This window comes from Strix uralensis, chromosome 6 (genome assembly GCF_047716275.1).
Source record: "Strix uralensis isolate ZFMK-TIS-50842 chromosome 6, bStrUra1, whole genome shotgun sequence".
Taxonomy (NCBI): Eukaryota; Metazoa; Chordata; class Aves; order Strigiformes; family Strigidae; genus Strix; species Strix uralensis.
The window spans coordinates 9,257,116-9,545,473 of NC_133977.1; the positions used below are offsets into that span (position 1 = coordinate 9,257,116).

Below are 288,358 nucleotides of genomic sequence, written 5' to 3' on the forward strand. Positions count from 1 at the left end.
AATCAAAAAAATAAAGTGTATCCACAACCCAGGGGTTGGAAATTATTCATTAAAATAAGAAGTCCTCAGCCCTTGATACTGCTTTGGCTTTCTTCCCTTTTGATCTTAATGTGAAACAATTTATAACATCAAAATGGTGTTATATTTCAGAACTTTTTTTTAATCGTAATGCCAGAATTCATAATAATTATAATTTGCTTTTCAAACAATCTTTGAGAAGAAAAGCATATTAAAATTATCATAATAAATCCACTGGAGGATTATTGTTGCACTGGAATATCAAAGAATTTAGGATGCATTGAGGATTTATTGTCATATGAAACATTGAAGTGTTAATGATATTAATCTGAAACTGGGTGTTCTTCCTTTGATTAGATGCTATACATCAGTCTGACAGTCTTAATACTTTCTGGTTAGACTGATAAATGGAATCAATTTTAACTTACATTACTCAGTATGCCTACTAGTTAATTTAGAAATAAAATTATTTCCTTATAAATTTTAAATTACATACTATAGACGTGTAAGCGCAGTACAACTGTTTATTTTGCAGTATGCATTGTATTATGAAATGGATTAAGAAATGTGTGCAACTTCCCCCCCCAACATAAGAAAATTATGGGAGTTATTCTCAGTTAATGTTCCTCTTTCTAAGAAATATTTCAGTTCAAAGTGATCAAGTCATCTGATATTTGAATGAGCTTACTGATTTAAGAGTAGTATTCATATGCTTACAACTAATTAAGCATGCAGACTTGCCAAGTGTACGATAATTCTGAAAAATCTTTAACACACATACCTAAGTGTGTTTTTCAGCATAGATGTAAAAAGGTATCTACATTGTTTCTCCATGTTGTCTCTATTACCATATGATGGAATACAAAACAATAGAAGAAAACTCAAATCTTTCGCTCACGTCTAACTTAAGACAGCAGCACTCCGTGTCATTTAGACCTCGATGACCCCCAAAACTGAATTGTTTACCAGCAGCTTTATCTCGTGCTTTCTAGCACTCAAGGCTCAAACACAGCAAGAACAATCACATGTTTTCAAAGATGAGGAGTCCTTGCTCATTCTTCATCTACCCTTACTAAAAAACCTAACAAACTAAGCTTTATATTGTAAATGGTTAAGCAAAAGGAGAGCATAAATTTTCCTAAGAGCTATATGCAAGTAAAACCACTTAATCCATTGCAAATTACTTCATGCATACCAAACCTTGCAAAGGAGGCATGAAAACATTCACGCCTAGGCACAGAGTATTTGTACTGAGAAATGCAATCTTTCACTTGCACATCAGTACAAGTTGATAAAAATCTTTCAACAGCTTCCTCAGTATTTTTCAGTTTTCAAATATATATTTAAATAACTATCCATCAAGAATCCACATATACCTAGATCAGACACAGCAATAATAGATGAAAACTGACTCTCTGAAGGAGACAATTTAATACATAGTATGCAAGATTATGCAAACATAACTAAAAGCAATAACTAAAAATAAGCATTATTTTCTCTTTTCCTCAAAAGCTGATTACAATCCCTCTGGGAAACCAGCATGATCTACACAGGTTCCATAGTCTTATGTAAGATATAGCAGAATTCATGACTTGGATTCATATAGTGGGTCCATGACCTGGTTGGACATGGTATGGGGAGCAGAACTGAGCAAGCATGGGATGTATCTGTAGCATCTGTTAAGTCATACATAGAACATGTGCTCAAAGTGTAAGTGTTTGAAGGCATAAACACATTGTCACTGCAAGACCACACACGTTATTGATGTGTCCAATGCATGTTTCTACACATGATGTCATGCCATGCAATTTGTAACACAACAAAGAAAAGCTAGAATCAGGTGACTTCAGAGAATACTTGCTGATTTACAAGGTTAATTAATTTACCATATCAGCATCTACGCAGGTTAGTGAACTCCGATGCATTTTCCTTTCACAAATGCAATAGAATAACATGCTGACAGAACTGATTGAGAATACTTATTTTTTCCCCTCTTTCATAAGGCTATTTAATGTGACTTGACATGACCCAACTGAGAAACACAGTATGAAGTGAGGCATTCTTTCTGTAAATGAACTATGTATGATAGGGAGAAGAAAAAAATTATTGTTTAGAAAGCAACACTCCCATAAACTACTAGCTTTTTCCCAATACCCTTTGAAATTCCTATTCAACAGAGGACTAGTATCATGGAAGGAAAGAAGGCAGGTAATTGCATATTCAAAATTAAATCTGTAAGCAAACAAAGAAGGATCCAAAATTTCAGATTCATAAATTTTATGAAGTTTAATTCTCAAACTCAAAAAGAGACAAATTTAAGTCACCATGACTGTGGTCAAGAAACTCATGTTCTAGCAGTTTTCCACTGCAAATACAAAATTGCAGTCCTGCCACATGCACTACTGCAGATCCTGCCTGCTACAAAGACCATGCTGCAGTGCTATGAGAACATGACAACAGCTACCGTTCACATGCATCCAAGAGTCCACACGAGATGTCTTTGACTTCTACTGAGATTATGAACAATACACATTTCTTTGAACAGAATGACCAGCACAGTACTCTTAACTGTACAAGCAGGTAACAGCATCAGCAAGAAAACCAGGAGTAAGAGAAAATTCAAAACATGTCCTCACAGAGAAACTACCTGCCAGCTCTGTATTACTTTCATTAAGAGATGTCATAGGCCAAGGCATTTTTTGTGAGATGTCATTCACAAAAGTACTTCATATGTAAAATTCCATCAAAATGATTGCATGAACAATTTGAATGTACTGTAATTACAGTAAAAAATTCCAATTACAGTCAGAATTAAACATATGACAGTACTGAAGAAATAAAAAAAGAGTTTAAATTTTCTTATATATAATTCTTAAAAGTATTTTTGTAATAGATCAGTATGACTCTGCCCTGCTTCATAGGGCAAAAACCACTTTGGTATAGCAATGCCTCATAGTATGCCTGCTCAACTCTGCAGCATAATACTAACTACAAAATTTTCTTTTAAAGTTCATTCAATTTTTATTATTATCAGTCATTAACTACAACTCACAGAAATCAAAACAAGCTGCTCAAATTAACATTAATATTGGTTTAAAGAAAACTACTCTGAAGAATTTCACATACTCTAAATTCATGTTTAAGTGGTATCAGCAGATCCTTTTTGCCAGTATACAGATATAAAACTTGCCTGGATCTAGTTTAGCAGGAATACACTTCTGTAAATGACATACCTCTGGTATAGATAGGAACTTTTTTATCTAACTGTACTGCCAAGATCTTGTGGGAACAGCAGTGGCTGAAGACCACCTGCAGCTGGACAAAGTCTGACAGTTCGCGTCTACCGAAAAGCCAGAGACACAGAGCTGGACTCAACCTAACATATCTGGCTTTCACAGGCTTAGCAACTCAAAGCCGTACTGCACCAACAACAGCTTCTCAGCTTCTGGTTCAGACCTGACCTCAGGCCAGCCACCTGGAAGGACCGTGGGCAGGAGGAGGTTGCACACAGGAAACAACTTCAGTATCTACCAACATTTCCTCAATTGCTATAAGAAGGTCCAAATACCAAAACTAATACACATTTTTGGGCCTCTGCACAGTTTGGATGCCATCTGCAGCTTTATGCTTCAAGGCAAGCGCATCAGGAACAGACTTCATCTGAAAATAATTTTTGGTTTATGTTTTCTAGAAACCACAATTTTCCATCGCGTTCCTCAGAAGTTCTTCCATAGTCCCTAAATGCCACCAAAAGTGAGACATCTGATCTACAGTTTGCATATCCAGGAAGGCATGATAGATTTTCCAGATAACACACTAAAATAGTCTTCGCTGACTACAGACGGATTTATGACTGCAATTACTCTTTGCTCAAATGAAAAGAGATAAAATATTGCTGATTTAGATATTATTGCAAATTCTGTCTTTTTGGAATTATTAGGATCAGATTTCTCAAGAATGCCCAGTCATTCTCCTGCAGCAACAGTCTCTTGAACTCCCTCTCACAGCCAGTTTGCACTGGCTATGATTCATCTTGGAACTAAACAAAACCCCTGGTAGCAAAAAATAAAGACTAAACCAAACCCACGCTTTTCTCTTTCTGCTACCACCTTCCTCTGAATCTCTTCGTTATTCATTGGACACTTCTCTACCAATTTCATTTTCTATTTCTGTATTAAGGGAAAAAGCGATGGATTGTCATTCATTTGGAGCATCTTCAGAGCTAACTTCAGTAGAACAACTCATGCTTTATTGTTACCTGTTTTATTTAATTCCATGTAAACCCAGTAAAAAGGGAAATATGGATATACTCTCAATCTCATTTTATATAACACTACGTAAAATAGCCTCTCTATTGAAATAAATTTACTGTCAGCCACTGATCTGCTCATTGCACTTTACAACTATCTGAACAGGACCAATTTTAGATTTATTTATTTTATTGTTCTAATATTGAGATGAAAGAAGAGTCAGTTAAAAAGCTTACTGCTTGAAAATTAATGTGATGCTAAGTGAATGTAAGAGACAGAATGCAACTCGCTTCAGAAGGTGGTTACTGGGTAACAGGTTATTCCAAATCACTCTCTCAAATAAGCTGGTTCTTGCAAATGCTTCAAAATAAAACACTTTTTAAATGAGAACCTAGTGGTTTATCCCAGTGTATAAATGCATGTATGCATGTGAAAAAGAAAAAGAAGTATAAATACATTAGGAGAGAATGTGTATATTTCCCTTTATTTTCCAATATGCAGATATATGCACACAGCATGTACATATATCTATCAAGTTATAACACACAAAATGTTGTTGACTGGATGAACCTGTAGAAAGTGTACAGAAAGCAGAATGACTAATGCTTTGATCTTAGATCTCTTGAGTCTTATTCTTAAAACACCCAGTCAACAATAGTATTTGATAACATGCTTCAAAAGTATATCAAAGTATAATATATTATTTTATTTCCTTTTTAAATCAGCTACAAAAACTTCTAGATTCATTTCAGCTAGATATAATGCTAAAGAGACTGCAGAGTACTCAATATGAAGGTACGTCTCTATTGCGTTACTGGAGACGCTGATCATTTTCTTAAATAAGACTGCAGCATTATTGGAATATTTCTAGCGTCAGGCAAACAATTCCCTTATCTTTCTCTGTATAAAAATTCAGGCTAATCTTGGGCTTCGTTCATGGATACACTTCAGTTTAATTATATTTTTCTTCATTTAAAGTTAAAAGAATCATTTTCATGTCTGTGAAGATCAGATCTACTTCACATGGCATTTATGACACCGAAATTGTCATGACTGTCATTCCTGAGTTATAGCAGTGTTTCTTCAGCAAATAAGGAGCTCTTCCTTTTATAAAAGATACCCAAGAGGACCTGATAAAGCTGTAATTTGGTTCTTTTAATCTTTAAGTTTTAGGATGGCATAGTCAATACTACATCAGATTATGAGACAAAACATCTTCCATTAGTGGTGTGTGTGTTTGGGTTTTTGTGTCATATATGTCACTATATACAGAGAGAGAGAGACAGAGAAAGATTCTACAGAACATTTCAAGATAAATATTTAAAGTGTGGCCATGTGTATCTGCAAATTTAGTTTTCATTCTTCTATTACTGGAATACTTATACTGTCAGAATAAAGTAGGCCGTAACTGCAGTACCACCTTGCACTAGCTCTGAACTTTTCTTCCACTTACAGAAAAGGTGCTTACTGCCATCTTCAGGGGTGCTTGTTCGTCTTAATCTACAGTACACTGTTCTTTACAGTATGGATAGAGTCATTACTGAAGATGGAGGGAATCAAATCAAGTGTCCTCCACCAAAGGTACAACAAAACCAAAACTAACTATGCCTTTTTTCTTTTTGATACCTAGGTCTGGGTGAAGCATTTCTGATATAAAAACAAGCTCAAACTTCATGGAATTACGTCAAAGATTTGAAGAACTCAATACATTTGTTTCATTTTTCAGTTTAAAGTCAATTATATGGACACCATTATTTCTAATACAGTCAAAATACAGGAATGTCAGAAAGCTCGTAAGAAAGATCATGGACTCGAGTACAGTACTTACGACATTTCTTAAGCCAGTCTGATCTCTAACACAGTTGAGATTCACTTTTTTTTAAGACAATAAAACTTTGAACTTATACACACAATAGCATCCTGCTCTGCAGAATTTTCTGACAGAAATTTAGTCCACAAACTTGCCAAAAAAGAAATTTTGAATACTTTCATTTTACATATGCAGTATGAAATATTTCTGCTGCACTAAAAAGAAAGAAATTATTAAAGAGCCACTTATGCCATACAAGTTAGAAGTAAAATATTATACAAGATTGCACCACATTTTTTCCCAGTTAGCATTTATACCATACAAGGGTTATGAAGTGCAGAAGGTGCAGAAGAGTGGAGAATGAAGAACCCTTAGTTAATTGCAAGCAGTGTATCTTGCAAGAAAAATCAACAAAATGTTTTAGTATTTGTTTTGTCATATCCTTTTAAAGAAGAAATGAAGAAAGAGCTGCAAGTGACTAAGAAAATAAATCAAAGTAGAGGAAGGATGTGCTATTATATTTTTAATAACTGCTAATAAGCTCAAACACAGGAGCTCCCCCAGGTCTCAATGTGAGAACAGCAGAATTCTAATTGCTATGGGCAATTATTAATTTATACTGGCAGCTAAGTGTGTATACACTAATTATACATGTAATTATACATTATGTTTTATGCATTCAAATTAACAAATTAGTCTCCAGAATTTTGAAACATATTTATGATTTCTTACTACTTTTTCTGAATGTTTTTAGAAGTTTGATGTCTAATACAGATGTCACCAATATAGGCATCAATAGCACAAGAGTGGGCTAATGAGGCATAAAAAAATTCAAGTAAACTTAGTCAAACAATGGTAACTAAAGACAATTGCCTGGGCAATTCCATATTGATGTACTCCAGATTTGTGACAGCTCACTTCGGCAGAGTTAGAAGAGGCACAACTCTTGACTAATTTCTTGCTATGGCAAGAACTATTGCAAAAAGAGGGCCAGGAACACAGGTTCTTGTAATAAAGAAACCAAGTAACTATACTGATTATGGATCAGAGTTATTGGTGCAGTTCTTGTATTGGAGCTCATTTCAGGAGCCTGACAATCTGTAGGACAGACAGTCTGGGCCCCAGGCTTGCAAGAGGTTCTCTGAGCTTTTGGCTAGAAAAAAAATCAAGTAGCATGACCTTCTTTACATCACAGGCTATTATAGTGTATTCCTATCTTGAATCCAAAGAACACATATGTAACTAACTTATAGTTTCCCAAATGATATCCGGATTTAACTGGAAAACAAGTTACTGCATCTCTACTACAAATATGACCTTTTTTTTCCCAGCTGCAAATTAGTTACAAATACAGACTCTAATTTAGCTCCAGTTTCCAGCCTTTCCAAAGTAGAGTTCCATTTGTACTCAGGATTGCCATGTTATGTTTATACATAGGATGCAAAAACAAGCATATAATGCACTCAGTTCCCTTTATTTTTATACCCTAAGACAAAAAAATAGACTCCAACTTTGTCACTGTTGAAGATGTGCTCTTCAGAGGGGCACAGTTCCTCCATTTCTTGACTGTTTGCTCTCTCCCCTTGATACTCTTCCCATTTTTTTCTAAATCCTTTTACAGAGATTTGACTATTTAATGGTATGTCACCAATACTGATGTCAAGTGTCCTCCCTGCTACAACTAAGTTCTCCCTTGCTTATCCATTTAGCATTACTTGGGTCTTCTTTGCCAAAGTGCCACACCAAATATTCATGTTGAATTTTAAAGTATTGTTCAGAAAGTAGCTTGTAACCAAAGAAAGCCCCTTTTCATAAGCAGTTTTCTAGTTTCCAGAAAAAAAAAAATTACACTGGGCAGTAAGAAAACATTTTGTATTAGCACAGCTCACTAAATGGTCCAATTATTCTGCATAACTGCTTCATCTTTCTCATTTACCAAGTCATTTATTTTTGTCATCCATAATATTTATCATAAAAACGTTGTAATTACTTCCAGTTCAACAATGAAAATATTCAGAGAGGTCCTCTGCTGGTCTTGGCAGATGATCATGTTTCCCCACTGACAGCTACTTCTGTGATCTCTTCATAGTCAGTTCTTAACACATTTAATATTGGATAAAGTACCAGAGTAGTTTCAGCTTTGTAAATTAGGAAATCATGTGTTATTTAGACTTTATGAAAATTTATGAAACAGTTTTTTAACCTTTAAATATCAGAATTTTTTTCCCCCTAAGCCCATGGCGTTCATTAAAATGTCTTCTTTGCAACATCAAATGCTGTTACTAAGTCTAAAATTCATTAGCTTATAAAGGGTAGTCCTACAAATAGCTTATAAACCCAATACCACTGACACTGGGTCACCATAATTTTGAACGCATTTGATTTTGCTGTCTCAAATGACACTTAAACCAGATGTCTCAAAATAGTTGTGCTATCAGGAGCCGACAAACATAGTCTGTAATACATGAACCTTAGACAAAAGCATCCTTTTAATTCTTAAAATTGATCCATATTTTAAACTCCTATTAAAAATACCTCCTTAATTATTTATTCTTTCATGTTCAGGGAATGCTATCCTCTAATAGAATTTTGAATTTATAATATACAATTCTATAGAGAGATCATAATTTTCTAGGATTCTTCTACAGGGACAGTGCAAGCTCTGAGAATCCTAACCCAAATTAATATACATAGAGAACACTTAGCACCACAGGCTTGGTTAGGAAGATATACAAAATTGGGACATAAAGGTTACAGCATACTTCCCAGAGCACAAACCTCAGAAAGGCAACACCATCCAGTATACAATTTCTGTGATATGATCCAGGCTACAACAGGGTTATTACAGGCATGGAGTTGATGCTACCCTAGTGCAAATCCAGAGAAAACAGTGCTGCTGCCTCTGGAGACACCTCTCCTCTCCTTTACATCCCTGTATTGGCATTGACAACATATGCGGTTCCAAGAGTATGGCACATGAGAAAAAACAGGGAATAATGTGCAGGTTTACATCCCTCTGGATCTTCCACAGTAAACCTGTCTCTGAATCTTGCTGTCTTTGGAATTACTGTGTTAAATTCTCACTTCTTGTTACACAACAAGAATCTACCCATTTTAATTGATTTTCTGTCCCTCATTCCTGGTGTGAAAAGACCTTTTTTAAACCTAAAATTTGCTTAAAAGTATTCACACATATGTATACAGCAATCATATGACTTTTCAGGAACTTGACTTACAACTTGTGAACCCTTATAAGTGACAGCCGAATATGACTGTGAACCCTTATAAGTGACAGCCGAATATGACTGTACAAGCTACACAGGTTTCTGGGCAATTTACTTTGAACATGGGGGAACTCTGACACCTTATGGCTGTTCCTGTATATGACCTATGATAAATCCTCAATGAGCATGGCCCCAGCGTTAGCAGAAGCAAAGTGACCAGCTTAAGTGCTATTTGGCTTCCTGTAACTTAACTCACACACTGTGCACAGAGTCCCCTGATGCTCAAACACTATTATCTCAGCATTCTTCTGCTGAAGATGGAAATTTTATGACCCTTTTTGTCCCCATTCTTGAGTCACCTATAACTGTCTTCATTCACTATTTCTAACACACTAGATTCGCTGGCAGCAATGGTGAACATTGTCTTGTGTTAATTAGCATTTGTCTCATCACAGCCAATGAAACCAAGTCAGCAGGTATGGCAGTACATGAGAACTAACCACATCTCTATGCAAGGCATAAGAAGAATGTCTCATTAAATCTCTCACTTTAAATAATCATTGAGCATATTTTGCTTATTCTAAAGTCAATTGGTAGACATGATCAATGGATATAGGATAGCTAAGACTTCCCATTTTTTCACCACAGAATTAAAACAGTGCTTCAGACTGTACTCACAATTCCAGCATCCTTTTGCATATCAACTTTTGTCTGATCTCACAGTGCTCACTGTGCAGGACTCTGGTCTTGAGCAGAACTTCCAAAACTGCTCTGAAAACTTCTGAGACTTCCCCCCACCGCCCACAATTAGTTGGACAGTTACCTGGGAAAACAGAAAGTAATGAACAAAGGGCTAGTTGTGACACATGCTCCATTGTCAAAACAGAGTCACATAGGTGCACAGCTCCTCCCAGGAAAGCTGGCTTTCAAAAAGGTTTAATTATAAATAAATGCAGAAGAATGAATTTCACCTAACAGTATGTGAATAAAATCTTTTTCACCATAAAGGCCAATATATTAACCTCACAGCTTTTCAGAATGCCACATGGTCCTCATTCCTCCCATTTCACGGGGACAAAGGACTTAAAGCAGATGGTTTGTAAAGGCAACTACCTATGTCTCGGTGGATCAGAAAAAAGCAAGCACTAAGAAAGTAAAAGATTCTACAGAAAAGCTAAATAGGGAAAGAATACTTTTTTAATGCCACAAGGCATAGTTAATATAAGCAGATGTTTTGGGTTCTAAGACTTAGCTAAAAGGCACAAGTTGATGGGACAAGTAAGGGGGCATCCCGACAGACAGAAGTTAGGAATCAAAAATATCGCTACCCAGATTTAAAGGCAGGGGGAATACTGTGACAATATTTAACTGGAAGGCCTCATGGATTTACAAGAGCCCATACTGAGAAAGTAAACTCCAGGAGATGCAAATCTCCATTTACAAAGCCCTGCAAATGAAGTAGATAACTCTATGTGCTAAGGAAGAAACTTATCTGTGAGTTTATAATCAGCATGAATTAGCCCAACCATAGGTTAGTAACAGGGGAGTTATTTCTCCCACACGCCTTCCCTTGAATTAGCTTCAGCAATTGTGTGGTTGAAAAATGGCTGTTTGTAGACATAATAATCCCATTACTTGTATAACAAGACATGTTCTTTCCAACAGCATTTTGCTTAATAACACAATTAGTATTGATACCATGAGATTAGCCCTTCCTAAAATGAATCCTGATTAACTAGGGAATAACATCTTCCTGTAGTGATCTAGGTTCAGACTTCACTCATGTCATGAGTCATCACAAAACTTTCCAACAGGGAAATTGAGTGAAGAACACCAGAGTTCATTTGATGTAAAGAAGGTATATCAAACATAATATTTTGGGGGAAAAAACCCAAAGCAAGTTATTTAAGCATACTTAAAGCCAGTGCATATATAGACTTCTCATTTCTAGTGTGGGTTAACGAACAGAACCAGATGATTGCAAACAATGGCATATATAATACTAAATATCTATATTTATACAAATGCTATGTCTTAACTATTTGTTGTTTGAGAATCTTTAAATGAGCATGCTTCAGAAATGAAGTAAAAATAACAAATGCTATTAATTATAGTGCATCCTAAGCCTGGAATGTGCTTTTGACCAAAGTCAAGTTTGTCTATACCAAGTACCAAATTTTTACAGGATTTCATTTCAGCTGAAAGAATACTCCTACTTTATTTCCACCTACAAGAAAGCTAAAAAAAAATCATTTGAGAAAAAAAATGTCATTGAAGTACTTGAAATGTCATTTATAAAGTGCAATATACCATGAAAGCAATTTATTTCTATAACACTATTTTTGATAGATACACTCTTTGGTTATCTGCTATTGCAGTAAAAATAACATTGGTCTAACAATGAAGAAGGAAGGGTATTCTAACATGTATGGATCATTGTAATGGTCCAACACTTTGGTATAATGTAGAGAGAAGCAAGATGTTCTTTTAAGTCCTGACTCCAATTTCTAAGAATTCTACCGCAGGGAAAACGGAAAAGGGCATGTTCTTGTCAAGTAATAGGATTTCAGAACAGGCCTGCAATAAGAGACACACCTGTTGATCTCAACTACCTCTCAGACCTCTCGTTCTGCCTTTCCCCTCACCCTCTTGTGTAAATGAATGTCTCTAATCAGCTGTATAATTCTACACAAGAGGTCTTAGTTACAAATGTAAGCACAGATTGAAATTGTCTTGAAAAATCAGATTGGTATCTTAGTCTTGGATTATTTGTTTTTAACTACCTGTGTGATAAAGTAACTGTAAGGCAGTTCCCCTGAATCAGCAGAGGGGCCTTCTCTGAGAGGAGCTGTTCACACACTGCCCTCACAGCATTTCTCATCAGGCTCTGCAATGTCTCCCCCTCACCAGGATTTCCAACTCGATATTCAGTAATCCTGTGGCAACAGCCCAGCCCCAGAGAAAACAAAACTTCCCTCTTCCAGGCCCTGTAGGAAATCAAATGCAAGTGAAGGAGGACAAAGGTGCAGCAAAAGAGGGCACAAACTTACGGATTTGTAGCCATGCTGCCTCCTCAGACTCTGCACTCCCTCACGGACAGGGCTGACGGCAGCTCCTGCTGAGCATAGGTCTTTCTCTACGCTACATCTTGTTTTAATCAGCCAAGTCCAACAGCCCCAGAGGTGCAGCAGGATGGGGTTTTGCTATGTCTATTCCACTAACCTTAGTAGTGTGTGGCTTGCCCATTTGTCATATCACTCTCTCACTTAGAAATACTAAGAAAGTATTCGAAGCTGTTTGCTCTCTCCCTTTTCGAGAAAGGTAGAAAACAGTACGTAAGATACAGGAACTCATTTCAAGAAAAATTTCTGACCTCGCAGGAAGAAGCAATCAGCATTTTAAGAGTAAAAAGGTAGAAAGCAAAGTCAGGAGTGTCAAATTCTTGTTTGTAGTATCTCACCCACCATCAAATCCTTGTTTGTACAAGGGGTTTCTTGAGGACTGGTGCTCCCGCCAAAATGTCTTTGTGTCTGAAGGGCCTCCTCAAGCCAGTCTTTCCAGCATGGGAGCTGCACTTAGCCACAAGGCTGTACTGCCTAACCCTAGCATAAATAAATAGTAACAGGCTGCCACCCCCAATTATTTCCAGAAGAGCTGTCTTGTGATCAGAAGAAAGATCACAGGAAAATGTCTCAGTTGATCCCTTGTTACCACACTAACACAGATAATCACTCCCATTTGCCTAGCACCTCTATATGTCACTCACTCTGGGCTCATGTGAGACTATCCCCTGCTTTCCACAGACATAAACCAAAAAGGACAGTACATAAACCAGTTTGTAGAGAATCACAGCATTTTTTACAAAACTTCTAGCAGGAATTGCAGACCATTTACCACCATCTCAAGAGCACTATATATACCCTGCCTTTCCCTCAGGATGTGAGCTGATAGATAATGCTATCCAGGTGGCTCTCATCATTAGCCAGGACATCTCCATTTGACTTTAACCAATTAAGTTTGGTTTTATCTTATAAAACTCTCCACTAGAGGCTAGTGTGGCTTGAGGAAATAGGTGGTTTAGGCAGGTTGTTGTTCCTGTTTAGGCTGTGTTAGAGGGCCTCTTGAAAGGAGAGAAAAAATGTTTGTGTTATCTTTGTTAGTTTTTTTCTGCCAGCTTTAAATCTATTGCTCAGTTTCAAGAAAGTCTGTTAGAGAGATAAAGGATTAAAACGCTGTGTTAGCACAAATGTTGTGAAAACAGCTGGGGAGGTGAAGGGGACTAAATGAGTGTTCCTGTTTGAGGAGGGGTGGGGGGGATTATTCAAATGCAAAAGAAATACTTAGGTGAGTAGGAGTTAGAACTCTACAGCTGGTTTCTGACAGAGAAGGAAAGATCTGAAATCTGCTCCTTGTCCTGATTTGGATGCAAACTACACTTCTCTAGCTGTGCTTTTATAAGTTCATACTTACTTAACTTTCTCACTTAGCAGAAATACATGGCTAGATTTTTATTTCTGTAGAAAGAACAGTACAATGTATTAAACTTGCCTTATTTTTTTAATTGTGGAAGATGCATGCATAATGTTGTGAAACAGAATAGTTAGTAAAGTACAATGGGCTCTTCGAGTACCCATAAACACCTTAAAGTTAATTATTCACCTGTCACTCAATTATTTGTGAAGTGATTAATCAGAACTACACTAATGATCTTAGTTTTTAAGGCACAGAAAAGAAAGTGGTGGGGAAAAAAAGCTCAAGTGATGTTAAGCCTGATCTTTCTATGATTATTTAGGATTTTTTAAATGAAATATTTTAGATAGTATTGATTTGTATTTGCTCATAATTATAGTGTTAGCTCATTCTAAATCTAATGCTGGATGTAAACTAGAACAAAGTTGCATAAATTTCTAGAAACTAGAAATAAAATACTGTTCTTCAGGCTTAGAGAGATAAATCTTTTAACTGTGTATTTTATAAAGAAGTACAATTTCAACAAAGATTGATTAGCCTGCTCAACATTAGAAGTTGTGGATGTGATTGGTTCCTACAATATATTTTAGATCAACTCATACATTTTCTTTCTTCCCAAGATTTAGTACATGGCAATTAATTTTTTTAATAGCATTTTCCAGACATTCAGGTCTCAATCTAGCAGGTAACGCTGGTGAGAATTCTTTCTGCTCTGCATATTTATCTGAAGAACCAGTTGGGCACATACGGGTCTGCAGCCTCTGGCTAAAAAGGAACTCACACCAAAATTTCTGGCAGTTCTGTATATGTTAGTACAGAATTGGGCCTTAGTGAGTGTTAAGTTTTGGGGCTTTTTCTTTGATTCTAAGTCTCAGAACTGACAATTATTTCTTAGCTGAACAAGTGATCAAAACACAAAATTCGTCATGTAAACTTGCAGCACTGAAGGACATGAACTAAAATCAATGGCTGAATGTCCTTGGACCACAAAACAGGCTTTTATAATCTGTATCAAATAAAACGTGACATTCTTCATTTCCACTAATTCTTTAAGATCACAAGAAGAGGAGGCAACAAAATGGGAATAATTTTGCCTTTAAGTTGGAAGAGATGATGAATTTTGCTGCAAATGCAATATATTTCATAGGAAAGGAAACCATCATGGCCTGGCTCCTCATACAGTGGAATCACAGTGACATTAGAGGGAGCGTGACTGAGGTAAGGCAGCAAGTTGTCCCAACAGCTCAAACAAAATACGCTCATTTCTAGACTGAATTCCTGTGTTGGTTCCAGTGTTGTGTACTGCTATATATTTTTTGATGGATCAAGAGATCATTAGTTATTACAAATCTTACCCAATGTAATAAAGTATGCATGTTAATCAATTAACCTCTTAGACCTTACATTTCCTCATGCTTGTGATTCTGATCTTAAAAACAAAATCTGAAATTGTTCTCCAGTATTATGCAGACTATGTAGAATCAAAACTGTAGAACCAAAATATTCCATCCTTTTCAAGCATACAAGTAGGGACATGTGTAACAAATGGCTGGTACAGTTATTTATTGAAAATTAAGACATTTTATGAAAAGTTAAGGCATTTTATTGAACTATTTGGATCTTTTGTGTTGCAGATCTGTGAGTGCTTAGTGTCTTGTAAGAACAGCTTGCTGTTTGCTTAAAACAGCCGTTTTTCTTTGTACCAGAAACCTCAACCTGGTGAGGAACAGAAGAGTCTTTACTTACTGTACAAAGTATGAAACTACATCATAGCAAGACTTACTCAAAATGAGAAATTTGTGCTATAATGGCTGAAACACAGACCTTAAAAATCTGTTACCAGCAATGAATATTTTGATATTGGAACATTTTTCAGAAATCAAAAGTTGGCAAATCTGCGTAATGTATGTCCCCCTATACATTCTACTTTTTTCCCAAGCATTTTTTCTAGTCACTCTAGATGAAACAGGTACCACTCACAAACAGTGAACATAGTACTGAAGTTTTGCATTTTCTCCTATTGCAGAAACTCCTCTGTATGTTTGGAGAGCTGTGAAAGCCCATCTCATGGAAATGAAGTAAAAATGGCATTTGTGGCATAAGAAAGCAGCAGTGCATGTCAAGGCTAAGAAATTTCATGGGATTTATGTACCAGACCATGATCCTGCTTAGGCATTTGGAGACAATTTGGGATTGTTTCACTGTTTTTACAGAAAGATTTGTCGGAGTCACCATTAGCCGGGGTCCTTATTTCTCCGTGCGGGAACAGAAACGACGCAACACCAATGTGATGATCAGGTCGTCCATCTTTTATTATAGTTATTGTTCTAGTTTTTTGTGGTTTTTTTCTATTCCTTTTCTGGTTACATTTATACTCTACTAAGTTCCATACACGCACTCATCTATCTTCTAATAGGCTACAGGTCATCTACACGCGCTGTTCACGCGCCTCTACAAGCATTTGCATTGGTTAATTGCAATTAGCACGTAAAGCCCAAAACTTGCCAAAACTCCCTTATCTCATACCCTGTTTTGCTCAGACTTGTGTGCTTTTGCTGACCACAGGTGTTTCTCACTTATCTGCTATCTTGTGTGTTTTTGCCAGCCTTATTTTGCTGGCCTTGTCTTCGTCCTTGCATTCTTCTGTCTGCACTAACTTTCTCCCAGCGCGGCCCAGACTCCTACATCTCCCCCTTTTTTTTTTTAGTTTTTATTTGCTCAACCAAACTTTGCAGCATCCTCTGCAAACATTGGAACAAGCAAGGAAGAATCAACATCAAAAGTAGCAATACCATCAGTACCATCAATGCTCCTTTGACCAATGTTTGTAACCAACCTCTCAGTCTGAGATCAAGGAGCCAATCTGAAAAGGAGCCATGTCCCTCTGTAATATGTTTCCTGTTATGCTGCATTTTCGCTAATCGTTGGTGTACGCTCTGTGAATGGTCAGACAAATTAAAGCAACACATTCCTTCAAAATCTTCACATCTATGCCCATGTGCCAATAATAAAAATCTACAGCAGCGTGATTTTGCAAAGCAGCATGCCTAACACTATCAACATCAGTAAGCAGCGCACTCAGCATTTGCGAAGTTAGATTAAATTGCTTTTCACTCCAACATGCTAATCTACATATATATTTTTGCATTTATGGCAGCCATTCCTTGCGGAAAGAAGAAAGTAGCTATAACAGTGGCTAATGAAGGTAGCCGCAGCTTGTCGTTGCAGGTGTCGTCAAAGGTTCGAACAGGTCCGCGTGATCTTATCCTTGTGCACCTGCCAACTTCGAGGAACGTTTATTCCAACACCACAGCTTCTATCCACTACCTTATTATTTTGCCTAATACATTGCAAAGCTAAGCGTTTACAAAACTCAAAACTAATTTCTGCTAAAACTCTTTGCCCAAGATCTTCAATTAGGCTTAAAGCTCTAGAAAACTGCTGTTGTTCTCTAAAACTCTAATCTGTCCTTCTGTACTAACAGCTAATCGCTGATATACTGACCTACCTATAAAATCAGACAACCAATCTGCTTTGGTAAAAGATAATCCGGTCAGCACACAAGTGACATTTATACGCACTTTCCCGATCATGCGCACGTGTGACTCTCCAAGTTCCCCTGTCACACCATGCACAATGTATAAAAACCCAAGGTCGACAGTTTAGACCATGTTCCGTACTACCTGTGTCATGTTCTTCAAGCTGTTTTATGGTGAGCGGCTGTGTTCGAATATCCGCATAAAATGACTACAGATTCGGTAAAAGACACAGAACTTCACTGTTCGCTGGATGTAGTGCCGTTAACAACGGCGTCAGGACCAAGTTCAATCGATGTTGGTGTCTCTGGAGTGCCTCGGGATGCAGGGTTGGTGTCGTCATTCTTTGCGATCCATGGTTTCACCCACTTTGCGGGGACACATTTGGGTGGATCACTACCTGTGGAAACACAAGCATAACCTCTTCCCCAAGTTAGCAACTGCATAGGTCCCTCCCATTGCCCAGATTGAGGGGAATACAATTGCACTAGAACCTTTTGAAAAGAATAATCATGCTTGTTTGTTTGCATATGTATTCGCGCAGGCGGTTCATCTTGCCCTCCGCGTATATTAAGCCAATTTAAAACAAATAATGTTTTTGCCAATATCTCATGAGGGGAACCCCCCGTCTCCCCCTGTTTTTTCAAAATAACAAGGTGATGTTTCAATATACGATGGGCGCGCTCAACGATTGCTTGCCCAGTAGAGTTGTGTGGTACTCCATGGAGAAGCTGAATTCCCCAATGTTGTAAAAAGGCAGTGGTGGAGGCTGCCCGATATGCGGGACCATTATCAGTTTTAATTTTCTTTGGACACCCCATAACCGCAATTGCTTGCGTCCAATGTTGACGAGCTGCTGCTGCCGAGGCAGAAGCATGAGCAGAGGCCCATATAAATGAGGAACAGGTATCCACTGACACATGTAAGTAGCGAAGACGCCCAAAAGGCGGAAATACAGTGATATCAGTTTGCCAAACTTCCCGTGGCTGTAAGCCACGAGGATTCGCACCACTGTCCTGTAGCGGTGTGAGAGTGGCACAGTCTGGACAAGCAGCCACTATCGCCCGTGCTTGGGTCTTAGGGATGTTAAATTGCTTACGTAATGCAGTTGCAGACTGGTGAAAAAAGGCATGAGATTTATAGGCTTCTTGAACAATGTTATGCTTGTCTGCTAAAGCGGCAACCAACTGATCAGCTCGAGCGTTGCCTTCTACAAGACCTCCAGGGAGCCTAGTATGGCTCTTTATATGCATGATAAAAACCCGATGCGTGCGATGATTAACAGTATTTCGTAAGTCGACAAAAGCCTGAAAAAGGGTGGGATTGTTTACATGTCCTAACAAGGCCCTTTCGATTCGTTGTACTACACCTGCCACATATAAAGAATCAGTCACAATGTTTAAATCTTGAATGTTCCAGCGGTTAAGCACAGCAATCACCGCTTTAAGCTCCAAAATCTGTACAGATGTATCGCAAACAAAACGTTCTGATTGCCATATTCCATTCTCCTTCCAAACAAATCCTGCCATTTTGGTCTTGCTGCTGGCATCTGTAAATACTGTTAAAGCCTGTAAAGGTTGTCGACTAATGACAGGAACAGCAGTCATTGTTAAAGCAGTTTTAAATAGTGGATGCTTTGGATAATGGTTGTCAATTTGATAGGATTTGTTCATCACAGCCAGTGAGAAGGACATAGATGATTCATACATAGCCTGAATTAGGTCTAGTGCATACGGCACAACTACTCGATCCGGTTCCTTTCCAGCAATAGATACTGCTCTCTGAACACCTTTTCGGATAATACTTGCTATCGCATCCACACGTGATGTTATTGTTCTATGTCCTCTGGCTGATAAAAATAACCATTCAATAATTCTGAGGGGATTAGACTGTTGTTCACACCACTGTCCTAAAAAAGCTGATACTTCTGACTCTGTATTATATACAAACAATTGTAATGCTTGAACAGGGTCAATACGAGCTGCAGAATTAACACTCAATTTCAGGGAAATATTATCCAGGGCGTGTTTAGCTGATGCTGTTAGAGACCTAGGTTCTTGAGGATTACAATTTCCTTGCAACAACTTAAATAAAGGCTGTAAATCTGTGTTAGTAATGCCACAAATACTGCGGATCCACTGAATATCTCCCACCAATTTCTGTAGATCATTTAATGTTTCCACTTTCTGTGTTATTGATAGCTTCTGTGGCCTAACAGTAGATTCAGTTAAAGTCATCCCTAGGTATTTCCATGGCTCAGTCCGTTGTACCTTTTCAGGGGCCACAACAAGTCCCATTATATTTAGAGCTTCTATCAGTTCCTGAATCAGTTCTTCAGAAATGGGTGTTTTTTGGCAAAGCAACAAATCATCCATATAGTGATACAAAATACAGTTGATATGATGTTCTCGAAAGGGTTGTAGAGCTAAATCCACATACCATTGACATATTGTGGGAGAATTTTTCATGCCCTGTGGTAACACTACCCAATGATATCTCTCAGAAGGTTTTGCTCTATTTGTAGAAGGGACAGAGAAGGCAAATTTTTCATAATCCTCTGGATGCAAAGGTATTGTAAAAAAACAATCTTTCAAATCAATAACTACAATGTCCCAGCCCTGAGGGAGCATGGATGGATTGGGTAATCCTGGCTGAAGTGCTCCCATGTCCTGCAGAACTGCATTAACTGCTCGCAGATCTTGTAACAGTCTCCATTTTCCAGACTTCTTTTTGATGGTAAACACAGGTGTATTCCACGGACTGGTAGAAGGGACAAGGTGTCCAGCATTCAATTGTTCTTGCACGAGATCCCTTAAATGAGCGAGCTTCTCAGTTGGTAGCGGCCATTGCTCCACCCATACAGGAGTATTAGTTAACCAGTTCAGTTTTAAAACAGGACGGGGGTCGCTCGCTACAATGGCCGCCTCTAAAAAGGTGTTTGTAACACACATCCCCACTGAGACAAGACATCTCGCCCTAATAACCAGAGTGTCGTATGTAGTACATATGGTTTCACTTGTGCTCTGAGACCTTCTTTGTCATCTATAATGGTAACAAAATGTGCACTTTGCTGTGTAGGGGATGCTCCTCCAATTCCTACAACCATGTTGGATGCCATAATCAAAGGCCAAGAAGGTGGCCATGCAGCATATGGTATAATGGTGACATCAGCTCCAGTGTCAAGCATGACCTGTTCAGAGCGGATCTTAACTCCATCATTCCCAAGTATTGTGACTGTTCTCATAGGCTTATTGTTGGTGATCAATTGTGAAAAGGCAACAGTCACTGGTCCAGTAGACCCAAATCCTTGATCGCCTCTTTCGCGATCTTGACTCTTAATAACATGTGCTTGAAACGGAATTAATTGAGCAATACGATCACCTTTATGCAATGTGGCTGGAGGGTTTAGAATTCTCACCATTATCCCAATTTGTCCAGTATAATCAGAATCAATTAATCCAGGAATAATCATAATTCCTTGCTTCGATGCTGAGGATCGTCCTATCAATAATGCACTAAGTCCATGTCCTAACGGTCCTGTAACTGCGGAAGGAACTACATGCACTGAATCATCTACTATTGTGATGTCGACTCCCACGGCCAGATCGAGGCCTGCACTTCCTCGGGTGGCTGCTGAAAGCTCGTCAAGGCAGCCGCCACTTGGGGGAATTTGAGTGTCTTGGCGCCCCCCGGAAAGGCGCTCTGCGAGGAGTTTCCCGGCAAGGGGCTCCCGTCTTTCTTGAATTTTGATCGACACTCGCTGGCCTTATGCCCAAATTTATCACATCGGTTACAGGTACCGGCAAATGGCTCTGTTATGGTAGCTTTCTTTGCCTGAGGACATTGTCACTTAAAATGATCAGGTTTACCACACAAAAAACATCCTTCCTTTTTCCTAGCATTTTTAAGTCTAGGATCTCCTTTTCCTTGACTTGTAACAGGTCTTAAAGCTGCAGCAAGGGCTCTTGCGTGGATAGTAGCCTTTTCTTGCTCTTCCAATAATGATGGCAATCGTGAACATGCCTCAACCATCTGTGTCAGGGTAGCACCTCGTGGGAGACTGGCAATCACTTGTTGGCATCTTTGATTTGCATTTTGATATGCCAAATCTTTCCCCACTGCTGTTTTAGCATCAGGTGTAAGATTAGGTGCAGTATCCAGTGCCTCTTTCAATCGATCAATAAATTGCATATATGGCTCATCTGGCTTTTGCTTCACTTGATGATAAGGCAGTCTCGGTTTTCCAATTTGAGGCAGCTCTTGAAGTGCCTCTAAGGCCAGTGCCTGAGAGTGTTGTGTTATACGAGGGTGCAAGGCTGCCTGTGCTGCTCCATTACAATACTGTCCTGTCCCCATAAGTTGATCAAGTGTAACAAATCTTAAAGGATCATGTCCATCCAACTGATGGAGGTTGTTTACCATTGAAATCTCACATTTTTCATGCCATCTTTCTTTAAACAGCATAAAAGCAGTAGGGGGAAGAATAATCTCCAAAAGTGCTCTGATATCAGTTGGCACTAAATCTTGGTTGCGAAAGAAGGATTGTATCACGGTCATAACTTGTTTGTTATCATACCCAAAGTCCATGACTGTTCTTTGTAACTGAGTCACAGTCTTCCAGTCAAATGGATGCCACACCCGCTGGTTCCCTTGCACGACAACTGGCATTGCCATGACACTAGGTGGCAGCATCTGCCCTTCTATAACTGCATGTTCAATCACCCCCCTCCATCTCTGCCCGACAGTATAATTAGGGTCCTGTGGGGGGGGCGGATCAGGCGCAGAAGGACCGGATGCCGAAGAAGCGGCATTGTTTTCAGGTCCTTTTCTTTCGTCTTTGCCCTGCAGCCATCCAGCAACCTGTTTTAATGGAGTCGTTGAACTAACTTCCCCTTCTCCGTTCTCTACCTGTTTATATTTTGCGTATGCTTGCCGTTCCTTTGATGTAAGCCCATTTCCAAATTTACCTCTCAGATAACTATCCGCCTCTTCTGGAGTCATCTCTCCGTCCTCTAACAGCTGCATTACCCAAGCTCTGGCTCTTTTTTCCTTCTCTCTCAATTCCTCCTCAGTAATCTGAGTCTCTTGTGGGGGTCTCTCAGAATTATTTTGCCCACCGGGCACACCCCTAGCTTCTGGCGCACAGACGCTCTCTTCGACTGCTTTCAAACCATCCCTTATGGCTTGATGAGCCTTTCTATACGCCTCACGAATAGCCTGTTTGGCTGACCCACGATCTAGCCGTTGCATTTCATCCAAAAGGTCAGACATTGCTTTCTCTTGTTGTTTTAACAGACTAGCAAGGTGTTCAGAATGAGGTTTAGGATAGACTGCCCGAGACGACTCATCATCCACCTCCATAGGGAGCGGCACTTTAACTGGGTCTATGGAATTTGACAAAGTACCAGGAGGAGGTGAACCAGGCAAAGGTGGGGCAGAGGGCATTGTTGGCGGCACCCAGGGTTCGATCTCAATCCTAGGACCTGCCCAAAATTCCCTTTCTGACACGGGACACACAACTTTAGAGGACGCAGGCACACCATCAAATAACAAGTTCTTTTCCTCCTTCTCTTTCTCCTCCTTGTCACTCTCTTTCCACTCAGCGGCAGCAATCGCGCGAGCAGCGGCAGCAGCAACACAAGCCCGACCTTTCATTGCTTCCAATATCACTCGCACCTTTCGATAAGTAGGTGCTAATTTTCTCGCTTCCTTTTTCCCCGCTTGAATCGATTCCCACAAATCAGTCCCAATAGATTTCCAAACTTCTTCATCATACAACTGATCAGTATTAGTGATTAATGTCCTACGTCTACACCAGAGAAGCAGCGTGGCTAAATCCCCTTCCTTGAGATCCACCTCTGTCTCCTCTGCGAGCTGCATCAAAGTTCGAACTGCAGCCTTTTCTGTCGCTGATGCAGCGAGCCCCATGCTGTCGGTATCTAAGCCCCTACTTTCCCGGCTTAGCGCGGATCCGCTCCTGCCTCTCTCGGGCAGCCCGGCTTACCTCCGATAACGCCGGCCAACAGCCCCCGCCTTCCTCCGGCTTCTGTTCAGGCGATTCTATCAGAATCAGCGACGATTCTATCACGTTGTAAATCACGTCGATAGTAAATCACTCACATTGATAGCAGGTCACATCGGCATGCCGGCACGTCAGCACTTTGGCACGTTGGCACGTCGGGGTCACCATTTGTCGGAGTCACCATTAGCCGGGGTCCTTATTTCTCCGTGTGGGAACAGAAACGACGCAACACCAATGTGATGATCAGGTCGTCCATCTTTTATTATAGTTATTGTTCTAGTTTTTTGTGTTTTTTTCTATTCCTTTTCTGGTTACATTTATACTCTACTAAGTTCCATACACGCACTCATCTATCTTCTAATAGGCTACAGGTCATCTACACGCGCTGTTCACGCGCCTCTACAAGCATTTGCATTGGTTAATTGCAATTAGCACGTAAAGCCCAAAACTTGCCAAAACTCCCTTATCTCATACCCTGTTTTGCTCAGACTTGTGTGCTTTTGCTGACCACAGGTGTTTCTCACTTATCTGCTATCTTGTGTGTTTTTGCCAGCCTTATTTTGCTGGCCTTGTCTTCGTCCTTGCATTCTTCTGTCTGCACTAACTTTCTCCCAGCGCGGCCCAGACTCCTACAAAGATTTGTGCCATTCTTGGTGGAACTCAAACTCAACCTTGGCTTTATGAAAGAAAATGAAGAGGATAAATGGAAAGCTTATCTTCCCTCTGGCAGACTAACATCGTTTCACACATTGAAACCTGATCCACTTCTCATAAAGTACAGCATACCTTCTGCACAGAGAAAGACTGCTTATGTGCAAGGGATGGTTTATTAGCAGAGTTGCCCTGGGCAGTAGGTACCTAATGTTCAAACATTTGAGCTCGCTGCAGTACCAGAGTCTCTCCTGTTAATCCTTAGCGAGCGTGTGTCCATGCACCCAACACAAAGTTCAGCACTGGGGTTGTTTTTTGGAGGCAGTCTTTAAAAAAAAAACATATCCTGTGTGGGCCAACAGTGATTCAGCACTGGGGTGCTCCCTGAAGACAAGGTGGGTGCTGGTTGTTGCCCTACATCTAGTTGCTCTGAAATCCACTGGCAGGCTGCTCCCCTCAGGCCTTCTGAGCGCTGTGCCGTGGCACTGATGAGGGGGCCTGACTCCCTAAGGCTGACCCTTGTCCTGAGCCTTTCCTTGCACCTCTGCAGGTAACACAAATATGTACCCAACCACATTCTGCATCCATTTAGGCAGTCATTATGCTTCTTGCTGCTTTCCAGATTGCTGCCAGTCAGAGAGGGACCTGGGGGTGTTGATTGACAGCCGGCTGAACATGAGCCAGCAGTGTGCCCAGGTGGCCAAGAAGGCCAATGGCATCCTGGCTTGTATCAGCAATAGCGTGGCCAGCAGGGACAGGGAAGGGATCTTACCCCTGTACTCGGCACTGGTGAGGCCGCCCCTCGATGACTGGGTTCAGTTTTGGGCCCCTCACTACAAAAAGGACATTGAATTACTGGAGCATATCCAGAGAAGGGCAACAAAGCTGGTGAAGGGCCTGGAACACATGTCGTATGAGGAACAGCTGAGGGAACTGGGGGTGTTTAGTCTGGAAAAGAGGAGGCTGAGGGGAGACCTCATCGCCCTCTACAACTACCTGAAAGAAGGTTGCAGAGAGCTGGGGATGAGTCTCTTTAACCAAGTAATAAGCGATAGGACAAGAGGGAATGGCCTCAAGTTGCGCCAGGGAAGGTTTAGACTAGATATTGGGAAGTATTTATTTACAGAACGGGTTGTTAGACGTTGGAATGGGCTGCCCAGGGAGGTGGTGGAGTCCCCATCCCTGGAGGTGTTTAAGAGTCAGGCTGACATAGCGCTGAGGGATATGGTGTAGTTGGAAACTGTCAGTGTTAGGTTAATGGTCGGACTAGATGATCTTCAAGGTCTTTTCCAACCTAGACGATTCTGTGATTCCTTGAGGCCTTGGCGCTGGCAGAGGCAAGAGCTGGCTGCCTACAGGGCCTGCCGGTGTTTAGCCGGGTCCAGGCTCTTCACGGCAGCAAGTTCAAGAGGCTGCTCTCTGACAGGTCGCTGTCTCTGAAGGCGGTGGAAGGAAGCGCGTCTCCATCCAGCCACTGCTCATGACGGGAACAGGGTACCGTTCCCACTGGGGAACCGCTCCCTGACCCCCAGAAGGCGGCGTTCCTCGTGCTGGGCAGGGATTCGGTCGGGGGGCTGCCATCGCCCCGGCCGATCAGGCGTGACCAAGCAGACGGCTCTGGGAGTCCACGCCCGTTACTGCCAACGGCCCCTTCCCCAGGCTCAGAGTAGGCGGCGGCGGGAAGGCGCCTCGGGGACACACGCGGCGACCGACGCCACAGACCGTGGCCCGGCCTCCCGCCGCGGGGCGGGGCGGGACAGCGCGGGCGGCGGGGGGCCCGCCCCGCCGTGACGTCAGGCGGAGCGCCCGGCCGTCGCCCCGCTGCGCGCTGCCTGCCGGGAGGTGACCGGGCCCTCGCGCGCTGCCCAGCTTTCAGCGCGCGGCGCGCCCCGCGCTGCCTTCCCAGTGTGCTCCGCGGCCGCCGGTGTTGCGAGCGGCCTCGGTTGCGCCTCCCCGGCGGCGGCGCCGTCCTGTCCTGTCCCGTCCCACTCCGCCCCGCTCCGCTCCGCCCTCCCCGCGGCCCTGAGAGCCCCCGAGCGAGAGCCGCGGCCGCTCCGCCCTCCCCGCCATGCCCCCCAAGAAGCAGCAGCAGCCGGCGGGGGGCAGCAAGAAGGCGGACCAGAAGAAGAAGGAGAAGATCATCGAGGTGAGGCGAGCAGGGCCGCGCCGGGCCCGGGGGGCCGCGGCCGGCACCGGGCGGGCCGCTCCCGCGCCGCGGCCCTCTCCCTGCCTTGCTGGGGCCTCCCCCTTCCTGCCGCTGCCCCTGCGACGCGGACAGCTCTCTGCCGGCCGCCTGGCTGCGGGAGCAGGGACGTGGCTGCCGGCGGCAGCCGCCCTCCGCGAGAGCCCGCCGTCGGGGCCCGCGGGCAGCCGGGCCCGCAGGCCGGCTCTGAGCTGAAGCGGTCAAGGAGATGGCTGTAAAGCCAACAACTTGGCCCGCAGAGTCGATGGGTGTCGTAGCCCAGCCCAGCAGCACCGCGCCGGGGGATGCTGGTTCCCTTCGCGGCCCCGGCGCTGCCCACATCTGTCAAGTCACTGACTGTCGTCGCCCTTTAAGTTGTGCTGGTGGCTGCTGCGCTTCTGGGCCTGGGGTTTGGGTTCGCAGCCTGGACGTTTTCAGGCCAGAGCTGTCTGGACTGAAGGTGATCTGACAAGAGTGCTCTTCGTTTTTTTCTTTCTTGCCCTTTCACTTCTCTTATCTCTATATGTGTGTCTGCATCAGAGTCCAGCTCTCTGAAGCGTAGGTTTGCATTTCTCACTCAGTTTAAAACACGTGTGGTTTGTTTTGGGTTTTCTTGATACAGTTTGACCTGTGTGGCTAAGGAGGCATTTCCTGGAATAACAGTTTAGTAAGTCTTGCGTAGAAGTTGAATGCAAACCGATTTGAAGATTAATCAGTAATATCTTATACTCTAATCAAACTTCTGATGCTCAATTCCATGGTAAAACCAGATTTTTAAAAAGCTGCTAGAGGTGTGTGTTAGTTATTAGGATAGTTAGGCAAATCTTATGCTACCCAAAAAAAAAGTTGAGAGTACAAGAAGAAAGCAGTAATAGAAAATTAAATGTTTGCGTGCATCTGTTGGTATGAAAGTTAGTAGTTGCTCAGCTGTTTAGGCAGAACATCCGTGTAATGCCAGTGTTCTTTTAAATCTAGCACTGCAGATTATTATTTCCATGTTCTCTGGAAATGTTAGGTTAGAGTGGTTGTTCTTGCTCTCTGTTGGCTACATAGGAACATTCTGCTTTTTTTTACCAAAAAATGCAGTTGAAAGGGGAAAAAGTTGCATTGATTATTAAAAATAATTTATTACATAATTCAAATACACAAGGATTACATACCCCATGTGGCATTTGCCACAGAAATCAAGTGTGTGAATGATCTATTCTTTCTCAACTAGTTATTTTGATAAATTACAGACTTTTTAAGTTAGCATAATGTAACAGAGGACTAGCTGCTGTTGATAGAGGATACATTGTAAATGAAAACAAGGTGATTCTGGAGATTTGGAACTGTTTGTTCTATAATCCTTTTATAATATATTTTTGGATTGTTAGGGTTTCCAAAAGCATGTTTGAACAGAGGTATTGCCACTGGATGAACATGCTGCTTGTTTCTGGAAGGAAAAAAAATGTTGGTATCAAGTGAAAGGCATGGATAGGTTTTTAGTGTAGGTATCTCAGTTATAAAAAATAACTTCTGCTTCAGATACTTGTGTGAGAGTGAGCTGTCTTTTTTTTTTTTTCTGAAATTTTTAAGAGGTTTGGTATAGAAACCTGTCTCTTAAAATAAAACTGGAGATGCAGAGGAAGATTTGGTTCAGGCAGTAAACAGAAACTTCTTGCAGTGGAGTTTAGGAAGTACAAGCACCTGTGTTGACTTGACATAGGGGAAGGGCTTATCTTCAGATTAGTACAGTTAGAAAATGAAAAGCTTAAAATACTTGAAAATAGAAAGTAATATGTTACATATGGCAATATTAATCTGCATAACAAATATATAACATTTATGTATGAATACTTGAAGATAAAAGTGATAAGGTGATTTTTAGGTAGATAGGTGGAAAAAAGCAGTATTTATGGTTATACAGTCTTCATATTGTCCTCAGATGTCACTAGGGTAGTCACCAAACACTGTGTATATATTCACCCTAATGCTTGGACTCAAGTAGGTCTGGTGATGAAAGCAGTAACTCTCAGAAAAGTAGCATATAGTTGGTTCTTTTGAAAAGCAAATTTTAAAGTTGATGTGAGGGCTCTAAATATTGTCTGTACTGTTTCTTGGATTGCTTGTGTTGCTAGAGGAAATAGTCTGTTAAACTGAAAACCTGAGAGGAGTGGCAAGTCTCTTTTTTTTTTTGTAACAACTTCAACTTGTTTCAATTAATGTGGCTGTATTTATCTCTTGATTTAGGACAAAACATTTGGTCTAAAGAATAAAAAAGGTGCAAAACAACAGAAATTTATTAAGGCTGTGACTCACCAGGTTAAATTTGGTCAGCAAAATCCACGTCAGGTAAGCATTTATTCTGCAATGTTTTCCCACTGTGTAGGCAAATCATCTTTCAATATAAAGTAGATCATCATATAATGCTGAAGTAGTGAAAATTTGAGATGTTACTTGCCTAATGTATTGTGACTAGCACAGTTTTAACTAATAGTATTCTTGCAAAACTTGTCTAGCTGAGAATTATGTACCTATGTAAAGGTAGTACAGAGTGTGGGGTTTTGCAGGTTTAAAAAATACAAAATTAAAACACAACCCCCACAAACTCAACTAACAAGGGGTTTTTTTTGTTTACATAGTATTCTAATAGTGACATAATGAAGTTTAAGGTATACCTGAAATCAAATTGTAGAAACTGGCCATCAGCAAAATACAGTTGCACATTCTTTCATTTTTTTCTGTTTAATTCCCACCTAATCTAAGAAACAGTGAACACTTACAAATAACAATAGTTATTACTAATACTAAAACTGTAATTGGGGGAAGATTAAAAAAAAGTATAAGCCCATATGTGCTTGTGTTCTACTTCTGGAAGTATTTATTATAACTTCAAGTGGAAGCAAATATGACAAGTCTGCATCTATTGGTGAACTGATCAAACAAACTGAAATTTTGAACCAGTGTCTACTACTATGCTGCTCTTTTGTATGATGAAGTAAAACGTGATGTCACTGAGATACAATGTTTAGATTATACTGAATCAGAAAGCACGGATTTCGTGAAAATATTATTATCCTGAAAGTGAGCCAGGTTTCTTATTTGTGTAGTGCTAGGGAAGCTAGTTGTTAAGTATTTACACAGCTTCCTGTTCTATGAATAAGCATGTAAATAATTGCATTTGTGTCAGCTAAATTCATGATGGCATAATTTATGTTAAATTCCTTACATAACATAAAGATTAACTAACAAATGTCAAGTACAACTTTAAAAGTAAAGTTGATATTTGGGTCACCAGATCTAATAATTTCTTGTAGTGGAAAGGACTACTTGATGTCACATCAAAAATATTGGCGTTACGCAGACTGTTCTGAAATTTCTATATGAAATCCCTGAATCTGTAGCATGTGTAGGATTACCAATATGTAAATTAGCCAACCTAAAATAATTTGTTTCTCAAATGCTTGTAGCTATTGACTGATGGATGTCAGAGCCACTGTCTACCACTCTGCTCTTCTTTTGTATGATGAAGTAAATCATAGAAAAGTAAATATAATACCTTGTAAAATAGTTTTCACTTAGGGCTGTCCCTGAGAAAGACAGAATGCTTTAAAGCTTTAAAGCTTTAAAGCAATTTTTCTTGTGTCCTGAGATACAAATGTAAATGCTGTCAAGGTTTTGTTGTGTGTTTTGGGTTTTTTTGCTGTGTGTTTTTTTTTTTTTTTATTTAAAAAGCAAGCTTTATCTTCATGCTTTTAGAACACTAGGGTAAAACAAAAGCATTCGTAAAGTACTGCTTTTTGTAGTTGGCATATGGGGGTCTGCATGTTATAAAATAGGATTCGTGAACTTACAGTACGAAAACTGACCAAACTAATTCCCTTTTAAAACAATTTGGTGTGTTTTTTGTCAAAATCACCAGAACAAAGCTCCTTTTTTAATATTACACTGTATTTTACCGATGAAGTACCCCACATATTTATATAGTGGCCTTAGTCTCACTTCGCTTCCCTTAAGGATAAGAGTCAAGTAATCTAATGTTTTTGCTATGTGCTCTTTCATCTGTCTTCATCCCTCTCTACCACTCTGGTATTGATATGGGTCTTTTCTGCCTTATCCAAAAAGAGTAAGGCAGAGTCAGGTTTTTTTTTCTTATACACAAACTTTGCGTTTCCTAGGTGAGCTTGTTTTTCAGTACTTGGCCTCTAGTGCCTATGAAATAAATGTTCTTGTCTTAAAAGCCACTGGTTATCCATGAAACATTCATATGCTGAATTGATATAAATTCAGACAAATGGTGTTCTAAAAGCAGTTCCCAACTTCTACAGACAGATTTCCTGGAATTGCCACTGGTATACGTGAAGAGAAAGAGCAAAGCAGCTCGTAGGGGACTAAAGATGGGCTTTTTGCACAGATCCTGAAGCAGCTGCATTGAACAGTTGCAATGCTAAAGTGTCGCAAAGGAGCACCTAACTTTTCCTCTCCTGGTCTCAGTATCTTTCACTTGACTTCCTAGCCTATAAAGGTGGAATAGAGGTAACTGTGTCCTCTAATGGTACCAACCAGCATCTCACATCTCTGACAAAATGCATTTGAAATCTCTTCTGTTGGAAAGGTCAGTACCACTAGATGGCACTGGCCATGCATGCAAGGGCAGGAATTCTGAGAAATTCAGCAATCACAGGTTCTTGCCCTTCTTCCCTTGTAAACTAACTTAGAATGATTTGCTATTTTAATGTACAGTTCATGTGATGTGAGTAATGTCATTCTAATTTTATATTAATAACTTCAAATTTGGGGTCATTATAGGCTGCTCAAACAGAAAGCGAGAAGAAATTAAAGAAAGAAGATAAGAAAAAAGAATTACAAGAATTAAATGAACTCTTCAAGCCTGTGGTTGCTGCGCAGAAAATTAGCAAAGGTATGAGTAATTAAATTCTCTCCATTTATGTTCTCTTATTCATATATCTACTTCAGGTAAAACAACCCTTTAAAAATGCCAGTTTGTTTTTTTATAAAGTAGGTATGTTTGTTTCCTTTTCTATCTAGTGTACCAAGTAGTTTGTCAGTAATGATTTGACTTTTTTTTTTTTTAGGAAGTCATCTGGGGTTACTAGATCATTAGAATATCAAAAGCTACTTTGATATCAGCAGAGCGGCTGTAGATAATTTGCTGTATTCAGGTTCATTAATTAGATGTCTCTGAGTGGCATGATTTTTTTGTGTGTGTGATGGTATTTAAGGCAGCCTATCTCCGCAGGGAAATGTGAATATCCAGGTATTACAAGGAATATGATAACTATTGTCTTCACAGAAAACTTGGATTCAATTAGGACAGTAAAATTTTTCCAATTACTTCTGTCCCACTTCACACGCAACAGTGGGACTTGATTTTGGAAGTGTGGTCTTACTTGAGCTCAGTTATGGAACAAACTCGTTTTGTGATGAAATGTAAGTTCAGGAGTGTTTGATGCTTTTAGGAAACTCTACAGTTGGCTGCCATGTGGGAGAAAAAAAAAATAAAGCATACTTTTCGGAATAAACCAAATGTTATCAGCTCTCTGCTTTATTTATCTTCTGGAACTAAGGAAATTATGCGCAATAATTTTTGATTAAAGAAGTGTGATTTCCATATATGTTTTTAAAGCAAACCTGATATTTGCGCGTTGTGGCACTTAGTACCAACAAAGGCCAATTTTCTGTTTATGATGTGCAGTGTTCAGCTTTCTCCAAATAAAGGAGCACTTAGACTTCAGAAGACTAACACTGTCCTAATTAAAGCTTTGGCTTTCTATTGAGATAGTTCTCCTTGTTGGTAATATTACCTGAAGTTCTTTTATGGATCTGCTCAGTGTTTAAAACTAGATTTTTAGATAAGATTTTAACAGGTGTTGCTGTACATACTTAAGTCACTGGTGACTTGCACCAAATGTAAAATCAGCAAGTGAAAAACTTGAGCTTAAAATCTTACATGAGCACTTAAAGAATATTACAAGTAAAGCATTTCTGATTTAGTCATGTTCAATAAATACATTTCTACTTGCTTGCTTTCTTTTTCTCACCTCTTAGTCAAATTATTCGTTTAGTGGGACAATATTCACTTAAACTGTAGTTAGGTTGATTGAATAGTTCATATTATAACAACAGTTGCTTATTTTGGGGGCTGTGAGCAGCTGTCTTATTTCTATTATGAGAGCAAGTAAGTGGTCTGAATGAGTGCAGGGTAGATTATTATAATTTATTCTAGTATGTTGTTGATCTGCTAAGGAAAGGCCGACAGCCAGAAGATACTTTATTGTGTATTAGAGGCAAAAATAGCTTATTGTATAGCAAAGAAGTTGCACAGAGTGATATTTCATATGTATTTTATTATATGAATGAATAATTCACTCAGGCACTACTATCCATATTTCTTCGAGTCAAGTGCCAGCTTTGATACTCAATGTAAATATCCTGCTATACAAAGTAAATATGATGTGTTCAGGACATGGAGTATTTACTTGTGGTGAACTTCACATTAAATAACTTTCATTTTTAAAAACATGTTTCTCTACAGACCCTAAAGATTGTATGATCCTAGACCTTGTTCTCAGAACTTGTAATATACAGCTTTTGCCTAAAAATAGTATTAAAATATAAAAACTTTGTCTACTCAGGTGCTGACCCCAAATCTGTAGTTTGTGCTTTCTTCAAGCAAGGACAATGCACTAAAGGGGACAAGTGCAAGTTTTCTCATGATTTGTCTTTGGAAAGGAAGTGTGAAAAACGAAGTGTCTACATTGATGCAAGAGATGAAGACCTGGAAAAAGGTATAATACTTCTAGGAAATGGTTACTAAACTATTCTGAATCCATAAAAAATGGGTTTTTAAGGTCAAGAGTCATGTGTTGTGATTATGATCCTGAAGAGCCTGGTCAATGACAAAGGCAACCCATACCACTATGTTCAGAATTATGAACAACAGTGAAACTTGCTTTAAACAGCGTGCTCACAAGTATTCTTTAGACTTTGTTTAGAAAAAGAAGTATGACCTAGTGATACTGGATGGTAGTTTTTTTAATTCTGCTGTGTAACATATTGTACATACAACTAACAAGTTGTACAGTATTTGGTCTGTCTTATAGTTGCTAGTTTCCAGGTTCTATAAAACAGAAGTGCAAAAGGAGGAAGGGTGATAAGCAACTATAGCTGACTTCCAGAGTATTATTAGTGTTTGCCCAAATGTGCACACTTCTGGAATTCAGGATACTTCGGAATTTTTTCTGTGACTATCTCCTTTCCCCAGACCTTAGCCAACAAACTTAGCCAGTTTGTTGGCTAAGTACTCTGGATTTTACTTTTACTTAGCAGGGGCTAGAGGTTTTATAGTCAAAATAATTTTTTTTTTGTTTTTCCACAATTCATCATGTCCCAGTCTTTATTTAAATTTTAGCCTCTGTCATCCTAAATGAATATGATAGGATCCCAGAGTTTCACTACTACTGTTACCACAGAAAACTTGATACTGTCTCTTTTGATCCTTAAGCTATGTTACCTGCATTTCTGGACATTAGCCTCTAAATTCAGCCTCTCTTATTCAGTCATCTTCCTTTTCTTTTCCCTTGTCCGCACTCAGTAGTGTACAGATAGAAGGACACATTTTTTAGTCTTTAACTGAAACACACTTTATGCACATCAAAATCTAATTTTCTAAGGCTTTTGAGGAAGTTGTCTTGTGAGCAGCATAGGAGAGTTTGAAAACTATTATAGAAGCCTGAATTTATTTTCCATTCTATAAGCTAAAATATAAGAATTGCATATTAAAACTGTTATTAGGGAGAAAAGCAGCTTGACAGCATTGTTCAGTATTTGCAATTTTTGTGAAACCATCTGTTATCTTTTTATAGATACAATGGATAACTGGGATGAGAAGAAGCTGGAAGAAGTGGTGAACAAGAAGCATGGTGAGGCGGAAAAGAAAAAACCCAAAACTCAAATAGTATGTCTTTTCTTTTTATTGAGCTGTAGTAGAGAAAATTAACTGCAGACTGGTATCAGATATGTTTATTGAAAGATTTTGAATAGACTATTATAACCATATTCTGAGTATACAGTTGGGCTGATAGTATTTCTAGTAACGTATTTTAAAAAGACAAACCCACCCCAAAGCTCTCGGAGTCATAAGGTCTTTTCTCATGTAAAATATAAGATGAAGTGCTTTCAAAATAGAAATGCCAAAGGAATCAGTAATGTATCTAATGCGTCCTATCTGCTTAGAAGATTCAAGTATTGTGGTTAGTTAGGTCTGTCATCTCATTCCAGCAACTGCCATATATATTGGCTTATTTATGTACTGGGTGATGCATAAGCGTGTAAGTTTAGATACTCTCCTGTAGGCTGAAATTTACTGATTGAGTCATTTTTTAGTTCCTGACCTCTAACTTCAAAAATATTCTTTAGTTTGTGCACTAAATGGTATAATATCTTAATCTCTTTTTCATTCTTCAGAACTATTTCTCCTTGTTTTCAGTACCAAATAATTAAATGTTCTATTGATACTGCCTAAACTTGAAAAGGCTAAACTTTTTTATGGCTAAGTGTGAACTATGATTTGCTTGTTAAAAGTTCCAGAATGGTATCTTTACCTCAGGATCATGAGCTGGAAGGCTTAACATCTGAGGCAGAGTCATTTTATTTTGATTAAAATAACACTGATGTTGGTGAGCAGGAAGAGACAGACTGTCAACGTGCTTTTGCATGTGCTGCTGGGTTCACAGCAGTACACAGCTGCCAGTCTCCTGAGTCATTCTGTCTTTTTAAATTGGCAGTATATTAAGGGGAAAAAGCTGCTGACTACATGTGTTTTAGATAATTAGTTGTACTTCTTTTGTCTACTTGATTAGTAGCGATGCATTTCACATGTTTCTTCAGTTTTGAGCACAACCAGCTTTGAATTACTGTACTTCTGACATGTAGTAGCTATACATGTAGTGTAAATTGCTGGGGATGAAATGAGAACACAGTGCTAACAACCATTGTTTTATACAGGTCTGCAAATACTTCCTTGATGCTATTGAAAACAACAAATATGGATGGTTTTGGGTCTGTCCAGGCGGAGGAGACAACTGCATGTATCGCCATGCTCTCCCTCCAGGTTTTGTATTAAAAAAAGACAAAAAGAAGGAGGAGAAGCAAGATGAAATTTCTTTAGAAGATCTAATAGAAAAAGAGGTAAAGTTGTCAGACAGGTACCTTTTGGTGGTATTTGTTTTTGTTACTCTGCAGAGACAGTTGTAAATAACTTCCTAAATAATAATTAACAAGTATAAAATGTTTTTATAGCTGTATGAGCTAGGATGAAGGATATGGAGTATTTTATTCATGTTTTTGTTCAGAAACTATTACCTAGTGAAGAGACTAAACTATAGCTGCATACTTAATGCAGGTGTTGCTAATCCATTTTTAGGAGGCTTCTATTTCTTACTGCTATGTTTCCTTTATTACAACTGTTTCTATGGGCCCTTCTCATCCCCAGCTCACTGCCTCCTTGGTTCTCGCATAACTCTGTAGTGAGGAAGCAACACCAAGAGAGCGGGGCCTTCTGAAGGCGTTACCTTGCTGCTCTGCTTATTTCTGTCACTATTGCCTGACAGTGTCAAATTGAGGAGAACCTGAGATGCTATTGTTGGTTTCTTTCCTCTTCCACTTACATGTTAACTTTCATGTCGACTCATCTCACTAACTGGAAAATTGTGTGTTGAGTCAAATTTTAAGTTGGTGGTGCATGTTAAACAGTGGTGAGAGTGAAGAAGGAATTAGAAAGAAATGTTTTCAATTAGTTTCTGGAGAAGACTAATTAAATCTCTGATTTGTTATACCCTTTGGAAACAATTCCTAGTATTAATCAATCTCTTTACTTGACAGCGTGCTGCCTTAGGACCAAATGTTACCAAAATTACTCTAGAGTGTTTTATTGCATGGAAGAGAAGAAAAAGACAAGAAAAAATTGATAAGGCTGAGCAAGACATGGAGAGGAGGAAAGCAGATTTTAAAGCTGGCAAAGCATTGGTGGTATGTTCTACAGTCCAATTCTTAATGTAAGAAGAAAGAGTAAATAAGTTTCTGTAATAAGGTAGCTGGCCTGGAATTGCTTTGCTTTTTCTTTTCTTTCTTCTTTTTTTACAGCAGTCTAAATTTTATGAAGTGATAAATTAAGATTCTTTTTCTGTGACTAGATTAGTGGACGTGAAGTATTTGAGTTCCGACCAGAGTTGGTTGATGCAGATGATGAAGAAGCAGATGATACCCATTATATTCAAGGAACAGGAGAAGATGATGAGGTAAAGAACAGTATTAACTCAAATAATAGTTCAAGTTACATTTAAGTTTGAAAACTTTTAATTTGATAGCTCTTACAGTGCAATTAATAAGCTTGGTTCTTAATTAAACACTACTACAGAGTATATTTTATCAAAATCTTGGTGTCAAAAGGAAGATGAAAAAAATCTGTAGAAATCCTGCAGAAATTCATGCAGAGCATCTTGTTTTATTTTTCAGATGGAAGACCCTGTGTGCATAAATGATGTGGATTTGAACCTGTATGTCCCAAAGGCTGTAGATGAGATTGGTATTACTGTGGCTAGTCCTGAGCGATTCAGCACATACACAGTAGAAAAAGATGGTAAGTTCATTATTTAGGCATCACTAATATGGGATTGAATTGTTAGGAGCTTCCCAAAAGGTAGATAGAAATGAATTATTGATCTGCTGAGAAGAAGTATTTGTTTAAAAAGGGCAGGGGAGTGAAATTACTATCAATGATACGTGTAGTTACTCAAGAAAAAGCTTGTAGGAAATGCTATGCATGTCGGTTCTTAAATTCAAGTTTAAATAAAAGGTGTTTATGGCCATCTCAAGTAAATCCTTAAGATGCTTGTCTTAGCAGTTTCCCTTTTTTTTTTTTTCAGATTTAGCAAATGATTGAATAAATTGTATAAACAAAAATCCAAGCTTTTCTTCGTATTTTCTAGCTAGCTTAAGTTAACTTGGAATTTCTTAGAGGAAAGTCCTGATCTTGGTGTGCTTGTGGAATGCATACGATGAGTCTTGTAAGTGGAGACATTGAGTAGGAGCAGCTCATTAAGTTTGACCCAGTTATGAAAATAGAAGTTTGAGGAGTTAGGAGTTTGAGGTTTGTTTCTTTTTTTTTAACCTGTTTTAATAATCGATGATTCCAACCTGCATATTGATCAGGTACATGCAATTTAACCAGTGTATGTCTACATAAATTTAAAATAAAGTAACTTCTTTATAGTTTCAAAACTTTAAAGCCTGTTTAGTAGGTTTGTGAATTAGTGATTAAGAAACTTGTGACAGTGAAATGTGTAAGAATTATTTTTATTTTCAGATAATAAATTAAGTGAAGCTTCTGGTGGTGATATAAACAGCAGTGAGCAAAATGATTTAGAGGAAGATAATGATGGAGATGGGGAGTTGGAAAATGGAGTAATTGATGCAGTTCCAGTTGATGAAAATCTTTTTACTGGAGAGGACTTGGATGAACTAGAAGAAGAACTAAACACTCTTGATTTAGAAGAATGAATTAAAAACCTCAAGTGAGGAGTTAAATCTGTGACAAAGTGAAAACTGACTACGTTTTTTTTCTCCTTTTTGAATAGATTTCTTAAACAGAATGTTTATGGTTACCCAGCTGATTCTGATGGGCACATCATATACCAGGAATGTTTTCCTTCAATCTGGTTTACTTCAGTCTTGACTATGCTCACAGTAAAATGTTCAGAGTAGTTCAGAATTACCTGACAACTGAATTTGCAGAAAATGAGATTATGACTTTCAACTAAAAGTAGGAAGTGTAACTGCTTTGCCATTATGCAAGTATAAGTGGGCAATTCGATACCAGGTACAGTATAAAAATCAAAGTATACATTCTTCACCAGAACGGCATTTTTATTAGTGATTGTGTTGATTTAGAAACTGCCTGAAGTGGCTTTAGGCGGTATACTCTAATGGAGCTGATGCAGATTATGCTTCCTTAAGTGGTGATTAGCTTTATTTGATCAGCTGGATACTGAAGATTGTGAACTGGTACATCATACAATACAATATAGTGCCCTCTGTTTAAAATGTTTTAAAGTTTCCCACTGCCTTTTGCCAACAAAACTGTAAATAAAAACTATCAACTTTAAAATACCTGTGTTGATTTTTCTCTGTTAAGTGAGGATATCATACCAAACTGTTGGTAACTTCATTTTCTAATACAGTGATAAATATTTTTCTCTACAGCCCTGATACAGAAGTGATGATGTTGGCTTCAGTTAAATTAGGGCTAACTGCAGTTACAATTTTTTTTTTTCTACACATCATCATGCAGTGTAAAATTCAGCAGCTGACTTTTTTTCCCTTACTGTTTGTGGCTCCAACCCATCCATTAACTGATTTAATATATACTATAGATCACTCATTGCTATTTGAGTCTCATTCTTTCCCCACTGTGTTTTGTATGTTAGCAAAGACTTCCAGCTCAGCAGAGCAGGGATGTTATGGTCTAAAAAATGCCTGTCATATCTTTGGTGTTCTATAAATAACACAAAGTTACGCAGTAGTAAGTTGCCTCAGAGCGAAGCAGTGTTGTACCCTGCAGGGGGCACTTACTGTCAGGCTGAAATGAAGTCAACTTGTCCTTTGAAAATTCACTGAATCCCTGCCATAAAGACTTCTCAGTAGTGGTGCTTTTTCAAGGGGGCTGTAGGTTATGCCCCCTTGCCATACTACTAATAGTATCCGCAACAGTATTGCTGTACTAATGATACCATTTGTATCGATTTTTTTCTAAAGCTTTTAGATTACTACTTAAAGACCATTAAGATTTGTGGCATTGTTAGTGAGCGTTCTCAAACTGCTTTTGGGTGGTAATATTGCTTTAATGGTTATTTCTGACACTGCTAAATTGACTCTTGTATCTTGAATGCTATTTCTAAAATAGCTGACTTAGACATTTTTTGCCCTTTTTGGGATCTTTGTGGAATTTGTTTTCTCCTATAGGAACAAGAAGCAGTGTTTGGGAGAAAGAGGCCTACTGAAATTGACTTCTAAATGTAAGTGTTTAAGGAAAAACTGCAGTATCAGATATAAATATTTATTTATGGAGTTTTTTCTCCCCTGGCCATAAACAGTGTTGACAGATTATTGTATTATACTGGCTAGCAATAGGATACCTGGATATCAGGACACTTAAGAATGCAATTCATATTTGAATGTATGATGCATAATTTTTCAAAGTTGTATATTTTAAATGGGAATAAAAGTAATATAATCATTATCAAGGATGAAAATGGTTTTCTATATTTTGTGTGTTAGAGGCTGGTACATTGTATATAATACGCATCTGTTTCACTGATCTAAATAGGTTAAATCTTTGCCATGGTTGATTATTTGCATTTCACAGTGGAGGAGTGACAGGGTAACTCATACTGATTTCAACTAATAAAACACCGAGATGAGCAGAGAGGGAGTGCGTGTGCACTCTTTTGGGTTTAAAGGGCTTAGTTGTGGTGCATAACTCGTTTGTGCATGTGTCATTTAAACATTAGGACAGTCGTGTTGCATACTATTTACATATGTTGACTATCTCTAAGTTAGTTGAAGAAAAACTTATTTTCATAGGCAGTAGTTATCGACAGATTACTTCACGTGGCCAGGAAACAATAGTTTGCTATCCCTTTTTGGTTTTCACCCTTTCCTCTCAACTTATTCTAGCAGTTCTCCTGACTGGACTTGTTCTGGCCTCTTGGCTTGGTCTGTCTACATTTCTAACCATGAAAGCAGGGTGACTGGTTTTAAAGAAGACTTTGTTAATGCAGCATTCAGGCATACTTTGAAGGATTAGTAGCAATATGCTGCTACTTGTTCCTTCTGCTTGAAGATAGGCTTGAATATCACCTAGTAAAAGTTCTTAATCTTGTGAGTTACAGAAGCCTAAATTTACAGCCGATGGGGAGTTTCAGTCAATATGTGCTCAATTAAAAATGAATGCAAAGGCCTTACAGTAGATGAATTATGTTTTGGAAATGAGCGCTGTGATAGGATGGAGTCCACCTGAATGTGATTTACCAGTGAGTTGTTCCTATTGATGCAAGTTTCCTGAAATGAATCTGATGTGAAGTGGATGAGTCACTTGTGGAAAAGTGCCAGCAGTATCTTCACTTCAGTGACCATCCATCCAGTTTGTATGGGTCAAAAATACAAGTATTTCCCTCTTACAGAGCAGGAAGGCTCGGTCCAAGGCACTTACTAGATTAAGGTCAGGCTGTAAAGGGTCATAAGCCAGGGAAGAAACGCCTCTGCAAGAAACTTCATCCCTAAACCTTGCAGCCTGCACCACCGATTGCATCATCTTGTTTTTCTCGTAAATGAGTAATATGTGAGAAGTGTAATGTAGCCATGACTTTTAATATTTTCAGGAAATATGCTAGTGTACCACTCTGTCTTCACAGCACCTTTGTTACTGGACACCTGTTTAGACAAAACCAATTTAAAAAAATGCTGCAGGAAACCCATGCCTTTCCTTCCTGGTGTTTGCTATTGTGGGAGTAGAGCATTGGTTGGCTTTAAATATTGATGTTTGTTAAAATCCCATTTCCATCGCATGCAAAAACTGCCTGAACTGCTTAAACTGGCTAGCTTTAAATTCTCATAGGATTTTTTTTGAGACCTGTGCAATTTGAATTTTATGCTTGCCACTGCTTTGTTACTCAGAGCTCCCTACTTGTTTTATTATAAATGCTGTCGATGAAGGCCTGGAAAAAAATTGGAGAAAAATTAAATGTGAAGACTGACCTTAACTATTACACTATCTACTTATTTGTAACAGAAAGGTTGCCATTTCTTAATGGTCAGCACTCACCAACTGCTTTTTATCCAGGGGAGGCTTTACTATTGATAAACTTTGGGCAAAGCTCTGGTACTTTTCTTGGCAATTCAGTATTGTCATAATAGATTGTGTTTGTTTAGCAAATAGATTGTACAGGAAGAACTTACACATACAAATTAGTATGTTTTTATGAATATTTTCTTTCACAGTTCTTTAGTCAGATATATGGAATAACAAGTGCCAAAAAAGTAGTCTTGGACATTCTGAATGCTGATTTCTAGTTATCTTGCAACGTTTATGCCCCTTCTTAAAAATTACATGAATGTGATAAGCAACACAGACTTAAATACTTTGTAAGCTTATATATCTTTAAAATACCATCCTTGGAAGTTTCATAAACGGTGTTTGTTATTCTTGCTCCATATGCTGCTTTTTCATAACTTACTGAAACTGTGGAGTGATTATAAATGACTAAACTAAAAATCTTACAAGGTTAGATCTTTTTCCCTCATAGTGAAATTGTTACAGTCCAGATTTGAGGGAATGAGATTGCTCTCATATGCAAATATTTTTCATGTATATTCACCTGAAGTATCTCAGGAGAAATAACCCCCGAATAACATCAATAAAAATAGGAAGAGAATTGGAAAAATGAGATCTGGGAAGGCCAGAGGAACCACAGAAAAAGCTAACAGCAGTTGCTAACATCAGACCAAGAGAAAATTTATCACACTCTAAAAACCAGACACATGGGGAAGAAATAGGTAAGAAAAGGACAAGGTCCTGTACTTCTCAGGAGCGCTTGTCAGATGTAACGTCCAACAATTTTTAATCTACAAGATTTCCTCTACTAGATGTAGCCGGTGATGGCTTTCTCTTCCAAGTACGTTCCCTGTTTCTCCCTTGAATCCCTATACATTTTTAGCATCTTTTGGAAACCAAACAGTTCCACAGCTCTGTCTTGTTTTGAACATGACTCCTAGCTTGTAATATTAGATCTCTAAGGAAAAGTACTTAGAGGAAGTGATACCCTATGTCTTCCTTTGCTTTGACTTGATGCCAAGTAGAGAAAGTGGATATAAAAAAAGGAGTTGATGTATTCCAGTTCTGAAGAACACAATCTCTTGATATATTTCAGTGCTAGAAACATTATTTTGCACCATTAGAAGCTTTCTCAAGGTGTTTGATTCTTTGCTATGAATGGGCCTTAATCAGCAAAATCCTTAATGAAGCAAATAGTCTTTGTTCCCAGTTATGTATTGGGTGTATTTTATGTAGCTGTGATCACCTTAAGTGCTTTTACAGTGATATCTGCAAATGACCCTTATCTTTTTCCCTCATGCTAGTATTAGAGGTTTAGACGTGACCTTGGCTTTGTCTGTCGCTTTTAGTTCTTTCCTTTCAATAGATGCTCTGTCTTTTTACAGAGAGTGGCTGTTGCTGGTATTAGGAATAAGGCTGAGATGTTTTATTCATTTATGATGTTACAGCCCTAATATGTGGCCACAATAGGCTCCTTCATAGCACAGTATTGAAATGAATGGCAAAAATAATCAGTTCTTTCGATCATAAAATAGCAGCATTTCATTTGTGTTTAGTGAAAGAGACCTCAGACTAATCTCTTTATTTTACATTTGTGATTGAAAGTGGTTGCAGAGGTGTTGTAATACATTTGGACACAAATTTGAGCAAGTCTGGCTTAAAACTGAAGCGATGTTCCCAAAGTACACCCAATCGGACTTCAAAAATGAGATGGGCTCCTAAACTGAAGCAAGATACAATGGAAAAGAAAGCATCACAGCTTTCCTTGAAAAAAAAATGCATGGACAGAAGTAGAAGCATTCCTGAGGGGAAGCAAGGTGCAAATTATTATAGAAGGTTCCCAAGGCAAAACAATATTCTTTGTGCAGTCAGCCATTAAGGAAACATGTTCTGTGGATGCTGCATCCTTGGACCTGTGTTGGAATGAAACTGTCTTGTCAGCATGTGATATGGGCGTAGCGCATCTTTTGTAGTTGTAGGAAGTCAGCTAAAACCTTACCTTTCTCAGGCCTCTCATAAATTTTAACAGGCTTGCTATTCTAGGAGACCTTTTGTCCTGTTAATGTTTCATCTTCATTCCTGTTTTATTCCTTGGTTTACCTTCTGACACTGAGGCTGTCAGTCTTGTGCTCTGAACACTGCATGTAAAGATGGAAGACATCATGGTAGTTCAGTCTCTGCGATAATACGAATCCGTTGCAAGCTCTCAATCAGTGTTTTCTACCAATCTTCATAATGTCTGACACATCAAGTGATTTAGTTGTCATGGTTTGGGAACAGTAGACTACTTAAGAAAAAGATGAATTGACCTCCGCTTTCAAAACTCTATAGCTGCACCTTAATGCCTCCTTAAAATCAGGTAACAGCAAAGTTTCTAGTCAAGAAACCTTTAATCTTCACTCTTCATCACTTTCTTCTGTTGTCTTTTCTCTCTTCCAAGTATAAACACTATGTAAGGGAGGCTCCTCTGATCTCTCTAATCCGTATCGTAAGTAATTGTCGTGGAAGCAGCTGGCTGCCTTCCCCCTTTGGGCTCCCTCCCAGGCACAGGGTGAAGCACCGTATTGCCTGCAGTGTGCTCTCCTAATGTGGCTCTAAACGCTCTACGGGTTTGTTTATAAAATGGAGAGAAGCATTAGGAAAGTTGGTCAAAAAGGCCATAGCAAAGATGTTATTTCTTCAAATGGCTGTCAGACTAGAGTCAAAATAAGAGAGGATAAACTATAAGGCATCAAGAGGAGTTTAACTTCTGTTGTCTCACCTTTGTGAACTTTTTCCTTGAATAAGAACCTAGTAGGTGTCAGAACTATACTTTGTCAGTAGTATCAGCCTTACACCACAAGCTCTTTGGTCTTTTTCTTGTCAATACAAAAAGTCTGTGTTCTATAAATAGTGATTCTAGATTTTGTGTCCCACACAGTATCTTCCACACAGAAATAGGAAGTTACAGTTCTTCAGAATAATTGCTATACATAAATAATTGCCCATTCTTTGTATGTATGGGGAGGCAGGGATAAGTGGAATGAGGAATCTTCTAGCAAAAAGGAAAAGGCTTTTAAATGTGCTCTTTATTCAAAATGCAGAAGTGTCTGCAATTTCTCTCACTGATAACTATTGTCAGCATTAACTGGCAGACTTCTTTTTGATAGATGCAAAAAAAAGTTCCTTCCCCAGCAGCACCCAAGTGGGAGTCTATCGGAACAGAACCTCCTTAGCAGTTGCGGGCTAATGTCTTAGAAGCAAACAATAAAAATTTTTGAAACAAAACAAACTCACACCAAACAGCACCCCCTTGGCCAAAGCCTCTGTTAGAATGGTTAAAGACCTGATCCTGTATTGATCCATTTTCTTTAGCTTTATTCCTTGACATAAACGTTTATTCTTTAACCCAGCAAAGACATAGTCACCAGTATAATGGTTTGTAGATAACGATGTGCTTTGATTTAATATTAATGCCAGACAGGACAGTATTCCTTGGATACAGAGGATCACAATATAATGGCTGTCAAAGTGAGGGTGAGTTGAGGTTTGTTTTGGTAGAAAGGGGATTTTTGCATGGGGAAGAGGGAGGACGTTTGGGGCGTTCTGTAAGATGGTAACGTGTCTTCTCAAGTCAAGAGGTTAGAGCTGATGACTGAGCTGGTTTCAAGGCCCAGGATGCCTGGGCTCAAACACTTGAAACCCTTTTTGAGAGAGAGGGGGAGGGAAATATCTTTTTCCATGTCAGCTTCTTTTATTGCAATCTTACAGTGCTTTCGTATTTGAGTGTAAAAGAACATTCAGAGCATCGGGTAGAAAAGGAGCTTGACTCTATTGCCTTTCAATCCTACTTGCTCTGCATCCTATTATTATTTTGCAGTGTAATTCTTCAACGTGTTTAAAGTCTGAACTCATTACTAAGCATAGAGCAGTCTGAAGAATTTTTTTTTTCCTATTGCTAACCAGTGAATTCTTGGTAAGTTTTAAACTTGGTTTTGTTCCAAATCCTTTAGCAGGAACATAGAAGTGTGACTGTAGTACGGGAGCACTAGAGGACAGATGCTTCAAGGCAAGATATGGCGTGATGTTTCTGGAATAGTAAATTGAAAAGCAAAGATGGCTGTTCTTTGAGCTTTATTAGATTACTCTGAAAATGCACGATGAAAAAAATCGTCGAAAAAGATCAGTGAAAAATTCTCAAAAACTAGGGAGTAGAAAGTAAGTTGTACATAACAAACTGTCACACTCTTAGTAAGTAGAAGATTATTTCCACTAAAGACAGGAATGGCAATATCACTGTAACAGGAAGCAGTGATCGCCGGTATTTCTGTGTAACCAGAGCAGGCAAGAATGTAAGAAAACTAGAAAATGCCTCTTGTCTTCTGGAAATTCTCCATAAATGGAAGTCTACTAGAAAATGAGCCCTGTCTTCTAGGCTTGTAGGTCCTGGCTGCAGGGAAGTGTTCTGTGTCGCTCCTCCTGGCATAATACTGTTTCACAAGTATTTCTGCCAGACATAGTCACTTCCACTTTCTAAATAAAAACTTTGTTTTCCAGTAATGTGTTCTGTGTGCACTTGCTCTGGCCGATGGTCTTGTCGGAAAGGACGGTACTTAAAACTGTATGAAAACAGTGACAGGCAAGAGAAGGGAAAGGTTCTTAGGAGAGAAATTTAGATGCAACTAAGAAGATGATGACAAGGAATAATGATTTCTTCCTCACCTTTGGGGAACTGCATAAAAGCAGTGGGTTCTCAAGGATCTTTTGTGAACGGAAAAAGAGTTAAATTCATGGCATACAGCATGCAATTTACCTTTTCTGGAAAGGAAATAAAAGGAGGAGTGAGTGGTGAAGAGATACTAGGGCTGACTCCTTAATCAAGTGTAATATTAGCACTCTTGTATTAATTGTGCCTGCTGTGTATTTACTAGCCCTGCAGGATAAAACCAGAAGGGCAGCTTAAGAAGCGTGGGTCTAAGCGCAGATGGAACCAGCCTATGAAGGAGCTGCCACTGTAGTAGTAACTCACGTAGGGAGCTGGAGCTTTTTCATCAGGTGGGCTACACAGATGCTATGCAGTGTCGGCTGGTTCAGTAGGATAGGAGAAGCATAAATACAGAAACACCTTCTGTGCCCAATAGGCATATTCCATGCGAGATGAAAGAACAAAGAAAGCCTGTGATTTCCCTGTTTCCTCACCTGTTTTGTTCTCCTACTCTAGAAACAGAAAGCCAACTCCATTACGCTCTCTAGATTAGCAAATTCTCCCCATCCCTTTCTAGAAAGCTCTGCTGAGACCTTTCCCACCAGAAGACATGAGATCCCTGTCTCTCTCTGCCTGTCTCCTGAAGGCTCCTTCGCCACGGTGAGCTGAGGGCGCCGCGCAGATCTGGAGGTAGGTGTGTGACTTCCCAGGCTCTCCCCTCTGGCTGATGTGCTCCCACACCCCAGCCCTTAACGGAGTAGGGTGCTATTTAACTTCTTGTCTCTCTATTACATCTTGTATATGCATGAATATTATGAAAACTCTTCTACTGAGATTGTGTGGAGAATATTACAGAGGTGGTTGCTGGTTTTTTTTTCTGATCCGTTTCTCCTTATTACATTATTTCCTGTCAATCCTTTTCTCTAGAGCAAAAATACTGTTTAAAAATATCTTTTAAAAATATTGAAGACTTTGGGGGTGTTACTGTGCAACATGAGTATATGTTTGTTAGATCTGCAGAAGTGCTCTGTAAAGCAAAAACTGAGACAAACACGTGATTTATAATGAATAATTTTATTAGACTGAAGAAATATGAATCCTTTTGTAAATCAAGCAAAGCTGTCTCTGAATTTAATGGTATGAAATCCTAATATAAAGCAAGGCCTGGTGAGTAAAAAGCATTCTGTAAAACACAAAAAGGGGTTTGTGGAGAGACATTGACTAATGTTGAAGCAATATAGCTATCGGTACTGAACATATCAGGGTGGGGAGGGAACCCCTGGTACAACTCAGTTCCTTTTGAAATGGAAGATTTCAAACTCTACACTGAGAATTGTCCACCAGCTAGAAGCGGATTTTTAAAAACATAGTCATACCTTCATTGTTCTAAAGAAAGCATTGCCCTGTAGCCTTCGGCTAAGAACAGTTTTTGCGCAACAACTGAATGAGATTTTGCTGATGTGGTGAATTGCTCGTAGGAGCAATAAGGCAAATTAAGCTTACAACATCGCTGTAGTGGTTTCCTTGTGCTTCTTGCCCAATAATGCTTCCATAATTTTCAGATTTAATGTTTTTTTTTCAAGAAAATGAACATTAAACCAAGAAACAAAAAGCATCAACTGACCAAAACAAAATAAGTCGAAAACAAAAGTCTATCTTTTTGGTTAAGTTAGACTTGCTTTCTACTGCCTTGTTAGAAACTGACTTATTTCTTAAAAGATCTGTCCCAGGCAGCTAAGCTGCTTTATGGGTCCAAGTGTCTGGATGGCACAAGAGCAAAATATATAGTAAAGCTCTCAAGTCAATAAAGGCTTTTTTGGGAGACTAATAGTAATATCGATAAACAAATTAGTGGTAATCCTTTCTTTGCTCCAGATATTAATACTACTGATTCTGCGAAGCGCTAGATCTGGTGAGAGACTGAAACTTATCACTTACGTACGGGACATCTTGCTGAGCCTTTTCAGTAGGACTATGGTGGCTGGCACATTTGCAGTTTCTACCAAATAGTAGTGCTCTGTCCATTTCTTGCTGATGTCATGTCATGAGGAGAAGACATACTTGAAAAGGAAAAATAGCTTAAAATACTCTGTCAGTGTTACAGGCTGGAGATTCAGGAGTAGCAAAAAAAAAAAAGAGCGTACCTGTCTGCCAAAACTGCTTTGCATCTTGCAAAATTTTATTCAGCTGTGTTAATAACTAGTTGTAGAAGTAAAAACTAATAAGACTAACAACTTCTAACAGGAAGTTAGTTTTATCTATCGAATAATAGAAAGCAGTTATTAAGACTACAAAGAAATCAAAAATTATTTTATTCCATTATAAATACAGATAAAAATTTCAGTGTCTTGTTAAATGGAATTCCAGTTCTTCTGCCCACTTCTTAGTGGTTAATTTTCACCACTGAATAGCTTAGTAGCCTGTAAATGGTAATCTAGAGATAACAGGAGAGTAAATATAGAAACATATAATTCATTTGTTTACATTTTGTAATATGATCTCAGTAGCTATTGTTTATCTCTGTTAGTCATGCTGAGAACAAAACAGGCTAGTAAAGAGAAATCGCGTCTTCACTGGAAGGGTGTTTCCTGCTTTACATGAACAGCAAAGTCTGTTTCAGGCTTTCATTCCTCTGACTGTGATTCTGTCAGACCTAGTAGCTCAATGCAAGCAATGGAATCAATCACTTGGTCTCTTCTGCAACAGAAAATACTTTCCTTCATTTACAGTAAGCTTGGCTTTGATTGCAAGTATAATGCCAAGCCTGTACACTTAATTTTCTTTTTTTTTTTTTTTCCCATGTTGAGGCTGGAGGGGTATAATGCCGTATAGGGAGATGTGGCTAAGCTCTCGGGCTGTCTAGACTGATTGACTCTGATTGTATTCTGAATTAAGGCCAGACAGCAGCGACGCCACCGCTTCCGCTTGCAGCTGGTGACTACATGTGGTGGGAGTGGAGCAGGGCGCTCAGCGCTGAGTCAGGAAAAGGCGGCTTCACCTTTCTTGGCCCAAATGATGGGAGAAAGCAGATATGCACGCGACAGCTGTTGAAAAAGCAATTAGCTTCTTGAAGAAAGGAAACAGTTTGAAAAAAGACTTCCCTAGGGATGAGTAACCTCTGACACTCAAGTCTGAGTTACTCCTCTGACCTGTCTTTCAGCGATCCACTAACAAGCAGTAGTGCTGCGCAGCCAATCCTTAGGAAGCCAAAATTTATCATTTGATAAAACAATTCTAATATCTTAATAACTTATTCTTCACTGTTTGTGTAATGGGAAGTTATACAAACAAGTAGAGAAAATAAATCCTCCTTTTCCCTAAGCTACTGATTTACTGATCAAAGTACACATAAGCCAATCTCTTATTTTAGTTTTTTGCCCTATTTGCTAAATTTTGGGAACTTACTAACTCATCTGCAGTTTTGTTTTGATCAGGTCTGTAGTACAACAGCTGTGAGAGGTTTGTAAATAACAATAAAAGTTAATGGTTTTACCTATTAAGAGGCAGCAAAGTTAGGAAAACTAGCAACAAGGATCAAGTCTAGATATAGGAACTCTCCTCCTTTTCTTGATAGAATAAGAATTTTTGAGTTGCATTCCTTAAGGAATTATTATTATCACTTGGCAGCAGAAACAAGTGACTGGCACACAGGATTACCTGGTGGCTCTTTCTGGCTCTGTCATGGATTTACTTGAACAAGCCACTTATCTTCCGTGTGCTGCTGTTTGTCAAGCTGCGATACACTTTACTGCAGACAGGGCAGTTGTGAGAATGACTAAATGGAAATGTTTGGAGGGGTCTTCCTTTGTAGACCACGGGACTGGTGAAAAACCTACATTTAAAATATACTTTTTTGAAGTATCAATATGAAAAATATGTATAATTTGCTACTTACAGTGGAGCAACAGTGCCACAGGGTTGCACAAGTGTCAAGGCACTGGAATATATTTCTAGATGGCAGGAAACAGTTCAGACGTAAAGCATTTATAAAATAGAAAACTCTTAACTCGCAACCCCTTTTCAATGAAAACAATTTATTGTGAAATCCTCTCTCGCTTTCTGTTCTTGTTTTCTTTTTCCCCTTGTATTGGTAATTTTTCCAAATGAACTTGCAAAAAAATGTTAACAGTAGCTAAGTAGCAGTAGGCTTGTCAAGAATCCATGATGTGCAACACAGCTCACTTATTTTACAGCCAGCTTTTAAAGGGTTGCCATTACTCTGCCTCTTTCTCTTAGTCTGTTGTATTTTCTGTTGGCTTCAAGACAATTTAGTTTGCATGTTAACATAAAATCTGACTGTATTAAGATACAACAATATCAAAGTTTTTAATTTAAAGCAACTATATTCATTTAGTCAGAAATTGAAACGATCACCCAATATCAATGTTCAGTTCTTCTCCTTGGAATCCTTTACATATTATGGCTTTTCTTGTAAGCCTAAATACCATGGTATGGGTGAATGAATGTAGGCTGATTGGGCATTACTGAAAAAAAACAAACCAAACCAGTGACTGTAAATTTGCACTCCAAGGGAAAACAGGAAACTGATACTGAGATGATTCATTAATTGGTGATGAAGAAAGCACTTTTTTTTTTTTTGAAAGGTCCTTGGGTTCTTCAAAGGAATAATTCATTAAAAGGAAAATACATTAAATGGACCTTTTATATACTACTTTTGTACACTGAATTAAGTCAATTGCATCAAAACTTCGGGAATGCTTAATGATTATTAAATGATGTCTCTGGACAGTAGGTTAACTAGCAGTTCTGTTACTCAATACAGTCAGAAGCATAATGTTTGGAAGCTGCCTACCGGTATTTCTGATGATTTTAATTATTTTAATCCATGATGATTTTTCTCCATTGAAAACATTCTCAGTAATCAGCTTCTCATTTTGCTCACTCAGAATCTTGTTAGCTCTACCTGATGCACCTGACTTTTTAGAATTGAGCCTTCAAAGGTCTACTTTGAGTCAATTGAAGATTTCAAAGTAAAATGATCTCTTGTAGAATCTAAGTCAAAAGTTTCACCAGTGGTTCCCATATCCAGCTCAAAAGTTTGAGGGGAATTAGACCAGTATTTTAGAAAGACGAACTGATGTCATTTCCATTCTTTAAATTAAACAAGCTCTTTAAGGTAGGATTTTCAACTTCTCGTTGCAGCTATTGTTGTACTAGAATTCATCACTTCTGTTAGGCCTCAGCATAATCCCTCCACGCGTTTTGTGAGGTTTTTTCCTGTATAGCTTTGTGTTTTCATATTCTTATTTTGTACTTTTATTTTACTTCAGGATGCCCTTAACTCTGGCTCTGTCCCTTGGTAAATATGTATCGGATATTTTTAACTTGTACTTAGATCTTGAAACATCATTATTGAAACATCCTATTACTTTATCATGCTCACATACGAAAAGCAAATCTGAAAGTTTAGACTTCAGGTGGCAAGAGTGTGAAACTGATTACATGGTAATAATATTGGGGTTTATGTATTAATGTTCTGAATTAATATGATTAATTCCACTTTATAGGTGTTCCAGCATGTTTTCTTTTTCCTGAAACACTGCTATGGTGAGCAGATGTGGAACTCTGCTGCAGGCTGATGCAGACAAGGCTATGAGGGGTTCGACAGCAGCCTACGAGCACCTGAGCTCCCATGGTGATGGGGCTAAGGTGACAAATGATACAAGGGCCACAAACGGCGACTGAAGAGGTTCAGTCCGGATGCCGGGCAGTGGTGGGTCGGGCAGTGCTAGAACAGGCGCGGAGATGTCCCTCGGGGAGGCTTTACAGACCCAGCTCTTCACAGCCCTGCACCTGCTGCTCGGCCTGCCCACCGCTGGTGGAGGTGCTGCAGGGCGCTGCTGTGACCCCGGCATTTTAAATTACTTCATTTAATATTCTATCGTTGGCTTTTTTCCCCTCCAGGGATGGGTCCACACTGGTACTTGCTTCACTCTTTGCTTGTGTTAACAAGCTCTCCTGAAACAGGCTCTCTCTGAGACTTGGTAAGGAAGGATTTTCTGAGAAAGTCTTACCAAGAAAGATTTTCTAAGGCAAAGTGTGGATGTGTCCCCATCTTTTTATTGCCAGCGCTTCTCAGTAGCACTTGCCCTCTGGAAGCCTTCGGCTCCAGCAGTAACAGTTGTGAGACCGGTCAGAGGGCACGTACCCCCCTGCCTCACGCCGCCGCTGCCGTGGAACCTCCGCGGAGCTCCCGCCCCGGCCGCAGGGGGGGCCGCGCTCCCCACCGGGGCCCGCCCGCTGCCGGCGGAAGGTCGAGGCGGGCGGGGGGCGGCCCCGCGGCCGGGCGCGGAGCGGCGCGGAGCGGCGCGGGGCAGGGCCCGCCTCCGGCGACACCACATGATGCCGCATCTCCTTCCTGCCGGCCCCGTCCCGCGGAGAGAGGGGAGCTGGGCGCAGGGCGGGAGGAAGTGACTCCGCTCCCCGCCCCGCCGCCGCCCGCGGGAAACGCGCGGCCCCTCCGCCCCGTTCCCCCCCGGCCGAGCTGCGCGGCTGTGCGCCCCCCGCGGAGGCGGCGCGGGGCCGGGCCATGGCGCGGCTGTGGCGGTGGCTGCTGGCGCTGGTGCTGGGCGGCGCAGCGCTGGCCCCGGGCAGCGCCTTCAACCTGGACGCGGAGCGCCCGGCCGTCTACTCGGGCCCCGAGGGCAGCTACTTCGGCTTCGCCGTGGACTTCTTCGCTCCCGACCCGTCCTCGTAAGTGCCCCGGGGAGGAGGAGGAGGAGGGGGGCGGCGGCCGCCCGGGCAGAGCCGCGGTCAGGGCAGCGTTCGCTTGCCGGGAGCCCGTTGCCCAGGCCCGGGCGGGACGGGCCGAGGCGGACCCGCGGCGCCAGGCCCACACGGAGGGCGGGTCTCCGCAGCGGGACCCCGCGCAGGCGGCGGCGGGCCGGGCTGCGCCCCCTCCCCGGCCCGGGCGTTCCCGGCTGCCCGGAGCCGGCCGGCGGGAGGCCCAGCGGGGCTGCGTGCGGCAGCGGCCGGGCGGGCACCGGCGGGTGCTCCGGGCAGCCTCGGCAGCGCAGGTAGCGGCGGTACCGGGGACGGGTGAAGGGGCGGTGTTCGCTTCCCGGCGCCTCGCACCTGAGGCTTCGCCCCGTGAAATTTCCGAAGTTCTGCTGCTCTTTTTTGCCTGCTCTTGGCAGAAGGGCCGCGTTTGAGTTGTGCTGCATCTGCACGGGTCACAGAGCTGCTGAGGGGTCTGGAGCAGACATCTGCTTCCCGAACGGCTCTCCTTTCGTGTCAGACGAAAATCAGGCGATGGGCAGTAGCTGGTGTGTTTCAGAGTTCCGAACAGTCGTGTCACCAACTTCAAACTTGTGGTATTGCTGTAATGAATTAGTCTCTATTTCTCAAGCACGGGCTACATTAAGATCTTAAAGCTTTTGCCGGTTTTTTCCCCTCCTTTCCCATCTTAAGGAAGGGTTGTCAAGCTGGAAAAGCTGCTGTATTCCATCATGCTGAGGGGATTTTTTTCTCTCTCTCTCTTGATCCTTAGCTCATAAAACTTCATAAACAAATTCTATAGCTATTGAGCAAGTCTTTTTGCAGTACATCAACTAGCCTTGTTTGCATTTCTTTATTGCCTACAAATATTAAAAGTCATCCTGTCTTGACTCGCATGTGTTGCAACATCTTTCTGTGCTATCTTAATCCTGTAAATCTTAATACTAAAAGAAAAAAAGGTTCTATTTGTGTTCCTCCCTTTATTTTTAAGTCAGCATGTGTGGCTGCAAAGTTACCAGGAGACTTGTAAATGCATGTAGTAAACTTTCTTCCTTGCTTTCCAGTAAGGAATTATGTGACCCAGCTCTCACTGAAATCACTATTTGGAACCTTTCCATTATTTTTATAATAATTGTTGACCTCAAAGTGCATGGCTGTAAAAGAAAACAATGTTGGCTTTTGGAGTTTTTTTAAAAAAAACTTTGAACACTAGTGATTTTCAGACAGCATGGAAGACTCCATATTTTTACGGGAATTTTCTGGATTTTTTTGGTGTGACTAGAAGTTAGTCTGTATCTGCAAAGCTAAATCCTGGTACTGGCCTAAATTTAAGCTCATAATTGAAACAAAGTAGCTGTGTAACTTTTACAGGAACAGGTCCTAATGGTGTTAAATTTTGAGTTTGTGCCTATGGAGACTGATATTTTACCTCTTGAAATAGCCAGAAATACTTGTATCCAGCATCCTCCAGACATAGGCCTGTGTCGTCCCACTCGTTCAAGGAGGATCAACACACATCAGGCAGACAGGAATGCCTGCAGATTCCCTCAAGCTGTTGGAGGGGAAAGAAGTGTAGTGATGAACAGCGAGCTCAGAGATATCTGCAGTTAAATGTGAGGTAGAAAACTGAGTAAAGTGTTTCCACATGATTAGCAAAAGGTGTTTAGTAAAATGAGCCTTGTTATATGGTTTCTATTGAGTGTCATGTGTGTCATGTGTTTCCTACACCTTTGCTGTTGCTTAGAATTTTGATTTCTCACCTGTTCTTTACATGACTACTAGAGATTAAGTAAATTTAGTTGAGCTAAAACTATTTGGATTGACTAGCCTCACACAAAGGAGCGTTATTAGTTCTTGAATGCTCAAGCTGCTGTTTCATAGTCTATTTTGACCTGCTGGATACCAAAATAAAGTATATTTAGAAGTCCAGTATGAAAGACCTATTCTCAGAATCAAAGCAGTAGTCTTGTATCAGGGTGCTGTGTGGTGCCTGACAGAGGGCATAACTATAATACCAAGCAACTGAACATAACTTTATAAAAACTGAAAAAGGTTTCTCGTACATGCTGTGTTTTAGAAGAATTGCATTTGATAGTCTTCCAGCATACAAGTGTGTGGAAATACCGGTTGCTCTTTATTGGCCCCTGGAAAAGCACCGGTGAGGGATCATTCCTGGAAGTACACCTAGCAAAGCTGAGCTGTGGAGGATGTCCGTATGCTCCCAGCCTTGTCCACAGCATTATGTTGGGGCAGATGGTTGTATCATGTAGGAGACAGGCATATCAAAGCATAGCTGGCGTATTCCCGTGGGAATAACGGTTTTCCCTCTATTCCCCCTTTCCCAAAGTATATGGACTAGAGACTTCTTTGTATTTAGGTAATTTGTATGTTGTTAGAAGACCTGTGACAAAATCTGCTCGTTTGGTCTATAATGACAAAAATGCCTTTTTTTTTTTTCTTTTGCTTTAGGAAAAGAGGTGACTAAACCTTTGTGGAGTCCCCTAATGATTCCTTTATTGGTAATCTTGTTAATAAACTTAATCACAAAGATTATTTTAAAGATTTAAAATACATGATTAGAACGGGAATGATTTATTTTCTAAACAAGTATTTAATTTGTGGGGCATCTCAAAAGCTAGTGATACAAGAGTAAAGTGGGAGGCAAGCTACCACTTGTTTAATAGATTGTAATTATAGTAATTAATGTGATTCTTGGCATTATGATGTTTATTTTTAAGCATTTCTGTTATGCCCAGAGAGAACTTAAGTCGATTAAAGCATTTCAAATTCTTGTTCTTGGAATCTAGAGGGTCTATGAATGGCAACTAAGGAAAACAAATGGATTGCCAACTAGTCTGAATTTTCTATCAGGGTCCGCACCAGGAAACTTTTAAGGTTCTGAAAATTCACCCAGGTTGAAAACTAGTAGCTTGTGTTGGTCTTCATATGAATTGAGCTTTGATGAGGTGCTACATGTTTATACCTGGTATTTACATGTTAAAAAATATAAACTTAGCTCTATTCTAAAGTGAAGTCTGGAAGATGACTCTGAAAACCAGAGCAAGTTTGATAAGTCTGGATCTGCCTATCTGTAGGCATTCTCTTCAACCAGTCTTGCAGCTTGTTCAGCTAACCCAATTTCAAAACTAAACCATAATGCCTGATACAGGATGATAAGACTTGCTCTTGCAAGCTATATTCTTTCTTGAACAGTCTAAACAAATACAACAGAGCAGATTCTGATGAAAGGAAACATTTATTTTATGTCTTGTATACGTCTTGCCTATATTTCAAATTGACTTCATTGGAAAAGTGCTGATGAGTCAAGTGTGCCTCAGAGGTGTTGGAGTTCCTGGAAGATGTTAATAACCTTGTTGGAAGATGCTAAGCACCTTACTTGGTCTGCCTTTTTATTCAGTCTGTTTCTTACTCAGCGACTTCTGAATTTTATCACCTGCACAGGCATAATCTTGTAGCAGTTCCTGCTCAGAGTGTGTTTAACATGTTCATATAAGCAGAGATTTGTAAAAGCACAACAGATCTTAATAAGAAAATGATTACTGTGTAATGAATTTCAGTAAAGAATCATTAATGTACAAACCTGTGGTTGAGTCGCTGGGGTACTTGGAGATTCTTTTTAAAAAAGCATTTGCTAATACTAGGCCGACTCACCACTTAGTACCTTCTGAGCTCAGAGGCACTACTGCTTTGTTTATATATTGTTTCCATTTTTGACTGACTTCCTTGAATTACTCTTATGTACAAAATTAACCAGAAATGATGCCAGCTGATGACTTTCTTAAATTACAGAAGTACATTTCCTGTTCTGCTGCATACATACATATTTTTGAAAGGAAGAGTATATAAGGTGTTTATCTCAAATATAATTTTAAGTAGGACAGAATAGTTTAATTTTCTCTTACCATCTTTTGTGTCTTCTTTTTGGTAAATGTGTTTTTTTGCCTGCTTTTGCTTGCAGAAAATAGGGACCCGGGACCTAAAACCTAATATGAATTTCTCTGAAACGCAAAGTAGTGCAGATTTAGATTTGAATGGGCAAGGCTTTTGCTTTATTTACTCTTCAGATGTCATAAAGTAACAATGTCTGTGCCTTAGGTGTTGAAACTTTTGTTTTATTTCTTTTTATTGCAGGATATTTCTTCTGGTGGGAGCTCCAAAAGCAAACACTACCCAGCACAACATTGTGGAAGGAGGCCAGGTGCTCAAATGTAACTGGAATTCAAACAGAAACTGCCAGCCAATTATATTTGACTCCACAGGTAACATGTAGTTCCCTGTGAGGGGAGATGGGGGAGGTCTCTGCTCTAATCCTCATGTGAGAAAGCAGAAGGGATTCAGGTTCACATGGGGTTTCTTGATGGTCGATGTGAATGCAGCCAGTTTTGGACTAGCAACTAGTCAAGGCTTGGTTTTTCTCTTTTTTTTTTTTTTTTTCCCCCTCTCCTCTTCTAGGTTTCCCTTGTCCTTGGTATTTGCTGAAAGCCTGAGTGACCATACATTATTCTTCTTTTGTTTTAACCTATTTACATTTCTCCTCTGTAATTTCCAGCAATCCTAAAGCATTTGGCAACCTAATTCCTAATAAACCCCAAGGGTTTTATTCCTAATAATCCCCAAGGGGTTTATTAAGGACCCCAAGATCCTATTAAGAACATGGCATCCGAGGAAAGATACTTTTTAATATCAGCAATATACTCAGAAGTTTAATCTGAAACTGGAAGTATAAACATCAAACTGTGGAAAAAAATTCTTTTTTTTTTTTTAATTTTTCCTCTTGGAGGTAGCTTCATAGTATTTGTGACATGATAGCAGCACTCAGAGTGCCTCAGGTCAGAGGCATTACTTACCCATTTCTGATATATACTAAAGCTGAGCAGCAACAATGCTGACATTGAACACTTTGCTTGGTCTTCATGCTCTGGTACTCATAGTGATTTCCACAAGCTATGGCAGGTCATATGAGAACACACTGCATGTGCTTTTCTGTTTGAGCCAGTCAGTGTTGAATCCTGTTTTCCACAGCATGTTTCAGGCCAGTGGAAAAACCTTTTCATGTCATAGGAGTAGATTAGCAAGACCCATGTGGTAGGGCAGAGGAAACACCTGTGCTTTTAAGGTCTACTTGGTTATAATTCATTCTTGCCTCTGCTGGTATTTTGACTTGGCAGTCTAAAGGCTATTAGATTTATACAGCCTTTGTAAATCATGTATGATACAGTGGAGAAGCTCCTCTTCCAATTCCATTGTCAAGGTATACCACAAAATATTGGTGTCCTACATGTATTTTTCTCAAAACTATTACGTTACGAGTTCTCTTGCAAAAAATCCAAAACGTAGTACATAATGGTGCACAAAAACCCCAAGTCATTATCAGTCTCTTTACTTCACTCTACCCAAATGTTTCTGCCAGGTTACTTAAGATCTCTAATAAGCTACAAAGTGTGACATTTTATCTGCACCAGTGTAAGACAGCAAAAATTGTGTGTAAATTTTTTTTTTATTTTGGACTTATTGTTTACTAGAATACAAATGTGTGTTTTGTTTTTTTTTAAAAAAAGAATCTGGATGTCTTTAATGAATAATCACCATTAATACAACAGCCAAAAAACTTACGGTAGGGAGAGAAGAGCCACCGGGGTGGTTTTAGATGCATCTTTCAATGGGAATTGCAGTGCATTTATCTCTTTATACTGTGAACATTTGCAATAGGCTTTTCTGTATGCCACACAGAGTAAATAGATATAGAGGCTACACTCCTTTGTTGTGTGTCTGTGCTCAAGGTATATCCTACTGGGCAAACAAGTAATGGGCATGTTAATCGCTTGAAATTTAACAGTAAAAATAGCAGGTCGTAATGGTTTAAGAGGACTTGTTTCAGGCACATTTTAACTCATTCCAGCTTTGTGGCAATGAGTTGGGAAATAACGCATTTGTCAATTATTCTCTGGGTGAAAAGGGGCATTGTATTTCAGCATAATAAAATAATAAATTGGCAGAGACAAAATAAAATGTCTTTTTCTTTGTGCATAATACAATGGTTGATTCCCTGCGTTACGATGACAGTGTCTTACTGCCAACACAGTGTAAGCCCCCATTCTGGCCAGCCCCTACCTCATAAGGTAACAGGGGTTAGGGATGACTTCGCAGGATTCACTTCGCAGGAAATAGGAAACAGATGACTTGACCACTGACTTGTGGTGCTAATGCGAAGGTGTTTTTTGTAGATGACAACGCAACCTCTGCAAGAATTCAGGTTCATCCATCACTGTTTCAACAATTGTGTAATATGATTTGCTGAGCACTGCAATACAAGGCAAATTTTTATCTCTCCCCCCCATTATTGAGCTGTTTTGTTAATGGAAAAGGCAGCAGAGGTTCTGCATAATTCATTAGATGGGTTTCTTCAGAGTTCTTTTCTAATTCTTTACAGCTAGTGAGAAATCTGATCTGTGAAAATAGCGAGAACATTAGTACTTGTGGCTTCTTTCTCTTTACCTGTCATTGCCAAACTCCATATGTGGAGTTGCAGAATTATAATGACTAGACAGCATGCCCCTATTCATCCTCCTGCTTCCTTGTGCCAGATAGCATAGCTGGCACATCCCAGAGCAGGCCAAGCCACCGCATCTTGCACGCAGCATCTGAGAGCAAGGGCAAGGTCATGTCTCTGCACTGTGAAGGGAGCAAGGGATTGGAGGTAAGAGTGAGTCTTGTTCTGACTGTGTGCGGTTGTGTTTGTCTGTTTGTCTTGTGTTTGTGTCACAAATAAACATGAGTAGTTTTTTTCTCTATTATTATTATTTTTTCCCAAACATTCTGTGATTTTTTTCTAATAAAGTTTTCCTCCATCTTTATGGGTCTTTTGCTTTTCCCCATCCATATAGAGGCCATACTGAGCTCAGCTGCACGGCGGTGGCTGCACAGAATTGAGTTTTATTTTCTACACTTGCTTTTGGCTTTAATATCGTATTAGCACAGAAGCATGGTCATTAACATGAGACAAATGCAACAGCTATTACGTAGCCCAAGAGAGAAGGTACTACTACCTGCTTTATGTTAATCGTTGGAGGAGTTGTTCAAGCCCTTACCTTAAAGCAGTGTTGCTTGTTACTTGCATTTACCCTTATCCCAGCTCCTCTGGAGGAAAGCGATAAGTCATTCAGCTGGTAGTTCCTGGTAGCACCAGATTTACTATTTGTTTGTTCCTTCCCGTGTGTGACAGCTCGGCTCTTTCAGGACAGGAGCCGAGCAGTAGGAGTCCATTCGTGGAACTCGCATAGCTCTCATGCTGAAAATATATGTATTTCCCTCTCTTTCATGGTATTCCCACTAGCCTGTGACATAGAAAGCCCCTCATTAAAGTGTGTATTACTATTTTTAAACTGCTGGCCAAAAAAGGTGTTCTTTCACTGTTCCTACACAGTGTATTTCTCATCTGAAACAGCAGTATATTTGTAGAGGGGAAGGGGGATCTCCCCTTGTCATAAGTCTCCTAGCACAATGGCTACATTTATGTAAAAATACACTAGAGAGTGTTCTGTATATATGTCTGTGTGCGTGTGTTTCTGTGCATATTATACTAATTGCCTTTGACATTCTGGTATACATGGTGGCTTTGGAAGGCAAAATGTTTATATCACACATTAACACTTCCCAAATGTAAAGATGCTTCGCTGTGGGGCTTCTGAGCATTTTAGCATTGACATCAGTTGGCTTTGATTTAACATAGTTATGACTATGTGAAAATTGCATAACAAACATGTGTGGTAGAAAATGCCCTCAAATTCAGGGGTGCATATAGCTGTGCTACATGTGCTTGTCTGTACATGGCCAAAAAGTTAATTTTTTTTTTTTTTAAAGGCTTTTAAGTATTATTAGGCATACATTCCAGGCTGGCTTTTGCTTTTAGAAGCACATAAAGGTTAAAGTGATAAAGGAACCATCCACCAGAGCAAGCTTCCTCACATGCACCCTTTCATTGATACTATTGCAGAAGTGAAATATGAAGCAGTGCTTTTATCTGTTACTTTAACAGGTTACCTTGCAAATCCAGATAGAAATGGATCTGATGAAAAAGTGCTATGTAAGCGCTGAACTTTTGCCTTGTTCCTGTTTACTTCATTAATTCAGTAGCTAAATATGCCACTGTCACAAAACTGAAGTTTCTGGTATTTGTACTCTTGTGTATTTTGACTTCTTACTACAATTGCCACAGCATTACCACAATTTCAATTGAATTGTTATGTAAAATACTTGGGATTTTCCCCTCTGTCTCAGGTAACTTTCAGAGTTTCAGAATGTGTAGGAGGCTGGTTTTTTTTTTCAGGACAAGCACCATGGGGAAATTTACGTTCTCAAGATGATATATTCTTCAAAGCTCTTATAAGCATAAAAAATATTGCTAAATCCTTTCCTTTGCAAGATGCTTTACATTTCACATTCAAATTACCAAAATTCACAGATTATAGGTCAGGGTGGGTTAATATTTGTCTTCATTCTTATCTGTTCTCCACACCAGATAATTTTGTGACTGAAAACTTAGTTTCTTTTTTGTTTTAATGCATAGGGGAATGTTCTGAATCTTATAAAGAAGAAAGAATCTGGGAAGGAAAATGGTGGAGAACCTGCCCTTACAGCTTGCTGAGCCCTAGTACTACTCTTTCTACAAGACTGACTGGAGAGGTGATTCCTCTCTTAGAAAGCTTAACGGCTTCATCTGCCAGCTGCTTAGCAGCTTTTTCCAGGAAAAACATATTTCTTGTGGGTAAATTGTAAAAGGAATGCTTTTAATATAGCAGTCCATTTTCTGTTCCTGATCAGTTTTGAGACAAAGGTCCAAACCCAGTTGTTTTAAAGACACATCTGTTCTCCTTCCCTTTTTCTCCTTCCTCAGCCTTCATGGACTAGCACAGCACAGGTTGCATAGATAGTACCAAATATTAATGAAGGTATGTCCATAATCTTGCTCAGAGAAAAGATTCTTGAAAAATTAAAGGTGTTTCTGTGAGTTAAACTTATTTTATATAGTTGTCCATTTTTTGTGTATAAAACTAAATGTGTTTTTTCTGTGCAAGAGGACGATCAAAAGCTCACTGAACCGGACAACAAAACCAGTGAGCAGAGCGGTGGTCAAATGTGCTTTTTAGGAAAATCAGCAAGTCATCTTTATGTTTTTATTTATGCATTTTACAGTTTGGCATACATGGAATATCAGGGTGGATACACTTAGCTAATTGTCTGGCCTCTAGATAAATACCGCCATTATTTGGCCATGGAGTTTTAGAGAGCAGGATCACTCTGAATTTTCCTTCTGACAAACAAACAAAAAATTCTTCAGAGACCCATGTAACCAGTTGGATTTAATCAGACTATACACATGTGAGCAATATGTGGCAAATTAATGTAAACCAAATGAGTTTCCTATGTGCTTGTTTTCGAAAAGGAAACAATCTTTGTAATTATTGATTATATTTTACTTTTTGTCTTTGGGGTCCTAGCTCTTCATCAGACAAGAATAGTGGGAAGTGGGTTGGTAGAAATAGCATTTCTTCATGCTCCCATAACTTTTCATAAAAATAAAACCAAATGGTTTTGTGATGATAAAGTTCCTCTTGCAAAAACCTGCCAGTTTTTTAAAGAAAACTTTTGAGAAATGTACCTGCTCCAGTACAGGATGCTTGAAAGCGCAGCTCTGTCAGCATTAAAAAGTGCAGTACTGGGGCTGTTTCAAGAGCTTCTGCATTTAGAATAATCTGATGAAATGCAGACAGCTCTACGAACTGCTACAAAGGAAAATATGCTCATAAAACAACTTTGAACTTCTATGCTAATGAATTCCAGATTTCTTGAGCAGATTTCGTTTTTAGCACAGAAAGATCAGCTTGCTCAGACAATGTATTGTTTTGCTCTTCTGAAACACATAGTATAACAGATCAATGCACTGCTAAACTGTCATTCCTTCTTTTGGTAAAAGCTTTTCCTACTGCTTTAGTTCTCTATATCAGATCTCAGTATTCAGGATTGTGGAAATTTACAGAAGCTGTTGAATACTAAAAACTAAGAGCATCTCAAATATTTTCAGCTATGTGTGGTGTGCTTTTAATGCTTTGGGAAAAGAATTCAGTGTGGCCTCTGGCTGCATAAAATTTTATCACTTTGACAGTTGTACTGTCCCCCCCCCCCCCCCCCCCCCAATGTGTTTTGACACACCAGAGTAATTTTAGAGAAATGGTTTATTCTTAAATATTTTTTGGATTAAGTTCTTTTAAGACTGGTTATTTTGATCTGTGCTAAAAGAAGAGAAAGAAGCTTTTGAAAAGGGAAATGCTTATAAAAACTCTCCTGATTCCTCCTTATGTTTCCACATTTGCTTTTTGGTTGTTGTTTTTTTTTTTTTCCTATTCCCAAGTGGGTGATTCTAGACAATAGGAGCCTTTGTTTGGAAGTCTAAACCACCAGTTTGGCATGGCTGTATCTATCTGTGACCTATTTAGTTTGAAGTGGGTATTTTAACTGCCTTGCACAGCTTTGTGCTGTAGCATTGCACAGCATAAGCTCTGATGTTGAGAAGTTATGAGCTTATATTTGCCTGCTGGAGATATTGATCATTTTTGCAAATGAGTCAGTTGTTCATAACTCCATCCTTTCCACTTACGAAATAAGGAGATGGATAAGGAAGCGTGGGATGGGTCGGTATTCTGTGAAAATAGTATGCTTTAACAAAGTACTGTTTTATTTTTAGCTGATTGTTTTATTCATATTAGGGTACAATCTCTACGGGGATTTCAATCTCAAAGGCTGTTGATTTAGTCAACAATAAAGCAATAAATCTTGTGAAGACCATTCATCTGTAGTAAAATGGATTGATTTTTATCTCGCTACATCTATCTTTACCTCAGTCCTATTAAAGTTTGGTTGTTATCCTTATCATGTGTGCTGGCATAACTGAAGTCTGTGTTGGGCTCTGGGTTCTTACTGCTCTGAATACAAAAGAGGGCGGCAGAATGTGTAAAACCTCCTCCACATGTTGTTATAGCTGACAGTGGGGAAAATGCTCATGCTTCTCTGATTAGGTAAACTCCTGTGTATGAATACTGCTGGCTCTCTGCATGTGTAGTTGGATCTCAACTATATGACTGGTCTGGAAAAAAAAAAAAGTGTCTCATATTAGGCAAAGGGAAAAGATGCTTTTGTTCCAGCACTGCCTGAGGAAAGAAGCAGGATTCATACCTCAGAAGAGGGAAGGGGAGTAGTGGGAAGCTCTCTATTCCCGTCTCCCTGAGTCATTAAGAAAACACTGTGGCTAAACCAAGGTTGCTTAAACCATCAGCTGCCTCACAGCATGGGGAGTTTCAAGTAAAGATAAGCTTGTACTCACTCGCTCTTGCCTCATTAACTAAGGTTGAAATCGCTGAGGTTTTGGGTGGAAGATAACTAGCTTCATACCATGTAAAGTTCTTGTACTGTGAAAATAGTGCTCTTGTATATTTTGTAAGTTTCTCTTTCTTTTGGCTATTTGCAGAAAGTTTCCTTTTATGTAGAAGGGGCAACATCATCTACTCTGAATTGGCATAGTTACAAAGAGGTTTATTTTAATGGAAATTCCATGAATTGGGTGACTACTTAAATTTTACAATTTCTTAAGTATCCATAGTATAATGACACTGAACCAGGCTTCCTCAGTTCATTGCCTCTTGACTCATGATTATCTTGGTTAAGTCTGGCACTCAAGATCAGGGGCAAATGTTTTAGTTCAGTTTTCTCATTGCCATGCAAACAGGCGGGCTGCAAGTTACAACTCATCCACTCACTCAACTGCAGTCATTTTGTAGTAATACCATTGTTTCTGTAACTGATAACATTTACATTGGAAAAAGAAGGCGTCAACTATCCAAAGCTGATAGCCAAAAGAAATCCAGCACTGAAAGAACTTTTGATCTTTTTATTATACTTGGAAGATGGCTTAGACTATTTTTTTTTTCCTTTTTCTGCAATTTCTACTTGGCATCTCTCCACATTAGTTTCCATTTATAAATTTAAATCCTATGTAATGCAATAAAGTGACAATGTTCCATTGGTCCTGCAGCAACAATGCACCCATGTAATGGATTTTTAAAGCAGTTCTGTTCCTGCCTTGACAACCCCATCACCCACCTGGAAAGTACTTTGTGAGACAAAGCACTGTTGACTTGGCATGTCAGCCCTTTTTCCCTAATGAAAGAGTTATGTAAAATCATCATGTGACGTCTATTACAGTGAGAAGGAGCAAAGGAAAAACCAGGGCATAAGCTGCCTTTACAGATACCAAGTAATACCCTATGGTCAGATGACATAATCCTGGAATTAATGACCCATCAAGTAGAAGTCGCTGTAATGGCTCCATTTTAGTCTGACAAATACCAAAACTCCAAATGTTTTCTTGAATAAATCTAGTCAGAACATAGTTTGTATTGCCTGGATATATTTGTTTGAATGCCTGTTTAAAGATATTTATTCTTGGGAGACTCTAGAAGAATTTAAAAATACAAGAAAACCAGCAGTGGCTGTAAGAACTGGTATAGTAGTAAGAATGACTGTAATATATAAAAACAATGGTATGGATTTATAAATCCCTGTATGTAAATCCTAGCTGTATTACAGGTTTTTTTCATGTAATGTAGCTACTGTTTTTAAAGGGTGTGGGGGAAAGCGATTTTTTTTTGTTATAACTACCACTGAAAAGTTATACCATGATAATAGTGAAGTCAGGCTCTTTGTTTATACTTAAACATAGAAATGCTGAAGTCAGTACTGTATCTTCCCATGACAAATCTACTTTACAGTATAGCTAAAACACCTTGTTTAACTCTGATTGCTTCAGTGAGGCCTCTACCTTTAAGTGTTCTTTATGTTTGTTTTTCCCAGTCAAGAAGAGAAACCCAAATGGTCTCATTTAAAGCAAGGGGGTTTCTGATGACAGGGTGTTTTCCAGATTTCCTCTTAAAATTAGTTTCTCTTCTGGACGTGAAGGAAGGGCTCATATTCTATTTGCACAGGGTTTTCCTGGGGAGAATTTTGAATGAGTGGGCAAATAAAGGTTACTTTTCTTCTTTAATGAGAGTTAACATCAGATTTGGTCTGTATTTAATGTTTGCAATTTTTTTATCTGAAAAGTTCATGTTTCCAATGTATGTACTTTCTACTTGGAGCTAGTTTTTGTGTCTTAACGCACTTTCCTGTGTTACATCCAGTCTCAAGCTGAACAGCAACCCACTCTCCTCAAGACTCCCCACTTAGTTTTAGAGAACCTGAAGAAGCTTTGATTATGGGATAAACTCAATGTAAGGCATCTTAACTTTGTAGCAGATGTTGTGTTATCTGTATCTGCACTGACATAACACAATTTGAGTAAGATGTTTGCAAAATATTTTTACAATAGTAGCATACTTTAAATAAACAAATTTATTTAGCCAAATTGCCCAGTGGAGCACATTTTACTATGTGATGGGGGTTTCTTTAAGCATAAGAATTCCTAATTTGTTATTTAGGCCTTCAGAAATTATGATGCTGGCTTCTGAAGTCATGACATTTGGAACATAATAAACTTGGGGTTGTGTTTATTTGCAGATTCTAGTTTTTTATATGCCAGTTGACTCAAAGATCTCAAAGCCTAGATGTTTATCTATTAAAATAAAATTGGAGAGAGGGTTCTAGTATTATCCTCAATTTAGAGCTGAATCAGGGCTTTTTCAGTACTGTAGAAAAAATCATTTTGTCCCCTAAAGACTGAGGGCGAGAAGTTTTTGTAGCTGCTGTCCTAGATATTGATTCTTCCTTGGTGGGTGGGCAGCATCTGTGGCTCAAGAACGCACAGAGGGGCTGTTTTGGCAGCATGTGCATGTTAAACTACTGGTTCCCCTCTTCTCCAGTGCAGTCAACATAGGCTATGGTTAGATGGCACTAGTAACCAGTACTCTGTCTTCTTTTAAATTTTTTTATTTTTATTGCTTTATGCTGTCTCAGCTGATGCATTCAGCTGAAACTTGAAGGAACTAATTTCCTTAACACTGTGATAAAATCAGATTGCTGATAATGCCGAATGGCTGCTTATCTGCTGTTGCAACAAGACCATTCCTTCTACTTGCTGCCTATTGTTTTAAACTTAAATGGGAAGTTGGCATCCTAGACACTTTTATAGTACCTAGCACAATAGGATTCTGCTTTACATTATAAAATCGCTATACTATCTTTCATTTTAGTCATAGGTAAATAGCGTTGTATAAGTATCCAACAGGAGAGAAAGGTGTAAAATGCCATGCCATAACTATTCTCAGGTTTTATATTGTTTAAAGCTTTGTTTGGCAAGTAAAGCAGAGAGATTCCTTTGCATTCAAGAGTAGCTGGACAAATAGAGGGGAAGCCAAATCTGTCTTTCAAGGCTGTGTAACCTTGGGTGTGGTTACAAGCAGAATAAACCAATTTTAAGTCCCTGATGCTGCCAAAAAGGATATAGTTCCCAGCCATATGTTTCTGTCTCTACCCAGCAGGCTAGCACTGCTTCACTCCCCGTGTAGTCAGCTGGGTTGGTCCCTGATCCAGTTGAGTATTTTTTTAGTAGCATTCATTCTTAGGTGGTTCATGCTGTGACTGTGAGACCGGAAGGTAGTAGTGCCAAGATGGAGTCAGGCAGTAGGAACATATGGACAGGAGGATATGGGAACTGCAGCCCCTTTTGGTGGCAGTTTCATCTGAAAAAAGGATGCAATTGCATCATTTGAGCAAAATTGTCCTTGGGTGGATTTTCATGAATCAAGGCCTTCCATGTTTTTAGCACCTGTTCAAGAAGAGAGTGGAGGAGAGGGTGACAGAAGGGTTTTTTAAACTACTTTTGATGAAATTAGAAAAAAACACAATAGTTCCTTGTGAAGCTATGTGCTTGGCATTGATTTCTATGTAGTTCTAATCTTAAGAGCAAAAGTAGTCCAGATACTTGCTGGTTTTGGCTGACTGCAGATTAGAATCACTTTTGTCATCCTTTTCATGGGATTTTCCTAATGAAGTAACACAGTCTCAGGAGACAAAGCATTCTATATAAGGTGTAAAACAAGCAAGGAAGTTTTGATTCAAGTGGTCACAGGTCTCTGATTCATAGCGGGTTGGGCTTGGGGATTCCCCCCAGCAGTCTGTAGAAGTGATTTATGTATGGCTGTTGACCTCATTGACTCCTTCAGCTTTAGGCACTGTAAACGAGCTATTTAGGTGACCTTTTTAAAAGATATGTTTTCCAGAGTGCTACATCCATTTTCTTATAAAGCTGGCAAAGTTTCCATTGTTGTTCCAATGAAAGTACATAAGAAACATTAAATGATTTAAAGACTTCTAATATTCACACTGCAGAAATACCACTCATTAAGTTGCTTCAACCAACTTTCATCACCAAGCAGTTAGGATACAGACACCAGTACAAATTGCCCCTTATTTAACTTGTTCTTCTGTATGGAAAACTCTAACGTTTTTGTTACTGAATACCCTTTCCTTCACTTTACTCATAGCTTGTAAGCACGCTGGTTGCTGTGCTTTGTACACTGCAGTGACATTCAGAATAGAGATGTACTGGTAGCATAGTAGAAGAATTTCTGTCCCGATTCTAGCCAAAGGCAAATCTCATCTAATTTAATCAGGGCAATATTTATTCTAGAGGTATTAGTCCTAATTTAGCTTTGGCACTGATTCTTGAGCAGTGCTGTAATCTGACTTGTAAGTCAAATATCTCAAGTATGAGGTATTTACTGTGTTGCTGTTCAAAGATACTATAAACTTGGTGCTTGAACAAAAAATTAGTGTTTGTATATAAAATAGCTGTATTTGGCCCTAGATGTAAAAATTAATAATAAATCTTCCTTAAAGCATATTGCCATGAAAGGGTGATATCTTCCAATGTTAATGGTTTTTGCTTTTCTCTGTATGCATCAAAACCAAGACTTAGCTTTTTTTTTTTTATTCTTACTGTACAGTTTCCTGTAAAATTTTGCTTCTTTTTCATTTTCTTTGTAGGCAACAGAGATTTTGCACCTGATGATCCACTGGAATTTAAATCTCATCAGTGGTTTGGAGCCTCTGTGAGATCCAAAAATGATAAAATTCTGGTAGGTTTTTGATGCCTCCATATGGCTTGGTACTGCAATATTGTAGTGAAAAAAATGTGAAAAGATCTGGATAACTGAGAATTTAAACAAAATCGCACTAATCAGTATGGCTTGTCTTTTTCAGAATTTACTGGGTAGCCTTTTTTTAACTCTTTATAAATAAAGGTTTAGAATTTTTTTCTGGTACGGAGGAAAGTAGTAGAATTAGTTTTCCTGAAGTTAAAACGTGTTATAAATTCTTGATGAACTCTTTACCACTGTTGCTTTAAGAAATTATTATTTCTAAAATTCTTGTGATAAATCAGCTATTTCTAAAAAATACAAACTGATGATACTTCTGCCCCAGCACTGATAATATAAATCTTCTCTCATAACACATGGTACATACGCCAAAATTTTTTTTGTACTGTTTTGTAGAAAATTAGAATTCCATTGTATTATTCTATACCCCCCAGCATTTTGAAGAGTTTGTTTCCTCACTGTCGTATTTTCTTCCTTAGGCTTGTGCCCCATTGTACCACTGGAGGACTGAAACAAAACAAGAGAGAGAGCCTGTAGGAACTTGTTACCTGCTTGCTGGATCTAAATCTGTAGAATATGCACCCTGCAGGTCAAGTAAGTGTAGAACACTTTGTTGCTTTTCTGTTTGGAATTTCTCTTGTGTTATATTTTGTGCACATTAGAAGCAGGATGTTTTACAGGTATTTCCTCCTTCCATGTATAGCCTCATAGCAGTCAGGGAAAAAAACTAAGCTAGATCCAGACATCCTCCAGTTGATGTTCAGGATGCAGACCTCACTTTCTCTACTGTAGGCCAGAGGAAAATCTTAGATCCAAGTATCGTTGGACTTGAGGACTTCAGTTCTTGAAAGGACCACTTCTGTAGTAATCACTCGAGCAAAATTAGGTAGCAAGTGCTTTTTCAAGGACCAACTCTAGAATTTTCTGAAGCTTAACAATTATTCAAGTAATTTAAAGAGAAGGCTCATTTTAGAAGACAAGGTTTTGTACAAGTAGGTTCTGATTTCTGTGTATGCATGCATATGTAGCAATGCACTGTTTTAATTACATTCATTGTTGAACATTTTGAGTCTTATTTTCCAAACGCTTTGCATCCATATCATGTAGTTGAGTTGGTAGATTATTCAGATGCTTATAACGTTTTTTAAAATATAGAAGTCCAAAAGTTGAATCTTAAGCTACAATTTCTTTTTTTAATTTGCTGAAAATCATTGGTGAGCAGCAAGGAATGAAATCCAGTGTGGTCCAACATAAAAAGAAGTTAAGCATATATTAAACTAAATCATGCTAGTTAAGTAGTCACGCTTCCAGATAAGGGAGTCTCAGCATTTCTGCTCTGGAGCTGTATAATTGTAAAATTATCTCAGCCATAACAATTCTTACTGGGATGAGTCTCAGATTGTAGAGATTTTTTCAGCCAGGTGTGCTTTTTGTTTGTTTGTTTTAAGCCATTACTTTAAACAACTTATAGTTATGTATCTTTCACTATGGTATGGATTTTTATTCCATACAAAAAACCCCAACTTACTCCCTATTTTGCAAATACCTTATTTCCTGAATAAAAATATTTTTTCCCAAAACTTTTGAAGACTAAATGCAAAGAAATATGGAGTTGCTGTTTACTTTGACTGTATTAGGCTAGAACGTATGTTAAAGTTATATGTATGTTAGGCCAGCCCTGAAGTTGTTACAGCATTTGGTTGTGAGTTGTTGATAAAGGGAAAATACTGATTTAGGAGAAAAAAAAATTCCAATGTTCAAGTTCAGAAGTGCAAGGTTACTTATGAAGAGGCGTCGGAAAGTATCGACAGAATCATATGATCTAGTACTGATAATATTTATTTTATTTATTTTTCTCTTTTTTCTATCCATTCTTTTTTTATAGCTACTATTGATGCAGATGGACAGGGATTTTGTCAAGGTGGATTTAGTATTGACTTTACAAAGGTATGTGATTCTTTCTCAATTCCTACCAGTCAGCAGACAGTTGCAAGTTAACAATATCCCTGATACAGAACACATACAAGCACAGCTATTATGAAACTAAATGTAAACTACTGTTCCAGGGGGGAAAAACCACAACCAAACACATCCTTGTAAATAAACAAAAATAGTTTCAAACCACTCTGGTATTACAAACATGTTTCTCCCTACATCTTCACAGCAGCACGCTTTCACCTCCTGTAGGAATCATGTACATTCCTGAACAGATAATCCAGTTTTCCAGCCTTACGCCATAAAACTCTGCTGCAGCTAGTCCTCACATGAAATAAACTGTAGTAGTCGGGTTTTTTGAGACACTTATTTTGAAGGGACCAGTGCATAGCTAGTGTTACTTCTTGAAGGAAGAATAACTTACTGCTAAAAGGAACTGATAAACAATGTTCTTCTGAATTATGTTTTGTTTTTCTCATCAGCTAGCAGAAGTGGACTTTTTCTTTTTTTGCCATCTGCCTTGTGTTTCTTCTACTTTTATGTTCTCCCTGCCTTTTATAGTTCATTTTTGGTTTTGTTTTTTTTTTTAAATCCAAGCACAATAAAGCTGTGCACAAATCTGAGAACTAACTATAGTTTTTTATATTGTACAGTTAAATTGTTTAGCATAGTCTGGACATGTTGAGACCACACAAGTCCTATTTGTGATGTGGCAATTTTTTGTGGTCTTTACATCTTATGATTGGGTCATATCCCTTCACTCTTTGCCCGAGGACACTCTTGTTTTTCCTCCAGAGGAAACTGCAAAGTGCAGTATAGGACTGTGTTTGAGTTATTTTGCATGCACCCCGCAGGTTTATTGTACAGACTCTAGCCCCAGTTAAAACCAACCTTGGGCTCTAATCCAAAACCCTAGATGAGTGAGCAAGCCTGAGTATAAGGTATCTCCAGATCTCTGACCTAGATTTTTCAAAGTGGTGAATATGGGAGTTTTTAAGATTAAAACCTGAGTAAGTGGCTTAATTATGCAGCAAAGCCTATGGCCCAATTCAGTACTTATGGAGGAAATTCCCAGCACTGGGATAGCTAATGTCGTTAAAGTTCCATAAAATAGTTTGTGGATTGCATTTGTACCAAGGATACGGAGTGGGAGAATGACATCACAGCTTTTCTGAATTAAACTTTTCTAAAGATAAGTTACAGAAAGTGGCAGGGGCAGAAGGTGAAAGAAGTTTTGTGTGCTGACGTAAAAACGTGTTATGATTGCCTTGTAGCAGTCTTAAAGTTTTCTTCTAATTGTGTTTCTGTTGTCTTAGATTTATGTGGGTAGAGGGGTCTATTACAATGAAAGCAGAATTCTGCCCACAGTTGTAAATGGGTAAAATAGAGAAGCAAGTCACTGAAGGCATATTGTTTGTTGTCTTAGGATTTTACAAGATGAATTTTTAATTAATCATTCCTTCAAAAAATAAAATGTATTGGGGTCAGTGAAGCTACAGTGATAGACATGCATGGGATTACTTCCCATAAACACAGGACATGTTCTCTTGTCTTTAGATGTGCTGAATGTGTTTTTTCTTTTTATCTTTTTCTTTCTTTCTTTTTTTTTTTCCCCCTCCAAGGGAGACAGAGTGCTACTTGGAGGACCTGGAAGCTTTTACTGGCAAGGTGAGATATATCATTTAAGTCACAGAGAAGTTAACCTCTTTGATTTTTCTCTTTATCCTCTTAGTCATTTGTATCCACACTCCTCCAACCGCTGTCAAAGTCTCCATCAGTAAGAAAACTAACAGAAATAATTTTTCTTCATCCTTCAAAATATTTCCTGAATAATCAAGGCAACCACAGATTAAAGCTGAAGTAATAATTGTATAGATATGTCTTTTGTCTTTTAAATAACTCTGTGATTGTTTTAAAGGCATTGTCCCAGGGATGTGGAATTTGTTTCCACCAGCAGGATGAGTTTCCTTTAGGATATTTTGCTTGCTGTTTCAAAATCTACATGTTTTGTAATTTCTGACACACATATGAAGCATGTATTTTCGATGAGAAATATAGAGACCTATTGTTATTTTTCCTTCGATGGAAAAGATGTACTGCATTTGTTTATATTGATCTGTTTGTGCCATGGTGCACGTTACCTCTAACTGTGCTGCTTACACAGAACGTTACCTATATATTTTGCTAATGTGGGCTTCAGTCAGTATTTGTTTGCAGGATCATTCAGCGTTTAACTATAACTCTCTGTTCAAAAGATGATGCTGCTACAATCAGGACATAGCTGCCAAACTCTTGTGTAAATATGAAAGTTTATGAAAGATTTTCTGTATCATGCCAGCCTACATGTAGATGCTGCAGCATAGGAGGCTTGTTTCCAGCCCTATGTTTTAAATTCTGAACAAAATGGAATAATTGAAACTAAACTGCAGATACAGTATGATATAGATCATGTTTGTGTATTCATTTTATTGCTTTTTGGAAAAAGTGACATCTCATCTGCCAAAACCACCTGATTATCTTCTACTAAAAAAGAAAAAAAATCTCAGCTCTGAATAGAAGACAATAGTATACTTCTAAAACGTAGATTTTTCACCCCAAATTTTGATTCCACATTCTGAGATGCTGGAGGAGTAGTTTTCCCTTTACTTCATACATGTATGAATACATATGTGAAGTAAGTGCTCTTCTGAAAAAAAATTTTTGTGATTCCAGATGTAAACTCGAAGAAAAGAATGTAATGAAGTCACCACCTAGTGGCTGGTGAAGTGTCAGGAGGCGGCGGCCATACGCTGTGCTCATCCTGTCAGCTTCTTGTCTGCCATGTTAAGCTCGCGTATGATGGTACTTAGACAAGGGGCAATGACTCAGTTCTGCAATACCGTAAGCATATGCTTACTGTTACCTAACTGAGCAGTCCCATTTAAGTCCTGGCTTACATGTAGGAGCGGCTTCTATTTTCAGTGAGCTCTCTGTGTGCTTTTGATTAAAGATGTGCATAAATCTTTGCTGAAGTAAGATCCAAATTTTCACTTACATCCTTTCTAGTGCTGCTGCTATTGGCTGTTTTCTGGTTGGTATTTCATAAGAGTTGTTGCTTTAGAAGCAAGCATTCTGTAAATGAGTCCTGTTGTTTAATGAATGAGTGCACACATATTTTATTTGTGGTTTCAAACTGTTTTCTTTCTCTTTAGGCCAACTTATTTCTGATCGAGTGACGGAGATTGTGGCTAAATATGACTCCAAAGTCTACAGTACAAAGTATGATGACCAGTTAGCAACCAGACCTGCCAGTGCTGCTTTTGATGACAGCTATTTGGGTGCGTAGTTTGGAAAGAAAACCTAGCTTGCCTTGAAAAACTCCCTTGCGCTGTTCATATTTTAGTCTAAATCACGCTACTATTAATCCAATATTTGACAGAAAACTAAAGGGCTACATACCTGAAAATGCAGTAGTTTATGTATGACAGAAGCTTAGTTATCTTGCCATAGGCTTGATTCAAAAAGCACCTGATGACAAAATAAATGGAAATATTTCCATGAATTTTTGTGCTCTGTGATTCAGTCTGAATTTGGGAATGGCTGAGGCATGATTTTTATGTGAGGAGTTCGTCACATACCTATTTTTTTAGAAGAGCAACTGTTTCTAAATAATCTACCAAAACTAAATAAAAATGTGGAAGAATCATGTTTGGGAAGAAAAATAATGAAGAGAGTTCTTTAGAGGAGTAGGAAGTCATCATTTAGATTCATATATGTCTAACTGAGTTCAGGAAGAGGCAAAGATAGACCAAGACAGTTCCCAGGATGATAAATTCAAAATTTTTATCTTCTGATCTCAAATTCATGGATGCTGATGAATTCGAGTCTACTCATGTAGCTGTTCATAGTCTAAGCTACTTAGAGGCAATAGTTATTCCACTGCATTTTAAGATGAATCGAGAGAACTGTGCATAGAGACCTACGAAGAGTGTAAAGAGAGATGAAAGGTTTTAAAGTAATTTACTAATTTTGTCTGTTGAACAGGTTATTCTGTGGCTGTTGGAGACTTCAGTGGTGATGGCATAGAAGGTAAGACCCTTGCTTCAGTAAAAAAATCGTGTTAATAGGCTGGGCAAGTCTTTCACATAAATGGTGTAGAACAAACAATACAGTGCACAGGAAAATGCATAAGGCACTAGGAATGAGCTACTCAGATCAAGCAAATTCATTGTGCTTTGGGACCTGAATGTTATCTAGGTGTCTTGCTTTGTATTTCAGACTTTGTATCAGGAGTCCCAAGAGCAGCAAGAACTCTGGGCATGGTAGGAAATTTGAAACATTAAACTTTACAATAAATAGAAAAGCTGAATATTGTTGATACGCTGTAATGTGCATTTCTTCATGTGCAGGTGTCTATTTACAATGGGAAGAACATGTCTTCCATGTACAACTTCACTGGAGAGCAGGTATGTAGCTTTATTCAGTGTGGTGGGTGGCCGGGAGGCTATTCCTGTAGAAAGATGACATGTTGAGACGACATTTAGGGTACCTATAACATTCCATATGTTATTAGCTTATGTGCCAAAGAAGAATTTTATAAAATCTGTAGGAATTGTAAAAATATATATTCTGTGAGTTCCTGTTTTGCAGTACTACTTAGAAGAACAATCTTATTTGAATGAAGGAAATGCTGACTGTTTTGAGAATTGGGAAAGAGGACTAGATCAGGAAAGGGGAAGGTAACTGAAAGTTTACTTTCTGCAGAGAAAGAAAAGGAGAATATAAGGAGAAGGGAGACAAAAATGTTGTGATATATATTATCATCTCCTTAATATCTCTTTGTACATCTTTGTATAAACTTGTTTGTGTGTTTATATCACTATAACTCACAAGTTCAGTTTGAATTTTGTTTTCCAGATGGCTGCCTATTTTGGGTATTCCGTGGCTGCCACGGATATCAATGGGGACAAGTAAGTGCCCTCTTCTCTCCACTGTTACCCAACTTGCTTCTGGAAAGAAAAAAAGAAGCTTTTAATAAAAAGTCTTTCCTACAACATAGATTTCTGTCTTCATTACTGGATTAATGTGTATCTACGCAACGCAGTTTCTTGCTAGCACTCAACACTTGTTTTAACAGTTGTAGATTTGTTTTTGTATTTATCTGCATAAATACATATGTGTACATTCACATGCTTTAAATGCATTAAATTCTGCTTTATTTGTGCTTATTTTGTCAATAAATATTTGCCTTTGGTTGCAATTCAAAGATAGGTAACTTTCATCTTAATATTGACTTCAGTGCTGAGTTAGTGCTACTAACAGATGCTTAAGAGAATGAAACTGAATTTTGATGCTGTTACTGAAGAACCTTGTCTTCCTTTGGTCCAGTTATACAGATCTGTTTATTGGAGCCCCTCTTTTTATGGATCGAGGTTCTGATGGGAAACTTCAAGAGGTCGGCCAAGTTTCCATTTGCCTTCAACGAGCTTCTGGAGGGTTTCAGATCACAAAGCTGAATGGTTTTGAAATATTTGCAAGATTCAGCAGTTCTATTGCACCTCTGGGGGATCTAGATCAGGATGGCTTCAATGGTAGGACATCACTTATTGATCAGTATTTTTTGTTCGTAGATGAAATCTAGACATCACACTGAATGTGGATTCTGCGCACAAACGTTAGGCAGTCTAACCATGACTGAATGTTGGACACTAAGGTCTAGACTCCTTTCGATGCTTGTATGCTACTCCCAAGAATGCTAACAGGAGTTACATGTATGCATCGAGCAGAGACTATACCATTTAAACTACAGCATGGATTATTTTAGCTTTTACACTGATCAGTTGATTACTTTCTAAGTGATAAGTGCAGTAGAAACTTTGATGAAATATCTGACTCCACTATGACTTGTAGGACATCTTCGATACCATTTTCCTGTTTCCACTGCTTAAAGCCAATTTTCCTCTCCAGAAACACAATGATGACTGAAAAGAAGGTTTGTTTCAGAGAGCTGGTTAAAAATGTTGTGACAGAAGAGATTTTCCTGATAAAGGTCTAGATTTTTATTTCAAAATGGAAGAGCCTGGTGAAAATATCCCATAACAACTACAGTCAACTGTACCAAGAGCTGAGTGTCTTGAGCAAGTATCTGGATGAGAAGTCTGAATCCGATACAACTGAGGCCGTGGACTCTGAAATCTGTTGCCAGTGCTTCTTGTTACTTTCACGTAGGAATGGAGAGCAATGAAGCAGACAAGATTCTCATAGTTTTGGGATGGAGACTTCCCGGAATCCTAGGGAGAACACTTTGTTTTGCAAGTCATACTCCAGTGTTTCCTCAAGAGTTGTAGGAACCTATATATAAGAAGGGTCGGAAGGGTGATCCAGGAAATTACAGGCCTGTCAGCTTGACTTCAGTGCCTGGGAAGCTGATGGAGCAGCTCATCCTGAGTACCATCACACAACACATGCGGGACAACCAGATGATCAGGCCCAGTCAGCATGGGTTTATGAAAGGCAGGTCCTGACAAACCTTATCTCCTTCTACGACAGGGTGACCTGCTTATTGGATGAGGGAAAGGCTGTGATGTTGTCTACCTTGACTTTAGGAAGGCCTTTGACACCATTTCCCACAGCATTCTCCTGGCGAAACTGGCTGCTCGCGGCTTGGATGGGCACACGCTTCGCTGGGTAAAAAACTGGCTGGATGGCCGGGCCCAGAGAGTTGTGGTGAACGGAGTTAAATCCAGTTGGCGGCCGGTCACGAGTGGTGTCCCCCAGGGCTCGGTTTTGGGGCCACTCCTGTTTAACATCTTTATTGATGATCTAGACGAGGGGATCGAGTGCACCCTCAGTAAGTTTGCAGATGACACCAAGTTGGGTGGGAGTGTTGATCGGCTCGAGGGTAGGGAGGCTCTGCAGAGAGATCCGGACAGGCTGGAGCGATGGGCTAAGGCCAACTGTAGGAGTTTCAATAAGGCCAAATGCTGGGTGCTGCACTTGGGTCACAACAACCCCCAGCAGCGCTACAGGCTTGGGGAGGAGTGGCTGGAGAGCTGCCAGTCAGTGAGGGACCTGGGGGTGTTGATTGACAGCTGGCTGAACATGAGCCAGCAGTGTGCCCAGGTGGCCAAGAAGGCCAGTGGCGTCCTGGCTTCTATCAGCAATAGCGTGGCCAGCAGGGACAGGGAAGGGATCTTACCCCTGTACTCGGCACTGGTGAGGCTGCACCTCGATGACTGTGTTCAGTTTTGGGCCCCTCACTACAAAAAGGACATTGAATGACTCGAGCGTGTCCAGAGAAGGGCAACGAAGCTGGTGAAGGGTCTGGAGCACATGTCGTACGAGAAGCGGCTGAGGGAACTGGGGGGGGTTTAGTCTGGAGAAGAGGAGGCTGAGGGGAGACCTCATCGCCCTCTACAACTACCTGAAAGGAGGTTGCAGAGAGCTGGGGATGAGTCTCTTTAAACAAGTAATAAGCAATAGGACAAGAGGGAATGGCCTCAAGTTGCGCCAGGGAAGGTTTAGACTAGATATTGGGAAGCATTTCTTTACAGAATGGATTGTTAGGCGTTGGAATGGGCTGCCCAGGGAGGTGGTGGAGTCCCCATCCCTGGAGGTGTTTAAGAGTAGGGTTGACTTAGCGCTGAGGGATATGGTGTAGTTGGGAACTGTTAATGGTGGGTTAATGGTTGGACTGGATGATCTTCAAAGTCTTTTCCAACCTAGACAATTCTGTGAATTTGACTTTGCAAAAAATGCTCATTTTTGGTTTTTCCATTCTGCTTGCAAGCTAAGGATTTTCTGAAAGATCTGAAATTATAATTGTCTAATATTTCAATTCCCAGGTAGCTCTAATATATTTTTGTAATGAAATCATAGAATAGTTTGGGTTGGAAGGGACGTTTTTAGTTGCTAATAGTATACAGAACTAGTGAGAAGATGGAATATCGCTGCAACTATTTGTAGAAGACATTGGAAAGGTTACAGCTGATAGCCAAAAATCTGGTCACTTCGTGACATTATCCAAAAAATATTTTGTTTCTATGATATTTCAATCTGAAATACACTGTAGGTGAGAAAATCATAGCAGCAGCTGCCTCTTTTTAATTACCTTGCCATTATTTAGTCTGTTTTTTTGTCTTTTCCTGCTCTGTTTCATTTTAGGAGTGTTAATTAAAATGTTTTCCATCACAGTATGGTGCAAGATTGGAATTTGTACTGTTTTCATAAAGTTTGTAAAAACGAGTCAAAAATACAAAATGGTAAACCTTTGAGTCCTTGATCTTGTCATGAAACTTTCTCAAATTTAAGGAAAGAGGAGGGAATAATGTAATTGCTCTGTATAGTGTTTCATGTTTGGTCTTTGAACTGACTGTGGAAATGTTGAAATTAGCTCATGTGTCTGAAGCTGTCCTAACAGATAGCCCAATTAGCATTTTGTTTATTACTGTTTATGAGCCATTGATAATGAGTACTCTCAAATAAGTTAAGCCTTAATAGATAGCATAATTGCACTAACTGAAAGTTCTCCATAAAACATTTTGCCAAGCTATGATCAGGATAGACTGTAATTTGATATTTACCGTTGTTTTAGGCTGATTTAAATTTTTGAGAATTATTAAAATGCCACACCCTTTGGAGGAACATGAGCGTGTTAATGAAATGAGCAGATAGCCTCACTTAGTTTTGTCATTTGGTGCCAACAGTGACTAACTCTGGGTGTTTAATACTCTCAAAAGCATCTCAAATCCATATGATTTGGCTGTAAGTCAGTTACTGAAGTGCAGACGTGTTTGCAGAACTATTCCTTTCTCTTCTCCCCCCCATACAAGTCTATGATGTATGCTCTTGTTAAATATTTATACTTTCCAGAAAAAACAGCATCCAATGAAAAGAAAAAAATGTAGTTGATGAGCATTTTAAAGGCCAGTTGCATTTTCTCCCTACTGACACACATTGAAACTGTAATATCAGAAACTGTTGATCGATGCAAGCGCAAATGTGTTCTCCTAGTCTGTGCCTGGAGATGTTGACGACGGTTCGTTTGGTTTACAGATATTGCAGTTGCTGCACCATATGGTGGAGAGGACAAGAGAGGACTTGTCTATATCTACAATGGAAGAGCAAATGGTTTGAATGCAGTCCCGTCTCAAATTCTGGAAGGGCAGTGGGCCGCTCGCACCATGCCACCCAGTTTTGGGTACTCACTGAAAGGAGCCACAGATGTGGACAGAAATGGATATCCAGGTCCTTTGCTCTAAGTGTCACTTTAGAATAACTTAATAGTAGCCCCACCTCTGACTAACAGCATATTTTAAAAAAATAAATTGTAATGTGTAATATTTCTTCTTTCTTCCTAGACTTGATTGTTGGAGCCTTTGGTGTTGACACAGCTGTTCTGTATAGGTAAGTATCCCTCTGTGCTTTTACACAAGTGCCAGCAGAATGAAAGCTCAGCAGCATTCTTGAGATACAATAGAAAGCAGGATCAGCGAAGTCTGAAATTCTGCCACTCCACCTTCCAAACTGCTGGAGTTAAAAAAAGTTATACTGCTGTTTTCACTGAGTAAATCTACAGTCTGCTATCTATTATTTATCTTTCTCAAAAATCTATAGTTAAGAGAAAATATAAATAAGTTGTCTTAAATGCTGAGTGACAGTTTTCTAGATTCTGACATACACAGGGTGCTGCTCGCTATTACACTGCAATCCTGATATTCTCATCCAAACTTGCTCATTTTGGGGAAAATACCTTATTTATCTGTGCTAGAAATAGATGAGACTCCCTCTTAACACAACTGTCCATGTCCTCTGACTGATGGTAATGAAAGGGCACAGAGAACCTTCCTGCTTTTCCTTAATCTACTCAGTGATTGTTTGTTATTCTTGCAGTTTCACTAAATATTGTGTAAGTGTCTATGTGTATATTGCACAATTTGATGGGGAGGGTATTGTCTAACATGCTGTTGAATGCTGTTCAAGAGGATGTTTTCTTTGCAGAGCTAGACCAGTTATTAGAGTAAATGCTGCCCTGGAAGTTAATCCAACCATTCTAAATCCAGAAAACAAAGCCTGTTCGCTGTCAGATGTAAAAGTTTCTTGGTAAGCAGAGTATCTTTGTTTTCCTTTGAGGGGAAGGCCTTTTTTTGGTTTTTATTTTCATAAGGATTCAGGAAGTCTAGTCAGCGAATTAAAAAGACAGTCAAACACAGATTTTTCTGAAAGAACAGACAATATAAAATAAGAACTCTTGAACAGCAGTGGAAGGACTAGCATTATCTTCAACAGATGCTAGACTGACTCCTAAATTACATCCTACCTGCGGAGATTGACAGTTGCCTACTGAGCAGAGTAAGATCTTCCCAAGATCACAAATTTTCCAGTGGTTTTAGCCATTAACTTACTTTTTAGGTGGGCTTTTGGAAAACACTTGGGAAATTATCTGCTCTGTAAACTGGTTTTGGTTCTTGTTCCTGGACTGTTATCCAAACCCACTGTTCCTTTCTAGTGCTAACTTCCTTTTCAGCTCAGTATGCCAGTTCCTTCTAGCTTTAAAAATAAATAAGCCATATTTGATTTCAGGAAACAACACTCTGGCTTGCAGGTGACTGTTCCTACATGAATCAAGGTTCCAAAGCCTTGCATTGCTGTCTACTTATTAATAGGTTATAGTTTCTCTTCCACCAATAGAAAATAGCTGTTGGGAGTGAGCTAGAGTCTCAAAAGAGAATACCTTTGAACTGAGAAAAACAGTAAAGAATTTTAGAAGAAAATGAGAGTGATAGTGTGTGAAATTAATATTTTCTTTTCCTCCAAAACAGCTTCAAAGTAAAGTTCTGCTTAAAAGCGGATGGCAAAGGAAAGCTCCCTAATTCACTCAGTAAGTTCTGCTAGTTTAAAAACTTTAGTCTTATGTGGTTTGCAGACATGAGCACTGGTCATTGTCCTTCTTCATTACTGAAACAGCTGGTTACCCTTCACAACACAATCCTACCAGTTCAGTAACCATATACATCTATATGACTGTCTTGTGCAGTTTTTTTGCTGAAGTTGTGTTGAAGTCAATGGGATTGAGCATACTTGGGACGTTAAGCAAATGTTTAACCACTTGGTGGAACTAGTCTTGGAAAGTCCTTTGTATTTTACAGAATTGAGATCAGCTCTTGTTGAGGGGAATTTTAGACAAGAATGTTCAAGTATGTGCATTGTTAAGCCTGAAAAATACAGTCAAGCCACAAGGGACTTCTCACCTTTCTGTTGAAATCATAATTGATATCACTGATTTTTTTTCATCAGATTCTCTGGATCAGAATCAGGAAAAGATTGTTTCAAACATGTTTCTAAGTTGTCTCTAAGACATTTTGTAGTGTGGCAGACAACCTGCTACAATCAGGTTTTGTCTACTGATTATAAAAGCTTTTCCTTATTTTCTGTATGGCACGTATAGAGGTGGTATGATCTGGGAAGATTCATATCAATAGCTGTTATATCAAATATTTGAAGTAATTAGATTAGCAATACAGTTAAATAATATATGCAAGATTGCTTTAACATTTTTGGGGAGAAAAATTTTAACTTTTGTTCTTGCAGTTCTATAGAAATTATTACAAATGTATCAGTGCTCTTATATATTTCCAATTTTTAAGGAAAAAAGCAGAGTCCAATTTAGGACAACAGCAGTGCTTGTTAGTTACTATTTTGAGAACTAATGTAGAAACAGTTTTTATATTGAAAGAACTAGAAATTTTAAAAGTTCCAAGTACTAGGTTTTCATTGTAGCTGAAATCAGTGTTCAGCTCCATTTCTGATGGGAATCTGCACTGTGTTTAATTGAATAAAATATCCCTAACCTAAATGCTTTGGATTGGACAGATTTCCAGGTGGAGCTGCTGTTGGATAAACTTAAGCAGAAAGGAGCTATAAGGAGAGCTCTCTTCCTCCACAGCAAACAGCCTAGCCACTCTAAGAACATGACTATTACAAAGGGGGGCAAAATGAATTGTGAAGAACTTGATGCCTTTTTGAGGGTAAGTAGCCATTTACGTTTTAGGCAAGTAGTTTTTGGTGTGTTGTCTATTACAAGTTCCGTGTGTTAGGTAATGTGTGAGCCAACACAAGCAGGATGCAGGAACAACCACAAAATCACAGATGAAATGCAAAGAGTAAATTTATTCTTGTTACCTCGTGACCTGGGGGATCTCTGCAGCAGCACCCAGGCAGAGGCATGCAAGCGGGGATGCCGACACCACACAGCTTGGTCCTTGCTAGCCAGAAAGAGGAGAAGAAAGAAAAGATCTCAACCCTGCTGCTTTTGCCTGTTTATATCGGGGATTTTTGCAGGCATAGTTTTCCACAGTGCTTTGCTCTTTCCCACAGCAGGGCAAGAATCTCAAGGATGTTCCATAAGGTGCCTCTGAGTCTCTCACAGGCCTGTGTTACCTAAACACAGACGTTCTACCCATCAAGCCCCCAAACCTAAACAAAAATCAGTATGATATGTGTGTTTTTCAACACCCCAGCTGCAAGTCACTTGAGCATGTTTACAATCCTTGTCAATTTTCTGTTGTATTCCTGCAGATGTTTTAAAAAAAAAAAAAAAAAGAAAAAAGAAATGCTAGAGAAACTTCATGCCCAATGGATAGACCTCAAATTGCTAAAACCATATGTGTCTCCTGGTGTATCACTACTGCCAGAGGATGAATGGTGGATATTATTGTGACTACGGTCCTGGTCACTAAATGGACTGGAAATTCAATTCTGAACTTTGTTATGGACTTCTTAGACAAGTCATCTAGGGACAAAATTAGTTACAATTTCCAAGGCACATGAAAGTCAATAAGCGGAGGTTGCGCTTCTCCTTTGGAGGCAAAAGAATAAAGAAAAATATGAATGTGCAACTAAAAAGCAGAGAACAGCAAATAACAGAGGAGACAGAAGGTTGAAATATTAAGTTTGCTTTTTCTCAGTCTTTTTGTTTTAGTCCCCACAAGTGTGGACAGGTGCTAACAATTAAAAAGTGTAATCCAGTAGAAGAAACACTGGCTGAAATAAGGAAAGACACCTGAAAGTGTAGCTATGTAAGTTAGATGCAGCTCAGATTTATCTCTGAGTACTTATAAATCAAACATAAACAATACTTACCTCTCAAAAAAACCCCACAATAAAAATACTAGTAATCATTAAGGATTCATGGGGGATAGGTAGTATGTTTCTTTGACTGGCCTTTTGAGTGGGATATATATATGGAAATAGACATCCCAGATCTCAGTGTTAGTAAAGCTTTAACACTTCCACCTCATGTTCTGATAAAGAATTGACACATGAGCTAGATGAAATTACCTTAAATGGCATGCAAACCCAGTTGAAAACTGTAAGTTTCTGCCCATAGAAGAGAGCTTCTGAAATAAGGTCTTGCAATGAGCTGTTCTAGATTCAGTAATTTTCATTCTCAGGAATGAGAACAATGAAGCAGAGTTTACACTAATAAAATCTGTGGCTAACGTAAAGCTAAGACATGGTTTGTAAGTTCTCTGAAAGGCAGGATCAGCGTTTGATAAACAGAATGATTTGGAATGAACAGGATGAAAGTCAGCAACTCTAAGTGCTAAGTATTAATTTTAGGAAGGAGAAATCACAAGTCCAAAGATTGATATGTTTGAGGGGACTTCGAAGCATACTGAATTTTATCTGACAGGAAAGAGTGGCATTGTATAGCCCTTTAGGCTCCTTGCTGTTATAGTTCTATGACTTAATACTTCTGTATGCTCCAGTTTTCCATTTGTTAAACAGGCATTTTACTACTAAAATCGACCATCTTCAAAGCTTACACAGCAGGTTTTCTGACAAGAGACTTTCTAGTTTGGAAAGAGCTCTAAAGTTTTAATGTTGTTTTGGCTTCCTCATTCCTACTACAACATGAACAATAAATAAAAATACTGCTCAGTATTGCTCTTGGGATGGCTGCTTGTTGCCTATAGAGACTTTTAAAGGGTATTTTTGTGGTTGTTTAGTTCACATGTTTTAATTGTAATTCAAATGTTTGGTTTCCTCAGGATGAATCAGAATTTAGAGACAAACTAACTCCCATTACAATTTTTATGGAATATCGTCTGGATTACAGAACAGCTGCAGATGCAACAGGATTGCACCCTATCCTCAACCAGTTCACTCCTGCTAATATGAGCAGACAGGTATACTTACACAATCTGTGATGAGAGAACCCAGCACATATTTTCAGCTTTCAGTACTTAATACTTAGGTTCATCTTAGGACTTCTGAAAAATTAAGATACCAAAATACGCGTGTAGGATTTAGCCTTTGAATTACGGAAATATTCATGGGTTTTGTATGTATGTTTGTCTTTTTTTTCCTTCTCTCTGTGTCAAATTTCTTTTTTGACATGTTATTCCTTAGTGCTGGACTTCCTTTTTATGCATACTAATTAATAGTTTTCTGGAAAAAAGCAGTTAGGGTAGTATTGAAGGTGTTAATCTTGAAGGTTTGTAATGTTTCATCCATTGCTCATACTATGCTGCTCTGTATATTCTTTTTATCCCTGTAGTTCTCTTAAGGTAATAAACATAGTTCTTCTATTTCTGCCCTTTATACAAATATTTACACTTGTTTGTAAAGAGGGTAGTGGAAATGCAAGTCAAAATGAACAGATAATTCAAAGTCTGGAAAGACAGGGAAGGTGTGTAGACATCAGTCCTAGAATTACAGTGTGTCGGATGAGGCACAGTGCCCCCTATACCTAAAACCTCATTTGATCTCTTCTGAGAGTAATGAGATGAAAATATCTCATAACCAGCTATTTAGAATTTTTTTTAATTTGGTGGTGAAACAGTATTATTGGAAATGTATGTTAGAACAGATACAGGAATTATTACAACGCTATCCATTTGATTTTTGTGCAGGCACATATTCTGCTGGATTGTGGTGATGATAATATCTGCAAACCAAAGCTGGAGGTTTCTGTAGAAAGGTAAATACATTGGGAAAATAATACAGGGAAAACTAGCTTCCCTACTTGAATTCTAAACTTCAAGAGCTTGTAATACATTTCTTAAAAGGATGTGTGGAAATAAGTGGGACTCCTCAGTGTATACAATCTAAACTGCTACTTATTTGTTTTAAGGAAAATCCATTATCTGCTTTGTAACCTAATGTCTTTAGCATGTAATATAGGGAGAGCACACATTCCCACCCCGGCCCCCACTGTAAGTACACAGTATTTATTTGTATATTTGCTAAGATGGACATGCATAGCAAGCATAAACCAGTGTTAGCTGCAATTGTACCACTGTTCTGTTATTTAATGCTAGACAGACACATGAAGACGTGAACAGGCATGATTTTATCCAGGTGGAGTAGGGCTGTGTTGTCACACATATGAAAAAAAAATGTTGATATTGGTAATACCTTTTATTAAACCTGGGAAAAAGAAACAAGTTTTAACTCAGTTTCATGAGTCTGGGCTTTTTGTGCTTTGTATGCCTGAAAGCCATTCTTAGTGTATTATCTCTACTCATAAATGTCAGCTGGTTTTTTGTTGGTTTTTTTTTTAATACCCTTAGTGCAGAGCTATAGCATATGCCCATGGATGTAGGTAGTACAGTTCACAAGCATACCAATTTGTGCAAATGCTTTAGAAACATTTTACATCAGTGCAGGTACAGTTAGGTTTCCTTGTAGTTGGTGAAATGAAAATACATTGTTTGGAAAGATATTCTTTTTGTATCTGAAACAAACGTATTACGGAGGTCTTAGCTGTATTCTGTAGCTTAGCCTTTCATCAAGTTTTTTTATAAATGTGTGCTTGTGCCTCTGCTAAGTAGGCATGTAATTCAAAATGTACACAGTGATTTAGCTGCTCATAATTGTTTGTCCTTTGTTAAAAAAAGTGTTGGTGGTTTTGCAGTTTATTTTAAATTTTATAAAATGATTCTTACAAAACAGCATGTAATATTTGCTCCATTTTTGTAATTATAGACACGTTTTTATTTTAAACGTAGTGTAGAGTTCTCCTGATACTCCTGAAGTATGGCTACTGCCTCCAGATTTCTCTAATGTCTGTGCGATTTCAGAACGTCTTTAGTTTCTATAAGTTCGACCAGTTCAATACACTTTGAAACCTGAATGCGGAGCTCATTTTTACACTTGTTTTTTGTAGTGATCAGAAGCAGATCTATATTGGTGATGACAATCCCTTGACACTAATTGTCAGTGCGCAGAATCAAGGGGAAGGAGCCTATGAAGCAGAACTCTTTGTCATCGTTCCGCCTGAAGCAGATTTCATTGGTGTTGTTCGTAACAATGAGGTAAAATTCCAACTATTTTTCTTCTTTGACTAGTCATATTTCCGGTGCTGCTGTGGAAGTCTGTGGGAGAGGGTCTGTCAGTGGTGGGTTTTATGCTTCAATCTGAAAGTAAAGCACCAAAAAAATAAGGTTCTTCCAAGCCCCAAGGCTACAGAACAGCTGGCTGGATGGGTCCAATTCAAGAGCCTACTGCTAGCAACGAAGGAGAATCATGTATGTGATGGAGCTTGACACAGATGATTTATCTGCTACAAGTCTTTATTTGAACAGTGCCCTTGTTAATTTATTTAAATTTTGATTTAGCATGTCATGTGCTAGGTAAAGAGCTGGGCACCTGTGAGGCAGAAAGGGATGTTGGGTATTGCTATTCTCCTCCACCGAAGTATGTAGAAAGTATTGGGTGTCAGTTATCCTGACTTCACAGAATATTAAAACTTATTCCCGGACTTTCCTTTTATAGCCCATTATACCTATATATAAGTAATATACTTTCTGATTTTCTTCATCCTTGTTTTTATTCACTGTAAGCTATGATCAGTCAATGTGTCTGTAAAGTTGCAGAATGTTAAGGGGAAAACTATTTTCCCTCTATATCAAAGGATTCCAACTTTGATACCACATCCTTGCTATATGTGGCATATGCCTTGGTTTGGTTCTCCAGTTTGCCTCTGCTACTCTAGAGCTTTGTGATCTGGCTTTATCCAAAATCTGGTATCTCCTCTAAAACCTCTTTTTGAGTAAGTTAGTAAGTATTCATGTTATTTTGCCTTCCAATCTTTATTTTTCTATGGAGAATTTGCCTGATTGTCAAAGTTTATGTAGGTTTTAACGAATCACGTGAAGAAATGCTTTAGGTCACAAAAATCATCAGTGCTACCCAATATAAGAGTGTTGAATTTATCTTTTTATAACCTTGGAAAGAGCATCTATGTCATATCAAAAATATATGTCTCCATGGAGACTTTCATAATCAAGGTTTTATTTAATTTTAGTGCTTGACTGTGTTAGGACTGAGCAATTATATTAAAATTAACGCAGCGTATCTAGAACTTTTCTCCAGGCTTTCACACAGGTGTCCGGATGTAAGGAATGACGTTCCTTAATAGTTCTTTCTCATTTAATGCAGGCTTTAGCAAGACTGTCATGTGCATTTAAAACAGAGAATCAAACTCGCATGGTAGTTTGTGACCTAGGAAATCCCATGAAAGCAGGAACTAAGGTAAGGTTTGGTCAAACAGGTGTCCAGTAGCTCAAACTGGAGTGCATTTTTCTTACTTGGGCAGGACGCTTACACATAGGATTAAATTTAGCTGACATTTAGATGCCTACATGTTTAATTAGTTCAGTGGTAATTGGTTTCAACTTTTCAGCTAAATTAAAGGCTGAAAGAAGTGTTCATGAGTTTTATGATGCAACTCAAAAGGAGTAGTTCATTAAACAGTGGAATTGAAGTACTCTGGTCCCTCGTGAGTTTGTTTTTAGATTTATCCGATACATATTTTTTAGCATATAATAAAGAGCTAGTTTGTAACATGCCTTTCTCTTAGTGGAAACCTAATAGTGCTTCTCTCTTCTGCCTAGTTTTGTGAAGTTTGAGACAGAGTTTGGTTTAGTTGAGACCTCTGCCCTTTCACCAAATGTAGCTGAAATAGGAGGAATTAAAAAACTATCAGTAGGACCTGGCAGATATTAAGATGATATGAGATAATGTCTTATTTTCTGAGGAAATAAAGTTAAATCAGTCACAATTGTGAACTTTGGTGCTTTTCTTCCAAGAGACATTTTGTATAGATGAATAAATGCTATTTCCCAAGCCTTTCAAAGTATATCAAGCTGAACTGTACAGATGTTGCAGCAACTATCATGCACTGACTTAGAACAAACCTTGGGAACTGAATTTAGAATCATTAAAGTGTGCAATGTTCTTTAGACTACAGTACTCTTTGCAACATGTAGGGAGGCTCAGTTACGTGTAAAAATGGCTGAAGCAAGGGAGGTGGGCATGATGTAAACCTTACATTTCCATTTTGTGGCAGTGATGCATTGGCTGAAATCTACAGAAAGCATGGTACATTTGTAGTCTTGATGAACTGGACAAGTTTTATTTGCCAGTTTTCTGTGTGTGTTCTCTTATGACCGCAAGCCTCAAGCAATTTCGTTGTAGTATAATAGTCTTAAGAAGCTTTTATTGTATATTTTATTGTGCTTCCACTGAACCACAGTGATTTTTTTTTTTTTTTTGTGAAGCTATTGGCTGGCCTGCGTTTCAGCGTGCACCAGCAGTCTGAAATGGATACCTCTGTGAAGTTTGACTTGCAAATCCGAAGGTATGGAAATCTAAGAGTGTGTACCTCACCTGGTAGAGAACATGCTAAATAAACAGACTGTGAACTACTCAGTTTCAGTCTGGACTAATTTTCTGGTCTTTGCCTTGTAACTATTTAAAAAATAAACATCTTTGTAATGAATTACATTTTCTAAAATAGAGGAAAAAACATAAGAAAACACAGCTTTCTGTTGGAATACAGTTTTTTTTGCTTACAGCTTTCAGATAGGCCATGCCACAAGTGAAATACTAATAATGAGGAACAAAACTATTTAAAGTGTTTCAAGAAACACCTGCGTACTGTTGTGATCTCCTGATACTTGCATAGTGCCACAGAATGACTTGTGTCTTTGGGTTTCTAGCCCTGTTTTAAAACTGATGTTTGAACTTTGAATTCCTTGTGATGTAAAGCCAGAATTTCAAATTTTATGTATTTTGAGGATGAGAGATAGAAGTCTTTCAGAAAAGTCAATGCATGTGATGGTCTGAACAGAAGCAGCATGCAGTGTTCCATTTTAAGTGTTTTACAGTAGCCAGCATAAGAGTCTAAAAATTAAATGGAATGAAACAGTAGTGTTCCTGTTAATTATAAGATGAGCATGGCACTTTCATATAAATATGATATATAAATTTGAATTTATACCTACTGGAGATAATATTTAAGATTTGAGATGTGATCAATAGGAATCTCTCTACCCAATACACTTTTATGTTGCTTAATGGACAGTGCAAATAAAGCTGCTTTTTCTTCCCCATGGTGGACCAAAAGATTTTTTTTCCATTTAAGGACTTCATTTTTCTTTAATATACTGAATAAATTATTCTCATCCACAAATGCTTATTTCATCTACAAGAGTTAAATAAGTTTAAACCTGCCATTCTATTTTAATGTTATAGCAGTTTGCCATAGTGATCAAAGGCCTTGGCAGCATTAAATATGTCTTTGATCTCACAATGCTGTCTGTTCAATTTGTTTCTCTCCTCTCTATCAGCTAGTAAACTGTGCCAGTGGCATGTGACTCCAGTTCTTTGCAAAGAAAGCGCAGGATCTTCTCTGGGGTGTCTGTCATCTTCCTTGGGCTGACAGCGGTCGGTCACTAACTAGCTTTCACTGGGAGAAAAAGCAGTCAGTGATGTTTGTTAAGTCATGCTCTTCTGATGGAAGAGAAAGGACATTCCTGTAACATTTTACAGCTTTTATGGAAGGACTTCTGAATGCAAGAACAGTGATGCAATCGAACATGGTACTCACAGTTCATAGTGGTAGGCATTATCAAGGTATTATCTTGAAGGAGTTTTAAAGATCACATTAGTTGTCTTAAACTCACAAAGCTAGATTTCCGAAGCTGACACGATTCCTAGCAGAACGACTTCAGTCTCTGGAAGAATAAGGTATTTACAGGTCGGGAAGAAAACACTGTTGAATGTCTTCTTTGATTACAGCAGCAGTGAGGAATTGTTAGAGGATTTAAGAAGAACTTCCTAAAAGAAATTGTTTGGTTACATAGACAGAATAATCACATGTGTCTAAGGAGACCAGGATTCTGTTCCTGGCTCTACTCTGAGGGGAATAGGAGTGTTCTCTATTTCTTTTTCTCTGTTTACAAAGGAAGTCCAAAGAAATTTTATCTATGAAAGACTCTACATGCCTTAATATCTATCATCTCTTGGTCTATCTGAAGTATAGAAATCAGATACTAACTGTATTCACTTACTGGTTTAAACACTGTGAAGAGGGGTAGGCAGAAGTAGTCCTAGCATACTTTTCTGCCCTGGGACTAGTTTGAGGCCAATAAGTCCCTGAGCAAAACAGATGCCCTAAAGTGGAACTTACGGTCCTGCTAGCTATATATATATAGTTGATGTTACCCCACAGCACTGGCATTTGAATTTTCTTATGTGTGGCAGCTCAGGAACAGAGGCAGCATTAGCTTTGTGTCCTTTATCGACTTCTCCCTGCTGAGGGACCTCCAAACTGCACTGGGGGTGGGACTGTCATGCATTTAAGTGAGAACTCGCTGGAATCTGCTCCTTGGTTTTTAGTAAATGTGCTTTCCTACAGTGGCTCGAGAATCATGTTATGATGTTACATACAATTATGTTAAAGTTGGGTTTTTTTTAATACTTAGCTTATTTCATTTAAGAAACTAACTTTGATTTTCTCTGCAGTTCCAACCTGTATGACAATCTAAGTCCAGTAGCATTCTATCAGGCTGACCTTGCTATTTTAGCAGCTGTTGAAATTAGAGGGTAAGCATTGATACTATTTTGATAAACTTCTTTCTTAAATTAGCTTTGTATGTTTGCTTCTTCATATTCAATGAACTTTCAGGTCTGCATAAGCTTTCAGGAAGCCTTGGGGAATTTTTAATCATAAAGGAAATATGGTTCTCTCTAGCCACCCTTTGGACTTTCGGATTTTAAATAATTCCAAGTAGTTACAAAATTAATTCCAAAAAGCAATGTTGTGCCTCTGTTACTAGAGGTTTTTTTAGAAGAAGAAAAAAAAAAAAGCCCCCTCATTTTTGCAGTTGCACACATTTCTCCAGGTCACTTTCCTCCTCCACAAACTGACTGTGTTTTTACCCAAAAACCCCTGATGCATTTTCTAAAAGACAAGTTGAAAATCCTATTGAAGATAAATTTGCAGTGCCTTCACCTTCTTCAGTCTTAAGCATAATATTAATATTGTAGTGACTCCATTACCTCCATTACTTCTGCTTATCAGAAATCTATACTTCACACGTAAAAGTTATACAGTCCTCTTGCTTAGCCAGTTAACTCAGATTCCCGACTCAAAATTTTTTAAAATTTCCGCTACATTGATTATTGTGATCTAACTTTGTTAACATCTGAGACGTGCAGGGATGACACAGCTGAAAAGCATTATTGCTAGCTTCGATGTTTTCAGTGCATGCTGAATTATTCTTATGACTGTGCTGATAAGTCTCTACATCATCAATATTTCTCATTATCGAAGTATTTCACACTCTGTATTTTTTGGATGACATGTACATATCTTGATTCTATTAATAGTTTACTGGATGTTGTAGGATGAATCCAAAGTTTAGGACAGGAAAAAAATGTTTCTAAATACAAAGTTCATCTTTTCATATAGAGAAGAAAACTGAACATTTAATATACAAGCCACTCAACCTCTGTTCTTTCTGGTTTTATATACAGAGGATGAAAAACTGGAGAATGTATTTTAAGCGTGTTGATTTTTTTTAAACGTTCTAGAGAATTACATTTATCATTTCGTACTTTAAAATAACGACTTGTTTGCTCTGCCGTTTAGTGTGTCATCTCCTGATCACATATTCCTTCCTATTGCAAACTGGCAGCCAAAGGAGAATCCTGAAACAGAAGATGATATTGGGCCTCTAGTTCAGCATATCTATGAGGTATGCAATTACTGCTAATTTCAATTACACAGTTCTGTGATAAATGAAATATTTTGGTGTAGCTTTCTCTGGAGTAAATTATAATTTTTTTCTTCATTTTGTTCTTTCATGGGAATAAAGTTTTGTTTTGTTTTTTTTTTTTAAATGCTGGGTCAATAATTGTTATCTGCAAGAAGGGATGGAATGCCTGCAATTAGTGTAGCAGGAGTGGCCACATAAAGAGGATGATTTTTTCCATCATTACATGTATTTTATTTTCTAGCCCTTTGAAATCTAGATAAAACATTTGAAGTAACTTGAACTCAGAAAATTACTTACAGCTGTAAATTATTCAGTATCCTCATCTGTATTCCAACTGTTCTGAATCATTATTGTAAAATTTTTTGCCTTGAAACTTTTTAACTATTTAAAATGTCCTTAAAAGAATGATCACAGCTTTAATCTAGATTGTTTAATTAAACAAAATTTACTGAGAGCGCTGTGTGAATAATAGTTAAAAGTTGTTCTGGAACTTAAGGGACCATTTATCTAACGAAACTTATGGGTGTATGTATCTGTGCTCAGAGTATCTTGACTGAGACGTGTACAGTGGCTGTGATTCATCCAATAGGCTAGAAAAAGAATACATCTTTTCACGGAAAAAAATTGCATTTCTTCAAGGCAAAAAACTTAATGCCATATAGTTTTCCTTTGAAGTAATTTTTATCAAATTACAGAAGTAATTTTAAGTTTTGTCTGTTGGGGGACTGAAGTTTAGGTACCACTTTTAGGTAAAGTTGTCGATGCTATTGTCGTAAGTGGTTGGGGGTAGCAGCAGTATCATTTATGGCTCAAATATAAAATAACTATATTCACATTAACAAAGAAGGTGGCATTGTTTTTTTCACATCTATTAACTTTATTTTTGTAATCAGCTGAGAAACAACGGTCCAAGTGCATTCAGCAAGGTGATGATGACTGTGCAGTGGCCTTACAAATATAAAAACTACACCCTGTTGTATATTGTTCAGTATGAAATTGATGGTCCCATGAACTGCACTTCTGATATGGAAATTAATCCATTGAAAATTAAGGTAAGCAGGACTTTCCTTATGTTTGCATGGAATGAAGTATGTTTGTTTGTTTTGGAAACACACTCAGAATACCCAAATCCCTGGGAATATCTAACACTGTCTGAGTTAAGTTTTCATCTGTTTCTGAGGAACAAGACTGCATTGTTTATAGCACTTCTCAATGTATATAGTAGGTGAAAGAAAAAAAAAAGGTAGATTGTCAACTCAAAGATAAATTTGTCTTGTTTTAGTTGTGGTGGTTTTGTTTTTTTCTTTTTCTTGAAGACTGTACTGTATGAGTTCTAAGTCCAAAGCAATGGAATTATATTGACTGTGAACAAAAACATTCCAGATGCTTCTGGGCTGTTTATGTAAATTTTCTGGGGTTTATTTCTTGGAAAAAAATGGCATTATTTTTTCTATTACTAGTTTATTTATCTAGGTCCTCATCCAAATGCCTTAGAGGTCAACAAGGGTGTTTCAGTAGGGCTTAAAAGTATGCTATCACTGCCAGCAAAACATGCAGTTTGCAGAGCACAGAGCAGAAGAAACTTCTTCTTTCTAGGTTGGACTAGACAAAGAAACACAGACAAAAACCAGCAAGTTTGAGAGTAGAAAGCTGAATTCTAAGACAATTTAGAACAAGTAGTAAAAATCAATATATTAGTTCTAGAAGAATTGAAGCAAACATATGTATAAAAAGACTAAGGGAGGATATTCAATGTATAGAACAACAAAGAACACTTGTGTATGTTTGATAATCAGAAAGCAACTTTAGTGAATATATAAATACAAATTTCCTCTAGAAAAGGCAGGAATAACATTTTAATTACAGCTGTAGGTAAAGCCAGGTTCTGAAGAAAAGCTGGGACAGAAGGAGAGAAACCTGATCAGTTATATCTTTTCTTGACCTTGACTTTCAAGTCTACAAATATCTAAATGTAAGAATTACTTATTGTTTGGGCTTTCTCGGTGTATCCTAGATTTCTGCTTCTAAAGATGATGATAAGAATGAAACACTTAGCAGGGAAGATAATCGTGATCATCGTATCAGTCAAAGGGATGTAACTGCCGTCGAAGGAGATGTGCATACTTTGGTAAGCTCTCAGCATTAATGTGTTGATCATATTTTCATTTTTTTAAAAATGAAGATGGAGATGAAAGCTTCATGAGATGAAGAATCATTTCAGAAAATCCATGTTCTGTATTTAAATGATTAACAGACAAAAAAGTCTTATGCTCTGGAGCTGTTTTGTTGGGGTTTTTTTTTCCAATGTGCATCACTTTTCCTCGGGATAGTCAGCCAGTGAGCCATAAGCCTACAGTTTTGTGCTGTTGGAAGTCCTTAAAAACACAGGTCAAGTTGGGCACTTCATGCAGTGTCAGTCTTCTATATTGTGTTATTCTCTGAAATGGAAAATCAGTACTTCATAGGAAGAAGGCTGGTAAAATAGGGTAACTGAAAGGAAGCAGGTGAGTGCTGCAGTCATCATCTTTGCTACAAATTACAGTTGATTTCAAAACATGTGTTTCCTAGCTGATCAGTGGATATTCTGCAGTCAGACACATGGAGGACCATCAACAAGATGAGCAATAATCTGTAATACAAAGTAAATATATTTCCGTATCAGTGTTTTTGTTAACTGCGCTTGCGGACGTGAACCTATCGCTGCTTTGGGCAAGGCAGGACACGCGGGCAGCTGAAAGAAATGCTTGGGAGTTTAGGGGGGACCAGCAGGGCTACGGCAGTACAACCCTGATTCCAGAAACATTTAGGCTTTGGGAGAGGATAAAAAAAGGGTTGAGCAAAGAAAGTGAAAATAGGAATTAATTTCTTATTTCATGGTGAGAAAAGTTATTTTTTTGAGATATAAATTGCAGATGCTCTTCAATATATATAAATGCAGTTCTAAAGTTTTGTTGTTTGGGTTTTTTTTTAAGGGCTTGGTTTTTGCCAGACCTTCCCAATGACTTAGCAGGATTTCATCCCAGAGACTAATACCCAGTATTCATAATAATTTAACTGAGTTGTACTTACACAGGCAGATGTTCCTACACTTTACAGTGCTTTTATCTGTAGTATAGCTAAAATCACAATTATAAAATGAAGCCTTGTTTTGCTCTGCTTTCTTCTTGAAATACTGATCATTTAGCATCAACATTATCTGATGGATTTTAATGGAAATGTGGTTGAGGAAGGCCAGTTGAACTGCTGTAGTCCTAAGTATGGCTTATAGATAAAGTCAGTTGAATTTAAAGACTTCCATTGAATGCAACAAAGCATGTTTTGTTGGCACCAAGTGCAGTTAATTGCTGTGCGTTTTCCTATCAAAAAACATGTGGAGGATGGTAATGTGAATTGACCAGAAACCGCCCCCTACCCTCCAACATTTTTTCCTACTTACGTAGATAAAGTACATACCTTAAAGCTACTGTCAGCTGTTTCACCTTTGGGATCCAAGTGGCTTACATAATATTTTTCTGAATGCAAGCTTATGGGACACCATAAGTAATTATTCAATATTGTGGGTTATTTAATATATTTGAGTAGTTTATGGTGCTTTGCCAGGAAGAGAGGACAATAAAGTAAGTATACGAGTAAAGTAATGCCATTAATGACTTCTCAAATATTTTTGTATTTGTAATATCATTCCTGTTTTTATATGCAGGGCTGCGGAACTGCTGATTGTTTAAAGATAGTCTGTCAAGTTGGCCACCTGGAAAGGGGAAAGAGTGCAATATTGTATTTAAAATCACGCCTTTGGACCCAAACTTTCATGAATGTGAGTGACTGAATATTCTGTCCCTGCTTCTGAAACATAAAAAGTGATTTTTGTATCCATATGCAATACTAATTCTGGTTTTTCTTACACAGAAAGAAAATCAGAATCACTCCTATTCTCTCAAATCATCTGCTTCTTTCAATGTTATAGAGTTCCCCTATAAGAACCTTTCCTTTGAAGATATCCACAATTCTACAGTAGTAAGTCATTTACATACATCTTGAGTTACCATACATTGAAATTAATACAAAAATATTTTGAAATTAATACAAAAACAATGATTGTTGAGTAGCTTTTTTTGTGGCTTGGTATAATTGTAATTTTATCAAATAATTGATCCATATATTAATTTCAGTTAGACACATACAGTTGAGGGTAAAACAAAAATTTTTGTCCTAAAACTAGAGTTAACAATATTTGTACCTTTAAAGACTTAACTGAAAATGAAAAGAATTATGAATAATCCTAATGTTCTTGTTAATGCCATTGTTGAGAAATATATTACTTGAAAATTCTCTCCTACTGTAGTAGCACTTAGAGCTTGAATAATGGAGCTTTATTATATTATATGAAGTACTATGTGAATGTGGAACAGTAAGACCATTTGTGCCCTAGAGGGTTTCAAAGAGAAAGGAGACAGGGTGCAAACAGAAAGGAAGATACAGGCCATTTATTTGGGCTGCCAAATTAAAAGTTTTTGGTAGGCGCTATAGCATAAAAGATCTTAAAGTGGTTGAAAAGGATTGTGATTGATTTCTTTTTGAATATGGTCTCTAATGACTGTTATTAACTGTTTTGTCTCTCCTAAGCCTTGTAGAGTTGATTTTTGTTTCAAGGAATACTGCCCTTTTAGAAAAAAAGGAAAAGCCCTGAATTATTTTTCTCTTAATTCCCAAATATTTCCAGATTCGTACAGTTTTAATGAAAATCATCAAGCATTACAGAATACATGTAGCCATGATATCACTGATTGAAAAAACAAACAAACAAACAAACAAACCAAAACCCCCAAACCCCTGTTTTTATTTAATTTTACCATTCTATTAAATTTGGGTCAGTGAAGCTTTTATGTCACTATTAATCTATAGCTGTTTACTCACATTGGAGAGAACAGGTAATTTATGATGGATTATTTTAAACACTATAGAATAAAGATATACAAGACTTAAACTGCATGAATGAACTCAGCATGTCACTCCTGTGCAAAGTGTGATTTATTTTTTTTTCTATTAGGTTACTACAAATATTACATGGGGCATTCAACCACAGCCTATGCCTGTGCCAGTGTGGGTTATAATTTTGGCTGTCCTAGCAGGATTATTGCTCTTGGCTGTTCTAGTGTTTGTTATGTACAGGGTAAGTCCTGTATTTGGGTTTTCTGTATTGTTTTCTTTTCCCTACTGGTGATGTATTACTTCAAATAGTACCAGCAGCTTCCAGAAATACCTTTGTCCTCTAATCATCTGAATCAGTTAAGTTTTTGGATAACTGTAAAAATTTTTCACTTTGTCCAGAAGAAGTTAAATAAAAGAGGATGTCTGTGATTGTGCCAAATTAGTTTAATTTTTCAGATGGTATTTATTGGCTTTGGAGGTCCAAAATAAGAAAAAAAGAGTAGGAGGGAAAAAAATCAATTAATTAATCAGTTAAGATCTGATCAAGAAGGAAAGAGAAAGTATGCGTGTACGTTTTGAAAATCACACTGCAATTTCTTTATTCTTCTCTGAATCACAGATGGGCTTTTTCAAACGTGTAAGACCACCTCAGGAAGAACAAGAAAGAGAACAGCTGCAACCGCATGAGAATGGGGAAGGCACATCAGAAGCTTAAGCAGAGTTTTATCTGTGAGACGTTCTGAAATCTTAAAATGCCGACATCTTGGTTACAAATATTGCTTTCCTCCTTAAGGAGAGAAACAGTCATGACTGCAAAGCTGCTGGTCTCAGAAGGGATCAGCACATAAAAAATAAATTCCCCTTTTTGTATTAATTATGTTCATACATGTGACTAACGCATCTGCACTGATCTGTGTGTGAAAAAATCAAGTAATATGTAGTGCTTTGATTTTGCTTATTGGGATGTAGGAGACTCATCTTCTTTGCTTCACGGACCAACTTTACATGAATTGCTACGCAGATTCTGCATTTGCTCTTGAAGCCAACAGCTTCCATAGATACTTGCTGGATTACACGTTTAGTTTTGATTAATTTTTGTTGGAGTACGCTACATTTCATTTCCTAGCTCTTGAAAGCTAGTTGCACAAAAAAAATGAACATAGCTTGTTTGAAACTGAAGAATATTCTTTGACTCATTAACTCTGCTGATGATTTTCCTCCTGCTCAAAAAATACGAAAGAGATTTTTCAGTGGAATCATTCACAGCTGATACTTACTCTACATGCCTGTTCCTCTTCCTGTTGAGTCATCTGTCTTGTGGTTTCCCTCTAGACTTTATAAATATTGTTCTCCAGGTCCTGGGTCTCTTACTGTAGGGATTGAGCCTACAGAAACAGAAGTGAGCGGTAGAAAGCTGGGGATGATGTACTTTCTATGGGACCTAGTAAAAAGATTCAGGGTGAGATTCAAAGACTGCTGTGTATTTCCATGGAGCAGGGTCCAGGTGTTCCACAGAAGTCTTGGCAGCATGGATCCATTCAGGTACTGCCAGGGACAAGATGTTGGACTGTCGCTGCCAAAAGACGTGTCTGATGAGAAAACCCATAGCCTATGTGTTCCCAGGTCAAACCTCCACAGGGTTTGAGCCTAAGTCTGTATATTATGTGGGCTGAATTTCAGTTTCTGATAAAACAATGGAGGGAATACTTTGTGACAAGTTACCTGATGCACTGCAAGGAAGCTGTTGTTAATTCTCACATTCTGTGGTTGACCGTGTCCAAGTGCAGGATGCAGTAATATAGAGACTGTTTATACTAGACTATCTGCCAGCCAAATGTATCTAGATTACATCAGTACTTTAAGCCACACCCATGCCTGCCTTGCCACCGGCCCCAAGAGAACAGCGAGCTTGCCGAATGAAGCAGAGTATAGGTGGCAATGCAAAAGGGTTTGAAAAGAGAAGGTTGGTTTGGCTTGTTCCATTTCAGTCGGTCATTGTTTCATTCATTGTACATTTCATTGCACAAAAGACATTTCATTGCACAAGACATTTCATTATGTTCAATACATTTCATTACCGGAAAAGACACTAAATTTTTTTGTTTCATTGTTGTTTTTTAAACATACCAAAAGTTCAGTACATTGTCTATATGCATTTCAGTAGACATGTAATTGCAAATTAGGAGGTTGGTTGGCTTGCAACCACGTGTAGCTGTGTTGCACAAATCTTAAAGAGTGGACATACTTAAACTATTACAAAGGTGCCTTATGAGATTTGTTTATTCCCTATTCCAAAAAGGGAATAAATTACATTATAAACTCCCTGTATGCAGCCACATACAGAAAGGACAACTCCTACTGTAATTATACCAGTGACATTTCTATGTAGACAAGCTCTTAAAAGGACAGAAACTCTGGTTTGGTTTGGTTTTGTACCTTGGGGGTCCTGTTCAAAGCTGCATCTCCCCCGTAAATACTGCAATGCCCAGTAAACCCAGAATTACCTGAAATGAACGGTTTGATTCAACTCTCATTTCTGCATCCTTTCTGAGATTTAAAATCTCAGATTTTAAAAAATTTTAAAATTTAAGAAGTTTTAAAATTTAAAATGGCTTTCGTTAAGTCCATTCTTACTCATAGAACTATGATGGCATTTGAGTCATTAAGAGAGACAGCACAAAGTCTGCGGGGGCCAGTACGTGTATCATACACAGGTTTGCATATTTATCCATTTACATGTTCTTGTTTTAGACAATTTGTTTACATGTAATTAGTTTATATGAGAGGGTATAGGGCATAATTCCGCTTTCACTGGACTTTCAAGGTCTTCAGTGTGGCCAATGTTTTTTGTCTTTACTTCTAGTATTGTTACTAGTAATATAGTAAAGAATCAGGAGTCAGGCTTTGATCCTGGCCTCAAACTGTGACTTTTATAAAACGCAATTTCAGTTACTTACATGGGCTTCTAGTTCACACATTTTGTCAGCTGATTATTGATATGCACGCAGATTGTTTTTACCCAGTCTTAATCTTAGTAGGTTAAGAGGTTTAAGAGTCCATCAGACAGATTCTAGCTCTGATTCTTAACACGTGTGCTTTCATTACATGTGCACACCATGTTGACTTGAAATTTATTAGGCTACTTGCATGTCTAGACGTTATAAGGAGATGAAAATTTAAAAAAAAAAAAAAGCACGATCAAGATCTCTTCAGCTCACATGGAAGGGGTACCGTAGCATTGTTAGTGTCAGTACTAACTGCATCTTAAATTTACTGTGGCAACTGGAAACTCTAATTTTGCTGATCTGCAGGATAGAAAGGTACATTTTTTTGGTACAACTACTGTAGCTATGGAAAGTTTCTTCCATTTATTGAAGTTACGTAAAGCCAAGATTATTTAAGTGATTTCTGTTTTCTTGCATGCTACTGGAGAATAAAAGCAAACAGTTGTTTCTCCCATGTCCATTAATTTCCAGTTTGGTTATAAAAAACCCCCAGTAGCATATGTAAATGGAGTATACAGCTGACTTAGCATAGATATACCACCCCAAATTCAGTTTAAAGTAACATTTGTGTTTCAGGAAGATTCTGAGCAGGATGTTTTCCTGAATGGGGGTGTAGGAAACATTTGATATCACATTCTAGATGCAGCAGTAAGATTACAGACTATCTATGTACTTGCATCAGAATAAATTTCCTACTGACTTACAGGCATTGATGTATTATTGTAGAATGATGTTAAAAGCTTTAAAGAAACTTTAAAAATGTATTTTTGAATGAAATTAATGCCCTTGAGTCAAAGTTGATGTGCATAAGTTGCATGCTGCAAGCATTAAAAAAATACAAGTACAGTAACAGAGAATTAGTACTCTTTTGAGAGTTATGTTTCAGAAATATAATTTTTATGAATATAAAATGAACAGCTATGTAAATATTTAGACAAATTATTTTAAGAGCTACATCTTTTATAATGAAATAAGAAATTCTGTATGTACTCCAGTTTGCAGTTATTGCAGCATCTCATCATCAATATTAAAAAGTGATTTATATTACAAAATACATACTATCTATTGAGAATATTCAGAAAACGTGAAGCCAGGAACCTAATTTTTTATAGGCTTACATTTCTTTCAAGAAACTACCAAATTGCGGAGATAGCTTTTGTTTGACTGCAAAGTCAAATATGGGCTACATTTATCAATGTACGTTGGAATCTTAGAGGAAATGTTCACAGACATCAGTATCAAGTTTATAATTTTATTTGTCCCATTTTTCTGTTTTAAATTTTGATTTACACATTGATCTTTGATTCGTATAACGCATGTGGAAACTTTCTTAAAGTTTATTATATATACTCTTCCTTTATAACACATTTATTCGAAGCGAAGATTTTTAATATTTAGTTGTTTCTAAACTTGTGTCCATGCTTAAATAGTCTTTAAGGTAAACTCGCACGGGTATTTTGAAAATACTTCATCTATAATCAGCATGTTCTTGTGATTTGAAGAATTCACGTTGCACCTGGATTTTTACAACATTTGTGTTTGCCCTGGCATAGGCCCTGCAGTATTTTTTCCCACACCCTGACAAATAGTCCCAAGGCAGCAATTACCTTGGTGAAAATCTAGTCAGTTTTTGTCTTCGGTCCAGACTAAGACCTGTTCCACAGTCTCATGAAGTCACAGAAAACCTTACATTCATTACAGCTGGCTTTGAATGTGACCCTTTGTGTTCAATGCTGTTGGCTGTTAATGAGGGGGGAAGAAAAAAAGCATTTTATGAAAGGAAAATGGAAATCCAAAAAGTAAAAACGTGGTGGCAGACCACAGATGAGGCTTGCAGCAAAGAGATGATTTTGTTTGTTTGTCTCTTTCTGAGATGGGAAGAACCCATTAGTTGTCTGTTGGCAGTGGTCTCCTATCACAAACAAATCCCACAGTTTGGATCATGTTTATATGCTGAGCTCTAATCACTCTCATTGACTTTAGTGGGATCTGAACTCCTTGGTACTGAATCTTGAGCTTTTAATTCCCAAGTGCAATATAACATGATCTGATCTAGTTCACTGCCAAGTCATCTGTTCACCTAAGAAGTGATGTAGCATTTGTTGACTTGCAGTGGTCAATATTTTTAAGGATATTAACAACACCAGTGTGTTAAATTGAGGTCATAAATGAATGGTATTGAAGGTTTTTTGATCACCCACATTGGGTGAAACATGATGTATATTCTAAAGTGTATCCATTACTAACTCTTGAGTTACAGAGAATTGGTACAATATTCTTTAAGTCCAGTGTGGAAAATTTGACTAGAGACTATACAATAATGGGTTTGAGTCTGTAGTGCTACTACTGTTTCATGTGATTATGGTATTTAGTATTTCGGTCTATTTTTTTCCAGTGTGTAGAATTTTTATATTAACACAGGAAATCTAACCTTTTACGTAATGACCTTCTCCAAATATGCTGCATTAAGGTTGAAAAACTTGACCCTTGGCTTTTGCAAAGTAACTGAAGATTTAATGTAGCGTCTGAATCTTCAAAAAACTTTTACAGGTTTAGGTGGCCCTTTCTAGTCCATGAAGGAAACCTGTATTTGCTATGATACAAATATGTTGAAAATGTAACATTTTATTTCTTCGTCATAGAACTTTTTTCACCTTTTTTTGGTTTTGCTCGTGCATTAAATCAGCAGAGCATTGTTTGCACAAGCAGAAAATTAACATACTAATGAGTGCGCTGCATTTTGAGTTTCTTAGTCATGTAATAAATACTTGTAATATAAATGGGAATAGTTTCAGTAGCTACGAACTTGTTTCAAAGGTCCTCGGTACATTTAAGGAGAGCAATACACATTTGAAGTCACCTTATTTTTATTAAATTATAAAACTTGCAAAAAAAGTGCATATTGTGGCACAGTAATTTTGTACTGGTATCAAATAGCTATTAAGCTATGGTTTTCTTTCAACTCGTTCTTTTCAACCTAATTCAAATTTGATTGATTTTGTTAGGTTGTATTTTTATATCTATATATACAATTTCAAAGTGTTATGATTGGATAAACTGAAAAATGTAAGTATTGAGTTCATTCTGATATTTAGAATTTTGGAATAAAATACCTCTTAATTAACAGGAATTCTGGTTTTCTTTTTATCCTAGATGTATTTTTTTAAAATGCATTTAATTCACCTGAAAGTATTTCATAGTATATGTTTGTAAACCACAGTTACGTACTAAATATGAAAAGGCGACATTTACAGAACTTTTACATTCTCATCTAAAACATCTCGTTAAAACACTGCAGCTGCCACGTTTGTTCAACTATTCCTCCCCAAATAAACTTTATATCTTTCTAAAAGCCCAAGAGTACAAACATTTGGAAATGAACATGTGATCCACGCTTTGCCAATACCACATACAAATTCATTACCAAAGGAAGCAAACTGCTCAAAGCATTGGCTGGCTTTCTGTAGATGCCTTTCTTCCACCGTGAGAACACACGACCTTGCAGGGATTCCAAAATGAATTCAACTCTAACAGAGGCTGTGCCGCAGCAGCCTCTTTTTCTTTGCAGTGCCCAGATAAGAGGTTGAAATAGGAAGCTGAGTGAGAGAGGATGTTAACCAGGCAAGTAGGCACTGAGCAAAGGTTTTTCTAAACAAAAGGGAGAATCTCTCCTCCTTGTGAGCTGCTGGAGGAGAGTTCCACATCAAGTAAATGATTGTTTGATTTGTCTGGGCTTTGTGCGCTTTTGCTTACTTAAAGGTCCTGTCAAATGAAATAATGTTTTCAGGGCACAGGTTTTTTGGTGCTGATGAAGAAAAGAGAAACTATTCTAAAGAAAAGCATTGAAGAACACCTGCTGAGGAGGGTGTACGTTCCCTAATGCAGCATTACTCTGCTGGCAGCGATTGTTCATAATGCACTAGTGGGTGAAGTCAGTCCGTTCTTCTGCAGTCCCAAAAGGGGCAACAACCTCAGCAACTGCGATAAAAGTAAAGTGTACTTTCTATGCCAATCCCAAATCTCCCTGAAGTCATTGTTAATGGCAAGGACTTTATTACAGTGTACTGTATAGAATGAGATTAACTTGGAAGGAAAAATATTTTTTTATTTTCTTTAGATTTTTATAAGAGATCTGTTGAAAATATATACTGTAACCTGGGAGTTCCTCCTTTCAGTATAGCAAAATTTCTACTCCTTTGTAACTGCTCCCCTTTTTCCCCTGCATTGAAGAAATTTTCTGAGATCTGGAAACTATAGAATTTGACCTAATATTATGTCACAAACAAAGACTTTTCCTTGGCTCATCTTTATTAAAAGGCAAATAAAGGGATTTTATCCTTTTCAAGTAAATTTATATTCACTGCTCAAACATACATGAAAATGTAGTATCATCCAGTTCTAGAAGTCCTTATTGTAAATGTTTGCCTCACCGAAATCATGGCACGGGCACACTGTGAAATTCATTATGAAGTGGTCCCAGTATGCGTTTAGCTCCCAACCACGGAGATGGCTGCATATGCTGTGGGTGAGTTTGGTTTGTTATTGAACAATTTAAGTAATTTTTCCACGATGCCACCCTAGGTTGTGTCTATACATGCCTTCCTATTTTACCTATGTTAATGTGTATCGTTCATTCTAAAGGATGTGTGATGTTTGCTATCGGGACTGTTAATGTGAATAAACGTGTAAATAAGGCAAAGACATGCCTGTGTGTAGAATCAAAGCTTTAGGAGATACTACTAAGAGTTAGGATGACTGCCCCAAGGACCGCTGCTTACCAGCGCTTTTCGAGTTGACACAAGGCACTGCTAAGGGCCTGCCCCGCTGCCAAATGCACCTGAACACCCTCCCCAACAAGTCTTCGAACGCTGCCAGTTCGGAGGGCCCAAAGAAAGCGAGCACGGCGCGGTTTCATTTCCTCGGTAACTCGGTTGAAGGCCGCAGCACCGGCAGGCCCCGCGTCCTCCTTGTCTCCCCTCAGCGGCCCGGCTCTCCCCTCAGCCAGGCGGCCGGCGGAGCGCGGCACACCTCCGCCGCTACCGGCGAGGCTCCTCGGCAGAGCCGCCGGCCCGCACCTCCCCAGAGGGCCTCGGGCCGGCCCGGGGCCGCGGCGTCCGCTCACGGCGGCCCGGCCCGCGCCATCGCGGCCCCGCCCCGCCCGTTACGCGCGGGGGGCGGGGCGGCCCCTCGCCGCCGCAGTCCCGCCGCTGCCGCCGGAGCCGCCGGTCCCGGCCTCCCGCCCGCGTCCTCGCCCGCAATATGCCTCCGCTGCCCTCGGGCTGCCCGCCATGCCGGGGACCTGCGGGCGCCTTTCTTCCCTGCTCCTGGGGCTGGCGGCCGCGCTGCTGCTGCTGATAACGGGGCGGCCGCCTCCTGTCGACGCTGCCGCCCGCCCGCAGCAGCAGCGGGCGGCGCTGCCGGGGGGCGCCCCCGCCGCCGCCGCGGCCTCAGGTACCGATTCCCCCCGCGTTCCCGCCTTCCCTGTGGCGATCTCTCCTCTCTCCTCCCCGGGGCCGCGCCGTCGGGGCCCCCGCCGCGTCCCTCCCCGCCCGGGCTGCAGCGGGACGCGTCGGTGCTGATCGGTGAAACCGTGGGGGGGGCCGTGGTGCCCTGCGAGGGGCGGGCGGGCGGCATCCCCGGAGCGGAAAAATAAACGAGCCGCGACGTTTTTAAGGAAGCGGGTAGTGGGGCCGAGGCGGCTGCTCCGGGGCGAGCGGGATCCATCTTTCATATGCCCAGATATCTGTAGGCGGCGGCGGCGGCAGCGGGTCACCGGCGGGCTGGGAAATACAGCCCGGTAACCGGGTAGCCTGTTCCTGACCGAGCGGGGGATGCTCCCTCAGGTGCCAGGCAACTGGTCCCGGGGGGATGCCTGGCTCCATGAATTCCGATTTGCTGGCAGGAGTCACCAGAGCAAGATACGTGTACCTATATAAAAACCCCATATTTAAAATATGCCTATACTTATTTCTGTATCTATTTGTATCAGTATAAAAATAAATAAAAACCAGTTGATAGATGTGCAGTGCGTTAGCCTGTCAAGTGAGTGATGGGGCTGGTGAGCTCGTTAGTTTTTGCATCTCTGCAGAATGAGGAAATACGTAGTTTATCCAGCAGCTGAGAGTATGAAAATAATGTGCTTATTTCAGTACGAGGCCTTGGTATTTAGGTCAAATGTGTGAGGTTAGCCCTTTGCAGAACTGGGGCAAGTGATAAGGTCTTGGTTCTATTGTCTAGTTTAAAAAATAAGTGTATATTCTGAAGTCTTAGTGACTTAAATTAGGATAAAGCCAGCATTTTTCTTGATATATTGCCTTTCACCAAAGAATTTCAAAATGGTTTCAAACATGAATTATTTAAGACCTTTTAGCACTAAGGCTCTGTTTGGACATATCACTAGAGCATATGTTTCATTTTTAACATATATGCATGTTTCTATTTCCAATTGACTTCAAGAAGCTATAAAATGTTCCTCGTTTCAGGCATATGGTTAATATTTTGCTGAAGTGAAGCCAATTTATAAAGCTGCCAAAGTATGTGTGTTAATTAGGAAATATAAGCAAAGATCTTGAATTAGGGTCTTTACTTGTAACTTCTTAAAGATGTAGAGCAAGAAACTAGATTTGGTAGAGTATGTATACACTCTTAAATTCTCCTGATGCACTCCTAAAATGCTTTGATTTACTTTTTTGGTTTCTTTCTTGTGTGGGTTTGGTTTTTACTGGGTTTTGTTTGCTTGGTTGTTTTTTTGTTTTGTTTTTTCCAAATGTTTAAACTGTAGGACTTTAAAGAAGGGTATTTGATGAACAGCTTGGTTCTTGTTTTTTTTCTTTTGAACTGGTGATTTTTCATTATTTTGTTTCTTACCAGGCTTTTAGAGGAATATACCATTAATCACCAGCAAACCCCACTTAAAAGACATTGGCAGCATTTCTAACTTGTGCAGTGAACATTTTGCTCATTAAAAATTGAGTGCAAAAAAAAAAAGGGGGGGGACACTTTTTGTAATGCAATGATCCTCTTTGGTTTCAGGTATTGATTTCTTTCCAAGAAGCTTATCGCCTTCAGCACTGGCAAGAATCTTTGTTGGTACCAAACAATTTGATCCACATGCTACTGGTTTGCTATCGTTGCTGTTGCAGACCCACGAGCCTAGTTGCTGTTGCTTTCTTTTATTTGCTTATTATGGTTTTTATTATGCTTATTATTAGATTTTGAGGTATGAGAGTCCTCGAAGTTTTACATTACGCAGCTTTCATGATTAATCCCAGTTTATGAATATTAAACATTATCATTTGAACTGATCCTCAGCATTTGTTTATGTTATGTTTAAATACAGTTAAAGCTTTATTTTACTTGTTGGCTAGCTTTCTAATTGATCTTGATTAATTTTTTCTTTCATCAAAAAATGAAAAAAGCCAATGCTGATTAACCTTTTAAAAAGACAAGCTAATCACTGCTAAGAAACTTTCATTATTCTGAAGAAGCTGCTAAGCACCTTTGGTTTTTGTGAGGTATTTCCTTTCAGTAAAGCATGTAAGTAATTTTTGCTATATCAACATCTTTGAAATTTTAAAAAAGAAGAGCCTGATTCCAGATTTATTTTTATCAGATACTAATGTCTTTTTCATGAAATTATCTTTTGATGGTTTACAGCTGAAAGGTAGGCAGGATAAATGGCTCTTGCCTTCCCAGCAGAAGACTGGCAGCAGAGTAATCCCTAAGGGGCATGCTCTGAAGAGGCCACTCCTGCCGCAGCTGCGGGTCCTGTGCTGGGAACTGCCAGGCAGGCAGTGGTTTCTGGAAGTGAGGAGGAGTCTGGCTGAATTTGGATTTATGCTCTGTGTTTGTGACCCCAGTGTCGCTAGAGCAAAGGAGCCTTATCTTGTAACATAGGGAAGGTGCGGAGCTAAGGTTGGAGTTCGCAACCTTTTCTCTTTTGACGTTCCTGTATCAATGTCCCCGTTCTGTCGAAGCTAATTATACAGTTCTACAGATCAATTCCCCTCTGGATTAACAGACTTCTGCCAGTGTAATTATTCTGCTGTCTGAGAAGAGATGCTAAAGTCAGCACAGCTGTGCGTGAAGGCTTGGGGTGCAGACTCTACTGCTGACATGCTGAAATGCAACAGAGAGAAGGTAGTTGCACATCATGGCTGAATAGGAGGGTTTTTTTGTTCATCTCTTCTTTCTTCCTTAAAAACAACAATAAACTTACCACTGCCAAAAGAAATAAGTAAATTCTAAAGACGAGGCACAGAAGACATGCACAAGAGGGGCTCGGCTCATACAGTTACTCTGACTTGTGGTACCCAATGGATGTAGCTATTCTTTCAAATTTTATTAAAAAAATATTTGGGGAGAGAGGGCCGGGCCTCTCTGGTCAGGGTGGTGATTGCTGAAGTGGAGAACCTGTCTTGATTCCTTGTTATTCATAGTGAGTTTTTCCATTTTCTTTGTGGCAGTTTAGAAATCTGGACTCTGGTGTGCAGAAGCAATTGAAGAGAAGTTTCTGGGAGCTTTGAATACTCAGCATTGAGGTCAGCAGGCTTGAGCACAGAATTCAGTAAATTATAGTCCTGGCTTTGATCCAGCAAATCTGTTTCTGTTTTCCTTGTTCCCTTTTGTTTATTTTTATTGACATGCATCCTTTACAGGAGATAGGAGTTGTGTTCTTTAACATTCATGGTGCTTGGAATATTCTGGATGTGGTGCAGTGTTATTCTCTTTATAATGCAGATATTGTGCAATAAACACAGCAGAGACCACTAATTGAATGAGTGATACTTAACTGCATCAGTTCCATGGCAGATCTGATGTGTACTGAATGAACAAGATTCTTTTGGAAAAAACAGCAGTTGTGTAAATAGAAGCTGTCACATTATGTATAGACAGCACATAGGATGACATACACCATCTTAATGTTGGAAATTTTTTTCCACGTTGAGACCTTAAATTAGACTTGAAGTATGTTTTAAAATTGGTGTTATTTCTTCAAGTTTCTGTCATATAACTGTATGTTCTATGCTGTGGATACTCTCCATACCTTTTGTAATCCCAGCATGAACAAGAAAAGACTTGCCATCGTATTTGTTATAGACCATTCTCCATCTGCCTCGCATTCTAGAATTCAGGGAAAAAGAAATTTATATTGCTTTTTAGGCAGGTAGCTTTGCATACGATGGGAAGATTAGCTTGATTTTTGTAGGGTGAAATTAAAAAGCAGTAGCAACTAACAGTGGTTCTGAACAAAGGAAAGGAGAGAATTAGAAATGCGGTGTATATTTATGCACTTAGTTCTGTTTGTTGAGGCTGATGAGATGAATGTGTGATTGTTGGCAAACCCAGAAGAAAATAAGAGATTACTTTTGTACCTGTTGGAGATAAATACGCTGTCTGGATGCTGGAATTTGATTCTGTGCCCGTTTCTCAATGTCATCTGTTTGCATGTGATGATGAGTTGCTATCTAATGCAAAGCAGTGCTCTAGACAAGGGATTTCTGTTTAAGAATTTTCTAAACTTTTGTATGTTGTCTTATTCTTTCTGATCATTCAAGGAGGAAACAACTTTCTTGTGCTTTGTTTTTGAGATACTTGAATAGAAATATCTCTCTGACGCACCCTTGTGTGACTTACTGCTTTTCTAAACTTGTTTTCAGTGTTTCTAGTTGTGAAATATTTTTCCTAATGACTTGTATATTGGTGTGTAGGTGGTATTTAGGTGTTTAGAGGAGCATTTGGTTTTGATAGCTTGTTTTGTTAATCTGGGTTTGAATTTGAGTGATAACACATAATGATGAACTTTAAAAAAAAATGTAGTGCTGTGTGACTGTTTTGTTTGTTGTTTGATGGAACAAAGTTTGTGGTTTACTTTCTCTGTAGTGTCTGGATAGGGGATTAGCACAGCAGCAGTAAATTCAGTTCTGTTTTGGAGCTTCTGTCACAATCAGATACAGACCCTGAGAAAATGAGTGGGGAATTAAAAGCTGTATAGGAGATGCTGTAGCATTCCTATAAAGAAGGAAATTCAGTAATTTTCATCACTGGGTGATTATGTAGGATACAGTTCCTGCTCAAGAAATCAGGGCTGTCTAAGGACTCCTGATCAGCTCTGGGGTTAATTAATTTATGTAACCAGCAACACAACCTTCTTATCTAGTAGGCATTGGAATATAATCGGTGTCAGGGAAAAGGTTTATTTTTAAGTTGTCAAAGCTTATGGATTAAATTAAGGTAGTTGTTTTATATTTGGACAGGGAGAAGGTGGTTTGCAGTCTTCAAAATAAGACTTTTGATTTGGTTTAGATATATCCAATGTAAACATTTGTTAGGAATCTATGTGTTTCTTATATGAAGAACCTTAATGAAACTTTGGAAAGCTGACTTTCGATCTGGTGAAAAAGAATTCTTTCATTATGAAATAGAACTCCAAAAGTATTACATGCGCACCCCAGCAAAATGGTATAATGCAAGCAGCTAACTCCACCTATGGAAATAAGCTCAGAAAACGTCCCTTGATTTGCTGTCTCGTTTCTCAGCATTCTCAACCTCTGGGATTTACAGTAATGGTTTCTCAACTAGGTGGGAAAGTAGAGAGAGAATGTAAGACTTAGACTTGTCCTGATTTATTGGAGCTGATGTTCTTAAGTGACTTAGCTTTCTGCGCTGACCTAAGGCTTAATAGTGCAGCAAAATATCAGGAAGGGCATTGGGACACTGAGAGGTGATAAAGCATCTGCAGTTTGAGAGAGAAATGAATAATGAAAAAGAAATATTCACAGATAATTTATGTGTCCATGTGATACATGATTTAGGTCACTCAGTTGCTAATACAAGAAAAAGAGGAGTTTGGGGCTTTTCATGGGACTGCACAAATTAGAAAATAGGTACTTTTTTATTTTTCGGGAAAAGAATTGATATAAACAAAAAGGTACTGAGGAGTTCTGAAGAGATGGGTAGCTCTCCAGAAAGCCTGAAAGCTTGCTTTTTGTCCTGGTTTTGGCTGGCATAGTTAATTTTTCTTCTTAGTAGCTAGAATAGTGCTGTGCTTTGGATTCAGTAGGGGATTTGGTATGAGAAGAATGCTGGTAATACACTGATGATTTCAGTCGTTGCTAAGAGATCAAGGACTCTCCAACTCCCTGTGTCCTGCCCCTGCACAGGTGTACGAAAAGCTGGGAGGGAGCAGAGCCAGAGCACAGTACCCGAAGTGGACAATGAAATACGCCATATCATGTAACGTCATGCTGAGTGTATAGAGGAGAGTCAGCCAGGAAGGAGGGGGTTCTCTCACCCTTCTGGCATTGCAGTTTCGGGATCGCTAGTCGGGAATGGGCTGGGTATCAGTCGGTGGGTGGTGAGCAATCGCGTTGTGTGTTACCCGTTTGTACTTTCTGTTATTGTTTTATGTCAATTGCTAAACTGTTTTTATCTCAATCGATGAGTCTCCCTTTACCGCTCCAATTCTTTACCCCATCTCCTGGGCTGGGGAGGGTGAGCGAGCAGCTGTGTGGTGTTTGTCTGCTGGCTGGGTTTAAACCATGACACTTTTATTGAAGTCTGTAATAATACTATACAACATCATGCTCTATACTTCAGAAAACCTGATTTCAAGAAGCTTAATATTAGCTTTCATTATAAAGAACTGAGAGAGAAGGGTAGAAATGTGTTTTAGCATTCACAGAAACGAGACCCAGTTACACAGCGAGGAGTGGCAGGAAGCAAGAGTAATCAGTGACGGCAGGAAGCTACCTATTGCAAGGTGGCAATTTTTGCAGTTCTTATTAGTTTTGTTAAAGTTTCATTACATTGTCAGTCTGTTGACAGACGGTACATCATCAAAGGCCAATTGATATGTAAAAACATTCACAGAATTGCTGTCAGGCTAAGAAAAAGACAGTTTCAGGATTTGGAATGCAACTGCTATCTGGGTCACTGGGGATCTATAGCATGCTTTCTCTGTGAACTAGCTTAGTAGACAAAGTCTTTGAAGACAGAGGCAAAGATCTGAGAGGAAAGCTTATGCAAAGTAAACTTAATTTTTGGTATGTCCAACTTAGAAAAATAGCGCAGGTTATTTTGTGGTCTTGAAAGTTGCATATTTTTATATTCTCTATATCCTTCTGTAATGGATGGGGATTTGAGGCACAATGTGACAGAGTAAGTCAGTCCTCTGTATTACTCTTCATATACTGCTTTTAATTCCTGATTCATAGATGTAGCAATCTGCTGTGCTGTAGGAGCACCCAGATCCCGTGATCAAGAATTTCCATTGCACCATAGGGGTTAGTGTACTCTGGAATAATGCTTCTGTGTTCAGTAGGTTGAAACTACCAGATATAGATCCTCCTACCTAGTCCTAGCATGCCAGAGGTGTTCCAGCACACTTCATGTGTGCTCCTAAACTGCCATCTTCCACACATGTGGAAGCTGTATTCAGCAGGCTGCAAAGCAACTATTGCATTTCTTGCTTTGCTTTTCTGGCACTAGCTGTAGAGAAGACATGAGGTTTGAAAGTGATTTTCATGCTAGCACATGCTGGAGGGGAAGATGTGAGTGTGCACAGCTTTACAATGAGCAGTATGAAAGTGTATTTGCTGTAACAGCCTGTGCTAGGGAACTTAAGGTTTAAACCTGTGTTGTGATTTAAACCCGGCCAGCAGACAAACACCACGCAGCTGCTCGCTCACCCTCCCCAGCCCAGGGGATGGGGTAAAGAATTGGAGCGGTAAAGGGAGACTCATCGATTGAGATAAAAACAGTTTAGCAATTGAAATAAAACAATAACAGAAAGTACAAACGGGTAACACACAACGCGATTGCTCACCACCCACCGACTGGTACCCAGCCCATTCCCGACTAGCGATCCCGAAACTGCAATGCCAGAAGGGTGAGAGAACCCCCTCCTTCCTGGCCGACTCTCCTCTATACACTCAGCATGACGTTACATGATATGGCGTATTTCATTGTCCACTTCGGGTACTGTGCTCTGGCTCTGCTCCCTCCCAGCTTTTCGTACACCTGTGCAGGGGCAGGACACAGGGAGTTGGAGAGTCCTTGATCTCTTAGCAACGACTGAAATCATCAGTGTATTACCAGCATTCTTCTCATACCAAATCCCCTACTGAATCCAAAGCACAGCACTATTCTAGCTACTAAGAAGAAAAATTAACTATGCCAGCCAAAACCAGGACAAAAAGCATAAAAGAATTAATCTTTAGGAGTGCACTCTGTCCCTAAACCAGGTGTTTAGTAGGGAAGACTTCATTTGAGCTGTAACTCATCTTTTCTGTTGGAATAGACACTCCAGACCCATCTAGCGGAAGATCTGGCTCCCTGGGAAAGGGCAGTCCTTCTGAACCGTGTCTGAGGTGCAGCACAGATATAGCATGTGCTGGTAGAGCTGCACCACATCTCCCTTTCACATCTACAGAAGAGGCAGTCTGTACAGAAGGTCACCTGTGGTGAAAGTATTGCTCTGTCATTTTGGGAGGGATGTAGATGAGGAAGGGATGATGCTTAGACCTTCCATATGAGAATGCACACATATACTATAGCGTGAGCAGGTTCTTGTGACTAGGAGATAAATATCAACAGGTGTAGTCCAGTGTGTGTGGAGGACGCTCCAAAGCACCTGTTACCTCAAACGCAGCTTCTCAGGCAGAACACAGGACTAACGTGTGGCACCAGCAGTTCTGTCCAGTAAAAAATGTATCATATGCTATGAATTGCATGAGCAGTTGTCAGCTGTCTGTAGACGATGTGAAGAAAATCTCCTTTTCCCACCTCAGTTGGACCAGCTGCTGTAACTTTCTAAGTGATTCTGCTTGCCCTCTGACTGTAATCATATTATGCATTCTTGTAAACAAAATGCTATCAGGTCTGCAGTTTACAGTACATGCATGGCATGACCCTGGTGATGTGTGTTCTTGTCTGGTGTGGCTTCTGGGAGCCATCCTCTGTGACCTGCTGGGACTGACAGGGCTAGGGAGGGATGTTCTCTCCTGTCTGGGTATGTATAAGCCCCCTGCGGCTCACCCAGTGCAGGCATTAATCCTGTCAGGTTTCCATGCTATCCTTATTCTTTCCCCCTCAATTTCTTGTCCTCCTTTCTCTTCTCTGAGGTTGTGATTATGTTTCATCATGTGGGCTTGAAGAGAGTCTCCACTGAATGAAAGACTTAAGTCAGACATCAGGGCACAATTGTTACCCTTCACAATGTGGAAATGAGACAGTTGAAGGAAATGCATTACAGGGTCAGATCCTTGTGCTGGACTTTCCACATGACTCTTCTCACTTCAGCATTCTGCATTCACTGATGATAGTGCCAGGTACCGAAGACAGTGCAGTCCTACCGGTGGAAGAGGCAAGAGGTGGCCTCTCATTGGGATTACATGGAAATAAATTGTGGCTCTTGGTGGGTTGGAGAGTAGAAAACCTCTTGGCTCTCTACTGTCTCGATTTTCCTTGTCCCATTGTGAAAAATTTGATGTTTTTGGTGTGGGTCTTATTTGAACTACTGGCAGCTGTAGCAGATCAGCCTGCAAATGGTGGCCAAATAGCTGTGGTGGGGAGTGTGATTTTTGTGTTGAATATGGTGCAGTGGTTATAGGGTATGAGTACAAGGCACATATTGAGCCATGTGCATTAAGAGGTCATGAAGCAGCAAGATACAAAGAATCTCAGGACCACTTCAACATGTCCCCAGCCTACTCCTGTTGAAATGCATTATTGACATGACCACTGCACCCCAAAAGCACTCTTAAGGTCTGTACAGTGTCATTCGATTAATGAGTGCTTTAGCCTGTACAACTGTTTGCTTGAGCGCTTTTACTAAACAGAGTGTAGTGTAGAGCCAGATAAATTGGAGCACTGACCTGTTATCATGCAGTTTATTTTAGATGAAAGAGTTGAATTCAGTTTATTTTTACTTTCTAGGTGGTCATTAATAGTCCATCTACCTCTTCTGAAATGTTTTCTTCTAGTCAACATACTTTTATTTCTTTATTTCTCATCAGTCTTTTACCTGTATTCAATGATTGAGCTTTCCCAGTGGAGTGTGCATGTAGCTTTCAGGTTTCATGTTGTAGGTCCGAGAAACCCTTTCAGTAGTCAAACTGATTTTACTTTCAGAATCATCAGTATTTCTGTTTTGATTGACTGCAAGCGTTACCAAGTAAGGTCATGCAAGATAAAGCATATCTTTTCATGCCATTTTCTTAATAAAGCGTAGAATTTGTATCAGGTTGTGAGTCCCAAATTGTCATAGGATGCTGTACTCCTACTGAAACATCCACCCAGATTTGCTAAGTGTATTGAAATTATCTGAAATAAACCACAATCAGGTAAAGATTATGTTTGTTCTTTGTGGGTTTTTCTTTCAGTGTTTTCTGTGACTTGGAAGCAACTATGAGGATCTGGAGTTGCGGAGGTATTCAGGATGGAGAGGGTATCAGGAGCGCTGTAGTCTAACCTGCTTAAAGCAGGGTTGACGCTGAATTCAGATCTGGGAGCTCTTTCCTGTCAGGCTGTGAAAGCCTCCAAGAATGGAAAACCTCACTGGACAACCTCTTCCAATCATCGTTTATCCTCAGAGAGAAAAAAAAATTCCTCATATCCAGTCAGATCCTTCCCTGTAATTTGTGACTGTTGCCTTTTGTTACCCTGCCATGCATCTCAACAGAGAACTTGGCTCTGTCTTCTTGGTAAGCTCATGGGTATTGCAAGGCTGTTGTTTAGGTCCCGCAGAGCCTTTCCTTTGCAAGGTTAAACAAGGCTCACTTATTTCTGTGGGTCCAAAACTGAATACCCTTGCCAGATGCAGTCTAGCGAGTGCTAAGTGAGAGGGATTAGTTGCTTCTCTTGCTCTGTTTGCTGTTTGCCTTCATTGCTTTCAGGGTGCACTCCTGACATATTTAGCTTCTTGCTCACCAGGACTCCCTGATGTTTTCAGCAGAGCTACTGCCCTGACAGTCAGCCTCTTGCAAGTGCTGCCGGAAGAGGTCAGATGCATCATTTTGTATTTGTCCCTGTTGAATTTCATGAGGTTCTTGTTGGCCTGTATCTCTGTCTAGGTCCCTTGGAGCATATTGACTGCATCCTCGGCTTGATACCATCTACAGACTTTGAGGGTACATTTTGTGCCCTCCTCAAATCACAGACTTGGACTTGTACATGACTGTGGGGTGTGTCAGCTGCTAGTGTTTCTCTTGAAACTTCTGCATTTCATTTTGGGTAATTATTTTCCTCTGATGCATGTAAATTAGAAGAAAGTGTAGTTATATCCTCTGCTTCATATTTGGGGCTGGTTTATAAGTATCATGTATGCAGTTGGCTTCAGTCTGAAATTGATACTAGTGCGTGGCATGGGCTCTTATTCATGAAATTTGGCAACATGCTAAATTTATTATTAATAACTTTATATGGGCAAGGCTCCTAAGTGAAACTGATTGCAACATTCTTGTATAAGTTATCTCCTATGAGGTAGCAAATACAGTTGATAATTTGTCTGTGCTAATGTGAGCTAAACTAGAAGAAAGGTCAATGGTGTCAAGATATTTGAAAATATAGACCATTTTGCTGGAATGAATAAGGAGGTGCTTGCCAATTCCAAATGTTACAGACACTAATGGAATTATAAAAAGTTTTTTTGGGTCATTGTGGAAAATATTTTTCCTTTGTTCTGAAGGCTTTAAGTGGCTGAAGAGGAGAAATGAGTAGTTTTATTTTGGGTAAATGCAGGACATCAGTAGAGTGTCTGTTTGGAACGACAGAAGCTGTTAATAATGCTAATTATGCCTTGTGATAAATATCACAGGAGCTTATTTCATTGTTTGTGAGAACAGGAGAAAAAACTTACTCTCACTGGGCTGAAGGAGAGATTTTCTTTGGATTATGGACCACTAATGTTGAGAAAATCCTCTAATTAGCTGGGCTTAACAGCAGAACATTTGTGAGATACTGTATAGTTTTGGGGCTGTGTTGGGCAAAAGAATCTGTCAGGGCTGTTTGCCTCTCATTTAGTTGTCAGGTTCCTTTTCCTTCCCCCCTTTTGTTGGTTGTTTCGTTGGGTTCCCCCCCCCCCCCCCCAAAGGCAGTGTAGAAAACAAGTCACTCTACAACTCTGTCTCCTGGATTCTTCAGTGTTTCATGAAACAGATTGTCTCAGAAATAGTTAAGTGGATTTGTTTCTCCCCAGTCCAGTTGGCACAATATCAGAGGTACTGAATGAATCTGAATATTTTTTTGGGAAAAAAAGTGTTTACTGTCCCATTTTTAGTCTTTGTGTCAACAAAAATATTTCCATCCTAGAAAGGTTTCCATGGTTCCAAGTTGTTTTCCAATTATTCCCTACAGGAATTTGGCCACTTGCTGCGAAGAGAGAACTTGTATGTGTCTCTGGTGGTGGTGTTTGTGTTGGAGACACAGTTGACAGGCAGCACGTTCATCTCTAATAACTGTCCTTTAGCTGGATCCTGGAGCACTTTATCCTGTGCTGAGCTGTAGAGAGGCAATAATGGTTCATTAATATATTCAGTATTGCCACTTACCTCGATGGCATCCATGTATGCAGAACTTACTTTATTGTGGGGGCAGTCTTGGTTCAATTGTTTTGCTTTATCCTGTGATCTGATTTGACAGATCCTTCTCTTTTTTTCTTAATTAGAATTAGTAGGAATCTGCAATCATTTTTTCTAAAAACTAATGTCATTTATTGTTGTTTTATGATTCTTTGATCATTCACTTCATGAAACTGAACTAATAAAAATTTGTATATGAAAGAGACGGTAGCTTGTTGGGTGCTCTTGTTTTGTTGCTGCAGTATGGATTTCCTAACTAGTGAATTAGAAAATTCCCATCCTGCATGTACAGGACTACAGTTAGGAAATTATGGCCTGCAAACTTTCAATTGTATTTTCTCCATACATGTCTTTACACACTGGCCTTCTTCCAAGGGATTAGAGGATCTTTTCCTATAAGTGAAAGGTAAACATTACTAGAACATTGCAAATATCTTTCTTTAAATAGTAGTATGAGATTTTGCAGCTTTTTGGGGAAGAAAAATGTTTTCAGCAAAGAATAGTGACCAGCATGTTATTGAATAATGTCAGTGAATGCATCAGTAGTTTTTCTTTGTGATTAGTGAGTGATATGTGAATTACTATTTTGCAGGTTATATTATGCCACTGTGAGTTCACAGGGGCACATCTGTCTTAAGGTTAAAACCTTCAGGGCATTAAATCTCATGTTTGAAGAAGGTACTACTTTGTTTTCCTGTGAGGTGGGGTTTTTTTTTCACTCTGCCAAATTAAGGGGATGTTTGAACTTGCACAGATTTTTTTCAGCTAATTCCACTCACTAGCCACCACTAAGAATTGCATGTGACAAATCCTGTACCTAACCCATTAGGTTAAAAATAGATGATTTGTGCTACAGGGTTACTGGAGTATTCTTCCTCTGTCCAAGTACATTGACCATTAAAGGGTAGGTTTGACAAATCATTAGAAATTCTCTATAAGAAGTGGTCTTATTTTGTCAAGGAGATGATGCTGACTCTTTTTTTTTTTTTTTTTTCGGTTTATATAATGAAGGTTTGATTGTAAAGTTCATGAGTGGGAAATGCATGTTGTTTGCTTATCACCTAATAGGGACTTGTCCATTTTTCTTGAGGATGTGTAATATAACATGGGTTAGAGTATTATGCAGATTTTGATGTTTCCCTTCTGTACTTTTTTCCCAGTATTCTATAACAAAGTGTCAATTTTTAATATTAATTTTTTCATTCCCTCAACTCTGATGCAAGCTAGAATGATACAGGCAGTCATTTAAAAAATGAAAAAGCAGCATTTCAGGTTTAGTATTAGCCAGTGAGTAAGCTGAGATGAAGAAAAAAAAAAAAAACTTATAATGGTCTCTGAAATGTCTGGGCAAAGGTGTTCTATTTTGTAGGCTTCAGGAGATCTATTACTGGTATTTACTTGCTCATTTAAATATCTTTCACTTGCAAATTTATCTTTATTTGATATATAAGTATTATTTAAGAGTTTTGGTCTTGTAAATATTAATCATTTATCTCACTTAGCTAAGGTTATGGAAGATGATATTTAAAATAAATGAATCCTAAATAAGTGAAGCTCTGCAGACCACAGCATTTTGTCTTGTCTGCTGCCTGTCTCCCTTGCCCTAGGAAGGTGAATTTTTCAGCTTCCATCTTCCATACTAACCAGAGTTCTGAGAACCAGGCTGGCTGTTGTAACAAAATAGCAGCAAATAAAAATGCAGAGTTGCTATGGTAATTGTAATTGTCATAGCTTCATTAGCGGGTGTTGATTTTTAATTTTATTGAAATTCTTATTATTTATGCTAATATAGAGCAAGACGTGAAATATAATTCTGTAATCAAAATTCTGGTTTATTGTATCCTGTGAGTTCTCATGTTCTGTTCTGGATGGTGAAACATTCTGATTTTAATATGTGAGTTGAATGAGCAAGGCATCTAATGGTGAAAAAACATCATGCAACTACTTACTAAATGAGTACCTTCAGCCGTACATGGTACACACTTAAAAATATTCCAGTGGATGTTTTTTAATAACGTATGTATACTACACAGTGTTAAAAGAATACAGGGCAAAAAATCCCATCTAAATTTCTTCACTGTTTTCATGTCTAAATTTCATAGCTCTTGCTTAGGTAGCCCATAAGAATATTTAAAGGGAAATGCTTGTTTGTTTTCTATTTTATATATATCTTACTAGGTGCACTTGAGAGTGTCTGGGGCTATGTTCCCCCTGGATGGGTGAGTTGTTAGCAGCTTTATGGATTAGCTTGATGACGTTCTTGTGTAGTACATACAAGCATGATCATACCAGGAAGGTGTTTATTGATTATGCAGTAGTAATCATGAAGGGTACAGCCTATAATGATCTGTTTCATTTTATTGATTTTGCAGGACCTTAATTTTGTCAATATTTGGCTCGTGTCAACATTTGTGGGATGAATATCACTCTTATTCAGTTTCTTTATACATCTGGTTTGAGACTTAAAATGATATTGCTCAGCTGTTGGTTGGAGAATAGGGTTGTTTTATTAGTTGTTTTTACTTATTTATTTATTTAAATAACTCATTAAATCAGTCCAGTCTTATTAACAACAGATCTTAAAATTGAAAAAGCTGAAATGTTAATTTACCTATGTAATAGTACAGATTTCAAACTCTGAGGCTGTCCAGATCATAAAATAATCCAAATCCAGTAAAATAATTACAAGCACTAAAAGTTTGCATGTTCGAAGTGTGGTAATTTTCTTTAAAAATGTGAACTCAAGATAGTGCTGTAGTCTATATCTGTTACAAGTGTGTCATGGAAGTAGATAGCTGGACTGTTATGTAATGTCTATTTGAAAAATACTAGGAATTTCTAAACTCTTTCACTTCTCTGAAGAGTTAGCTTGTGCTAGGCAAGTACATCCTCTATCAAAATGTGATAGCTAAAGTTTGTCAGTGTTGGATGTTGGCCATATTTAATCCTGATTAATCTTTTTTTTAACTTGCTTCTGAATCTGGAGGAACCGATTCGAAAAGTTGTGGGGAAGTTGACTGATTTACACTGACCTAATGACTTTTCACCACTTTGGAAATTATTTCAGTGCCGAAGTACTAATGAGGCATAAATTTAAATTAATATTTGAGGGCAAGATTTCTATTAAAGATGTCTTGTAATTTTCTTCACCTCTTTCTTTAAAAAACAAACCTCCCTTTCCTCTTGTTGTTTGCTTAAGATTTGTGTTTATGTATGCACACAAATACAAAGAAAATATAAAACCCTGAAAGGTGTTGGTATAAAAGGAAAATAATTATTCTGTTTAAGCAAAACAAAATTGTAAGTAAATAAATTCAATGAACAACTTTTTTGTAAAAGCATCAGCAAAAATTCAGTGTTAATTCTTTGTAAAGAAATAGTGTTAAGTCTATAAATATGTTCCTGGGGAAAAAACCCTACAATGTATGACTGAGAAAAACAAGCTTTTTCTAAAGTAGTGCGATTTCTTTTTTTTTTTTATTTACTTCTCTTCACTACCAAAATCTCTTTTAAAAGGGAAAGAGGCCTTGTTCTTACCTGTAAAATATTTGACACTTTTTCCAGTATTTCAGTAGATGGTCAGCTTCTCCTTACTGTCTGATACAGTTTTATTATAACATGAAACTGGATTTTGGGTCTGTTTTGAACTAATACTTAGTCTTTGACCTACTAATTTACTTAGAACCTTCAAGTTTGCTCTAGATCATGTGCTAATTTGCCACAGGCAATCCCCCTGTAGTTTTTCAGTCTGCTAGATTTGAAGTCTCCATTTAAAGTGCACATCCTGATGGGTTTGAATCAACGCATTTATGTAATGCATTTATAACTCTTTTTAGTTTATGAAGCTTGCAAAAAACCTCACCTTTAGAAAAGTGTTGATCTTTCTTCGTGATCAGCTAAAATATTACAGGGAGTCCTCATCAGAGATTGCTCCAGGATGGGAGGAAGGAGACTGAGCAGAGCTCTGTCAAGGAAAGAGGACAGTGTGAAAAGCATGGAGAAATAGGAACTGGAAAAGTTAGTTTTCAGAAAACAATGAATGAGCAGAAAGCAATGGGAGCAAGGATGAGGTGTTTTTATTGGAGATTACAGTAGATTGTTGGGTTTACATCTTTCCTATATTTCTGTTTTGCTCAGCTCTTAAAAGCAAACGTATCCAGTTGTTTCAAGAGATGCAGCCTAGCCTTGCCTTGGAACGGAGGAATCAGGATAGTGTGTGAAATGCTTTCTGAAGTACTATCTTTGTTTTTTCCAGTAAGGTGGGAAGAAGGGCCACCTGAAAACTCTAGTGTGTGCTGGAATAATGCATGTATCAACATGAATGAGCTTCTAGTAAATAGTTTCTGCTTTTTTTCTTACCAGTGTGCAGATGTTTAAGGACTCTGGTGCTGTAGTCTGCATGTGCCTATCACAGCATATGCTACTGAAGTAAGGAAGTGTTTCTTTGTATCTGAAATAATGCTTTGTTTGAAGCAAATGTAAAAGAAAATGTTTGAAAAGCTCTTGGAATTAGAATTATTTTTTCCCAGCAAAAACTCATCAGAGTAGCATGATGGGTGACAAATCCCCCTCTTACGTAAGTGTCTACAAATTTTTTTCTAATTTCTAATCTGTTACAGTTTCTGTTTACTGTGAAGCAAGTGCTTGCTGGAGACACCTAGATTTGACAAGATTGGGTTAAAGTGTCTCCTGCAAAACAGCCTTTCTCTGTGTAAAAGGCACTGCTTGTCCCCCTCGGGACCTAGCCTTAGCTCCTTCCTAATTGGGATTTTGTTGATTTGCTTCTGTGCAAATTGGTTGACCAGAAATAGGGCGATGGAGATACTGTGCTGTCCTACTTTCTCAGACCCTGTTTTGTTGCTTTGTCCCTGAAAGTTAGTAATGTATTCTGCGCCACTGCAGAAATTTTTGCCAAAGCTGTTCTTTTAAACGTACACCTTAATGTTCAATTTCGCATTAAAGTATTTGAAGGGAGTGTTAAGCTACAGAACTGTACCATATAGATTATGTGGTGGTATTACCTCCGTAGGATTGGCTGTTCATGTGCAGATAGGGCAAACGTTGATTAGCTCTGGCCTCCAATTTATTTAATATTTATTTTTTTCCAGTATCTTTGCACTGCCTGAAAGCAGTTCTCTGTAAGTCTATGTAGTTGAACACTGTTGAACAGCACCCCTGATACATGGCAGTAAAATGTCAATATCTTCTTTTTCCAAAGTGCATTTTAAGGAGCAGTCTATTTGCTTTACTTGCTTTAAAAGTCTGCTTGCTTTAAAATTAGAGTAATCATGCTGCCATTTTGCTTAAAGATCAACCTAAACAAGGACACGTTTTAGCTGTCACTGTAAACTGGGCCTGTCCTTATGAGGCCATGTTCTTTACTGGTCACTTCATGGTTATAGTTAGTTACATGGTTGCTTGCTAACTAGATGAAGATTGATTGTGGAGTGATTGTGGAGAGGGGTGGTACAACTTCTAACCTTGTATTAAGTGCAAGAATCAATGTGTCAAAGTGTTTTGTTTCTTTTCAGCCAGGTAAATTGATTATATTTGTTATCTTATGTGTGTGTTGTTCTTATCTAAGTCTAATATTCTCTTTTCCAGAGAAATAATTTTACAGCTGTTTGAATTTCCTCAGACCTTCTGTGAACTGTGTGAGGTTCTTGCTTCTTAGTTCAGTTACAATGTGTTGAAAATAAAATGTGTACAATGTATTTATAACTAATAAAGACAAAATTAAAATTGCACAGGGTGAAACATTTGCAGTGTGTTTTTGTATTTTAGAAGTATTCTGGTGTCATTTTAGGGAGGAAAAATAATTTTCTGCATTATTTTATGCTATTATTTTAAATCAGAGGAGCAGCATATAAATAGCATCTAAACATCTATTATCACATAATTAGTTTTTAAATGAAATATTTTGTTACCAATTTGTAGTATATAGAGTTAGAACCATAGACTGGTTTGGGTTGGAAGGGACCTTAAAGATCATCTAGTTCCTAACCCCCCTGCCATGGGCAGGGACACCTTCCACTAGACCAGGTTGCTCAAAGCCCCGTCCAACCTGGCCTTGAACACTGCCAGGGAGGGGGCAGCCACAGCTTCTCTGGGCAACCTGTGCCAGTGCCTCACCACCCTCACAGGGAAGAATTTCTTCCTTATATCTAATCTAAATCTACCCTCTTCCACTTTAAAGCCGCTATCCCCTGTCCTATTGCTACACGCCCTTGTAAAATTATTTGTGTAGAGTCAGAAATGTCTTATACATGAACATGCCTGTCTGTATGTAGGGTCTATCAATGACCGCATGGAGTAACTCAGCATAAAAGGACAGTGATAGCTAGCAAATGAAGACTGCGTTAGGATGTAGGGGTTATTAATGAGATTTGCAGGTTATTTGATAGCCCTAAGAAACATAATTGAAAACTGGTCAGAGTGCTTATCCTAGTATCTGACAAAAACTGTCAGAATATAGCCATAAAATAATTACTAGAGTTTAAGGGTCACCTATTATGTCATTTTAATGCACTATGCAAGGCAGAAAAATCTGTACTGTGTCAGTGCATTGTACCTTAATAAAGAACAAAAGGTAACCACAGACTGATGTGGTGCTGTGGTGAGGAGGGCTTACTTCAGCATTAAATCATTCCCGTGACAGTTAGTTGCTGCCACAACTCACCTTCACGTACATGGATTTTTAATGGTCTTTAAATGTATAATAGGCTTTTACTTTTTATAGATATGCTTTTGTAGTTTGGCATTACTGTAGTTTTAAGAAATTTTGAAGAAGTAATGATTGGGATTTGTGGGCAGGAGGATTGCTTCTGTATGACCTTTTTTACTAAAGCCAGATGTGTGTTGACTGTGTAGATTATATATTTCATTGATTTTTCCCCCACCCCCAATGGTGAAATCTATTGCAATACAGCATGTGTAGTAAAACCCAATGTTCCTAGAACATGTGATTTCTTCTTTACAGATCAGTGCACCTTTCATATCCCTAATTATATTAAGCCCAATAATACGGTGTTCTATGAATGTAAAAGCTGGAAAAAGGATTGTCTGGTCAGCTAAGACCAAGCAAATTGCACAGCATGCATTTTATCTGTCCGGTTAGCTGGCAGCATGGTAGTACAGTGTAGGCAGTTTCCATAAAACACATGTAAGCATGTGGCTTTTCTGGCATGGGTTTAAACACCTCTATGCAAGGATGAGGAAAGTCTCCTCTGAAGGAAGGAACTAATGAATAATTTAATTGTAGTTGCTGTTCCTTCCACTCTCTAAGATAATTGCTTAACTGGGTAGTTGTCTTTGTGTTTGAGAAGAGCAACTGTCTCCTTTGAGGTGTAGAACCTCTTTTGCTATATGACCTACGTGATAAATAGGGAAAGGGACATATGACTGGGTTGCAGAATGTGTAAGAATACTTACACACATACATGCATGTGTGTTCATTGCTGTATCTCACAGTTAATGATACGTGTCGTTTGGAATGTATTGGTGCCTGTAAGGTCTCTGGCCTTGACCATGTTAATTAAATCTCAGATAAATATGGTAATCAGATGACATGCTTATCTGCAGGTAAAGAATTAAGAACAAATTGCATAGGGGTATTATAAAGAGAGGTGGGTTTTTTGTTTTTGTTTGTTTGTTTTTTTGTCACTGTTATGTTTTGTGCCTGGCTTGCAATTCCAAGCAGTTGTTTGTAATATGACTGTGATATGATTTCTGAGTTAGGACAGTGATGTAAAGCCAAATTCCAGGCTTTAGGTGTTGTTGCTGGAAGAAATGAGGTGTCATTTTACTGGCTGTGACATTTCTGAAGTAATAAATGTGGTAGAAGGCCTTGTTTCCCTCTGTCTAGATAACTGCTGCATTTGTATGAACATTTATCAGCAAATGTTTAAATGTCGTAGAAGCTGGCATTTCCAGTGGGCTTGCCAAGAGACAAATCTCCCCTCCTCTGAGGCAGCACAAATGAAATTAGCTAAGACTGAGTTCTTTCTTCTAATTGTAAGAGTTCTGTCAAATCTGTTTAATAGCTGGAGATACAGCTGACCCACTTCTGTTAGCGACCAGAAAAAAAGCACAGTTTTCATATATTTTTGTAACTTATTAGCTTTGGTTTTGTTAAAACAGTTAACAGTTCATTTTTGCATCTGAAATCTTTTTCAGTACATTTTATTATGATTAAAAAATCCTACCACAGTCCTCATCATATTTGAGACTTAAAAGTGTCCTTAAGGAGTTGTGTCTTCAGATCTCTATAAAAAGAAAAAAGCAGGATTTTCTTTGCAAGATAGATGTCATGAGTGTTAGTATGATATTGTTAATAACTCAATGCCATTAAAATATGTCTGATAAATTTGCACATTAAATGAATGTGAGGCACGTGAGGGCGTTGGTTTGAAGAGGGAGTTGGTCAAGGGATATCAAGTTTGGAAAGACACAGGTTGGTCACACATGTTGGACCACCACTGCACGCACAGTCTGAGCTCTTAGGACCTTAGGATTGCTTTCATTTTAACTAGGCTGTTATGGCTGGCCTGCTGTAGGATGCTCTGGTACACTCTGTTTTATATAAAACAGTAGTGAAACATGACTGTGGAGGAGGAAAATTGTTGCTACTGTTAGATTCTGGCTTTTTTAACTGGGATTTCTTTACATACTGTCCTTTCACTAGCTGTTGGATTCAGAAGCGTAATCTTGTGTGCTCGTGTCTTCTTCACTGTTAGTATTGAAGAATGGAAAGTTTTTTTTTTTTTTAAAAAGTCTTTCCAAAATCATTGCATACAAACTTCAAATGACTTGTTGGCAGAGTATATTCTGGTTGATATTAGAAAATCTAAATGATTTTCTCATATATATTACTTGCCGGGAGGGAACTGCTCCCAGCCCATTGGCATACTTTCTCTTGTGTTAGCACAAAAGATAGGTCCAATGAGAGCTAGGGAGGGAGTCTCCTTTAATCTTTGTCTTAATATTTGTGTGTGTGAAGTGAGCATTTTTCACTTGAGTAACTGCGACTTACATATGACAGTAATACACAGGTAATTACACATTCAGAGCTTGCATTGTATAAGACTGTTTTCACACGGGAGACCTTTGTCTTGGTAACCTCCCAGGATTTCAGTCTGCATTTACAACCGCACTTCTGCATCTTCTCAACGCTGTTTCAGGCAGAGTATCAGTTCTGAAAAATGCTGTGGCAATTTCTGAACCCATAGGAGAAAGAAGTGATGGAAGTTGCATGTGGCCATAAGCCGCCAATGATACTTTTCGGTTCACTATGAGAAAGAGTGAAAATAATATAGTTTCCTACATTTTTGCAGTCCACTTTATTTTTTTCAACCAAAAGCTTGTAAAAAAGTGGGTTTTAATATGGCTGTAGCTGAAGGAGATGAGAGGAAGAAATATTTTTGCACAAAATAACCTTTGAATTTGGTAACAGCTGGAGGAGGAATGTAGTGATTTCCCCACCCCTGTGTTTTCATTATACTTTTTGTTAGCAGGAAATGGGAAAACACACATTACAAGTGTGAAACGATTGAAAGAAAGTGTGTTTCTGAGTACATTCTAGGTTTTAATTTTTTTATGACTTATTTCAGCTGTTAATACTAGGCTCTCTTTCTCCTGACTTGATTCCAGCTGTTAAAATACTAGTTTATACCAAGCATTTCTGGTATTGGTTCCCACTGGCACGAGCTCAAATTTTTTACTACTGAATGTCTTATTTTTGAAATACCATTTCATGAGATAATCACTTGGAAGCCAGGAGTACAGGATCAGAATATTGTACACAGTCTGGTTTCCCTATTTAGTAGCCTTTTAAATAGTCATTGGCCAAGGGCAAATGACCTGTCTTCCAGGTTTTAGAAACCACTGTAATCATGGTAGTATATATGTAACTGGATCAATGCCTGGAAGATCTATGTAGTAGCCATACTTTGCTTAAATGACATAATTTATTTTTTTTTAATCATTACGTGATTTAAAACCCTTCTAGCAATAGCAATTTAAAAGCAATTTTTTCCTTGAAACATCGTGCATAAGGAAAAAGGACAGATTGTTCTAAGACTATTGTGCATTTTCTGTTTAATTTAGTCAAATATGCTTGAGTACTACTGGGGTCTTTTATCTTTTTTTTGAAAGTATATATTAATTTGCACGAGGAGATGTAGAGTTTTACTATAATGCTTTAGAGAATCAAACTGGCACAGCTGGTAGGTTTTTGCTCTATGTGTAAATAATAGCAATAAATTGAGGCCAGCGTAGCTTTTGGTGTGTGCAGGTCATTTTTTGCTTGAATATATGGTATGTTCCATGCATACAGTAGATATAAAAAAAATACTTATTTCAGAGACGCCTAACTTGGATGTCTTCACTAAGTACTGTATTTCTTGATGGATTGCACTTGGCTTCTCAAGGCCTTTTCATTTAAATCAAGGACAATGGTAGTAATCCCTTGGTGCAATGTCAATCTCAATTATAGAGGAGATAACATAATAAAATTGAACTATGATTTTATGTAGATAAATTTCAAACAAACTTAGCCTGACATTTGACCTGAATAGAAAAGCATATTCATAATTAACATATTTGAAAATATTTGGGTATAAAGTAATATAATGGTGTTGAATAGTAGTATATCTGTAACCAAAATACTGGGAAATTGATGTTATTTTAAATATTTTTAACAGTGGTCCTGAGATATTTTAATTTATGATAACAACTTAATTTCATACTGGAAAGAAATAACATGGAATTCTGTCCATTTTCATGTATCTGCTGTCTATGATAAGACTCCCTAATAGTTTTTATACAATCAAGGTGGGAGAGAAATTGAATATTATTCAGAGCATCTCAAGACTGTTCAAGTGGACTTACTATTTTCAGCATATTGCTCAGTCACTGTAATTATGATCTCTGCAAGACACTAGGTATTGTAAAGGAATGTCAGATCCTCAAATTAGCAGTAGACAAATGCTATTTAGAAGTTGCAATACAGAAAGATGAAAACTAGACCAGAAGTGTAAATGTGGTGGGAGATGATAGATTAAAACAGTCAAAGTGTCTGGATGCATTTAGTTACTTTGTAATAGTTTTACACATATAAAAATAAATGTGTTTATCCCACAGTCTGTAGACATTAGGTTCTCTGGTTTTAGAAACTCAAGGTTCATCTTTAAATGTGTGACCCAAGCCAAGGGTTGCACTTGTATAACAAGACCATCAGTATTATCAGTGTGATACTGCAGAGCACTTGCAACCTTACATTGTCACAGATGCATTGTTCAAGTTTGAAGGAAAAGGGGAAGACTTGCTTTGTAATTTTGGTTTTGTTTGTGTTTTTTTAATTGGTTAGGTATTATACTAGTTGATGAACAGTTCTGATAAACTATTACAAAAAGGAAACACTTTTTGGCATCTTTGCACCCCATCTCAAGGTTTCTTGCTCCTCCTTCTCTGTGGTATATAGTTGTATGATTACCCCTCCCTTTGGCCAGAGCTTACCCTCTGTTGACATGGGGACCCACCATAAAGTGGATGAATAGCTAAGGCATAAACTCTAGGACTTCTTTACATATTTATGGTCCTTAGTTATGATGTGTTATGACCTCCTGTTTTTTCTTTCTGTTAATAGGATCTGTTTTTACCCTAAAAGTTCAAGTAAATGACATCATCAGTCATCAGTACCTGCAACAAGCGGTTGTAGAAGTGTTTGTTAACTACACAAAGACAAATTCTACTCTTACTGGAAGCAATGGAGCAGTATTAATAAAAGTTCCCTACAAATTAGGATTAAGTTTAACTATCGTATCGTACAAGGATGGCTACATGTTAACACCTTTGCCTTGGAAAACTGGGAGGATGCCAAGTACGTAAGCGTCTTACAGTCCTATTATTAAACTGTATCTGTCAGTAATTAAATTTCTGTCTGCCTCAGCAGTCTGGGTAGTTACTGTCAACTGAAAATGACTTAATGAAGTCAAGTCAAGGGAGGTGGCACCTGTCATTGCAGATGCAAGGGTGAATGATCTGTTAGACTTGTCGAAATTCTTAATATTGTAAACCAGAAAATAGCCCTTTTTAAATAGGTTATATTGTGATACCATGACTATATTCTGCAAAGTTGTTCACCAAGACTTAGCAAAGGGCTGGTAATGAGTTGTGACAAAAATCATATCTTGGTGATACTTGGAGTGCCAGTGCTTTGAGTCCTGTATAACAGGAATAACCTGTTGTTACAGCTTTCAGCAGTGTTCCCTCAGGAGTTTTCCTGTTTAACTATTGCATGCTTTTAAAAAGTTATATGTTGGTTTTTTTTTTTTTTTTTTAAAAAGAGATGGACTCTTAAGAATTTTAGCCACTTGTTTATCCATAGAAGGCATAAGATGTAGCAAACTTACAACAGAGGTCTTCCTGCCTAACCACTAAAATTCCTGCGCCGGACAACAGAAGTAACTTATTTATCCAGTCTTCATACACTCTCTTTTTCTAACTGCTCTATTCACTGTTCCTTCAGAATCACAGATCTTACAAGATTTTTCTCAGTTGCACAGTATAACAGATATTATCACTTTCCACAGTATATTCATCTGTGACACTTTCATTATTCCCACAACGTCAAGCTAATATATGGCTCTTTGAAGATATTGTCTTAATTACTGGAAAACTGTCTGGTAAGTTCAGTGTATGCAGACCATATTCTTACCACTTTGTGATAACCATCTGTACACATGCAAAGAACAAAAATTAACCATGTTCATATTCTCATATAATACCTATCTACTCAAAGCCAGATTTTCAGTTAATTGTGTAGCTGTGTGTGTGGCTGTGACAAGTGCTAGACTAGAAATACACAAACCAGGGAGAAAATGGGTGAAAACAGGTGGTTATGCTAAATGGTTTTCTGAACAGCAATAAAAACATTGTTTGTGTGTTTTACCATTGCTAAGACAAAATACTACTCTTTTACAGATGCCAAATCTCAACCAAGTGTTCAGTTTCCAAAATTTTTAATAAAGCTTCCAACAAATCACCATATTACAAATGTTACAGCCTATCTGACAGTGCCAGAGCAATTTTTGAAAGTGGACAGCTTTCTCTATACAACAGGAATTCTTCTAAATAAATCGGGTATGTAAATATGTTGTTTAAGAATTTTTCTGAAAAGAAGAAATCTTCAAATTATAATGCATATGACTGCACAGTGTTTCAGAAAAACATACACTTAAATGAAAAGGGCCTTAACCTGCTTGCATTGCATTACAGAGCTTTGTTCTGTAGCAGTAAGCTTGTAAACACATCAGGTAAGTAAGATATGTCACTCTATCTTGTTTCATGTAGTATGAAAACATGTCTTACTACACTGAAATACTTCTTCAGAGTCTACTTTATATATATATATATATATGTCTGTGTGTGTGTGTATGTATATGTTCAGGATTTCATGAGACTGTGGAACTGGTTTAGTAAACAGTTTAGAAGTTATGGCCAGAGTGTAAACCAGGTGAACCTAAAGAAATCAGTGAAACTGCAGCAGCTGTCTTCAGCTGTGGGGTTTTCTGCATTTTTCACTAGAGTGGCTGCCTCAAGGAGCTTTACACCTAGTGTAAAGATTGTATGGAAGCTCTGGTTTGGATTGCAGACAGTTAATCTGCACAGGCTTGTTGGAAACTAAGTAGTCACTATGAATACAGAGCATACCTGTAATGTTTTCTGTATATCTGTTTCACTGGAGGAGCGATAAGTGGTTTCATGAGTTATTATAACTGCTCATATGCAGTTGGATCTTCTAGTATTTGTCATTCTATAAGATTTTTTTTTATTTGCATAAATACTGTAATCTCTGGTAGACTGTACTGTGTGCAGTTCCATCTTTCTTTTGTTCTTTTCTTTCTATTCCCAGTGGACCTGAAGCCATGAGGCTCTTAAATTCATTGCAGTGCATGAGGAGGCCACTACATGGCCTATTTGAATTTGTCATGCTCTCTTCTTTAATTTTCGCTGAATTAAAATCATCATATGTATTGCTATCTTGACTTACATATTTTAAAGCCTTTCTTATCTATATTTCACCTCTTTAAATGTAAAGCATAGGAGAATAAGCAGTGTTTCTCCCCTTCAAGTTTTCCTTTCAATCTGTCTGGCATGTGTTTTAAATTATTCATATACTCCTAAAGCAATAGGCTTCCTTTTAGGGCAGGTGGAAGATAATTGGTATCTGATGTACCAGGAACTTTCTCACAACCAGCTTCTAACAGCTTGCATAGATTTAACATTATTCTGGTGCTTACTAATTCTGTTTCAGCTTCTTTCACCATCCTGTCATAGTGTGCATGCTGAAGTATTTGCAAGTTAGTGTAAGGAAAGCGAAGGAAACAAACTTTCAGGCTGCATTGTAATGCTTTGTATATGCAACATTTCCTTTGAGTGCCTTGACAGGCCTCATGATTAACTATTCAGTTAATTATAACTGCCTAATTAGAAAGTTAATCCTTACAGGAAAGTTTAAGAGGACTGTTCAACTAAGGAGAAATACAGCAGTCATATATTGGCATATGTCTTCAGTGTTATGTATGTTGCAGTTATACAACAAATCTTACCATATTTCACATAGGTTAGCTCTCTTGTAAACAAATTATCTGAGGGGAAAGATCCTTCTTCCCCCACCCCCAAGCCAAGTTTTGCCTACTCATTGATTCTATGGTCAGCATTGAACCTGTATGTCAAAGGTCTGTTTCTCTTTTACAGATTTGGCATAGATATGACTGATTTTTATTTTAATTACAAGATTTTAAAAGTCTAGAAGAGAAGGAATGTGGATTTTTATTTGACCAAGTTGGCGACAGCAGACTATGTAGCTGGATGTGAATGAGGACTTGCCTTTAGTTGTAACGAGGATAGATTCTTAATTCTAAATTTTTTTAAAAAAACACTATGAATGGAGAATTACAGACAAGATATTTCTCATCCAGGTTTCAAAAGCATGGAATTAGCTCCTCTTGCTGCAATATGCGTAAATGTTCTTTTGACTGGGAAAGAACTGAAAGTAAATGGTCCCATTCAGATTACACTTCCTCTTCCCTCAAGTACTGTAAAACCAGGAGCTGCTGTACCTGCATGGACATTTGATATGAAAACTGGTAAGTGGGCTAAGTTATTTGTTACTCTGCCTTTTAGCACATGTATATAGTTTTGGGCACATGATACTGTATGTCATGGAGCAGTGATGGCACTACTATATGAGGTGGTGACAAATAGTGACAGATTTTATTAGGGGTTCTATATTGGTTTTTTGACTGGCTAGCTTGAATTGTTCAAAGGAATTTCCTTGCTTTCATTAGTTCAAAAAGCTCTGGTAAAATTCATTAGCATTCCTACAGAACAAATTTTTAACGTAATGGATTTTTATTTTCATGGGGAGGCTAAGGATTCAGGGAATGTACATTTTAAGTGATGTTAAATTTTAAGCCTGGTAATTTTGTGAATGCTTTCTTAGAACAAATCAGAATTGAAGATTTGGGTGCTTTGTTTCCTTGAGTATAGCTTTAAAGATCCTTTGATACTAAAACTGGAATAGATATTACTTCAGTTAACAAAAGCAATTCAGAAAGTGAAATGAAGGGGAAATAAGAGTTATCAAAAGAAGCAACATAGTTCTTACGCATGGGAAGAGGAGGCTGAGGATTAGGTGTTCTAAACTTTTTGTCATCTGTTCATGTCTAATTGTAGTCAAGAGTGAGCAATGAACTACATACACTTACCCCATTTAGATGTTCTGCATTATATATGTGTGCATGAGTGTACTGATTGTCTTACGTTGTACCTTATACTTTCCATCATGCTTCATCTTGAAATATGCAAGTGAGTGAAGAAGAGTTGTCTGACTCCTTGTGAGGCAAAAAGCTGTTACGCAACTGTTGGAAGTACAGCAGAGGGCACCAACTTGTGTTGACATTTCAAGAAATAAACTGATCATCTTAATGAAGAACAACGAAAGAACATCAATTGGAATTAAGAACATGCTAATAAAAAAATGGCTAGGTTGTGTCTTGGGGAAAGAATGAATAGAATAAATTTTGGCATAGAAGATTAAGTCTGTCTATACACCTAGAAGACTAACTGGTGATGAGAGATAGTCATAATGGTAATCAGAGCTTCCATGTCAGTACTGATAGTGGTAAGAAAAGAGATCTGTGTTTGACATTGTGTAGGCTGATCCATATGCACCAGAAAAAAAGATAGAAACTGCTTTCACGTGTCTGTGCATTGTTCCCTGGGGTTACTCAAAGTATTGAGACTGTTCCTGGAAAATGAGCTTTTGTAATTATATTCCAGCTGCTGTAAATGTAGAATTTGTTGACATATATTGAATGTGGCTTCCTTCTAACTAAATATTTTGCTTCATTAGTACCAAAAGTACTTTGTGGATTTTAATACAATTACAAAAAAAAAAAAAGCTTGCATTGCAACATTAAATTGAGAATGATATCCTTCTGTTTGAATGGCAGTAAATCATAGAGAGTATGTGCTTACTCATAAATCACATTTTAATGTTTTTCTTAATACGTACTATTTTCTGTGGACTATATTGGGGGGTAGATATCATTTACTGAAGAGGACAGCAAAGATTATATGGCTTCTTATAGATTTGTTCAGTCAAGGTAAAACTTCTAGAGACCTAGAAATTTTTTTGCCTTTTATGTGTGGTGTTTTGTGTTGGGTTTTATCTGCCTGTACGTAGCCCCCCTGTTAATACTTGTAAAACTTGTAGTTTTGCAGTATAGTGACATTTGCCTTAGAGGTGACAGGACAGAATTTGAGGATCTGTTGTTGCCTTCATATGAGAGTTAGGATAGAAGACTCTTCCAGCTGTTCTTGCTCCTGAGTCTGGACAAGAGGTTTTCCAGGAAACTGAGAAACTACCTCTTTTAGGGCTCTAGGCGGCTGCTGCTGCTGTTCCCCTCTGCCAGCTATCACATGTACCAGGAGAAGGCTGCAAGTTTTACGGCCGAATGATATTTTGTGTGCATCTGTGCGTGCATGTGGCATGTGTCAGTTCTCATCTTTACCTCCTGTTTGGCAGATATTTCCTTTTGTTTTGCTGAAAGACGGGTTCTGGAGAAAAATTGAAATTATAGGACTTACATGAATTATACTTTTCGCATGCTTTGGTTATTGTTGTTTTAAAAAAGCTGGTGGTTCTCTCTTCTCAGTATTTGCAGTTTGAAAATGTAAGGTGGTTTATATGAGATTGTTTTCTGTCCTTACAATTTCACAGATGGCCCACAATAAATGTGTTCAAGCGCGTTAAGTATAATCCTGTCTCTTCTACTGCATGCTTTATTAATTGTAGAAGTTGGCATACCGTAATACCCATCCTTTGCATTGCCAAACAGATGACGTGGAATCTGTGTGCTAACAATAGACCTTCCTTGGGCTAACTGAACTGTTAGTGCCATGGGGCAAGGAGGAGGAGAGAAACATTTAAGACAAACATTGTTGTAGTTTATTAGATTAAAATGCTTCCCCACCAAGTGCTGCTAGCTAATGTTAAACTTGTATTCATATCCTAAAATTACCTGCTCCTTGATTTTTTTTTTGTCTTGATCTTTATACATACTTAAGCTCATATAATAAGATTTTTCAAATGATTTGTGTGCATATCTATGTAAGACATTTGTTAAAGAAAAATGAATTACATTAATTCCAGTAAGCAATGGTGTTGCTTTGTTTCAAAGTAAATGTCCACACAGGGATATTTGCAATGAAATTGTCAAGAGAGAAAGTTTGCATGTTTAGCTAAAGCTGTGTAATAAATAGTGTATAGGTCAGAAGTTTGTTTTTCTTGTGACCTTGTGTATTTTTCATAATAGCTTAAGATTAATTGCTAATGGTTTGGCTACAGAAGAATCCTGCATGGCATGTGCAATATTCTGTCTTTTTTTTTTTTTTTTTTTTTAGGTGCTTGGGTAAGCCGTGGGCTGGGAATGGTGAAGGAAGCAGATGGTCAGTTAGTATGGACGTACACTGCTCAACACTTAGGCTACTGGATAGCAGCTCCACTGCCTGGAACAAGAGGTATTGCAACAACCGGCAAAGAGATTACTGAGTAACTCGAGTACTAATGTGTTGTAAGGCTCTCGGTTTGATTGCTTTATTTAACAAAAGAAAGGGAAAAACGGCATGCAATTTCAACTGTTGGATGACTTTTATTTGAATCCTGATAGTGTGCCTTGGTGCATATTACTATTTCCTAGAACTTCAAATGCTACAGGGGAAAAAGTCCAGACTGTATTTGAACTTAGATGTTTATGCTATCGCCATCTTTTGGAAGAAGCCTGCAAGGGAACTGTGACTATGGAGATCTAAAAATCAGCAGGACTGTATCCCTTACTGTTGGGGATTATGTATGACAGGAGGAAATGCAACAAGAAAATTATTGTTGGGTGAAATGGTGCCAGTGGATTCTGTTTTATGTAGACTTCTTGCATGTTTTGCAAATTCATTCGAAGGGATTCTTACAGGAAAAATACGATGTTAGTATTTAAAAACAGATAGCACTTTCTGTCAGAAGCACTAAATAGAAAATGTAGACCATGTTTCTAGGTCAGTTTGGACAACTAATACAAGTGTAATTTGACTGGAAGTGAGTAGATGTCATGGTAAGGCTTTAGTACTTGAGGTGAACCTTTGAAGATCCGTTATATTGTAACCACTCTTTGTATATTTTGTAGTTTGCTGAAACAGCAAGGTGAGAAGGGAAGGATGAACATAGTGCCGTAGGAACACAAAATCACTGGAAAAGTACAGTTTCATTTATTAGCTACAGATCTGCATATCAAAACCAAATAATTCTGCTTGAGAACTAATTCTTGTCTGGTTTTGTTTGACAATCTAGAATCCATTATTAGTGCGGTTTCCAAGGACATAACAGCCTATCACACAGTGTTCCTTACGGCCATACTGGGAGGTACTGTTGTCATTATCATTGGATTTTTTGCTGTTCTTCTTTGTTACTGCAGGTAAGCAAAAAGAGAGGCTCTAATAAGCTCAGCATGAATGGAATTTAAGGTTGATAAAATAGTCTTTTGAAGTTGAGACTTGTTTCCTTAGCTGAGCTCTAATGCGTAGCCTAATACTTTTTCAAAAATTAGTTACTACAGAGCTTCATTTTAAGTTTGTGATGCCACATTACAGTATAACTTCTTAACCAGACTCTAATCTTCAGCTCTGGTAGTCAACAGTCTAGTATTTCTTAGTATGCTCTACAGTCACCTTGCATCTCTTTTGCATAGGGATAAATGTGGTCGGACACAAAAGAAGGAAAAAAATACAACTAAGCTGGAGGTCATAAAAAAAGACCAGACAACATCAACAACTCACATGAATCACATCAATGCTGTCAAAGGGTCTTTAAAGCTGGAGGATAAGTCACAGTTATACACACCGAAGATTTCTTCATACAGCCCTCAAAGAAGGATGTCTGTAGACACAGAAGATGGAAAATCACGAGACAATTTTAAAATCTACACAGAGGATGCTTCTTATCAGTCATCCTGTCAGGCAAGAAATTCAGCCCATTCATTAGAGCCTACTGCTGGCGTTCGGCATTTACAGCAGCCGAAGCATAGTAACAGTACTCTTTCCCAGGCTCCTAGGGACATTCAAGACCAAAACAGATACCTTTCACTGAAAGAGGAGATGTATGGGCTTCCCCATATCCCAGAACACTTAATGCATATTTACAATCAACCTATAGCTATTCTTCAAACCTCTGATCTTTTCCACTCACCAGAACAATTGCATCCTGCTAAATCAGCAACTTTGCCAAGAAAAGGGCAGTTAGTATATAGCCCCATGATGGAACCCATGAATCGCGACGGTTACATGCAGACCTTACCAAAAATGCCAGTGCACTCTCATCCACAGCCTTCTGTCTGCAGAGATGAAAACAATACACTAGCTAGCGAAGAGGGTTTACCTTCTCAAGCGTCAAACTGGGGCCGGTACACTAATAGCTTACTGGAATCTGTCTCTGTTCCCGGGACATTGAATGAAGCAGTTGTAATGACTCCGTTTTCATCTGAACTTCAAGGTATTTCAGAACAAACATTATTGGAACTCTCTAAAGGAAAACCATCTCCCCATCCTCGAGCATGGTTTGTGTCCCTGGATGGAAAGCCAATTGCTCAAGTGAGGCATTCTTTCATAGATCTGAAAAAGGGCAGAAAAACAGAGAGTAATGATACCAGTCTGGATTCTGGTGTGGACATGAATGAGCATCATCCTAGTAGGAAACTGGAGAGAGAGAAAACTTTCATCAAAAATATGCCGCATTCTAAGATCCTTTACTTGGAAGATCTGGATCTGAGTAGCAGTGAAAGTGGGACTGCTGTTTGCACTCCAGAGGACCAGGCTGTGAGGCACATTCTGGATGGAGGGAATGGGCAAGTCGCAGAACAGCATGATGAAGGTCTAAGAAGAAAAACTGTATCAGGAAGTCATGAATCTGGTATCCCTTCTGCCAAAAGAAGGGATAGACCATCTATCATGAAAAGAGATAGCAAAACCAATATCTGGAAGAAAAGAGAGGAGAGGCCGCTTATTCCTATAAATTAAAACACAATGTGCTTTGTGTTGCTCTCCCTGCTGGTTATTGACCTCTTGGCTGCTTCTGTAATTCTGCAGTGTTGGGTTTACAAGGGAAATGATGTTTTCTAGTATCAAGAAAAGGTTACGTTTGTTTTTAATATATCGATTGGGTTACTAAACTTCAACTGGGCAATTGATATTCAGTGTGAATTGAAAACAGGGAAGTGCTACTATTAAAATTTTCCAGTTCCTAATTTTGCTGGCAGTATAGGGAAGGCCCACATTTAATTAGCCTGTCATTCTTGGACACACCTCTGGGAATGCACAGTGAGAAATGTAGGCACATGTTTTAATTTTTTCATACTTGTTGCTATGCATTGGTAGACTAGTTAAAGCCATTCCTAAGCCTTGTTCCTAATCATTGTGACCATCTGTACAGTATTTTATATGTGAACTTTTCTATGGATCTGTTATACTTCTTTGTATAATGTAAAATGTTTCATCAGTTAGTCCCATGACACCAGCAGATAAGCTCTGTTGGATTTATCAGCAGAGCTCTATAGCATTACTGCCCTCACTGTATGCAAAATCCATGTGCAAAAGGTTGCCATTCCGTATAGCAGTGGCAGAAGGGGGAAGTGTACAAGCTCCATGGCTGCTGCAGTTCATGCTCCCTACTGTCTTAAGATGTTGCCCATCTTGCTTTGTTTTAATCTGGTTTATGAACTGTGAACATTGAAGACTGACATCTGCTATGAAGTGTCCACATCCAGCAGAAAAGGACTGATTCTGGTAGCGTTCGAAGCTGCTGCTACTACTGATCCCTGATCTTGTTTGGCTTCATAGTCAGTTAAAATCTTCTCTTCTGCATGCTGTTGGGCCACTTGGGCTCCACAACATAGCCTTGAATCCCTGCATATTTATAAGTTAGAGTTTGAGCCATAATGAAAAAGTATGCAAGTCTAGACAAATTACACCTTTGAAAGAGTTTCCTTTAGCAGGAGAGTTTGATACTGTTGTTTTTTATGTTTAAAGAAATGGAGGATCATCAGAGGTTTATGTGCCTACATTTTGCCAGCCTGAGCTGCTTTTGTCTAGGTTGTGCATTGCAGAGGGGTTAAACAGGCTTTAAAAGTTGGGGGGTTTTATGAGCATGAGAGAGCAGATCACAAAATTTGGTCTATAATGCAATATAAATACTATTTATGACTCATCTTAGAGTTAAATTTACCAAAAGTCATGAATGCATGAAATGTAACTAAGATACTTATAGAGAAAGGAAAAGGCCATCAGAATATTCTTTATTTTTAATGTTCATCTTGTCAAAGTGATCGTTTCAACTTTGGCTAACAGAAGAGTAGATGCATCCTTAATGTGCTTCATATAGTGTATAGAATATCTTTCTGTGGCTTTGAAGCTGTTTCCCTGATGAAATAAGTTCCAGCATTTTGGCTTTGGCAGTTTGATTACAAATAATCCTAAAAAAGCTTTATATATATTTCCCTTAGAGCTTGGTTAAGGTTCTATACCAAGACCCAAACATACAATGTCTATATACAATCCTGATGGGATGGGGAGGTGTCACATCCCAATTTCTCAGGACAATGACTCAGGTTCACCGCTTCCCAGGTCAGGATTAAGGTGAAATGGCACCAAGGATTCTTCAGTTCACAAAACTCAACCTTTTATTTGCTCACAACAAATATTGTCATGAAAATTTGTCAGTAAACCTTGCAACCTCTGCTAACCATATGCCAACAAGTGGTAGATCCTATAAAATACACTGATAAGCCGTAAGTCATGCAGGGATATAAGGATAGAGAATGGGAGGGAAAAGGAGGGAGAGAGAGAAAGAGAGCTAGAGAGAAAAAGAGAGACTGAAAAGAGAGAAAGATTTCCCCTGGGTCCAGTGTTGGTCCAACAAATCTCGATGTCCAGTTCCAGAGGGGTGTGCTGCTCGGGGCTTCGATTTGTGTCCTTTTAGAATTCCTTGCCCCTCCTCCGGTCGGGCACTTGGACTCATTAGGCTAATTAGGTGTCATGCGCAGTCTGTGCTTCTAGAATCCTCTTGGCTTTGGTGCATGCCTAGTTTGTACCTTTAGAGTTTTCTGGAAATGGGTTGGTGTGTTTTGGGGTCGTCGTGGAGTTATTCCCCCCTCCCTGCAGGAATGGCAGTTGTCTGACTGTTCTCGGCACATACGTCATGAAAACAGCTTCTCTGTTGGCTCCTTACAGAGTCACTCAAGGTAGGGAATTTCAGCCTCAAAAAAGTGTGGTCTCACCTCCGTGAGACCCTCTCTTCTCACCGCATCTCCCTGTTGTTGTTTGTGCAACCCCAGCGTTTCCACAGAGCCCATCTCCTTTACCAGAGTTCTTTATTGGATGTTTGAGGCATTAACTATGATTTCGCCAGACTGTCACACCACCCTGTGGCTCAGACGTTCAGCTGGACTGAGTTATTACAGAGATCTTCTTCCATGGTAATTATCTTCACATACTGGACAGTAGGAGAGAAAAGAGAAGAAGTAGAGGAGAGCAAGTGGGTAATCATACATTGCATAATTGCAAGGCCTATAATTAAGAACAAGAATCCACAAAACAACCTAAGTCTAATGTTAACAAGCCAATTTCCTCACCCCATGAGTCCCAAGGACTTTAGGAGAGAGGTCAGCCACGATCCTCTGTCAGACTGGTCTCCTGGTTGCATCATTTGGAAAAGTTCTCCGGTTTTGTCTGCAACTTCTCTCATTGGCTTGGGCTGCTTCAACTGAAGTGGGGTCATTATCAGTAGTTATACAACTTTCCCTGTCAGTTAGATTCAATATCCCACATACCCCATGTTCCTTCAACAACCACATGTCCAATGCTAATCGGTTCTGAAGGATCATTTTCGACACTTGTTGAACCTGGGTGTTAAGTTCTTTAAATGCACGGTGTGTCCAATTGGACAAAACATGCATTTGCCAAGTTATATTTTCCAGGACAAATTGGTGTCTTTTGAGGGTGACATACGGGGTAAATATATTTTTCTAACATCAGGGATACATTCGTTCCCGAGGTATAATAATTAGGTATTGCGACTCCACGTATTGCCCACTTGGGTCGCGCTTTAGGACCATCCCAGTGCCTTTGATCCTGTGGGGCTGCTGAGTAATTAAACACCTTGTGCGGACACGTTAGAATGCCAGTTCCACACTTCAGACCAGCATGTCTTTGGATATTTATATGGGAATACATTTTGCTATTTGAACATCCCCAAAGGTACCATAAGGGGCCAGGTGCTGGGTATTCTGACATGTAGCCTTATCATTAGTGTTATACAAACTGATGTCTAAACCAGGCGCGGGGTATCCCCAGCAAGCACTCACATCGCTAATGAGGATTCTTATTTCTCAAACAAACCAAGTTTCCAATGGGTTACCTGCACCATTGGTGCAATTTAATTGGGTTATACACTTAAGAAAAGGAAGCACACTGCGTTCAGGTATCCTTTTAAAATCTTCCTTGCTCCACTGCCATTCCCAGACCCACTGACTGAGGTTGGGTTTTTTGGGAATTTTGATACACCATAAAGGTTTGAATTCTGTATGGTAGTCAAGTTCAAATGGGGTTTGGGGTTCAAGTTGCGTTAGTGATGGCCACCAGGGGACCCAAGTACGCTTGGTACCGTTAGTCGCTATTGCCTTTGAACATCTATATTCTTGGGTGGACCATGCTTCATTTATGCCTGTGTCCCTTAAAAAATTCCATATACTTCAGGATTCCCAACAGAATTTTTCTCGAGTAAAATTACAAGCACTACCTGGGTTCCACCCATTTTTCCATTCCCAACATTCACTTTTCCATGTGTGACAAGATTCAAGGTTTACTCCTCAGGGAAGACAATAAATCTTTGAATTGTCAGAAGGAGTTTCTAGAGCCATGAAAGGTGCCCTGGAGGTGTTGTTTCAGGAGCAATTTGATCTACATGAAATATTACCAGAGGCAAGAATCCTTTTCACAAGGTTGGTGATGTTTAGATTAATGAGGCTGAATTGAATTCCTTTGTCAACAGGTTTTGGTAACACTATACAAACGTGTTGATTGATGTTATTCCAGATGTGCATAAAACCTTGAATCAAATTCCATGCTAAATTTGGGGAATCTTTTCCCTGTCCTTCAGTGGAAAAGATGAGGACAAGGAAGAAAGCTCTCCAAAGCATCTTTCCTTATAACAACAGACAAAAATTAACAAACAACAATAGACCAATAGCACAAATAGCACAAGTAACAATTAATATAGCTGGGGCTAGTGTGAATCCCTTGCCATTCTTCTTTGGTTTTCTCTATTTCTACAAAGCACAAATACACATTTTAACTTATGTATGCTTTGTATTATCCGTTACGTGTGGATTCAATGGTCTAATTGTAGATTCTACTCCCTTACTGTTTCTCACTGCGCAACTTCTGTAGGAGGAGGGGTTCCAGCTAATGCCGGTTTCAAGACCTTGAAGGGCCCTCTTAAGATGATTGGCTGCTGCCGTATGATTCTTTCAGCTTCCTGAAAAGCTAGGCTAACCATGAAAAGGTCTTTCTCTCAAAGTGAGTACCATTTTTGTGCATCTTTGAAGCTGCACGAATAGAACCCGATAGGTCGGATTGGACCCTCTGGTCTGTGTTGCCACATATGTATGGACAGTCCATAAATTGCAAAACCCCACTCGATGTGGAGTGGATTTGTTGGGTGTATTGGCCCTAAGGCCTGATATACCCCAGCCTCAAAAATTAATAACTTCAAAGCTTCTTTGTGAATGGGGGTACAGTCCCCAACAGCCCTTTTACAGGTTAGGTTGTAGAGGGCGTAGGCTATGTTAGAAAAATCGGGAATGTGTTTCCTCCAAAATACTAGCAAATCTAGGGTCTGTTGTAGTTCCTTCTTTTTTCCAGGCATTTTAACTGGCTCGAGGGTAGTTAAGGTTTCAGGGGGAATGCACACTGTTCCTCCCCTCCACCAGATACCCAGGAAGGTCACTTGGGAGGATGGGAGTTGTATCTTTTCATCTGGAATTAGAGCCCCAAGCTTTCTAGATGAGTAATTATTTCTGTTTGAGTCTGGCCCAATACTGTGGTATTAGGGCCACATGTATTCATCATCAGTATATTGGTATATCTTAACCCTTTTCCAGGAGTGATTTTGGCGAGCTCTTGAGCCAATGGATAGTGAGCAATTGTCAGTGAGTGCTAATACCCCTGGAGGAGATGTGTAAAAGTGAATTGCATGCTTTCCCATGTGAAAGCAAAGTGATCCCTGTTTGCTTCCTGCAGAGGGACCATAAAGAATGTATCTTTTACATTGATAGTTGCTAAAATTTGATGGGCTTGCTCTTGTATGGTTGCAATTAGCTCAGCTATGATAGTCACTGCACCTGTTAAAGGGCCCATGTTGGCATTCAGATGCCAATAGTCAGTGGATTTATGGACTGGCCACACTGGGGAATTATAGGGTGAGTGCAGGGGATTGGTTATCCCTTGCTCCCATAATTCAGCTGTCACCAAAGTGATCCCTCCTCTTGCCTGTAAGGGGAGCGGGTAAGGTTTGACATTAATGATCTTACAAGGGGGCAGGTCAGGTGCAGGCTGTAATAGCTGCACAGATGCAGGGGGGAGACCAAACACCCGCTCTCTTCCTCTCGAGTCATGTCAGCTCATTCTTTCAGCAAATCTAGTCCCAAAATGTTAGTTGGTAGCAGTACCAATATCATTATGGTTTCTGTTGTGGTCTCATGTCCTGGCAACCAGCATTTGACCCAAGCAGTTGCCTGGGGTTGAGATTTTCCAAATACATTGGTTACCCAAATCTGCTTCTTACCAGCAACTATGCAACTGTGGTCAGCAACATCCCATCGAAGTGCTGACATTTGAGCCCTAGTGTCTACTAAAAAGGTGACTGGTGTTTTAAGGGGACCAAGGGGGAAAGTAATCATTAAATCCCCTCAGCTGTTTTCTGTGAGCCTCCTTAAATGGATCCACCTGTTGTCCCCTGGCTCACTTAGTGGGGACAGCATGTCTTGTTTCCTGACTCCAAGTTGATCAGATCTCCCTCTGGGGCTCAGGGAGTGTTTGTCTGCAGGGTCACTTTAGGTTCTACTCTAATGATACCTTGAGCAGGCAGTCCTTCTTTCATGAGTACTTTCCGCCTGCTCCTCTGTGCACAGACAAGCTTTTCCAGTGCCATGGTGGGCATTCCTTCCATCAAATCTCGGGGAATTCCCCTCTCAATCCCTTTGACCCATAATATTCCTTCTGACTTCCTGATTTCTTGGGGAGCAGGGGCAGTGGTGGTGAATGTTCTTTTGGTTCTATCCTCTGTACCATTGCCCATTGTTTACCAGCTCCTCCAATTACTCCCATTTTCCTTCCATAATTAATTCCTGAGTGACCTCCCCTCAGGTTAGGGCTCTGCCCATTCTTGATCTGGCAGGACATCCATTAATCAGTCTTGCAACTGAATTACATATAATTTTAGGGAGTCCGGCAAGCCCCTTATAAGCAGGGGTCATTTGGTCGGGATCAGCAGCCAATAGCATCGGGGATGGCTGCCTGGAGATTAATCGTCTATGATGTGTAAGTTGGAGGCAGGCAGCTTTTTCAATGCTTTCAGTTAAGTGATCAATATTGGAGGTATCAGTACTTACCGGATCTCCTCTTCCTAGGGGGTCTAGACCTCCTGCCCAATAATCCACCCTTTGGGTCAGTGACCAGGGTTCTCTGGGGTTGTCTACTGTAAGAAACACCCCTGGCCCCCAGTATCCTTGGGCTTCATCCTCTGATAGCCTGATTCAGTTGCCACCTGTTAGTTACATGTTACTCCACACATATTCAGTCTCTCTCCCTCACTAAGCAACTAAACTTTTCCTGAAGCTTAGACAAATCCAAGGCTGAGTAAGGTATTTGTTTTGTCACAGCCTCTGCATTTTCCTCCCCAGCACCTATTATTTCAGTTTTTATCAAAGGGCACAATACCACTTTATTTTCCAGATCCTCTAAAGGGTCAAGTGGTTTGGGATTTTGGGATTCCGCCCTCTTTGCTAGAGACGAAAAAACAAGCCTTGCTTTTGGAATTGGAGTCACCAGCTCTACTCCAATCCTTAAGCGCCTCACACAGCATCTTCTCCCTGTCTTGTAAGTCTAGTTCAGTACTAAGTTGGCGATTTGCCTCACGCTGCCTATCTAACAGGGTCTCTGCTCTTTCCCTTATAGTCCTTTCTTCCACCAACTGATTTTGCAGTTCTCTCACTAAGTCTTGGAGAGATTTTATGTTTTCTCTCTTGGCAGATTTGTGTACACTCCTATACTGGTGGGCTGCCATCAGAGCCATTGTGGTAGTGATCGGTACCCGTTGTTCTTCAGCCATCAGCAGCCCACAACAGAAGCGTTCTCCGAGAGACCAGGTAAGGTGGACAGCTGTTTAATTTCCTCTGTCTGCAAAGCAGCTATACCAAAGGCCCACTGGTACCCTTTTGGGTCCTTGAAATACCCTCTTCTAAGATAGTCTGTGCCAATGATGTATGGGGCTTCTGGGCCAGTCACAGTGGGGTGCTTTTGCCACTCATTCCTAGTTAGGCTCACCTCGGTTTCCAGTACAGTTAGCTGTTGGGATTCCCGTGTCGCTCCAGAAATACAGATGGGTTCCGCCCCTTAATAGCTTGATGGTATTAGAGTACACAGTGCATCCGTGTCTACGAGGCCCTTGTACTCCTGTGGGTCTGACTTGCCAGGCTATTGTAAACCTGGTGGTTCCTCTCTGTTCAAAGAAGAAACAGAATGACCAGGCATGGATATCTCTAGGTTTGCTTTATTAACAACTCAGAGTTGGGCCAATACCGCAGTGAATGGCCAATGTCCGAAGGACTCGTGCAGTTTATATACTATTTCTAAATCTATTACCCAAGTCCAAAGTCTTTATAAGTTTCCACTCAACCTTTTAGTTCTTGATTCTCATCGTTTATTAAAGTTCACTGCAATCCCCTGTCTCAGCTGAATTCTTCTCTTCTGGTTCCAATCCTTGTCTCAGTTTCAGGGTGATCTTTCAGGTCACCATCTTATGCATCTTTCTTCCACTAATTTTCATCTTGTACAATTCTGAGAAAGACTTCAAGATGTTCTCATAACAGCTTAGGTAGAGCAAGCAGTTAAGTAGATTTTCCATCTCTTCCTCATGTCCTCTCCGTGGTCCCACAGATAAAACCACAGGGTAGCCTGTGGTCTGTACCCTCCATATCCTCTCTCTTGAGCAGAAGAACACTTACTCTTAAAGCTGAGATTCCATACAGGTGAGGAGTAGGACCTATCTCCTCTTTGAGTTGCTGGAACTCCTGGAACAGTTTTTTGCATTTCTCAGACAAGTTTTTCCACAGCTGAAATGCAGGCCCATAGAGGGAGAAAGATTTTGTTCATATAGCCAGAGTTGGTGAGCCACTTCATCCACCGTCAGTGCCTCTTCATCTTTCCAGGTCATTAATGCCAGCGAATTGCCATACGATGATGGCATGTTCCCTACAAACTTCCACCGCATGGGCTGTGTGCATTGGACTTCATCAGGATCTGTGGGTAACTGACCTGTTACCGGGCCATAATAAATCATCTCTAGCACAGCTAATTCCCTCAGGTACTGGATACCTCTCTCCATGGTGATCCACTTGCCTGGGTGACTTATAACATCTTCCTCAAAGGGGTACCTTTCCTTCACACTTGACAGGAGTCATCTCCAGAGGCTGAGGGCTTATGTCCCTTTTCCAATAGCCTTGCCAATGCTCCTTCCCTAGAAAGTGATCCCATCTGGTTGGCTTCCTTATACTCCGATTCCAGGTTACTAGGCCTGTTAACCCAGCATTGGAGCAGCCAGGTGATAATGTGCTTACCTGGACAACAGCTGAAATCTTTTCACATATCCTGCAGCTCACTCAGGGATAGGGATTGAGTGGTTACCTCCTCTTGTCCTGCCTCTTCCTCGTGTTCTCGTGATGGCCCTTCTTCGTCCTTCTTTACTAAACAAGCTGGCTTTCGTGTCCATTTCTTGCATATAAGAGCGAATGATACTGGCACTGGTTGATTCTCTGGTTCAGTTGCATCACCCATCGTCAGGGTTTGAGTAACCACAGTGCCTATTGTCAGGATCTGAGTAGTTGCAGTGCTTCTGTCACATCCCAATTTCTCGGGACAACAACTTGGATTTGCTGATTCCCAGGTCAGGATTAAGGTGAAATGACACCAGGCATTCTTCAATTCACAAAACTTGACTTTTATTTGTTAACAGATACCGGCATGAAACTGTCAGTAAGCCTTGCAACCTCTGCAACAAGTGATAAACCTTGTAACATGCACTGACAAGCCGTAAACCTTATAACATGACAAAAACCCGCAGATCTTGCAACACATACCAACAAGCCATAAACATGCCCTGACAAGCCTTGCCTTATATGCAGGGATGCAGGCATAGAGAATGAAAGAGAAAGAGAGAAAAACAGAGCAAGAGAGGCAGGGAGGGAGAGAGAAAGACAAAAAAGAAATATTTCACAAGTCACGGGTCCAGCACTGGTCCAGCCAGTCTCGATGTCCAGTTCTGGAGGGGTGCACCACCCGGGGCTTTGATTCGTGTCCTTTTAGAATTCCTTGCCCCTCCTCCGGACAGGCACTTGGACTCATTAGACTAATTAGGTGTCATGCGCAGTCTGTTCTTCTAGAATCCTCTTGGCTTTGATTCGTGCATAGTTTGTACCTTCAGAGTTTTCTGGAAATGGGTTGGTGTGTTTGGGGGATGTCGTGGAAATATTCCCCCCTCCCTGCAGGTATGACTATTGTCTGACCATTCTTCTTGGTGCATGCGTCATGAAAACGGTTTCTCTGTTGGCTGCTTATGGAGTCACTCAAGGTAGGGCAGTTCAGCCTCAGAAGAGTGCGGTCTCATCGCCGTGGGACCCTCTCTTCTCACTGTATGATCCTGCCATTACCTGCGCAACCCCAGTGTTTCCTTAGAGACTGTCTCCTTTACCAAAATTCTTTATTGGATGTGTGAGACCTTAACTATGGTTTCATTAGACTGTCATGCTGTCGTGGGGGTTGGAGTAGGTGCAGTGGCTGTCACTGAGGTGGATGTCTGGGTGGTATTCTTAAATGGTTGTTTAACCCCGAACCAGACCTGAACCACATTCAGGAACATACTGGTTCCTAGCAGTAGGAACATGCTGGTTTGAACATCCCAAGGATATTAAAAATTTTCAAAGTTCTCAAATGCTATTGTAATTAGCCTGGCAGAGAAGGGGAAGATGTGACAAGGTGTCTCCTCCATACCTTGGCTCCCAGAGGAGAAAATGTAACAATTGTAATTATTAATGATCTCCAGGAGATGGCACCCAAAGTAAGGAGATGATGGCAGTGCCGATGATTGGCCTTATGACAAGCGATTTTGTCATATCATAAGCCAGTATTACGAAGCACAACAAAATGATAACCTTAATCCAGCCCCCAGAGGTGATAAATAGCACAACAGGGAACATATACAGCAAGTAAAGTAGTACATAACACAGCTCTTGCAACAACTCTGCGAGTAAATAAATCAATGTTGTGACCAGTGACTGTTAAACTAATACAATGAACAGTTATAACAAATTTGTTTTAACATGCTCTGGTCAGATCTGTCATTATCTCAACACTTCATGTCTCATGTTGGTTGCCAGAAAAGACGGTTGTGATTTAACTCCAGCTGGCAACTTGGCACTATGCAGCCACTCGCTCACTCTGCCTGCCCCCGGTGGGATGGGGAGGAGAATCGGAAACAAAATTGAAACTTGTGGGATGAGATGAGAACAGTTTAATAATTGAAATTAATAATAATAATTAGTAATGAGAAGGAAGATAACAAAAAGAGAAATAAAACCCAAGAAACAAGAAGTGATGCACAGTGCAGTTGCTCATCACCTGCTGACCGATGCCCAGTCAGTCCCTGAGCAGTGATCTGCCCCCTGGCCAACTCCCCCCCGTTTCTATAGGGAGCATGGTGTCCTGTGGTATGGAATAGCCCTTTGGCTAGTTCGGGGCAGCTGTCCTGGCCATGCTCCCTCCCGGCTTCTGGTGCACCTCCTTGCTGGCAGAGCACGGGAAACTGGAAAGTCCTTGACTTAGGATAAGCACTACCCAGCAGCAACTAAAATATCGGTGTGTATTCAACATTATTCTCATACTAAATCCAAAACACAGCACTGTGCCAGCTACTAGGAAGAAAATTAACTCTGTCCCAGCCAAAACCAGAACATGTGCAAATGAGTATAGTTAAATTGGCCAAAAGAATCTGGTTTCATTATATGATTCATCTGCTTCAGAGGTGAAGATGGCTTGTCATATTAGCATGCCTTTGGTACTCTTTTAGGTAACTAATTCAATTTTCCTATACCAAATACATTTTCACAGTACTTTTTTCTATATGCAGTTCCACTGGATTTTGTGTATGACTAACTCTAACCCCAAATACTGATATTTTAATCCTTTGCTTTGTTATATATATTAGTAGGAATCAATTTATATATTTTCTGTAGATGCACATTTCTTCTGAAAGCTGCTTTGACTTTTGAGGTTTAGTATCACCATGTTCTTATGGTTGCATCAGTTCTGATGGCTCCCGTTTCAAAAAGAGAGTATTATATATTCTGTTGAACATAACAGAAAATCCCTGACACGCTAGTGGCTTTGAGGTGTTAATATCAAATTGATCTGTATCTACTTGAAATTTTGTTCACCCACAATAACTTTAATATATTGCAGATTTTTTCCAACACGTTTTTTCATTGTATATACCAAAAAAGATCTAATTCCTCAAATTTACTTGTATCATTAAAAAATATAGACTACTGTCAGTGGCTTTATTCATGTGAGTTCAAAGGAACTCCAGCATTCTTGTTCTGCATCAGAGTAGGTATCTGGTCAGCAAAGAAAAAGGGTAAGAAATGTTGAAAAGATCAGTTATAACTTTGGGACTTCAAAGTAATGCTGCCAAGAGATGTACTGATGTAGTGCATATTCCCATCTGCTCTGCTAGCTGATCAAGAGCAGAGAGTGGAGTTTGGTTCTGTACCATCATTCTGAAGGAGCTTTTGGCTGTCTGGTTTAGTCACAGTTTTACCCTGCACATACGGTAGTGCAAAATGGCTCCTGTAAAGGCTGAACATCAGTGGTGCACTTCAGCTTTTAGCCGACGACGCAAGTCATAGTGGAACAGATCTTGCAAGAGTTTCTTGCTGCTGGGCTTCTCAGTGGTAGGAAGAAAGGTAGAACAAAATTTTCTGGAAGATAGGCATCTCATCATATGTAGGATTGGTGTGTCTACTAGATAGTAGCTCCTCCCTTTCTTACTGAGGGCGTGGACGTTTCTTTTAGTGGAGTATTTAAATTCTTTTCTGGAGTGCGCATGCTGCAGTTCTGGTGATACCGTTTTCAAGGTCGTCTTCAGCTGTTGCTTCTATCCAGGCCAGTCAAGCAACAGCTATCTTTGCTTGCTTTGTGGATCCCATGTGCCAGCTTTTCTGCATGTAACTTGAGTTTATCACATAATATCTTATGCTACAGGTTACGCTTGAAAAGGCTTTTCTAAAGTCGAGTTTCATATTAAAAATAAATACATAACTGTGTCAGAATATGAGAAAACTATTCTGTAGAGAGAAATTATTGCTGCAGTTGTATCTGCAAAGATAATGCTACAAGAAAACAGCTGCTGCCTCTAAGCACACAATGACAGGATTCTTCCTGGGCCTTATCATGAGCATTAAATCTCATGTGGGTCCCTCCCACAAGTTGCAATCCTCCCAGTGTCGAACTACAACAGCGGGGGCTTCCCACAGAGTCCCAGCCTTCTTTGGGCACAGTCATCTGCTCCATCGTGGGGTCCTCCACGGGCTGCAGGTGAACCTCTGCTCCCCCGGTGACCTCCACGGGTGGCGCGGGGCAGCCCTGCCCTCTCACGGTGGGATACAAGGGGAGTGTCTGCTCCGGCATACTTCCTCCCCTTCCTCCTCTGTTCTTCCACTGGCCTCAGTGGTCACAGAGTGTTCTCCTCACAACTCCCCTCCTGCTCTCAGGTTCCCCTTCTTAAATATGTTATCACACATCACTGATTGGCTCAGCCTTGGCCAGAGGCAGGTCCAACTTAGAGCTGGGGGAGCTTTGAGAAGCTTCTCACAGGGGCCACTGCTGTAGCCCCTTTCCCCGCTACCAAAAACCGTGCCACACACCCACAAACCCAGCACAAAACTTCAGGACAGTTTCCCCACCATGGTTGCAATACTTTGATGTTGAGATTCTTCCTGCAGAAGGGTACACCAGTTCCAGGTCTGACCTGTCTTTGATAAGGTTAATGGAGTTAGCCAAGGCTTGTTTCTGCAGATGTGTGTTAGGTCAGTACTTTGATGCATCATAAATTAAGGAAAATGATCAGGCTAAATAGTATGCAGCCGTATACACATTTATCTGGATATGTTACCTAGAATAAGCTAATTGACAGCAATTTTCAGATTGTTACCAAATGCCACGTATTATAGAAATCTAGAAAAAAAAAAAGGAGGGGAACCACTTAAAAAATTCCATTTGATTAACAGGAAAAATCTTTATAGTACTGTCAGAAGATAGAAGAACTCTGGTATCTTACAAACCTGAAAGCAAAGCTGATTTGATGATTAGGGACATTATTTACCAATGTAGAGCTAGAGATGATGCACAAAAAATAATGCAGGATGTAGGAGTGATTAGTTGTCTGCTTTTGCAGTAATTTGTACCAAAGAGCATGAAATGAATGGGCACTGGTCTAAATTCTTCTCATTAGTTAGTCAAAAGTGAAACCGGTTAATAGTATTACTGATCTAGCACTGTGCAAATTAAAAGGCAGTACACTACATCTGTTGTCTAGTACTGCATATTAGCTAAATCTGAAGATAAATTAGCCTGCTGAAGTGCCTTATTTTATCAGTGGGACACCTGACTATCTGAAAAGCACATTATGGTTCTTTTTCTGTTAGCCAAAAAACCCCTCAATTTATACTTACAATTACGTAGCTTTTATAATATTTTAAAAGGCAGATCTCGTGTTTTTTATGTTAGAATACTGACTCCTGCATGTTGGTGATGATGGTAATTGTTGTAAACCCTGGGTTTTTGTATTTTATGTTTGAAAAGAAATTAAAAATATATGTCTTTAGCAATCTGAACAATAGTATCTTTCAAAAATGCACATGTGGGATCTGATTCAACTTCATAAGTCAAGAGTAAGCGTCTTGAAGTCACTGGATTTACAGGTATGAAACTGACTGGGATTTTAACTTCAAAAATGAAATTAATATATGTTTATATATAAAAACTATTATAATGATAAAAATCCTTTTTTTAGCTGCTAACTTTCCTTGCCAGTAGAAGCAGAAAGTGTATGGAGATAGGTACTTAATTCTTATTTTCTAGAACGAATTTTTATCTCAATTTGGCTCCTAACCTGCATTATTTACATAACACAAGTTTCTGCTTTTAAAATGTTTTTTTAATATGGTGAAATTACACAAAACACAGTACTACGCCTACAGAGTTAAAAATGAGCGTTCTTTTGTAGCAGTTTGCACTAATTTGTGCCACACTTCTAACAGTAGGCTGCTACATTTCTGTTAAAGAATTTATATGAAAGGTGGCTGAAATTATTTTAATTTGAGCTTCATTTTCTTTTAAAAGCAGTATTGAGTGTGTTCTGATTACCAAAAAAAAATGGCTTCAGATTTTTTTTTTTTAAGACTGGCAGGGGAAAACTGTGTCATTATTTTTAGTGTTGGCACTCTGAGCTTGAGAATTATTTTACCAAATGATTTTTTTTCAGTTTAAGACTTACTGAACACTCTTATGTTCCCCCTCCCCAAAATGTACTGGTGCTTTATTCCCCGGTTAACTGGTTCAGTTCCTCTGAAGCACTTGTTGCACTTCAGTCCATGTTAGAACAGTAATATTTTTACAACATTTTACCATGTAGAAAGGCACTTTTTAGTGCTCATTAGAGGATGGAGTTCATAAAAAGCCTGGTTCTGAGATGCTGAAAGGCAGGTGAACTGATGGCACTGACTGCTCACCACCTTGCACGTTGGAGCCTTATATTCAACAAACACTTCATTACCTTGGCAATCATTTTCAGAAACACTGTAGTATGGCTGTTGTTCATGTAAAACATTCTTGATATTCAGTATCCTGGTTTTAAGTATTTCTACCTTTTTATATTTTGTCAGAGGTGTCTTTTCATCTCTATTTACTACAGTATCAGTGTATCTGTTGCTGAAAATGTAACTAAGATTTGTAAAATGTTATAGCTTATGCAATATAATAAAAATTTTAAAAAGTCATCAGTGCCTTAACTTTTATTTGAATGTCTTTGAAGTCATTGTTTAGGAACATATCTCTCTCTCACTTAACACTTTTTTGCTAAGTATCACTAAAAATGTGTATTTCTGTCATCATCATAATTCCAATGACAAAAGAATGTTAATATCCTTAAGTTTGCCAATTCTAATTCAGTCACATTCTCTGTTCCATTTCTACTGAACAAAGACTTCTGTATCCACATTAAATCTGATTCCTGTTTCTTGGTTAGTGCAGCTAAGATTATCCCTTGTATAAATTGATTTTGTTGCAATTGGAAAGGGTTACCCAGAGTATTATTTCAGGTTTTGTTCTTATGTCTAATCTCTGTCTTCTCCATTCTTCCCTTGAGAGACTTTTTGTGGCTCCCATAACAAATAAAAGATTATTTCTGTATGTCTGCACAGTCATAAGACAGAGGCATTGATTCCAGCTATGAATAAGCTCAAAGTACTTTAATCCAGGTAGAAGAACAAGACAATATTGTGAAGAGCTTAAGCTAAACTTCAGGGTGTAATGTCCTATTCTTAATTGTATCTAACACTAGTATTTCTCAAGCCTTTTTCTTTTCTAAGCTTCACAAAAGCCACATTTCAGTATTTTCACCATTGTGCAGAAACCCTGCAAGTCTGCAGACAAGCACATTGCAAAGGTTTTCCTACCATGGGGGACACTTGCATGTGTTCTATGATCACTCCTATAATGCTCTGAGAAGCTACAGTCTTCTCATGAACTACTGGTTGTCTTCTTACTCTCACAGAATAACTTTTTATTTTTAACCTTCCTGAGAAGTTACTTGTTTTAATCATTGCAAATCCATTAGATACTTTAAAACTGAGTCAACTTTCTCTCTACAAGAAGCTAAAGAAATCTCAGGAATTTTATTTTCAATTCAACAGAAAAGAACAGTATTTTCTATTTTATTTCACTTCTGTGTAAAAATTGGGTATCTGAGTCATCAGCTGATCTGTAAATACAAATACTTATATCAAAATTGACTGAGTTTCAGCTTGTTCTGTGTCATCATAGAAAACACAAAATACAAACTCTACATATTACTCATTTAAGTAAGAGTTAAAGTATGTGTGAGTAGATGATATTGTTTTGTTTCTTCTAAATAAGTTGTTAGACGTGCTCTCATATTTGGATTTTAAAACAGAGAAAGATAGTTGGAAAAAGTCAAGTCATAAGTCTGGCTAAGCTTCAACAAAATGTTCCCATTTTTCTTAGATTCTCAGAATAAAACTTCAAAAATGGGAGGTTCTTATTGCATATCTCTTTTTGTTCTGTTTAACCAGCAACTGAGTTGAAAGAAAAGTATTTCTGATTCAGTTGGGCTTTATATTTACATTTATTGCAGGTATTGAGGTTTAAATCTTTGTTATACTTATTGGGAATCTAGACCTTAACATTAAAATTACTAAAATTCAAATTTATTTCTTATATTACCACTTAGGAAATAATTGTTAGACTCAGGAATTCTTTGGCTTGGCCATCTGTGCATGACTGAAAATGGCTAAGTGGGTGGTTCCTATATACTATTTGGAGGCTTAGCTCCTCTTTTGAGCATGAACTATCAGGAAACCATAGCAGATCTTACAGAATGTACCTGATACTGTAAACAGGGTTTTTTCCATCTTGGTTTTACTACTGCGCATTTGAAAATAGCACATTTGATATAATTTCTTTCATCAATAATGTTAAAATGAGTCCGGCTTAATTTGCCAGTTACCTAACTGCTCTTTCAAGAATGTAAAAGCTTTCTGCATTTTACATTTGAGTAATTTACTCGATTGAAGGTTAAAAACTTGCAAATAAGAAATAGTGACAATTTTACAAGTATATGGCTGTTTTCTGAAATACATCTCAGCCAGATCAGTTCCTTTGTTTATTTGAGATTTAATACAACGTTTCTCACAGCATTGAGCAGCACTGAGTTAACTTTTGTGGTACTTACAGTTCATGACATCTGATTATTCATTTATTGTTTCTTAGTCTCTAAGAAATCCTGTGTATGGAGTGTAAAAGTAAGAATATAGCTATGTTATCCCAAACAAGACAATCATGAGCTGGTATGCAGTGGAATTCCTTCCAATAATCTATTTTTCTTAAAAGTTCAGATGATTTTGTTTAGGTGGTGGTCTCATTAGGAGCCTCTGTTGATGGCTGGCGTTTTCCACATCCTTATTGTGCTTTCTTGAGGAATGATTTGCAGTGCACAAATCGATTTCAAAATTCAACTCCATGAGATATCTTAGAATTGTGGAATTATTACAGCCATCTTTTTAAAAAGGAACTACTTTGTATTGCCACAGTCAAACTGATGCTAGCTTCTCGAAGCATTATGAATGTCATCCTTTCTAATGGTACTGGACTTCCCAGAAAATGCTTAGAGAGTAATCCTTACTATGCCTGGAAAAATCACATAGATTCTGATCAGATTCTCCTAAATGGAGGCTGCTAAATCTTACATCCTTTCAGGACTTTGGCACATCTTTGTTAGAAGGTTTTCTGAAGCTACTTTAAGAACTTTCAGATGCATGTTCAGATGGTATTTGCTTGAGAAATAATCCATTTCCAGATACACAAATTTCTGGTTCCACTTGCTTTGCAAGTTTGCTAGGATTTGCATGAGAACCTGTTGGGCTGTTTCCATGTTGGGCTGGCATATCCTGCCAAGTCAGAGGATTGTATACAACATAGTCATCAATAGGATGTGTGTTTCTTTGCTGCAGTAGCCAACTGTCAATTCCCTATGAAACTTAAAAGATTGGAAGGTCAGCTGTTGCGTAATATTTCTTAGCTAAATATGGACTAATCAATTGTTCTTGCATATAACAGTAATTCAGAGAGGCCTCTTCTCCGATGTTATGAGTGCAAACCCACAGGAACTTTACTGATCGCCACAGGGCTTATGTATAGAATGAATAGATTCTAAGTTTTGGGCACTGGCAAGCTAAAGAAAGTTAGTTAAAATTTTACTGACTGCTGTAAACTGGATATTTAAATCCCATTTTTAGAGGTGCTGCAAATATCAAGTTACTTAACTGTAACACGTAATATAATTACACATATATTTGCTATTATAAGGAATCAGTGATGACTCTGCTAGCCTTCCCTTTCAGCTTAATTTCCCTTTTGATTCTGTTCCGTATTGATTCTGGACTTAAAGGGCAGTAACTACTGAGATTGTAACCAAGATTCTACAAGTGAGCAAGGAGTTTGAATTTATGTTACTACTGTTGTGTCATCAGTGAAGAAATACTGCTGGTCAGGTAAGCCAGTTTGAGTTACATAAATCTGGAAAGCGCTATCTTCTCTGAACTTGGTTAAGGGTGCTGGTACAAACTAGCAAAGATTAACTTCACAGGTTGGCTGAGTATATTTCCAAATAACAAAATTTGCTGCAGGCTCGTAAAAGGCTTCCCAACTTTCAGGCAAACTTGGCTTCTCTTTGCAAAAAGTACACTGAGACGGATCAAAGCTCCACTGCTAAGTTTTTGAAATTATAAACTGCTCAGAAGATGTAAATGTGCCTCTCAAATACTGGGAAGGTGCTAACTGCCACTGATTTAAGAAGCACAGAAAGAATCTGGTTATTGTGGCTTCAGCTGATAAACTAGCAAACCTGAAAGGCAGTGTTTCAGCATTTTAATATCCCAGAGGATCTAAATCTTTGCAAAGTAATCTGGTTTAATTTTTTAAAAATTTTAAGTTTGTTCAAGGTGATCTGCTCAGAGAGATGCTGCTGAGTTCTTGCAGAATGTATCAGAACTGAAAGAATATGAATAGTGGACCAGGCTCCTAAAGAAAAGTACCTTATTATTCAGGAGTAAACATCAGTAGCAGTAGATAATAGAGTATTTAAATTGTCACTAATGGCCATAAAACATATATATCCCTGATGCAACTTTTGTTTCTAATATTACTTACCTTGTCCGAGCTCCAAGAATAAGAATGCAGACTATAGGAACAATCTGATTCATTACTAGCAGAGAATTTCGTATTAGACCATTTCAGTATGCTGCTTCTTGCTCCTGGTTTGTAAAAAAATAGTTAATTATTTTAGCTGCATTTCTAACCATTACGCTTCCTGTGCCTTAAAGCAGATGTTAAGACTGAGGCATACAGTTCAGCAAGGATGCGAGCTTTCAGACTAGTGACATGAATACTTAGCCGTGGTGCCTTAAGGGTTCAGGTACACCATGTGCTGGAGGGTGTCAGCATCAGAAAGTCCAATGTGCTACAAGTTAACAGGCTATATGAAGATTTGGCTCTTTAACGTTCAGAACACTTTTTTTTTTTTTTTTCTCTTACCTTGTGATTACATGATAGGAGTCTTACATGCTGACCAAGTTGAAAGCTCTTCAAAGTCTACACTGAATACCCAGGGCAAGTGAATTACTATCTTTACTACTTAAAGTGATGGGTAAAGATTTTACAGTGTTCTTTGGGGTACAACTAGTCCTAAAAGCAAACAAAGAAAACCCAATAAATACGGAGAAACAGCAACTAAAGCTGAATACTTCAGAATGATAAGGTTTTTTCTGACAGAAGTTTCTCTTCAATAGTACCTTAAATTACTGGATGGGCTAACCAGTCTGTTAAACCAGAGCTGCTGTGAAAGTTGTTCCAGTGATGTTGATCTTACTGTGACAGTCATGAACAGATACACACCCCTCCCAGAAAAATAAGCTAGTATGTTCATTTAGCCTGAAGAGTTGCATAATGTAAGCCATTGAATTTTATGCAACAATTTTTACATCAGTTTCTCTGAATAAAAGCTACAAATGTTTTCATGACCTTTTGAAACTCAAGCTCAGAAATCATAACCCAAATATTGTGATCTTTTGCAAAGCTACCTTAGTTTTGAAGTTATGGGGGATCATATGTTGCTCTATCTTGGATAGGACTCTAAACCTAATCCTGTAGTCTGGTTTGGGTAGGAACTGGTACTTTTCTAGTTTTTAATTAGAAGTGATTAATGTTCGATCAAAGTATCTCAGTCATTCTTTTCAGTAGCTTTTCCTTTTTTCTTTTTTTTTTTTTTTTTTTTTTTTGATAAAAGCATAAAGTAAGGATAAAAGCCTGATCAGCTTATAGTGGTGATGTTTTTATATGGTATAGAAGAATGACTACCTTAACATTATCTGTATTATAAACAGATGTTCATGGTACATGGGTACAGAAATATCTTCAGCCTTTGCTTTGTACCAGTTCATTTCAGAGGTGATCCTGGAATATGAACCTCTATTCCTTTCTGAAAGTTTTTAAAATATTGATCTTTTATGCATCCAGTACTACATCAGGTAGGACTGTTTTTCTGACGAGAATCCTTGTGCACTGATGTGGCAGATATAAAGATGAGCGAAAGCTTTTGTTTCTCTTTGTATCATCTCTTTCATTTCTGTACAATAAAGCCTGGAACAAAGACTGTCTACTTGAAGTCTTCAGCTAGGACTTGGAGATATACTCATTGTTTCAAAGACAGCTCTCTCAAACTTGAAATGCTGATATTTCTGGAGATCCAGAGACAAAGTGGCAGCAAAATTAGCTTCTGAGACATAAGTATATCTATTTATGGTTGTTGCAGTAATCTGAATTCACTGATTATTTTTTTTTTTCTACTGCTTGGATTCTACATAGTGAATTAATGGTATAAAACAACGAGTTATCTGTGGAACTGCACATACTCATTTTCACAGCTCCTTAATTTTGTGGTTTCTGTGCTCTAGTTCTAGGCCTGGACTCTTAGCGAATTTCTTGTAGCACTTACTTGGAAAAAAAACATGCTGACAGAACTTTCCCCAGCCTTTAATAGTCTCAGGTACCCCTCTTACAGAAGGTGATTACTGTCCTGGGTGATACAATTGGGAAGATAATAAGGTGCAGTTAGATTTAACCAGGGAGGATTCTGGCACTGATGTGTTACGCCTATGCCCTGGACAAGCACAGTTCAAAGAACCTCCAAAGTCTTCCCATTTTATGTCAGTTACTGTGGCCCTTTTTTTGCATCACATTGTCAACTGCAAGGGCTTATCAACACAAAGAAATGAGAAAGGGTTAAGTAAGCTAGGATGTATTTGCATCTGCTGTCCCTGTGAGGGTGCCACGGTGCACTGTATACAAGCAGAGGACGACCAAGCTCTCTTGGTGTTATTTTTGCTTATCTCAGTATTTTTCTGTAGCTACTTAGCTTGTAGCTAAGTAAGTCTAATTCGATGCAAGATCTGCATGATTTGTATAAGGGGAACTGAGATCAATTAATATTATATAGGTCAGGGTAGGATGTAAGAAAGAAAACCTTTCTGGTACCTGTCTAAAAACAAAACCACGTAGAGAATGGCAAAAGCCAGTGAAACATTCATGACATAGGTGATACTCAATGCTTGCGGTACACCTAAAAGGAAAAACCAAAACACATCAACAGAATAAGGAGCTAGGTTAACAAGCAGTTAATGCTTTATCATAAAATAGTAGCTAAATTTATTATTTGAAAAAGGACAATTCCAAATACATGCTACAGAATTGTTTGGAGATGTACTCCACTAAAAGCAAGTTTAAAAACAAAAACCTCTGCTTTGCTTACCATGGATGTTTCCATGGATGTTTATTTGTTTACAAAGCACATATTGTCTACCCTGTAGGTGAAATCAGTTACTTATAATAAAGGCAGAGAAATAACCGACAAGCTAGAAAATATGCTCAAAGACATGGCACTGTCAAAATGTTGGTTTAAAAATACTTGTAGCACTTTCCTACAATAGGAAATACTCTGCAGTTATTGCAGCAGATTCCAAGGTGCCTATCCAGTCGTGTTTTATCTCTTGCACTTATAAGTTGTTTAGAGTTTCTGGATTCTTCTAAAATGAGCCTTAGAGGTGCAAATTTTTCTCTGCAAAGTGGACACTTCACTACAGAGTCATTCTCCATTTCATCTTGGTGGTCAGCCCAAATTTTCATACATTTTATGTTAATGTTGTTACCATAGCTGTATTTATAGAAAATGAATACCAATTTCTGTAATCTCTCCAGAAACATGTAAAAAAAATCACATAGCAATACTAAGTAGTCATCCCTTTTCTTTTCCTCCTTCCCCTCCACCCACATTTTAACTTGCAGGATTACTTAATTTTCCAGATTGGAAAAGGGCTGTAACACCTGTCAGGTGTTTTTCCTTGTGTAGTGAAGCTAAGTATATTGTAATGTTTATTCTATAATGAGATATGTAGCAAGACAAAGAACAAATTGTACACACAGTAAGTGATGAGAAGCATTTTCTTTAATAACTCCTTTAGTAACTTTAATAACTCCTCCTGACAAATGGGACAAACATCCTCTTCATCAATTTCTTTATGATCAATGCATCTATCATTCTCCTGGTGTAATGTTTGTGAGAAGAGAGTTTCCTCTGGATTTTGTGTTTGTTCTTGATGCAATTGCTGAAGCACATCCTCAATTTCTCTTTCCCGAAGACCCAACTTAAAAGCATCTAGCAAAAGTAAACACAAAAATAAACACAAAAATTAAAAGTGTTTTGGCACTGTCTCACAAGAGTTCTCCATCTGTGAAATGCGGTAGGTACTCGCTTTCAAACATATGCAGTACATTTCAGCCAAAAAAATGTTGTAAATTGTTTTTTATAACTTGCACAGTAACTGTTAACAATATTGCTTATGCAAGTTCTTATCTAAAATGGTGTCCAACGCAAAAATGAATCAAAAATGTTTCTAAACTGAGAAGTTTTCAGTATTTTTTCAGTAAGTTAAATTTGGTTTACTAAATTTATTGATCAAAGCAGCGTTTCGTTCCAAAAGGCCCTTATAGATATGTTTAAGTCAGAGTAAAAAAAGTTTTTACTTCTAAATACTGGAAATGAACAACTACGGAGGATTTTCTAGAAATACTATTTCCTGGAAATCTTCCCTCTAGTGAGCTGTGTTTAAAAAAAAAAAAACCAAAACTTTTCAGATCCCAAGGAATTGAGCTTTGCACTATCTTTTGAAACATGGAATAATAAAGAAGGAAACATGATTTCCTTAGTATAGTTCATGGAGCTTGTGAACTGAATGTATTTTGCTTCTCGTTCAAGATTCAAGAGGCTAGTCTCATAACGAAATGCTGACACTTCAGTAAAACACTGAAGGGACTTCTTTGAAGTTTCCTTATTTTCAGAAGGAGAAAATGATGCAAGGTAGGAAATTCCTGTGCTAACAGCCAGCTTTGGCAAAATGATCTGTTCTCTGAAACTCAGTCTGGGTACAGTTCTGATACGCCATGTCACTATATCCACAGCCAGAAGCTAGTTACAAATTCTAGTGATGTGTTAAGATGAAAACCAGCTCACTGCTTTCTACTGAAGTTATTTTGCCTGTACAAAACTTCAGAAAGTAAAATGTTCTAAAAGCTAGTTCAGATGAAAAAATGCAAGCTAGGTTCTGACTATGTACAAGATGTTTGCTTTTGTATGTAAATATTTTTTAAGAAGTAACTTCTTGAATGGTGGCCATTCTTTAAAGTTGTTTTGTATTTAGCTGCTTTGTTACTACTTAGAAAAAGATCTTTAGACTAATTATTTTGTGGGATGCTTTCACTATTTGTATTATTTGAGTTCCTAAAGTTCTAAGTAAGGAAATCTAACAAAGCAGTTGAGATTCTGGCTCATAATAGCCTAAAGCCCTGACTCATGTCAGAAAGCTAACCTGGCTATACAGATTATATCCTTTGGATGAAAAAGCTTTGTGGTTTTGGTGACAGAGAGCCACAAGTGTCAAAATCAGTAAAGGATTACATTTTGCACAGCTTACTTTTTTCATATACCTATAAGTTTGAGGGGGAATCTCCAAGACATTGGCAGCATTCATGAAATACTAATGATGTGAAAGTAAAAATGTCACCCTAAACTAGAAAAGTCACTGCAGCTAGTTTATGCTGAAGGGCTTGCTACGAAAAAGTGGTACAAGATGAACTGTAGTTCTATAGTTAATTTCTTATTAAATGAGGCATCAAATTTGTGTCTACCCACTAACCACATCTTGAAAGCACTAGATTAACTTCAGTACAAGATGTTTTAAAATATTAAATATTATATAAATATATAAATTTTAAATATTTTAAATTGTTGCTTTTTTTGCATTTTCATTTTTCTTGAAACTGCAGTTGTAACCAATGATATAACACAAAGTGTTCTGTATCAGAAATAGGAAACAAATTGTAAAATGCCTGAGAGCACTAAACTTTTTTTAAGTGGAAGAGGGAGAGGAGGAGCAAGACCCTGGTCTATAAAGAAATTTTATCAAAACTCTGGAGGACATTGCTTCATGCATTTAAAATCCGTAAGTTCTACATGCCAGCCATAAACGAGAGGCTAATACTTCCATTCATGATCTCTTGGTAATTGAGACTTTTTCAGCAGTATCCTACAATTCATAACCAAAATATCTAATATGTATAAACATCAGTGTAAAGTAAGGTAGTTGTTAGTTTGACAATTTAAATGGAGCAGCCTTGTAAGAGTCCTACACAGTCTTACAGAGAAAGTATTAATGGTGTGATTAGATGAGAGAAGCTGAATAATCTTATTGTAGTGGATATATTAGTAAATTTAAATCAATTTTTAAAAAGTAATTTAAATCAAGGGTGTAGTCCTACTCCTGGCTTATTTTGCTGTCCCTGATTTCTTCAGTGACTTGGTTCCACTCTCTAGACGGCCAAAACAACTTAGCCTAGCCAAAAATAGTAATTTTCTGTTGTTTAGGGGGCTTTGATTCAGCCTATTGAATCCTGAGACAAGTAATACATCCTTATCAGCAAAGAGAGAATGGGGCAACAGCTGTGGCTGCAGGAAACCATTTCACCGCTTTCTGCGTGACGCTTCGCGCTAGGGCAGTGGATTGTGGCTCCGTTCAGGGTGCACCAGGGCCTCTGGGGGAAGCGACGTAGGCATCTTCTGAAGTCTGAAATGGATCTTGTGTGGCTGTTTTTGACACCAGGTTTATCTTTGCTCCAACGTAAACACACCTGCGCTGATACATAAAAATATGTACTTACCGCCCCACCACCCCCCGGCACTAAAGCCAAGCCAACAGCTCCCTGTAGGGCGCAGCTCTGAGGGAGCAGCTGGTGCCCTCACACGCTGCCCCGCGGCCCGGCTCGGTCTCCTCTGCAGCGGTAACTGCTGCGCCTCACACCGAGGTGGGGCCGTGCACGGGGGCGCTGCGGCCTCCGGCCCTGACCGCCGGCGCTGTCCCCGGCACCTGCCGCAGACGGGCGGGAAGCGCCCGGGGAAAGACGAAGCGGCGCCGCCCAGCTCCGGCGCGACGCGCACGCTGCTGCCCGGTGCCGCCGCCGCCACCGTCTCAGCTCGGCGCTGCCGGGCACCCACCGGCCGCCGCCATGGCCAGAAGCGCCTCCGCGGGCCCCGCAGGCCGAGCTCCGCGGAGTGCCGCCCGCCTCGGGGGTGCAGCCGGCGGGCTGCGGGCACGGCCGGCCGGGGCGGCGGCCCTGAGGCGGGCCCTGCCCAGCCCAGGCTCCCGCGGGCTTCGCGGTTGCAGCCGCCGGCTGCCGGTGGATCTTTTCAGGAGAAGGGAAGGGTCGCCTCCTCACCCACTTTCGATCCCTTCCCTCGGCACTCCTCAGTTATTTTTTAACGCACTCGAAATACGCCTGTTTTATTCCGTGCTCTTTGTAAGGCAAACGATTCAGAAAACGTTTACCAGAAAGGTGGGCGGGCTTCCGTTTTGTGTCGCAGTCGCTAGGGGGAACTGTTGCACTCCCTGTAGTCTGTAAAAACGTGTTTATTTTCACTTTGTTAAATATTTGTATCGATTCTTCAAACAATTGATAGTTACGAGTCTTTTGATAATATAAAAGTAGTTTGTGTAGTTTTTACTGGAATATAAACACATACAACGTGGTAATGGGGTCCTAAATCCCATTTATGGTTTTTTTGCCCTGTGCTAAACCTCTTTGAAGTGCTCCCAGAAAAGCAGGAGGAGTCAGCAGAGGGGCCCCCGCGGATGCCAGAGGAGTTGAAGTTATGGGAATGCAGCAGGAATCTGGGGCCTGGCGCCGTGCCACGTCAAAATGGATGCCCCCGTGCCAGGTGGTGGAGGAAGAGTGTTGATGAAGAAAAGCTGATCTAGCTGCAGGACCCTGGTACAGATCAGTGCAGAGCTGAGAACAGGGTCAGACAGGTTGTTCTGAACGCTAGGTTCATGAAAGAAACAGCTGGGGCCCCTGGTGCCTGAGTTGGAAAGAACTGTGGAGTAGTGTGGAAGGCACTAACTACACAGGGACTTGATAGAGTGACATGATACAGTGACTCAGGTGAGTTGGTCACAAGTGTGACCTGAGTCAGCTCAAGTGGACAAGTCAACCTGCAAGGATTGAAGTGGCTGGTTTTTCACTTAAGTGGTGCATCAAATAATCCTCAGAGTTTTTTCTTTCAACCGATTCATAAGACCCCTGCCAGCAGGCTGAGGCTGAAGGGTGGGGAGTTGGAAGAGGATTACTAGACAAAGTCCCTTGGTGCAACATTCTTAAGCAAAGTCCTCAGGGTGTAATTTTTCACTAGATATCACAGACTTTTTGCAAAATCTCCTGGACCAGCTTGTTTATGTCCTTTTCCTTGACTTTACTACTGTGTCATCTCTCCTGAATGATGTTTTAGGAGATAAAAAATTGGAGAGACAAGGATTTGATGGATGGACCACTCAGTGGATAAGGAATTGGCTGAATAGTTGTGCTCAAAAAGTTGTGGTCAATGGAGAGCAGTGACAAGTGGTGTTCCTCGGGGGTCCGTGTTGGGACTGGTGCTATTTAATGTCTTTGTCAGCAACACAGACAGTGGAACTGAGTGCAAGTTCTCCAACGAGTCCAAGCTGTGTGGTGCGGTCAATACACTGGAGGGAAGGGATGTGCCATCCAGAGGGACCTGGACAGGCTGGAGAGGTGGGCCGGGGCAAACCTCATGGAGTTCAACAAGACCAAGTGCAAGGTCCTGCACATGGGTTGGGGCAATCCCAAGCACAGATACAGGCTGAGAGATGAGTGGATTGACAGCAGCCCCGAGGAGGAGGACTTGGGGGTACTGGTGGAGGGAAAACTGCCTATGAGCCAGCAATGTGCGCTCACAGCCCAGAAAGCCAACCGTGTCCTGGGCTGCATCAAGAGAAGTGTGGCCAGCAGGTCGAGGGAGGGGATCCTCCCCCTCTACTCCAGTCTCATGAGACCCCACCTGCAGTGCTGTGTCCAGCTCTGGGGGCACCAACATGAGAGGAACATGGACCTGCTCGAGCGAGTCCAGAAGAGGCCACGAAGATGGTCAGGGGGCTGGAGCACCTCCCTTGTGAGGACAGACTGAGAGAGTTGGGGGTGTTCAGCCTGGAGAAGAGAAGGCTCCAGGGAGACCTTATAGCGGCCTTCCAGTACTGAAAGGGGCTACAGGAAAGATGGGGAGGGACTCTGCATCAGGGAGGGTAGGGATAGGATGAGGGGTAACGGTTTTAAACTGACAGAGGGTAGATTTAAATTAGATCTAAGGAAGAAATTCTTCCCTGTGAGGGTGATGAGGCACTGGCACAGGTTGCCCAGAGAAGCTGTGGCTGCCCCCTCCCTGGCAGTGTTCAAGGCCAGGTTGGACGGGGCTTTGAGCAACCTGGGCTAGTGGAAGGTGTCCCTGACAATGGCAGGGGGGTTGGAGCTAGATGATCTTTAAGGTCCCTTCCAACCCAAACCGTTCTATGATTCTATATTCCACTTTTTTCTTCCCCACTAGACATAAGATGTCATAGCATTAACAGCCATACAGGAATGTACAGTGTCTGCTCTGAGGGAAGAAGAATTTTAAGAATAAATAAGACCAATCGATGCTCTTGTGATTTATACAATTCTCGGGGATGGATTTGAGAAAGATACATAGCAATGCATGTACCTTGCTGAACTTTTGAAGGATAGAATTATAAACATATATAAAGCACTAAGTTTTAGATTTTGTTGAACTTCTTCAGAGAAATAGCTTCAGAAAAGAAACTGCTGCAGTAAATGTTACAGATTAACAGCTACATTGTGCATATTTTGGACCCACAGTTTTCCCAAGTCGTGGCATAGTGAGGGAATGGGGAATATTGTTATATTTGGTTATTATATATAACACATGACAGACTGTTTCCATTTGCAGCTACAAACTGTTCCATGACATGACACAAGATGTGTCATTTTGCTCTTACAAATTGCCTTTTGAACTGGCTGGTCTGGTATTTATTTACCTTTCATTCTGTCTGGCTTACTAGCCTCCAAGTACAAGCATTTTTAATCCTCATCCTCTTGAAATGTTACAGAATGCAAAATGACACTATTTTCCTTACCATCAAAGCAGATCAGCCAGTACAGATCTTTGCCTGCATGCCTAGCAGCTTGAATTGCATATTCCTAGTATGAGAACCCTCACGCTATGTGGCAGGATCCAGCTCTATTAATGGTCTTTAGAAATAACTGTTGTGTAATAGTGCATTTTTTCTAATGTTCTTTGAGATAGCATGTGCCTCTTGATTTGTTTTCTTGTATTTTAAGACAATGAAAGCTTCATCTTTAACATCAGTGCGTAAAAGCTTCTTGAAATCCTAAATTTTCTTGAGTTTGTAAGTGGTACAGTAGGTGGCATCATCTGTCTTAATCTCTCTAAACTGTTACCATGAAGTGTCCAGACAACAGTGGATTATTTCGTCCTTATTGGATGCAATTTTGAGTACTGCCGAAACCCAGTTCTGAATTTAATTTTGAAGTGGAATGTTGAAGAAAATTTCAGTTCCCACATCTGTGGAAGGTCAAATCTCCATTTTCTGTCTACTTGGGAAGTTTCTGATTTCCAGAATTTAAGCTATGTGAATTCATACAGGAAGGGGAACTCTGCCCCTCTGTTCTTGAAATTGTGTTTTTGTAAGTCCAGATTTATTGGGCCAGAGAGCAGGAAGGTGACTTTTTATCTCGCTAGTTTATATACTGGTCTGTGTACATTTGTTTTGGATAATCTCTCTGTATTAAACATCACTGAACAAAATACGAGCAAGTCAAAGACAGATATGTAATCTTAAATATTTCCTCTTCCAGGTAAGCTTCCTAATTGTAAATTTTATGCTTTATTCATTATGTTCTCCAAGCACATTTTGTAATTTTTTCCATGTGCTGGTAGCTGTTAGATACAGAGGATAGAGAATGCCTCTACCACTACTCCCTTCCCCCTTCATCCCCTTGACACTCACTGTGAAGTACTGACCTTCCCATTTCCGGGGAGAAGAGGGTTTCTGTGCCCACCTCAGGTTAGGTATTCTCTTTTATATGCCTTGGTCCTGTTCTATACATACATACCTACTTTGTGCTTAAGCCCACAAGATTCATAGGATAAATATTTCTTTTCCAGTGGAGTTAAGTCTGACAGATGCTCCCTGCCTTGGTTGAGAATTAATTATATCTGTTTCCAAAGTGTGTTTCACAACCACTTTATCCCAGAAACCTCTAAATATTGTGGAGCAGGACAGTAAGAAATTTTATTCCAAAAGAAGCTCTTTAAAAAAAAAAAAAAAAATTAAACATAGATCAAAGATTTTGGGAATCAACAAGAATTATTAGATTTCTGAAATCTTCTGCAAATCATGAAAATAGAAGATATATCTCCTGTCAGAGATACTAACTTAGTGGCAAAACCCCCTAAGTATTGTAAGACTTAAAAAGTAGGATGACCTTGTGGCTTAATGGTAGATCAGGTCTGGGGAGAATCTAATAATCCTGGTTCTTTTATAGACTTCCTGAGTGACCTTGAACAAAATCGCTGTGCCTGTGTTCTCTATCAGGAATGTTTCTTTTCTCCTCTTCCCTGCCTTGCCTGTTTAGACTAATTTCCCCCCTCAAGGAGCTCTCAGTATATATTGAGTGAGTTCTCTCAGTATATATTGACAGTGACACAGTGGAGTCCTGATCAGCTACTTTCTGCTTTACTAATAATCGTTAAGCAATGACCATAAGTTTGGGATTTGAATTTATTCTGTAGAACACTGACTTGTGTGAGCTCCTGGAACTGAATAGTAGTTTCTGAGTAAAGCCACACAGGTACCAATCTCTGGCAAACATCAGCTAGCTGCATTCCTTCCACATAATTTCAGAAGCTATAAATATAAGAAAAAACCAACAAATACCCCAAATCAGAAAAACCTAGTTCCCCTCTTCCTCTCTTCCAGAATTATGAAGCTCATGTTCTGACAGATATGTGGAACAGTGCACAGCATTGATAGATTGGGGCAGATCTGCAGCGGAACATTGTGTGTTCAGTCTTGCCAATAATCTTGCCTGGATGTTATTTTAAAATATATTTTAAAATAATACGGGAATAATATTTACTCTTGTTTACATTCTTACATTGACACCATCAGTATGATCTCCAGTGTGATTTCCTGACTCCTAAATGATTTAGCTTTTGTTAATATACCATTGTTTAAGAGGACTAGGGTTCTGAGTGTGAAACACAAAACTTTATTATATACTACTGTGTATTAATGCTGGTATACGGACAACAAAAAACCCCAACAAGTTAAAATATTTTCCATGAAAAGATTTGAAGCTCTATAGTTGCTGATGCCTCACCCAGCAACTGCAGATTTCTTTCAGTTACCTGATATGAGGACGATGGATTATATTTCTTCTTTTTTTTTAACTCACATCCATCTCCAGTTGAAATTGCTAGAAATTTTCCTTATTATGTCAGTGGAGATACTGAAAAATTACTTTTTAACTGGTGTTGTCATATCCACAAAGTGAGCACATCAAAAGGAAGAATGTGATTTCCTGAATCTCTGCTCATAATCTTTTCAAGCTTGTGTCTGTTGTCATTGTTTTGTTTGGTGGGGGTTTTTTTCAGCAGTCATAAAAAAAGGTCTTAGTGAATCTTTTTAAACTATTGTGTTGGTGCTGTTTAACTGGTTTTGTAACTATATAGGGCAAAGTAAATCAGATAGGTGTTATCCCAATTTAAAACAGCGTGATTCTTGTTAAAAGCTTAATATACTAATGCTGTCTACAGTATCTGGCAGGGCAGTAAGGACATTATCCTAACACTAACCTGCAAATATATTTTTCATTAGGTGTGGGGTTTTTGTGGGGGTCAGTCCATGATCTTACTTTACCACCGTTTGTCTAGACAGCCTTGCAGATAAACAAAACCCCCAAATGAACCATTTAGTGGGAAAAGTTGTGTATAATGTTTTATACAATACATGACCTTTAAAGGTCTATTTCAGAAGTGGAGCAAAGAAATAATCACTAAGAAAAATTTATTTTGGCACCGTAAAGTGAAGCAGTCTTGATACTACTGACCACTGAGTAATTTCAAGTGATATGAACCTAAGTGTGGTATGTAATTCTTCCTCTCCACTTTTACTTCAGTTCAGTTTGTACAAATGACATTGTCTAGCTGGGACTCAGATTTGCAAAAGTATGTTTTTAATGACATTACAAAAAGATTAGTACTGACAGTTTTTTATATATATTTCCTATGTGGGGCCAACTCTTCCAGCCCATTTCCTTCAGTGATATCTGCAGAGGATCTGATAAGCTTTATACTGCTTTTCACAGGTCAAAGGGCATTGTCTTCCCCTTCACTCCAGCTGCCAGCAACAAAGTCAGACATGTGTTATCACCATCACACAGGAAGCTGTGAGCCTGCTTGTGTTCAACAAAGTACAAATACAGGAAGAGCGTCAGGTTAGTTAAAAGCTGATGGAGCTCTGCTAAGGTGGTGTATAGCTAATAATGCTATAACCCAATAATATTATTCTATATGCTGTGTATGTTTCAGTATCAGGGAAGGGTGATGATCTATTGTTGATTGGTTTAATGTTACTATAGCCTAAGTACAGGTATCCATTTAAAACCTTTTACAGGTGGTATCATCTCCTGAGGTGGGGCTGCATAATGTTAAAAGAATAATTACTTATTCAGTGAAGAGCAAAGCTGCAGTGGGATTAAGTGATAATGAATTGAACATGAAGTTCATTGGAACAGATACAATTTCACACTGTCAATTAATAAACAGGATGTGAGTTGCCTTAAATTTGTTCCAGATTCCCTCATTTTAACATACAGTATGTTGTATATCAAGGTTAAAATGATGTACAATATATTAGCAAGCTCATATAATGAAATGCTGTGAGTCATGACATCTTAGTATTGGTAGAAGCAGGTTTTCCACTTCTCTGTAATTTTGGAATGTGAAATCAGCTTAATGGGAGCTTTATGTCTTCAGCACTGATAGCCAGTATTTTGGAACCATGTTCATTAGTGCTAAATTTGGATCTATTTGCAGCTTGTCTTCTGCTTCCGGTACATTGTTTACTGCTTCAGGAAAGTCTTCCCAATACATTATACTAGTTCCTATCCTCTGGCTTTTGCTCAGCACAGAACAGATCAGGTCAGGCACACTGAGTTCCAGCTACTGTCTCTAAGGAGCAGTTCAAGCTCTACTATGATGTACTGCTACTACCTGGAAGTTCTAGGCCACACCATAAATAACACATGCAGATATCTGTGGGAATAGAGAACTGCAGAAGTAGAGTTAAGCCCACTACTTGCCCATGCCTTCAGGGAAGTGAGGAATGGGGTCTTTATTCCAGTGGCAGTGAATGCAGCACTGCATCAGTGAATTTACTCCAGTTTGTCCCATCTCCCTACTTCTTAATCTTTGTTTTCACACCTTCAGTGGCTATTCCAAGAGCTTAATATGCTTTCAGAAGGGCTTTAAAATGTTTTGCTTCTGTTGAGATCACTAGATTACTTTAAATGTGTAACCAGCACTTGAGCTATAAGGCATCCAGTGCCAGTGTCCTGCCACTTTGGAGTGCTGTGTGGATGGAAACAATAAGCAAACATGAAATTCTTGTGAAGAGGTGTGATAGATGGGTAAATAGGAGCATGTCACAACTCACACCCAAACTTCTGAGTTCCTAGTCTGCCTGTATGTCTAGCAGGGGACACCTGCTAGTAAGAGCAAGAAATGGTGCATTCACAGCAACTGAAGTTCAGGGACCATGGTGGAGCTTTTCATCTAACCCAAGGAATGGCACCACTTGGGGTCAGAGGTTGTCCCTGAAGACTGCTGGCATTAAGCAGTACTTTAGGTCACTGCTCTGAGGTGGAGAATAAGGGTAAAAATACTTGAGCTTTCAATCATGACCTCTGAGAAGTAGGCCATCATCATGGTGTCAGTGAGGAAATGCTCAAAATTAGACATATGGTGAAACTAGAGAAAGAAGAGATGAGGCTGAGGGAGACCTTTCATTCAGTTGCCATTTAAACTGCTCATTCAGAGCAGATGACCCACTCAAAGAAAAGATATTTGGAGGAGTATGCATGTGGTTCTACAGGAAATTTGACTGGTATTATTTTTCTTCTGCAATCTTTGAATTTTTTTGAGTGCTCAGTCTTTTGAGCTAAGACAGTCAATGGACTAATTTGAGTTGAACTGCTGAGATCCAGTAATTAGGTTTAGATAAGGTCTGAGTAGGTGAGCTGTTTGAATGCACAATTGATCATCTTAATTACTGTAAACCTTTTGATCTTTGTCTATCTGCAGTTCATAGAAATGGCATTAAACACTTCTAGTTCTGATATTGTAGAAGGCTGATTCTTAACAATACTGTTCAATGCTTTGTGTTGCTTAATAACAGGTGTCTATACCCTCCAGTGAAACTCTGAACTGTATATACATGCAAATTGGAGATATTGGAGATGCTCTGAAGAAAAAAAGGGTTTGAAACACGTCTGACAACTCTGCCCTTTCCTAACTATCTGTTTTGGGAAACGAGTAAGTGAGCTTTTCTGTCTTTCTGGACTTGTCTTTATGAAGGTTTATATAGATAACTTTGTAATACCATCAGTGCATGAAGGGGTAGTTCAGAGCATTTGTATCTTGAAAATTTTCAGAAAGTGGTTTGCACAGGCACTTTAAATGTTGCTGTGCCTGTTGTAAGCAATAGGCTCCTTCCCAGTTATGCTCAGCAGGAGGCTTGTTAGCTTGGACCAGTATGTCTGTACAGAGCTGTCAGCGTGTCAGAGCTCTGAATTCTGATCATGTTCTGGACCTCAAATGCTGCTGCAGAAACAAACCACTTCCAGGATTAGTTCTAAAATCGTGACACTTGCTGAAACAAGGGTGAGTCTGCTGCTGGGATTATCAGCTGAAGAAGGGACACCATACAAAGAGATAAAGTCAGACTGCTAAGGAGCTGAGAGGAGATGCTACTAGACAACAGGTCCCCTCAACTGAGAGCTAAATGTCAAGGGGTGAGAAGCAGGCTGTGAGTAATTTGGACTGGCAATTGTGTCCTACTGTGCTGGTTTTCAAAACCAAGCAACAAGAGGGAAGGAATGAACGATAAGATGGATGAATTTACATTGTATAGGGATTGCATACTCAAAACATCTACAATGTGTTTTACCTACCCATGGGTAAAGTCCTGGATTAGAAATTATATTATATAGGAAGGAAGAATCAATCTAATCCTTTTGAACCATGATAAATTTGCCCTCTACCTAGGATCCTGTCTTAGTTTTGAAAGTTGTTGGCTTTCTCATACACTAAATAGGTTTCTGAAAAATTTCCATTAACAGCAGTGAAAATTGGCTTGCTGTTTCCCAATGCACCAGTATTAGATAGGCACTGAATTTATCCATTTATAGAGTCAGTAAGTCGATGTAGTATAAGCAGGTATTCTCTTCACTGTTGAAATGTAATTTCTGAGATACAAAAAGTCTGTGAGTAGTTTCATATATATATCTAGACAGATGCAGATACAGAGATATGTCAGGCCAGATCAAATTTTAATGGGCATTTTGCCACATATATTCCTCCATTTTTAGTCCCTTGCTCTTCTACAAATCATATTTGTGGAGAATTTATGCTGAAAGTGCTCTCATTAAAGAGAAGTTGCTTATATGGTGGTCCTGAAAGCTATGTTTATTATGCACCACTGGAACAAGAAGTTATACCAAAACTGCTTTTTATATCCATGAGTCATTTGGATTATACCTGAGTATTTCCATGGCATGGAAAAATTCCTAGATGGCATAAAGCCAGCGGAGCTTTATTGTATCCTCTGCTTGAGGTATAGTAAGCATACAAACAAGTGACAGAGGTGGAAGAAATTCATACTGACTGGTAAACACTTCTTGTTCTTATCTTGTGCAATTTTATCTGATGGCTGCCTTTCTATCTTAAGACAATCACTAAAGGAAGCCAAATAACCATTACCCAGAGAGTAAGCAGGAACAGAATAGTATCACTGTACTGTGATGCTTTTCTTCATGTGATAGCTGTTCTGATGTTGGGAAGAAATCAGCAGAAAATAATTCAATCTAAGCTGTTTCATTCCAGTCTCACCATCCTCCTGAAGGAATTTTATTTGCGTGGAAGCTGCTTCAAACTGGGCAGTACCACATTGTGAAACTGTGCTTGTTTTCTGATCATTTGTCACAAGAGGGCGTTGGAGTTCTTTGCGATTTATAAAAGCTGATGGTTCTGCTTTAACTAGTAGAGGGTGTTTTGGTTACTTTGGGGTTTCTTTTGCGAGGATGGGCTTACTGTTGGATTGTACTGTTTTTAAATAATAGGCTATAAAATTGTTGAAAAGCTTAGGTCAAAACAATGGGCAGTCAGTAAGAAAACAATTGTTCCATACTGGTTTTTATTTTGTACTTCGACGGCAAATATATAATTGTAAAAATCATGATGTAAAAAGCTTTCTTGGGCATGGTCATCCTGTTAAGCAGTGAAATTCATAGAATAGGAGCTGGGAGGAAATCTCTGAGAAACTTCATTTCTTTAGGGAACCATCACAAGGTGAGTCCAAGTCATCAACTAACCAGGCTAAAGTAGATGAAATTGTGATGCTTTGTCCACCTGAGACACTGTCCCTGTTTATGCTGGTATTTGTAGGATGCCAGCATCCTGTATAAAGACTCTCCTCTTGCTTTGTGGTAGAGTGACAAATGTCATTGCCCTATTTCAGAATCCTCACTGTAAACAGGTTTTGGAAAAAGTAATAATAAGACTCTAGGTCCATTAATTTTTTTTCTGGATAATCTCTGAAGGATCTGACAGGTTAGGGGATTCTAGACATCCTTGGCTCATTCATTCACTTCTAACCATGCAGATCCAGGAGGAAGAGTGCATTCTTGGAAATGCTTGGGAAAAAGTACAGGCAGTGTTATGAAGATGGTTAAGCCTCCACTTTTCTTAATGGAATAGGATCATGTGGCTCAAGGAGATGGTGTCTTTCATGTTTGGTGAAGAAAAAGTTTGGAAATGTTTATTCTCCAGGTTTAGAGAAGAGCTGTCTCAAATGGTAAATGATTGCAAAGATTTTGTTTCGATCAGTAGTGGATTATTATGATGCAAGAAAGATAAAGCAGAAATCCTGTGTCTGTGGGGAAATCCTCCTTGTTCTTTCTAATTCTGGGAAGAACTTAGTCATTTCTCTTTGAAGTGTTTGTTTATATGCCCTTAATTCTTAGAAAAACTTTTTTTACTCATATCTACATTAGCCACATTCTGTGTTTCTATTGTGTTGTATAGTATATATTAACTGCCTGTAAGCATCAGGAGAGTTGGACTCTTCTCTAGAAAATCTCGCCATGCAGCAATAAACTGATTTCATATCTTGCATGTCTGGAAGCAATTCAAGATTTTTAGGACATCAGCAATGCTCCTGGAAGATCTCTGTACACAGCTGAGTGGCTTTGCAGGGCTGTGGCAGTGGCTTTTTCATTTTATGCCTTTATATTTACAGCATCTGAGAATATTTATTGCATGAGTTTTCTTAGAATTAAAGTAATAGAATACAAAAAATTGCAGTATTTGTAGGAAAGACATGGTTTTCAAGGTAACAGCACATATACTTTGAGAAATACTACTTTAATGAATGCAAAGTCAGGAGGAATAATTTTTAACTGTTGTTAACATATAAAAGCATACAGTCAGAAGACTATATGCATCCCTTGTGAGGAACAGCATTACAGAGGCTCATTTTTTGTTCCTGAAAAGGAACACAGCTTTTTCCTTTCAGCTTTGTTTAGTTTACTTCAATATTCTGTTGAAAATCCCAACCAAAAAAGGAAAAAGAAGAAAAAAATAATGAAAGAAATGATCTCTCGGGCATTGCACCGGTGAAAAAAATAGCTTACACTTAAGTGGGTTTTGTCTTAGAATTACTGAAAAATTGAAGAGGGATTATATCCTCACTCTTTTCTACTGTTGTTATTGAATACAGACAAGTTCACAAATCAAATGTAGGGCATCATAAAAACTTGCCACAATGTGAGCTACAATTTGCTTTGTATTTACTCTTGGGAACTTTGAACAAAGGTCAGCACAAGTTTTGTTACCCCTCCCATTTGCATTTTCCCACACTTTTCTTTTTCCCACAGTTGAATGAATCTATATAGTGCTTGCTTATGACTAGCATGGTGTTTTATATTTAAAAGGTGACACATATTTTTGAACCCAAATATGATGCAAATTCATAACTGGAGTTCTATGAGATACTGTCATTATTTCTGTCCTGTTTCTGTCTGTAAAATGAGGTCTTTCTCTCCTCCCCCCTCTTGTTTTCAAGTCAGAAATTCTTTTCTTTACATTTGCAATTGTTTCTCCACTGAAGAATGTTTCAAATTCTCTTTTTTCTTTCTTTTCCCAACAGGTTTTTTCTTTAGAACACAGCCTGAACATGCACATTTTCTTCAGCGCTACTTTCTTGAATTCAAAATGCGAGGATAGGCACTGCCTGTCCACCATGAATTGTAGACTGCACCCCATTTACCTCCTCCTAGCTTATTGTTTGTTCTGACCTTGGTGCCCAGCTGAGAGACGTGAAGAAGACTAGCAAAACCTTATTAATTTGGCAGGAATTACTATCTCTAAGAATAAGATACGTAGAGACAAAAGAAAAAATGTACTTTTTAAAATTTGTTAAATTTCCCTTTGAAACATCAGGTAGAGACTTTGGATCTTTTGCTTTAATAAGTAAGAAATTCCTAGTTCTTTGTTATATGTGATAGAGTTACAAATTTATAAAGGTTTTAAAAACAGCTGGTAATAGAGAAGATTCTTGTAGGTCACAGTCTTCCCATCATAAAGTCTTTGCACTGTTCTTCAGCTGTTCAAATAAACATACCTCTGCTTCTTGTCTTCCTGCTGAGAAATGAGTACATAAGCCCAAAGAAACAGGTGTCATACTACACTAGCATGCAGAATAGCATTTTGTTTGGAAGACCTTTCTAGTGATGTTGTTAGTTTTACTTATTGTCTTTAATTTTAAAGATATCAAATTTTAAAGAACTTACAAGGGTGAAAGTTAACAGGGAAACTTACCATATTTGTATATCTTTGAAGACAAATTTATATTTGACCGATAAAACTATTTGTCTGTTGAGCAGGAGGTTGGCCTACACAACTGTAAGTTTCTTCCAGCCTGAATGACATTATTATTCCATGCTGGTGACAGTTACTCTATGATATACGAGTAATCTATTTATCCTAGACAGGTAAGCCTGATAAAAGACCAGATGGGCCCATCAGTTATTGCTCCTATTATGTAATTATTGTTTTCGTGTTGCCTTTTGGTGGTCTGCGTACAGGCAGAGCTTTTGCGTCGTGGGATCCTGTTAATCTCAGGTGAAATTTGTGTACAATCTGAACAATGAACCAAATAGATTTATAGTGGCACAATGAAGTGTTTGGCTCTGGAATACCAAGGTCCAATGAATCTGAATTGACACCAAAGCAATGTTATCCCGTGATCTTGAATATCCTGTGGTTAGACCAGTCTAAACTGTTTTGCAATATAGTATGAATAGCACATATAATATGAATCACACAGAGTATACCGTGTATTTGAGAAAGCCCATTTAAAGACTGCACAGAGAAAGGCTTAGTTTTCTGTGGTGTGCAGAGCTGGCAGCTAATTGAATTTATATTTGAACTCATTGTCGACCTATTGTCAATAATGGGTATATTCTCATACACAGGACATCAGACAAAACAAAGCAAGTTTTATTGTATTCTCTTCAATAAACTTCTTTCCTCATCTTCAGCACAGCTGAGATGCCATTATAATAGCTATAATACTTTTCTAAAGGAAAAATGCATTCAGCAGGAAGGGTGAAAATAATCCCTGTAATATATTTTAGTTCTAAAATGAGTAAAGAAAAATCAGCATGCAAAGCTCACTATTGTTAGCCTAAAGCTTTTTAGATTACTATTCTTCTGAAATGAAAAAGTAATGAAAAAATGGGTTAATTTTCTTGTGAAAAATGTCATAGAAATTGGAAACTTCAGGAAATTTTTTGGGGAAAAGAAATGAGTCAAATCTTCTCTGCCAAAAATTCAGTATCAATGATAATAAAAATTAATATTTTCTGGAGAAGAGCACTTAATAAAAATTTCCTGACCAGCTTTAGTTCCAATTATTTTATTTGATAATATCTGTATTACTGCAAAATGATCCTCTAGGTAAAGAACAGGACATTCAAGAGCAGTTTTTCTGCTGGCATTTATTAACTGTGGGAAAGTCACCTTTTCGCAGTTATATTTGGCAAATGTAATTCCAGTAGCATAAAGGTTATAAGCACTGTGGTTTCTATAATTAAGTGTACCTTCACTTGCTCTTTTTTGAATTAATTATATTTTTCTATTATAAGGGTGATATTTCCAGTATTCTGTTCCCATGGGAAGTTTTCTCAGCCTCATCAGATGCCTTGTTGTGAAAACGCATGCCCAACTCTTTGCTAAGTTAGCTGATTATTTTGTATCAAATATCACCATCTGTTATTATCTGACAAAAATACAGATGATCAGGCTAGAGGTGCCTTAACGTCGGTGTGAGTTCAAAGTTCAGATGTTAGATACACTGGCATAAGCCATATCTTCCTTCCTACCATAGAATTTGAGTGAGAAAAGGATTAGAGGTGCTGCTTCTGTAGTTTGTTCCTGTTTCATTGCAGAGGCACACCCTCAGAATGTGGGAAGCGAATGTCTTTCTCCTGAATGCAGATTTGAGTGCTGTGATTATTTGACCTATAGACCGTTTTGCTTTCTGCAGACATGTGCTAGATGGACGCTGTGGGGCATAGTGAGAATGGAGTTAAAATCTGGGAGAGAAGCCTCTGGTGCTGCTGAGGTTTGCTTTTAGTTAGGAGCTCAGCTTTGTATAGTGCCATAAATCAGGTAGCCATAAAAAGAAAAATCGTTACACAATTCAGAAGGAAGTGGAATATGATGAACTCCTGTTTACAGCCCAAGTGACTTCCTTTCAAGCCCTCCTCCTCCTTTAGGAAGCAGAAAATCACCCTGAGCTATTTGACGGATTAATGTCTTATTGAATATATTCAATACATATTCATTCCTGTTGTGATGGACATAGACACTTTAACTGGGGACTCTGGGGCTCATTGTGCTCGGCACTGGCCAAATGCATATTGAAGAGGCTGAGCTGGCTCTAAAGGCTTTACATTTTAATTATCAGACAGAGAAAGGAAAGGGCTTTCTCCTTCCTGCCTAGTCCACCAGCTGTAGGGTATTTGACACTAGTCTGTAATTCTGGCAACAGAAGCTTCTGAAAGTTGCTTTTCTTGATGGGGGACCACACAATTACAATATAGCTACTCAGCCTGTAAATGGATTTTCAGTAAGAGCAAAGCTGCTAAAACTTGTATATAGTCTTTCTGCTTCATTAAAACACTGGAACCCAACACAGCTTTTAAACCAAGGCCCAAAGCACTACACTGAAGGTGGGCTGTAATCTTCAGTTTGACTGTGTTCTGTCATTCATTGTAAGCTAAATTGATACAGTGTGTTCATCAATGAGATATAGCTTGACTGATGACTGTCAATGGTATCTCATGGTATTATTGTAGCGTTTAGGAACTCGGTTCTTGGGCTCTGCATCCATTGTGCCATGCAGGAGAGCATACACTACAAGTGATTGGTCCTGCATTAGAAGGTTTGTAATCTAAATGTAAGAGCAGAGATAATGGTCAGGTATGGACAGATGAGGAATTAATTCAACGGTCAAGATGACAGGTGAAAAAATCCTTTAGAAGTACATATAAGGGAACTTGCTCTTGAACCCTGGGGTGCCTTTTATCCCGTTTTCCCAGGAACAGAAAAGAGGAAAAGCTTCAGCATTTTGGTGAAACAAATAACTTACTTTAAAAGCCAATCACTTAAACAGTTTCTCATGGCCAGCCAACAATAAGCTTCATGTGATTTCTTACCGGTTTAGCATTCTCTGTTAAAGTACAGCGTGAAGGAATGAGCGGAGTTTTTATTGACTTTTCTGCTTAGTCTTCACATCATGAAGTGAGACCTCAGCCTAATACTGTGAAAGGATGTGAGAAGTGTTCAGTGTTTTAATCTATGTACTGTCTACAGAGAATACAGTTTTTCAGTCCACCCGAACTGCTATGCCTGCCTCTGTAAATTATGTGATTCTGACTAATATAAGCACATCAAATTTTCCTTTATTACTAGTGCACAGTGTTAGATGTGATCATAAAATACACGTCTTCATTTGTAGCTTGGATTTTAGAAATCCCCATAGACCAATTGAGGAAGTGTAAAGAGACCAACCCGAAATGTCCTGGGAGAATTTCCAAAAAAAGCAAAGCAGCAAGAAATAGAAATCAAAATAACGTCTTTAATTTTCTCTGCCCTAAATCCTTAGAACACAACTACTGTTTCAGTTTTCTTGCAAAGTCACACTGTTATCATTTTGATATTTTGTAGCTACTGTAGACTAAGAAATATTTAAGGCTGTAGTTAGCGACTCTCTCTGTTGTCTCTCTGTTGTAAGGTGCCTCTTCAGCCCTTGTCCCCAAACTCTTTTTAATATTGAGTGCCTGTGTCGAGCTTACCTAGAGAACAGGCCTGACAACTGAGAAAGAAAATACATGCAGCCATCTTAGTCTCCACTCTCCTTACTCTCCTTCCCAGTTCTGAAGAGGACTGTGACCCATGCAGACTGGACTGGGTAGGGCTTGGTGTTTTTCCCTCTGTTGCTGCCATAACTTTTGCCTGTTCATGGCCTACTTTGTCTTCAGATCAGTTCATGATTCTGGCCCTGCTTAGAACAAGACGCTGTTTCAAAAATGAAGTTGCAAGAGATAAGCTAAGCTGCAAAAGTATTCTCAAGGGAGTGCATGGAGAGCTTGCTTATAAATTTTGGGAATGGGTTCCTTAATTCTTATCTTGGTTTTGTGAATAAATCTGCAACAGTTGTGAGACTTCTGAGACATCGAAGCATACCATCACAGATCATGGCAGCATGAGATATCCAGGATAATAAAATTAATAGGTCCTATGGCTGCTTTCTCTACTGGTTAGAGTTAACTCGTTTTTACTGATGGAAAGGTGGGTCCATGGTGGGATTTTGCTATGTCACTGTTATGATTCTGTGGTCCTAGTGATTTTTTTTCTGATTATTCGAAACATTAAAAAGTTAGGATTTAAGATCTGACATCCAAACTTCCCATGATAAGCAAAACTTTTAATGCTGCACCTGTTAAAGTAAGTCATTCTATTGCACTTAGTGGAACTAGTCACGTTATTTACAGCTTGATGTGCACCTAAGTGATTTACTGAAGACTAGCCAAGGTATTCTATAATCTCACCCAATGCATGTTTATTATAATGCTGTTGCTGGTAAATATATGTGGATATAGAATAGGGAATTACAGATTGCTGTGATGAGTATTTAGAAGATTAACCTTACTAAAATAATTCAACACACTTCTTGATAATAATTCATTCTTACACTTTATTAATCATACAAAATTGTTGGTTTATAACACATTAGCACTGAGCATACAATACTTCAGAGCTGATGCTATATAGTTAGGACTGATGATGAAATCCTTGGCATCTCTGAGATCAAGGTGGCCACTTCTTTTTTCTCTGATTTTCCTTGACTGTGTGTGATATTCCCTCCCAAAAGCAGTGTCACAGAGCTGCTTCACTTCTTTTTGGCTTTGCTGGTCATCCTTCTTGAGTAGTAAGAAAGTTGTTCTGCTTATCTTGTCTGACAACTTTGGTTACTTGAATGCCTGCTACAGGTACTCACCTGTCTTTGCCTGTTTGGTGGTCACATTGATCACATATTGTATAAAATTTTTGTACACAATGTCCAGTTATGCCATCACAGTATTAGAAAATCCTTAGATACTGTTGTTAGTTACACTGTTTTAGTATATTGATATTTGGGTCCAAGGCAAGTAAATATTAATTATATCCTGATTAGTACAGTTACAATTTATGGGTGTTAAAAGGCCACTATTTTGCCTACAATGCAAACTTAAACCAAGATCAATAACAGATTCTCTTAAAAGAGAAAACTTGCTGTAAATTTTGAATAAATTATATAACAGATGAGAGCCATATTAATAGATTATTATTAGATTCAGTTTAATCCCTCTCCTGGAAACATGGAATAGAGTATTATGGAATAATTTTTTTTGGTTTGTCCCCTCACTAGTATTGTTCACTTTTCTATAATAAGACTGTGATGCCTGGCATAATACATGATGTAATACTGGAATCTGGGATACAGTCATAAGAGACACTTCAGAAGTTCTTTTCAGACTAAACATTCATACAACCAAGCCCTGCAACCATTTAGACAAAGGTGCTTGACTCTCACACAGTGAAAGACAAATCTAGATGTTGCTCCCATCTCCCCGGAGTACATTTTCCTTCCTTCCACATATTTTTTCTGAAGGAGGACGCCCCGTCTCACTCTCACACCAACACCTGCTTCTTTCAGTGACTGTCTTCTCCCCCCAGCAGCTACAGCTGGCAGCAACTGTTTGCGCTAGGCTACAGCAGACACAAGAGGAGGCTTTTGACTTTTGGAAGAGCTTTCATTGCTCAAGCAGCCGTTCCTGATGTTCCCTGGGGGAAAGGTCAGAAATCTGGATGGAAACTGGTTGGATCACATGAATTTGGGTGTCTTTCACATAAAGTTACTGCATTATACTTTCTAAGATGTTCAAGGAACTTAAAGCTGATTTAAGAACAGGCTATTACTTGTCAATATATGAACATAAAGTAATTTCTAAACTGCCATTTTTTCATCAACTCTATGTGTGCATCTTTTTAAAAATTAATTTTTACAACTGCAAAACATTGTCCTAAACAGTTTTTTTTCATTAAGCCTTTTCTTCATAATACATTTGAATTGTAATACTAGGTATAGAAATCTGTAATATGCCGATTGCTAGCAGTTCTTCATTCTAATGTTTTTTCATTAGAGCTCTAACTAACAGAAAGAGCAGTCCACCAAGGGAATGCGAGTGTCATAAGAATACACCAATATCCTGTAGCAAGAAAAAAAAAAAGCAAACATCCACTCGTTATTCTTGTTCAAGAACTACTACAGCAGCTGAAAAGCTGCCTCACAGTCAGCCAAACAATGGTTCAGCTAGTTGATTTGTGATGTGCATGATGGAATTCTTTTCCACTGGTTTGTGTGAATTTTCTTCAAAGCTAGCTATTTTTACAAAGCAAGCAAATTATTTCAGATTTTTTTTTTTATGGGGTAAATAATATACTTCCATAAATTAGGACTGTTGTCTATAATGGCCATTAGATCTCACACACAATTAGACTTTGTAGCTAGCATGTTATCTCCAGTGGATACAAGCAGACGTATTATCCCTGCTGCTGGAAACCCACTTGTGCCTGTCAGCACATCTGTCCAGGCAGAACAGGGATGGTGATGCATGCTCTTGTGTTCTCCCTAGACTAGTGCCTTTTTCTCTGTTGGTCCTCAGCATATTGAAGTAGAAATGTTGAAGATGGCTGAATAGGTAATAGAAGTTTTTTCAATGCACATCCTGCATAGTCTCAAACATCTTCTCTTTGAAAGTAAGTGATTTATCTTGGTTGGTGATTCAAAAATATTGGAAAAAAAAAAAAACTACCTAACTTATTTAGTATGCTTTTTCATGAAAAGACTGTGTAAGGCGGAGGAAACAACAGTGTCAGCAGACTGACTTGGGTTGAGTTGCATTATGGATTTTGGGATAAAAGGTGCTTATTATACATGGGCATGTGCAGTGACCTGTACAAGCACTAAGTTGACTCTCTGTCCCCTTCCCCCCAAACTTGTTTGCTGTTGCTGGCTTAGGACTGTGCTCAGGGTTTACCTTGAAGGCTGTCCAGAGTCTTAAGCAGAGTCTTGTGATGCCTTGTGTGGGACCCTGGGAGCCCCTTGGAGCATAAATGCTCTGGAGTATTCACCTTTTGCTTTTAACTGCAGCTAGATGTGCCAAGAGCCAGTAATGGTCTGAGAAAGTGCTGGCTTCGGAAAATAATTATTTTGCTTTAGAAAAGTGCAGAAGGTGTTTATGCTCTTTTGAATGTTGTGTTTATCAGCACCAATGGAGACCTTCTGCCCCTGAATCAAATACAGTGCAATGTAAGTTTGGCGAATGTAGCTCAAAGGCATTGCTTCTTGTGGATTGTTTTCCTTCTTGACAATACCGCTGCTAATATTTCAAATGCCTATAAATAATTATATCAGCTATGTGTAATAATTACATCATTGTTTTGGCTAAAATATTTAAATTTGTCTCTACCAATGTAAAGTTCATACATTAATATCACTAAGTTCCCTGAAGTGTCCCTTTAATTCCCTAATGTGCCCTATAAAAATGCATCTCTCTAATACCTTAAAGGAGAGGATATATGTAACAGTTAATTAACGTAATATTCTATTTTCTCTTCAGCCTCCTTAGTACCGTCTCTTAAACTAGAGAGAAAATATAAACTTTGTGGCATTTCCAAGAAACTAATAACAATTTATGTTAAAATAATGCTTATCATGTATACAGTAAGTGACAACTGTAGTTTCTCTAAACCAATACATAAGGAATAATGTATTTATTCTAATTTATGAGTTTGATGAGCTTTATGAATGGAACAAAAATGTTGTTCCCATTAGCTGTTGGTTGTTTTTAACAGTATCCGCTAAAGCCTTTGGCTTATTTTTCAAAGGGATTTGAAAACATACCCCCATGAGATTCAAGCTTGGTTAATTACATTTTGAAATAATCCAGACACATGCACTGTTTTCTTAATGTTCATTTTTATTGTGATATTCCAGGATCAAAAAAAGGGCATAGATTGTGTTTGCTCTTCTTTTCTTCCCTGCAGACATATGCACATCTGGAGTGTTTAAAAAAATCTGTTACAATTTGAAGTTAAGAGATTGCGTCTAATGTTAATACTGGAAATCTTTGTAGTGGTTTTTGGCCTGCAGTTTATTGAGCAACCTTATGATATTTGTACCAAATGCACAATAACATGTAGCAAAATCGTTGTTACACATCATCATGCTTACCTTTCAATTCTGTTTCCTGGAGATTTTTTTTTTTTTCTAAATTAGAAATTGAAAATGGCACCATTGATCCTTCATGGTTTGGAACTGTTGTTCAGTAAAATGCAATTTGCAAAGTTAGAACCATAATAAAGGGATTTTTCGGGTCCCTTCTTTCAGAGAATTCTGAAAGGAGCAGTGCATTGGGAGTGCAGTTCTACAAGCTGTGAATGCCACTCTTTGAAGTGTTTGAGTCTTCAAAATCCCTTGGTAGCCTCTGGCTATATACCGTGTTCCAAGAATTTGGTCCTGCATGGCTGACTGGTTCAGAATGGGGCTCTTCATCAGTCTCTTCTCCTCACACCCCTCTTTGACCATGTATCCAGAATGCTAGTTTCTATGAGAATGTTGTGTGTATGTTCTCATTATAGTGTAGGGCTTCCATTTTACTTTCATTTTCACCAAGGCATTAATAAGGACTGACAGCAAGCATATGTTTTACTGTTGTGACTGAGACAATAATACAGGCTTTTTCTTTGCACTCTCCCGGGAGAAAGAAAAATAGTATGAAATGACTGAGGGGCAGAGACAGGAGGACACTGAGAACTGACTCTCAGCTGATCCAAAGAAAACACCTGCAGCTGTACATGAAATAATTGCAGAAAGAAAAGGTTACAGTCTTGCTCAAGTACTGCTCTCTGCTTGCTCTATGGCCATTATTATTTCAGTGTATTTGTGCTGGTTACTGAAATGATTTGTTCTGGTAGCACTAATGCCAGGTTAGTTTCCCCACAACCCCCCCAGCTTTTTTGAGGCACAGTTGCATTTTAAAATCAAAGCTAGACATGCAAAGCCATCACCAAGGATATCAGGATTATATATTTAACTCACAACAGCCAATGTTAAATGTCACTCATACTGAACTGTATAGTATTACATGGCTTGTAAAAGCCAATCAATGAAGAATTATCTTTGACCTGAATGATAGCCATCTGCATTTTCCTTTTTCACCACTAGCTTCTCTCTTCTATCACATTGAAGATTATGCCTAGCAGTTAATGGAATCCAAATATTTTTAACTTTTTTTTTCCTGATTTTGTCTTGATAACATCTATAATTTCTGTAATAACATCCTGCTTTTCAAATGTGGCTGTCAGTGTATTTTACTGTGTCAAATATTAGATGTCATTAGATCATTATTTTAAACATTAAATCCTGTGCAGATTCCTTACATGGCAAATAAGCATTTTCAATAGAGCATAAGAATACTTTTTCTTTTTTTCCAAGACAGGTTCTATCCCGAGGACCTATGTTATAGAGCTAGCATACCCTATTAAAGGCATACAATTAGGTTGCTCAACAAAACTTCAGCACTTTCAAGTCACTCTTATGTTAAAACATAACACAAAAAATGAGCTGTACTATTTATTGCACAACTAGATATCAAGCCACACAATCTCTTTCTGATTAAACTTCTTAATTAAATAATGCAACTTTGCAAAATTCTTGTAACCACAACCAAAGATGACTGACGTTTGCTTTGGTTTGGGCTTTTTTTATACAGGCACAAAATTCAAAAGCAGATCTCTTGGAATGTGAGAAGTCTTTTGAGTAATCCATGAGTAATTCATGATTCTGCATCAAACTCCAGCAAAAAGAAACTTTTAAATATGGGAACATATTGGTATTATGAATTTGACCAACTGCAGTAAAGTCATCACAAAAATCAGTCTCTTGAAGTACATGTTAAAGTTCTGTTTGACATTTTTCTGCAGCTGAAACAGCTGTTTTTTGAACCACACAAATGAATAGAGTCTACCTTCCATTTAATGTTAACTAATTTAAAAGGAAATCTTTTAATAATTTATAGGAAAAATAGTTATGAAATTGTGGAATGCAGGGTTAGGCACAAATATTAAAGACAAAGACTGAGCAAGTACTTAAAAAGACATCTCTATTATCTATAATTTTTATTAGATTTACAGTTTCAGTTTTTATGTTTATTTAAATCCAGATCTTTAAGTGCAAGCCATGGGTTCCTCCTGTCAAAGTATATGACTTACAGTAAAAGTTTGTGTGACTATCAGCAGAATAAAACTTTCACAAGTCAGGAGTTTTAATAAACATATGCCTACAAAAGCTGCAATAGTTTGAAATACATTCCTTTTACATGCCGTAGAGCTGTTCTGAAGGGGAAATGCTTCTTTAAAATCAGACATATCTGATCAAACCCCACCCAGTCTAGCCCTTGTGAAGATGCTGTAGAGCTATCTCCTAAAAGGATATCTTTAATTAAAGAGAGGCCCTGCTAGGCAAAGTGATCTCCTAACCCTGCAGGATTGGAACAATGAGTGACAGGAAAGAAGCAACTCTATTTTGATGTGAGGGACTCCTACGTGGAGGAAGGAAAAGTCTCATCAGGAGACCTTCCATCTGCTTCAGGATGTACTAAAATTGAAAGCATTGCATATTCCAAGGACGCGATTGTACATACTTCTAACTGTGCTGTGTGAAGTGATTTCTTTTCTCCATGTTATGAGGCTGACAATAGATTTCTATAAATTGGTTAGTCAAAGAGATTACTAGAAATTCCAGTTGTGATCACTTTCTGATTTAATATTCTAACCATCATCCTGTACTGAATTCTGGTCTAAGTCTCCTATATTTTCTTTGCTGCTGCTGCTAGATTTTGTACAACATCAGTAACTAATCACTGAGTGTGAATGTTAATGATTTAAGACTACCATGGTAGTGCTAATACTCCTTTGGAAATAGGACACTGTGGCCTACTCCCTCACTTCCCAGTATAATTTGTGAAATTAGTATTGGTTTATCGCTTACAAGTGACTCAAAACTAAGTAGCCCTAAAAGGTTGAAAATGTTTGCCCCTGACTTTGTGGATATATTTTATTCAAACCCTGGGTAAGTTTTTCAATATACAGTGAATAGATTTTTTGATGTAATTTTCTTTGTGGTTTGCCTACAAAACTGAGAGCTAAAATTCATATAGAGTAACTTACCAGTAGAACCAGAGCAACTGTAAGTGAAGACAAGGAGAACATTATTTTTTGTAAGTAAGTTTAATCTACTCAAGACAGGCATTTTCTATTTTCAAAGTTGATTTCCTTTTCTATTGCACACTTCATGCTAGAAATACTGTAACAGCCTTGTAGTTAAAACCAACCTGAATTGCCATGGAGACCAGAAAAATAGAAGTGCTTTCTATAGACCAAGTAAGGAATAAGCAAGACTGGGAATGTCAGGGTGGCATTTCTGGAAATTTTAGATATGTAAACATAGTTATATGTAATTTTAAGTGTCAGACTAATAGTCTTTTAAAGTAGTTTAGAAAGGATGAATGTCATTATAAGTTGTGTGGTTGGCTTTTGTTTATTTGTGAGAGGATGATTTACAATTTAACAAATGTTTTCCTTCCTATTATTTTAGGCATAAGGCAGAACTTATGCTTAGGATCATTAGGTCTGTAGATGGTGTTACTGAGCTGGGGGTACACCTTGAATGAATAGCTGCCTGTTGTCCTGGATCTTCCATTTGCTGAGGCAGAATGTCTGCCTGGGAATCCTTCCTGCTTCAACCCTCTAGGCTGTGGTCAGCCAGATGGTCTAGGCCCAGAGGAGAAATTCAGTGGTGGAACAGCATATGATATTTGGGATGACCAGCACTGCCTGTGTCTTGTTGTATGATCTTGTCATACAACATTAAGTCTTCACATTAAGTCTCTGGAGTACACATCCGTGGCCTGGGCTGTATCAGCAAAAGTATAACCAGCATATCAAGGGATGTGGTTATTATACTCTACTTAACCACTTATTAGGCCACACATAGAACACCGTGTCCAGTTTTTGTCTCCCTACTTCAAGAGACATTGAAAAGCTGGGAAGGATCTAGCTACCAAGATGATTAAAGGGTTCTAGAACTTGAAAAATGAAAAAAGATTGAAGGAAGTTGGTTTGTTCAGCTTAGAGAAGAGAATGCTCAGGGGAATTGAATCACAGTCTTGCAAGAGTGGAAGGTATTTGTGGACAAGATGGAGGTTCTCTTGTCACTCTTCATCATGAGAACAACTAGACATTGGAACAGGTTACTCAGAGAACTGGTGGACTGTCTCTCACAGGAAATATTTAAGACTTAGCTGCACAAAACCCTGGATAGCCTAATCTAAAGCCCCGTTTTCAACAGAAGGTTGAACCAGATGATTTCCAGACATCCCTCCCACTATAGGCTTTTCTATGGTTCTATGCTCGGGAGAGTGGCCTAGTCAGTGCCTACCAGATGGGATGGCCAAGTCCACTATGGGCGAAAGTGATCAAGTCTATGACATCTCTGCCTTTGCTGTCTGCAGGTTCATGCATTTTGAGGTCACTGATGTTATCCACCATACCCATCCCAGGCCTGACCCTATGGCTACCACTTCACTGTCATGCAGCCTTAGTGGACTACCAGTGTGGATTGATGGAAACTTTGTCAGACTTCACCAAAAGGGCTCATGATGCTTTTTTCTTCTATAACTGCAATGGACTGAGTGGGAACACAGGAACCTTCTTTCTAAGGAACACCAAGGGTGCTTGCAATGTTTAGAGGTCCAACTGCTTTGTATGAGAGGCAGGATACCCCTTCCACTGCTGCGTCATATTTTACAAACTTAAACCTCCTAAACCTACGATTGTTTACCTTTATTATTTATGTCCCTGCTGAGATTTATGAGCTGCTTTAAAGATTAAAAAAATCCCTCCAATTAATTTTATAAAAATGAGGCATCCAAAAATAATCAGCATAAAAAAATTTTACTCTCTATTTTAAAAGATTAAATGTTTTGCTGTGTTTTGCATACAAGTCTCAGAGACTGTACCTTCAAGGCTAAATGTTGGGGAGCATATGAAATTTTACCCTTTTTGAAAATCTGTTATTTCTCCTTAAATTATTCTGGTAATAGTCCTAATTGATAACCTTGCAACTGGTCCTTTGAAGTTTGATGACCAGCAAACAGACTTCTAGTCAGTCAGGAAAATCTGTGCATTACCTATTTCCAAAGCATTTGTTGTGATTTCTGGAAATGAACATTACTTCAGCATTCTGAAGAAACTTTCAGATTTGCATAGAGCGAATACAGTTTTAAGTAGGTTTTTTTCTCTCCTAAAAATAAATGCCTGTAGCTTTAAACTTTTCTATTTTCAATTATATTAATAGAGATAAGTACAGAATCTACTCAACATATAAGTGATTGATATTTTTTCTTTCTTTAAGTGCTAAACAAGTATTACAGTATCAGGTATTTTAATCAGCCTAAATCCTTCCTGTCTCATGGGAACAACACACAGATACTGATAAGGACTAGCAAAGAAAGAGGCTGATCACCATAGAATATACACCTGTTTATTACAAACAAATACATCACATTTTAAAATCTCAAGGACTTAATCAGCATGAAGAGAGTTTCTGAGGGAAAAGATATGGAAAATTGATACTGATTTTTCCCCTCTGAAAAAATATAATGTGGTTTATTGGCATAAGCAAATGGACAAATAATACTGTTATTTGTGAAGGTAGGAGTTTACAGGAATTCACTGTGGAGGGCTGCATCTCAGTGAGGGTATTACACACAATGTGTTAAAAAAATAACTACGATGAACACTAAACTACCAAGACAGATTTCTATGCTTGTAGAAATATACACTGCATATAAAAATCGAGATTTTAAAATCAGCCCTAGGGTAGGAAAGACATTAATATGACTCTATAATAATTGGCAATTAACAATTAACTCTAATTACTCTCAGTTCGAAATATTATGCTCATTTTTTCTAACAAAGATGGCGCATGCATAACATTAACACACATATGATGACAAAGGGACAATTTGATTTTCTACCATACTGTAATTGAGTAAGTATGAACAAGCAACCAAACCTTCCTCTAAAGGACTACAGTGTTTCCATTCCAACAAGACATGATGGATCTCCTCTGTTGTACTAGTTTTCATCACCTTGAAGATTTGGGCTACAGAAGAACCGAAGAGCAAAGCACAGTATTGACTACAGTAAGATGATTACAAAAGGGAATTTTTTCACTGAAGTCTCAATTCATCAATACCGGGCAAAAGGAAATTATCTGGCCCTCATGAATACCAAACCACTGTCTGTAATAAATACAGAAAATACATTCTGCGAAAATACCAGAGTCCTGAAGAGAAGTTAGCATCTCAAAGGAACTTAGAACTGCAACAGGTCATTATTCAATATTGTGAATAGCCATGCAGTTCAGAACAAGGAGGAAGACACTGTTGATGCAGGTGGATGTGGAATAATAAAAAGAAAGCAATCAAAGGCAGTTGAGTAGACACAAGAACCAAAGCCACCAGGAAACAAAAAAGGGCGGAAAACAAAGAGAAATAAACAGTAGACAAAGATTATCAAAAAAAAGAGATAACACTGAAGTTAATAAGAAGGATGACAAATGAAAGAAGAAGGGAAGGTATTTTAAAAAGAAACTAGAATGAAATGTCCAAAAGAACACAAAACACTCATTAAAAGAGGATGAGATGTAATACCTTTAGCAGCTAAGTGAAAAAACAAAATTATAAAGCTCTCAATAAACATAACAATAATATAGAAAATAACAGATAAATCTAAAATAAAAAAAATGAAGAAAAGAAATCACAAATCAAGATATACTAGTTACTTCCAAGGATGCTTTCCATTCCAGATAAAATTTAATTTTCCATTTCTCTTATAATGAGACTACATATTTGTTTCATGTCCACTTCAAACAGAAAGTAAAAATACCCCAACATACTCTGTATGTTCAAACCCCTTACTTTAAGAGATCACTATTAAGACTCAAAAGGGAATACCTCATAAATTAGCAAATGGTAAAGTTGCTTGTGAACAACCTTTTCTTCCTATCTCACTCTGTCTATTCTAAGACTTTATTACCAATTAAACAAAATACTTAAGAACATGCTCCCTATTAATCATACAAGGTAGCCACCACTGTTGTCAACCTTCCTTGAAACTGTATGGATCTGAATGAATAGAAAAAGCTGATCCGCAGTCTCCAGGTTTTACCCTCATAATTATTTTAAAGGTTGTCATTACCTAGATTATAAGGTCTTTAGTGCAATGAACTTCCCTCCATTCCCTGTACTTATGAACTACTCAAGAAGCTCTAACAAGAGAGATGTTTTCAGGACACTGCTACAACACAAATTAAACAGTGTTACTGTGAACATATCAGTAAGAACTGAAGACACAAAGGAGAGAGATTAAACGGCGAGAATAGACTGAGCCCCTTTCATTCTGGCTGTGGGGGCTGATTTTAGGACTGAACATTGCATTGTGAACACAAGGCTGAGCTGTGTTTCATTACATTTTAATTGGCTATTTGTGATGTAATTAGATGAACGCCTATGCAGTGGTTGTTTTGGGCATATAGCAGCTCTCAGAGTTAGCAGAAAGGCAAGCACTGAGGTGATGGCTTGCAGCTGACACAGTCATCAGGTTTTATGTGTTCAGTTGAATTTTTTTCCCTTAAATATCATAATTAGGACACTCAGTCTTAGGTGATAATATGACATACAAATTCAAACTAATGGTTTTCTAATTGTCACCTAAAAATATGCTCCTTGGCCTAAAGTAAAAAGATATATCAACATAGTACATATATATCTTTATCTATATCCATATATCTATATGGATGCACTATGTTGATAAATATATGTAATATTTATCAGTTTTAAAATGAAGAGTTGCAGCAATGACAGTTAGTGAAAGATTTAATTTCACAGGAAGGGAGCCAGCTTTCAGTGTCAGACAGAAGAGACAAACAGGGCAGGACTTGCTATTACTGAAGAATCATGTTCTATGATATTTTTTCTATAAGTTCTCACAAATTTTTGAAGACTTATTCTGCACTGACAGGATTAAATATAGATGTGACCAAAGTTTACTCTCCATAAAATATTGGTAATGTAGTTCTAATTTTAGGCAGAAATGAAGTCTGGTTTGGATGTCCTGTACTTCCTCAAATCAGTAGGAATTATTTGTACTTTCATGAAATTTCATATCTGTTAACTTAGAAACAGCAGTTTTTCTTTCATTCCATTAGGTTCAGAGTATAAACTCACTTTAATTTTTCTCCTCTTTCTTTATTTTCTACTTAGATTTTAATTTAATACAGGATAAACTATGAGATGTAAGGCAATGGTTTTCTATCAATAATGTGAGTTATGCATGAATTCATAAAAATATGAGCTTCACAGTTGACTGGAAAATGCCATTATACAGAATACAACTTAATAGAAGCAAATGCCTGTGCCATTTAGAACAGCTACATCCATTTTTGTTTTTAAAGGCTCCTTTTCACCTAGGAACCCTGCATATAAAGGTTTGCAAGAAGAAGATGGGGACTTTCTGTCCCTTATGCTTTAGGTATTTTGTATTTTGAAGAATTATAACAATCACTTCTCTTCCGCACCTCCATATGTCCTTTAAAAGTAAGGGTCCTGAGTAAACAAACCTTGTAAAAATTTTACTCCTGACAACAGTTCCTAGAGAAGTGAGATTTTATGACACAAGCAGACAAGTTGGACAGACTGGTGAAAACTCACATGGGGAAAAACTCACATGGGGAGAAACAGGGGGAGAGACAGACAAGGTGGGGAGAAGGCAGACGGACAGACAGGGGACGGGCTAGGGCAGGGAAATGGATAGGGGGGGAATGGACAGGTGTGTGGGGGGTGTGTGTGCATGGGAATGACCTACACCAGGGGATCCACCCAGGGTAATCCACAGCAGATAACTCACCTGGGATAACCTGCAACAGATAATCCACTCGGGATAACTGACTCACACTGGATAATTCCTGCCAGATAATCCCTAGTGATGCCCCTTAAACTGCTGGCATTTCACTCCAATTTGGTTGGTTTTTTTTTTTTGCTTTTCCATAATATAAATTTGGGGTTTTTTGCTTTTCCAAAATACTCAATTTTCAGGTTTTTTTTGGCATTTTTCCACAATGTAAAAATTGATGATTTTTGCTTTTGGTTTTGTGCATGAAAATGGGTTTTAAGGCTTTCTGGCTGCACAAATCTAGGTGGATTTGACTTTCCCGGGAACCTGAAACTGTTTTTTTTTTTCCCTGAAATTGTTTTTTTTCCACGTTGTAAACCCAGAATCAGGGGGTTTGGGGTATTTTTGTGCCGTGGCAGTAGATCCTGCTCTGTGTGCACAGCCCTGCAGGGGAAAGTCCCATTTGGGGGGAATCGGCCCCAAATTAGGATGAGAAAAGAGGGAAAAAAGGGGTAAGGGGCAGCTTCTGAAAGCACTTTTATATCTCAATTGATAGGGGATGTTGCGTTTTTAAAGCCTTTCTATAAATAAGGTTTAGTTACATTTTAAAAACCTTCATTTAAAAGAGGACCTAGTCCCACAGCAGAGGTTGTGTGTTGGAATAAGGAAACCAGTGAGAAAGCTGCAGGCAGCAGGTCAGACATTGGGAAAACCTGCAGTGCCTGACCCAACCACAGTCCATTGGCTCAGTGCTGGGGGGTGGGTGTCTTTTTTTTGGTCTCCTTTTCTTTCCCTCATGTTATCAGACTAATTCACACAATGCTTTTGGACTGTATTATTCTATTCATTTGTTAGGTTCTCTAATATCAGTTTTAACACATTGACAAAGCACACTTAGAAATCAATCTCCCTACTAGGATTTTTTTTTTAGCTAAATTTTTTGTTTATTGAAGACTCATAAGTTTTATAAGCTTCTGACTCAGACTTAATCACTATACCACACTAGATCAATTATCCTTAACTGCATGCTTTAAACAACTATATATTGCCACTGAAGTCTAAAAAGGTGCTTACACAGTGAAAATTAAGCAAGTGCATAAAAAATTCTTTTGGTCTGAGGTCACAGTTTAGCACTCTAAGATTGATTCTGTAGTATACACATAGAAAACAGTACTAAATAAAACTTTTCTTCAAGGGACGGCAGCTGTTGTAAGCTGAAACTCTTGACCTTTATAAAAAAGCAACAATTATAGGTAACTTTGAAAAATGATTAATCCATTTATAAAATAATAATTAAATTTATCAGCAAGTAGATGGTTAACTAAGTTGATGCATCTTATTGTAGTTATGTTGCTTGAAAGTCTTGTTTCAACATATTGCTAGAGCAACTGGCAAGTTACAGTGGCTATTATGGGGTCTAAAATAAAGGCTATTGGGACTACATCAACAGTAAGACCATTTATATAGTACAGTAGCTGATAAGACCCTTTATATGCACTAAAGACAACTGAAAGTCCTATTTATTGTCTAATAAAGAACAGGGGGTCCTCCTCTATGCTGGAACTCACCCTTATACAATGTCTCATGAGTATTCCAGGAAACCAGTTAAAGGTTCTTGATAGAAGTAGGGGTAAAAATGGTGATTTATGTATGCCCCTTGCTTCCACTTACAACTGAAGAGTGAATTCTCCAACTTCTCTGACATTATAAAAATGCTTCTCTGGATGACCTGGAGATTTTTTGATTAAATTACAGGAGCTAGAAAGGGGAGGAAAACAGAGTTCTTAATTCTAACCACAACTTTTCTCCACAGATTGTATTAGTATGTTGTAACACACAACCTGCCTGGTGACAGAAAAGAAGTTGTTGACAACACTGTTAAAATACCTGAAAGATGATTAATTTTGGAGTAGGCAGACAAAACTAATAATATGTTAGTTAGTTTTATAAGGTCATCTAATTTAAACAGTTTCACAAGATAAAATACAGTTTGTGTGGCAATACCTACTAACTTTGCTTTTTTGTCACTAACTTGAAAATAACGCAGCAGGAAGCTGAGAAACCTGCTTTTTATAAGCAATTCTTGTCTCTTTATATATCTTGCAAAGAAGAGTCTTGCAAAGAAAAGCCCAAAACTTCATAACAGCAGATGTAAAGAGTAGCTGTTCTAGAACATCTATCTGAGCCTTTGGCTACTCCTTATCTGAGGTTCTGACATCTACAGTGTGTAAATCCGTAGGCATAACTGTATAATACTGTCTTTATGTCTGTCCATGGTTGCAGTTAGAGGCAAAGAGATGTAATGCTTTATTTCAGGGTACCATATTTCCTGATTTTACTTAGAGAAATTCTAGTTCACTTCTCCTTTACAGTAGCCAGTAGTGCTTTAGGCATGTCTGCTGTAGCATGTATTCACACAATGTTGATCAGAAGTGTGTTTATGCTTTAGCATTTTATTCTATGATGAGCATATGGAGCTTTTTAATACACATCCAAGGCTGACCCATCACCTCTGGTCTGTTAACAAAACCCTCTGCGATACACAGAGGGATTGAAGACATACAGAATAGAAGGATGCTTTTCTTTATTGTCCCCAGAGTATTTTAATAGTGTCTCAAGAATAATGTGGACTACTGTGAAACACAGTAAGTAGAAAGATAGCAATAGAAATATCAGTTAGTAGAGAAATGCCTAATAAATCATCAAGCTGACCATCAGCAAAAATTATGGCTGAAATGAATAAAGTTAAAAATGTATCAAAATTTTCACTCTCATACTAATGCACTACCAATTAAATGTGTACACCATGGTATATCTTTGGGATGTATTGCAATGGTAGGGGAGAAACATGAATGGATGGGAAGTAAATAATACAAATTTGAGGAAAAGAATAATCTTGTATATTATTTTGTTTTCTTTCAAGGGAGCAGATATATAATATTTGAACGGAATTCCTTGCTGACAGGTCTAGCTAAGTCTCATTCTTGCCATCTGTCTTGTTTTGCATTCAAATCAGATCAGTGCCTTACGAAAAACAAGAAAAAAGTTTCTTGGTTTGTAAAGTGTTGTTTGTTAACTTGGGTGAAATTGTTAATTCAGAGCTTGTTTAACTGAAAATGGTATAATTTACAAAAGACTTAATATGACTCCTCATTAAAAAGGAATTTAATTTCACAAGTATCCTGAATGCCTATTAGTCAGCTTGACCATACTTCTTGTGTGGTAAGACAGACCCACATAAAGTAAGCAGAAGCAGCTTTGTTTCAGGAAACTGAGGGCTTCATTATATGATTGTCTTACTTAAAACCTATCTTAGGATCCTATTGTTACTGACAAGAATCTCACATTTCTGGTGTTTCCCCATGGATGGCCTGTCGTCAGTTCAAGTTATTAGTTCCTTATCTCCTTTCTATTTTTCTCTTCCCCATTTTAGTTCTGCGTCTGTTTTCCTCTATATGTCTTACCTGTGCAACTTCTGACCTTTCTTTAAAGTTTATCTTTTTCTTCTCTGTCTTATTATGAAATGCTTGAGGGATCATTGCTTATATGAACCTCTGTAATAATTTCTGTACCTACTGTAAGTTTACGTCATCTGTAACAAACTAGTTCTTTGCCTCATTTTTCCTATTTCTGCCCTTTGAAAGTAAGCCTTCCTTATAATTAATCTTGTTTTTTATAACAGTAAAGCTATTCTCAACCAGTTGACTTCTGCAGAGTTAATTCCTTTCTTTATGATACTTACATTTCAAATAAAAAATTAACTTGAAATCTGAAGATATAGCCATAAGAAATGGATAGATTCTCATTTAAGTAGTGATAAAGACAAGGAAGTGATCTGACTTCCTACTGGAAGGGAAAAGAATTTTAATGCTCACTGACATAAGCCTTCCTACACCTAACAGCTTGTACACATTTGTAAAATCTTTCAAAACAACAATTTCCACAGAAGGAAAATAGCCAGCTTGCAGACAATACCTTCAGTGACCTCAACATCCAAATCCTAGTCCAGAAAACAAATGTTTCTTTACTACTCAGATGTTCTCAGCAGAGTCATAGTAATTTACCAAGAACTTATGCTGAGGGCTAATGTCCTTTGGGGAAGAAATCTTGTATTTCAGAAATCTGAGACATGTTCTGCAGACAAAATTAATGATGTTATAAAACATTATTATAATTACTCATGCAGAACTTGATTGATGCAGTATGTTCTGAAAGTTCCCATCATGTTATTCATAATTATCTTCTTTCTAAAAGCAATGAGATGTTCTGACTATACAGTTTCCCTTCTGGGAAAAGTATTTTGTGTCTTGCAACTGTTCTATAAAGAGATTCTTTATATACTTAAAGATAACACAAAAGGGTAATTGTGATTTAGAATTGCTGAAGTATGTCAACCAGGATAGACTGCTTTACTTATTAGAGCTGTTTACAGTACAGAGAAATGCGTCTTGAAGTGCAGGGAGGTTCTGATATATTTCAATGTATTTACACAGTGTAATTGATCCCATCAGAGCTGTATCAATCTGTTCACAACCTACAGTTTTAATATTGCATCATGAAGTCCTGGAAAACAGAGATGGATGTTACATCTTATCCTAGAGGCATATGGATTAGTATGAAGTCCTATCCCCCTCTTTCATTAGGATTTTCTCTCTTTTGCTGATTTTTTTTTTTTTTTTAAATTCACATGGCTTTGGCAATGGTTAGAGGGAGCCTAGTTTGATCAAAATATTTCATTTTCTAGATTTGTTCAACTTTGGAAACTTTTCTGCATTTTTTTTTTTTTTTTTTCTTTCCTTAGAGGTAAAACATAAGCCTGGAATGAAGATATCACCTCTTTTTTCTGGAGTCTGAGGCAGAAGGTAGACTAAACACAGCTTTACCTGTGAACGTACTATTTACTGCACTAAAAGAACAATGTCTGGCTGTGGCGAGTGATGTCTCTTTTGATATAATGTTACTCTCCCCTCTGTGATCATTTTATCTTCTTTTGATAAAGGCATTCTTAATACTTTTGTAGAGAACCCCTGTCTCTCATATCTAGTGTGATGGAGTTCCTGTGGTTACTGGGGTCTAGTTTTGTTTTGTTTTGTAGAAACATATCAGAATGGCTGCCATTATCCCATTGGCAATGTTGGTGTGTTTTTAAAATTTCTCTGTCCCAGTTTTCTCATTCTAGGGTGTCTCTCTTTGTTCTCAGTAATTTAGCATCTGAGTGCTGAAATATTTTTAGTGACTGTTTATTGCAGTTGCATTTTTGTGAAGTAGAGTACTAGTCCCAGGTTTGATGGACAGCTAGACTATATAGGATCTATTTATGTTACACAATGCAGAACAATCCTGAGATCCCCAGATAGCTCTATTAAATTGTCTTGTAGAAATATGCAGCATAAAGCCATTAGAAATACTAACTGGGGTTCTGGAAATTATACAGTTGTGTTGTTATAGCACCAAAATAGGACTAATTAGCACTGTTTCTCAAATAATATAGCTATTATGCCTCCAGGTTTGGAGTTTGAATGTCCCTGGACAGTGCTGTCCTGAAACAATGAGCAGTGATACTCCTGGTGGCTGTGGTTCTGTGAAAGATCAAGGCATAGAGGGTGTAAACTTTGCTTTGATATGGATTTGGAACATGGAGAAGGAAAGCATATTGACTAAGAGCATAGAAGCACTCCAGAATAATAAAATTAGCATTTTAGACCTAACTTGAGCGATTTGCCCAGAGTTACCCCAGGAATCCAGGGAGTTCAGTTCCCTCTCCTCTGTCTGTTCCTAAGGACATACATACTAGAACATGGCTTTTACTATGTCCTATTTTCTTTACTCACCATGCAGTCTACAAAGTATACTACTAATCATATTGCTGTGTTGTTCTTTGGGCTTTTGTGGTTTCTTAGTATTAACGGGATTGTTTGAAAAAGGAAACAATGCCAGGATTTTCAAGAATTCCAGCTTGGACGCAGGGGAGTTGGATGGAACATTTCCTCTGTTGTATGTCATGAAGTTCAATGGTCAGCTTTGATGCTCTAGTGTTCAGGCTCCACTTTTGCCATTCAGAGGGGTGAAGCAATACTGTGGTTCAGATTCCAGCTACAGTATGAAAATTTTAGCATCTTTCCAAAATCATTGGAGTGTAGAAAAATAGGGTTGGAAGGGGCCTCAAGAAATCATTTAGGCTATCCCCTTGACAAAATCTGTTCCATAATCTTTCTGACAGAAGGAGAAATTATTAGGTAATAGCTTGAAACAGTCATACAAAAAATCTGATTTACATTCTGGGTGAAATTTGCCCTTATTCAGAAGCCAGCATAAACCATCCCATTTTTCCTCTTAAACTTGCATTAAGATTTAGGCTGATGCAATTCTTTATGATCTTTGTGGGTGGAGACCTGGTGGCCAGAAAGATTCGATCCAGAGAGGGATGAAAACCTAGTGGGAAAGAGTCTTTTATTTTTTAGCCCACAGTGTGGTGTTCTTGACTTAGTATTTTTCTTTTAATGGATTAAACTTTCTTTACCTCATATATCATGTATTTCCACACTGCTGTCAGTATAGCAAGTCAAACAGAGGTTAACATATAAATGATTAGCCCAGAGCTGGCCATAGTTTAGTGTACTGTGATTCATAGCTGCTCAGGCTCTCGGATTTTAAAGTAAATAAACCAAATCCTTAAAGTTTCCTAGTTTCATCTAATAAGAATACTCTAGAAGAGCTAAGAACAGATAATTCCAGAATGTGTATGCTGCAAATGAACTCAAACTGTATCCAGAAAGATTAGGCACTGTTTATTTTTAGGCCTGTTTGGCTCTGTGCTTGGTTATTTTAGGGACCAGATCCGGGCATTGCAGGTATAACAATTTTTTTAATAATACTACTACTTCATTGAACATACTTCAACTTTAAAGAGCAATCAAAATTTAATCATAAAAAAGCTAGTGATCCTAGAGGAACAAGAATAAAGGCTGACTTGAACGATTATAATATCACTCACTCCTGTACATCTGTCAGTTCGTACCAGCTGAGGATCTACATATTTCCTTTTCTCTGAAGAGCATGAGAATAAACTGGCAGCAAGTTTGCAACATCTCTGGTAGCCTTCATGTACCAGGAATGTGCATAGATGGTAGTTGTTCTCCTTCACCACTAACATACATTTACATCTATATCAGAGATAACTTATAATATAAAGTATAAATATTTTGGGTGCCAGAATGTACAGCAACTATACTGGCAAATAAAGAAACAATGTTTTTCTTTTTTTAAAGTGTATACCAACACTTTTCAGTGCTTACCATTTTCACCACTGAAGTTTTCTTTTAAAGTTGGGATTAAAAAATAAAATTAATATATTTAAAGTCATACCAGGTTTGGAGTATACAACATACCATATTTTGAGGTAGTGTAGACAGATCCTAATAAGATTTTTAATAATTACATTATATTGTTTAGAGGCAGAAAAGGCTTCCTCCCTAAAGAGTTGGAAGTCTGAGACAAAATATACTTTTTTTTTCATAACCCCTTACAGAGCTCTGTAAACTGGACTTTTAAGATAAAACTCCTTCTTCATGTAGTCCTCACAAACAATGAAATGCAACTGCCACAATGAAGTGGTCAAAAGTTACATGAAATCCTGATTTTTATATCTTGAATAATCACAGCATCTTGCTCTATAGAACAGCCAACATTCAACACCTTAGAGCTAATTTCCGTAGGCATTGTAACATAAACAATATTAGAATATATGGATTGTCATAAGGTGTAGAATTCTTAAAACAACATTAAATACGTTTTTCCTAAATTGATGTGCAGGTAGAAACAGTAGAAGCCAAGGCATTGCCCTTGTGTCATGGGCCAGAGTTGGTGAGACATTGCATTTGCTGTCAGAGCTGAAGGTGGCTGCTTCATCTGCTATAATTTCATGAAATAAATTCTAGCATAATTTGTACCAGAGACCTCTGGACTCCAGTGAACTCACACATCAGTATAAAAATCTGCTTTCCTCAAATATTTATGAACTTCGTTGTGTTCTGTGGACTGTCACGTGGATGGAAACCACTGTAAAGTCCAAGCATTTCCATGTGTTGCTGAGTGTAATCAGGAATACACAGTTTCTGTTCAGGTTGTTTGAAGCTGACAAAAGCATGAGCAAGGATCAACATGTTTGCACATTTTAATTTTTTTTTTTTTCACATTTCTAGGGTCTGTAAGACCACATATCTGTTTATGATGGGGTATCCAGTTGTCTGGACTTGTTCTTTTAGGTTATCTATGTAACAAATATAATATAAAATGCAATATCCTGTCTTAGACAGATTAACCACCTGCTAGTCTTCAGAGTCATTATGTTATAACTTCCCCAAATCTGTTTGTTATTTTGATGCTATAGGTGTAGTGAGTGGAGGTTTCCCTAAAGGGAGATCACAGGGATAATTATGGTTTAATGTGAACTAGATGGAAGGCAGCTGTGGTAAATGGAAGTAGATTAGTACATTCTGACAAGTATATACACAGTAAAGCCTCCTTTAATATGCTTGGAAAAATGCAGGCAAGAGCTTCTCAGTTTCTTTGTGGCACATGGTTACCTCAAGGGGAAAGGAACAAGCACAGTTACTGTAACACCTGTTGCATTTTATAAGCTCAGTAAGGGCTGGAAAGAAAAGCTGTCTAAGGTTTCACGCAGTCACTTCAGCATAGATTTCTATTCAGAATTGCATATAAATAATGACGGTGCCTGGAAGCCAATAAGAAAATAGTTGCCAATGTGAAATCATTATCTCTTAGTTGTATAATTCTTCTAAAATAGATTAAAAGGTTTCACATACTAGATGCTTTGTCTTTTTAAGGCTTGTGTTTTATTATTTGTTGAAGCTACTGCGTTATAACAAAGTGACTATTGAGTTTCCTGACACTGTGATCTCTGCTCTCCAGAGTATAAGACCCTGCATACTTTTCCTATGATATAAAGTATAAATACTCACTATAAATACTCAAAAGCTAACATTATGGTGAAGGCTTGCAAGGTATTGATATTATGTGAATTTAGGCCGTAACAAAACTGGTTTGAGAAAACCAATTTGGTGGGGTTTTTTTGAAAACAATAGGGTCAGTGAAAAGCTGGCATTTATTCCTTTTCCTTGCTCACTTCAGTGAACTGCAAGATTAGACGTGTATGATCAAATCATTCATCTCTGGAACGTCAAAGTCCCACTCCAAATTCCTGCTTAGGTACCCATATTATTCAATTTCTGAATTTGTCCAGTTAACAATATCCAGAAGTAGAACCTTCCTGTGGGATCCTCAGGGGGGGGTTAAAATAGGAAATCTGGGGGTTTTTTAGGTAAAAGGCTGCATTATCTGGCCTATAAGTATAGGAGACTGTTGCTAAAACAGTTAAGTCTGTTGGGGCAATGTGTGGTAAGGTGCACTTTGGCACAGAACATGCTGGGAAATAATTAGCAGCAGAGATGTTGCTTTCCTGTAATGAAAAGAGTGCACATGTAAGGATTTATTTACAGATTAATTTGCCAAATCTCTGGTGATTAAATATTTGATCACTAAACCTTTACCCATCTGTTTCTCTGGAAGTCTTTAAATATTACCAGTTTTACTTTAAAATAGCCAGTAATCTGGTTTCTCATCTATATGATAGTTTCTAGAAGGAAGAGATTATATTGACAGTTTAGAATTGCTAAATCCATTCTGTTTCTCCAAGTCTTCTTAACTTGCAGAGTTTAAAAACAGAGAAATTCGGAATACTTTATGTGTAAATCTTTGGTGCAAAGAAATACAGAAGACAATCAGAATAGTAAGAAATTAAATAGTCAATCTGAGTTTCTGATTTCACTTTTTTCATTTTTATGGCACTTCAACACAGCCTGAGACTTAAAATACAGTAGAATTCCTTCCATTCCTTTTACAGAACCTCGGCAGTAATGCAGGTTTTTAGATGCATATTTAGCTTCAGGGAACAAAGATCTAACTACTCAAGCTGGAACAAATTCAGGGTTAAGGAATAAAATTCTTGGAGTCCTAAGATTATAGTTAGTATTGAATTGACAGTTACTTTTGACTGTGAGTTATATTTTATCACTATTTTTTCCTCATCTTTGCAGATCATTTAAATTAATGAAGGATGGTACTGATGTGACAAAAGAATGCAAGAAAAATACAATGCAAGAAAAATGTGGTATTTATTAAATTTATTAAAATTATTAGTATTTATATATTTATTAAAGTCTTATTTATTAAAATATTTATTAAATTCATACATTAAAACTAAATGTAGACATTTGAGCACTTTAAAGTAATATAAATAGACCTTTTTGCATTATATTTAGGTTATTTTCTAGTTTTAATTTGTGAGGGGACAGAAATAAATCCTCAGAATTTTTAAATCAGAATCATGAACCAGTACCATTTCTTTCATCATCAGATTATTGAAATTTTCCAGGTTACCTGTAGTGCCTGCGTTGAAGTAAAGCACATTTTTTCTGAGCCACATGCAAGAGAACTGAATTTGTTTTTTGTCATGAACTTTCCAGAATAAACTGAATGAACTATTCAGAATAAACTGAATAACATAATAACTGAATAAAAAAATAACTGAATAAACATTCAAAAATCAATATGTTAGAGGCACAAGTATTGACTGCAATGTCACAATATTGAGGTCAGGAGGGCTTGGCTGTTCATTTTCCTAAAACAGAGAACAATTTTCTTTATTTTCCAATATGGTTCTTATAATTTAGATTTTAAGTTTTGCATTTCTCCCAAACACATTGAAATCATTTGACTCAGTCTCTCCATACCACTTTCTTCTCCCAACAGATTTATCACAGGTGCAAAAGAGTAAAGTGCTGGGAAGAGTGGAACAGCGCATGTGAGTGAGCTGGACAGAGGGGTGTCCTCCTGCTGAGACCCTCTTTGCTGTTCTCCTCCTCTCCTTCAACAGAGACAAGATAGAGTCCTCAGGAGAAGAGGCTGAAGATGGAAGAGGCCACCTAGCAACAAGGTGAGAGAGCATCATGATACACTAAGCCCTGCCTCACAAAAGAATTTTAGTTTTCCAAAGGTAGTGCAGAGCTCCTGGGATGTTGTCATTTGAACCCTGACTCTGTGGGGTAACGCCAGAACCTTTTGTTCTGCTGTCAGCCCCAGAGCTGTCCTTCCCAGTCAGGTGTTTTCAATCTCACTGAAAATTACCCCTCACAGCAAACTACCTATTGAGAAGAGCACTAATCAGGGCTGGAGGAGGAGTTGTGGAATGGCTGGGCTGGGGAGAAAAAGTGTCTGTTGCTGTGAACTGATATCACCTGTAAGGAGATAAAATATTTGAGTTAAATGCTTGGGGTGGGATGCTAAAGTTTTTGTTTAAGTGTTTGTATCTCAACAAAGTAAGGTTTATTCACAGATCAGTGTTGTATGTGTGTGCACTGGTGTAAATGAAATATTCTAAATTAACATTATTTAACAAGCTGATATAATGGTTTTATGTATTTTTCAAAATAAAGATTGGAGGGTTTCAGTGAGTTCTCCATATGTTATCAAAACTTGGTAAGTTCTTTCCTCTACATTCCCTTCCCCTTCAAATTTTGCAGAATAAAAATGAGTAAAATGAACCCTTGGAAAAACTTAGATGTGTAATTTTGCCTACCTTCCATTAAAAGAAAGTCTTCCTTTTTAAGAAAGAAAGGAAGAATTTCTAAAGGTAAAATCTTACTTAAAGCTCAGCCCCAAAATTTTCAGATAAAGGTGCAGCTATCTTTGATTTTCTGTCTAGATGACTGTGTGTATTTCCATAAATGGCAAGACTAGTGCTATTATGGTTAGTATTTCTCATAAAATTCTTGAGGATACAACAGTGAGGAGTGGAGTTGCATAGCGGTGAAAAGATGAGGAGGATCTCAGAAACAGTAAATTAATCTTGCTTATGAACAGGCAGATGAACCTTTGAGTATTGAATTTACACATTCAAATAGTACTATTTGTGTGAAGACATACTAACCCCGAGAAATGTGATTCAAAATTTACTAGTCCTCAGCCTTTTTTTCTTTGGAGAAAAACAATACATAAACCTCTGTTGTGTAATTTGCCACAATGGGTTTCATTTCTAGCCAAATTATAACTAGGCTAAGCTTTGAAGTTTTCTTATTACCTCTATTTCTTCATATTTTGTTTGTTTGCCTGCATGGATGGGAATGTGTGCAATATGTTTTTGGTAGGTTTTTTCCTGGAATACCAATAATCTGCATGGACTAAAAAGTAGTAAAGATAAAAAGGTCATAAAAGCACAGTTCTGCAATACCTCTCTAGCTGTACTATTCTGTTTCATTATGGTTACCCAGCATTTTTAATAGTGGGGTCCTAAGATGAGGGTATAATTGTGAGAAGTTGTGCAGATGGTAATTTCTGTAGTGTCTGTTTGAATGTAGTTCAGATGAGTTGTTAAGGACATATAGGATGCATCTGTGTCAGGCCTGTGGTCTGTCTAGGCCAGTACTCTTTCTCTCTGAGAGGCAAATAGGAGATGCTAGTTAGAGTTTATGAATCTGGCCCATATCTGCAGATCATTCCTCTTTGTACTGCCAAAGTCGTTGGATTAAGACTTAATTATTTGTTTTATTTTTTCTCTTTGTAAGAATTTCCCAAGTGAGATTTAGCAGGAGACTTTGCTATTTTTCCTTAGGTGAACCGAAGGTAAATGCTGTTTGTTACTGCAGAAATTAAATCCACCGCTTGTTTTACATGTTTAAGAAGTTGTGCCTGCGGAATGGATGTCCGTTTGTGTGTAACCTTAAATGCATTCTACTGTGAGTTCAAAAGATTGCAAATAGTGGTTCTGTATGAAAAGCATACTTTGTTGGCAACAATCACATGTGTTTTCTGAATCACTTGAAAGCTTTATGCAAAACTACATATTTCACTTATGAAGCTGCAGATATTTTAATATCCACTTGTGTTAGTCAATTTAAATAAGGAATGATAATCAGGTTGGTCATGGGTCACCCCTAAGTTGTCAAGCTAGTTGTTCTTGCAAGTGTTTAGCAATCAAAGCTTTGAGAGCCAAATTGATCACCAGCTATGTAACCTCATCCCAGTTCAGTCATACAGCAGGAATTTGTTAGTTTTGTATGAGTTTAACAAGTTAGTTCTCAGTTCCTTTTTAATATCTGTAACTGAGTCAATCAGGGTTATTACTGCTAATAAAAGTCTGGAGCAGAAGTAATCTAAATTCTCTGTAATCAGTGTTCATGCACACTGAGCTTGTTCTACTTCTTTCTGTCTTTGCTCCATAAACTTGTTTTCTCTTTCTTTCTCTTATACTTGTTTTCTAATCACTTTATATTCCCACCCTTCTTTTTTCTCTTTATTTGTATCTGTATTTGGTTACTTATGACCTTTTCTGTCTTACTGCAGACCTGAGCAACCTTAGAAGAGCTGAATTTCTTTACTGTCATTTTACCTCATGCTCTGGTTTCTCCTGCTGTAACTTGGCGTGGATGGTTATCCACATCAGAACCCTGCTAATGTGATAACATGCGCTGTCTCTCTGCAAAAGCTCAGGATCAGCTTTCCAGAGTCCCAGTTGCTTTTAATGGAAGAACAAGTTATAGCTGTGGCACTGCTTTCCTATGATTTCTGCTGGTATGAGGATCCAGCACTGTTGGCTGCCAGTGTAGTTTACAACAGAAGTGGCTTTGTCAGAAAATTAGCTCAATACCAGTACTTTAGAACAGTTCTGTTCTAATCCCATGTCTCTGCTTACCCCAGTAATTGTTAGATCCAGCAGATAGCCTGGCCCTAGATATATGTAATTCCTCCTGTGGTGAACTTTCTTCAGATTAGGGATATGCATGAAATGATACTCAGTGGAAGGTTAATTTCTTATGTATTGTAAATATGAGGTTTTTCCCTAGTCCCTGACTCCAGCAATAGTTGCTGTTTTGGAAGGTTTGTGTCAGACCAAGTACTAGGTTGTTTTGGTTGTTTTGATTTTTGTCTGGATTTTAAGTAACTTGGTTAAAGAGGTTGATTCTAGCACAGGTAACTTGTGTTGATGGAAAAGATAGTATTGCAATTCTGGAGAATTGTGTGAAATGAACTATGTCCCTGATGACTGGGAACTCTTAAGAAATGTAGTATGTTAAAATTACTTGATGGCAGAGGAGAGATTCTGTGGAATTCCATGGAAGCTCTTGATCTTTAATTTCTAACTGTTGGAACTGCATCTGACAATGTAGTATAAGTGGTCCCATTCTAAAAGCTTTAAACAAGAAAATTGAAACAGTGAGTGCAGGCCTGTCACTTGACAGAATATCTTGAGGAAGAGCTGTATGACTTGAATAGGTTTGAAAAATTTATGAGTAGAACTACCAAAGCAGCAATATGTTTCCCCTGAAGGCTTTCCAGATTAGTCTATTACTCACCTCAGAGTTTTAAATCTTCACAATGATCAAGTTATTCTGATGTTTATAAAATTTATAGAAGTTGGAAAGAATCAGCTGCCTTTAAGCTTCACTGTTTTGGTTTATATCCTCTTGTTCCATCACAGCTGAGTCAAAAGTTTATCCATATCGATGCATTGCCAGCCAGTTATGTCACTTTTTAGGCACAGCTGAATTTTTCCTGTAGCAGTCATGTCAATGATGACAGATGTCTTCTTTTCCATATTCATTTTGGGATCACATGACTGCAGAGTCTAATTTTTGTAAGGAATATTTGCCTGCAACAAATGTCAGATTGACCTACAAAATGTTTTAGTCTATACTCCCTTCCAGCTTTATTTTCTCAAGCTAGCTGGATAAGAGTTATTTCAGTTGTAATTAGACCATTATAAATTATGTTCTATCATTTATATTCCCTCAGGAATTCTTGAGAGCAAACATAAGGCGAGACAGCCATGGAGCAGTGAGGGCTGGCTGCTCCAGGAGGGAAGGTGAGCCGGGAGCTGAGCGTGGTAATGCAGATAGCAGTACCCGAGTGAGGTAAGCAAGGCAGGTCCAGCGAGGGGAACCAGGGTCAGACACAGCCCTGGCATGGCCGGACAGGGACACTGAGGCCAACTGAGGCCAGGCCAGGAGATCAGCCCACAGGTAGGCTGGATCAGCAGGGCCCATGACGAGGCACAGGGTCGGCTGCATCATGGCAGGAGGTGTAGCTCAGGCAGGGGGCAAAGGATAGAGGCTCAGCTTAAAAGCAGCTCCCACGGGAAGGGGGTTGGACCCTGGGCTGCGGTGCTGCCTGGGAGACTCTCTGCATGGTCGGTGAAGGCAGGGGGACAGCCTGCAGCTGCATGCTCTCACCTGGCCCTGAGCCCAGGCAGACAAGCCTCCAGGAGGGGGAATGCTCTTAGGAATCTTGCATATGCTTTGCAGTCCTTAAACTTTTAGGAGTTGTTGAACACTGCTATATTTACTTATTCCATTCTCTAGTAAGATTTCTAAATCCATAGTCAGAATCTTGATTTTGTTAGATTACTGGAGGCTGAAGATCCTTGACAAAATCTGGTGGATGTTATGAGTGTTCATGGGAGTTAAAGACTTATTTTCTTCTCTGCTTTACCTCTTCCAAATTTATTGTTACTATCTTGCCATTGCACTGATACTTGAAGCATTGTCACCTGAGGTATGACCCATGTCAAATGACATATGTAAACTATCTTTTGTTTATTCTGTGTTGTACCATTTTATTGATATTAAGTAGCAGCATCTGTGGGAAATGTCACCAGCTGCGCAGAGAAACAAAGCCTTAATGCAGGTCTTGGTTTCTCTCACATGTTCTGCTTAGTTCCTGAGATGCCTTTCTTATAGCAAGGCTGTTTTAAAAGTTTTGTGTTCACAATTCCCCTTGCTTCTGGTCTGCCAGAGCAATTATTTTTGTAGAGCTTTGCAAACTGAATATCCGAGTTAGTTCAGGGTGAAAGCAACACATTAAGAAAGGACTTTTTTTTTAACCCTGTATCAGTTTAGGCTTTTAATTATACTAGTTCTTCTGGCATAAATGAGAAGAGGAAAGATAATGGGGAGAATGTGGGAGGGCTGTGAGCATCAGGGAAGGCTACTGAAGCCAGCATTTCAACTATCTACCTGTTGGGTCTTTAATTTTAAAGCATTTAGTGCTAGTACCAGTTTAGGGTGTTCTCTCCATCTTCCAACTCTGCCCTTGCTGCTTCCTCTGTTACACGATGGGCCAACACTTCCACTGAAGTGAACTGGCTTAAAGGGAGCATGGAGCATGTGGAGAGCAGGAATACCTTGTGATGATTTTCCTTCTGTTTCCTATTGTGAAACCATGTATCTGGAATGCGACAAATTAACCATGCAAGCACTTATTGTATACCGCACATGGAAAGGCCATATTAGATAGCAGTTATGGATTCTTACTGATATTTCTGATGTGAGAAAAACCTATGTTTAGAAGAAATGTGAAGAACTGACCAAAGCTTTGTGGGTCTGCTCTAGTAAATCTTCTTCAATGATCAATTTAAAATGTAGCTAATCTTTTTGTAGAGAGAAATGTGAAATAAATATTTAGTGGGAATTTAAAGCTTTTTCTAAAAGGAAGCATGGTCAGTTTGGAAGAAAAATTCAAAATATGCATCAAGATCATAGAAACATACATGGATGTGATGATATTAGTGCATGTGATTCAGTTTATGCCATGGTATACTGACATGAAGGCAAGAAATAAAATGTGCCTAATACTTGAATACCTAAACTTTTGAAATACATGTAGACACTTAAAGGAGAAAAGTGGGACCTTTTGCATTCTGATAATTTTAGGAAATTTGATGTCACCACTTAAGCTCTTAAAGGATAGTAGTTCTGTCTGAAAATCTAATTCAAGACAGCAGGGTTATGGTATAGAAAGCAGCTATTAAGGCATGTGAAACAGAAGGGCTTCTAACTTAGCTTTTTAAACCTTTTTGCTTTTACTTAGTCTGATGTCTTAAATGTGACTGGTGTTGTACTTACAAAAGTAAACAGTGTAATAGTTAAAAACTCACATTTCTCTTCCCTGCTGGTTTTAGCCTTTCCCACAACTGTTGGTATTTGCTTTAACTATAGAACCGAAGTGTTAAAACAGTTTTAAATCTACCACCTGTCTTTCTTATTTTTTGCTCCACGTTGCATACATAATTTCTTTTTTCTTCATACAAACACTGTAAATCTTCTGGATTATATTTCTCCTTGTGTAAAATAAGGCTGGTGACTCTCTGACACTGTATTTCTTGTGCAGAATAAGACAGAAGCATACCCTCCCACAGAAAGACAACAAACGCATCATATTTTACCAGTGGCATAAATTTCCACGCTGTATGTTAAGAAAGTGATTTCTCAACCCCTTAAGGTTCTTTAAAAAAAGGGTGTTTGGAAGCTTTTAGTAATTCAGTGCATGGCACTTTACACAATTCTGTCAGTCCTTTTATCTGCATAAACAGTTTTATGACTATAAGGGTGAAACGAATGGGGATTTAGTCCTGCAGTTCTAAGTTCCTTTGCTATTGTTGGCTCCCAGCCAGAGCAGCATGGAGTAAACATGAAGGATTTCTCTCCCTATCCCTGTCATTTGATAATAGTGGCTCCAAACTGATTGCAGCTAGCAAGCAATTCAATGACCCACTGGAATTCCTAAACTTGTATGCAGTGACCTATGCCATTCTGAATGGAGCAACAGTATGGATTTACTTAGACTTACTGAGTTGGAGAGGGTGATGGCTGCCTGTTAATTTTACTTTGACCTTATCTAAACATTTTAAAAGGTCAAATTAAAACAACAAAGTCTATTACAGTAATGCAAATCTGTTTCATGTTGCTACCTCATGCATAAACCTTTTTCTTAATGTATCACAAAAATTATTTGTCCTACCAAAAAGACTAGCTACCTTTATGCTTTTCAGCTTTTGTGTGGTATTTTTAGAGCCTAAGCATTACACAAACATGTAAGAGAAAATGAATCTAAGAATGAGCTGTGCAACTCTGTCATGGGTCAATGCCAGTAAAGTTTTTAAGATATTTGCTTAACAGTTCTGTCCTGATCTCAGGACTATAATCTTCAAAACGGCCTATTAAGGTTTCCTTGCCTAGTTGGGGCTCTAACTATAGATTTGAAAGTGATGAACTGTTTATCTGTCTCTCTGCATGGATGGTACTTAATTATAGAGTATCCAAAGTATGTGTACATCATAAAAAGTACCCTAATATCATTGGTGATGTTAGATTATTTTATCCTAGATTTTTGAGAATATATGTTATTCAAAGATAATTTGGATTTCCCAGAATACATATACTCCTCTTTAGTCATTTGTTATTGGAATTGAGTGGAATTAATATATGCATTTAAAATGATTTTCCTAAACCAGTGTTTTGGATTGTGACAGAGACATCATTGAAAATGAGTATTTGTGTGTTTCTCATCATCTGGAAAACACCTTAACTGAAACAGGACTGTGAATGTTATACTGAAGAATCTTTATTCTGGCTACGTTTGTATGACAGAATCTAGCAGAGTTCGCCCCTATTGCCTTTTGTTACTCTGTTCTCAGAAGAGCTAAATGCTACATCCCAGGTATTTTGAGTCTCTAGGGTTTAATTAGTCCTGATTTCCTAATCAGATTCATTCCCAGAATGTAAATCATTTGTTTACCACCAACTGCTAAGATGCATAGTCCAAGCTATCATTGAGAAGCTAGTTCTTCTCCAAGTACCAAAGTATCTTCATGCAATGTGCAGTCCCATCTTTGCTGAACTGGGACCATGTTTTTCCCCCATGTGTTCTTGATATCTAGTCAGGTTGAGCTGTTAAGCAGACAGAACCTATCCTGGTTCTGTGTTAATTATCCAATCTTTTGTAACTTTTTTTTTTGAGAATGTGTTCTTCTAGTGTAAACCCTGCCTGTGTTCCTACAGGCCTTCAAAGAGTCACACTTTCAAAAAACTAGAGAAGACAATAGCAAAAGACAATACAAGAATCTATAATATTAATCTGCTCAAAAAATAAAATTTTGTATTTTTCATATCTTGTAAGCTGAGATAATTTCCTGAGTTGGTATTGCCTCATTCATTGAACCCTGGGTAACCTTCTCTCTTAATTAACTTTGAGAAAGCATGTAAGTGTAAGCCTACAGATTAATTTTTATTTCTGTGTGTACTTTACTGTCTGCCAGAAGAAACATTTAATTTCCTGGTGACAGGAAGTCCTCTTTAAGGAAAGAATCCCATTCTTTCTGCTGTTATTATGAGGTCCAATACTTAATTGCTTTCTCAATCTTCCACAAAGAATCTCTGTGAATTTGAATGAAATACATACATGCAGGAAATATTGTTGATCATCACTTGTATTCTTAACAAAAATATAGTAATCTAGACTGAAATGCAAATGACATTGCTAGAAGTTAAATACTATTTTGAAGAGCCATAAATGTCTCTTATACTTTCAAAATAGATAAATCATCTCAGATGCATGTGCAAGTTTAAATGTATCGTAGCTTTCAAAGAGCAAATTGCTGTTTGTCAGTAGGTGTCGAATGTCTCTTGACTTCTGGCGAACACTGTAATATTGGAGGCTGGCTCTGTGTCAACTTCTGCTGATGGAATCTGCAATAGCTTCCTATAGATAGTAGTCAGTAAAACCTCTGTAATATAAGCCGCTGCCTAATAAAAAGTAAAATCCATTCCTGCCAGTGCCAACTATGACAATTTAGTGATTTGAGCCAGCTCTAAGCTTTGCCTTTTGCTCCTAAGAAAGGTTGATGTATCATCCTGCTTAGCTTCATTTGTTTGGGGCTCCCAGATCTTGTCTCACTGCTACAGTTACTGTAGTCAGAGGAATTATTTCTGGAGTATAGAGTTGAGACTGATTGCAGTTCAAAATATATTTTATTGTTAATCCTTTACTATTTAATTTAGTGGTAAAACCTGGAGGATGCCTGACTTCCAGGTGTGTCTTACAATAAAGGTGGAGTAGCCTGAAGGGTCTTTATTGAAAAGAGAAATCAATTCAGTTACCATCTTGTAGTTTTGATCTCTTATTATGTTATGGTTTCTTCTGGTCATGTTTCCAGAGTTTCACTGAAAAAATCAACTTTTATTGCCTACTTCTGAACAGTAAATACATAATTTTAGCAAGAATCATAATCTGGGAATTCCATTACTACACAGTAGGGTATGAATGTCCGCTTCTAAGATCAACTACAAATTTAGCTTTCTATCATACATCTCTACCAACAAGTAAAAAAAACACAATTGAGAAAATGGGCAGATGAAAATTAGGATATGATAGATGAGGTAGAAGGAAAAGTAAAATGCCTTTTTTTAGGAAGAGGCATCTCTGAAATATAAAGCATTCTTGGACACCACAAGAGTAAATTTTGTTTTACATTTCTGCATTGAATGATTTTTTTTTTTTTTTTACTGGAGTATTGTTATTAGAGAAATAACAGTTAAGATGTTGCTCCTGAGATCTGAAGTCCAAACCACTTAAGGTAATCCTGAAGTTCAGGGTAAATAGAATAATGACCCACTTGAGATAAAAGTCTCAGTGCCACTCCAAACTTTTTTAATTTGTGAAAAGTAATATGTAATATGAATGTATATTAATCCATATGAATGTAGATTAATCCATTAGCCCAATTCTATCAGTTTACATGTTAAACGTAATCTGCACTGTCACCAATAAGGGTTAAACATCTTCCAAGAGCTGTCATAGTCAACCCCATCTCCCTTTCGGATGCAGGTGGGCAGCCCTTCTGAAGAGCTGTAACCAGCAGTATGCAATCATCTTGCTTATCATAATGTGTAATGTGGATACTTTATATTTTAATAGACATTTTGAAGGGATTGTCTAAGCCACTTCTGGACCTGACCATAACAAGATATCAAACATATGGCACAACAGTGCTCAAAAATCCCTGTATAGTCAAACACCCAAACAATAGGTGCTTGTTTGACTCTTTCTGAACTTTTCAGATCCACGTGTTCAAGTTGGACATCCCCTGAGAAACATGTTTTCATTAATATTTCCTGCTTTTAGAACTACTGGAAGTTTTGAGCCTTTCCCATCATCCATCACAGTTCTGACTCAAAGAACTAGACAGTGAGAGGGTACAGAAAAGCAAAAGTAATATTTAGAAGGTTTTTTGTAAGTCTTTGCTTAATAAAGACATAGATGACTAGAGCTAAGCAATATCTGTTGTAGCTGCATAAAATAAGAAACTATAAAGGATGGGAAAAATGATCTACCATAGTGACAGGTCTGTGGCACATGTGTCAGAATAAGCACATGGCCAAAAGTATGTGAACCGGGCCCAAATATGTAAGGAACAGAGCTGAAGAGGGCAGAAGGTAGAAAATAACTCATGGCATAAAAAAGATATGCCTTCACTAGTCTAGCAGCATAAGGGCAGAGGAGTTTGGCAATCTTATGCTGAATTCTAGGTCTCCCTATAATTGAGTTTACTCAGGATGTCAATTTTCCACTTTGAAAATGGGGATAGTATATTCTGACCTTGCTGGAATGTTGTGAGGATAAACTTTAATGAATTTCAGAAAGCCACTCTGATGCTACTGTGCTGGCTGAACCTCTAGTTAGATATAAAGAGCAGCACTATTCTAGACTAACAGTTGAAAAATCATAGATAGTGGGATTTACATAGGCAGCTTTCACAGGAAAAGCATGGGAATTAAATTTTGTTTATTGAATGCAATTAACTAAAGCAATACAAAACCAAAATAAAAATAACCAACAAAAAAACCCTAATATTTACCATTTGTGTGACAAAACAGAAAAATATTTTGTAAAGTTGGCAACATCTAAAATTTGAATGAGAATAAATGCAGGGTGAAAAACTGAAGGAAGTTAGAGACTTATTTTTTCCAAGCCGGTTTGCCTGCCCCTAATTACATTCACAAAATTAACCTTGTGTTGAATCTGGATGGATTCTAGACTCACATTTGGTGAATTACATGTAGAATTTAGAATCAGAACAAAAGTAAAAGAACATTATATGGCTATGAACTACACATTATTAAGATATATTTCATCATAAGATTTTGTAGTTCACTGTGGGACAAGGCCTGTAAATGATTCCCTTTTGTCAGTGTTAATATCCTTTTGGCTTCGTATGATAAATTTTAAGCTTATTTTATTTCTTTTAAATGAAAGGGAACCATACAAATACTTTTAGGATCTGTCCTATGATTTCAAAATAAAACCAATTTTTAAATAAAATTGCTCATCACATTGTTTGGCTGTCCATTTCTAAAAATGGTCACTGCACCTTTTACAAACTGTAATTTGTTATCTGCTCAGGCTGTAAAGAGTGGGCAGCATAAGCACAGGGAATTTTTTTGCAATAATTTGTGTTTAGCATAACCTTATTCTTACGTGATAGTTGGACTTGCCTTATGCATCTACACTTTAGACCTGGCTAATAATTATTCTAGTTGGTCTTGTGAGTATGGAATAACTTCTTCCCCCCAAGAAATTCATTGTCAATCATAATACCTACTTCAGGATATTTTGCCCCCACTGAAGTCAGTGACAAAACCCATCAAAATTTCTAAATATGTGTCAATATATTAAATGTGTTTAAAATAGCTCGTGGTTCCATAATGCTTACTTGAATCATTGAGGATTGGGTCTAATATACTAGGTGTAAACAGTGGATTCTTACTACTTCCCCAATTAGGGTTTTTTATGTTTTGTTTTTGGGTTTCTTTTTTTTAAAAAAAAAGAAAGGAAAAGCCTAGTATGTGTTTAGAAATATTTGGAACATAAAGTACCTGCATGGAAAAATTAAGCAGTTAGTTGTTTTCATTATTTTAAGAAGATCATTGATTCTCATTGTGGGTTTGATGTCTGTTACTTTAGTCAAAAAGCTGAGATTGCATTTCTTGGCACTGCTCCCACGTATGACCTGTTTTTTCATAAATCTGAAAAACAAGCTGTCTGTAGCAATCTAGTGCATTTTAGACATGTAACCATCATGAACAGAACTTTCCTCATGAGCAAAAGGCTGCCTGCTGTAAGAAAATTGGAACAAGGTGCTGAGCATCATAGAAACACCTGCAAAAAGAAAACCCATCATAACAAACTAGTTCTCATCTCAAAGAAAACATAATCTAGGTGGATATGATGAAGAGTTGGGGAAAAAAATATTAACAGATGTGACAGTAATTGTTCTGTTATAAAACAGATGTGTGAGAATTACATACTGTTATTTTGTGATATTTAAAAATGGATTAAATGTTAAAGGAAAACAGGTGAAAGATGTGTGGGGAATTAATTTTTATACTGATTGGTTCATTTTTCTAAAAGACTTCATTGTCCCTTTGCTCACCTTTGAAAAAACAGTTCCATCAACTGCACTTTGGTGGTTCTACCGTTAAGTTATAAATTGTGAGATAAACCCAAAATTATTCTTTTAAAGAAAAATGTGTTGCTTTCTGTGTTTTCAGACATGCCTGAGTGTCTTATTTTTTCAATGTGATCCCCCCACCATACCGTCTGTCACTTTTTGGTATACTGATATGAATCAGGTCCTACTCTTTGCTGTGGGCACATAATCCTGGATTGGATTTGAAAACTACATACACAGAACATCATGTAGGATTAAGGTCCTTTGCAAGGTCATATTTTTCAAAAGGATTAAGAGGAGAGCTTGTTTCTTTTTTTTTTTTTTTGGGGGGGGGGGGGGGGGGAAGTCAATGGCAAGTGTCCCATAAGGGAATGGAAGTTAAAGAAATACGCTTATTCTGTAATGTCTGGAAGGTTAATTTCTAGCTGTAATAAGGAATCATAGAAAACACTATGAAGTAATATAAGTGAAAAATCATGTTTGTGAACTGTATATTTTAGCCATTGTTTGTTCCATTTGCTCTGTTTTAGAATAAGAAATGCTGGACTAATTCCTGATATTACAGCATTATTCTGGGTTTCGTAAGGCATCTGACAAATATACCTAGAAGGAAAAAAAGGTGGAATGCTTCGAAAGTTAGTGATTCTGCTAACTCTGTGGAAAATAGCAAATATTGTAAAGTCTGATAGCGGCACTTGGCATTCAGCAAAGTGAAAAGACAAAGGAGGCAAGAGGATGCAAAAGGCAAAAAACTTAAATACTTGGTGCATTTTTCTTCATGGTATTTTCACATTCAAAATATTTTAGATTTTTTTTATTTCATATCAGTTTGCTATGGGTGTCTTTTCTGTTAAAAATTTTATTTTTAAGGATAGCTTGCTGTAGGAATCATCCTTGGATGAGCCATAATGCTGACCACATAGTAAGGTTAAACCCTTTCCATACCTCCCAGCTCCCTTGCTGGATCAAATGAGTCATCTTCATGTGACGTTTTGAGGAAGAATTGGAGGTGATGAACAGAGTTGCACTTTTATTACTTATAGTTCTTGTAGTAGCCACAGGAGTTCTAATTATTTAGCCATGCTCTGACTGTGATGATAAATTTCTCCTGCAGCTGACCCATTGATTAAGGACAAGTTACGTGGTAGAAATCTATCCTAATTACTGCTTCAAGCCTACTAAAGTAGAGTATTTCTCCTGAGAATCTGTGCTGTTCTTCCTGGGCTATTTCATTCTTGTATGTTCTTCTTTAGGTTAGATTGTGGCATCTACTGGGAAAGATAAAGTGCCTACAAGTAAGCCACAGTTGTTATGGTATGATAAATAACCAGGCAGACTTCTGTTGAGATGAAACTAGAAATAAATGGGAAGAAAATAAATACACAGGACACTTGTAATTTATGAAATAGCTAGTTAGATTTGTGTGTGTGATACTTGCGGTAGCTTTGACCCTTCAGAGGTCATGCTTCAGGGAGAAAATATTACTACATACTTTTAAGAGATCATACAGTAGTAAATAATTTAATTTGGAAAGTGTTCTCATTTCTCATCTGCTATGATAACAGCATAACAAACACATGGAATCATTGTGGATGGAAAATTATAATATTCTCTGTTTAGCTCCTTTTCTTTTTCTGTATTACCTTAGGTTTTTGAATGACAGGAAAGCAATTCAAGTCTGTGTTTTATTGCCCATTCTCTTAAAGTAATGCCAGACGTATACTGAAGGTTATTATTTATATCTTGTGCTTCTACAGTGAGTTAGGCAGACATTAGCAAAAGCCAATATAATTATAACTTTAACAAACTTCGTAAAGTAGCTTGAAATCCTTGAAAATTAATCTTGTGGTAAACTAATGTTGCAATATAGTGAACTGAGAGCACCTACTGAACTCAGTGTTGCAGTTGTTAAACAGTGATTAATTTCTATGGTAAATAGCAAATGGTCAGTTCTTTCTGTCTTCAGTTAAAACAGGGAAACCAACGTATCCAGATATCTGTACATCAAGGGTCAGAGTCAGAAAATCAGGTTAGATTCATAGGTGAACTTTGTAAGTTGGGCCAACTTTGATATGAAAGAGAGAATCAAGTTGTCATTTTTCCATAGTAAGTAGTTAATGTTGTTGGGGTGGATTTAGAGCAGAGTCAACATATTTTATAAAGTATTCTGAAGTAAATAATGTTAGTTTGTATAAGTAACAAGGCACAGATGGAGATATTCATACCATTTACTTATAGGCATATAGTTTAAGTGTGTAAATTAAGCAGCTAATCGGTCCAGGCTTCTAACATAGCTAATAGATAGAAAGAGAGGAATTGTAAATATGCCATTAGAGGGTCCAGCTCCAAAATCCCTGGCTTACAGTAGCTTTACCTGTACCAATGAATAATGACTTAACTGGGTCTCTGCTAGGTCTTACCTGCTACTCTATGGACAGGTCTGTCTAGCTTTATTCACAGGAAAGCTCCACTGAATTCAGTGAAACTACAATATCTGTGTACAGTCATCTCCTCAGTTTCTATTTCTTTGCTAGTCCACAGAGGATGGCATAGGTCTTCCCTTGCTAACTAGTCCCTTCATTTCAAACAACAATGATCTCTGCTTTTAGATTTGTTCTAAAATTCAGATTTGTGTTTTGCTTCTGTCAAGAAGCGGTCGCACAGAATATGTAAGGCTGGTGCAAGAGGGAATAGCTGAATTTATACTTTGGATATTTTGTCTCTTTGTTTAGGTTGTTTGGGATTTTAACTTTTATTATTTTATTTCAGGAGAGATGATCTTTGATGCAGCCAGTGACTAGGGTCATTAAGATTTCAGCTCTTATCTTTCACAGACCTAAAGCTAACATTTTCAAACATCTTCCCTCAAAATAACATGTCTTTTTGTTTTCTGTTTTTATTCTCAGTTTTCGAGGAAAGCCACAGCAGTGTGTGATGAGAAGCAAACAAAGTAAAATTCTATGATTTTTATTGTTGCTGAGAGCAGATCTTCTCTATCTTTTAAATGCAACACTGTATTCAAGTCTGCTGCAATTCATAATGATGCTCTTATAAGCAAGCGTTTTACTATGATCACTGTGGTTTGGTACTAGTAGGCTATATTAGAACCTTTTCTTCCTTCATGTAACATACCTTTCATTTCCTTCAGAGACTTACTGGTGCTCATGTAGTATTTTCTTTTTTTATGCTGGTTGATGAAAGCTTAATGAGACAGAAGTTGGAAATCATTGCGGTAAGGAGTGGTTTCAGTTTGTAGGTTACAGGAAAATAGAGTGGAGTCAAACTTGAAATAACACCAGTTTAGCAAATAAAGTTCATGGGTATGGCAATATTTTCTATTTTCTCTATCAAAACTCTGTAGCTGAAATCTTAGAGTGGAATGGCATTGACAGCACCAATGTCAACAGCAACTGTTTCTCTAATTAATAAAGAAACACGTTTCTCTGCAAAAGTTTAATGGTAATAGCTTTCACAGCTAAATTGTTTTACTTATCCTAATTCAATTGTTTCTTCCCTGTTTCTTTTACCACTGTAGCTAATATTGCTACTGTAATTCAGGTATGTTAGGAGCACTGACAAGGATGAGTAGTTGGTAGCCTTATTCTGTGTCCACAACTGGAACAGTTACTCTTGTGTCTGACTGGGAAAAAAGGGCTGTTATCATTTCAGTAGGTTGTATCAGGGCTGTTATCATACCAGTAAGTATTTAATAAAAAGGTAGAGCGTGTTCATCTTGTCTTTTCAGCAGAGAAGATCAGCTACTCATCTTTGCAGCTAATATCTAATAGAAGGTTTATCCGTGCAGTATTCTTAATTCCCTAGTGTCATTCCTCTCAGACTTTGTGCTGTATCAGTACCCAGGAGAGCATTTTTCCAAATAGCCTAGTTACTATTAGCTGACAAATACTGGGCAGTGTTCTGCTATAACTCCTGCTGTGTTCCGGTTCCTGGGTACAATATGTTACCCAGGAAAGTAACGTAAAGGAAAGTGAAAACTGATTTATAAAAAAGATCATATACACTGTTTACAAGACTTGAACACAACTCTGTTGCCCATCACAGCATTTCGAACGTCATAGAAGAGGCTTAGTATTGTTGAAAAGGAAGAACAGACAGCTTTGAATGTGGTTTGTACATTTGCAAAAGGGGAAATGCTAACTCTGAGATTAGGATTAGTGATAAAACCACAGACGTGACATGTATAAAGAACCGATGTACAGAACTGGTGTTCTGTCTTATCGATAAGCTGTACAACCTTTAGTTAAGCTTGTTTTTCCATAATCCTGACATCCTAGAAACACAGCATTTGGAGTTCATTCTTAAAAATCACCTGACTTGGATTTGATTTTTTTTTTCCTGCTTCTCATCAAGTGCATGAAGACCAGAAATAACTTTTTTTTTTTTTTTTTGAAGAAAAAGAAAAAGAAATGAGAATGCTAATTTTTTTTTTTTTGGTGGGGAGAGATTTCTTCATCGGAAAACCCCAAAGCACTGGAGGATATGCAATATGGTTGCAAGAAATGCACCTGCTGTTTTACAGCACAGGACTTGCTTTGTGGAATGGTTTCTTTGGAGGGTGAGGCAGGGAAGGTATCTCAGCTTTATTTTAGTTAGAGTTTGCATCACTCAGAACCCATACCAATAGCTTTAACTGTCTTGGAGAAAAGTTTCAAAGATGTTCAGTCTTTGTTGGAATACTAAATATGTTCTGTATTATTGCTTTCCTTTTGTATGGATAATTGATTTTGAATGACATAGTGGAGCCTGCTTTTTCCCTATTATTATGCCCAGTTGAAAGAGTCCACAGTACAAATAAAATTGTAACTTTGAAGGTCAAATACGTTTTAAAATGTGTTCTTCAAGAATATTTGTCATTTTGGAAGATGACAGAAAATATGCAGAGAGGAACATAATCTGTTAGAAATATAATATTCTGTTTGGGGAACTGTAATTTACTGATATTCATGAGAGTCAAACACACTGTCTACGTGTCACTCATTGCAGAAAAGGAAATGCATTTGAGAACATTTTATTACAATTCTATGGGCTTTCAAAAATTATATTTGTCAAGGCTCATAGAATAATTGGAATATAGTTGAAGCCAGGCTTCTATTAGGAGTCTATGATTAGCATATACCCTCAGTGTCCTCACTGGGTTTTAAAGGCATCATAAATATCTTTCTAAGTAGAAAAATTTTGAATTTTTAATGTAGGAAAGCAAACTGTGCCTGAGAAAAATACTTTGGGATATTTTGTACCTAATAATAACATCAGACTGATTTATTTTTTTCCTGCATGGCTATCTTTCAGGGAGAAAGTAGTCTGAAGGCAGAATCCACATCTACTTCTCCAAGAAAATAAATAAAAACTTTGTGGAAAAAAAAAAAAAACTCATAAACACCCTTGTAAGTTTAAACTTGGTTTCTGGCCTCCTACCTGGATTGCTCCCAAACAGGGCAGAGAGTGTCTTGGAGATAGGGAAGGTAATTAACACTTCTGAGAAGACTGTATGCTCCAATGACAAATGCTTTGCTTTGCTAAGGTTCCTGAGAGGTCTGTATCCTCTTCTGTCCCTCACCACCCTTATTTGTTACCCCAAAGGAATATTTCCTCTTCTCTGCAAGTAGTAGACTTAGTGCTTTGGAAAGATTTCTGTATTCCTGACCAGACTTTTAAAAGCAGGGCTTGTTAGATGCTTTCCAGCTCATTAAACAAATTAAATTAACTTATTTAGTCCTCAGGCCTGGGGATGGCAAAATTCAGTTCTGCGGAGGTGGCAGTCTGGCCAGTCTTCAGCCTCCCCTTCTGTGTGCTTTCATTTCTTCTTCTTTATGCCCAGCCCTTTTGGAGGGATGCCTGACAGCTGCATGGTCTTTTTCCCCCGAGCTTCTCACACAGCCTCTGCTTTTATGGTGGTTTTTGCTGTCTCATCTGAGACCTTAGGCAACTGCCGTCTTTGTTGACTGTTAAAACTGATGCATGGGATCAGCCCTGTTTAGAACAAAATTCTTCTACTAGAAAGCAATTATTTGAGATACAATATGTACTGGGAGGATATCTCTCAAGAGGTGACGGTGAATACCTAGCTTCTGTGTAAATCTGTCTGATACTAAGTGTTAATTAAATATTTCTATTGAGAAGGAACATATGGTATTGTTTGGTATCATGAATTAATTACTCAAATGAAACAAACAAAATGAATTACTTTTCATTGCTATGTGTCTGCATGCATGCACATTTTAAAGACATATTTTAATCAAGGTTTTAAAATAAATGTAGATAACTGTGGCCTAGACAAAAGCTGACCCAGCCAAAAGCATTCTGTAGCTTGTCACAAGATAGTGACATCATTCACAACGTACAAATACATCCCTGCCAAAATTTTTTAAAACACAACAGCTGCAAGTTTTCTGTTAGATGGGAAAGATATTGAAATAATATCTTAAGGAAATTTATAGTTAGGGCAGCTTCTATCACAAATGCTTTGATAAATCTTTAAAATATAGAATGAAACAAATTGCTCTGTTAAAATATTTGTGAGTTAAATTTATAACAACTAAAATGGTTTTACCTAAACTATTTTACAAATCTATTTTAATTAATTTGAGTACAGATAGGGGTTGCATGCTGGTGGAAATTCAAATTTTATTGCAAAGAGGGGAACTGACATTTCCTTTTAGGAGCACAGTAACTAAGATGTCCAAGACTTAGTATTTGATAATAAGGAACATTGCTACTCTATTGTTTATCTAGATTTTCACCTGGATGACCATTTTTTTTTGGACTCTAGAATGATAATTTCCCCGGCCATTTAGATTTATTTCTTGCCTCAGCATATACATTTAAGTAAGATATCTGTAGATAAATGGATTTTGCAGAAACTTCATATATGAAATCAAGATTTCATCAAAGGTCTGAACAAGTATGTGTATCCAAGCCATGTTTACTTCAGATCATGGTTTTTATTCAAAGGAGCATTGACATATTTCATGGCTGACAGTATAGTCAAAACCAAAAAAATGCCATACTGTGTAAAGTCAGTGGTCTGTCCAGCCCATCAGTGCCTCCAACAGTGTAAAGGTGAGGCTAGTCAGGAAGCATGTGAGATTGGACAGCTCCTGCTATCCGTGTGTGTTGGGCATAATTGGCAGGAGTTTGGTTAGTGGGGAGGCTGCAGGGAGACCTCTATGCATGTAGGTCAGGGACTGTCCTGTGCCAGACACACCTGGCTCTACAATGGACCCACTGAGCACCAGAACTGAACCAGTCAGGGCAGTTTGTGGTGCTTCTGCAAATGAGTGTTTGAGAAAGGGCAGTAGCTGCTAGGCAGAAGAAATTCAGGAGATCCAAGAGACAATGCCAGGGCAGGAGGGAGAAAGCAGAAAGAAGACATACACTGGGCAGGAGGAACAGCAGAGAAAGAGAGACACACCAAAGGAAAGGAGGAGGAATGAGACACCAGAGCTGAAAGGGTGCCTGAACATGGGCAGGAATGAAAAGCTGCCTCAGTGGGCCTGCAGAGAAAGCATAAGAGAAGGTACAATGCCCAAAGGGACAGTGGCCAGTGGAGGAACCCACACCAGAGCAGTGGAGGAAGAACTGAGGTGCAGCAAAAGAAAAGGAACCATTGTTAAGTGGCAATCAATTAAATTGATTGGAATTCCCCAACTGTTTTGTTGCCTGTGACAGCTTGCCCTTCGTCCTTTCTCAGCATCCAGAACTGTTGTTTTGGTCATCTTAGAGGGTAGACCTCTGTGCTGTCTTTGTTTCTGGGTTTCAGATCATGAATTTGTTGAAGCTTTCTCTGAACCTTGATTATATTGTTCCCTTCCAGCCTTCCCCTTTCCCCCTGAAGAGTCCCCAGTCTGTTTAGTCTGTCCTTATAAGGCAGCTATTCCATCAACTTGATAGTTTCAGGTGCCCTTCTAAGTTGCCTTTTCTAAGGCAACCTTTTCAGATGCCTTTTCTAAGTTGATTACATTCTTTTCAGAGGCATCCATCCTTTCAGGATGTGGATACAGCAAGATTTTATGCAGTGACAAAATGAAGCACTTTGTCTTGTTTTTCATACTGTTCCTGAATGACGTCTGATGATGTGTTGGCTTTTTTGGCCACCACTGCCTGTTTGAGTCACTGATTTCAGAGAACAGCCAGTGATCATTCCAGTGTCCTTTTCGTAAGCTGTAACTGCCAGTCCCAATTTCAGTGTCATGTTGGCATGGTTTAGATTCTCCCCACCTCCCCCCTGCTCCCTCCCAAGCCCTGCAGTGCGTTTGCTTACACTTCTCTACATGAAGGTTCTTCTGCCACGTTTTTCCTGCTCGTGGAGTTTGGTGACTTGAGTTACTTGCCAGGGCATGGCATTTGGCCACCTGAAAGAGCATGGTATCATCCACAGACTGGGAGATTTATTACTCTCTCCCTTCTCCAGATCATTGATCAAGATGAATAAAGCTGCCTTCTGCTGTCCACTCACTTGTGCACACTCCTGACCCTTCTCCCTCCTGAGAATTGTCCCTTCCCTTAGACTGTATACTTTGCTTGATGCCTTTGAAAAAGACCGTAGAAGAAGACTGCAGGCCTGTGACTGCTTGGTTTCTTTAATAACATAACCATATAAAGCAAGATCTATGCAAATTACAGCTATATGTTATTGTAGCCGCTTCCAGAGCTACAATTTAAGGCATTATGCACTTTTTAATCAGTACAGCTAAGCTTTGATTCTGATATTTGTCAGAAGAGGAAGCACGTAGACATGATTAAAGAAGCAAAAACCCTGAAGGCTTAATATTTGAAGTCGAAGTACATAATGTATGCATTCCTAGAAGTATTTCTGACTGTCAGAGGATATCTTTAGAGGGTTTCTTTTTCCTCTCTTCAGACTTAATTTGTTAGACAGAATTAGTTATAGCATGGTATAATTTCCTGTCACACTTGGAACAAACCTCAGTCAAGTACTTTATAGTATAGAGTAATTAATAAGGGGAGAGAACATTTGATGGAAGTACCTTTTATATAATATTTTTCATTCAGACACTTTTGTTGAATCACAGTAAACTGTAGTTTATAATTTATGTCATAAATCATGTAGGTGTCATATATCATATGAACAGTATACAGATAAGGTAAGAGATGAAAAGTTAGCCTGTTAAAGATAAAAGAAGTTTGGCCATTGTATGGAAGAACCACTTTGATTGCCAGTGTTTGCAGAGACCACTATCATACTCTCCCTGACTCTGAGGGATGGCAGCCAAGCCATAGAGATTGCTCTCTGAGGACAATTATGCCTTTTCCCTTGCTCTATTGCTGTTTTAGATGTAGTAATATTTTAGCCAAGGATCATATCCATGTTTGCTTAGTGAATATATTTTCTGCTCCCTCTTATTTGCTAGCATTTCTGTGTAGGCAACACTCAAAATTGTCATTTGATTTTTAGTTACCTGATTTATCAACCTGTCACCGTAGAATCAAAATTTCTTAAATGTGAAGCTATTAGGATGAAACAATATTCAGCAAATTTTAAATCCCTTCTGTTACTGTAAAATAGCTACAAGTCCTACTGGTAACAGACCTAAACTCTTTAAATACTTGCTTTTGTATTTACAGCTGAACACTTGTAGTATTGGGTTGCAAGATGAAAAGGATTGTTGCAAGAAAGTTGGACTTGTACTTTGCCACAGCCACAAACGAAACAGCTATCAGAATTATTTTATTTGTGAGTTTTGTCAACAGATACTAATCTTCAGAAGGATTCCAAGTTGTTATAGTGTGTAAACAGACACTTCCAAACTGTTTGCTATACACAGTAGTTACTTGAATTTTCTTGTCTGCTATTTTGACTTTGTAATTGTCTGTCTTGCTGCTCATCTTTTTCTCAATATTTGCACATTTTCAATATATGCTACATTTGAACAACAGCTTACAAGGACAGAAAGCTTTTGCTATCCTTGTAATATTGCAGAATTTATTATAAAATATAGTGAGTTTACTTGTTAAGGCAAATTTGCCTGCCTTCTCTATCTCATGCTTTCAGATATTTTTAAGTTCTCAGGACACTTTTGCCAAATTGCAAATAAATATAGCATCACCATTTGTACAGATTTTCTTAAATATTTGACTAAATTATTCTGCTTGTTAATCTGGTAGCTTTCTCACTTGTTATGAATTTTCCTAGTTCAAGGACTTGTTAGATGTTAATGGCATAGCTCCAGTGTAATCAGTAGTATTAGAATGATGCATACCAGCTGGGGAATGGATCTCATGAATTAAACTACTTGTACTCAGACATTCAAAGTAACCTACAAAAGAACTCTTGAAGCCAATGTTTTGTTTTTTAAAAATTCATTCTGAGGAAGGAGAGTTAAATATATGAAAAAAATGAGTAATGAAAAACAAAAAAATATGATTAAAATTTGTTTAGAATAATAAAAACCAGAACATTTTTGAAAAAATGGCCAAAATAAATACATGGTTTAGGTCTTTTCCCTCTTTTTTTTTTTTGTCTGATGCTAGTTCTGAAAATTGTGCTTCAAATTCGCATGTTATAGCATCTATAGTCTGTATCTATGGTGACATAACCAGAAAAAGAATATGGTCATGCATGTGATTTTTTCTTTTTTTAAATTCATATGGAATTTTAAGCTTTACTATGTAGTATAATTGAGATTAAGTTGTCAGTTATTTGCCACAATTTATAATAAAATCATGTAAGAATTGAGTTGCACACACACAAAAATCTTGCATGATGTTGCAGATGACTTCATTTACCATTTAAAGAGTAGACCAGTCGTGATGATGAGTATAATCTGTGGGAAAAGCTAGGATGAAGAATTGTGGGGTTTTTTCCATTTTTTGTTCATCCTTGTGCAGTGATACATATATTAAAATTTGCTGCTAAGAAAACACACTTAAAAATACCTTTCAGATCTCAGTGTTTCTCAAAGACTAGATATTTAAATGATTCTCTATAGTCCAGATAAGTTAACAGTAATTACATCCCTCAAACAAAACTGAGTCTATGGTATCACTGAGTAAGTGGTAAGAGTAGGTGACTTACCCAAGACTGAATCCTTTACAGGAATTGCCTCTCCACAAAAATACACTAAAGGAAGCAGCAAACAGCCCTTATAATTTTGAAAATAAAACCTGAGAAAGTTGAGAGGTACATTCAGTACTCTCTGTGAAAGATGTTCTGTTCTCTGGCAATTTTAGTTATAATATTGTGTAGAATAACCAGATGTTTTTTCTAGATACTGGCATTAAATTAAAACAACAACAAAAAAAAGAAAATAGTTTTGGCTTCCAACTTCTCAATAAATCTAGCAAGGGAACAAAAGCCAAGTATTGTGTTCAATTGTTTGTTTCTACACAAATGCTATTCTCTTCCTTAACTTGATTTTGTAATGTACTTAGTTTGAAGGGATTTGAATTTTTTTGATTAACGTTGATGCTATTGTGCTGAGTGAAATCATAAGCTTGTCCAGATGAACCATGTTGAGAAAGATGAGCTGTCTCTTTGTGCTAATACTGAAGAGATTTTGAATAAAAGAGTACAGGTCTGAAATTTAGGAGAACGCTTGTTTCATACTTGATCTAGCCCTTGTACTGTTTATTATCCAGGCTCTGTGACTCAGTTAATCCACATATTATGAAAATTACAAGCTGATATATTTTTTTATGGAAGTGTTATGTGACCTCTGAACAGTGGGTGCTAGTGTTGTTAATATATGAAGCATGAAAATACAGTAAATGATAATACATTTGAATGACAGGACCATTATTTAAGTTGGAGAAATTAATAAAAGTAAGTCACTAAAAACTTGTCAGTATGTGAATGTCCTGTAGAAGCAACGAGAATTCAACAACCCAAACCAAGCATAAGTGAGTTTCACTTAATAAACATTCTCTTCCTAGTGGAACAAAACAGTAAAGGAATAATTACTCCATGTGACTCATCATCTTGTCATGCCTTTTCTCAAATATAAAAATTTCCATTTGTATATTTCCTCTGTGGTACTCTTCCTCTTTTCACCTTGTCTGATGCTGTCTCAGGTGGTTTGGGTGTTGGTTTTTTTTGGTTGGTTTTTTTTTTTTTTTTTTTTGGTACACTGCCTCCATATTCCTCACAGCTGTGTCTTTGGACTTTTTGGTGTTTTCTTTAAATGATCTTTAAATGCACCAAGGTTCTAGGAAGCTTTTGCTTAACTTCTATACTAATCTCCTGCAGAGAATGCAAAAGAAAGATGTTTTAAAAAAAGAATCAAAAACGACACGAAAAAACTTCCATACCCTCAAAAACCAAAACCCCATCAAAAACCCTAAATAAATAGAAAACTAGCTTTTGAATCTTCACAAGCCACCAGAAAACAGCATACAAAGTGTTTTTAAAACTGTAATTATAAGAGTTTTCCTCCAGGTAGACTGCTACTATTGTTTTAAAGCGTATCACCTTGGTAGGATGCGTTCTTCTCTGCTGCAATGTGGGAATCTGCTGACTGAGCAATTGTGGCTGATGGAAGACATTTCTCTGTTGAGGGATGATCAATTTCTGACATGTGGTCCAGGGCTATGCTGACATGGAGTGTGTTCTACTCCAAACCTTTGCCTCTTTCCAGAAAAGTGGGGCTTGTGTACAGACTTTATTCTGACTTTATAAAATGAAAATCCTGCTAAGTATCAAACCCTGTTCATCTTATTTCAGGCAACTTGCTTAAGATGCTTGGGGCAACATTTGGTTTTAATTTGAAATATATAATGTTTAATTTTGAAATATAAGACTGTCTCTTGTAATTGAACATGTTGCACATTTAGGAAAGCTAGAATAGGTAAATTTCTCTTTCAAATTTAGTACTTCAGCATGGTAATGTAGAATATACATTACACTTGCCTGATTTGGGGAATTCCTGAAATAATAAAGAACATATTGGATCACTTTAGTTACCTCAACAAAGGGAAGTATTTTTCACATTTGTGTGGAATTAAGATGGACTAAAGGAAACAAAAAATGGTTAAATCCCATATCTTTCCTGCTGCATATGATGTAATTGTTTTAGCTTACCATGTTGTGTTATGAGTGCATGTTATTCTGTGTATGAAAATGTTTGCTTCAAGAAGATGCCACTGAAAAGCATCCAGGGGCTCTAAACTGGAATGCAAAAACTATTGAAGCTTTTGTTGTGGTTTCTTTTCTTTCACTCAAAAGACAAAATGATCTTGAAATCATAGCTGAAAGAAGGACTCTTCATCTTAATTATGTTGTAGGGTTAGATCTAAAGGTAGTAATCAAAGAGCTTATGCCCATGGATTAATTAAAATTGTGTGAATAGTAAAGAGAACTAAGATGAGTAAGTGACTAAGTAAATCCAGTAATGGTGGCTGGTTTCGTTATATGTTCTATAACAAAGGCAAAACTGTCCCCAAACTGTGAAATTGGAGTAGGACCTGATATTGTGCAAGACTTTCACAGTAGGCAGCCTTGCTTAATGCAGATGGCATTTTCTTTTTTCATAAGTGCCTAAAATATTGTTCACTTGCTAATGATTATTTTGCAATCTGTATCATTCACGTTTTTCTATACCTGTATATAGAAAACCAGAAGATTAGTACTTGATATGAGCAAGCAAATACAACTTGTTTTTCAGGATCTGAAATCTGTCAGATTTCAGTAAGGCCTTCTGTGGCTGCTAAATCCTCCTTTCATTCAATCAGTCTGTGGCACTTCATGTTTATTTGATGTCTATTTTGAAACTTTGCTACAGAGATTATATGGAAGGCAGTAGGATTAACATTAAGTATGTGCTTGGGTGCATGGAACCTTCGCAAGTGGAGAAGAGCTGAAAATGATACCAGTACTCAAGGGCTTGTGGGATAGGGAGGATGGGGGAATTGTTGACAGTTACAGCAAAACAGGAGGGAAGGAGTTGGGAGGAGAGAAGAGGAGCTGGTTTTGACATGTTGATTTTCATTTGGCGAGAGGACATCTGGAAAAGAATCTGTGGAAGCAGTTTGAATTACAAGTGTGAACAAAAGGGAAATGAGTGAGGAGGAAAGAAATCCAGGAATCGTTGACACCGAGACAGTAATTCAAATCCTTGAGAATAGCTAAATTTGCCCATGGACAGCCTAATTATGCTGTGTGCATGCTATGGAGCCTATTCCATCTTAAAAATATAAATCTTCTCACTTAAGTAGTAATTTTGTGAAAACTGAAATAAGATTAATCTTGAAACCTGGGTATCTGTTGTTCAAACTTAAATTTACAATACTTATTTCTAGTAAAATTATGAAGAATTGCAGAAATCCAGAATTGGAAAATATCTTCTTATTGGACCATTGCATGTCTTCAGAATTACAATGGTAGAAAATCAAGGTTACTTCATTATGTAAAATTTCCCTGAACACACAATGGACAACATGATAAAACATTTCTGGTTTTAGCAAGGAAGCAGCAAAAGAATTCTCTTGCAATAATGGTTGATTTTATGCACTGTATTTTCCTTAAAAAGAAAAAGGAAAGAAAAAAAAAAAAAGCAATAATCCCCCATGTACCAGTTACTTTTTAAATATGAGGAATTTTTGTTACCACGATTGTCTGAGTTTCACACGCCTGGAAGTTACTGTTCACGCCCAGTGATAAAAGCCATGCAGAATACTGACATAACCGGGTGTACTGTAGTTCATCTCCTGCTGACGTGTCTGCCTTTTGGATTCAGAAAACATCAGCTGTTCAGAACACTGCAGTTAATAATAAATGGAGAAAAATATCAAGAGAGTTAGTTTCTTCAGGCATTCAGGCTTGTGATAAGAGTCAGGTTATCTGCTTCTCGTTAGAACTTATTTCTTTTTCACAGAATTAAAAAAAAGGTCACATAGCTTCTCTTTCTTGCATAAATAATTTACTGATATATAGGGTGTAATTTTTTTTCCCTTCCATCTAATCCTAACTACTTTTTTAGTTGTTTTATCACCCATAATTTATATACTTTGTCATTTGTCCTCTTTTTTTTTTTTTTTTTTTTTTAGGAAAGGTACACAACCTGGTGTTCATAGCATATCTCACCTGGAGCATGGTTAATTTTCAGTAAATACAGGCCTTGCTTTAGAAACATGATTTTCTTAGTCTGTAACCGTTGTTGATGTATGGCTTACCATTTCAGGTTTGGGTTTTTTTTTTCCTGATGCTACTTCACTGTGATGAAGAATGGTCTGATCAGGAAAATGAATGCTTTATTTTTAATTGACAGTATTCAAAATATGCAGTGTTGAGAAATCGGTTGTAGAACTCAGGCAGTCTTCTTGTCTGACTAAATATCCCAGTTTACACTGAAATCAATGCAATTTAAGGAAGAAATAATGTTTTAATGTTGGATTTCAGAAAAGTACATAAAGCATATTCACAGAATTGTCATGTGGTTGCCATCCTTTGGCATAGATGTGAGTGAATATCCAGAGTTCTCTGCTAGTATTCAAAATCTGTTGCTTTGTTATGGGTTGTTAATTGAAGGTCTTCCTTATTCTGAGAAGTGATCTCAAGCTGCAAGATGTGAATTAGATTTAAAACAAAATAAAAAAAATCCCCAAATGCATTCAAATTCAGACCTGCATCCCAACTTCCCCGAACTGCTGAAGGTCAACTTTTGTCACTTGTTGATTCATTCCCGTGTCTTATTTCCAAGCCTGGCAGAGGAATTGAAAGTAACATTGGCTCTGAATTGGAGGCTTATAAATAGAATCCACTCTGCCTTCATATCCCTTCATAAAAGGTAGTTGTTGGTGGCTTCGTTAAACAGCTGCTTGCATGCCCCATAGAATGGATTAGCATTCTCCTTCAGTGTAAAGATTAAATTGAATAACTGATTAAATTGATATATTGAATATAAATTCAATAAATTGAAATCTGAAGTGAGGTTTATTTGAGAAAAATGTAAAACCTGGTACTTTGGAAGAGCTATATGAAAACAAACTGTAGAGCATTATACTATTGCTCTTGAGTGGCAGAGGATGTGGTTACAATGTCAAAAGTACACAAGAGAGCAACCTACTTTGTTCTTTATTATTTTTACTGAATAATTGGGAAGGCCTTATAGTACTCAGTGAATTCTTAAATAGAAATCCTGGTGACTCAGAAACTTCTTGGATGTTTAGTGTACACACAGTTACCTTCAATTGTTGTTTCAGAGATTTTCGTCCTTGTAGCTGACATATAGAACACAGTAATTAACACCCAGGTGGTAGATGTCTGTATCTGGTGAACTTTCTGGGTAAACTGCCCTCTTAACAGCAGTTTAGTGTCTCCTTTTGGCTAGAGCATTTGTATGTCCTGTTCCTAGTGTTTACAGAGAGCATAGTGCTATAGTAGTTGAAACTTTATTCCAAGAATTGTCTGTAATGATTGTGCAAAGACTTAATGATGAAGCGGAAATGTGTTCTAATACCACCCAGCTCTTTTCCAAGGTAGCTCTGACCATCCTTTACTACTTAAACTGCATAGGCGCCACTCTATCTGGTTTTTCATTATGCCATATTGAAGCATACAAGAGGTGACAACCACCACTTTCTCTGTAAAGTGCAGTTCATTATTCCTGTCAGTTTGGCGGTTGCTGTTTCTGGCAGCATAATAGTCCCACTTCTGTCTCTTAAACCTGAGAGAGCGGGATAACATGCTGAACAAATCCATCTACAACAAGAATAGTCTGTCTCTGATTCTTAGTTCCTTTTTAGTTTAGATCTGTTTTGAATTTCCCGCCGAGATAAGTCAAATCTGGACCCAAATATCCCCAAACAGTTTGGTTTGATTGCTTGTCTATGAAGAGACAAATGGTGTTATGCCATAAAATTTTGTTTCTGATATCTTTCAGCTTTCACATTTTTTTCTTTCATTTTCTCCTATCTAATAATTTTATTCAGATGTCTCTGAAGCACAGCATGTTTTAAGGTTTCTGTAGTGTATCATTTATGAGATACTAGCAGATCAGAAGATCGGCAACCAAAATTTATATGGAATTTCTATTCAGATTCTTTTTATACATAAGAAACTAATACAGTGTGGTAGGACAGAAATAAAACAGTACTCCTGTGTATGAAGTAACTGATGCTAATACGATTATATTTTTTTTATTGAATCCTTAGTTACTTAGCACTGCACAAAATAGCTCCTTTATTTCATCCTGAGGTTTTGTTCCTGCTGGGATAAACTTGTTCCTTTTCTGGCCCAAGCATTAGTCATTAGATTAGAACAGGATCTGTGTTAGGCGGGAGAAAAAGGAAAAATCTGCAATCGAATTAGTCCCAGAGCTCTCCTCATGAGAGCAAAAAGGCAAAATTTCACTTCATTGCTCATGGCGTAAAAAGGAGACAAATCTTGTCTGCAGATGTTTTTTCGGTATTCAGGGCCACACCTGGTGCAAGAGTTACACTATGTATGGCTATGAAGCTCTGGCTGAGAGGGGGGGAAAAAAAGGCAATTTGCTGGAGGAAAGAAACAGCCTGCATTTTGGGAAATGGTATGTAGCTGTAGCCACATTTCACAGGTACCCTAGCATTGCTAATGGACTTGAAGAGTAATGTGCTAGTCATATAGAAGAATATGCATAGCTGATGCCTCTTCTCTTGGCAGGAATATGAATGTTAGGAGTTCCACAGTAGAGTCCTTTTGTGTGTGTTTATTGTGATGTGAAATATTAAGGAGGAGAAAAAATAGCTGGATTATTTGGTATGTGGAAGGAGCACTTTCGTCATTAAACATAACCATAAACTCTCAGAAATGTCTTCATGTTGTGGTCACTTTTCAGTTCCCTGTTGTTTACACATTAATAATGAACCAGTAGATTGTGCACCTTATTTGAAAGGCAGTTTATGGTTGGTTGCTGTTGAGAGAATTCCTGTGGAACTAGCTGTTCTCAAGGAGCTGCTAAGGGGACTGAAAATCAGAACTCCTGACCTCTATTCCCAGTTCTGCTAACTTAATGTGTGGCCTTGTCTGAGACTTAACCTCTGCATCTCAGTCTCAAGTTCTTTAGAATGAGCATAAAAATTAGATTTCCTCTGGGCTATTCTGGGTATGAGAGTGCATCCTGAGATGGCAGTGAAAAAGTACTGCTAAAATGCAAAGTGACTTTGTTGATAAATACACCAACTTTGCCCGCGCCTTTGTGATTTAAAAAAAACTCACAACATTAATAGCTAAACTAAGTTGACCTGTTAATTGCCTGCAGCATATAAAACTGTGGTGGTCAAATAGTCACTTTGGTGCAGAGCATGATCGAGCTATATAAAAACTTTAGAGAAGTGTTGCTGCTGACTCCCTGAAGTTTATTGATGAGGTGGAAATCTACTATTCCATCTTTATTATCTGTTGCTGTGTCAAGAAGAAATTTAAGGAAGTTACTTGCTTTATTCTGCTTCATTTAGGGTGATCATATCAAGGTAAAAGTGACAGTGCTGAAGGGCTGTGTCCCTCATTCCCCCCATATCCCTCAGGGTCACCCATGAGCTTGAATCCAGAGGTATCTGTATGGTGTAATGCTGTGCAACACTGAACCTTATGTAGCACTGTGCAAAGCACTGTTGTGACACTAACTTCCATCATGAAGTCAAATCAGCATAGCACTGAGCCTGGGAAAACTGAAGAGAACTAGTTAGCTTTAGTGCTCCTGGATTTGGATTAGTTCATCTGACGTTAAATCAAGGTGTGTTTAAGCCATGTTCATGATACACATGTCCAAAATAGTCTCTGTTTATTGTTAGCATAGTAGGTTGTCTGCACAGCAGTGTCAGTCTCTGTAGTTTGGAAAGGCAAAATATTAAGATTAGAAGCATAAAATCTTATTCTGGACCAGCATAAATTTTAAAAGAAAAACAGACAATATTTGTATATGTATTTAAAACAACTATTTGAGAGGTAAAACACATGCAGCTAAACTTCCAGTCTAAATTCAGAACTGGCATGTCTGACTGAATGTGATTAAAGGAGGAAATCTAGTTTTGACCCAGAGATCTTATTTCTCTGAGCAGACATTTAAAACAGGAAGATGTGTAGAAATAGATGCAAAAAGTCAGTGCTGTAGCCTGGCAAGTGGCAATACCATATGTAATCTATTATAAGATGAATGGCATGTTGAGAAATGATTCAAGCTGGCTAATTTATGGTGCTGTAATTCTGCAGCAGTGTCCTGGAGAATACCAGCTGAAACAGCAAGTCTCCTGTTAAAACACCGTAGACCTGTGTGCATGCGTGTGTGTACATATTTAATTGTCATATTACAATAGCAGTAATGATTGAGGTTCAAGACATTTCCTGGGACTTAGAGATAAGCTGGGATTCAAAGTCTGAAGCTCGGCCAGGTGCCATCAGCTCTCACCAGCCAGTCATTAATCCCCAGGAAATGCCTTGCACTTCAATCTCTATTCCCTATCTGAATGTTCTCTTGCTAAGATTTCAACTTGTGTCTTAAGATCTTGTTAATAATCAATTTTCCACAGGAACTAATGGCTTCAATAAAATATAGTATTTCCCCCTGTGTCTTTAGTGCTTAATGACCTTCAGCTATATATGATCTGTGAAGTTGAGGGGCTGTGTTACCTCCAAAGACTTTGGCCCCTCACTGAGGTATTCAGTAGTAGTTTTGTAACATCAGGCAGTGAGCTTATTAGGAGTTCAGCTGACTTTCATGACAGATGTCTTCTCTATCTCTCTTCAAAGTCTGTTCTTCCTGTATTTATAGCATTTCAATGCAAGAGCTGTTAGCTGTTACACTGAATGTGTTTGGAGGAACAGGATTTTTGGGTGTCTTTTTTAATGTTCACATACCAAACTTTTCAGTGGAATACCGGGAGTGGGTTAATAGGGAAAGGCGCAGGAAATGTTAGAGGAAGGTGTATCCGGGGAGTGTATTTGCCCATCCCTTTTAGGAAGTGACAATTGAGTTCTATGTCATGTCAGTCAGCTTAAACCCACTTGATGCGGCCAGTTTCCTCCAATTCATGGTTGTGTAAGTAGAGCACTGATAGGCGCTTCTTTTCTAAGTTTCAAAGTCCCCTTCTAGGAAAAAAAAATGCTATAATTCCACCATTTCCTGCAATTGTTCTACCTTAAACTGAAGAAGATATGTGTATAGCTGGGAAAAGGCAGGATCCTGGAACTCTTAATTGCCATTGTTACCTGGTTTGTTGCCAGAGGGAGGGGGGATATGATAAGCTGTGACATCTTCATTGATAATGGACTTCTACAGCAGCATATTAAACTGGACAGCCAACTGAGCAACAAGAATTTGAATATATTTCTCCATTCATAGAAGTGTAGAAAGCAGAATCTTCCTGCCATTCTCCTTCAAGCCCATTCTGTAACTTCTACTTTGATAGCCACGTGGTAAGAATTAAATTTACTATAGCTGCCACCTTGTCAAGATGGACATCTGATGCCCGGCTATTCTTTATCCCAGTTCTGCTTAGCAGCTTGAAAACATTGCTGAACTGTTATGCACTTGGTATCCTGTGTGTATGTCCAAAACATACTGTAAGAGAAATATCTGCTACAAAACACAACTCAAATCCTTTCAGCTGTATGCCACTGAAAATAGCAAAAACCAATTCTGTTTTACTATGGAGAATGTATCGCCAGGTAACTAAACTGTTAGCGTAAAGTACAGTTTAGAATTGAATGTGAATGTTTTTAGGGCTTAGAGTTATTTGATAGTGTAAATTTAATGCAAAGAGATGAACCCAGATTCTGGATGGCAGTGAAAATTTAGCCCAAAGTTCACAGATCAGAGTTTCTGCAATAAAACAAAAGATCTACTCTCAGAAGCACATTGCAAACAAAGAGAAATATCCACCTTCCTATCTCTGCAGACAGGCAAAAATCAGGCCTTACTTAGAGTTCCGGAGGTAAGAGGCCTTTCCAAGCCAGACATCTAAAATGTCTCAAGCCTGGTTTGGGAAAATGTTCAGAAGTTCTGATTTTTCCCAAATTTAAATCAATGTATAGTCTACATAAGGAAATAGCACAAAATTCTTAATGAGAGGCTGATATTTCTTACTAGTTTCTTAGCAGTGATAAAGTACAAGCATTTTCATGTAGTTGAATGCCAGTGCCTTTGAAAATGGTTTAAACTAAACCACGAAATGACCCATTTATCTCTCAGTAAGTGACCCTGTGGGAAGTTAGTAGAGAATATCAATTAGGTTTAAGATTGACATTCCAGCTTGTTTTTCATTTCCCTGGCTAGACAAGCCCTTATGTGAGATTGTTTTGTTGTGCTGGAATCAAGGTATGGATCTTGTTAGGGTTTGCAAACTGTGAAGTCTATGAAATTGCTGTTGTTTTTCTATCCCATGTCTTTGAAATATAGTTGAATCAGCTCTAATGCGCAGTGGCAGTATTCCAGGTTTCCACTTTCAGATCTCGGTTGAAATCAGGGAGGGTGAGAGAAGTGTTACATGTAGCCAAAGCTGCCAGATTAAAAATAAGTAAAATAATTCTAGCTATTGCTAAGAATTTAGGTATTCTTACTCTTGAACAGTAATCATTGTTATATCCTAGCTAGTGTGTTTATTTGTATAGGGTTTGTGGGGTTTTTTGTTTTGTTTTTTAAATTTTCCCTTTATAAATCTTAGAGGTAAAGAAGAATACTTTGGAGATATTTGGCATTTTCCTCACTTAATTTTCCTTTAGAAAGCATAACAGTTTGTGTGCTTCATTGAATCAACTTCTTTATAAATAAATGTCTGGCTACTTATTTAATGGATATTTGTTTTATAGTTCAATACTGTGGTTTATCTGTGGAAGAATAATTTGTTACGTAGAGAGCGTTTTCCCTTCATATTTCTCAGTTCTTATCTAGATGAGCCAGTAGGGAGCAGTATCTTTCCTGGCATTAAATTTTATATTCTCGGTATTTGCTGGCTGCACTGTAGCTCACTTTTTCTCTCTCAGACTGTGAACACTTTGAAGCAGACATCCTCATAAACAAATTGCCATTATGAGAAGCGGATTCCATATTGGCACATCAGCAGAACAGATGGGAGATTCAAAACAAAACAATTTTTTGGAGAAGTTGACATGGTGTTACTTTTTATTAGTAAGTTTACTCCCTACCTAGCTATCGGGAGGAAGTGATAATTATATTACGTTAGCTATGAAGTGTGTAGTTAAGTAAAATGCAGCATGCAGACAATCTAATGGGATCCCTTGATTAAAATAGTCACTCACAGGTGTAAATGCCTTCATGAACGAAGCATAAATGAAAAGCTGCTGCTGTTAGTTTCTGTAAAATCTAAGGCAGGTTTCCCTATTTATAGATTTAATCCCTGTAGAAATAGAACAGTGGGGATAAGAAATTAATTTGGAAGCAGAATTTTCAAACAAAATAAGTTCATGTTTTGACTTGAGTTTGGTTTTGTTTTTCTTTGGGTTTATTCCTTCATCAATATTAACAGAATAAAAATTTGAAATTATGTCTTCTCTTCCCAAAATATTACATTAACTTATTACTTTAATAAGTAACAACACTATAAAAGAACTAAAGTTAGTAATAATTAAAGAAACCTAAAAATCCTCACTCCCTGTTTGCTTGCTTTTTCAATGCTAGGTAATTTTAACTATTTCATTTTTGCAGTTTTGAAGATGTATCACATTGTAGTACATCAGTGAGGGTATTTATTTTTGCTTGAAAAAAAAAGTGCATGATAAAAACAGATAGGGAAAATGCAGTAACTGAAGAACCTTTAATTCAGTTTTGTGTGTTAGATAACTATTCTTCTGGATTAAAACAGTTGGTTTTGAAGTATGTGAAGTTATTTTTACTAGCTTAGGGTTCAAAGTTAGGTATTTAGCTTGCACATATTATTTAGTTTGTATTTATATACTAGGCTTTACTGATGAGCATGGAAAGGATTCCCCTCTGTCTTTTCTAGACCTGTGGTACTTCATTGAGTAATCCTGCATCCATTTATTTCTCTCTTCTTATGTATATTTGTTTGCTGCTTTCATTTACTCTTACTCACTTTCTGTATTGACTGCTCTCCTATATTTGTCTTGGCTTTCACCTTCTTTTGCTTGTCTATTTTCACTCTCATCTCTTTTTGTATTCCTGTTCTTCCTTTGCCAGTAATTTTATTTTTGCCTATCATTTTTTCCCCCACCTCTCCAATCAATGCTACACCTCCTTGTTGCCTTATTTTCATGACAACATTCAAATCAAATGTTCAATTACTCCTTTTTGTGAAGAAGTCACAGTAGGGAGCAACAGGCATTCTCTCACCTTTTTAAAAACTATAAATAAGTATCCCAAGGGTGGAAGAATTTTGTTTGACCTCTTTCTGTTCAAGGAGGTGCCAGACAGCAGAAGTAGGAAAAGAGATGTTAATGGAAAATTCTGACAATTTGTAGAAAAGGGAGTTTTCTAGTGCTATTTCTATTTTGCTTTTGTGCTCCTACCTCTACCTTTTCCTGCCTTATTACAAGCAATACTGCTATACTGCATGTGATCACTCTGCCTGCAAAGTAGCAGACAGGGAGGAGCCCAGCAGGCATTAGCACTGTTTTAGGCTGCATTAAGTCCTGGTAAGATGTTCTCCTGAATATCCACTTGATCAACTGCAGTACAGAACAACTGATACGTGGATTAACCCACCTTCCCGATTCCAGAATAAGCACTGAAGGAAGACCTTGGTGAACCCTTCCAGATGAATTTAAACTGGTTCCCAGGGAGGTGGAAAGAAGCTATGAAACTGCAGCTTCTTCACTTGGATACCTTTTCTAAGAGAACTGTTAGATGTCAGTTCCATAAAAGCAGAAGGTCCATGATGTCAAGACACTATAGCAGGATTGTTAAATGGTTTGCCTCAGTTTGGAGCTCCTTGGTCGTGTGTGTGTAGCTTTATTTTTATTTAATAGAGTCTTAAGAAAACAATACCTTGAGTCTCCTAAAACTGCTGTAGTCCTGGTCTCACGCCAAATCTTTAATTACCTTCCTGTCTTTTGATTGTTGACTCTGCCTTGTAATAGAAAAAGAGAGCCTCTATTTTGGATTTGGTAGTCCTAGTTAGATCATGACCTTGCTGCTGAAATACTGTTTCTTCTCCTGTTTCAAAATGAAGTAATCCTTTGAAATATGGGTTAATAAAGCCAGCACCTTTTTCATATTAATCAGTCTGCAGATGTCAAGATGTGGAACAAAGTTTTCATGTGAAGAATGTCCAAACTTGCTATTTTGTGTTTTCATTCAAATAAATAAAAGCCAAGGCTTTGTCCTCTGATTTGCAAGAATACAGTTTCTTCTACAGATTGTCAGTGGAGTTAAATATTGAAATACTTAGGTATGATGCTGGGTTTTTTTACAATTTGGTATTTTAACATTTTGACTGATAGTTTTCTTGCTACCAAATAACCAACCTCTACCAATTCACCTAAGAGATACTCTCCTAAATTGGCACCACACTCAGCAATTGCATTGCATGTACCTTAAGTTAAATAGTAGCTCCTCATTTAGCTCCACAGGTTTAACTACAGATTAATTTAATCCAAAAGCTGCTTCCCAATTGCTTGAGGTAAATGGGGATATCTAGTATATTAATTAGCAATCTAGAATTTACTTGCTGATATGATTAGGAATTTGGATAATGAAAATATCAGAGTGACTCTGAAAGAGTAAGTGTGGAGGCAATTGCCTACATTAAGAGGTTCTTACTAAGGTAGGATATGGCAGAAGGAGAAGCTTGCAAATAACGGTGCTGACAGGTGAGTTGAGAGAGCTAATGAGATGGAAAATATTAGAAGATTTGAACAAGTGGTTATTTCTAGGACAAATGAGTGTGGTTTTCACTTGACAGAGCAGAAGTGGGTCTCTGTGTAAGCTCTGGGGGAGAGTATTGTGAAGTGATAATAGTAGAAGAATAAAGGAGGAAGTAGGCTGGATAGGGATGGCCAGAGTGAGAAGAGTGTAATGTCCTAGTATGAACAGCAACAAAATCTCATACATTGTGCTAAATAGTTTATAGCCTGAAACTTTCATGTTTGTGAATATGCAGTCAGACCATATAATTCTGGAATCATTCCATTATGCTGCATAAAATTATACCTCAACATCCTTTCATGATTCTCTGGCAAAATAGGATAAATTTGTTTCATATTGTAAATGAAAATGGGCTCTGATAAGTTCAGGTGATGCCTCTGCTTATCTCAGGCCTGGTTTCTGCCCATATACTACATTGAGACATTGAAAGTTCAGTAGAGCTCCTGTAGAGGAAAAATTAACAGAAACATCTTACAATAGCAGGAAGGAATTATAAGATTTGTATTAGCAAACACAGATTTATTATTATTATTGCCTTGAAAGGTAATTTAAACAGAAATAAGTGCCAGATTAGAACCAATTAGAACGCCAAAAGAACTTGGCTTCTAAAATACAAAAGCAGTTGCTGTTTTCTGAAAGCTTTATTCACTGTTCATTGTGTTGTCTGAAATCGCATTTAAATGTAATGGAAGACAGTATTTCCAAATGTAAAGGAAATTAAGTTTATTTCTATCATCTGGACAGTTTTCTGGGTTTCTAGAGCATAATACCAGTTCCTTAAACTGAGAGGACAAAAATTAAAGTGCATAAAGTAATTCTAAAGTTGGTGTGTTTTTATGGTGTGTTATAAACAATAAAAATCAGATGAAACTTAACAGATTAACATATTTTCATTTCCAGTACTTTAAGTGTGAAATGTGTATGATATTCCCAATTTACTTCAAAGAAAAATGTAATAAAAATCTATTGTAGGCCAGACAGTTGTTAATAGTCAGCAAAGAGAAATATACGTCTCTGTTCACTTAAGGCAAGAACAAGGAGTTGGTACTTTCTGACGATTCCCTACCATTGCAAGTAATTATAACTTTTGTTACGGTGCTGTGTTTATTTTCTATAGTAAAGAGCTGTTTTCAAAAGGCCTGAAAAACTTGGTCCAAGGAATCTATTACGTGGTAAATATCTGATGTATAATGTTTTGCAGATGAATACTCATTTTTATTACAAAATCAGAAGATTTCCATATCTTGACTAGTTGAGCATTTGCTCATTCAAGGAAAATAAGCCCTGAGCTAATATTGTAGCAAAACTTTTTTGAAATATCTTTAGCTTTACTGAGAAGCAGAAAAGGTCCTTGCCCTGTCAGTCAGGTGTCTGTACACAGTGTAAACTAATTTGACCACTAGTCAGTCTCTTAAAAAAGCCTTGACTGTTACTCTGTAAGGTAACCTAGTTACCACTGTAGTGAAAGAAGAACATAATATAGAATCAGTTTTTCCTAAAGATAATGATTTGATGTCCAAGATGATACAAAACCTCAGTATGTTCCTTTAAATTTTATTTAGCTACAAGTGAAAACGGGGAAAAAAAAGTGATCCTTACCTCTTGTAGCTTTATTGAAAAGAACCATGTGGTTTCAACAGGAAAGGAGCAATAAGCCTTCATTTTAGCTGGCAGAGCTGATTGTGCCCAAATGGGAGGCCTTCTGTACCTCTGTAACTGTGTAGAGGCACAAAGTGCTTTATAATTTGAGAGCAGCTTGAGTGAAAGCAAAAGGACTTTTTTCTTGAGGAATACAGATGTTGAGGAGCTTTAACCCTGATTAGTGAATAGTTAAAATCATGACTGGTTTATGTTTCATGACCTAATATATATTTTGTTATACTCCTGCAACTCCTCAGTGGCAGAATGTTCGGTGGTGAATTTTTCAGCTGCTGAATTGTGGCTATACACCTCTGAACGTAAAAGTGTTCAAATCATTATTCAATGCTGTCCCTATGTCCTGATCTGAATTTAAAGATGGCACGTGATGGCCTTTAGGATTGAAGCCTTTTTTTCCAGTGTGATAGCAATACACATATGTAGTTGACAGGGACATTGTGGAGTTAATATGCAGTGATTCTTTGGCAAGAAGTAGAAACAGTTTGTTGTTTAGCATCAGTTGCTCTTAGAGGACATTACTGATTGCTTACACATTGAATCCTACTCCGCTGCTTCTAACTGGGAAAAGAGAGTATAACTTGAAATCTCAGTGTTGAGATTTGGAAAGAGGAGTGTTTGAACATGGAAGCAAGGCATAGGAAAAATCAGAAGTCTGGAAATGAGGAAAGATTAATTTTTATGAATGGAATGTGGTTTAATCTGACAGATGTGAGACAGAATAAGAGACCTTTTAAAATGTCATTAAATCTCTTGGAACCGTTAACATGAGAAGTCACACACAGTTTCTGCTTGACAGTTACATTAATCCAGTGTAATATTAGATCAGAATGGTTCAGACTCAGAAATGATGTGACATTCCAGCATACCCGTTTGTGAAGACAGTACTGCACCCCTATTTCAGTTGAGCCAATATATTCCTGGGAAGGGTGTCTGAAATATCAGGTAGGTTTTCTTGTTGCTTCTCTGGTTGTAGGAGGAGGGAGTGGTGAGGGAGGGGAATTTTTTCAGTTTGCACTATGTTCAAGGGCAAGCTTGATGTCCAGCAGGATTCCTTAAAGGACTGATAGGCTCCAATGGAGATTTTCCCTCAAAGCATACACCTGTAAAGCTTTAAGCTAATTTTGCAGCATAACTGCAAACCATTGTGTTGGCATCCCTAGGAGATGAGAAAAAAAATCTATTCCATGGGAAATCCCACAGAGCTCAATACTAAAATTTTAAACCTCCTTATTAGCTTTTTGTTTGCTTGTGGACATAATGTAGAATTTAATACACAATGGTATCATACCTTCAGGGCAGGGAAAAAAATAGAGAGAGAGATTTACCCGAAAAAATAAAAAACAGCTTTAGAGAAATTTCTTCAGAATGCTATCGAATTACAAATAGGATTCATCTATATAGCTCTATATAGTTTCATTGTGCTTACAGAAGCTTTTAAGACGAAGAGCACTGAATTATGGAGACCTTAGAGCAGGCTTTCTGGGATTATAGCAAGCCAAAGATTCATGACTGTTTAATGTAGAGTGCTTGCAGAATACCAGTTAGTTTTAAGAATTCAAATTAATTTTGGTTATACTCTACATACTGTTTAAAGGGAACACTTAGAATATATTTAATGCAGAAGTCACCTTAGCCCTCTCACTCCTTGGTCCAAAATTGTCTAATTGATAGCCTGGAGTATTAGTTCACTGTGCGCTACTGAGCTCAGTAAACTAAGGCTTGAAGGTCTCGTTTCTGCAAAGAAGATTCTTTGAATTTTACTGATGGAAAACATCTGGTCTGTATATTCTGTTCATAAAAATACTTCTGAGGACTGGAACTGCTTCTGTCATCAGAGAAATTAGTCCTCCATATTTATTAGAGGAGGCCCTTCCTCCACTAGTTGCATTTTGCTCCTACAGATTTTGGTGTTTCCCATCCTTTAGGTTGCTACTTGGGTTTTTAGGTCATATATTTCATATCTTCAAACCATATGATAGCATTACTCATTTTTAAATGGGTTTGACAAATTGATTTAAGGGTTCAGTTTTATGGTGTCTGCTATTTTTTAGCTTACTAAGGGAGAGCAACAAAGCTTAAACATAGAAAAAATGAGTGCTGAGGTTTCTCTCTGTTACTCTACATCTCTTTCTCCCTTCATGTAGCTATTGAGAATAGTATTATTTAAGCTAAATTGCATGTTGGTACAAAGTCAAATAAATGTATGAATTAGCCATGAATAAATTGAGGCTCTAAATTAGAAGGTGTCTAACCCTCATCTAAACAATGGAGAGGAAAACTCCCAACTTGCTTTTAAGATGGACTGTGAAAACTTTGTGAAAAGGAATAGACTCATGATTGTTTACATAAGACTCAGTGACCTGATGAATCTCTGTATAGTTCCTCTCTGTATCTTGCTAAATGCAGAGCTTTAACTGATCTTTCATGCTACTTATCAATAATATTAGATTAACTATTGCAGATGGATACATTGTATCAATTTAAATAGATGGAGTACTCTGTGTGGTCCATCACTGGAAATGATCTTTTTTCACCTTTGTTTTCAGTCTGCATTTCTGCTCTTGCCTTTTTCATATTTGAATCAAATAGAAACTAAATCCAGAAGTGGCATGAATCTGGTAGTCAAAAAGCAATTTCTGGAAGACCTAATTAAAGGATTGGAAAAAATGTTGCTTGGTATCATTGTGAATTCAGAGCCTGGTTAAATGAAATTTGAAGAATCTCAGCCTCCAATAGTGAAATTATTAAGGATATTAGAGACAAAGTCAAGAATGCAGTGCAATAATTACAAAAGAGAAATATGAAAAACCAAATTAAAATATTAACTAGTATAATACTAATTAGAACACTAAAGTCTTCCGTAGGTGAATATTTCTTGAACTTTTAAGTTGTTTATAATGCAGTAAGAGATCATGCTAGTGGGCTTTTTTACATAAGAAGGCAAAGTCTTGCTCAGATTTGATAATTCTTTCATATCGATCAATTCTTTCATGCCCTGGAAAATGTTGCAAACAGAATATTTCTTTACATTTAGTATCATTTCCTTGAGTTACAACCAGATGCTTGATAGGGAGAAACTGGAGTGTTTGACGAAGCAAACAAAAATACGTACAGGGCTAATCCAAAGCCCAAGATGTCAATAAAAAGTTTTCTACTGATTTAAATAAGCTGTAAGTCAGGCCAGTGTTGCAGAAGTCATATGAGTAATGGACTCCCCCAGCACACAGTACAAAGGGGATTCTTTATGTATATGTCCAAACAGTGTGTTTGGAATGCTTCCAGCAGATCTTGGCTCTGATTTGACATTAATTTATTTCGGCTTGTTAAGCCACTACTATATGATTTAAGTAAATGTTATTTTAATGGATGCTGATAAAAAAAGATGGACTTTATGACATACAGTTCAATTTGTGAGCCTGACTGCTTAAATATCTCAGTTTTGCCAGCACATGAGTAACTTTTCATTAACAAAAACCCCACAGATTACTTGTAAACATCTAAAAAGCCTTGGAGTGTAGGTTTGGGGGGGGGGGGGAAGTTCAGTTTAGTTTGAACTCTTTGTTGAGTAAATTCCACATGACTATTTCTTATAGAAACCATTTGGGAAAGTTTATTAGTGAAACTGTTGGATGTTGTGTTTCAATTGCAACTTACGTCTCCATGGAATTAATGGAATCGAACTGCATAGTAGTCGTTCACATGAAGGAAGAAGGTTACATTTTAAACACATAAATACAAAATTAACTAACAGTCCTATTCTTGCCAAAAGTCTAGGTAGCCACAGTAAATTCTAAAATAATATTTAGAAATTACCTATTCCAGTTTTGGTAGTTTTTTCTAAAACCATTTAGTATTTTGGTAAGAGCAAGAATTGGAAAAAGGTAAAGACTTTCTATAGAGTGCAGCTTGAATTGAAGGGATTCCCCCGCTTTTCTGTACAATCTATTGCAATGTTGAATTCTTCTTATGATGAGGAATTTTTTTCTTATACCTGCATGGATATCCTCCTGAAGTTACTTGTGTCCATTTCCTCTTGTCCTGTCACCATTTATCCCTGTGAAGAGAGTATGTCTATCTTCTCCATAAGTATTACAAGGCTGATTAGATCCTCCAAACCTTCTGTTCTTTTGAGTGAGCAAACCCAGTTCCTTCAACCTTTCTTCATGCCTCGAGTTCTCCAACTGTCTTATCATCTTGGTGGCCCTCTATGGGACTCTCCAGTTTACTAGTGTCTCTCTTGAAATGGAGGAACTCAAATGGGACACAGTGTTCCAGGTGTGGTGGAGTGAAATCATGACATCCCTTGATCTGCTGACCACACTTTTACTGATGCAGCCCAGGACATGGTTTGCCATCATTGTTGTAATGACTCATGCCAACTCATGTTCAGCTTGCTGTCCAGCAGTACTTCCAAAGCCACATTCCAGCTAGTGAGATCCCAGCCTGTGTTACTGCTTGGGTTTATTCCATCCCACATGCAAATGTTTTACGTTTATGTTTGTTAAATCTCGAGCATTTCTTGTTAGTCCAGTCTTCTAGCCTGCTAATGTCTCTCTCTCTAAGGTGGCTTTTGCCTCTGCTGTATCTACCTCTCCTTCTAGCCTGTTGTCATCCCAGACTTGGTGAGTGCACATTCAATTCCATCATCCCAATCATTTATAAAGATATTGCAATATATTGGACCCCAATAATGACCCCTGAGGAATTCCACTTGTGACTGCCTCCCACTTTGACTTTGAGCCATTAAGCACCACCCATAGGCATTAGCCTTCCCTGATTGATATCTCCAACAGTTTTTCCGCATGCATTTACTTTGGATATCTAGCCTGGAGGTGGCCATCTTCTGAACTTAAAAAAATGCATCTACTTTGTAGAGGTTTACAGCATTTAAAAAATCATAGATGGCTGTGACATGTGAAAGATTAATGTGCTTAGGTATATATACCACCCATCTGGCAACTGTTTCCTAGACAGTAACTCACATAAGATTCATGCATTTCAGAACGTTTTGAATGCTCTAGAGACCTGTAGTAAAAATGTAAATTGTGCTTTGAAGCAATGTGTGTCTGTCAGTATATTTTATTCACACACTTATTTTTTTGATTCAGTAATTTCTGAAGTATCATCTTTCTCTATTTTTTTGTCCATATTGCCTCATATGAGATGTGTCATTAGCAATAAAATGAATACAAATAATATTGCTAGAGTCATAGATATAGAGGCAAATGGTCATTAGAGTGTCAAAAAAAGAAGACACTAATTAATTTACATGCTTCATGACACAATGTGCTTGGTAGCTTGATTCTAAATATTGATTCAGCATAGAATTGACTTAACTTGTTCAGTCCTGAATTGTATGTTGTGTTGAAAAGCTGTGTTATCTTTTAATGCTCCTATAGTATATTTCAGGAGTCTTATGAAAACAGAAGAATATTGTGACAGCCTGATGTTCAAGATGGGCCAGTATCAAAGTTCTTTAATTCTGAGAAAAAAGAAGTGGGATTAAAGGGCTTGAAATCTAAGTGTAGATTTTAGGTTTATGGCTTTGTTCATCATAAGCAGAAAGAAGCTTCTCTGGCATACAGAAGATTTCAATTACAAATTACAAATAAACTTTAAAGTTAAAAAAAGAAAAAGGAAAATCTCTCCCAAGTAGCATACCCACAGCACTTCTCTTTTTTTGAGATAAAGGATACAATAAGATTATTAAAGTCTTGACCATGAGAGTTATACTGTAGCTGGTATGTCTCTCTCTTCTTTCTTCTCTTCTTTCTCTTACGTTTTTCTCATTTGTTTATTCCCCATTCCAGGTGAAATCTCTGTGGAACTAAATGTTTGTTCTTTTCCCAATTAAGTCACTAGGAAACCTAAGTTTGGCTTTGGGATGAGACTTTGTTCTCCTTGTGTGGCAGCTGAGCACTGATGATTCCTGGGATAAGTGTCAAATGACGATAGCATGTCACTTGGTGTTTGATCTTTAGTTTCAAACACTGATGGAAAAGGTGTAATCTTCCACTGTTTTTTCTAAGTATAAACCCATTAAAAGTAAGAATTAAATTGCACAAGTGTAAAACTGCTAATGCAGTAACTGATCATCGTTTTGTAAAACTGAACAAACATCCTGCTGGTATCTTATGAAGAATTTTTTTCACTTTTCTGTTTGGCTGATTTATTACAATCAGTTGTGTTGCAGGGTGCCTGAACTTGCTTCCTCTTTCCTTTTCAGCTTCCTTATTTTAGCTCAGATGGTACTTTACTTTAAATCACATAATATGGTAAAAGGCCTGTTCTTTGACCTGGGACTAGGGTCACACGACCAATCTTAGCTAGTCTAAAATTAAATGTAAACAATGCTAAAATATACCGAATAATTCTCAACTTAAACTTGGGAGCTGCCAAGTAGAACAGTACTTTTATTATTGCACAATAAAATGCAATTAGAATAATGACTGTTAATGATTTAAGGTGTTTGCAAAATGAATATACCGAACCTTTCATTCCACAAGACTATTATTGCAGCTGTACCTTATTTGTTGAGGGCTTGAGTAGATGTTTCCTATTTTGTTTGATTTATAGCCTTATAACCTCACAAATAGTAGGAGTTTTCCACTGGTGACTGCACAATGTATGGAAAGGACAAAATTATTTTTAAAGTTGATCATGTTTCTTAAATTGCCACTTTTACTCTATAGTCAAGTATTTCCTACTTCTGCAGAGCTTTCTTTCCCTCTTAACCATGATGACTATATTTACAGAGTTAGCTTTCCAATTATACTTGTATTGTAGTATACCAACAGGATAATTTTTACCATGGGATTCATTATCTAGGAAAGATGAAGTTAAAAAAACCCCAACATCATAGACTATGGTTTTAGAGACACAAGCTGTAAAATCTTTAGTATCAAGATTAAACTGTTAATTTGTGGGTTTGTTTTTTTGTTGTTGTTTTGTCTTTAATTGGTTCAAATCTATAGCTGCAGCAGCTCAGGCAATTCCCTGATAAAATGCCGTGAAAGGATGAGAAAGGCTAGGAAATGTTGCATGGCTTGAGAAATACTCCATGGAGGCACTGTGGATTCTTTAAGACAACAAATACACAATTGCTGTGAATTAATCCAGATCCCTTGGTGAAGCCTTGTGAGCCATCTCAGTACTATGTTCACCTCTGTTCCAGAATGCTTTCGAATACCTCTGGTACTAGACAGGTATCCAGACGTATTGTTTATTGTATCTTGTGTCTTAAGAACATCTGTGGCTGTTTTTCTGCTAATCTGGTATAGGATTAATTCACATTCAGATCTTGCTTTGATGGATGTGTGTGGTGAGCAAGATGGTTTAAGATGGAAGATTTTATTTAGTTACTGTAATTCATGTGGGACAAACAGAAAAAAGACTTTTTTCCCTCAGTCAGAGAAAGCAAATTAGCAATGCTGAAAAAAGTGCAGAGCTTCTTTGTTAAGCTGTTAGGTTTTTTAAGCATGCTGCCTTACAGCTAGGAAAATTTCAGGCTATTTTGCCAATATTTTGCATTGGCCATAGAGTCCAGACAAGTCTTGTTTTCCATCACAGACACAAACAAACATGAAACACTTCTTTTACGGTTTAGTGTCACTCCTTTGGTTGGACTACTTACTGCAGCATTGCTCTGAGAGACTCGTGAGTAAGAAAAACCCAAACTAGAACTATCATTGGTTGGGAGTCTGTGTGTGCCAGAAACGGTACTTTTCTTAAAGCAATCTTCATGTGACTGTGACTCACAGAAATTTCTGGTGTTTTTAAAAAAAACTGTTGAAGGTCACATACTACTCACCTTCATGTATTAGCCCTGCTATGTGAAGGGAGTGACTTGCTAATGATCAGTATGTTTTCATTGTTTGCAACACGTTTTAAAGGGAAATCTGTGGATTCGGTATAGGGGTATGACCTCAGTCTCGCAGCCTAACATGGGCGAAGCTTTCATAACATTCACTTATTGCATAAACCGAGAAGGGGAGTGTCGCTTGTAGTGGGGCCAAAGAATCAAGACCCTATCTCAGTTTTCATTTAAAAAAAATAAATGAAAAAAATGTATGTCATCATTGTCATCATTTTTGTCTTTTTTTTTAACTGTTTCATTAGAAGCTTCCTTAACAAGTTCAGATGAAGGTCGTTGTGCATGTGTGTGTCCCTGTGCACGTGTTCTCCAATATTTCTCTTCCGTTTACTGTGGTTTATAACAAAATAAAGCTCAGAGTAAAGTGGTGAAAGCTTGGACAGCAGTTTTAAGTGTCTCTTGAGTTCCAGGAACTCAGCTATTGTGAATGATTATTCTGAAAAAAGATGAGTTTCTGTCATTTAAAAAGAAAAGGCAATTTCTACACAAAGTATTAAGTTTTTAAAAGTCTTAAAAAAAGGTTTTTAAAATGTGTGGTATTTAAACATCAATATTAAAACTGGATTATTCTGGTTAGTTTTTACATCTAGAATATTTGCGTTACCGTGCTGATCTTTTGTTTAGAGATTAAAAATACATAAAGATTAAAAAAGATTCTCTTTTTATTGGAAAATCAATAAATTTAGAACAGAAAACTGAACAAATTTTGTTGGGTTAATTTTTAGAATAGAAGCTGAAGTTTTGATGAACTAAGGAGTTTTCCAAGCCACTAGAAATTTTCTTTGTGTAATTCTTAAAAGACACACTGGTAACATAACATTTGTTTTTACAAAGACCATCAAGAAACATTAACTTTAATGATGATAGCCAGTTACTTTGGTTTTTAAGTTCAAGATAGGCACAGCAATATTAGAAGAGCCTTGTTTTGTGTTGAAGATAATGAAAGCTGAATTTTCATTTGGCTGAAACTTATAGTACTGCACCTGCAAAAATAAATATGAATCCATGTTCTTGCAGAGAAAGGGTGGTTGGGCAAATCAGCATCCGTTAGTTACATATGCCCACTTGTGCCTGAAGGCTAGTATAAAATCAGAAGTCCTGATTAATATGACCTGCTCTATTCAAGAAACCTTGTCTGTATTGCTCAGTCTTGCAACACTGGCTACAAGCTTTTGTGAATTGAGATTTTTGGATCAAATTTAACTAGTAAAAAAAAAAGAAAATTCTTAGCATGTGAGATGCATGATGCAAAGCCTCTGAGAAAACTATGAACACAGTCGAAATAATCCAAGAAGTCTTTTTCAGACAGGACACAACCTTTCACTTACCAAGTTTTAATTTATTACGTTAGCTGTGAAATTAGCTGAAACTCAGACGGTTGTTAGAGATGAATATGCTTAATTTTAAAATAGATGGGTTGATCTATTCCTTAAGATGACATCGAAATGCCTTGTCTCTAAATATCCAGAAAACAGAATAATAATTTCAGTGTGCAGAAGAGAAACAATACAAAGAGATTGTACTGCAGAAAAACAAATTTTGGTATATGCTAACAGAAATAGAGGAAGCTTTCCCAGGACATGAAAACACAGTACAGTTGGAGGTGATGATAGGATCTGACTGTTTATTTGTGTTTGGGAGATCTTAACTTTAAAATTAATGCATATTACTTTGGGTGGCAGATTGTTTTACTTCCCACTGATAAAGGATTTTTATTCTGACCATAGTAAATATAATGCCAGTAATTTAGAAATTCAGTAGAGTTAACAAGAATTTAAAACGTGAAATCTTAATATGATTAAGTGCTGTAAATGGCTTAAAGGTCTATTTAAGTTGTGTTTTTAAGGAACAAGGCTTGTTACCAATTTATCCACACTTAAAGACTAAGTCTAGAGAATGAACTATGGAATGTTTGATTTAATGACATAAAATGTACCTAAATCTTACTAAATGTAAAGTGCATATTTGTAGTTTGATTGCTAACAATTAGACAAAACACCTACAAAACTTACGGTAAATATCACCAGGTCTTCAAAATATCAAAAGATGTGTACTTTGTTGCTTTTCAGCTTCTTGTTTTGGTCATTAAAAAAAAAATCATTATTTCATCTATTGTATATTGTAAAAATAGAATCTCAGTGTTTTGATCAGTTGCCAGGAGTTTCACAAGTGCCTAGAAATATTAAACTGCTCAGGAAAGAGGAGAAAATGTTGTACTTCAAATAAAATAAGCCAAAAGTTTACTGTGAAAAGGTCGGATTTTACCTATCTCTGCCTATATCCCTATTTTTAAATCACACATTTCTTTTGCTAGTTACTAACATGCTCTGCTCCTTTGCAGTGAGGATGTCCCTGACTTAGGCATGTGGCAGTCTTGGAGATTTCTCTGATGGGCTATCTCCAGAAAAGGGTGTAAACTGGCTGTCTAGTTGGTCTGTGGGCTGAATGGCAGCCCATGTCTTTTGTGATTTTCACTTTTGCTGAATATTCCAGTAAAAATCCAGATAAAGTCTAACAGGAAAAATTAGTATAAGGATTTACATCTCTGTAATAAGATACAAAGACAGTGCATCTTCACTAGGTCTTTGTTTTCGATCAGGAGTGTGGTTTTGAAGTGGATCTCCCTGTTGTTCAACGTTACCGTGCAATGGCTCACATTGCAGAGCAACCAATGCCTAACAAACACAATTAAAATGGAAAGCTTGCTCCAGAAGGACACTGGAAAAAATTGCTATTGTGTTTACATTTCTATAACCATTTGAGACCAATGTGTGAGCCCAAGGAGGGGCTGAGAACTTTTCAAGTTGCCTGCTGATTCTGGGTTGCCTTGAAACTTGCTGAATAGATAGCCCTGGAAGTCTGCCAAAGTAACAGCCAAAGTTGCAGCAAACGGCTCAGAATATTTTGCTGGAGAGTTACGTGTTTGTTTCTGGAAAAACCAAGAGCACATTCGAAGAAAATAGCACAGAGACAGTATGCTCTGATTTTGTGGAAACGCTGGCAGCTTTTCAGGTAATTCACAGGCTGAAAGGATGGTGTGAACATTGAGTAATAAATCCTCTATCTTTTGTTTATTTTCAGGGAAACAATCTTTGTAAATAGGATTTTATGAAACACTCTTAGCAGTTTCTCCTCCTAGTAGTAGTAATATTTCTTCTCTGCCTATAGAACTATGAATATGGGTCAAAAAAGCATATATAGCCCCAGTCTGAATTGCTTCTCTGTGTAGATCCACACACATATCAGTCCTTTGTTGAGGGTATTTTGTGCTAAGGAGGCCCTGTTAGCCTCTGACTCTAGCACCTCCAAACAAGCCTCTTCCTCACCTAAGTGCTCGACTAAAGAAGAGAAACTCTTAATTAAGATCAGAATCAAATCATGTGGCTCAAAAAGAAAGGAATAGTTACAGAATCATTTAAAAAGAATTGGAAAACATCTGACTGATCTTTTGCTTTTCCCTTTTTCATTTTTATTCTAGTCTTCCAAAGCAGCAGTTTTGAAACCATAAGGCTCAGCTGGCAAATAATAGGTCACAGAAACCAAGTGTGGGCCATGCTTCTGTGCTTTTACTTTACCTCACGTGGCTGTCTTCCAAGACCAAGACTTTCCACAGGTGATATTTAACTACAAAGTTTTGGTATATCTTGTATTCAGTGTTTCATAGGGACATGAAATCTGCTATAGTTCATTGTCTAATAGCTTGTTCAGAATTTTTGGTGTAGGAACAAGCATGGGGTTGTACGATTGTGTTAGTGCATTATAGTCTTCTGGCCAGGCATGAGTGCATGGCACTGCACAGTGTTTGTGGAGGACAACTGCAGTCTTCTGTGCCCTTACGCTAAGTCAGTTCCTATGTGTACTTTTATACGAAACCCACTGAACAATGCTTGATAAATCAAATAACAGCTTGCTGGTAACCATTTTTCTGTGTATCTTCTAGTATCTGTGCATCCAGCTCCCTTTGATAAATCTGCATTTTGTTAAAAATGTCCTTTGTGAGATAAAAGCTTTCAAAGTTTTACTCTTTGCTGCTGCTAGAGTTAGTGAATTAACTATTTAAGATGGGGACCATATGTTGCCTCTTGGCCACTGACAAAAGCATTAAGAAATTGCAATGCAACTGATTCACTTTCAACATGTTACTTTGAATTAATGTGAGACAGAAAAATAAAGAACTGACTACTGTAATTTCTTTTGAAACATCGCTTTGGATTTAGAACAATCAATGTGCCAGATAATTTCTTGAATACAGCAATTTCATTAACAGAATTTATTGATTTTTTTGTTGGCTATGCAATCTGCATTTAATTACTTAATTTGTGTTGGGACCATTCATTAGAAAGAACAATGTCATATTTCTGTGATACTATTTTAAAATTCTGTATAACCTGTCAAGTAATAGATCTTAATTCCAAGATTAGATTTCTTCTGTATTAGTACATTATAAAACTCTTACAAAACTTGATATCAACATTAAATTAGTTAAATGTTATTACTGTTTCTTCTTCCCTGAAAGAGAATTGTGGAGTGGCTCTTTCAGTTGTAAACTTCTGTCTTGGAGAAAGTGAATTTCATTAGAACAGTTCTGATGCATCTTTTGGCTGATAAGTGATGATATCACTATGAATCTAAGTTTGTGAATGGGTACTACATATTCACTTTGATGGTCAGTGTAATCATATAATAAAAGGACAGGTTCTGTCCCCAGAGAATTCTTCCTAGACCTTATCTGTAGTGCTGCCTGTGCAGTATGTGCCTAAACTACCCCTCTTCTAGTACAGTATTCAACTTATTGGGAAACTGAATAGGCATTATTTATGGTATCCTTTCTATTTAATTTCTGTTTCATACTTGAATGTTTGTTTTTATTAATAACAAATACATTTCTGTCCCTGTGCAGTCACTAGGGCTCCGATCCTCAGAAATGTTAGATGTAGTGATCTCAGGATCAACAGCAATTAGCAGGATCCACATGTGAGTTGAACATTGTCTTTCAAAGCTTCCAACTTTATCCACAGGATTGGATTCTTTCATAATTTGCAAAAACAAAAAGAGAAGCAGGGTATGATTATATGGATTTTTTAGTCATAGGCCGAGCTAAGCTAATTATATTTACCATGGAAAGCATGAAAAATCAAATGCGGAAAGAAAATTATAATGTCAGAGATGAATCCCTGGCAGAGACTGATGGCATTTAAGAATCATTTAGTTTCTGATAGAAGAGTAGCTAAAATTTCTAAGTAATTTTGTATATTTTAAGTATTTAGCAGAGCTGTACAAAAGTTTTAAAATAACTTCTGTTTGATTAAATCAACTCTTTGTTCTCTTTTCACTGAGCCAGAGCATGCTATGTTTATCATATGCTCACCCATATAAACAAATTGTATCAGAGACACTTTTTTGTGCTATACTTGCAGAAATTCTGGGAGCAGCCCCAGCTCTGAGTGCATTTCCTACCATCGTCATAAATCACTAGCTAGATGTTTTGCCTTACTTGGGACATTCTTTTGTAAATCAATGGCTACACTAAAATCTGTTCTTTATGAAAGTATGGTGAGAGCTACGCTCTGAGGTTTTTAGTTTTTGTGGGAGTCAACCTATTTTTTTTCTTCCTCTCCACCTAGTTTTGTGATATTTGAGTTTCAAAGGAAATTTTAAGTACTCTAAACCCCCAAATTACTGATGTTTCAGTAAAGAGCTTGGAGCAGCTTAATGTTGTGTTCATTTTGTGATAAGAGACTAATTGATTTTTTTTTTTAAACTTGTACCTCTGCTTCTGTCTCTTTTGAAATGCAGACTGTTCTGCTGCGAAATAGCTCTTCATTACAAAGTTATATAAATTTCATATTTTGAGTTTAAATCTCCCATTTCTTTGTTAGATTACTTTTTTTTTTTTTTTTAATTTCATCCACTGTGTCTCAATCCTAGGTAGTAAGTGTTCTTGGCAGGGATTATCATTGTACAGATTAAGTTTGTTATTTGTTCATATAATATTTAGCTTTGTTGGGAGGGCTTGTAGAAATCGCATATATTAGAAACAACTAATCACAGTTGATCATATTTTCTGGACAAATGTTCCTATAAATCCAGCTATTTGTCTTGCTGTATTTCTTTTGAAATAATCCTAAATCACATGGAGTCTTCACTGCTATTTTAGTGAAGTATGGATAATAACAGTATTGTTCAAATTATTTAAATAAACGTTAAGAATACTATTAAAGTAAGGTTTTGTCAATCATTAATAGATGTGATTGACATTGGAAATCTTCACTGGTACATTTCTAAAAGTGACAAGTTCTGTTCTCAGTTCTATGTTTGCATTTTCCAGCAAATATTTAACAAATCTAAAAAAATGTGGCGTTACAGAGTTTAGCAATGGTACACATTGCTATTTTTTTGAGGAAAACTCAATTTAAAAGATAATCTTATAACGTTCTTGGTACTTGTTCCTGATCATTTTATTCCCCTCTTTTGAGATGGAGGTTATAGTCCCCTCAGTTTTGCAAACTTGAGTGTTACCATCAAAATGCTCTGAAACTAATCAGTGAAGTGAGCCTTAAATGAGCTTAAAAAACCCTCTTTCTAAAAACTCTTTCTAAAAAACATTTGCTTGGGTGTTCTATTTATTTGGTTTTTAAACTAAGCAGTTTAAATAATTACATCGTATTTCTTAAGAAGGACACTTTCTGAAAATACTGTAAATCTTATGATATTCTGACAGGCACTATTTTCAAAATGTATATTTCAAGTAAACCTCAGAAAAATAAAATGGTAACCTATGGACCCTCCATAACCTGAATATGTAGGGTATAATTTTTACATGTTGTATGTGATAACATTTACTCCAAATTAATACAGATCTTAAGATGTTCTCAGTATGAGTATACAAAGTGCTATAATTGTCAGACCAAAGGTCTGTCTAATGCAGTACCCTTCTCTGAAAGTAGTTAATAGCAGATGCTTGGGAGGGTAGCAGAGAAACATGATAGTGAATGGAGTGATTCTATCCGGTGGACTTGAGAGTGTTTGTAATCCTTTTCAAAGAAAATATATATTTCCTAAGAAAATACATATCTTTGTAAAATACTTCTTCTGAAATACTTATTCTGAAATTGGAAACATTTTCTTCCCAAGTTTGCATTATTCCTTCTTATACAAAATCCATTAGTAAGGTGAGTGTTTTTCCTTACAGCCAGCCTTAAGATTAATCAAAGGGAAAGCAAGCTTCTGTAAACTCAGTCTTCGGGTGGATGAAAGAGACGCTGTTTCTTAAACAGCTTCTGATTAATTATTTTAATGGGAATCTTTACAACCGACGGTAAGGGAAAACGATTCTTGTTCTGCCTTTTTCCTGTAGCATTCCCTTATATATGTGCAAGTTGTTAATACTGAAGTACTTAATTTCTCCATCCTATAGGCCGAACATGAACAGTGATGCTGAGTCCTTTTTGGTAGTACTACTGGGTTTTAGCAGAGGTTTTTTAGCTTTAAATTTGAGAACATCACCACCAAATTTCACTGAGAGGACAGAGCAGATTTCATGAAACTGCTCTATGATGTATTAACTGGTTGTTAAGACATCTTTTATACCTATTCTGACTGTGGGCTTGGAAATACGTGTTTCTGTTGCCTGTTACACTGAAGTCACTGGCTCATTTTATATTGTCTGATAGCTGTCAATGTGCTGACCTAAAGCTTTATTCAAGGCTGTAATGAGAGACTAAATGTTGCATATTTGTCTATGATCTGTCTTAATATATGTTTCTGTAGGGAAAGAAATTGTTCTGCTGTGATGAGGCTTCTAGATATCTTGGTGGTCAGCTAGGTCACCTGTGGCTGCACTGTTGTTGACAACACAATTTCTGCATTCGAAAGTACTCTGAAGGAGTTTCATGATGTGACTTGGATTCTTGTTATTAACAGAAGCAAAGCAAAACAAATGCTTTACAACTATGTTGAATGAATGTCAAAGGCATATTTAATCACAGGTTAATATCCAAGAGTATAACTACCTGTTGAGAACTTGTCGCTCTGTAGATCCAGTTGGGAATTTAACAGGATTTCTAGAATTTCTGTATTTCTGGCAAAATCAGACATACACTGAAGAACTCCTTTCTCAAGACGTTGCACTGCTGGTACTGTTTGGATTCAGCAAGTGGAAAATATACAGTAAAGTAGCACTCAGTGGCACTTCCCCATCTTTCTGACTTTTGTATTTCTCTGACTCACACAGACAGAACTGGTTTCTATGGATAGTGAAATTTTTAGGAGCAGAAGAGGATGAGATACGGATGCATTTTTCTGTGCCCCAAAATTTAGTCTTACGGGAACTTGGCTTGACTATTTATTCTTTGTCCTCTTGGCTTGGATTTTTATTCTGTGAAAGTTGAACTTGCAGTTGATAAATCCTTCAGAGATCTAAACAGAGACCTAAAGTTTCAACCAGTTTAGCATCTAATTTAGCAGTTACAATCTTGAAAATCAAAACAAAGTATTAGTAATTTCTCTTTCAGACTAGAGCTCTAGAATACCCTGACCATAGGGTTCAACAGCTAATTAAAAAAAAAATAAAATTGCCCTAAACATCTTTCTGAAGCTGATTTCTGACTAGAAGTTTTGTTATTAATGCTCTGTTTAGATAATTTTCTGTTACATCAGTTTGACTTGGATTTGAACTCAGTTCCAGAGGTGAATATTCAATGCTGCAAAGTGGGTGCTCCACCCAGTGCACTGATTATTCAGGTTCAAGAGATTTCTTTTCCAAATTTTCCACCCAATGTGTAGGGACAGAACACTTGGGATGACACAACTACTTTCTGTATTTGTGGGAACTGTTGCTATGAGCAGATCCTAATCCCATATGTAATGTTTCATTTGCAGAAAACAAAAAAAACTAACAACTCCCCACACACTACCCAAATAGCAAAGTATTATTTATGACTACTTAAATCATGTGAGTTTGTCCAGAGAACTTGATTACTTGATAAACTCAAAGCAACTTGAAGATGTTAACTTATTATTTGATGACCTGTGTAAATTGTCTCAGACTGAGTCCTCACAGCACAGAAATCTGGACCACTAAACTCATGTAACTTCTCCTTTAACTGAAGGATTGAGTAGCCATAGTAATAGAAAGTTCCTTTTTGTCTTCAGTACTTTCTCCTCAGACTCTGGTTGTGAAGATGTGCCATTGTCATAACTTTGAACTTCTCTGAGCAAAATGCTGACTATAGGAAACTTAAATCAAAATTTATGGCAAGTCCAGGTCAGTTTAGTTGAGTAAGGTAAAAGCTTGAAGCTATAGACTATGCATCCTTGGAGACAGACAAAACCCAACTGGACAAAGCCCTGGACAACCTACTCCAGTTGATGCTGCTTTTACAGGAGGATTGGACTAATTGATCTCCACACGTCCCTTCCAGCCTCAACCAGTCTGTGCATATGTGATTTTTTGCTGTATAATTGAATTTTTTTTTTTTCCCTGTATGGGAATACGTGATATTAGACGGGTGATCTTTGCAGTGTGTCTGGTGTTATTCATAAAGGAAATATGGTGAAGATAGAGCAGTAAAAAGAATGTAGATTGTTAATAAACGAACTTCTTTACCTGTGCTGGTTTTCAAAGTCCAAGATATTTAAGGTGAGAAGTCAGTGTTATCCTCTCAGAGTGGCCTTCTGCATACACAAATTATAGACTGTTTAGCACAGTCACATTTGCATGAAGCCCACAACACCTATTTGACATACAGCCTATTTTAACATACTCGGCCTTGACTCTAAAATACTGCCCCAAACTTACAGCATAATTAGTGTGTTATCATTGTACAAAAAAGGCACAGTTAATAGGAGAGCCTGTAGGGGCTGTTGGGGTCCATCTGTCAGAGAAAGGGAAGAACAACTTTGGTCCCAGGCTTGCCAAGCTGGTGAAGAGGGCTTTAAACTAAAGTTGCTGTGGGAGGGGAACCTCAGTCTGTCCCACTCCTACCAGCTTGATGCCAGTGCCAGCAATAGATACCTGGAGAGGGGTCACAGGTCATCAGGGGAGCACCTGAAGAGCAGCACAAAGGAGTTGCAGCCAGTAAATCAGCTTCATCCAGGGCCCAACTTAAATGCCTCTATGCAAACGTAGCATGGGGAATAAACAAGAGGCGCTGGAGATGTGCGCACACCTGCAGAGCTATGATCTTATTGGCATCACGGAGATGTGGTGGGATGGCTCCTGTACCTGGAGTGTAGGAATGGAAGGATACAGGCTCTTTAGGAAGGACAGGCAGGGGAGATGGGGGTGAGGAGGGGGGATGTCACCCTCTGTGTCACTGACCAGCTGGAGTGCATGGAGCTCTGCCTGGGGATGGATGAGGAGCCGAACGAGAACTTATGGGTCAGGAATAAAGGGAAGGCAGGGACAGGAGATGTTATAGTGGGGGTTTGCTACAGGCCACCCGATGAGGAAGACAAAGCAGATAAGGCCCTTTGTAGACAAATAGGAGCAGCCTCACATTCACCAGGCCTGGTCCTCATGGGGGACTTCAACCACCCTCATATCTGCTGGAGGGACACACAGCAAGGCATAAGCAATGCAGGAGGTTCCTGGAATGTGTTGATAACTTCCTTCTCCAAGTGATAGAGGAGCCAGCAAGGAGAGGTGCTGTGCTGGACCTTGTTCTCACCAACAAGGAGAGGCTGGTAGGAAATGTGAAGCTTAAGGGCAGCCTTGGCTGCAATGACCATGAAATAGTGGAGTTCAAGATCCATAGAACAGTGAGGAGGGAGCACAACAAGCTCACTACCCTGGACTTCAGAAGAGCAGACACTGACCTCTTCAGGGATCTGCTTGGCAAGGTAACATGGGATAAAGCCCTGGAGAGAAGAGGAGCCCAAGAAAGCTGGTTGATAGTCAAGGATCACATCCTCCAAGCACGAGAGTGATGCATGAAGAGGAAGTCAGATAAAAACAGCAGGAGATCTGCGTGGATGAACAAGGAGCTCCTGGACAAGCTCAAACATAAAAATGAAGCCTACAGAGGGTGGAAGCAAGGACAGGTAGCCTGGGAGGATTACAGAGAAACTGTCCAGGTAGCCATGGATGGGGTTAGGAAGGCCAAAGCCCTGATAGAATTCAATCTGGCCAGGGACATGAAGGGTAATAAAAAAAGCTTTTACAGGTACATTGGTGATAAAAGGAAGACTAGGGAAAATGTGGGCCCTCTCTGAAAGAAAAAGGGAGACTTGGTCACCCAGGATATGGAGAGGACTGAGGTACTCAGTGACTTTTTTGCCTCAGTCTTCACCGGCAAGTGCTTCAGCCACACTGCCAGCCACACAGGCAAAGGCAGGACCTGGGAGAAGGAAGAACTACCCACTGTAGGAGAAGATCAGAATCGAGACCATCTAAGGAACTTGAAGATGTACAAGTCCATGGGACCTGATGAGATGCATCTGCGGGTCCTGAGGGAATGGGCAGATGAGGTGGCTAAGCCACTATCCATCATATTGGAGAAATCATGGCAGACCAGTGAAGTTCCCACTGACTGGAAAAGGGGAAACATAACCCCCATTTTTAAACAGGGATATAAAGAGGACCTGGAAATCTACAGGCCAGTCATTCTCACCTCTGTGCCCAGCAAGATCATGGAGCGGATCCTCCTGGAAACTATGCTAGGGCACATGGAAAATAAGGATGTGACTGGTGACAGTCAACATGGCTTCACTAAGGGAAAATCATGCCTAACAAATTTGGTGGCCTTCTGAGATGAGGTTACAGCATTGGTGGATAAGGGAAAAGCAACTGACCTCACCTACTTGGACTTGTACAAAACATTTGACACTGTCCCACACAACATCCTTGTGTCTAAATTGGAGAGACGTGGATTTGATGGATGGACCACTTAGTGCATAAGGAATTGGCTGGATGGTCACACTCAAAGAGTTGTGGTCAACAGCTCGATGTCCAAGTGGAGAGTGGTGACGAGTGCCTTTCCTCAGGGGTCGGTGTTGGGACAGGAGCTGTTTAATGTCTTTGTTGGTTATGTGGACAATGGGAATGTGTGCACCCTCAGCAAGTCTGCCGATGACACCAAGCTGTGTGGCACGGTCAATACGCTGGAGGCAAGGGAATGTAGAGGGTTGATTCATGTAATTTATCAAACAGAACCCAAGCATTTAAGTTGTCTGAATATAATGTTTTAATGAGAGGTCTTGACATTAGCCTATTAATATTTTTTTCTTGAGCTCTGTAACTGCAAGTTTGACAGTTACCTTGTGAGTTGGATAAATGTCTCAGTGGAAACTGCATGACCCGTATAAACACTGTTGAAAGAGTGAAATGACAGATTCTGGCTAGTCACTCTTCACAATCATTTTAACAGTCCTTCACAGTGTAAATTAGTCTTTTGGGCCACTGGTGTAATTTTTACTCTTGGGAAATTCTTCTTTCTCCAGGATTCTCAGGGGTATTTTAAATGATGTCTTTAGTTAATGTTCAGTATAGTAGTGTGTGGCAATTAAGTGAGCATTAAAAGGAAGACTTACACTGTGTCACGTAAATCTAGGCAAAAAGGAGAATGCTTCTGATAGTGTTTTGCTGTTTCAAGAATTTGAAAAAGTTACATTTTTGGACAATTTCTCATATTAAGTTCCAGTATTTTAAAACAGATTATACTTTTTAAAAAAATTGGAATAGTTATGATTTTTTAAAAACAATGCATGCCTGATGAGTTTCAACTATATTTTACTTACTGTTCCTGATTCCACTTCTAGAGGTATCACTGAAATAAGAAATAGACATTCATGGTTTGTTTTTTTTTTTTTTTTCTTCTTTATCTAATGGTAAAGGTCCCCTATTCCAAACTTTCCTATCTTCAGTATGAGACTGAGGGCAAAATGTAAGGTTATAACAACACTCATGAAGAAAGAAAAATACAATGTTTAGATGTTTGAAGTTATTTTTGATGCCCAGAGTTACAGGATTAATGCTTATTGTAAAGATCTTGCTTCTAGATCTTGTGTGGGTTTGTAGGTTGGGCTTTCTGTGAGAGGTTTGCACCACTAAAGGGTGAGGATTTGCACTGATTCTTACATAAAAAGGATGTTTCTGGGCTAAACTTAAGTTGTTACAGTCACAGACCAGCTGGTGTGGTATAGGGCTCATGTGGGATTAGAAATTACCAGAAATGTCTCTTCTAATTAGAATGAGAAGGGTCTAGGAAATTGAAATATGGAAGCTAGGTAGAGGTACCTTTCTTTCTCCTCTCTTTCAACAGTTTCTGAATTTTCTGTTATATTTCTATCAGAATGACTCATTAACTATGAAACATGGAGATATATTTAAATATAAAGTTACTACAGAATTTCCAGCCTTTTGCAACAAATTAAGCTCAGACCTTTGCCCGAGAAGGTCTGCCAGGGAGTGCCCAAGGCTTTGCCCAGCAAAAGGTTAGCTATTGCCAGCAGTAGTAGAGTGGTAGGAGGCAAAAGTTAACGAGAGTGGGGAAAAGGCAATCCATTCCTGCAATACCTCTAACAATAACATCTTTTTACAGATCAGCCTTCCCTAGTGAAGCTTGGAACTTTGAGTGCCTCCTCTTGCTATCCTTACTATACAAAATGAGTATAATGAGGCAAATGAGGACACTTGGAGGGAAGGGGTCATAGGAAAATATAAAGCCAGATGGGGAGGGTTCCTCTATGTTTGATACCAATTGTTGAAACCTGACAAGAATTGTGAAATAAAAATTGATATAGAGTTGGTTTCTTTCCATCCCTTAACTGCAAAGAAAATAGAATGGCTGGCAGCTTGAGGTTTTACTTTGTTACTCTTCTGTGTTGCTTAAAATAGCAACACTTTTTTGCTGATTTCTAGATAATTCAGCTTTCAAATGCACTTATCCTATCTCTTTCCCTTTTTCTAGTATATTAAAGCGGGAAATAAAGGAAGGAATGAACTGTGTAATATATCCAATGCCTGTAGAACAGAAATTCAGAAATACATACACTTAAAGCAATATAAAATATGTACATTTCAAGGTGAAACAATCCGTTGAAAATGGTCAGTTGGACCAAGATGGGGCAGAGGAGAGAGAGAAAACATTTCTTCTGGTCAGATTTCTCTGCATCTTTTAATTATGCAGACCTAACATAATCTAGTATCACAGTATTTGTTAAGAATAACACAGTGGTTTAAGCTCTACATTTTGTTAATAGTTTTTTATTATTTATTTTTATTTGTTGTGTGTAAAGTCACTGCCACTTATGCTGGTGCTTAAGTCTTACACCAATTTTTTCAGAGCGGGTCTTTGAATTACTCTGATCTTGAACTGCACTAAAATCTTCAGATGCTGGTGTTCCTGTGGTCTGGGTATTCATTTATGTGGCTCACAGATCTGGGTGTTCTCATTGATGTCAAAATTCATGGTGGTGATACATCATGGTAGGATGAATTAACTTCTATCACTCTGTTGCCTGTCAGGGAGCATGTATGAGTTTTAAGCAGCCTTAGTTAAGAGAGGCATGGGTGATTTCTTGGTGTTGTGGCATGATTCTTTCAACCTTTGTGACATCTTAAGTCTCAGAAACAGCATCAGGTGGTTTTCTAAATAATTTCAATCTTTCTGCTTTCTGCTTCTATATAAGTTGTCCAAATGAAAGTGAATGTCCCTAGAGAGATGTCCAAAGTATTACATTCTATTCTCCCAGCATCATATTTTTGATAGTATCTGTTTTGTTCTTAAGGTACATGAATAAGCTTCCTGCAGACAGACAGCATCCATGAATGGAGTATTTTTACTTCCTATCACATTTCCTTTGTAAGACACCAGTAGGTACTGTACCTTGGGCTGTGCTCATTTGAGTACTTGGCTTACTGGGCAATAAGAATGCCTGAAGAATTTACTTCCAAAAGTGCTTTGTTGTATAGAGTAGTGATAATTTATGCTTAGTTGTATGTATTAGTTTTCTGTTTTGAGTATTTTAATTTGTTTAAACAATTACCTGTTTGCAAAACTGGCCTCTCTTACTAAGAACCACGCTTGAATCCCTACAGACATCTGAAGCTGAACACAAAAAACCAGAGGCACAAAGCTGTAGGACATTTCCTATAAGTGTGTCAGAATGTTTAGGGTCATGTTAATTAAAATAGACTATTAGCTACTAAACTGAGTTTTGAATCACTGGTCCATGAGCTGCTTACAGTCCAGCCACTTGAGTTTATTTTGAGAGAATCCCTAAACGATTCTTGCTACTGTAACTACTTGGAATTGCTTTTGACTTTTGGATGATTAGCTGTTCTGCAGTACAATGACCTTTGCTTACTGATGAACAGGGCTGGGCAATACAGCTTTCCCTTGACTTTTAAAGAATTTTTTTAGATCAGATCAAAAGTTAATGACTCTTAAAGCTAAGTCACATGTGGGTGATACTTACAATTGGAGAAGAATTGGGGTTATGTTTACATTTTTGGACCTTACCTTGTATATGTTATTTGCATGCAAAGCTGATAAATGCTGAGAAATAAGAAACCTATTCTTCAGCCCAGCTATAGACTGAAGTAGTGAAGTGAAAAATATTCTTTGAACAGCACCAGAATTTTGCCAGTATCTACAGACAATCATTTTGCTCTGCCTAATGTATCACATGGAAATGTTCTTTTGTTCTAATTTTTCTTTACTAATAAATACTGTTAAACCATAATTATATGTTTGCTCCTTCAGCATGGGAAAACCTTACTATAGAGAAAAATGGTGATTTCATTGTCTGCTTGACATCTACCAAAGAAAAAAAAATCAGAGGTTGTATATGCTGTGAAATATTTCTCTGAGTGACCATCAGTCCATCCATCTAGCGCATTGTCATGTCATGTGTCTTCTGTAGGTTAATACTTCCTTTGTAATGCATTTTGTAATGAACCTTAATATCCTAGATACAATCCAGATTGAAAATATGTATATATATGAGGAGTATTTTTAAAGTGTGGAATGCATCAGTTTTGAGGATTTAAAAAAAATGCTTCTTGAAAACTATAAGGGTATAATCAGAGTACAAAGGTATATGATCCCTCCTCCCCAGTAATCAGTAAAATCTCATCAGTAAATGTGCATATTTATGTCTGATTATATCATGGGAAATTCAAGGTCATGTCAAGCTTAGTGCTAAAATTAGAAATGTAAGAGGAAGCATTTCCCTTGTGGGTTTTTTTTCCCCAACATCCAGCGTTTTGATTTTTTTCATTTATTTTCAAATATACTGTAATGCAAGTCAGTCTCATTTTAAGGTCATAAGTGAAGACAAAAATATCATCATAGTGTGCATCTCAAATATAAAGGTTGGTCTCACTAGGGTAGTTTTAGTTGTCCCTATAAAAACCAAAGGGAAATGAAAAAAAGAGATTATTTCTTTGACATCAGCTTTAGAACTCACTAAAACATAAAGTCTCCATTTTCCCCAGCTTGGGTTTCAGAGAGCTCTTCTGTTAGAATTACAGAGTGGTTGAGGTGGCAAAGCACTTGTTGAGATTGTCTAGTTAAATGCCCCTACTCAAAGCAGTATCAACTAGACCAGGTTGTCCAGGGCCATCTCCATTTTGACTGTCTCCAAGGATGCAGACTTCACAACCTCTCTGGGCAACCTGTTCCAGTGCTCAACCACCCTGCATTGGTTGAGTAGGAGGAACTAAACCTAAATAAAATATTCAAAGTTGGTCTACCATCTATGTATCTTTTGACAAAGAATGTAAATTCTGTACCTATCAGCATATATTTGTAGCAAAGGTGTGTTAGTTTTACACTGCTGTAGATCAAACTGTGTATATGGCAACTATATGCAACCTGTAGATTGGCTTAATTTAAATGGTCTTAAAAGTAGCCACTTGCCCTATTTGCATGAATGGTAAAAAAAAAAAACCAAACACAACAGTATTTAAGTACTCTTTGAACAATATTGCTAGCATATTTTAATTTTTCTTCTCTCTCCAACTTGGCCTTGTTTTATTAGTTACAGGAAGTTGAATTTAATTTCAAAAAAAACACCCAACTTTGCTGTTTATTTGAACTTTATGTCATTATCTGAACTTTTCAAGTGTCTTGAGTTTGCATAGTTGTACTGTAAATATAATGAGAATAGGCTTGTACTGGCTTTCTTAAGATTTAATACTTTCAGCTTTATATGGTAGAATGATATTGAGCGTTGTATTATTCATTTGAACTTACAGGGATTCATTTTATAAATTGCATGTACTAACAGAATTTTCAGGGTCTAAAATAGAAATAGAGAGAAAGAACAAGTCTTTTAGATAAGTTCCAAAGCCTTTGGATAAGCCAGTTTTCTATAATTGGGAAAGCATCACCTATTCATTAATACCTTAAAAGGACATAAATAAAGATGATCATCATTTTTGAAAAACCTCTGAAATGTCATCCCTGTGCTTCTTCCATGAATCAGTTCTTTTGGAAATCTTCAAGATCTCTGTAAGGCGTGAAAGTGGTGGGGTCTGACTTGTGTGGCCTCACACAGAAGGAAGGTTCTGAAATGTCCTGGGTAGGGTCTCGGTCTGGGACTTCTTCCTGTGGTTCTGTTGTTCGGGAAAAGATTGGTGAACGTCAGTGTTGTTGAAGGGAGAGATGCTGAGCAGAGCACTAAATTGCAAATAAGCATTCTAACTTGCATGGTACAACCTTGCAGAAAAATTGATAGCAGTGAAGAAAACCCACTTCACCTCCCCATGGGGACTGGGCATGTGGTAGACAAAAATCTGGCAGAGCAAGGATGGTGTGATTTGATAAAGGCCACAACAATCTCTGTCTCTCTTCCCTTTCAACCCTACCTTCTCCTTATTACTACAATGGGAAGTGTTTAGAGCTTTATGTCGGTTCTAGGGAGCAACTCACCCTTTGTGGTCAGTTTTGTGGTAACAAACTTCAGGGATGGGCTTAGGAACATATTCTATCTCCAAAGTCAGTGCAGATCTGAAAGCACTAGAAGTCCTTTTTATTGTTTTTATGGCTATAAATATAATGGAGAAGAACTGAAACTAAACCAAGTACAGTTTTGATTTTACAATTTAAAGGATGTGCAACTTCAGTGTTTGTGTTATGCATGCAAAAATTACACAGGGATGTTAAAAAAAAAAAAAAAAAGGAGCAACTTCGTGATTTAATTTAAGTGCATTTTTAACAGCATGTGCTTTTCGGTCAGCCCATTCTGGTTTAGATAAACACTGTGTTGGCAAATAGTGAGTGACAAGGAGTGGCCAGTTAGCAGTTAGCATGTAATCACCGAGTGAGTCATGAAACCAATATTATAATTATGCCACTATGAGATCAGGTTTGCAAAGCCCCACATTTGTAAATATACAAGCCAGTGACTGAGAAGGTTTGTTGTTTGTTTTTTGTTGTTTGTTTGTTTTTTGTTTGTGGTTTTTTTTTTTCCAATGTAAGTGAATTGCAAAAAGGGACCTGTAAAATAGATTAGTCATACTGAAATGGGAGATGATAAAATGCAAGTACGTTCTAACTGCAGATGGTAAACATACTGACTGTTGGTTTTGTGGGTGATTTATGATACAGTGAAAAACACCTGTTGTATTCTGTGGTTACAAACATGTTAACGAAGGTGCAAGGTAAAGCTAGGATTTTCCAGTTGTTTGTGCCATCCTGGCAGTGCAAAAAAAATCTAGAAGTGTCATATATAAGCAATCTGGACTTATTATGAGGAAAATCCCTTAATGGTAACAGCCAACAAGGCCCATTACATGGTTGTATATGATGCCAGTCTGCAATACATAATTGTATATGATGAACTTAAAAGGGGTTGCTTAATGGGCTGGTGGGCAGGAAGAAGGGACAGTCCAGACCCTCAGAACTGAGAGGTCTGGATGACCTTTCCATTATGATGGTTCAAGAACATCCTATCAGGATTTGACCCTTAGCACTGTATTTTTATATTCACAGATCATCACACTGTGTGTAATGCCCTAAAAAGAGTCCAATAGAATAAGTGACTCTGTTTCCAGCTTGATCAATAACATAAAATCCTGGATGTCTGAAAAGAGAAGTTTGGTCATCCAACCTGAAATGTTATGCTTTGGTCTGTGTATATTTAGGAGAGCTTTTGATATGTATTTTGATTTTTCTTTAAACAAGTCTCTTCAGAATTTGCCTGTTGCTGTTCAGAATCCAACCCTGATTTAATTTGTGGGAATTACAAAGATGAAAAAAAGAGAAAAAAGTAAAAGCCTCCTTATTCATATGGTTATTATTATCCAAATTTAAAAAAATCTGGTGGTGTGGGGATTGGATTTAAAAGCTGTGCCCCCTCTAAACGTTTCGGTTTAATTTTCTATATGTATGTGAACCTCTTAATTTCTGAAATATGCCAATTCTTTGTGCACTAATCATTGCCAATGCACATTTTCAATATTTAGTGATCCAAACGTGTAAAAAGGTGTCGCAACTTTTTAGAAACTTTGAAAATCCATTTACAGATCATTTAAAATTGGGATGGCTTCTCTGTGCCTGTCATCTCTGAAGGATATAAATCACAGAATCATCAAGGTTGGAAAAGATCATCCAGTCCAACCATTAACCTAACACTGACAGTTCCCAACTATGCCATATCCCTCAGCGCTATGTCAACTGCCTCTTAAACACCTCCAGGGATGGGGACTCCACCACTGCCCTGGGCAGCCCATTACAACGCCTAACAACCCGTTCTGGAAAGAAATGCTTCCTAATATCCAGTCTAAACCTTCCCTGGCGCAACTTGAGGCCATTACCTCTTGTCCTATTGCTTGTTACTTGGTTAAAGAGACTCATCCCCAGCTCTCTGCAGCCTCCTTTCAGGTAGTTGTAGAGGGCGATGAGGTCTCCCCTCAGCCTCCTCTTCTCCAGACTAAACAACCCCAGTTCCCTCAGCCGCTCCTCATACGACCTGTGCTCCAGACCCTTCACCAGCTTCGTTGCCCTTCTCTGGACACGCTCGAGTCGTTCAATGTCCTTTTTGTAGTGAGGGGCCCAAAACTGAACACAGTCATCGAGGTGCGGCCTCACCAGTGCCGAGTACAGGGGTAGGATCCCTTCCCTGTCCCTGCTGGCCACGCTATTGCTGATACAAATCAGATGTAGAGTAACTAATACTAAGCAGGTATGATGTTAGATGTTAAATCGAAATTAGGTATCCTGTTTTAATCCTCTTTTTTATGATGTTTGGTAGAATGCAAGTAATGTCTGTTCATAAAGAAGTAATTAGTTCTACAGAACTACTTAGTCCCCTCATGAAATCATATTTGTCAAAACAGAACAATTTACAAAGTTGTTAGTTGTGATATTACATATAGTGGGCTGTTATTTTGATTGAGAAATAAGCCCCTGGAGCAGATGCACTCCTACTGAGAAAAAAGTTTCCTTTTGGATTCATAAGTAAGGCACATGTGGAAAAAATAATGTAGAAAAGACTCACAAAACTGTTGTTATTTAATAAACTCTCTTACTAAGTTTGTTTTGAAAGATATGAAGAGCAAATTTACCATCTGCATCTTTGTTTGTTTAATCAAGGATATCATGGCATCTTGGCCGGCAGGTCAAGTGCCTGTTATTTTTTCTTAATTCAGCAAAACTCAAAAACATGGTATCAAGAAACAAATTACCGTTAGAAAAGTGACTTATATGCTTGGAGCAGTGTATGCATCATATTATTTGGAGTTTGTAGTCATGTTTCATGACTGATGATTAACTGCATAGGCAAAGGTTGTCAAAGGAATCAGTAAATCAAGTGACAGTGGTTTTTGTTTCTTTGCAATTATATGTAATTGTTGGAATATACTTGGGAATGCTGGCATAGTTATGCATTGATTGCAAGCATTATAACTCCACTTAATGAGCACAATTTTTTAAGATTATAATCCCAAGAGCTGTCATTATTTCTGCGATTTGGAATAAATACCTCTATTCATACAGTGACAATATGTTTTAAACTAGGAAAAGTTAATCAGAGAAGGAATCCAGAAGCAGTCTCTAACACCACACCAGTTTCTACTACTCAAGAATCTGATTCACATTTTTTAAACATGTATTTTGTTTTGGGCAATCCATAATTTAAGGAATAGTCAATTGGTAGGTATGAATGAATCTGGTTAAAAATAACATAAAGTTAAAATGAAACTGTGAAGATGTTCTTGGAATAAATTGTCTCCCTGCAGCTTCTGGGGAAGCAGGAACTGGTGAAGGAGGTGCACCAGTAAATAGGAAACAGAGTGAAAATGCTTCTCCAGCATCAGTCATTCAGTTGGTAATCCAGACTACTTTGTTCTTTTGGTCTGGGTTCATTTTCACATCTGCTATAAGCCAGCAACTATAAAAGCAAACTTAATTGTTTTGCTTCCCACTTCGGTCAAGTCATTCCCTTAACTTCTCAGGCCTGGAGGATGTGCCTCACTTACAATCCACACATTTTCTGATGACAGTTAACCCCATCCTCTGATCCAGTGAGAGGCAGAAAGCAAGTTTATTGCCTGGATTGTGGAAGTTTTTGATCTGGTGTCTGTCCCTCTTCTTGCTCAATCAGAGTGGAGAGACTGGCTTTCCAGCATGTGGGCTGATTTATGCCATGTGTTTGAAGTTTGGGAATTATAGCTGGCTTTCTTCACTGCCTTGATTTTCACTTTCCAGGAATCTTGTTTCATAGAAAGAAGCTATTATTTCTTGTGAGGTTTCCATCCTAGTTTCAAATAAGATCAGAATAACAGTAGAGACTTTCATGTCCAGTTCAAAACCTCATGTATATAGACATGTCATTACAGCCTGAAATTTCCTCTTCCAATTTTATGACACTTTCCTTTTGTTCCTAAAGGATATGAGGGCTTCTCCTTTCCCTATAATATGAAGAAGGAAAAAAAGTGGTGCTATCGAAGTATTTTGAGGTGTTCTAGTTGCGAAACAGTCCAGAGAACATAAAGGCAGTCATTTACTTGGCAGGGAAGGTGAAGAAAAAGAAAGAAGAGTGACTGTAAAAACAAATAAAAACATATGAGCAAGCCTTTCCCAAGATAATTCCCAGATCATAATCCTCTCTGTGAAAGGAGAGGCTAGTTTGCAGAAAAAGGAAGAAATGCTAGGCGAATCAGCCACAAATGCAGCCTAATAATATATGAATATTGTCTTAATGCTGACTTTAGGTAAACCTTTAAAACAAGTCTTCTGAAAATTCAGACTGAGACTTAGGAAACCTGAGAAGGTATTGAAATTTGTAAATGCAATTTATGTAGCTCTGTTCCCAACTTTTAAAATATATCATATTGTAAACTTTTGAAGTTTTTTTTGTTGTTGGGGTTTTGGGGGTTTTTTGTTGTTGTTTTAGTATCTTTGAAGTAATTTTGGTGTGAAAAACTATTAGGTTGGTTGTTTTTCCAAACAGATGTTTTACCCTTGACTATAAAATGATGATGATTGGTCACATGGAACAGGGCAAACTGCAGAATTCATCTCAGAATGTTTTTATCCAGAGTACAACAGGAGAAATTTACTGGGATATGAACATAATCTGGAATTTAGTGGAATATTCAGTTGAACTACCATTCCCATTTAATTTGGAGTATTCAAATACTTTGTTCAATCACTTTTGCTTTTAGACAGTGAAGAGGTAAATACTAATCGACTGGTCTTTTTTAAATCAGTGATCACAAACATGTTGTTTGGCCTGCATGCAAATGAATGAACTACTTTGCTTTAAAGCCTTTTAAAACTATCTAGTTCTGGTAAAATGGATTCTGCAATTTTCTGTATACGAGCTTTAATAATGACTAATGAATTCTAGCTGTGGTGAAGCAGCTTGTCTTGTGTAAGCCAGATATCTTAATATAAACAGCTCACTTTTCTCATTACAGTAATTACTGAATCAAAGCCAAAGTAATCGTTTCAAATATGTTGCAGTTCTGCTCTGGAGTGCTGTTCAGAATCAATGCAGCAAAGCACTGAAACAGTTATGAATGAATTTTAAAAAAAAATTTGGAACCTGCCCAGAGAATCCTTATATGCATAGGACCATTTGGACAGAAGTTGTGTGTTTCTTTGCAAGCTCCGTTCTTCCTTTGGTGGTCACATTTAGTTTCTTGAGATGGAGATCCTGGAGGTCCATGCAGATAGAAAAGCTTCCTGCTACCGACTCCATTCTCCATTTGATGATTCCGCCTCTTCAGTTGGGGTGCGGAGCAAACTGCAACAATTCAGGTAAAGTTAACTTAGGTGTTGAATTCGGACAACTCTGGCAGAAGAACATCACTGTGCGGGATGGATATCAAGTAGATATTGATGCTTTTCAGATGCAGCCACATAATATCCACAGGACCCTAGCAAGTATATATCTAAAATGACAGGAAAAGATGGTTGAGATGGAACAGACTTTGTCACTGCTCTCCTTCTCTCATAGTTTTCCAGCTCAATTTTCTGGGCCATTTTATTTAATCCTCTGTTGTATTTCTATAGCAGTAGAAAGCTATGCTTCTTCATACAAGAAACAAAACAGCTTGCTCCCTGATAACAGAAATTAACCTCTCACAAAGCACACAAGTAGTTCAACAACTAACACACAACAACAAAACATGAAATTGCTTCATACATTTTTGGATTCATAAGCAATATTCAAAGGTATAATTAATATTAAAGCTAGTCCTATACAGAAAAAACAAGGATGTTCACAAGCAAGGAGGATTCAGTCTGAAATACCCAAACTTGTTCTGTCATTGCTCTTTTCTTTTTAAATGAATGTGCTCTATAAGCACTGCTTCTCAGTTGCACATAGGCAGGCTTATCTAGATTGTACTATTTATGACAGTATAATTGGAATAAGAAATGATCACTAATTTGAATAAGAAATGATCATACCCCATGGTATGGGTAATAGAATACAATAAATATCTTTAAGACCTTTGTCATCCTTTGAACATCATTTGTGCTTACTCCTGAAAGCCCAATGAAGGCAAAAGTAAATATCCTGGGTGACAGTATACAAATAACTTCATGGATTGTCTGGAGCACAGGAGGGTAAAAACTCTAAAATAATGGAGAAAAGTGTAGCAACATCTGGTACCTAACAAGGGAAAAATTAAAAAAGAAATTAAATGCAAATTATGAACAACAAGGGGCGATGAAATAGCTTATATCATAAGTAATGATTTCTCCATTCTGTAGTCTCATCAATTCAAGACTTGATGTTTATTTTTCTGGCAGAATTCATTTTTTCTTCTTACAAAAATAAAACTGCATGGTAGTCACCTATGCAAATATGTTACTGTTCACTTTGCCTTAAGTGCTAGTCCGTAAACTACAGCAAATGAACAGCTGATTCTCATAGACCTCTGTTGCCTGTGCACCCTCGTGGAGGGTGGACAGCAGATCTTGGTTAACCTCCTTAGCTGCTAGAAGCTATGCTCATGAATTGGAACTCTTAAATCTGAAGTCTCTTCACGTTGTGTTGCTTCTTAGAAATCTGAAGAAACATTACTTCTTTAAAACTCAGATCCAGTCAGATTTCTCCCAGAGAGCATCTACAGTGATCATGTTAGTGTTCCAAAAAGGGAGGAATCAGAACAGTGTGCTTGAAATGTCATTGGGAGGTTTAAGGAGAAATGAAGTGTGAAAGCACAGGACTGGGTACTTGCAGTGCACCCACACAGCCTTGCCATGGTAGAGATGTGTATCGGGGTTTGTGTTGTGAAGTTTCATAGACCGAAACGCATACCATTGTGTTGACAGTGCTAATTAACTTGTGAAAAGCAGTATCTGCTGTCCTAGTTCAAACAGGTCATTATTAACCATGAACAAATATGAAGCTGACAATTAGTGACTGCTGAGCTTCCTTTTAGTTATTCTCTTGGCCTGGATCCTAAAGACACTACATTACTAGTGCAGAAATGGAGTCTTGGGGATTGTTTTAAGTGCTGAAGACTCCCTCCCTTAACTTACTTCCTCCTTTATCAGAGACACGGCTGATTAGATAGGAAAGCATGCTGGCTGGCGCCTTCCCATCCCGCTTGTTTTTGTACCTCACTGCTGTGTAGTGCTGGGTCATGTTCCTATTCATTTTTCATGACCTTTCCTCATTACACCCTTTTTAACTGCAGCTTGTTTCTGTGACCTTGGAGTCTTACAAGGCCAATCCAAAAGATCAGACACTGTGTTTTTAAGTTACCTTCTGCAAAGGTTGGAAGCGTGTGTGTTGTGTGTATGTGTAGCTTTTACTTTTTTATCATTTAGTATTTGGCTTGGTGCTGTAGACTATTTTTGAAGCCTGCTAGCAACTTCATGAATTCTGGTGTTGAGTGATTCTTGTTCACAAATGTTTTATATTTGGTATAGGTGTGGCTGTTTTATAAAAAACTGGATAATCAACTAATATTGTGTAAATATCTGTCTTTATTTCACAGGCTTTCAGTCCCACTGCTTTGCCGCTTGTTCCTATGCTGACTTTGTGTGTTTCTGCCTCTGTAACATTCACGCAGTTGTAGTGGCTTTGAACTCACACCTATTTATTGCAGCCACAAACAAATTAGATCATGTGTTGAGCTTACGCTTTAGGCAATAACCTGAATGACAAATATACCTATATACCTTTTGATGTGCTTTACGACATTTAGATATCCTTGAATAGATATTTTATTTTGATTGTTGGATTTGTTTAATGTTTTATTCACAAGTTCCCTATGCAAACTTTCAGTTGATACTCAGTTTAAAAAGAATTGTGATCCTTTATTGATGAGGAAATGGATTATTAGTCGTTAAAACTACTTCCTTCCGATGTAACACCATCTTCCTATCAGGTTCAGAGCCAAAAAAGGAAGATGTGGAAATTGTACGCTATGTTTTGAGAAAATCTGAAGTATGTCTACCTGTGTAAGAGTACAAGAACATATTGTTATAGATCTGTTCTCCTTGTATTCTAAGTGGGCCGGATGTGAGGCACTTCTGGCCAGGAGTTGTGTAACCTAATTTGTGTGGCACCGAGCCTGAGTTAACATACCTTGCCTCTCTGCATCCAGTTAACGCTGTTGCATGGCTTCCTGATCGGAGCTTTCTCAGACCTGGTGAGCTGGGTGGAGCGGATACACGATTGTCTGTACACAGTCATGTCAACATGCACTTAATGCTCCCTGAAAGCGATTGAGAGCTGAGGTATGAGCATTCTGTGTGTAGACAGTACAAGCCGTTGTCTTTAGGTTACAATTTTAAATGTCTGGGCCTAGTATGAGGTATAACCTTCAGGGGTCTGATGCTTGAATGCATTAGGTTCTTAAAGCTCTCCCTAAAGGTGGAAGAGATGAAAGAAAATTAGAAAATGGAAAATATGGATTCATCCAGATGCCTGTGTTTGGATATAAATTGCCTCACCATAAGTATTTAAATCTGTCAATTCTGGTGTTGATGTATTTTATTATAAAACCCTCTACTAAATGGAGAGGCAGATGCAACGTTGATGTAAATGGGAGGATTCATGGAGCTAAATGTCCTCTTTATTTGCTATCCATGTCTTAGAAGCAAATTAGACTCCTTTGTACTTCACCAGTGGTGCTCCCTTTCCATATCTCCTCTTGCTTGCCTAGTTCATCTGCAGAAGGAAAGTGGCCAGGATGTTTCAGCACCTCTTTGTACAGTTTCAGTGCTTTGGAGCCACTGGCTGCTGTTGTACATCAGAACAGTCTTGGGATTGAGCTAGAAGGATAGTGGTCACAGGGTACAAGGATGCAAACATTTGTTTTATTCTGTGTGGCTCCACTTTCTAATGACAATACTTCTAATCACAGTAACATGAGTAGTAGAGTACCGAATTATAAAATTTCTTTGAATAAAACCTTGCTGTTCAGTGTTCATAAAAAAAGGTAGTTGTTTTTTTTCCCCCAAATTAATTCAAGTATGTTTGAAAGGCAGAACTTTCATTTAGAAGCATGTAAAGCTCCAGCATATTTTAAAATATTGCTTCTGTTAATTGTAGCTTTACTTTCATGTGGTGGTTGCAAAGGTAATACTTCTTTTCTAGAAGGACGTGTTTCTTCTTTTTCTTAAAAAAAGTCGATGAATGCAGGGTTTTGACACTAATAACTAGTGCTGAGAGAAGCATTTTTCTGTGGTCAGTTACTTTGGAATGAAATATGGTTTTTAAATTTCTCAGAGGATTCACTCTAACAGAATAAACAACTGCAGTCAGAGCTAACATTTATGTCTGTCAGCCTTTACACTGCTAAATCATTAAATATTAGTATATCGTGTATATATATATAATTTGTTTCTGAACATAATATTGGCTCTTATTACAGTACATAAGTTAAGTACCTGCTGACCCCAAAAGATTCAATTCCACTGACTCAGAGATTTTGTTACAGCAATGGCAAAACAATCTTTTGTCTTATAGCTAAAGAGCAAATATAAAATTACAGGAAGAATTTTGAAGAGAACTTAGGTTTAATAAAAATATGTTGCTACTGAAGTTAAGGAGAAGTTTGTTTTCTATTTCAGCTGAAACATAGCAAGTTCTTTGTCAACAGCTTTTGACAATCTCTCTGAAAAGACGAAAAGAAAGTCATTTAAAAGAAATGGAATTGTATATTCTGTCAACCCTTCATTGCTTCCTTTGCAACTTGAAAAACCTATTAAACCTGAATAACAACAAAAAATTTAGTTCATTAACTAATGTCATTTCAAGGTCTTCCACTGACTTTCATAGGCATGATGCAGGCTTCTGCTAATTTAGCATGTAAACACCACATGATTTATGCTTAGTATTTTTTTATAATTACTTACAGCAATCTAATAAAAACGTGTAATTTTTCTAGCAGGAGATCTCTCTTTCTGAAGTGCCAGGTAACTAAGGGAACTAAGCCATGTTTGATAAATCTTATTCTTTTTAATTTTTGCAGAAAGAATGTGAAAAATATACCTCTTTCTTTAACTTCTCTTAAAACATATGATTTAGTGTAAGTCAAGTTTATGCTGAAGCAAGACATAGTGTCTGTTTGAAGGAGATGAAAACTTCATTCCTTGTAATAACATTGTAGAAGAGGCTAAAAAGTGAGTAATTACCTACCGCTTATGATGTACCCAATGGTAATCACCGTACCAAGGGATAATCCAAAGAAAGTGTTCCTCATCATTCCTGGAAACAGCTCCCATTGTTCTTGTTCTGGCTGCTTCTGATGATGTAAGGTAATAATGGGCACTAATGCTTTCCATGCTAAATGTTTCTGAGAGCCCCACATTTGTGAAACAGACTGAAAGGTTATAAGAAAGTCAAGGAAGTTTGGAGTATTTTCTTACCTAATCCCTGAACATGGCTTAGCATATCTCCTGTATAATCCCTTTTAATAATTAAAACTATGTTTGATCTCTGCAGAAGACATAAATATACAGCCTAAGAAGATTGGACCAGACATTTACAACAGCGAGACCTGAGAGTAATTTCCTTTAAGTGAGTGGGCTTTATGAGTATGATTTATTTATTCAGATCATACAAAGACTGATTTCTTTTCTTAACGTCAATATGAAAACAATTTTTTTTAATATGCAACAAAAGAGGCAAATTTGTTTCTGGTCAAATCTTAATGTTTTGTTCAACTTGTATATATTTTTTTTTTAATACCAGTTTCAGCCAGCTGTAATAAAAATGAAGAGGTTGCTCAAAACCAACCAGGCAAGGGCGTTTCCTTCTGTCTACAACATCGGAAATAAATGGTTGATGGGATGGTTGGGGCACCTGAGATTCAGTGACTGCATTAGTACTCATGTTTTCATTCTTTGGTGTAATTAATGCTTTTGCATTTTATCTAAAATAGAATAATTTATGAAGGAAATTATTGGTGTAATTAATGCTTTTGTATTTTATCTAAAATAGAATAATTTCTGCAGGAGGGATTGCTTTTTTATAGGTACTGTAGAGTGTAAGAATCTTGTGTAGAAGACCAAGAAATCAAGAGGACCACTTGATTGAAATATTTGTTCTGACTCATGCACAGATAGGCATTGAGCCTAATTCCCAATATCCTGGCTGTTCTATGTGAGCTCTGAATTATAAGGTGGAAGGTAAACAACAACACTTAGCTTTCATTTTTTTTAACTGATTTTGGGAACTTAGTCCCTCAAAAGTAGACCCATTCAACACTTTTCTGCCACTCCTTCTCTCCTTCCTGCTTTTTTCCTTCTTTTTAATTTACTTTATGTCTTCCTATTTATCAAATTCAGTTCAAATAAATGAATATTTTCAGTTAAATTTTTGGCTTTTCAGCATTTGTACTCAGTAGTAAAATCATCATGAGAAGCTGGATATAAGCAACTTTTATGAGTATATTATATATACCCATACACAATAGTTATACTGATTTGGTAAGGATATGGTTTGCAGGCAGAGTTACCTATTTCTTTTATTACTTCATTTATAATTTTTCTTTATTTTATAGTCTATTTCCACTAATAAAAATGGTCACTGTTATACAATATGAATTGTCTATTGTTCAGATTTTAGGCAGTACCAGATTTAATTGATTAATTTTATTGAAATAGATGAAACTAATAACAACATTAAAATGTTGTTTGCTATTCAGTATTAGATGCTTAATTAGCAATTTGGCAGATATGACAAGTAGGGAGGGTATTTCCTGATGGTTGACAATTCATTGAGTTGAGTGCCAACAGCAAATCTAAAATCCCTTAACTGCCATTAATTAATTATCAGGAAATACCCGACTCGGGTGGAGTGGGCCATTATGCTTCTATTTCTTGTAAAACTGTGAAGGGTGAAAAGAAATCAAAATAGTGTACAAAGTGGATCCTACAAAGCTAGTACAGAGACCAAACTCTGTATACTCGCTGTAGTTGTACAGTGGCACAAATAGGCCGTCACAGGCGTCCTGTTCACAAGCACTGCTCAGAGGCACAAAACCAGAACTTCAAGGTGCCTTTAGGTTTAGAACTGCAGTGGGTATAACCAGGGTATATGTTTACAATGGGGTAGCATTTTCTAAAATGCACAAGTGAAAAATGAAAATGTCTCCTGAAGACTGCCTTCTAACCCATGTTCTTTAAAGATTACATTTTACATTCATATTTGAGAACAGTTTTGCTTGTTAATACTTCAAAGCCAGGGTAGTTGTTCACAAAGGATAAAATTAGGTTACAAAAACTGTTGCAAGATAACAGGATTGCTAAAGCATGTCTCCAAGGTTTCTTCTGTTATTTTAGATTACAGTCTACAGTTGCTCATTTATTACTGTAAATTGCTTTACTAATAAAGATGAAAGTATGGATAGTCCTTTATAGCAAATCATGTCTATTTCACCCAAATTATAGCGTTATTTTCCAATATATAAACAGAAAAGGGAGGGGAAAAAAAGTTGGATTTTTTTTTTTTCCCCAACACTACTCTCCCAAGACTTCCATGTAATCATTAACCAGGAGAAATCTTATTTTTTATTAAATTAGAATCCTTAGTCTAAGGTGTGAGGAAGATGTGATTTAGAGACTTTACGATCTTAAGATGGGAAAGACATATTACAGTTACTTCTGCTTATGCAAGTCCAAGTCGGATGGGGACCAAACCCTCAGAGATGGTTTTAGTTTGCTTGTAATGAGCATAGCCATTCTTCTGGTGACAATACACAGGTAAATAAAAATGGATGCACGTGTATTTTGTATTATCTGACTGTAAAGATTTTTATTCTGGTTTTGTGGATAGTTTTGTTGGCTACCTTAGCTTTTCAAAGTAGGTTATAATTTACTATTTTTAAAAATTGTTTTTATTGGTTTTTGTCATAACTTTCAGAGGAGCTTTCCTCTCCCCTCATCCCTCCTTCAGCAGCAATATAGAGTTATATTTGAAATGTACTTACATGCACACATTCAAAGTTCAGCGTTTCAAATGCTTTGGGAGCCCAAACCTATTTCAGGCTAGAATGATAAAGATTAGTAAAGAGGAGAAACATAATTATCCCCTGACACATTTCATAACAGGAGAGAGTATATGTGCAGTTATAGTGATCATTGTATCATTTCCATTTTTTAAACTTCCCATTAGTATGTACAAACTCATCTTAAATAAAAGAAATCCAGAAGTGTAATTTAGACAACAGGGACATTCTAAATACCTCACTTAAATTTTTATTAAATAAAATCACAATTTGATGAGGATTTTGTGAGATCACTTCATGTACACCAAGACTCTCTGTACTGTTCAGAAGTAGATTTGACTGAACATCTGAATTTGTGTTAATGAAGGAACAGTTCCCCCACTGTTCTTCACCTGAATGTGTAATAATTTTTTTCCACATCCTGACAGCATCAACACCTGGTGCTTAGGCCCTACAGTTTTTCCATCATAGGACTTTCAACAGAATGCGTGTCAGAGAGAGGAAAGGTATTTTAGGCGGTGGTGCAGGAGTTGGAGACGCAAATGGGATGGAGAAAGAAAGGCGGAACTGTAGGAAGTGTACAGCAAAATAGTTCATTTCCTTATATTTATGAAATGAGTGAGTTCCCACACATTATTTTTGACCAAAATTGTGTTATATTTTTGAGGAACCCTTGAGAATCAGTTGATACCAGGGATAGATAACTCACTGAGCTGCTGGAACCTTGCCTTTTCTTTAATAAAATAATTCAGATTTGTTTTTCCAGGGTGCTGTGTCTCAGCAAAATTTTACCACATTTAGGAAGAAAAAGAATTCTAACGTATCTTAAAAAACTTAAAGAATACTAGTTATTCAATGGCTAGTTGTTTAAATTCAAATAGTGTTTCCATGGGACAGGAAGAAACCTACTGATAAGGAACAATGTAGTCTAATGGTAAAGATCTTATGATTGTGAGCTTTTCAGTGATCATTCTAATAATTCACGTACTTACAAAACAGAACAAGATATCTTGTACTTTTAAATGAAGGGTGGATATTACTGCATAAACTACATACAATGCCTTTCAAGCTTTTTGTTTAGATGCTGTTAAAACATACAGCTCAGATCCCACTATCACTGAAGTAAGTGATACAACTACAAAGAGAGCAAGAACACACCCCCATTATCTGATCTAGTAGAGATACAATGGGACAATAAATACAAGAACACTTTTGTTTTTTCAGATGTAAACTTAAGGATAAGAAAGGAATGTATTGTATTGTTCTGTTTTCCCTGTAGGACACACCTAGTAAATGTAGTATACTTATTCCTTGATGAAGATGAAATTGCAGCTTTTGTTTGCAACCAGATCCCATTCAGGAGATTCAGCTATATATCTTTTTAGCTAGCAGTCTGAATTACATTTCTGTTGAAAAAGCTAATATTATATGGCCTAGAACTCAGAGCTACTGATACACTAGCCCTGTCCTAAATCTTAGAATCACCAAAGTGATTAATATAATACCATTACTAGGTAGCCTGTTAATTTATGGCAGCCACATCTAAAAGTTCAGATGTATAGACAAAAAAGAATCTTAAATGGTCCAATACTTGCAATGGTCTGATAATTGCAATACATTCTTAATGAGGAAAACTGACCAAGTATTTGAAATTTGGTCTCTTTACCAACACAGTTATCTTTCCTAGAAAATGCAGGGAGAGTTTGAGTATCACTGAAGATCAAAAGTAATTAATTTTTAACTGAACTAAAAGCAAATTAATGGTATTACGGTATGCATTATGGAAAAAATGTCCATTAAGTTTCTTGTAGGTGGTACTTTTTTTTTTTAATCTTTTCAAAGGTGCTTTGGATCTAGTCAGAATAGCATGTTATCCCCTGATTATTTGGCTCCATTTTGTTTCATTGCATCTATGCAGTGTAAAAAAAAGGACACTGTCCTTAATATATAGTGGACTCTGCTGATGCCCTTAAGGACAATTCCATTGGCTTTGTGCAGACTATAAGGAAATAAATTTCCTTAAAAATTTTAATGCAATAAAAAAGACTAAATTTATTCAGGCAGTAAGATGTACCTATTCTTTTTGAAACGAAAAGAGATTGCATAACCTCTTGCTAAGTGTTTCTGCAAATAAATAAGAAGATGTATGCTTTGCAAGCCTCTGACAAACAGCTGTTCGGTCAGACTATTGTTTTATGCAGCAAGAAGTGGAGCACTGGGAAGTTTGCAAATGATGCACTTGACTATGAGTTAATAAAATCTATTTTGAACCCTGGGAGACTTTGAGGATAGAAGTGGCATATAGAAATACACCATTTGTAACTTGCTTTGTAAATTACCTAATACAATGATTAGAGCTACTGTTACAGGAAAAATAGTTCTTGCTGAGACAAGGAACAGAAAAAGGTTCAAAAATTGCTAAGGGGAATCTTGGAATTGGATTTGTTACAGATTCCTTAGGTTGTCTTAGCATTTTATTTCATTATTACACACTGAAGCTTACTAGTAAATTAGATAATATATGGATATCATTTATTATACCCATTGTAATACAATTAAGTCTGTATCTGATTCAGTTTGTAAATATAAAAAGGTTTTTATGTTATTTCACTTCAGAAAGGTATTAATGTGTGTGGGAGTGAATATGAGAATATTACTTTCATTTTTTATATATAATGTTATCCAGTAAGTTTCCCATCATATTGATTTTGTATATTAAATTGCACATTTAACTTGGACCAAATTACCCTGACATTTAAATGAGTCTGTGGATGCGAAGCTTTCAAGCCTTTTTTTTTTTTTTTTAAACTTTACTTTACTAGAAAACTTTGCTAAGAGTTTTCAGTTTTAACTTTGTTATTCTCTTCACCAGTATCATGTGTTCTCTTAGATGCTGTATAAGTATTTATTCTCTAGCATAAATGATGATGAAGGTAGTAATATACTTGTTTTTTCTTTTAATAATTGGTAAAGACACATTCTATTCAAAAGACAGATACTTAGAGCATGTCTTTTGAATAAAGACATTTTTATGAGACTTATTTTTAGACCAGTGCTTTAATGTCCATGTGATAGTTCCTCTGCTGCTGTAAATCAGTGGAATATATAAGATGACATCCTCTGTTGATCTAACACTAGGACCTTCTACCACATCCCTTGAAAATCAGAGAATAAGACTAATTATACTTTTAACGGACTTATTTAACTTGACATATCAGTCCTTCAGATTTACCCATTATGCCTTCTCCACTGTAGACCTGTGCAAAATAACGATGTTACACAGACATGAGAAATTAAACCTTTGTCTGTGTTGTGGCTTTTTCCTGGTTTCATCCATAGATGACCAGTGTATGTCATGTATATCCAAGGTAATCTAAGGTGGAGCAAATCTGATATTTCATCCAGTGGATCTCACTCTAGTGCCAAATTTTAGCTGACAGTTGTGTTTCTGCTGTTTTTCTTGAAATCTAGTGTTTGCAGGTCACAGGATAATCAGAACACACTGAGAATACACGGGTGCAGTTATAGGAGAACGACTTTCATCTCCAGCATCTTTACTACTGCAAAACAAGTAAGACTGCACACAGCTTGAGTTTCAGATCTTGTGGTGTTTGCAGGGTTGGCAGTCATGGGATAAAAGTTGTGTTGTTTTCACCAGTAAGCCAGACAACTTGAATATACATATCATTTGCACATGTCAAGACAATTTCAAGGCAGTTTCATGCCCTACAAAAAAAAAAAAAAGAATAATACTTTACTAAATTCAACTCAGCCTACTATTTTTATGCTTAATGTATAAAATAATAATTATGAAAAAAATGTTGTCGTGACATGAAATAATTTGCTGTTGTGCTTGACTTGCACATTTTAAATACTTTTCTCATTACTCTCCCTTTTTTACTGTTTTTCAATTCAACTGACTTTATCATCTACTATTCATAACTTTTTTGTCTGAAGGAACTTTCCTTGCTTTAGAGACAATGGCAATTGTTTTGTATTAATTCTAACTTTTAAACAAAGCCAAAGGGTAGCCTTTCTGCTACTAAAATATTATCAGTACACTTATGGTATGTGGTAGGAAAGCTTCAGGCTTAATCTGAAGCTATATTCTGCAGGATTATGGATGTGTATATGCATACTAAAGTTAATCCTACTGGAAATAAAAAAACCAAGAGCAAGTCCTCACATCTCTACATCAGTCTGTATAGCTCAAAGCAAACATTTGCGTTGATATTTCTAAGAAGATATAAAGTATTTAGATTTTTTTTTCCATTTTAATGTTAGCTACATGTGTAAGGGCTAGACTGAATATGGGGATAGTTTTGCCTAAGAATTAAGTCCTCAAAGTAGACTCTAACATAAGGATAATTTACCATAAAATAGTTGGCTGTAACAATCAATCAGCTATCATCTTATTCCACCATGTGAAGCATATTCTTTTTACTCAAAAAGAGAGGTAGATACATGCTAGCTGCTGTAAAAGGTGAAGCTGAAAGGAAGAGAAGCTTATTTGAATCCCCATGGCTGGAGGAGAGACTTGATTGCTATAGTAATTCTGTATTTGATCACCTCCATATTTCCCTCATTGAAAATGGAAGTTGCAGTATCATATTTTGCAGGACTCCAATCTTGTTAGTGTATGTTAGACAATGTTCTGAATCTGATGACTGAATCAAATGTCAAAAGGTAGAGGACAAACATTTAATTTCTGATTCCTAATTGGGTTTAGGTGATCACTGCATTGGAAGCAAACAGGAAGCTGCTCTGAACTGTGGATGTTCTGGAGCTGGACAGTTACAAAAATCTTTTCACTTGCATCAATGCACAAACTGCTGTAGTTTCACCAGCAAAAGTGAATGTTTGGTATGTCAGTTTGAAATTTGAATTACTTTGTTTCATGCAGTTCTTCCACAGGATTCATTAGGCCTTTGTGAGCTTTGCCTTAATCCTTCGTATAACTCTAGAAAATTGAAGAGATTATTAAGTTTAGTTTTCCTTCCAAGTAACCATACAGTCCTAAAAAGGCAAACATGTCATATGATGGGTATTTTATTCCAGGGATAGATACAATTCAGGACAATGGAGGACTTCACTTTTAAATAATGCCTTGAACAGATGCCCCTGCTTCCTCTATCTCCTCCTACCACAATCCTTTTATATGCTGATAAATATTATTATTTTAAATGGCAAAGAAACTGTAACATTCTTGATCATTATTTGGTGCGTTCCTGGCTTTATAATGCATTAACATCACCTCTTCATCCCCAATCAGATCCTAAATTTCTGCCCCCCTCTTTGTTATTTCTGATTCTAGTTAACTTATTGTTTATTCGGAATGCAGAGACTTCCATTAAGATATTACAATTGTCATGTATTTTGAGGCACACCAGTTTTCAGATATTTTGTCAAATAGATAAAATGTAAGTGACTGAC

The 288,358-nt window shown here is 38.0% G+C and overlaps 4 protein-coding genes across 6 annotated transcripts; 3 read left to right on the top strand and 1 right to left on the bottom strand.

Moving 5' to 3' along the window:
- The first annotated feature begins 25,821 nt into the window (after positions 1 to 25,821).
- ZC3H15 (zinc finger CCCH-type containing 15) lies at positions 25,822 to 38,332 on the top strand. Of its 2 annotated transcripts, none has more exons than XM_074872664.1 (10): positions 25,822 to 26,127; positions 28,396 to 28,497; positions 30,955 to 31,066; positions 32,802 to 32,954; positions 34,032 to 34,123; positions 35,173 to 35,355; positions 36,049 to 36,195; positions 36,360 to 36,464; positions 36,682 to 36,805; positions 37,532 to 38,332. In XM_074872664.1, exons 1-10 carry the CDS (start codon positions 26,050 to 26,052, stop codon positions 37,723 to 37,725), a joined length of 1,290 nt encoding a protein of 429 aa, XP_074728765.1. In that variant the 5' UTR covers positions 25,822 to 26,049; the 3' UTR covers positions 37,726 to 38,332. The 2 variants fall into 2 exon arrangements, with proteins under 2 accessions (XP_074728765.1, XP_074728764.1); XM_074872663.1 differs by lacking the exon at positions 25,822 to 26,127 and adding an exon at positions 26,301 to 26,623.
- Positions 38,333 to 52,063: 13,731 nt separating this feature from the next.
- ITGAV (integrin subunit alpha V) lies at positions 52,064 to 103,686 on the top strand. The gene is made up of 30 exons (XM_074872662.1): positions 52,064 to 52,454; positions 56,631 to 56,758; positions 68,532 to 68,623; positions 69,124 to 69,238; positions 70,530 to 70,591; positions 72,202 to 72,247; positions 73,771 to 73,896; positions 74,603 to 74,647; positions 74,837 to 74,880; positions 74,968 to 75,024; positions 75,476 to 75,528; positions 75,947 to 76,149; positions 79,613 to 79,804; positions 79,918 to 79,963; positions 80,558 to 80,659; positions 81,379 to 81,437; positions 82,430 to 82,584; positions 84,610 to 84,747; positions 85,474 to 85,541; positions 86,730 to 86,877; positions 88,004 to 88,096; positions 89,125 to 89,204; positions 91,373 to 91,453; positions 92,502 to 92,607; positions 93,522 to 93,680; positions 94,643 to 94,756; positions 96,329 to 96,442; positions 96,535 to 96,642; positions 97,676 to 97,798; positions 98,177 to 103,686. The coding sequence occupies exons 1-30, from the start codon at positions 52,291 to 52,293 to the stop codon at positions 98,270 to 98,272; spliced, it is 3,117 nt and encodes a 1,038-aa protein (XP_074728763.1). The 5' UTR covers positions 52,064 to 52,290; the 3' UTR covers positions 98,273 to 103,686.
- A 2,104-nt stretch (positions 103,687 to 105,790) lies between these two features.
- FAM171B (family with sequence similarity 171 member B) lies at positions 105,791 to 154,134 on the top strand. Of its 2 annotated transcripts, none has more exons than XM_074872665.1 (8): positions 105,791 to 106,013; positions 129,786 to 130,019; positions 130,732 to 130,824; positions 131,123 to 131,281; positions 133,123 to 133,290; positions 136,112 to 136,228; positions 137,049 to 137,172; positions 137,446 to 154,134. In XM_074872665.1, exons 1-8 carry the CDS (start codon positions 105,851 to 105,853, stop codon positions 138,767 to 138,769), a joined length of 2,382 nt encoding a protein of 793 aa, XP_074728766.1. In that variant the 5' UTR covers positions 105,791 to 105,850; the 3' UTR covers positions 138,770 to 154,134. The 2 variants fall into 2 exon arrangements, with proteins under 2 accessions (XP_074728766.1, XP_074728767.1); XM_074872666.1 differs by lacking the exon at positions 105,791 to 106,013 and adding an exon at positions 116,477 to 116,563.
- Positions 154,135 to 156,212: 2,078 nt separating this feature from the next.
- ZSWIM2 (zinc finger SWIM-type containing 2) lies at positions 156,213 to 209,491 on the bottom strand. Its single transcript, XM_074873965.1, is given in 14 exon segments — positions 156,213 to 156,261; positions 156,263 to 156,455; positions 156,458 to 156,540; positions 156,542 to 156,899; positions 156,902 to 156,911; positions 158,468 to 158,523; positions 158,526 to 158,712; positions 160,466 to 160,550; positions 160,896 to 161,179; positions 161,407 to 161,642; positions 163,529 to 163,591; positions 164,201 to 164,722; positions 164,866 to 164,932; positions 209,351 to 209,491. Coding segments are annotated over 14 exon segments (2,334 nt in total).
- Positions 209,492 to 288,358: the final 78,867 nt, after the last annotated feature.

Coding starts and splice junctions, on each gene's coding strand:
- ZC3H15 (XM_074872663.1), top strand. CDS start 26,393: ATGGCTGTAAAGCCAACAACTTGGCCCGCAGAGTCGATGGGTGTCGTA. Junction 35,356..36,048: donor AAGATCTAATAGAAAAAGAG/GTAAAGTTGTCA, acceptor TTTACTTGACAG/CGTGCTGCCTTAGGACCAAA. Junction 36,806..37,531: donor ATACACAGTAGAAAAAGATG/GTAAGTTCATTA, acceptor TTTTATTTTCAG/ATAATAAATTAAGTGAAGCT.
- ITGAV (XM_074872662.1), top strand. CDS start 52,291: ATGGCGCGGCTGTGGCGGTGGCTGCTGGCGCTGGTGCTGGGCGGCGCA. Junction 69,239..70,529: donor ATATGCACCCTGCAGGTCAA/GTAAGTGTAGAA, acceptor CTTTTTTTATAG/CTACTATTGATGCAGATGGA. Junction 73,897..74,602: donor TTTTGATGACAGCTATTTGG/GTGCGTAGTTTG, acceptor TCTGTTGAACAG/GTTATTCTGTGGCTGTTGGA.
- FAM171B (XM_074872665.1), top strand. CDS start 105,851: ATGCCGGGGACCTGCGGGCGCCTTTCTTCCCTGCTCCTGGGGCTGGCG. Junction 130,825..131,122: donor AATTACTGGAAAACTGTCTG/GTAAGTTCAGTG, acceptor ACTCTTTTACAG/ATGCCAAATCTCAACCAAGT. Junction 131,282..133,122: donor AATTCTTCTAAATAAATCGG/GTATGTAAATAT, acceptor TTTCTCATCCAG/GTTTCAAAAGCATGGAATTA.